Source organism: Patagioenas fasciata, chromosome 1 (genome assembly GCF_037038585.1).
Source record: "Patagioenas fasciata isolate bPatFas1 chromosome 1, bPatFas1.hap1, whole genome shotgun sequence".
Lineage (NCBI taxonomy): Eukaryota > Metazoa > Chordata > Aves > Columbiformes > Columbidae > Patagioenas > Patagioenas fasciata.
The window spans coordinates 142,375,240-142,663,597 of record NC_092520.1 but is presented as its reverse complement, the minus strand read 5'-3'; the positions used below and the strand labels follow the sequence as shown (position 1 = coordinate 142,663,597).

At 41.6% G+C, this 288,358-nt stretch overlaps 1 protein-coding gene across 6 annotated transcripts; it reads left to right on the top strand.

Moving 5' to 3' along the window:
- Positions 1–97,327: 97,327 nt before the first annotated feature.
- On the top strand, positions 97,328–264,973 carry PHF21B (PHD finger protein 21B). Of its 6 annotated transcripts, XR_011741817.1 has the most exons (16): positions 97,328–97,821; positions 98,429–98,461; positions 98,746–98,811; positions 196,727–197,038; positions 220,248–220,340; positions 235,547–235,897; positions 237,697–237,819; positions 243,245–243,296; positions 248,876–248,952; positions 251,726–251,780; positions 255,361–255,383; positions 256,716–256,874; positions 257,863–257,938; positions 260,243–260,346; positions 262,643–263,988; positions 264,771–264,973. XR_011741817.1 is itself a non-coding variant. In XM_065829396.2 (15 exons), the coding sequence occupies exons 1-15, from the start codon at positions 97,768–97,770 to the stop codon at positions 262,865–262,867; spliced, it is 1,803 nt and encodes a 600-aa protein (XP_065685468.1). In that variant the 5' UTR covers positions 97,328–97,767; the 3' UTR covers positions 262,868–264,973. The 6 variants fall into 6 exon arrangements, 5 of the variants coding, with proteins under 5 accessions (XP_065685468.1, XP_071672667.1, XP_065685470.1 ...); XM_065829396.2 differs by having other exon boundaries at positions 262,643–264,973; XM_071816566.1 differs by lacking the exon at positions 98,746–98,811 and having other exon boundaries at positions 262,643–264,973.
- Positions 264,974–288,358: the final 23,385 nt, after the last annotated feature.

Sequence of the window (288,358 nt, the reverse complement as noted above, 5' to 3'; positions counted from 1 at the left end):
ATAGATCAAATAATACTTAGTTTACAGTATATTGGTGTCTTTTTTCCCCCTTAAAATGCTTTGCAAATGTTAGACCAGATTCTCTTGTCATTTAATCAAAATGCTGGCATAACCCAGAGCTGGGTGTGAAACCATTAGAGTTCACAGCATTTGTAAATTAGGTAAAACCAGGAAGAAATTATTGATTATTCATTAGCGTTTATCTTACGGAGAAAATATTTCAGCTGGACATTGCTCTGTGTTGATATCAAAACTTACATGATAAGACCAACCTGCAGTAAAAGAATCCCAACTGCTAGTGTTTTTTCACTTTGCCATTTATTTTGTTTTACAGGTGGAGAAACTGAGGGAGGAATATGGCTGTAAATTGCTCTGGTCTAGAAAGCGAGTGGCAGGCAGGAGCGGAATTAACATTAAGTTACCACTGCTACCCTTCACTAAGGCATCTCTCCATCTTTCAGAGTAACTTGTTCCTTGTGAACCCAGCTGGCAATTAAAATGAAGGGATTGAAGTGAAGAAAGAACTAGGGAGAAAGGACAGGTAGTACAGTTTTGCATTCTTCTTTTTTTTCTACTACACAGAAAACCAGAGAGATTTGGGTGGTATAGTGTACAGCCTGGGCCTGTTTTGCCTCCTCACTTCATTGCTATGTTAGCTGATGAAAAATCCTATTTGTCCCTCATGGTTTCTCTATTAAGTTGATGTAGTGATTCCTACATTTGCTTCACACTTATAAAAGAGTGAGAATTTTTTCCCCCAAGGTATTTTACCAAATGGAGCAGCACACACCTGCTCACAGCTGTTGGGAAACTTCAGTCCTTTGGGGTCACCTGTGGCTGTGCTAATGGTACAAACAAAACTAGGTTTCTTCAGGCAGTGAGTTAGTTTTCCTGTTAGTTGTTTACACCTGTCTCAACTAAGCAAGGCCTGGTTTTGAATGAATAGATTGCTTAGGGAAGCAACTAAATATACGATTAGTAGGCCCAGTTCTTAGCTCACTTACCTTTATGCAATCAGAAACAAACTCATCTAATGCAGAATGGAATTACATCAAAGTAGAACTAACCTCATAGAAGAGAAATAAACTACATATGAGGATCCTCTGTTATGTTTGCTTAAAGGCAGGAGCTTGCTTAATAAAACTGCTGCTGTGTAACTGAATATTATACATTAGGAAGAGTTTCAGCGAGGTGGCTGAACCTTTCAATATACTGGTAATTGTACTGAGGTCTTTTGAATGCCTAGGATTACCTTCTGTATTTTTTTTCCTAATTGGGAACGTTTCGGTTGTCTTCCACTAGATGGCTACACGGAAAGCAGTCTTGCAGGGAGCAGAGGCAGGCAGCCCTTAATGTCTGCGAGAAACTTGTTTTGTATTTCTTTTATTTTCTTGTTCAGTCTCTGACTACGTGATGCAGCTGAGCTTCCCAAGCCCAAAACTCCTGTTCAGTGGAGGTTAGAGGAAGTCATTGCCTTGGAGGAACAAACCAAACAAGATGATCCATCTGATGCTGGTTTTGTTCAGTGCCACTTTGTATGCCAAGGCTGTGCTCAAGCTGTACATACCCACCAGTAGGTAGAAGGAGCACCTTGAGTATTGTGTGCAGCAGACCTTAGCACTAGCCATTGGTACAGGACAGGTACAAAACCAGGTGTGGCCTTGTACAAGTTATGCTATGCAGGGTATTAAGCCATAGTCCTACAGCAATTAACACTGTGCCTAACTCTAACACCTGCAGCAGAACTGTGATCCAGAGCAGGTGTGGGCACATAACCTTGTTTTCCACAAACTAGCCAGAGCACCTTATTCTAGCTTTCTGCCAGCTAAAGGAGGACAGAGGGTGCCTGCTCAAATACAAAAATCTGCCAGGACCACGCTCTGTTATCATTGTTTTCTAAGCACATTTAAATTAAATTAGGAGAGTGAACTTATACTAGGTCAACATTTTGAGTTATGTGGCAGTGGTGGTTTTGATATTTGGGTAGAAGCCCAAAGCTACTGCTTTGCTGTTTCCTTTTCTGGAACCAGCTTAACTCTAAGACCATGAATAGTCTTAACTTGGAACCAGTGAGATGTGGCAAGTAAGTTTTCTGTTTGCTTGTGTATGTGTTTTGTGGTGTTATTTTTTTTTTTTTCTTGATGTTGTGGGGTTTATTTGGTTGGTTGCTTTTTGTTTTGTTGTTTTGTGTCTCTCTTTTTTTTTGGGGGGTGTGTTTGGTTGTTTTGTTGTTTGTTTTTGTTTGTGGGTTTTGTTTAGTTTGATTTTGTTGGTTTATATATATATTTTTAAGCCAACAGCTGTGCATGGAAAATTTATCCTAATTGTAACAACTTGTTGGTTTTTTTGTTTTGGGTTTTGTTTGTTTGTTTTTTATTGTGTGTTTCCTTATTGGGCTGCAGCATGTGAAGGCAGTATCATTATTTGCATTTTATAAATTGGGAAATGGAAGCATTTCCCAGTGAGGTGACTTTCTTAAAGCCTTCCAGTCTGTCTGTGGCAGACCTGGGAAGACCGGAGGTGAAAATCCCATGAAACCCAAAAGAGATGGGTAAGTGGTGAGACCAAGCTGCAACTTCCTGGGCATTTTGGTTGAGGGTTTGGCTGGAGGGAGTAATGTAGCTCGTGTTAGTGGCAAAACTCCTACTGACTTCCTTACTGGCTTTAATTGTGCAGCTCAGGATCCAAACATGCAGACGCCCTAGAGAAGGATTTATTTTAAGTCCTATTTGTACCTGAACATCATGTTGAATCTGGAATTTACTCTCCAAGAAGCTAAGGATGCAAATAGTAACCCAAAATTAAATTAATCTAGAGCGGTGGAGGCCATATCATAAACAAAAAAATCACTGTGAATTAATAGAAAAATCTTACTTAATCTTATGAAAGGCTTTTTCTACATTTTATGTAATATTTTAAATCAAGAAAAGTAGATATAAGTCTGTATATGGAACTTATATTCACATATCAGTCTTAATTCTGATTTATCTTAACCAAGGTTTGGCCATATCATAGGACATGACTCTTTCTCTGTTGCCCTTTCTGGCTGCAACAACAGAGCTGAAACTCTCCTCACAGACCCAAATTTTGGTTGATTTTGTGAATTTATTCTTTCCCCCCAATATATCTTTCTACTCTGCACTTTCTTCATCTCTGAATATTACTATTTCTATTATGTCTTAGGTATGAGTCTCAGTCAGGATATAATCCTCAGTGTTCTTTTGCTGTAAATTAGTGCAGTATTTTGTGTGGGAACATATGTAGGTGTGGAGATAGAAATAGTCATCTTTAAAGTTCAGAAAATGAGTGTAAGTCAGACTTTTCTACAGTTTAATTTTAAAATATTTATGAAGGACAACCTGCCGTTTTTCTTGCAGCCTCAATTATGCTGTGTGGGAATATACTTCTACTGTGCCAGTGGTTTTTGATATATCCATTGCTTTAATGAAACTCTATTCTGTAGCTTACATACATCTAGGGAATAAGGGTGAGAACAGAGAAGTGCCTACTGTGTTATCCAATTCTATGCGCTGTATGAAATTCTGTATATTGGGAACTTCGGGTCACAGTTAAGGTAGTTCTTGCACAAATTCTAATTCATGCTTGTATTTTCCCAGCGGCCATGATTTAGCACAGCCAGCATGTGTCTTGGGGTAGAGAATGGTGATGCTGGGATAGGAGTGGCACAAATCTGCACCAGTGCATGCACAAGTGATGGAGAGCACCCACACTTCAACAGCTGTGTTTCTCCCCCGATTTACCAGGATGTCTGAGATGTGCTGCTGCTCTTGCTATCGCTTCACCTAAAACACTCTTCTAGCTCACCAGTACGATGTCAGTATCTCAACTGCCTACATTTACCTAGTTTATCTTTTCAGATCTGTCCACAACCAAGGGCTCTGTGTGGTCAACCCCTGCATTACTTTGTACCACCTGCCATTTAAGGTCATCTTTCATATAATTCCTAGGACAGCCCTCTTCCTACCTTGAGGATACTTTTTCTTAGAATATGAATTGATATTTGTGTTTAGGAACTAAGTGTGGAAAACAAGACACAACTTGTATTTCATGTGTAAGTTAAAGCTAGTATTTCAAGGAATAATTATGTTTATAGAGGGGATCCTCAGTTTCTACACATTAACAGTTCGAAGAGCCAAATATTGGAATCAATATATTAATTGTGGCATCTCTAATATTTGTGTTATTCCTAAAGACATCAGAAATAGTTGCAAGGCACCACATGAACGCATAGGATTAACTCAGTCCCTCTCCTTAAATGTTCAGCTCTTCAACAACTGTGGGTTCTCTGGTTCTAGCACTTAGAGGGTTGAGGGTTTTTGTGGAGTGAACCGTTTCTGTGTACATTGGCACTGCAGAAATAAGACTATAAAGAGGAGATGAAAATGAAGGGGTCATAAAGTGAGGGGGTGTTGCTGGAGGATAGAGCGTTACAGCTCAGGAGACTTCATTTTCATTCCCAGCTTTCCCAAGGCATCTATTGAATGACTTTAGAAGTCCCTGTGCCCCACTTTGCCTCAACTGCTCCATCTATATGCACGTGTCTCTTAATCCACTTCAAAACTGGGTAATGGCAGTATAAGTTTGAGTTGTTAATGCTGAACACAGACAGTGATGCTGCTAAACTCTAAAATAATTTTGTTCACCGTACCAGTTCATCTCGGAATTACTGGCATGCCAAATGTGTTTATCCCATGACTAACTTGCAATAAGTGGAACTGAAACATGTTTAAATTGTTACTTCTTCAGTCCTGGCTCCCAAAGACTCTAAATACACAATGACTATACCTACATTTTAAATGAATACTGATCAGCAATGACAAGGCTGGGAGCTGAAGTGCTGTTGTCCATTATGTGGAGACAGTAACTAGAATGGAAGCTCAGCTTTAAACAAACCAATGCCCAGACAAAAATCTTGCTTTCTGTAAGTCTCAATTGTGGTGTGCAGAGGTGCCGAGCAGCACTGTGCATCCCTGCCAGAGGAGTCTTCCCAGGTTGGCGAGGAGCTGCACTGCTGACTCCTGTGGATGGAAGCCAAGATAAGCACCTGCACTAATTCTTGCTAATTGCCTCCTAGCAGGCACTGGCTCTGCATGGGCTGCTCAGGAAGAACCAGCTTCAAAACTCAGGGAAAAAAATCAATCAGTAGCAAGCAGGACGTGGTCACCCAGACATAAAATTTGTGTTCACTCGCAAATAGTAGTCACGGTTAGATTCCCTGCAACCTCTCTTCTCTTCACACGCATTCACAGGCAATAGAGAGGCTAGTCAAAGCTTGTTGCTCTGACAGTGATTTTTCTCCAGCCTGTACGTTTTCCTCATTGCACGCAGGGGGCTGCTGTGGGAGAAACATGAATGCAATCAGTAGCTGCACAAAGTATATTCGAGAATAATGGCAGGGCAGCCAGTTTTCGCTTGTTGCAGCTCTATGAGCAGAATCGTAATCTGCATGTACATGTGGAAAACAAACCAACAAACATCAAAAAACCAAAATCTACAGCAGTAAAATAAACAGAACTCACAAAAGCCAGAAAATTCAGAGCTAATGCTGACAATCCTGCACTCCCTGTGCAGCTCAGAGAGCCAAACTATCTCTGCTAATGCACAGGGATTTCAGTGACACTAAGAAATTCAAATACTTTTTCAACACATAGTGGCTGTGTAGAGAACCTCCACCCAAATGCTTGCCTACTGATTAGTTAAATTTGACAAGCAGCTTTCTTTCCTATTTCTGTATTACTTTTCATCAGCTTAGTGTATATCCCTGGTGTTACTTTAGTGTTGGGTTTTGATAACTTCTTTTCTTTTAGCCTGCATAGTCCCCTTGTTCTGTTTCCAAGTGCTCAGTTTCCCAAATTCATTTTCAGTCCATCTTGCAGTGCTAGAGACAAGCTTTCATTTCCATAGGGCTCTGCTGTGCCGTGTTCAGTGGTGGTGTATACACTAAAGGACCCTCTGAACAGATTCTCTGTTGTATCTGTTGCTGAAGCTTAGAATGCTTATTCTGCACCCAAGAGAGGAGAAAACAGAAATGAGTGGAGTTTTTCAAGTCTTCTGAAAAAGTTCAGTTTGAATATCACACTTATACAATTTTGTGGTAGTTTATTTGAGACTGTAAGTCTCAGTTTTGCTTATTTCTGATGTTACTTAGTAATTCTCAACACAAACCACAAGAAGGCTGATGGCGTACAGTATGACTGGAAGCCAGAACTCTCTACAATAAAATCTATAGCTTATCATATTCAGAGATATTAAGGTAAGTTGTAGAGTTTAAAGATGTGATTCCTATTTAGGTCTGCTTGTTTGAATTGGAACCTCTTCACTGTTGTACGCGGGCATCTGAATGGGCTTTGTCTGTCCACATTTAGACATCTAAAGTTTTCTAAAATCTACATGTATGGCTGGGATTCCCCATCTAGTCAGCATCAGGAAAGCAGCATTGCTGAAGTACAATGACTCGTGCGAGGCACATGTCTAAAACAAATCTCACTCTGTGAGTGCCTATTTCTCTCCACTGCCCTGAACGGATCCACCAGATCAAGCAAAGACAGTTCATATTAAACCTCTACAGCCTGGAGAGAAGAGCTCTGCTTCTGGTGCCTACAAAGCACAAACTGCACCATTTTTCTGGCATGTGTCCCTTACTACACACTTCCTCAATGGCTTTTTTGTATGTATGTCTTTGTTATAACCTGTTTAGTTTGGCCCTGTTGGAAGACTGCCTTTTTCACTATGCAGTGTAAGATGTAAGATTTACTTTTGTTCTAACTTCATAGTGAGATAAAGCTATGGTGTAAGACCAGAAAACAAATAAAGATAATTCAGTGTTTAATATCTTTAATCCTATTGGATTAGATCTAAATGCCATCCTCTCTGGGGTGGAACTGGGCAACTCTTTTCCTATAATGCAATGATATATAATGATGGAAAAGACTTTCCCATCTAAATGAATTTGAAATGTAGCAAGAATATAATTATTCCAGTTGTCACGTAAGCAGTGGCGTGCATTTCTGTAATTCGATCCAGAGTAGCTGAACATTTGTGGATTAAGACACAGCCATGCAGACACACACATATGCTACAAAAGCTAGAGCTCTGCAAGTAGCTTGTTTCCTTCTCAAAGTGTCAACAAGCTATGAAAAAGACTAGTTTCTAGTAAAAGAAATCAAGACAACATTAATGCCAAGATGGTACTATTTGCCTTTCAGGTTAAGAGAATATGTTTTAGTCAAAGCAGTATAAAACATTTGCAAGCAACTTCACGTTTTCATGATTAAATTTACCTCCGACAAACCAGGAAAACAGCTCTGAACTGATTAAATAAGTTTTGTTAGGAATTTGTTCTAAAACAACTTAATTGTAATCAGCACTTCTGTCAATGTGAACTTTTGTTTCTTAAATGAAAGAATTAATAAAGATAATCTACTCTGCTCATATTGCAGTCAAACTGAAAAATGCGACTTGGACAGATCTGAACACAGAAAAGGAAACCCAAATAGCAACCAGAGGTAAAGGAAAGCAAGGAAAATTTCTGAGTTTGGATTTTCTGTGCAAGGAAAGATTAAAAAAGCATGTAGTAAATGCTTCCAAATGCTTGTTTCTCTACTTTGACCTTGAAACATCTTATTATCACCCTCCTGTTACTGTGGCAAGTGAACAAGCATGGTGTGTATGAGGTAGGGATTGAGCTATGTTTACATCAAGCAGTAGCCTGGGATATTAATTAGACCGAGGATCCCCAAGCATCAGCTGAGTACCTTACAAGTCTCCTTTATGGGAGTAAAGCTCCTGCTGAGGGAGGTGACCTCCTGTGGCCCATTTCCCACAGTGGGGTGGAAAGCTTTCTTGGAAAGTGCTTGCTGGCACCCTTGTTCCTGCCCTCACAGGTTTCCTTTTTCTCCAACAAGGTAATGGTTATGGAAAATGGCCAAAGCCATTCCTGGCTCACTAGAGAAAGGTTTCCATCCTGTAAAGTTGCTTGCAGGAGGTGCATAGGCTCACGCTGAATGAGCTGTGGCTGCATATATTCCCCGGGACATCATACAGTGTGACCTCAAATCACTGCTGCCATTGTTCTGTTTGGCTTTAATTGTGTATGTGGGGTGATCTGCTCGAGATGGATGAGGCACTTAGTCCTAACAAAGAAACAGTTCAGGTGACATGCTTTCCACCAGTGTGTAGGATAGATAAATTAATTGAATGCTGTTCACACTCCTCTTTTCTTTCTGGGGGGAAAAGGCTTAGAGGAAAGTCGGAGAAGGAAGAAAAATGAGGAGATGCTGTGAGAAAGTTCTGAGGTTACTCTTTCCTGATTGCTATGGGAAGCAGTTAAGCATTTGAAAGGGAACAGATGCTATGTGATCAAATAAAAATAATATAATAGGCAGCAATGTAAGTGCATCTATAGTTACTCTAAATTGATTTAAGCTGACATAAGGAAGTAACAAATACTTGGTTCCCTTGAAAAATAGGCTCTGTGTATTTTCTTCATGAGAAGAAAATGATATATTTTAAATTTTGAAGTTGTTTCATTTTACAGAGTTCAAAACATGTCCTTATAGTTGGCAGATGGGGAAATAAAAAGGTTTCTTTTCATGTCTTCATGAAAATAGTAATTGAATAATAATCAAAAGAGTAGAGTTTGATGTAGAGTTTGGGGTAAATGAAAATACTGATAATCACCTCAAAACCAGAAATAGCCTCTTTGCAAGAAGATGTCAATTAACCACAGATTGTTGTTACTTTACAGGCATTTTTGGGAGGTAAAAAAAAAAGGCAAATACTTTTAGGTAAAAAGTTTTCAGAAGGGAAATTCCAATTTTCCCTTTTTGATAAAGTTGCCATTTCAAGGGACAGAGGTCACAGTCCACAAAGAAAATCATACTTGAAAACAAATTGCTTGTTGAAAACTGGCTCCAGCTGTTTCTTTCTTCATAATTCCTAGCTGTTTTGGTAGAAATAGCTATATGCAAAATATGTGAGATATTAAAAAATTAAAATTTGACAACATGAAGAATATTGAAAGATGTTGATTTACAGAAGACTATATAAAATCCTCTTCCTTTGAAAAATCATGGCCAGCTGTATTTAGTACCCTTTAATTATGTATTTGATCCAGAATGTCATTTATTCATCCTGCTTTTCCCAGCTGATTTCTGACTGAGCAGTTCTAAAGCATACAGTGGTAACTGGGTCAGCTATATTTTTGGTGTGACTTGAAAGAGAGAATAAGTTTTCCTCCCTAAGGAAAATTTGGAATGTATTTGGTTTTGGCCGTGAAAAGAAAAAGTCCAAAGTGAAGGAATCAAGCATGAAAACAAAAAATTTACGTTTTGTGGAAGTGTTTATATAGGACAAGATAAAATTATGATTGCATCAGCACAGCTACTAGTTATTCCACGTGTCAACACTCTTTGCTTTGGGTGAGGAAACGTCCTACTCTTGGTGACTCTCAGCAACCTATTCCAATATGTAGGCAGCATTCAGAGAAAATTCAATCCCAAGAAAAATGATGTGACAAACTACTGTTTACTGCCTTGAGAAATTCACCCTCCCGTACCCAAGATTTGTAAGCTTTTACACCAAAGCTTTGTCTCTATCAGTGACCAGGAAGATGCTTCTCTGAAACATCGTTATTCCTTCTCATCAATGGCAAAAGGATAAAAAGACAAAATGACGGGGACAACCAGGGCACCAGCAAGACAGAGAAAAGCAAAAATCAGGGAGATCTCATTACACAGTGTTTTGGGGGTTTTTTGATGGGCCTTTGTTCTGTTCTTCTATTTTAAACCTTGCACTTGCCTGTTTTGGAATAAAATAAATTTAAAAGAAGGAAAGGGGTATTGACAAATTTAAAATTAAAAAGTTATGGAAATATTTCCTCTTTCTCTTCTTCCTTTATAACCACAAAGTGTTTCCACTGGCGTGTGCACCTGAGGAGTGCCACAGGCAGGGCCCCAGGCATTATTCTGGGGAATATTTTTGTCAGAAGCGTGAAGTTTTGTAACCTGAACTGTGAACTCGGGTACGCTCTTGTTCTCACTGATGTGGGCTGTGAGCTGCTTGAGTACAGAGAACCTAATTGTGAGCTGGTTGAGTGCAACCTGTTTCAGGGCACGTCTTAGGAGTCTGTAATTCTCCAGTGCTGCAGGACTCACCTCCAGCCTATGGGATGCTTTGGGGAGAAGCTTCCCTGCTGCTGAATCCAGCTGGGTGCTGGTGCTGCTGTGATCACACCCAGGCATTTCTTGCCTTGGGAGCAGAGTCTTTCTGTTTCGTGATTATCTTTATCTTCATCAGTTCAGGCCTATTAAGTTTATTCTGGCTTGTGAGTGTTCATTAAGCCTTAGCTAACTGCTTTGAGAGGTAGAAATGATTTTTCTTTCTCACGAGGAAAGAGCCACTTAGTTGTGAGGAGAAGCTAATCTGCTACTACTGGTCCCTCGGTGTTTCACAGCTGGTCACCTCAGCCCCTCTGGGCATAGCATTGTAAAATAGTTCACACCTCTTTTTGCAGTTCACCCAAATTAACCTCCAAAATGTAAAAAACCCAACTCCATACAAACTGTGAGGAGGGGAGAACTGTCCAAGTGATGCTGGCCTCAAAGAGCCTCTTTGTTTGAAATTTCTCCTGCTGACATTTCTGCCCACTTACATAAGCTGGATGATACAGCTGCAGAACAGACAATGTGTCGGTCTTGGATATTTATAAAAATACCACTTTTGGAAAAGTGTGATTAGTTTTGTTTGTTATTTTGACTTTTGTTTTGAAGTTATTTTATAAGTAGAAAGGCTGGATGTGAATCACTGGCTGGGCTGTCCCAAGCCTGCAGGTGTTCTGGAATGGGTGTGGGATGTTCTTGTCTCTGCCACCGAGTGTGGTGTTGTTGGGGGATGGCTTTGCTGAAGGAGGCTCTGAAAACCCTGCCTCCTGGGACAGCTTCACTCTGGGGCCTTGTCTCAGTGGCAGGACCGTGCTTATTATCCTTGTGCCTGCCATGGCAGCGTGGACACTATGCCAACTGCACAGCCACTTTCCCACTTGGCATTGCTGCCAATTTTGAGTAGAAGATATAGTACTCCTGGTTAAGGGCAGGCTAGGGCTGTGTTGGAGAGGGTTTGACAGACTAGGTAAATGACAGCCAGCTTTTGAACTAGGCAATAAAAACTGTCTCCATTAAGTTCAGCTTCTACCTGTTACTATCTTAGCAGGGCAGCACGGCGCCTCAGCTGAATGCACAGCTCCTTCTTTAGCATCCCTGTTCAGCCCACACATGCATCCTTTGCACAGCCGTGGGGCTGCCTGGTATTAGTTGGCACAACCCAGGAATAGGTGCTGCTGATGGTGGCCCAGAGTTTGATGGCAGGGACTACCACCATTGCCTTTGCAAACAGGTAACAATGCTTTTACAATGGCATTCATAACCCCCCTGCTGCCTTCTGAAAGGGGTTAGCAACTTGGATTTCTTCTCAAGTCTGAAGGGTGAGTGCAACCCTGACATGACAGACCTGCCTTTGGAAAGAGCGTGCTAGTACTGATGGGGCTAGAAAATTGTACATGTTAAACGCAAATTTCCAAAGTGGTCAAATTGCCATCATGGCTTTCATTAAAAATGTCCAGAAAGTGAGGAGGCCACAGCTGCCATCACTAAAGAGGAAGCAACACCAGAGCAATACAATGCTTGAAGGTGGTAGGAAAAATAGGCCTTTATTTTCTGGCCCAACACAGACTCTAGAAATGGTTCATTTGATTTTATCTAGCAGATAGTTTTGCTCAAAATGAGTGCATCACTGTCCTCGTCCACAAGACTTTTGCGGCTGTAGAAGCTGAAATATTACCTGATAAGTATAAACCAGTGAGTTTTCAACAGTTTCCAGTTGCAGTCCCCTAAATATTTTCCAGTGGCAGTGCAGCCTGTTATCTAGCGGATTTAAGGGTATTGACAACAGGCTTGCTTCCCTGTGTGACCTGTCACAGACTGCTTAGAATCTGTTCTTACTCCGTGAGGATATTTCCATTGCAGGTTGAAAATTGCAGGTCTGGATCATTAATATCCTCGTGGCTACCTCTGTAACATGCTCCGCAGCCGTGTACCCGGGCTAGATGGCAGCACAGCCCCTCGATGTGATGTTACCTTGCTGCTGTGGGGCAGCTCTCCCCTGCTGGATGCAGCAGACAAAGGCATCCTCCAAGCATCCTTTTCCTCCAGATTTTGCAGCTGCTGTGCTAGAGTGAGATGTGTATCTTACTACTTCAAAAAAAATCTGACTGGAGAAGGGGGAGATGAGCACATGTGTGTGCCCTCTTCACTATCTGCGAGGTACGAAGCCAGCCCTCCACCAAAATCCATCCTGTGGTGGTGGATTTTTAACAGTTGCCTACAAAATCCAGGGGTGCCAAGTGAGCTTGGATTGGTGCCCACAGAGCCAAACTTGCTGGAAGCAAACTGAAGTGTGACAAAGCAGACCCAAGCGCCCCAGCAGGGAAGATCCTGAGGCTGGATGTGAGGCACTCAGCAGGTGACCCCACTGCAGCTGCTGCCAGAGGCACAGGTCATGTCTGAGGCAGGTGATGGACCTACCTACAGGTACTGGTAGGGTGATACTCATGGTCCCTCAGCCTACATGTTCTCGGGGATACCCTGCTTTTTCTGCAACACCCTTTTTTTCCATCTTGTACAGCACAGTATTTGCTGGCATGAGCATGACAGCAGTGCTTTCATTGCTGTTCTTTTTTTCCAGGGTCATCAGTAGATTTTGTAGCTAACCAATTTTTATCGAGGTAGGAAAGTGTGTAATACTTATTGCCCAAAACACTGTACCATACATATGATATGCCATACTTCTACGAACTGGGTTTATTGGTTTCAGAATGACAGATACATGTATCTTGACTAAACTCATGTCTACATGACCCCTAAAAGTCAGCTTTCCAAAAGTGATAACATCAACATATGCCTACAGCTGTGGACTGCCTTCAGCTGGAGCCAGCATTTATTAGCTCTCCTGAAAATAAAACCTGTCAAGACCGCACTGGTAAACTTATTCCTGACTTTCAAGGGAAAAATGGGGAGCGCTGCACTCTCGGTAATCAGATGAAAGCTTCAGCAGGAATGTGAAAGATCCAAAGAAAAAAAGTCTCTGAGTAAGTTTTGATTTACAGTGTGGCCTTTTTTTCCCCATACAGCCTGCTCAATGACTAGTCAATGTCTTTCTGATATTCCCTATGTGAAATCTACATTGGTAAAAAAATACCACCTGGCTCGGTAAAAAAATTACTAATGACCTGGTCCAAAGCTAATTGAGATGAATCGCAGTGAAAGGGCTAGAGAAAGATGCTTTTGCAAAGACTTAATTGGATTTTGGATGAAGCTCTAAAGGGACCAGTTTTGTGAGAGATGTTTTATCTGCTGTTCTTTCATTTGGTTTGTCTCCAACCTGCTGGAGCCCAGTGGTGGAATTTTGGGTGCAACCTGGTTGCTGTCTCTGTTGGCAGGCAGAGGATGTTTCTGAGTCTGCCCATGTAAAATCTGCTCTGGCAAAAATCTCTTGTTGAGGGTTTTGATTGCAGTGTGACAATAAAACCCTGGCAAATGTATTGTTAACCTCCCCTCCTCTGCTCCTTCCCCCTTTTGCCCCTCCCTCTCCCCCCTTCCCACTAAGGACAGGCAATTGGGAGGGAAAGAAGGACAGAGAGAAGAGAGTTGGAAAAAATTAAAAATGTTTTACTAATGCTACTGATAAGAATAGAGAAAATAATACAAAATATACAAAACCAATCTTGAAAGTCTCAGCAACTGCAGAGCTGGCACCCGAAGTCCTGGATTGGACTCTGCAACCAACCGGAGCTGGATTCAGTCTCTCACTAGGCCTCAGTTTGCAGGGACAACTTGCAAGGTCCTCTCTTAATGTCGGCCATAAGCAAAAGGGAAAAAAAAAAGAGGAAAAAGCGAAGAGATCCTCGTGATCTCCCACTTTTACATGAGGTATTCACGTGAATGGAATGTTACACACAGTCAGTTTCTTGGTCACCTGTTTCTCGTTGCCCCTCTCATGAGATGTCCATCCATACTTGTCAATAACTTCGCATTCCATTGATATGTTTACCAAAACATGTGTCTGGTTCTCCAGGAAAATGCAGCTAATATGAAGGCTTTAGCTGACAGGCAAATCACTAAAAGAGAAACTTGTTTTTTAACAAAACCAGGACATCTCTGTATGTCTGCATGCACACATGCAAACACACACATAGACTGTGTTAAAAAGCATTGCTGGGATTAAAAAGTCAAATAAAGATATAATAAAATGCAAAACTACGGTGTTGTAATTCCGTGTCGCTGTTGTATACTCAAGGGCATTTTTATGACTTCTTAATGGCAGATTTTTCAACCTTAATAATGTCCTTTTAATGCCTATGTGAAATTGCCTAAGGTTTTTTAGCAGCAAATTAAAACAAAAATCCCATCGCTCAGCATTGTGTTGACACTTTCTGTTTGATCGTAAACAGGGAGGAAACTTCTCAACCCACTTTTCCTGACTGGTTTTCGTGGAACCTGAGCTTTCTTCAGTCACATCCTATCCCAGAAGACAGTGTCACACACTTTTTCCTTTTTTGTTTCTGACTCTGGATCACCAATCTTTGTCTCTTAGCTACCTCCACCTAACTTTCATTTCCCAGCCTGTATTAGTCTTATTTCCTGCATGCCTCAGTCCAGTTGCAGGCTTCTGAGCCCCAGCTCCCATCTTCTTGTTCCTCAGTGTTCTCTCCCACCTGGGTTTCCAGTCCTGCTGGATAAGTGTGCTCCAGGCTGCTGCTTCCAAACACCTTTCCTGAGATCTTTGCTTTAACTTGTTTAAGGAAACATTCTGCTTAATCTGTCTTGCATCAAGCTAATTGAGGATAAAATAGTTTAATAAGCTGCAAAGCCTAGAAAGAGTCATCTGTACATGTATAAACTGATTTTTTTTTTTTTAATGGTCTTGCAACTTGGCCAAATTTTGCCAAAATTTAATGTCCCCAGCAAAAGACTTTTCCTTCCTTGAACAAACTGTCTCCCATGAATTTCAGGATAGAAAATCTTTAGGAAGAAGGCACTGCTCAAGAAAAGGAGCACTAAGTTTGTGTGTTTACTTGTGCAGGGCCACATCTTGTCCCATCGTTCTGGTTATAGAAAGAGTGGATTCACTCAGACTGAAATAAAATTGAACATATGCAAACATCCTGTCTCAACCTGATAATCAGAATGGTAAAATTCAACTGGAAAGCTTAAAATTTGGTGAAGCTATAAACAGAGAAAACAGGCCTTGCAATATCAAATATCAACTGACAAAGGCATTAGGTTCCATCTATAAAGTTACCGTATCACAGAGTCAGTGAAGGGTGAAAGGAGAAACCCAAAATGAAACACAGTACAAAAGGAACAAGCTTTAATGGCTTAGAAAAATAATAACAAGGTCTCTACTTGGGCAGTTTTGGAGTCTGAGGAGATAATGTGCTGGCTTCTTTCCTTTACTGGTTGTATAACAGAGCTGAAAGAGAAAATTGATTTTTCATGCAAAATATTGAGTTACTGTTCACTTGTAATTTAATTTATTATTTTTATACTCTGCACATAATTTGTTAGGGCTCTCTCCTATCTCTATAACATTGTTGGAAAAGGTAATATTGAATGGTTTGCTAGCAATATTAATTTGCTATATTATAGACATTTCTCTTATTATCATTACTATTGTTTCCAGGCCATAAAATGTAACTGGTGTGTGAGCATGCAAGTATTTGCGGGCTGGGAAAGCACTGCACACTGCTAGGACACATCGGTCACGCAGGTAGGAGATAAACCCACAACATCTCCAGGCTAAGGATTGTGTCACAGCTTGTGTGGAAAGCTGGGTTTGGGGCCTTTTTTTTTTTTAAGATTGCTCATCTGTTTTCATTTTCTTTGTTCTCCGATTCTTACTGCTTCACTCCTGCCTCCCTCCTCCTTTTTTTCCTCTTTATTTATTCTAGAAACTTGGGAATGTAGGATTACAAGAAACAAAGTTTTTCAAAGGTTTGTGTCTATTTGATCCAGACTCTTAGAAGAGTTAAATATTAAACAGATAAATCCCCCAAACTCTGAAGCCGAGGACCTCCTTCTTGAATTGTCATGTGTTTTACAATGTGGAATGAAAAAGATGGTCCAGGTGATACAGAGCAGCCTTCAGCCACCTTTAATCCAGGAGAGACGTCCTCCAGCTAGTGGTAGAGCCTCTGAGGTGTGGTTGTGTTTTTCTTGGTGCATATGAGCCAGAGGAGCTGGGATGCATTTGTGTCCCAAGGAGATAACTGAGCTCTCGTGTTGCCTGTCCACTTTCAAGTGGAACACGGGACCAATGAACAGACCTGCTGTGGCTGGTGGTTCCTGTGAGCCCAGCTGGTTTGCCTGATGTAGACTGAAGCACTGAATCATAGAGTAGTTTGGGTTGGAAGGGACCTTCAAAGGTCATCTAATCCAATCCCCCCACAATGAGCAGGGACACCTTCAACTAGATCAGGTTGCTCAGAGCCTCATCCAGCCTGGCCTGGAATGTCTCCAGGGATGGGGCATCTACCACCTCTCTGGGCAACGTGTTCCAGTGTTTCACCACCCTCATTGTAAAAATTTTCTTCCTCATGTCTAACCTGAATCTCCCCTCCTTTAGTTTAAAACCATCACCCCTTGTCCTGTCACAACAGGCCCTACTAAAAACTTTGTCCCCATCTTTCTTATAGGCCCCTTTTCAGCGCTGAGAGGCTGTGATAAGGTGTCCCCAGAGCCTTCTTTTCTCCAGGCTGAACAACCCAAACTCAGCCAGTCCTCACAGCAGAGGTGTACCAGCCCTCTGATGGTGGCCTCCTCTGAACCCTCTCCAACAGGTCCCTGTCTTTCCTGTGCTGAAAGGATTCCCAGGGAAAGCTTAGGGCTTGTCTGTTTGGTTTTTTTTATAGATGTCATGAAGCTGAAGTTCTGTCTCCATTCAGGGGAAGGGAAAGTCTACTGCTCTCCTGGCTCCCCAGGGGTCTCCCTGAGCAGGTAAAATATGTCCTATGTGGGGCAGGCTGTTCTGGACGCCGTAACATGATAGTGCCCTGCTGGTGTTTGCAGTTTCCTTTTCAGCTGGATCCAGCAGCTCCATGTTTCAAATCCAGTTGTGTCTTTGCATCCTCCAGGTCTCAGGATGCAGAGGGCTGAGTTGTCATCTGAGGTAGAAACTAGGATTAGGTTTCACTGGGGGAAAAAAAAAAAAAAAATTTCCAACCACAACTTCATCTTTTAGGATAACTTCATCTCTTCTCCTCTCAATCTGATATGTATATATCTTCCTTTTATATTTTTTTCTGAAAATACCAAACCAAATTGAATCTAGCTATGAGCCAAGGTTAAATTTGCTGTAATTAGATTTTTTTCAACTTCTTCCTCCTTTGCTCAGTCTTAGTTTAATTATTAAGTGGTTCAAAGACATCACGTCCCCCCAGATTTTTTTCAGTTTATGAGTAAAGTTAGGTAGCCCACCAACTGGAAGTTATTGTTGAGTGCCTGTAGGTAGAAATGAGTAGCATTTATCTCAGTAGCTGGGCATCTCTAATCAACAGTTTTATTCTCAGTCACCACATATGTCCAAACACCGCTTTGCCAGTGAACTTCTGCTACCTAGCAGACCTTGGGCAGGAAGGGACAATGTGTTTCTTTACTTCATAAAAGCTTTTTTTTTTCTACATCATGAAAGTTCTGGAGAACAGCCAATTGTGTTGGAGTCACACTATTAACTGCTTAGTTTACTCTTTGGGAAAAGCTGCATGTGTGTAGAGAAAAACGCAACCAACAATTTAGTACAAAATGTCATTCCTTAGTCAAATGGAACAAAAATGGGATTACACAGAGAGGGCTTTTCTGTTATTTGTCCAAAATGAATCTATGTGTACCTACTCAGAAGGTGTAATTCCTGTAATAAACTTTAAGGAATATCTGCAAGTGACTTACAATGTGGGGCTGGACCTGACGAGGTGACTCAGTGCACAGAGAGCCAGGTAACACTGTTTCCCTTCTTCAAATAAATGAATTAATTCAGTATAATTAAGACAAATTGGGGCAAAAGTTCTCCTGGCACATCTCTTATTTGAACCAGCATCTGTGGCTTTGCTCTTTGCTAGGGAGTGACTGCAGCGTTGTTGGCAGGGAGGGACCTTGGTGCCAGACAGTTTGATCAAGCTCGTCAGTGAAACACTTCTCACACAGCCCTTTTTGTACACCTCTGCACTGGGCTGCAAGCCAGCTCTGAAGCTTAGCAGCAGCCTTTGTGCCTTGCGTGGCTCCAGGTGGGCACCATTGCCCTGCCCAAGGCCATGGGACATATCCTAACTGTGGCAAATTAAGAGCATATCTGCGTGTCTGCTCTTACCCTGCTGTAGGTATCAGCACGTCAACCTCTCAGTGAAATACTACAGGGCAAGAAGGAGGTTATCATGCGCACCACCTTCCCCGCCTTCCCTGTGGTGCCTGGCCAGTGCCCTCAGCTTGCCCCAGTCTCTTCATGCGTCCCCTGGATGTGCCACCCAGACAGATTCACACCTTGAGAGACTGGCAAGAGCTGCAAGACACCCGGATTCACTGGTTTGGTGCTAATCACACGAATCCTAAAAGGTTGTGTTTACCACTTGTCTCTCATTGTGAGTTCCTAGAAATAGTAATTCTGGGAAAGAAAACAAGTATTTCTAAGCTAAGAGGGTACTTCTTGTGTCACATAAGAGATTTGCCATTTTTCTTGACATTACAAACAACTGTATTTAAAAGAATGACATGCAGGTTACAAAGTAAAGCATAAAAAGGTTGTGAAATATCAGCACTAAAGTTGCCCTTCCTGTGTATACAGTAGGACACAAACTTTAATAAGTTTGGGTACTATGATTTTCCATGGGCCCTTTAGAGAGTGGATACTAGCAGTGCTATACTCAGGGGTTTATAATGCAGAAAGCGTTTTTTTTGTAGGACCTTCATATCATTTCCTATTGAAATTGAAAGTTGTTGTTAATTATTTGTGTGGGAGATTTAAAAAGGGAAATGAAGTTTTTATGGACTGGAGGAGCTGACTGCTGCCATGAGGAACTAGACTGCCCCTCCGTTCTTTAGCAATAACCTAAAGCATGTCTTTGCAAAGCACAGAGCCAGACCATGCACACCCAAGTGAGATTTAAACGAGCTTGTGCAGGTTCCAGAGGTAATACAGTGGTGCTGGTGTAAGTCTTAACCAGGTCCTTCCAACTAGCAGGCAGGTTTTTCCAGAGCTACCCCAGGTGTCTTTGTAGCCCTGAGTTATGCTGCATAAACATGTTGCAGATGTGTGGGCATCTGGGGGTGATGTTAGAGCATGTCTACGTGGCTTTTGCAAGCAGATGCTAAGGAGCTTTACCCATACCAAAGGTGGCTGAGTGCATCTGGTCCGGTGTCATGCAGCCAAGCAGATTTACCCTGATTCCACCAGTGTTGGCAGTATCCCACAGGTATCTGCCTGCAGCACACCCCATTCTCCTATACACCCTCTCTGTCTCTGGTTAACATCCTATCCTCCTTTGCCTCATCACTTGGACCCCTTGGGACTGCACTTGCAGCATCTAACCTGCAGAGGGTGGGAGGATTTTAGCAGGGCTTCGCTTCTTCCTTCATCAGCTGCTATTTGCAACTGGCCTGTGGCCAGCTGCAGTAGCTCTGGGTTTCTCCAGGTCAGTTTTTGAGGACTAGGACCAGGGAAGCCCCTGGAAGGAGGTCTCCCTGCTGACAGCTGTACAGGGCTGATGTTTTCTCGGCAAGCATCTCCAGCTAGGTCTGCCCTTCATCTGCAGAAGATCCATACCTCGTGTTTCAAAGGGGAACCCCTTGCCTGCCTGTGCACAATTTCACTCTTCTCTCTGGAAGTCAGCATTTCAGCATATCGTAACAAGGTCTCCATTGTGGAGAAGGTGATCATATTTAGCATACACAAATTTCTCTGGAGACTGAAATCAAGATCTATCGACTGAGATAAAGGAGAGGTCAATGCATTTGACACCAGGCAGAAAAAAATCCAATATATGGATGACCATTATTAAGCACTTTCGGGTGTTGCACCTTCTCTGAGATTCAACTTAGAGAGAAGGGGGAGGAAAAATCAGAAAAGTACCATGCTTAACTAACAGCAGAATAATTGCAGCAACCTTAATCCTCATGCAACAGGCCAACAAGGCTCACAGCCTGCTCAACCAAAACTGTGTATCAAATCGATTGTAGGAGGAGGGAGCAAAGTGATTTTTCAATGTATATATCAAAGGGGAATCCCAGTAATGAATCCCTAATGACAAATATCCACTGATGATCTATTTGAGTAGGTCTTTGATCGAGGTGGAAGTGAAATAACTTCATGCCGCAGGGGTAGAAGCTGGAAGCTCAGTTCTCCTTATTGCAATGAATTGCTCAGTCCAATGTAAATGAGGACAGAGTCCTCTTGTTTGGGCTTCTCATCACTTCAGATTGACTATGGCCAGGGAGCAAAAGAAGAACAGAAGGATTCAAAAATCTTTTGAGACATTTGGTATTGAAGCCTGAAAAATACCAAGGCCCTCGCTTGTGAAGGCATGTGCAAGTTGAAGTATTCAAGAGTGGTCTTTGCTGCTCGGGAGGTCCTGCTGGTGCCTCAGCTTATGTGTGCACACAATGAGTCTTCTGGAGGGGTTGTTCAAACCTCCAGCAACTTTCCTTGGGTTTTCAAGCACTCACTGGTGATCAGCAATGAGAAGGAATATGGACATTCTGCCTCCGCTTTCCCATTTTTGTGCTCAGGATACTGAGGGGTGTGAAATTCACCAGTCAAGTTCACAATTTGCCTCAAGATCTGTCAGACAAATAATTTGTCATGGTTTCTGCATCCCCTTTTTTGTTACATACAAGCTGCCAGGGTAAATTAGCACTGTCAGGAGCTAAAAGGAGAGCCTGCTTTCAGAGAGCCATCACTTCCAGTAATCTGAAATCCCTTTCCTCCTTAAATAAGAGCATTATCTTTTAAAAACTGTAGCTATCAATCTGGAGGCACAAGTGGGCATGGTGAAGTGGGAATGCAGTTCACAACACCTCAAAGAGGCAAGGAAATATCATTTCTGTTTTACAAACAGGAAACTTGAAGCAAAGTGCTGAAATGACTGGCTGAAGGCTAGAAAGGAATTTGATATTAGAGTTTCGTTGAGAAATCAGCATCCAATATCTAGTGTTCATGCTATTAGATCACATTTTCCCTCTTTTAGACAAACAACTAATTAAAACAATTCATTCTATAATAGCTGTCATTAAGCCTCTAGATGCCAAAGTGTACTGGAGTGGATGCTGAAGGGTAAACGGTGCCAGTCAGAAACCCACAATGGTGCAAGTCTGGTAGCAGAGACAGGTGAGCAACGTCTGTATGAAAGACTCAACAAATGCCTTTTCAGGCTTTTATCACAGAATGCTAATTAAGCAGAAAATGCAAAATCAGTCAGGACAAGACATCCTCATGAAAAAAGGACTGGACAAATAGCATTTGACAAATATAATGTTGAGTGAATGTTAAAGGGCTGAGCCACCTCTGTCTTTTAGGAATTTTATATACAGGGAAAAATAATTTCATGTGCTCCACGAAATTTGCTATGCTTTGAATAGTCCTTTGTCCTGTTACTTGACCAACCCTAATGGAAACTTTCAGTTTATTTTGTACGTAACTTCTTCTGGTCAGATTGTTTCGGAGTGCAGTTATTCTGAATGCATTTAGCTGGAATTTTGTCCACAAGCCATTATTGTGTTTATTACATTTTTATTTTTAATATTCAAGACAAAATGAATGAAACCTTCATCATCCTCCATATATTCTGTCTTGCTCAAGATAGGTTATCTCTGTTTTGGGGATTAACCTTCTCTTCCCCCAGCTCAACATATGGAGTGCTTCTGTACAAAGTATGGTGGTCCTCAGATGGAACCTGTGCTTTTTCCTCCCCTTTTATTGTGTGATTCTATAGGCTTAAAAATCCTCTCCCATGCAAACTCATTCCCAGGACTATGAAAATGAAACATAGCATGCAGCAGTTCACACACTGATTAGTCATGGTCAGAGGGAATTTCGTGTTTGACTGTCCAGAGAAAAAGATGTCATTAGATGCTGCTATTGAAGTGTCTGAATAATGAGTCCAGAATTGAGCTTAAAGGAAATCTTAGTCATCAGAGACAGTCCCTTGTAGGTGTGGCTGATGGGAGAAGGGCTATTCAACATCATGCATGAACAGGTGGTGGTGTGGGTCTGAGATAGACAACCACGTAACCATATGAAATTTAACAAGAACAAATACTGGATTCTCCACCTGGGATTGTGTAATCCTGGATGCATGTATAGGATGAGGGACCAGAGGCTGGAAAGCAGCCCTGCAGAAATGGATCTGGGGGGTCTGGTTGATGGTAAAACTCAGTAGTAGCCAGCTGCATCCTGGGATGCATTAAGCACGGTGCAGCCGACCAGTCAAAAGAATTGATTGTCCCAACACTAGTACAGCCTCACCTCGAGTACTGGATGCTATTTTTGGCTCCACAATATAAGAAGGATATAAAAATATTAGAATGTGTCCAAGGGATGGCAACAAAGATGCCCAAAGGACTAGAAGGCGTGACTTATGAGGAGTGACTGAGAATACTAGGTTTGTTCAGTTATGAGGAGACTGAGGGTGATCCCATTGCTGTCTACAATTTCCTTGCTATGGGAAGAGGAGAGGGAGGTCCTGATCTCTCTGGTGTCCAGTGAGAGAATGTGAGGGAACGGCTTACAACTGAATCAGAGAAAGTTCAGTTTGGATATTAGGAAAAAGTTCTTCACTGAGAAGGTGGTGAAGGTCTAGAACAAGCTCCTAGAGAAGTCCTGATGGCTTCAAGCCTGTCAGTGCCCAAGAAGTGCCTGGACAACAGATATAAGGTTTTCAGTTGCCCTGTGTGGAGGCAAGAGATGGACTTGATGATCCTCATTGGTCCTTTCCAACTCAGCATATTCTGATTCTATGACATGTTTACTGCATGCATAATTTGCAGTACAGCTCTGCTCTGGAGCTGGTTGCCCACTGCACTGCTGCTGAGATACCCCATACCTTGATCCTTACCTTGCTGTTCCTGTTCAGAGGCCTGTGCCTTCCCCTGTGCATCTAACAGCTTGAACAATTTCTGCTCAGTTAAGCACACCTCAGGTTGTCTTTGTTTTCTTGGACAAAGATGCTTCCTTCTTCCATGCTCTCTTTCTTTGTACAGGAGATGCTGGGTATTTACCTGCTGTCCATGCAAATTGTGTGCCTGGCTGTTCGCTGCTGGTCTTTGCTTGTATGTGCCTTTACAGTAGGGTTCAGAGCGAGATGTAGAACTGGAAAACAAGAAACTGTCCTATCTATCCATGGGAGGTCTACCAGGGAGAGCTGTATTCCTTCTGACTTACTGCCCTCACACACCACCCCTCCTCTGTCCCCTCTGCACTGCTGCTCTGCCATCCCTGTTTTGGCTCCATTGCTGAAATACCACCTTTGGTAGAGAAGCAGTATTATTCTTTATCCATTAAGGGTTTTCATCCCACAAGGTTAAATGGTGATTCCCTGAGCTCCTACCATATCCCTCTTGCTATTTTTTGCCCTCTCCAGCAAGCTTTTTTCCTCTTGCTCTGTGCAATAAAGCTATTAAGTCATGTGTCAGTGTAGTGGCTGAAGTTTGCTAGCCAGCAGGCCATGTTCCTCAGAGAGCTGCAGGAGCAGCCATGCTAAATGTGAGGGAAGACCTGCTGTCCTCACTGCTTTTCTAGCTTTAGAGGCTGTAGAATATAAAGGGCAGATGGCTGTGAGCTTCAGCTTGGAGAAGAAAAGGCTGAGAGGGGATCTTATCGATGCTTACAAATACTTACAAATATCTCAAGGGTGGGTGTCAAGAGGATGGGACCAGACTCTTTTCAGTGGTGCCCAACGACAGGATGAGGGGCAACAGGCACAGACTGAAGCACAGGGGGTCCATCTAAACATGAGGAGAAACTTCTTTACTTTGAAGGTGCCAGAGCACTGGAACAGGCTGTGCAGAGAGGTTGTGCAGTCTCCTTCTCTGGAGACATTCAAAACCCGCCTGGACACATTCCTGTGCCATCTGCTCTGGGTGAACCTGCTTTAGCAGGTGGGTTTGACTAGATGACCTCCAGAGGTCCCTTCCAGCCCCACCAGTCTGTGATTCTGTGACTCCTGCCAATTCATTTACAGAAAAAAGGGTGTGAACAAGTAGTACATGCAAAAAGTCACTACTACTGAGACTACTTCTGTGCCTATCCTGCTTTTTGCATGTTGTCCATGAGGCTTGATGACTTTAAAACTCTTATTTTAAAAAAAAAAAAAAAAGAAGGTAGCTTTCTCACTATGTCCACTAGAATCTCCTTTTTGGGCTTCTGAGAATTCAAAGGGACCAAAGAAACAGTTTCTACAAACCAGGGAAACCTCAGTGATGACTAAAGCAGGCAGTGGGAATGCATAAGCAGTTAGCTGCAACAGCTTTGGCCAAAAGCTGACACCAGCCATGCTAAGCACCCGAAGGAAAAAAACACTAGTGCCAAAAAAACATACCTATTACTTGAGGTTTTGATGCAAAAAATAGTTTCTGTTGTGCTAAAGATACTTAGCTTCCCTCCATCAATTCACCTGTGCAGATGATCTCCCTCCAGTCCTGCTGGGTTTTGGCTGTATTCTCTGGTACCAGTGTTTGGTGGGGATAGTTGCTGTGTGGCAGTGGCTGTAAGATGGCTTGGTAGATCTCAACAATAAAAATGTAATTGTGTTACTCAGTCATGCAATAACTTGCTTTTATCTGTACAAATAATGCAGCACAAATGACTGAATTCATAACTCAGAGGAAGTCTTTAATAATTTTGCTGAACTTTTTTGAAGAGAGCAACTAACTGTTAATTTTCTCCTTACTGTATTTTTGCTATTTTTTAATGATATCACTTACATCTGAATGCTTCAGTGCCCATGTAATTTCCCTACTTGTATTTTTGAAAGAAGAATGAGTAATATTTTCCAAATTATATACCATGGCAATTAAAGGGAAAAGGGACCTATATATGATTTGACTGAAGAAAAACAAATCTTTTTTTAGATTACCCCCCTTTCAAAATAAAACTGCATTTCTTCAAGCTCCTACCTATCTCATTGGCACCTCATGCTATAAATTACCTACATAACACAACCCTTTTAATTTCATACATTAGGACACATCAGGACAGACCTCTACTCAGAAAGCAGAGTACAGCCCTACCCACATGCTTGCCATACAGCAGCAATAATCTACTGGCACGCACAGTAATAGCAGTTGAAGAGAAGCAAACTCTTTGTCACTATTAATATCAAGTTCAGCATTCACTGAGAACAGTCACCTTCACAGAACATACAGAAGCAAACATATATGCAGGTTTTCCTGGCTGCCACTTCTTGCTGCTTAGCTGGAATTCATCAAGCTCTTGGAAGAAGGTGAATTCTGAGAATTTCATCTGGGGTTATCTGGCTGGTTACATAGCTTTTTTTTCTTCTTTTCTTTTCTCCAGTATATATTTTTTTTAGTTTCACTATATGGATGGTTGTCAACAGATGATAAGAACCACTAAGTAGCCGTAGGTAGCACACATAAGAGCTAGTGCTTGCTTCAACTTTTGGGGTTCAAATCTTGATGTTATTTAGTTAAGACCCATGTCACTGTGTTCTCATAGTCTGCTCCTTTTTCTCATAGAGATTGACATAGAGATTTCAATCCTGATTGTGTTTCAGACATGTTTTAACATTGGAACATCAGCTGAAATCCCAGTTTCTTTTAACCGCTTATGTGCTCTGTGAGGAGAGATGGTCTCCTGAAACCCAACAGGGTCTAAATGCTAGTTAAAGTGGTCTTAAGTTGTGCACAAAAGCTGTCAGAAGCATAAGCAGAGTGTGGTTCATCTTTTCCAACAGGTAATTTTAATCACAGCATCAGAGAGAATATTTCCCTCCAGTATGTTTCTCAGTGCTTTGCACTGCCTTGTTTTCATAATCCCTGATGTTGCCTCGCTCTCCTTCCAGGAAGCTACATGCAAGGCTGATTTCTTTTTCTTTTTTTCTTCTTTGCCTTCCCTCTAGGAATGCCCCTTCTCAGGTATCAGCATCTCCTGCAGCCATCACAACAAACAAACACTGGCTCTTTGAAGCAGAAGCTGAGGAGAGAGTGAGAGTGCCTTGCATCATTTTAGAAATCCAGTGGGCTTGGCCGGCTTTGCAGCTTTAGGCAACTGTGTGGAAGCGATTGCTCCAAGTCCGATGGGTGATCCAGGTCTTTCAGAAATTTTTTTTTTTTCCAGATCAAACAAAAAACTGTTATTATTTTAAATTATCTTGGTCATGATGTGAGTAGGAAGGCACCTTCCATAGTTAGCATTGTGAACGAGAAACCTGATAATTCATTTATTCCATGATAATAGCAGGGGTAGCTTTAAGGTTTTTACCATCTGTGCTCCTATGGGAAGGAGGAGCAAAGCCAATACAAATTTAACCTTCAGATTTATGCTTCTGTGCTTCTCCATTGTGCCTCTAAAGTTCTTCAGAAAAAAAAATCCTTAACCATTTCACTGCTGTACAAGGAAAAAACTCTACAGTTTCCAGACTACACTTTTTCTATATTTGGATGATTTAATTTAATTTTAGACTTTTATAACTATTCAAAGCAAGATATATATTTAGTTAGTGTTAAGATTGCATCTGTTTGTCTGTGTGACCAAAATATCCAAACCTAATATTAAATGCCATAAGTATCTTCAAATCTTTATCTGTTAGCAAGTAATCTCACAGTATTACAGAATCCACAAATAGAAAAATGCAAAGTGTCATTTCTGCCTACTGCTTTTACAAGGACAAAACTCTTGTTGAAGTAGGAGTGGAGACCTGAGACAAAAGGAAACTATTAGCACAGTTATGTTGCCAACAGTTAGGATAAAAATTTGTGTTGATTCATCTGGATTTACGAACGGATGACTGGGGAGAAACCAGGGATGTCTGAAAGTGGGCAGATGACGTGAGCCAAGAGACAGTTTATTAGGCAAGGGTAAAAATGAAACTGCATCCAAAAAGGGTCAGTGAGTCTTATTCTTCTAGCCTTCAACTGGGAAGGACTGGATTTCCTTTGTGCATTGTAAAATGGTTGAAGGTTCAACGTTAACATTCAAAAATCACTGCAAAGCTGGAGGCAGGCTCTAGAAAACAGAACTGGTTATTTTGTGAGATGCAGGGAAATGGTCATATGAAAAACTATGCACTTCTTTTCTTCTCTATCTAGTTCCCTAATAGACCAAGGAAACACTTCACATGTATCTTGCTGCATCTGAGTATTTGCTAATTATGCTGCAAATGTTTAATCATTGCTACTCTCTGGTGAGCTTGCCCGAGAAAGTGGGGTTCTTTGGGAGCAAAATGCTTTTCTCACTCTGAATTGGCTAAAAATTAAAATTAAAACCGTCACCCACTGTTTTTCTGCAGAAGGCTGAGTTTGTACTTGGCAGAACAAGCTTTACAGGAAGGGGGCGGAAAGACACATTTTTCATATTGACCTACTTGCCAACAGGACCCATGGGATTCTCTGGCCATGTTGCACGGTGGGTCATAGAATCTGCCCTACAGACAAAAACAGCGATATGAAAACACCTGAACTATACTCTCCATGATGGTCCCTTGCAGTCTTTCCAAAACTCAGATGAGTCCTACCGTAAATAATCAAAAGAAGGTTATATTTGGATTAACTGTGCCTTGAGAACAAAGGCACTTAAACTAGGTCTGTGTGAGGCAGTTTGGCTCTGCGAGCATTGTGATTATGTCCGAGTTCCTCTGCATCGCGTGGGCTCAGCTGCTTGCTTTGGTTCTGACTGAGGAAATTTCAGGCATTGCAGCAACGAGCTATTCAGCCTTTCCTTTTCTCTTAATGCTTCCACTGTGTGGTTTAATTTGCTGTGGGTAATGTTTTGCTGTTATGCAGTTTATCTACTCCTTCATTGCAGTGGAGAGTGGAGAGCTCATTGTAGATGCCTCTGGTTTTTCAAACGAGAGTGTTCAGGCTTTGACCTGTGGAAAACTGAAGTTTTCCATGAAAGAAGTGGAGGAAGCACTTTTCTGTGAGGAAAACCCCTGCTGTTTCTGACTATCCATGGTCCTTCAGCTACAGCTACCTGTGTCAGCAGGAGAGAGAGGCTGGACAGGGCTGCTCCCCTGCTGCCCGCTGTGCATGGCCCAGCTGAAAAACAAAAGGGGTGACCGTGGTCCTGCCTCCTGAGCATCAGGAGGCACCCAGATGTTTGCTAAGAGCCATGACAGAACACCTTCTCCATAAACCACGGTAAAATAAAGAAGAAATTTTTTCGTCTGAGTGGGCTGCTGGTAGGGCAGTACTTCTCCATAAATACTTTTGCTAAGAGGCAACTCAAGGAAGTCACGTAGGAGTTGTGGTACCCATACCTTTCCTCATCAAGCTTGACAAGAAAGTCTCTAGTAAGAAAGGCTTCTCAAAAAGAGTCATACCTTATGAGGTTTTTTATAGTTGTTTCTTTTTAGGATAAAAATATTGAGCTTTATGTCTTAGAAGTTGCCTAGCTAGACGTATAATTGGGACCACTTCTCATGAAAATCCATTACCTGAAGCTTCTTTATCACATCCCACTGGTAAAAGACAAGCTTAACATTGAAATCACAGAATCACATGGATGGATGGAAAATCAGAGATTGAAAGCCTAGTTTCTCTATGATATTTTCCTAAGTTTGCTAATCATTGTTCTTGAATTAAGAACTCATAATCATCTTCACGCCTGATATCTTTGGCTTCGTCATGTGGTCTGTAGGGATTTGCAGAAAAAAAAAAAAGATAAAATAAAACAAGCAGTAATGCACTCAGACAATGGTACAATGTTATGGCTGGGAGGAAGACTTGTCTGCTTAATCTCTATCTAGATACCGAGGGAAATATTTTCTTAGTGTATTTTGCTGGCTAAAAAAAAGAGGAAAACTAAATACATTTTTCTGTGTGTAGGTATGATTGTAAATATGCCCTTGAGTCTGTCTGCTTCAAGGTTAAATAAAAGCAGTTGTGCAGGCTTCTGTCATGTAGATAACCTCATAGAAATAGGAGAATAACCAAAAAAAACACAAATATCACACACTTACAGGAAAGTTTCATTAGCTTGTAAGCTGCAGTATAAGCATTTTGATAAGGAAGGGTTAAGACTGCATGAGAAATTTTTATCTTTATGAGTATTTACGTATTTATGACACTTGTGCTTAAAAGATAGGACACCAGGAAATTATTGCTTAAGTACTCCTGGTACCTACCTGGTACCTAACAGTCATCAGAAATAAATGTCTGGGTTACAAGAAAAAAAACAGCCACTAACTTATAAAATATTCAGTCAAGGCATAGAAATAAAACATTGAAGAGCCAAACCCTACCACATAACACAGAATGACTTTGCCTGTAGCCGTTTTGCCAGGATGTAGCCTGTGCTCTTCGTGTCACACTCCCCCTCCTCTGTCCTGGATGGGGCTCAAAACAAAAACAATTGGAAGGAGAAATAACCCAGGCCCCTTGGGAATTGGCCACACACATTTGAAAAGCTCTCTGCTTTGCTCTTTGTAGACTCAAGAAATATCAACAAGCTCTGAAATATCAGTGAAACGTAAAGTAAGAGTATCAAGGAAAAAAATATTTTGATTTTATTTGATTTGAACTTATTTCAGGGGTAAAATGATTGTCATCTGATGCATAGCACCAACTGAATTTGCCAAGGCTGAATTGTACTCTACTTCATCACTCAACAAGAAGTTATGTATATACCAAAGACCTGCTGTTAAGCCCACCTAGCCGGTCGGCGTACCTCTGTCTACATTATTCTTAAAACAAATTTGAGTCTTTCGTGCATGGAAAGCTGTCTCTGCTGCTCTTCCTAACCTTTTAGAAAACAGAAAGACAAGCCCTGAGGAGTTCATCTTTCAGAAATCTCTGACAGACAAGGAGTTCATCTTTTAGTCATGCCAGCTCCTACATACTTGAGGACAGCTTAAACTACAACTTAAAGGACAGCAGAAGCTCCCTCCATATATGTGAGCATTTGCTGGATCAGCCCTTGACTACGTGGTTGAGGTCACCAGCTCTGATGGTAGATGGGTAGCAAGATTGTTGAATTGAGCTCACCATTACCTGGGACCAGACTTCTAGGACTATTAACACCAGATCTGTGAGCTCAGGTATCAACCCACTACAGATATTTCATCAGGAGCAGGCAGAGCAAGCAATACCATTTCTGTTGAATTGCCAAAATGCACAATTTGGAGTTTCTGCAGGTTTTTTCCTTTTATGCTGGGTTAGGGTCAGTTATAAAGGTACTCGATTCTTCCAATCCTACTGCAGAATTAACCCTCAAACACTGTGAAGCAACTGGATGACCTCATACAAGATGGGCGCCATTGTGTCATGCAGCCAGGGCAGGTTTGATTACTCTTAGAAGACCAAAAGCCAGATTCACAGTAAATTATTGAACTGGGGCCCTGCGCCCACTGACTGTCATGCTAGCAATAGGAGCATGGAATAAATCTTTGGATCAAATGGTTTATGTGTTGCAGTCATGTATTTCCCTAGGAGAGCTGTGGAAAGAAACACAAAGGAAAGCAGAAAACGTCAAAGTTTGAGTAGGCAGTAGCCTCCTTGGTAGTGCTTTGGCACAGGTACATTTTGTCATATTCTTGCCTGTTACTCTTTGATGATCATCCAGAAGTCATGTTTAATGTTGGGGTGAGAAGTTTTTTAACATCTCTCAGCCAATTATACCTCAAATTACATGTCCTTACTAACACACTTTTTCATTAAAGAAACAAAGAACATTTTTTTTCCAAATACAGGCTTCCTGATGTTGCCTAGATACAAATTTCTGTTCTTGCTCCCTAACCCTCCATCATCTGCTGCAAGGTGCTGGATTTTGCTGGACTCAAGTCCTCTAGCTGAGAAAAGCTGCTGGTTTTGTAAACCAGGCATGTTTGCAGCTCACTTCTCCATTGTTATCCACAAGGTTAGCCACAGATTTGGTTTGACAAGCCATAACTAATTTATTTGAGCTAAATTATATGAAAGCAGTTATCATATTAACTGTGCTTCCAGCTCCACCTCTTGTATTGTGTTTTTTGTTTCAGGTCTCCAGTTACAATAGATATTTTTTTAGATTTATGTTTTACTCAGATGCTAAGGATTAAATCATGGCTTTTTAGTTTCTAGTGTAATTGAATTTTATACTGTCTGGGTAGCCTTCATTTAAGAATCTCAAAGTGCTTTGAAAATGTTTCTTAATGAAGCTTCACAGAACTTGAGTGAGGGAGGTAAATGTTGTTATTAGCATGGTTTGATAGGTGGGTGAACAGAGGGACATGGAGCTGCAGAGTATTGCAAATGCTCTCTGGGAAATCATTGGTACAGAATTCAAGAGCAGACTTGATCAAAAATAGGATTTAATTTTGCATGGAAAACAGCTACTAGCAATTTTTCACAAAAAAAAAAAATTAAAGTTGATAATTGCTACAGTAACCATTCTTTTCAGTTGTCAGTCAAAACTTTAATTTTCTAACAAAAGGAAATAAATGTTAGAGAAGAGCAAAAATATTTGACTTCTTACACTGAGGACAAGCAGAACAAATACACATGTATAAATGAAACTTCATTTAAAGACCTCCAGTCATTCAAGTTCAGATGTTCAGATATCCTTATACATATCTTTTTTACTGGCTTTTTTTTTTTTCAGATTAATAGGAAACTTAGCAAAGTACCTGATCATTTTTAGGATCTGCAATTCACATCCTTTGGAGATTCAGTAGATTTCACTCGTGTATCTTGCTTAGGTGGTTCTGAAAATCTCTGTGTGACTGTTGGAAGTTGAATCACTTTATTTTTTATTCAGGTCAGACTTAGTGTCATCTGTCGCCTGGTTCCACTCCAAACCGGTGTCAAGACGAAGTTCAAACTATTGGTTCAGTTTTACTTTGAGATTAAAAAAATGATCTGAACCAATCTTCATTCCATCTGTGTTTGTGTTTGGTTTGGTGCCCTGTTTTTAACTCTGTTTTAAATTTGTTTGCAGTCTCATTTTCCATTTTCTCCCTCTCTCTCCCTTTGCTTGTTTGTTTGTGGGTTTTTTTGGTTTTGTGTGGTTTTGTTTTGGTTTCTTTGTTTTTGTTGTTTTTGGTTTGGTTTGGTTTTTTGTTGGTTTTTTGTTTGATTTTTTTTGTTTGTTTTTTTCTTTGTTTGTTTTTTGTTTGTTTTTTTTTTTTTTTTAAACCAAGGAAAGTGTTACGGAAAGCTCAATGTAGGAAAAGTTACTTTATCTGTTTTTTGTTTTGTTTTTTTAAATTGATATCTTTCCTGGTTTTTGCGCAGCATCTGCTTCATGGCCCACCCAGTGAGGGCTTATGGGCCACCTGGTACTCCAGCAGATGCTGAGCACTCAAGGAGTGAACCATCACTGTACAACCAGCAACACCTGCAAACATATTTAGCCCAGCAGCCTCTTCTGAGTTTGGATTTTACCCAGGACAATGACCACATGGGAGGTTTCCAATCCACAGATTTGCACCTGACCTTCATTCTGCTGTCAGCCAAATGCTGGAATGTGGGGCAGCAGGAGCTGAGGGTCTGTATGGAGCAAGAAAAACCTGCAAACCCTTTTGGCAGATGCCAGAACAACAAACCCCTTTTTGCTCAAGTCAGATAGATCAGCTTACCTGTGCACCAAATTTATAGCCTGATGGTCCCCAGCCAAGGGTTCATTTGGATGCTCTTGATCAGCTATGCTGCAAGCTCTGAAAGTGGAGATTGCCCTGAGCAACTGGCTTCCTCCCATCCTCTGCAAGAAACTTGTTCTAAAGCATGAAACTATGCCTGCTGTTGTATGGGAAGAAGCAGGGCTTTATTAATTACACTTTAAGAGCATATAAAAAATTAATAATTGCACTGCTAACACAGTTAATATATGTAGCATTGTGGAGTCTGGTTTGTAAAACACTGATAAAATATTTATTTGGTGCTGTGGTGACCATTTAAAATGGAAGGATCGTTGCTGTCTTGCAGCTCTGCTCAAATAAAAGCCCAAAATGATTTATCATACTCCACTGGAGCCAAACTTCAGCAAAGCTACATGAACTCCAGGCCTCAGGTGCTGATGGCATTTCCACATTGAATGAGATCATTGGAGATTAGATCATCCATTAATCTTCAAGCTTTAGGGTGATTAGCTGATAATCTTTATTTACCCCTTGAAGGCTAAGAACCACCCCAGGAGGCTACTTTTCCCTACAGTGTACAAAAATGTCCCAAGAGAAGGGTGACCCGGGGGTCCACTCTGCTCCAGATGAGGAACAAGAATGTGCCATATTCCCTCCACACCAGGTCCATTTCCCAGCTGTCTGGTAGCCAGGACCCTGCAGCTCTTGCTCCACATGGCTTTCTGGTCTTTTCATGGAGCTAAATTCCCTTTCACTAAGACAAGCTGGCTTCTCTAATTGTATTTCATTTTTGTTTGTATGAACTTAGTGGTCATGAAAGGAGCTGTGCTAGTAGCCCTGGAGAGGGAAGGTCTCTAACTACAGAAATGGAATAGGGTGGATAGAGGTGACAATGTCCCTCATATGATGTCCCACTGATAGGATTCACCCTTACTGATTCTGAAGGAATAAAGGGGAAAAAACAGAGGTGATCCAGGTGCTGAGGTGCCTTATTAATGCTTTCTCAGTGGACTGTGGTGGGACAGTTGGGGCCAGGAATGTCCCAGTGAAAATTTCCCTGGGTTTTGGAAAGTGACTGCTGACTGAAGAGAAAACTGAAGAATGGGGGCCTACCTTGGCAGAGCAAAGTGCATTATGAAAACATCTTCGATGTTCAGAAGAAAGTCTATTTAAAGAGAGAACAAGGAGATGCTCTTCTGTAGAATTTAATCTTGGTCCAGCAAAACTCAGAGATGCAGACGTCCCAGTGAGCAACACCCAGGTTTCCACTCCTTCCACTGTCAGCAAAAACAGACAAGGCTAGCAGTCCTTCTCCTAAGTGCTCTTCATGGTTCCCCTAAATGGGTCCAATTTGCATGCAATTTCCTTTAATTTGCTCACTTCTGACAAACCCTAATGATTTCTAGTCTTTTAAAGTCCTTTTTGCTTGTTGGGTTTCCTTAACTTCATTTTTTTTTCTGTGAGCGTCTCCTCTGAGGGATATCCTCTGGCCTTTAAAGAAGATAATACATTGTCAATGCTCCCAAAAGTCAGCAGAGACTCTTGACACAGGTGGGAATGAAAGGAGAAGACAACAATAAAAGCAAAGTTTATGACTAATGGAAATTAAACATTTAAAAAGTTGTTCATAACAGCAGGGACAAATCAACTGACACAAACCCAGTTGTTCTTTTTACAAATGAGCTAGTATATTTGGAACACTTTATCTGGTTCTAGTGAAGTCAGCTATAATTTTGCCATAAATTTCCACAGTGGGAAGAACTGACTGTCTCTTTGAGGAAAAGAGTAACTGCTATTACAGTAAAAAATGTTACTACTTTGAAGAAAGGAAAGGGAAAACTGAGGAGCTGGAAAAATAGTACTGGGATTCAGTTGTTAACACTTGAAAAAAATATAATGCCAAATTTTAGAACACTCTTTGGATGTGAGAAACTGGGTACAAGTGAGCATTCCCAAACTACTCAGTACAAGTGAGCAGTTCACAATGTAGTGAACTCTGCCTACGAATAAGCTCTGTTAGGACACCTGAGTCCTGTTCCCCAGTCCAGTGAAACATGCAGAACTCTCGTCATTGGGTTTATCGTGGAACCAAGACTAGGGAAGGGGCCAAACTGTGTTACCATTGCTCCTCCTGAATAACACTATATATCACGATAACACTATATATCAATGGGGCTATATGGCCCCATTGGGCTCAGCGGGAATTACGCGTGATAGAAGATGCTATTCTGTACAAGTAAGACAATTGCAATCTGGCTTGCAGAAAACAGTATCCAAGCCTTTAACATGCCTCGGAGCGGGCAAGGAATGTCAGAGTGACAAGCTTCTCAGTTTTCTTGGAATTTTGGGGATGTTTTGGGGAAGAAGCTACTGGAATTTTATCGCAGTGCACTGTGGAAAATGAGCCGACAGGATCAATAAGCCAAGAAGAGCTAATCACATTGATTTACAAGGGAGGAGAGAAAGAAAACAGTGTTCATCAGACCAGGGACTAGTCTCTTTACTGAATACTGTGAATTTGATATTGGAAAAGGTACAGCAATGGGATTAAAAGCAGCTATCAAAGAAATCAGGCTCGAAAGTGTGGAGACCCTGAAATATCATTTGATTTTAAAGAGTCATGTGATTTTTCATGGGAGAGAAGGAAATGTTTCCTGGTCTCAATCTGCAACCATCTGATGTCTTGATCAACTAACGAAAATGAATTGACAGAGTCAGCCAGAGATTTCATTGGGCAGGTTTACTGAGAAGAAAATGGAGATGCATACTTCAGCTCTTTTATCTTTATTTTATAGTTTTTCATGTTTCTTTCCTTGGTTTTGGTCATACGTTTTTATCAACTTTTTTCTAATGAATACAAAGCCCAGTTGCGATTTGGATGTGCACCTTGTCATAGTAAAAATGTCTCAGCTGAAAAAGGACAGACATATTGCTAGAGAATGTATCTAGAAAGAAGTTTAAGGCATGACATTAAGTGCACAATAAAGTAATCACCACAAATGCCAAGAAAAAGGTAAAATACCTGTGTTCTCAGGAAGTGGATTTAGTACTGAGCCGACAGCACAAAAGACAGCAATCCTCTATCTCAGAACAAATTCAACACTAAACTGAAAAGAGGACATTTTACAGGTGCAACAATACTAATAGCTATTTAGTTAGTATGAAAACAAGTTCCACACACATGCGGAAATTGCAAGGTAATATTCATTGTACCCATATCATAGTCATTTATAGTCCTTGTGTGGACAGTTTGACCAGAGGCTGTCAGCTATCATAAGGGCAATCCTCCGCAGATAGACGAGTGGCTTTTGCAGGAGACCACATAAAAACACCAAGAGTAGCTCACACACCTTTGGGGGAAATAAGGTCTTCTGCAGAAGGCTGGCTTTGTACTCCTCACACTTTCTTTCTGGATGATATTTCAGATGTCTTGAAAAATTCGGCTTGCATCAATCAGTATTTATATACTCGTGTATATATATATATATATCAGTGTATATGTATATATATATATAACAGCATATATATATATATATCAGTATATATATATATAAAATCGGTGCAATATAATTGAGATGTGGATGCCATGTCTACATATGATGTCAGTGCTGAAGTATGATGGATAGTGATGGACAAGATCATCAGCTGTTGTTGCTCTGGGCAGCAGCATAAGTTATCTTAAGCCCATACCTTAAGATTTATTTTATTTTGGCACTTGATGAGCACAATTATGCTGCTCTCAAGTCCAAAAGCACCTGCTAATGCTGTAGAAATGTAACTGCTTGGGGCAGCCCAGTCCTTGAATGAGAGTGGAAGTCCTATGTGTTGAAAAAAAACCACACCTGTGCATTCATGTCTTCCAATCAGTGCTTAAATTTTGCCCTTACAACGGGACCACAAGTACCACTGCACCACCCATCCATGATGGCACCTACCGTCACCCCTGCAACAGCAATAGTGTACCAATGCCCAGTTCTTTGACAGCTGCTATAAAGACACCTCTTGCCGTTCTTGTCCAGGTAGATACTCTTGTTAGAGGGGCTTTGATCCCAAATCTGAGCTGGTCTTGTATTTCCAGGGAGGTCTTCAAAGACATGAGCGAGTTACTGCAGCACAATAAGTAACTGCGTGTCAGCTGAGTCACAGTCACTGACTGTGTGCACATGCTTAGCCCACTACTCATGTATTTCAAATTAATTTAACCCTCTTTCCTTGTAGTAAAAGTGCACTCAGTAGCTGACTGCATACCTTTGGAAGGCATTTAGGAACCTGGCTGTGGGCATCAGGATTCAGATTTGTGTGCCAGCAGTACATATGAATGTAATAAGCACAAGGTTCTCTATCATATGGGTTTTATCTCACTTTATAGCATATATTAATTACTAGCATGACAGTATTTTTAAAACCTGCTTAAGCAACAGTAGGCTGTATTTGCATGCCAACAAATATAATTAGATTGCTTTCACTTGGCACAGATTTGACTGTACTAGCTACAAACAGGCAACGATCACCTTCAGCTGAAGAAAAAGAGGGCAGACAGGCAGAAAAGAAACTGGATGTGAAACGTTAGTTAATGGTATAATGTACATGCTGCAGCCACTCCTAATTTTCTGCTTTTCTTTGGTAAGTAGTTCTATAACTAGCTTGGGTTTAGCCTGAAACACCACTCTTTTCAGACAGATGTATCATGTAAACCAAAGCAGTTCAATGCTCATTTAGACTAGATAAGGTGCAGGACATCAGTTTATTCCCTTTGCTGCTAGGAGTTGTGTACGGAACACAGAAATCTGCATAAACGCTATATTTCTTGAATAAGTGAATTCACTAAGCCAGCTCTATTTTTGTGCCTACATGTGAATTGAATCTTAACGTGTGAATTTGTTTGCTGGTTACATAACCAACTTGAACTGTGATAATCTACATAAAAGAAAACGTGAATTTCCTGCAAAAGGAGCGAAGATTTCTATTCTGAATTGTTTCTGCAGATGACAGGGTTGCTGTCTAGATACACTGCATTCACTTCATTGTCCCTTTAGTCTCTTGAGTGGAGTGCTATGTTTCTGCTCTTTTGCATTTTCTTGTTTGGTTTTTTTTTTTCAGAAACCAGGTAAAAGCTTGCTTCCAGTCGGGACACCGGGCTGGAACTAGCCAGTTCCAGTGAAGAACTGGGAGCTAAGCACAGAGCTCCTGTACCCTGATTCAATGTCTTCATCAGAAACGCATCCCACCTCTTCAGCCAAGTCTTACAGGTTACATGCAGAGAATATTCCAAAGTAGTGTCAAAGGTCTCTTCTGGCTTGACAATGGTGAGGAAATCCTGCATTAAAACTGCTCTGATACGTTCAGCTTACTCCCCCACGCTGGAGCAGACGCAAGGCTTTGGCAGAAGGGGATGAGAGGAGAGGGCGTCTCAGTGGGAACTCTTCTTCCTTTACTTACTGCAAGCCACAGCTTTAATGAGTCTGTAATTTTTTTCAATTTTGTTAATGGCAGGTCAGCTGCTTCTGAACCGTACTTTGCACTTTGCTCCCACTCACTTAATTTCCTTTCTCCCCCATGGTGATTTGAGGAAGGGAGAGGGAAAAAAAAAAAAAAGAAAAAGAAAGAAAACTTTGTGGCACATTAATATTTGTCTCAATTCATTGTCTTGCATGATGACTCACAGTCAAAATAGTGCTGCGGTAACATTTGACATGACACACTGGAACAGCTTCTGAACTGCTACAATGTGCTATTTCCGTCTGTAAGATTATGGGGGAATTAGAAAAGCAGATCTTTTGACACAATTCAACATAGCAACTTCAGTGTATTGTACTACTTTATATCACGCAATTGCTACTAAATGGGCTGTATGACATGATGCATTATAAAGGATTTAGAGGTGTCATGTATAAGTACTTTATAATCTTTGTGATGCAAATGAAAAAGGATGTATCTAGGAAAAATATTAGGAGTATTGCAGACACCATTAGTCCAAAGGTGTTTCTCTACACAGTCGTGCCATATAGCCTGGGTCGAGTTCTGGTCCTTGTTAATAACTGTAATTAGAGCCAAGCAACGCCATCATAACAGCTGAAAGACCCTTTATTCCAGTAATGTTAAAACAACAGGTGTTGCATGCCAAACAGCTGCTAGAAAGCAATACATAATTAAGAGCAAATGATGACACTGAGTGTTTAGATCACCTATTTCTTCCACGTCTCGCAAAGTTCTCATGTTATCTGGCTACCACGCAGGGCAATTCACACAACTATGTATTTTCAGTTCACTTTAAAATAGCTGCAATCGATCCACACTCGCATTGCAGTTGCAGACCAAGGGAGACAGAGAACAGTGCAATCAGGTAATCATAGACCTTCGACATTGGTGGCAAAATATGTGAAAAGGAGTTTTTAATAAGTAATGAACACAAAGTTACACTATGTGGACAATTTAAAAAATGTGGCCACCAGCTGCAAAGGGTAAAGGAAACCTGCCTTTGTCCTGTGTGACCCTACATCTCACGGTAAGGCCCCATCGTCAAGTCACAGAGCCCCATAAGTGCTCTCAGCGCCGAAGCGCTCCCTGTGTCATGTGCAGTTTACATGGTGCTTATTCAGAGCTCAGAAACCCTCTTCATCTTTCATTGCCACTGCATGGTTCTCTTGACACCTTGATCACGAGGATCTCGTCTGAGTTTTGAAGGATCCCTGCCCAGCACAGGTGCAGCTCTCTTCTGTGCCTTTCCATCAGAGAGAGAGAAGCACCTCTTTGCAGGTCAAAGTCCTTCGTTCTGGCTAACAGTTACTGCTGTTGTGGTTCCTTAGTCTACTTACAACCTTCCTCTCCGGGAACATGCTCTGGTGGTGGTGGGGCAGGCAGCAAAGGGATGGAAAGGCCTTTCTTGTGGCTCTTACGGTTTTTGAGGGCTGTAGCCTTCATCAACTGAACTTGTTGTCCTCTGATAGGCAAGGATGCTCTCAGGACCAGGTTTCTGACAATGTGCCATGCCTCATGTTATTTAAAGAGAGGTACCACCTGGGGACGGTATAAATATATTATCTGGGAAACGGAAGTCAAGTCTCCTCCTCACTGATCATTCCTTTTTCTCCTTTGGAGACCGGACATTTCTTGTGTTAGCTATTTTTCTTGTTTTTAATTTTCTGAGGCAAAGAAACAAACAATTCAGCTTTATACTACATAGTACATTGTCCTCACCCAAGCCTGCTGTGGTCAGTGGACAGGGTGCCATTCTTTGAGCTTACCAGCCAGTTCTGCCCACTCAGGGTGAAAGGGGGAACCACTCATTAGGTTGTTTGCCCAGCCCTTGTGAGCTCTGACATTCATTCTCTGTTTGACTACAGGCTTTTTCTGATCTCCGAGTTACAGTGCCTAACTTGTAGGCAGCAGGTTTCCAAATAAATGTCCCTATACTAAGTTAGACACACAAGTTATATTTGTGGGTAAACATACAAATATATGCATATATGTGTGTGCGTGTATATGTTTTCGTACTTATGTGTAAGTGGCGCTGTTTTTCATGAGGTCCATGTAAGTGATGGAGATTAAGACCAGCTCACATACTGCCGCTCAAGGCAAGGAAGATGATATGCTGAGATCAGGGATGGTTTTGAAATCCCACACTCTCTATCAAAATTCAAGTAGAAACTTCTCTGTTTTAAACCAGGGCCATTAACCCTTTTCACCGTAAATGGGCGTTTCACTCTCCACCTCTTCAGGAGCCCTTAAGTCAAAAACTTCTCTGAGGCATGAGCAGGGTTTTTTTCTGCAACCTTTCCAATTTACCTGGCATAGAAAAAAAAATCATCGTAATCCATGGAATGTGAGACAGAATGAACAGAAATGTCACACTGATGGGGCTCTTGTGTAAGATTGGAAAGGTTGCTTCTAGTTCAGAATGAAAGTGTAAACCTGGGTTTTTCACTAATAGTGTAGTACTCCATTGGCACTTCCAAATACTGAGTGTTCACAATTAGAAAAGGAAGGTGAAAGTGCTGCTCAGCCCTTGCATTGTTACCGTGTTTTGGAACAAAAGCTCCAGCTGTCTCTCTGTTTTCTGTGGAGCCTGTGTGGGTGAGAGAAGGTCAAGTCAACACCATGATAGCAGGGTGTGTCAGCATCGCAGCCAGACAAGGGCTGCGGGAGCTTAGAAGCTACCCAAAGCCACCAGGGCCCATTCGTGCTTGAAAAATACCATCACAAGTCTTTTTGCTTCTCTCTCAGCAAAGATTCAGAAACATTTAAATCTTCGACAGGCTCCAAAATCACATGCATAATTAAGTTTATATGACCAGGATGAGATTTTTTAACAAATTTAATGCAGTGACCACAACACAAACACCACAACAAAACAGCCAAAAAGTCAATGAACATTTATGCAGCAAAATGTTGTAGACCATCACTTCTTTAAGGGTTTTGACTCTTTAGCGTGAGTAACAAAGAGCAATCCCAGTGCGTTCAGTGATACAGACCGAAGGAAAGGTGGCTGTGTGAAGTTTGCATCAGCCCCGTATGTAAGATAGCAAATGGAAGATCTCTTGTAACTTAATGGTTTGGGTTTTTTTCCCCCTCTTTAGAAGCTTCTTAGGACTTCTTGGTTGTGAGATTATAAACCATTCTCAGAAATTATCTGTGTCAAATTTCCTTTAGGATTTAAGTATACCAACAAGAACACACTTTCTGTGGTGGAGATAACAGCTTCTTTTGAAACATGTTTCCTGAAATAAGCCATTCAGATGACAGGGAAAGAGCCATTTGGTGGTTTTGTTTCAAAAATTCACTCCAGCATCAGTAACATTCTCTCAGACAGAAGGCAAAGGTGCTGCATGCAGTAATCTTGTGCACAGCATGGCTGGTTTTGTCAAACAGCTGACATGTGCAGTAAAACTTTTGTAACATTGGGTTTAAAAGAGGCTCTTTGTGGCCACAAGGCAACATTGCTGCTTCTCTCTATAACCGAAGTAACGTGCTGAGGCATCCGTCGAAGTGCCTTTGGTGGGACTTCTGTCAGAGAAGGGTAGATACCTTGATTGCACTCAGCTGTCCCTAACGCTTCAGGCAAAATCACACTGATAACTCAGACCAGGTTAAATTGCTTAGGCTGATCCAGGTGACTTTAGGAAGCACTTATAAAGCCTACTCTGTTAGCAGGTGAGGGTGTATATTCATGTCTGATTAGAGTGATAGTGTGTGGAATCTTCTACTGTATTAACTGTACTCAGGAGCAGACCTCTTGGTAGGACCTCCAAATGACTAAACAGCAAGGTAATTCCTATCACCAGGTTGCCTACTGACCTTTTGCTGTTGATGGAAGTACTCCTTATAACTCTTGTTTATTCTTACACAGAAAAGAATAGAAGGTATGTTGGTGTAGAATTTCGTTAACACTTCTCTAACTGCATTTATCCTAGAACAGTGAATACACCAGTATGAAAATCCTTTTTGAAAGAAATCGCATCCCTAGGCAGGTATCCATCCACAAAAGATGAGTGTAGAACTGCGTTGAGTGGGTTACAAGCATGTGATGGATCTGCCTCCTTACTACGCTGCATCAATATTATGCTTTTTTAATATTTAGAGTAGAGAATCAGCTGTCAATGAAAAGAGTCCACTAAATTCAGTTGAAGACTCTTCTGATTCCTTTGGACGTGTAAGCTTAGACTCATGAGACAGCTCAATTCTGAAAGTCCCAAGTTATTTTGAAAATGGGTGATTCCTGTGAATGCCCAAGTATTAATAGGAAAAGTTGGATATTCTTCTGGGTGGTATTGTCCAGCAGAGAAAATCAGCTAAGAAAGGAAATTTTAATCTGAAAAACGTTCAAGGGGAAGTTAGTGTGTGCTGAACCACAGACAATGAAGTTACCATCCTGGGTTTTTTGACTGTGGAGGCAGAGTAGTTTTATCATTTTGTTCTGAAACAAGAACTGTGTTTAAGTCTTCCTTCCTTCTTTCTTTCCTGTTTCTATTGTTTCTTTATTCATTGAGGTGCCTGGAGAATTAAGATGCTGGCTGGAATAAAAGCTAGCCCTCAGTTGCTGTTGCTTACAAACGGTCTTGTTGACTACTTGGAAGTGCTGCCAGGATAATGTGTGGCTGTGGATTGTCTCTAATATAGGATTCTTGTTAAGATGCTATTAGTTGTTGTTTTGTTTGTTTGGTTTGGTGGTTTTTTTGTGGCATGTTTTGTTTTTTGTTTTATTTTTGTGGGGATTTTGGTTGGCTTTTTGTTTAGTGTTTTTTGTTGTTGTTTTGGGTCTGTGTTTTTTTTTTTTTTTGAAAGAATTACTAGTTGATAAACAGATACTGTAAGCATATGGTTGAGAAATCTATGTTACAATGGTAGACACAAAGCCATGCAATCCGTTTACCTACTGCATGCAAACAAACCAACCATATCCATAAGGCAATTAATAGCTCCCTGCAAATGCGAGTGTGAAGTGTTTCTATTTTTGTTTATTGACTTAGAATTGTGTGTGTGAAACGATCAGGATTAATAGACACCCAAAAACATTATGGTTCTGCAAACTGCATGCACATTTACAGCCTACAAGCTGCTCTGGAGATCTGAGAATATGATCCTTTCTACCTTTAGTTTCAGTAATGGCACAATAAGTCTGTTCTCATTTCTTTTCCTGGCTCTATGTAGAGCAAAGTGGTAGAAAATGAAAATCGCGTACAAAAACTGCCTTAATGTTGTTTGGTGTTAAAGTCCATCACCAAAGCTTCTGCTGTGTTTGAGTGGTGCTGTCTGAGGTGGGAATTTTATTTTCAACAGAACTCACCCAGACAGCAACATGTTACTTCATCAACCTTTGCTAGTTTGGATTCAGCCAGTCTTGCCGGAATTAGATTTCAGTCCACCCTGCAGAGGTGGATGTGAAGGGCTTGATGCTGGTTTTCCACCATGTCCCTCCCCAGTGTTTGGAACTGCGACAGGAATCCCTGAAATGAGTCAGAATGAGCTCAAATCACAATTATTTGCTCTGTGCCACAGTGAATTGAACCCGGCGAGAAGCTTTCCCACCAGGTGTGATTACCAGGCTGGGTTTTGCAAAGGGGTGTCAATTACACAGCTTTACCAACTCACCTGGGCTCTTGCTATGCTCCTGGTTTCAGCTCCCTGAGTCTTCCAACATCCAGGATAACAACTGACTGGGAAAACCCGTGTCTCATTCATTTAGCTGAATTGCTGAGTCTGGCAATACCCTACACAATTTTGCCTTTGTGCCTCAGTTCCCTGTTTGTAAAGTCAGGAATAATCACATTACCGAGATGTGCAGTGAATTAACATGTTAATATTGCAGGGCCCTGGGCTGATATAGTGATGGGAACTCTATAGCCATGTGAGAGACACAAATGAGTATGCTTCTTTTTTTTTAAGTTGGCAACCTGTAGCTGTGGGTATACTCTTAATTCTCACATAAAATGAACATGGTTCCTGCCTATCACTGCCTTTGCTTTGCAATGTGATGTGTCACGGCCAAGTTGTTCAAAATAAGAAAATGTCCTTTTTCTGGTTTTCTGTTTCTTGCTTATTCTTTCTTTGACTGAAAACTTATAGAAAAGACTAATTCTTTATGCTAACAATTTTCTTAGCCTTGCTCATTTAGCCTAATCCCTTTGACTGCTAACAGTGATATAATTATCACGCAAACACACATGCTACTGTCCATGCTGTCCTTTTTTAAAGGCTGTTTGAAAAGCCCATTTTCAGTGCCTTCCAAATATTTGTCACAAAGATGTTTTTCAGAGTGAAAAGTTTGAGTGCTTTGGAAAATGTGCTGTCTAGTATGCTGTTGGCTCCCTAAATATTAAGGTGCAGTAGTACGTGTATTTCTTCCACTGAAACACCTTCTTGTGGCCATAAGGTGGCAGTGGCCTAGAAGGGGGGGAACGGAATAAAATAAAATTATCTTTGGGACATTAAATCATAATAAAGCCAGGGCAGGAACTGCAGGCAGCAGTCAGCTCTTTCTGATTCATTCCAGCAGAAATTTTTCTCTCTGTGTATATATCTATCTCTATCTGTAATGTTGTACATTTTTTGCTTTGTCTCTTTTCATGAGCTCATCAAAGCCGATTACGCAGCCCTGCTCGAAGTGAAAGCTCTGAAGCTGAGCTGAGCAAATCAGGCCATCCCTGTGGATGTATAAATGAGTCAAATGACCTCCAAAAGCATGGATCTTAAAATTCAGTTGTATAAACTAACAGATCTCAATGGTGATTAGTGCAAGGAACTCTTGGAACATCAGAAAAGGAAGGGGGAGAGGGAGGGAGAAAGAGGGGGAAGAAGCAGCAACCTCTTTAATTCAAGTTCCGTTTTGCTCTTCTAAAACACAGCACTGACACGTACAAGGGCAAATGTGCACAGCATTGAAAGAGTGGCGGGGGGAGGAAGGGGAAGGCATGTTAGCAACCACTGCTGAGGTACTACAGCTGGCAGTAAAAGTCATTTCTACTGGCAAATCAAATGGTTTGTTGAAGTCGAACCTGGAAGGTGAAGTCCTGTTCCCTAACAAAGCAAATGGGAGCCCTGTTCTTGATGTTAAGGGCTTGAACACTGTTTGAACTGTGAAGTAAAGCAGCAATTATTTGATGGAGATCAGGAGTAGGGAAGGCTACCAGAATATGTGTTAACTTCTGTTTCCTTGTCGAATCATGGCTGGCTAAGGGGAGCTGCACAGGCATGTTGAAGGATGTGGTAAATGTGATCATCTGGCATATTTATGCCTGGGATAGCAGGAGATGGTCTGCAGGTGATGAGGGCCACCATGGTTGGCCATAACTCATAGCTGTTACAGTGTGGTGTGTTCCTGGCTTCATGTAACAAATGAATTTTGGTGCGGAGTCTAGTTGGAGACCTGTATCTAGTGGAGTGCCTCAGGGATCAGTACTGGGGCCAATATTATTCAATATATTCATTAACGATTTGGACAAGGGAATTGAGTGTACTATCAGCAAGTTTGCTGATGACACTAAGCTGGGAGGAGTGGCAGACAGGCCAGAAGGCTGTGCTGCCATCCAGCGGGACCTGGACAGGCTGGAGAGTTGAGCAGGAAGTAACCTGAGGAAATTTAACACGGGAAAGTGTAGAGTCCTGCATCTGGGCAGGAACAATCCCAGGTTCCAGTATAGGTTGGGAAATTACATATTAGAGAGCAGTGTAGGGGAAAGGCACCTGGGGGTCCTGGTGGACAACAGGATGACCATGAGCCAGCACTGTGCCCTTGTGGCCAGGAAGGCCAATGGCATCCTGGGGTGTATTAGAAGGAGGGTGGTTAGTAGGTCGAGAGAGGTTCTCCTTCCCCTCTACTCTGCTCTGGTGAGACCACATCTGGAATATTGTGTCCAGTTCTGGGCCCCTCAGTTCAAGAAGGACAGGGAACTGCTGGAGAGGGTCCAGCGTAGGGCAACAAAGATGATTAAGGGAGTGGAGCACCTCCCTTACGAAGAAAGGCTGAGGGAGCTGGGTCTCCTTAGTTTGGAGGAGAGTGAGGGGTGACCTTATTAATGTTTATAAATATATAAAGGGTGAGTGCCACGAGGATGGAGTCAGACTCTTCTCAGTGGCAAACAATGATAGGACAAGGGGTAACGGGATCAAGCTGGAACACAAGAGGTTCCACTTAAATTTGAGAAAGAACTTCTTCTCAGTGAGGGTGCCAGAGCACTGGAACAGGCTGCCCAGGGAGGTTGTGGAGTCTCCTTCCCTGGAGACATTCAAAACCCACCTGGACATGTTCCTGTGCGACCTCACCTCGGCGTTCCTGCTCCTGCAGGGGGATTGGACTAGATGATCTTTTGAGGTCCCTTCCAATCCCAAACATACTGTGATACTGTGAATTTTACAATTTCAACCCAGTTTATGGCAAGGACTACTGCAACAAGAATAGTGCAAATGATAATAATGGTTACACTAGGACTTAACTATTAGAAATTGGGGCCTGCTAGGAAGGTAAAGGTGCTGGAGAACTTTATTGAAGTAGAACAGGTGGCTTAAACAAGTGATGACTGAAGGGAGAACAGATTTCTGGGGAGCAGGGAAAGTCCTAAGTGATAAAATGTAGGTGATGAGGGATACCCACCAGCCCCATTCTTGACCTTGCCTGTGGGCCCAAGCCTGCCACCTCTGCTGGCACATTCTGGATGCCATCAGCCGGTCCCACTCCTGGAGTGGCAAATAACTGATGGACTAAAACTTGGGTGAACTTTTTGTGTACACAGAGAGGTGGCTCTTAGCTTTTGTGTGAGAGAGGCATTGGTTGAATTGACACATGTGCTTGACTTGCCATTTTGTGTATATTCCTGTAATCACAGCTCTGGCTGCCAAGGCTGTCAAGCCCATTGCTTTTTAGATCGGCCTTATTTCCGGAATAAGTCCAGTGAGGAGAACAATTATTTCTTATTATCACCAGAGTATGAGCACTTTCCACTCTATATGTTCCCCAATATCACTGTATGACCTTGAATTCGGCATAGTTGAATCCGAAGCAAAATAGGACAGGGCAAGAGGGGGCTGAGACCAGGAGGGAGTTCAAGATGTTTATCTGACTGCTGAAAAAGGGGCAGAAGGGAAATTTTTGGGACAAATTTTTCTGTGGTGCCTGGGGATAATGAAGACTTGGGTGGCAAGAATGTCCTTCATAGCTGTTTGCATGTCTGTACAGAATCAGGCAGTTTGGCTTGTATAGCTGCTGCAATAGATGTATTTTAGAAGGTGTGATAGAAACATGGCCAGTTAGCAAAGTAAAATCAAGTTTGATTATTTTAACCCTCATCATGGTAAAGGTCCCTTTCTTCTCATTATTGTAAAGGAAGCACATAATTTTTAGACAGGGGCTAACCTGTGCTTACCAGATACCACAGGAAAGGGTATCAGCTTTGCAGTGCTGTTTTACCAAGTGCTGTTTACCAGTGCTGTTTTACCAAGTTATATTAGCAGCACACCCTTAAGTATCTTAGCAGCAAAAAGGTCTATCAGGCGTTGTGGCTGTGTCCCTTGTCAGACTTGCTCTGTTCTCAGGAGTGGGTGCCTGGAGCCTTTTCATGAGGCACAGGTCTGATCTTCCTGGGTTGTTAGATGAGGAACCTGCTAATAGCCTGTATTGGGCTGAATTTGGGGGTGGCTTGTGAGCTATTTGCAGTTGAACCTATGGCAGTGTGAGAGCTTGTTCTTTAAATTCCAGGTTCCCCTTTGAGTGCTGGGATCCAGAAACTTGGCTGATAAACTTGGTTATTACTCCTAGCTGATGTACTTGTGTATCAGCAACTGCTGCCAGCTCTTGTAACAATGTTATTTATATATATATAGATATATTTTCAAAAAGCATGAATGCAAAGTTAGAGTAGAATCTTGAACCCAGGTGACCCTGCATCTGAATTATTATGGAGCTCTTTTTTGTGCTAGCAAAATAGCTTCTGTGTAGTAAGGACTCAGCAAGCATCTAACTTTTGCTTTGTTCCCAGTCTTGGTATAAATTAGATGACTCTGCTCTGATCACTCATCCAGGTGATCAGATCAGAGGTGGTAGTTGATAAACTGTGAGACATCGGTGGAATTAAGTTAAACTGCTGGAGACAAAGGAGCTCTGAACCCCCTCCCTGGCTGGCAGATCAGAGAAGGATTTAACAGCTTGAGCAGAAATTGCTCTATTGAAAGAGAGGCAGTGCAGTTACATTGATGCTCAGAGTAGAAAGCTAGAGGTGTCTCTTCTTAAACATCCAGTGAGCCTTAATGACTCCCCTTTTCACACCCTGGAGCATTCCATTTGCTAGAGAAAAAAGCAAGTTACATAAAGCGTTTTTGTACATGAATCCTCCTCTTACAACACTCCTGTCATTTCAGGGTGTTATTCAAAACAGGCTGATTACAATTGCTTCTCGTAGCCCACAGAGGTGACTTATTAAGCCATATCTACTTGCTTCTTCCTACCGGCATGCAAGGTACCTGGGCTGCATTCATGAGCTATTTCTGTATTTCACTCAGAGCTTCCTTTAGTGAGTCAAGGTAGTCACACTCTTCACAGACAGACATGTGTGTTGCCATTACAGGAGTCAGAGACGACTGCTGAAAAACTCTAGAGCTAAATCTGGTGTGTGTGTGTAAATATATATATATATATATATATTTATATATATATATATATATTTGTGCTTGTTCTTAGAATTTAAAGGAATCAGAGTAGAGCTATGCAGAGGTCAAGGGAGCAGCTACACCACGAGTAGCCATGTATATGCTAGCTTTAGACCAGCTAGCTCAGTTGTCAAAAATGACAGAGACATGCAGGAATGGACCTCAGAAAAGGGTGTAAAAGCCAAATTGGACCTTAAATGCATACTCATGCTATCAGCTGGGGATGGATATCATCAACATGTCCTACGTGACCATACAGTAGAGTTAGCTAACCACCCTGATGGCTGTTTAAGGAACTTAAAATATGCCATACATACATGTTCAGGAAGCACAACTCTCACAGCGGCTCTATTTAAATCTTATAATACAAATTCTTAAATTGAGGCCTCTGGAATGATGCCTTCTTACCATGCCAAAAGTATGAAAAGTACAACTCAAGCCCTGCCTTACACCAGTAGGTGCAGCCAGGGTGGCAGGACATACAAGGCTATTTTTCCCAACATCCAGATCGCAACATATGCAGGAGTTTTATGATCAAAAGCATTACTTTGAATTTTAGGTGGAAGTAAACCTGTAGCCTGAACTGCTGGCAGATATGGGACTCTTTACCTTTATTCTCAAACCCCTTTAAGAAGGGTGGGACAGATGTTGTCTATTTGCTGTGGGACATTAAAGTGAAAATAACTTGCATTTACGGTAGTTGTAATCTATTTCAAATATGAGTAGTGCAAGAGCACCCTTAGAATAAATGAGAATTGCCATATGAGAACAGACATGAGAAGTGCTGTTTAACTACATATTGTATACCTATAGCTCCAAGTATCTCAAAATGCTGTGTAAGTGGCAAATAATTATTTTCACTGTATCCAGCTCAATAAACTGAGATAGTTGGGCTCCTACCATTTTTTTTTCCAACTTCACATGTAGTACTCTTCAACCAGAAACAAATAACATTTTGAAGGAATTTTAAGTGAAATGATTAGTTTAGATTTCGCTTTTTAAACAAGAAAAAAATTGCCTTTGTCTCACAAGTTTTAAGGTTCAGCGTTTCTGTTTCCTAGCTTACCTGTAGCAATGGTATAGGAAGATGTGAATTAAAGCTAGGAGATGGAAACTGGGAATCTTTCATAATCACATGATTCCAGAGGCTGCAGCTATGACCACCAAAATGCTCAAGCTGTATCTCAAATAAAATTTTGTACTGGAGTTAACTTTCATGGATGATGAAAACCCATAGTGTTCTTTGTCTTTAAGGCTTTACTTTTAGGACACACTTGAAAATGTGATTCACTTTGGGAATAAAACTCTAAGACCAATTTTTTTGCAACCAAGAAGCCACATTTTGCCCTCCAAGTATGTCACAGACATTTAGTGGATTAGCGGTTGTGATCTTGGATGTGGCAACTTGTGACCAAGCATTGCTCTGGCTGGGAGGGATTCAGGGCTACTGGTGACCGAATCAGCTTTGCTTCCACATTGGAGAGAGGTTACTGAGGAAATATTGTGGTAGAAAAGACATAAGGCATGAACTGAGTGAACAAATGAGCCCTTTTAGAGCTGCCCTGGAGGAAACTGAACAGCATTTTGAGTTTAATTTGTTATCTTGTTGTTAATTTATTTGTTAATAACATGAAATCCCTGGAAAGAGGGTGAGTTTATAGACTCTAACTAGTATGTTGACTATCTGAGAAAACATTGGAAAAGATAGCAGCTCACAAACCACATAGTAGCATTGATTTTTTTTTTTTTTTCCAGATTTCTCAATTGATTTCTAGTTTAAAATCAATGCTGTGATATGACCTAAAGACAGGAAAGAGGCTGGCTATCTAAGAACATATTTCTCCAAGTACCTTTAAAAGATCAGCTACATCATGTTCCACAGCAATGTCAAAATCACTTAAATAAAACAACAGTACAAAGCTCCCTTTTAAAAGGAAAGGTTTTGTTCATGTTGGCATCTTTGCTATAAATACACATTAACTTGCAAGAACAATTTCAGTTGGGAGAAATGAAAACAGCTTTGTTTCCAAAATAAGATATGAAGCATTTGTGCCTAATCACAGTTAGAAAATATCCTCATGGCTTTGGTAGTAATTCAGCAACTGGAGGAGTTGCTGCCCCAGTCAGCAAGTCTGCTTCCAGCCTGATTACATCCAGTAGCTGGTCCCCTCTTCTTTCACCTATTGCAGTATCTGGTAGATGATCACGCACCAGACGCCCTACATGCTCATCCGGTAAATTTATAGCATCAGCTTCTTACCCAGCAGCTCTCCACCACTTCTCTATTGCAGATTAGCTATTTATTTTTACTGCATTTGCTACACTTCAGTTTTACAGTAATATTCTTGAAGGTACCACTGTCTAGGACTTGAGGGTGCTTTCCTCTTTGCTGACATGCCCTTCTGACAGCAGGTAGAGCTGCTGTCTCAGCACTTCCTCTTTGGTGGTTGTTCCATTTTGTTGTACGCTAACATCTCTTTATAAATCAATAATAATTGTTTCCTTAATTGAAGTTCTGTGACTGGAGGTTTTGTATTTACTGGCGTAGCATTTAAATCTTACAATATGGCCTTGTGCTGGTGTTATTTAACACCTGGATCTGGGATCCTGGATCCACTTAAGCACATGTTTTCCTTCAGTTAGTTTGAAATTTGGTGCATTAGTATGTGTCTTTCTGGCTATAATTGTAGTAATGGAGGATTTCAGAAGCTCTAGGGACAATTTTTTCACTAGGAACACGAAGAAGTACATGTTTTATCATTAGAAGAAATGTACTAATTCTTATGTTCAGTGTGTGTCTGCATGTGTATATATACATATATTATTTAATATTATGAAAATTAACTCACTCCCACTTTCACTGTTTTGTGTTATGGTCAGTGGCAGTAAGAAACCCCAGGAACAGGCAGGCCTGGAGCTATGTGCCAGTTCCTAAATCCACCTAAACTGAACTTAAATGGTCTTTCCATCAAGCTCAGTGATTTTAAAGGAGTCTCCATGTGGTTTCAAGTGTAAGATGAGGCGCTGGTTTTCTGCTGGGATAAGAAGCACTGATATTAACATGTGAGAAGTAAAACTGTAGTGGCAGTTCTCATGCTGTGGCTATTCTGTTCTGAGGCAAATACAAATTCCAGTGGAAATACCTTTTGCTCAGGATTTCTGAAGGGACATCTCAACATATTAGTTTTAAATATATCTTGAGCCCCAAACAAACTCCAGGAGAGTGAAAAAATAACCACTAATAAATTAAAAAAAAAAAAAGGCAAGGTGTGGTAGGTCAGCTCTGGCTGACAACCAATATCGCAGCCAGCTATTCACTTGCTATCCTGCTGCTTCAGTAGGACAAAGGAAACAAATAATAGTAAGAGCAAGAAATATTGTGGGTTGAGGTAGAGACAGTGATATTGCTTACCAGTTACCATTGCAGGCAAAACAGGCGCAACTTCAAGAAACTAACTAAATTTATTGCCAGTTAATATTTATTTCATTACTGGTTTGGGTATTGGGGAACAAAACTAAAGCAAAACACCACAACAAAAAAGAAACATTAAAACCATTGGAGAAAACAACTTTTCTTCCCGCTTTCTTAGGCTCAGTTTCACTCCAGATTCCTCTTCTCTGGCCTTGTTATTGCTGGAAGTCACACTCTGTCCCTCCAGCAAGGATATGAGTGGCACAAGGGATATGGAAGGATTTTCGGTGAGTGCACTGCTGTTTCTCTGCTGCTCCTTCCTCTTCACTCCTTTTTGCTCCACTCTGTGTGGGTCTTCCATGAGCCACAGTCCATTTGGAAATACTTGCTTGGCCATGGAGCATCTCTCCCTCTGACCTCCATATTCCCCGTTTCTCACTTTTTTTCTTCCTCCTCTTTTCCTGTTCTGTTTTCTACCATTTCTTATATTTGTTTTCACAGACATGCCACCAGCTTGGCTGGTCTCAGCTGTGTCCTGTGGTGGGTCTGTTATGGAGCTGACTGGAAGCAGCTGTGTCAAGCGTTGAGCAGCCCCTGGCCTCTTCTCATAGAGGTTGCCCCTGCAGCCCCCAACACTATCAACACCTTGACATCTACACCCAATACATAAGACTATAGGCTGGTTAAAATAAGACAAAATCCAGGAAGAATCATTGAAATCAGACTTTCAGTATATGTGAAATAAAATTCTATGGATACAAATACAGCTATTGCTAGTAAATCAAACTATATACCAAACCAAACTTGTCTAACAAATCTCATGTAGTCCTTGATTTTATTACAAATTTGATTAATACAAGAAACCTGATGTAGTATGCTGTGTTTTGTACCATCGGTCCAGTGTCATTGCTCTTTTTGACTAATGACCAGAAGGAAATGTAAAATTCCTCCTGCTAAAACTTATGTGTAGCAAAAAAGACTGGGGCAGCAGTACACAATCTAGAAGGGCAGCTGGGTTCCTCTAGGTTGCCGTGTAGCAAGGGCTCATTTAAATGATCCGTGTCTTCACCCAAGGGCAAACATTAGGCTGAATGTGTAAGACCAAGGGATGGGGATAACCCCTATTCGCCCATGGGACAAACTCTGAAAGGGATTTACAGGAGATATGGAAAAGCATGAACTCCAGCATCCACTGTGATGTTGCAGAGTAGGACAACAGAGGCCTTATGCCTTAGTAAGGGAGAACAGTGTGTAGGAACAGGGTGGTGATACTATATCTGTGTGCTGTGGGAACAATATTTGAACTCTAGTTTTGGCTTCCACATCTTGCAATTAGGGTAGAATAGCAGAGGCGACATAGACTTGCAAATGTTATTTAGGGTGCAAAATTGCATGTTTTTTCTTGAGGGATTGTAGTTGTATCTGTACTGAGCAAGGTACAGCAGTATGAGGAGTCCTTGGTTGCAGACAAGTGAGTTTGTACCCTAGAAAACGCATCTCAGCTTCAGTGCTGTGCTGGGAGTTGTTCTGCTCCTTGTGGTGCTCCCGGTACAGCAGGACTGTATGAAAATGGTCCTCTGGTCTTGGGACTTGTGCTAGTCTTTCTGCCCTCTGTGCATGAATCTGAAGTCCCTGGGAGACAGGCTGATCATCTCTGGCATTTCCTTAAGGAGTTCGTCCTTGTGGACCCATCAGATTATTGTGGGCTTGCAGCCTACAAGCACACTTATAAAAAAAATATTGGTTATATATGGAATAATGGACCTTTAGGCCTCCATTTTCTTTGTAAGATGTTGAAATGGGAGAGAAAAGTTGTTTCAGACTGGAAAACATCATGAAATGGGCTTGGCTGGCAGTACTGAGCTCTGATTAGAGAACACGTTGTTTAGAAGGGTTTATCTAAGAGAACAATGTCTTTGGCTTTCTCTTTTAATAATTTGTTTTCTGTTGTTTTTAATGCAGCTTTTATGCTTAAGCTTTCCATCTGAGGCTTGAAAGGAAGTTAACCTGAGATTGTTGACATTTATATAAGTCTGGAGAGGTGAATAAACATCATTGTGCTTCCTGCTAACTACTGGGCAATCAAATAGTGGCTGATAATTTACTTAACTCAATGACCTCTTCCATTATTGCTGCTGTTTGAAACATTCGGAGATTCACGTACCTGGCCTATTGTTATCCCTGTGGTATTTACTGGTGTGTTCAGCAGAAAATCTTGCACTATGTACAAATCTTCAATTCTCCGTGTTCATAAATGCCTAGCTAATTGCTTATTATCATACTGAAAAGCTGCACATTACAGAGCAGATGCCAGCAATTCCAGCGGCTGGATGAAGCTTGGCTACCTACTTCAGTCTGCTCAGTGCAGCAGTTGCAAGAACAAGAGGCACTGAGGAATGTTGGGAAGTGGAAGCCAGAGACAGCCTTCTAAAAATCAGGATAGTCAGCAATACATGTAAAATATGCTGTTAGAGATCAGAGATTTCCCCACTTTAATCCTTTGGCAGTAGAGGAATATATCATGTGAAATAGATATAAAAAGTGGTCTTCCATGGAAGCATGCTGATTATCTCCTAACAAATGCCAGGATAGCCTTTTTAGTCTTGTTTGTTTGCTGTGTATCTTTTTATAATTTCTGTCATTCAAATCCTGTTGTGTCTTTATAGCAGGTGCACATTTGCTGTATATAATAGATGTTGTTCTGAGCAGCTTTGAAAAAGCTGTTTGGAAGATCCTAGTACCTTTTTTACCCCATGTTGCTTTTACCAAATAATGCATTTTCTCAAAGAAATCTTAACAGCAGTTTACCAAGCACTTGCTTTTGCCTGAATAGATGCAGCTCCTTTCTACCCCTACCTTCTGCTTTCAGATTTGCCAGCAAAAAAGTCTGTGCTGTAAAATGCCCTGACTCAGGGAACTGATCCAGGTTGAAAATAACCTGCCAAAAAACAGAGTTCTTCCTTAGTTGGAGCAGCTCCTTGGTTTGTTTTGAAGTGTGGATGTATCTATTAATACCTTTACTACTCAAGAAAAGGCACAAGGGCAGAAACAGGGACTGAGGCAACTTAAACCAGTGTCACTGGCAGAAAAGTACACAGAACCACAGTCTTACTAAGATAAATTTCTCTGTTCTTATAGATTATTTTGGGTCTTTTTCTTCTCCATAATACTCACCACAGTGCCCCTGCAGTTACTTTTTATAGTTTCATAACAGGGCCTATAAAGTGTTCCACCCCAATGCACGAGTTCAGCTAATTTCTCATGGGAAGCACCTACAAGGTTGAGGCTCAAGAGGCTCCAATATCTGCCAGCAGCTTCAGATACTCTGGTTATTAGTGTACTGAGAATATTTGGATGAATGCTGCCTTTCAGTGGGGATTTACTGCCCAGAAGTCACCCCAGTTGTTATCACTTGTTTATCTTATACCAGCACAGCCTGATCCTCCAGACTTACTCTGTCACCTTGGGCAATTATGCTATTGGGCCAAATCTTAGAAGGCAGAAACTGGCATATCTCTGCTGAAATTAGGTGAGAGGGTGGAGCATCACACTACGGAAAATAGGAGTAGGAGCAGCAGGAATTAGCCTTGCAAAACTCCATCATCCCTTGTGATAAAACTGATGCAAAGAAGTAGTTGAAGTTACATGCAATTTTCTTCTGTTATTTCCATCTCCACTTTGGGTCACTCTCCTGCTATTATCATATACATTTTAATAGCCCATGTATGTAGCTAAAAGCATTTGCCTGTAGACAGTAGAGATTACACAGGTCCGGGTGTTCCTCCTGACTTCAGAAGGAAGTTTGGCTCAGCTGAGTTGCCTGAGTCACCTCAATCAATCACTTCAGCTAATGTAAAGGAATAAGTACATTTTGTGGAACAGAGGTATTTGTACTAAAATGTTACATGAAGAAAACTATGTTAAATTCCAGAGGGTTTGAGTTTTCTGCCTACTTGCATAATCTACTCATTTTAATCTTTAAAATTACTACTTAAGCTTTAAAGACAAAGATTGAATAAATGTCGTGTAGAGTAGGCATGGTATTAACAATACTGCAATCCTTTACCTTTTCTCTCCAAACTTATCTCTGTCTCTAGCACTGTCCTACAGCGGTAACTTTTCTTAAATTGTTTATTTATTTTTTAATATATATGTATATGTATCTATCATTGCCAACACTAACACCAGCAAAATGTTGTTACAGAGTAGACATCTGTTTTTCCTCCCTTTTCTCGTGGACCCGAGAGCATCGTAACTCTGACAACTGCAGTCTGGCTGAGCCAAAAGCAAATCAGAACAGACATCAGAGTAAATGAAATGGTATTAATCAAGGCAAAAGGTGATCATGACACAGGCAAACGTTTTGACTGCTGGGAAGAGCTGTGAGGCTGCAGCAAAGCCAGCTGCAGTGTGAAGGGCAGGTTGCCACATCTTGAGAACGGAGTGGCAGATAAAGCTGTTTTGGGAAGATCAGGTGGTTGTATTTGCCTTTCCCACAGTGTTTTTCACAACATAGTTATGTGATTTTTTTTTTTGTTTTGAATGGACAAAATTCCTTATTCTTTCACTGAGGTCTGATAATTATAGACATATGTCTGCAGTTTTTCTTGTCTAATTTTACAGGCTGATCATATGAAGAGGAGGTGGAACTGGGTAAGTTATTTAGGAGAGGAGGTATTGAATGCTGATGCAATATGCCCCATCTTAACATCAAGGTTGTCCCTGCAGCAGATGCTGGCCGTCAGGAGAGTGTAAAAATATTTCTGGGCTGACTGGAATTTTTTCTGAAGGAAACACCTGGGAAGCTTTCACTTGCGTGCAGCTCACTGAAAGAAGACAGCAAAGAAGCGTGCTCTGGAACTTCAGGGTGATGTTTTCTAGAAAGAGCATGGTTAAACTTATTTTGCTGCTTTTTTTTTCTATGTTAGGACTGAAGTCTTAGGCGAGGAGGGAAAACACAAAGGTGGAAAAAAGTCATCCTGCAGTGGAAGGGCAGGTTTGCCAGAGAAAGCCATCTAGTGGTCAGTGTGAACTTTTCGCCACCTCTCCCTCCACTCAGCTTTGCAGGCGTCTTGCCAAAACGTTCAGATTTTTAGCCATCACAGAAGTTTTTCACGTGCTGCAGGAGATTACGTGCTGGCAGGGCTGCAGCTGTACCCTCCAGAGCAGAGATGGATGGAGGGGGCTGGCCTCTATTGAGTAGGACAAGTAAAGTGAACTGACCCACCTGAGCAGAAGAAAAGTCATGTTGCCCATGACAAGAATTTTTTCTATCACTTAACAGCAGAGGACACCAAAAGCTGTGGCTGTTCCAGAAAAGTGTTGCCAGAAATTGAGAGACTCAAGTAGAGTCCTGACTGAATGAAGTGTGTAAACCTGTGCTGAGCATCAAGAGTGTGGTGGCCTCTGCTGTGCCCAGGATGTACACATGAGTTACAACTCCTACTGGCCCATTGCACTTGTTAGGAGACATAAACTCTGTTTCACTGAAATGCTGTGTGGATTAGTGCTGAATTTATTACATTGTTTTATCCTAAAAAAGAAAAAAAAAGTTTTAAAAACTCAAATGTTTTTGTTTTAACATATTCTAAATGTTTTGACATTTAAATATGATTTTTAAAGTTGAAAATCATGGAGTTTGGACAGCAGCTTTCACTTGATCACCATACACAGTTTTTTTTACTTCCCCTGGAAAAAAAAAATCAACCAAAAAAATTAACCTGAAATACTCTCTCTCCTGCATTCTCTAGTTTAGTCAATAAACAAAAATCACAAGTATTTGCAACGTGAGGCCTTAGTTTAGTGCCCACTTTACTCTTTAAGATGATACTATGAGACCTTGTCATCTGCTGCTATGAGAGCTGGTACTATAAACTTTTCAGAAGGTATTACAGAATCCACACTGGAGGTACATATTTATTAGGAAAACAACCATCTAGGCACCACAGCGTGACAGAAATGCAGGTTTTCAGAAAAACACAGCATAACTGCGCACAATGCAGGCTGAGTGCGCTCCAGAGAGTAACTAAAATATGCCTGGTATTGTTCTGCCTGCAGCTATTCGAGTGACATACCGAAGCCCTGTGTAGCTGAGTGTGTTCCTCTGAGCAAGCTGCTCGTATCTTTAACTTCCAAAACTACATCCATCCCACTGATGGGTGTGTGTTATGAGTCCCCCTCCGCGATCAGTCTGTAAGAGATTCAAGTTTGGGCAGAGGCTAGAAGTCTGTGGTGAGCTCTAGGGACTCTCCAGCCAAGCCCCAGTGCATTGATAGAGATGAGGACTGTCATGCATCTTCAGTATGTTTTTGATCTCTGTGGCTCTTATACAATTGAACAGGTTTAATTCTTCTCAGAGAATCGGTGAATAAGTGTCATTTTTTTTGTAGTCTGTGCCCAGGCAAAGCACCAGTGGAGACTGATGGCTATTGCAGTATTGTAGGACTAAGCACTCAGTTCAATTTCTCCACTGCCCCAGCCCAGCACTGCATGTGGCCACTTCTGCATGATCCAGGTCAGACACCCAGAGCTGTGGGAAGGTTATGTTACAGTGAAGCAGGAAAATCATCAAGAGGGCTGATGAAGTGAATGTGTGCACTATTTGAATGTACATAGGGTTGAACAGTCAATGCTGTTGAGGAAATGCAGCAAATTAGACAATCTTGGTAGAATTTTTGCTGTTGTCTACCTTTCCAGGGGAGAAGATAGAAGATTAAATAATTCATTACTTCAATGGCTGAGACTAATTCCACAGCTTCTAAAATGTCTTCATAGTTCATGTGCTGTGGATAAGCCACAAATACAGTCTTGTTATTAAAACCTAGCTCCAATGTACATGGGTGTTACAGGGCTGCATTTATTTTCCAAAACTTTTAAGGAAAAGAAGTTCGGAAGTGTGCCTCTGTAAAAGCCTATTTTCAAAAAAGTCCCAAGGAGCACTGAGCTAATAAAAAGCTGGTGAGTTTTTTTGCTCCTAAGTCACCAAGGTACTTGTTGTAAATTTGTCCTTAATCCCTATCAAAACTCTCGCGTGAAAAGTGAGCCAAAACTCCCAGTAATGAGGAGGCAGAGAAGAAGAGTGCATTTGACTTTTTTTTCCTCTCTTTCTTCTATATTGTCTTTGGCAAACTATTATACTTTTGGTTATTCCAGGGATCCAAGTAATGAATCTTTGTATGCTTGGAGTTTGCAATGTTGCGCTTTGAATGACTGCAGAGTAAGTTGAGTTATTCAGGTGCAAAGCTACAGGTAGGAAGGGAGAGTGGTGTGTGCCTCAGGAGCAAGCAGTGAAATTTATCTTCTTTGAAGAAAAGACTGGGCAGTTTCTTCCAGTTTCCTTAATGTGGTGGTGGGTTTTGTTTGTTTGTTTGCTTGTTTCTATTGAAGAGCATAAGCACAGGACAGGATATCAGGTAAGAAAATATCATTTTCCCTACTGACTAGAGCAGAAAAGACTGTCTGGATAATAATTCCTCCTCTTTGCCAACACCATGTAAAACAGCGCTAACAGAGTCAACGAACCCCATTTCACCCCCATTTTCAGTGTAACTGTTCATTTTAAGTTGTTGCTTTAATAAGCAGATGGATTTTTTGTGATGCTTAAAAGGAGTTAAAGCATGAAGACACTTAAAGAAATGAGATGTCAAGTCTTTAACTAATGGGATTATACAGTAGAGACCCTTTAAAGATGGTTTGGCCTAAGTGATCCAGCAGCCATAAAGACCTTATTAGAGGTCAACAATTTATTTTGTGGACAATAGTCTCTTTTGAAGAGCTCGTGCAATCAGACTTTGGGTTTGTTGTAATGTGCTTAATGTTATTGAAGTGTCTTAATATAAATGCATGAGCTTTCCTGAGCCAGCTGTGTATGTTTCTCCCTGCATTTCTTTTCTATAATGCTGGCTCTTTTGCATGTTTTAATTAATAAATGAAACATTCTGTAAACTTCCTTGTTTCAAAGCAGCATTTTAACCTCCTTTGTGATCAGATGAATACCATCCTTTCACAACTATATTTTTGCAGGAGCAAGGTGGGGGGGGGGAAGTCATCACAAATTAAAAAAAAAGTAGTTCATACTTCTTTATTTAACAATGCAGTGATGTTTCTTTAAAAGCAACCCAAAAACTCAGCTGTGGGCTAAGGGCCATGCCTGTAATGTTTGACTGCAAAAGGCAGGGTTTTTTTGTAAAGATTTGAGCACTGGAAAACATAAGGTTTTGTAGAAATCACACTGCGTCTTTATTGCCTTCACTGCTGGTGAAAATCAGGATGGGAAACATAAGGAGTTGCTGAAGAGATGTGAATATCCTCCTAAAATATTCTAAGGTCAAATCTCACCTATGAATTCTACACTTAGTCTGAAAGGATATTTCTCTGTGGTATCTAGATCCTGATCAAAACCTATTAAAATAAATTGGAGGTCTTACATTGATTTCCAAGGTCTTTAAATCATGTCCTAAGTGCCTTACTGTCTAAACACACCTTATTTTGGTGGATTGCTCACTGAAATCAGTGAGGACTTTCCCAGGTTAAAGAGAACTTAAGGAGTGTTGCAGGTAACTGTGGAAGATCTGCTTTGGTTGTGCGTGCTTTTTAACTGAGCCACACCTGTTGGTACTGTGCTGTTGTTTGCTGCGTATTTCAGTTCACCATGGTTTGGGGTTCTGTGCGTCAGCCTCAGGAGTGGGGCTAGTGCAGGTGCGGTGCCCATCCTGAGCAATTCCCACTGGGATGCCCTGCTGCACCTGTGTCACATCTCTGTGCAGACATGAGGGATGGTGGCTGCTGGGAATTCCTCACTCTTGGAGGACACAAGCAATGGGAAGCTAATGCTGATGCATTGCCAAGGGAGCAAGAGGTGGACTCAGAGTTACCACAGCCCTCAGGGATGTTTTGAGACTCTCACAGAAAACCACTGTTTCTGAGCTGTTTCTGGAATTTACCCCTTTTTTCAGCTTTTTGGTAGCAGTTGGTATGTGGCTTACGAGGGCAGGCAAAATGGCAATTCCTGTATGAGGAATGGATCCTGTTGGCAGAATTTTCTTGACATTAAGTCAGGGTATCGACCTGGTGAGTCCAAGGGCAGGACGCCAACATCCCTGAAGGTTCTGGGACTGCTCTGGGAAGACAGAGGTGGTTGGTACCTACAGCTGCAACTTTCCTGCTGTGACTGTAACTCCTCTGGGTGGCACATTAGGGGGGATGTCTCTAATCCTCCACTAAAAGGGACTGGAGTGTTAGGAGAATTAAACCCAACAGTGACCAGATTGCGTAGTTTCAAGTTCATACTTCACAAATTTTACACACAGCCACAGATTTTAAAGAACAAGGAAAGTATGTAAGTGCAGGACTTTCATCTGCCCCCCTTATATATGCAGGCACATGCATGGCCTTTCTGAAGTGCCTGGGCAAAGGAATAACTCAGATGTTCTTATAGATACACTGATCCCAAGCTAGGAAATGTGACATGCTGTTTGACCACTTACTTCTGCTCCAGACCTGCCTCTGGTCTGTGCCTGTTGCATTCATGGTTTTAAGGTGTCCAGTTTCCCAAAAAGGAAAAGTAACACCACATTGGTTTTGCTGCAAGACACCTGAGGTACATCTGCATTGGAGCACATGGAGAGACCTGGGCTTGCTCTGTCTCTGCCAACTCTACCATGGGAAAAATGGGGAACCTACCCCAGAGCTGACTGGTGAGAGCTGGATTGGAATGAAAGGGGCCAAGCCAGCCCAAAGCTGACTGACTCCAGCAGATATGATCCTGCCTGCTGTTAGCTCCATGCACTGCTTAACCACACTCCATTTTGCAGTGTAAGCATTCCCCAAGTGTCTTCTCCAAGGTCCACAAAAAGAACTGACCCCAGTTTAGCGGAGTCCCCAGCCAAGCCCTCATCTCAGATGCAATAAGTTTTGCTGGAAAGGCAGCTCTGTTGCAGGCAGAGAAAGGGGCCTGATCCAAACCCAACCGAAATCTTCAGCAGGATTTAAATTAAGCCCACAAATCCTGATTCTGCAAAGATTTAAGCTTGCGCATAACTTTACATACGTGAATAGTCTCATTGAGGTCAAACGAATTAAAATAATGCACCTGCTTAAGTCTTGACAGTAGTGGGGCCATAATGAACTGGAAAAAAAACAGGAAAGAAAAAAAGCTGACCTTTTCAGAGCTATTAAGGTGTTATTTCAGAAACCTAGCCAGTGACAATTGTATTTACATGTACCATGCAAAGTCTAAATGAATAGAAGTGTTTGTTCATCCGTGTCGTGTATTTGGGTCAAAAAGGGATCCCATATGGCTTCAAAGTTTGGCTTTTCTATTCTGCTCAGAAAAACACCTGAAAGTATTAGTTTTGCAGCCTGATCCTAGAGGGATCAGTGGGTGTTTTTACCATACGGAGACTGCAGGATTGGGATTGCAGGCCTTATTAAAAACAGACCCATGTTGAAGGAAAAAAACAGTGTGACAGGCTGAGTGAAAGGTCTGCAATGCTGCAAGGGCTTCTTATGGTGTGAGAAACTGGTTCTTCTCCAAAATAAGGGTAAGAGAAGTTAAATAAATTATTACAGGGCCAGAATGAGCCCTGTCCTAAATCAAGGTTTGAGCTGAGTTGTGAGGGTGATACGTGCTGGTGCCTGCAGTGAGTTTGCTGCTTGCCTGTCCTGTCTTCTCCTCCCTCCGCTCTGCCTTCAGTCTCTGATTTTGGTCCTTGGGCTCCTCTTAGCTGCCACTGGAAACCAGTGCCTCCCCACTCCTCCCGAGAGGGAAAACCATTGAAAGCACTCTTAGTTGACCCACCTTTTGCACCATATTTCCTCTATGTTCAAGGGGCACAAGCTTCTCTCTGAATGCATGGTGTTTCAGGGGAAGGCACTTGTCTGATTGTGTCCCCTTCAGTTCATCCTTCTGCTTTTTTCCTGGGTATGACTTCATGCATTGGGGTTTTCAGAGCAACAGGTCATCACTGCAGTGGTAAAGAAACTCAGCGCAGAGGGGGAATTCTCCCTGTGCCAACAGGTGGTGGAGCTTGTGTGTCAGCAGAGCCCTCAAAATAGGGGCTGAGCAAGAGATTAATTGTGTGCAGGCACTGAAGCAACTCTGTATACAGAGTGTATTTTATCCATAATGTTTAATCATCATCTTTGCACTTAAAGTCCTCTGTGCTTCATCAAGCACTACTAAAACATGCTTACTTAGGAAAGGCAGTGCTATGCCAGAAATAGCATAGGTACAAACTCACTGATGGCAATTTCTTACCATGAACTGACCTAGACCATTCCCCCAGTGCAAGCTCTGGGTCTTATTGGAGAGAAAAATGTATTTCAAAGACAGAGCACTCTTTCATACTGCCCAGCCCCTGGAGGAGCAGGGGGACAAAGCTGACCCTGAACTGCTGGCCCAGCCTCACCAACCAGACCTGAGGATGCTCCACTTGGTCTCTGCAGCCTTAGGGCTTTGGGGAGGAAGTGGAGCCCACCAAGCAGAAGGGGACATTATTGTAGTGTGCATTTGCTGGAAACAGAAGCCCCACAAAGGGTTAATCAGTCTGGTCCAAGCCCTAAGTTTTGGATGCCAGAGATTATGTTACAGTATGAAGCTAATATTGAAGATAAACATCTTCTCCTTTTAAACTTGGCTCCTGGAGAGACACTGTGCAGTTCCAGTCCCAGGAGCAACCCATGCTGTTTAAGCAACCTGAACCAGAATCAAAAGGGATAAGTGACACGATGCTTTTAGTGTCCATACCAGCCATCAGCAGTGTTGAGAAGAAACACTTGGCGAAATCAAAGCCAAAGAAAATCCATTGCCTATGTTGAAGTGTCCCAGGGACAAATTGCCTTGTCTCCAGGAGCTCTAGCTAAAACAGTGTGGTTATGTACACCACAAGGCGGGGAAGAAGCAGGGCACGCACCAGTACACATGGGGAACAAATTGTAATTCAGATAGTAAGATCTGATTGTTGCACTATAGGAAACTAGAGGCTTCTGTTATTGCCTTTGTGGGAACAGATCAGGCCAGCTGGAGTTTCTGCTTATAGTAGCATTGTATAGTCATTGTGTGGGGGCTGAAATTCAGGTGGTGGGGAAGATCTATTCAGATGTCCAAGCCTAACAGTAATCAGAATAATACTCATCTCCTCCATGGCATTCCTCATCAGTAGATCACAAAAGCGAACATGTTGCTCATATTAAATGTAGGGAAATAAGGTGAAATGGCTTTCTCTAGATCACCCAGTCAGTGCAAAGCCCCCTTGGCACCGGGCTGTGCCCGCCCAGTGGCCTGTCCTCTAAGACAGACCAAAGAGATCTGGGGAAGAACGCTGTCTCTATTCACCTCCCAGTGATGGGATTTTTAATGACAGCTTTGAAAATGCTTTTTTAATTTTTTTTTTTTTTAAGAGGAGCAAAAATCACTGTGAGAAGGTCCTGCTCTATCCTGTTTATTTGTGTATATTTGCAAGTACTCCCCACGCAGGGACAAAAACATGTGCTTAATAACTGTGACGACTTAGTGGCTTTCGACCCACAGAATCAGTCCTGTAAAATATCTCCTTAGGCACAAAAATAATAGGCACAACAACATGAAAAATTATTTTATTGCATATGTGCATTTGCTCTTCAGTTGCTGCAGGAAGACAGTTTCAAACTACTAAATGCTATTAGGCTTTTTAAAGGAGAAAAAGCCTGCCAAGTGTATTTATTTATTTTAACTAGAAATGATTTTGAAAGACCAGAAGTATGAACAGCTGGTAAACTTCTCTTGATTATTTTCCTCTACATTTCTAATAATGAACTCAAATTATTTTAGCACCTTAAAAATACTCTGCTTAAACAGATTATGCGTAGGCAAATTTAGAACTGTACAGAAGTCCTGGAACACAGAAGTAATGATGGAAAAAAAAGAGAGAGAAATGAGAGGTAAAGAGAAATAATAATGGGGAAAATGAAAACCCATTTAAGGGACACACATGAAAAGTTAACATAGAGAAGTCCACACAGGAAAGGCTTTTGCAACCTTACAGGGGTGTATTGAAGAGTGCGTGGCTTGTAATAATGCCAATAAATTTGGGGGCCTCTGAATTTTGAGCTGAGGGAAAGCTGAGGATGAGAAGGTGACAAGATGGAAGGGAAGGGGCTGGGGTAGCAGTGTGTGAGGAGAGCGAGAGGAGTGGGTATCTCTCCCTCCCCTCCCTGTTGGCGAAACACAATGTCAGCCTTTCAGGAGCAGGTCCTGTTGTCCCTCCACTGAAGTCACAGTGCCAGAGGTGGACAGGATGGAAAAAGAGCCCAGCAACATCTCCCAAGCCTCCACTGTACCACCCTGGGAGCCCAAACGGACCACCTCAGCCTGCCCATGGGATTTGCTTTGCCGTAGCCTTGCTGCCAAGCTTTGTCATCACAGTCTTTGTGAAAAAATTAGTGTCTTAGTAATGAGTGGTGTGGCAAATCCAATGTTACTCATATAGCTGAGGGGCAGTTTAGAAAGATGATTACTAGCTGTATTTCTGCCATGTTTCCCTAGGAGGCTGGTGTAAGCATGAATCCAACAGAACGGCAGGGAAATGCATCGAGCAGAACAGGATGGGTGTGGTTATTGTTTTCAGGGTGTTTGCAGGAAGAGTGCAGCCCTGCGTGGTGCCTGATCTCTACAACTAGATGGATGATACTTCTGGTTTGGAAGCAAGTATGGGGTTTGCGGCCCCATCTGCCTTCAGTTAGACTTTCTGTACATTGTTTTAGAGGCCACATGTTTCAAAAAATCTCCCATTGAAAGGCCAGTCTCTGACAGGGGGTGTATGGCTTTTCAAACTCACTGGAGCTTTCTTAAGGGAACGCTGATTTCCTGATGCGTTTGAACAGTACCTGACACAAATATGTTCTTTTGCATTACTTCAATATGAATAGTTAATAGGAGCAACTAATCATGGACGTCCTGAAGAGCTGTGCAGAAGAAAAAGGCCACTGTAAACAAAACTGAACATGTGCTTTAGGATTCTGTTTTTCAGAGACCTTGACTGTGCTTTACACTTCTCTAATAGTGTATTTGAAGACTCGTGTGTTGTTCCCCTATCAGTGAAACTGTGCAAATAAGGAAGTTTATACACCAAAGTGCCATTACATAATTTTGTAACCTTGTCTAATTTTCCTTCAGTACCCCAGGAACAATAGGAGGGTATGAGCAACCTACATCATTGATCACAGCTCTGAGTCCTCTCCTAGCCAGCTCTGTCTCCAAAAGATTCTCCCCCACCCACCTCCCTGTTTACTTCTAGGTTTTTTTCCCCCTCCCCCCCCCAGCTCCTGGCAGTCCTTTGGCTTTTCTGGCCTTATCTATTATTTCTCATTTTAACAGTGTCTGAGCTTTCTCTGTGTGTGAGGGAAAACTCCTCTCTCCTCATAGCTGAGGGGAGCTGGAAGCAGGAGAGGAGAGCAAAGGCTACAGCATCTCACTAGTGATCCCTGGAAAGAGGAAGACTGGAGGTCAGCCTGGCTCTGCTGCTCCTTCTTCACTCGTGAAGTGTCTGCCAGGCTGTTGACTTTGCTGGAGTCCTCCTGGAATCTCCTTGTGGAGCTGAGAATTCTTTCCCTTCATTGCAACTCACACACAGCTGTGAAAAGTTTTTATTTTGGTATGGACATTTTATGAGATAAAGTTGTCTTGAGGATTCTGATGCAGCTTCACTACATGTTTTGCAGCAGCACAGAGAGGCGAAGAAGTTATTCTATATTCGTAAAATCAAGGTGTAGGTTAATTTTCAGTTGCCTGTAATCTAAGTGGATGACAGCAGCATGAGGGGCAACTGGAAGGGCGGAGCACCTCGGATGATGTGTTGCTTCTCAGCTCTGCAGGGAGATTGAAAGGTGGCAGTGCAGCCACTGCTGTTTAACCTTCCTTGGAGTAGGAGGACCGTCAGATGTGCAGTCCAGCTAAGTACAGTTTCCCACACAAAATGAAGAGGCAAGAACAACTAGGATTGCACAAAAGTAGACTTGCTCTGGGTCTTCCAGGGAGGATGATGTCACTGAATGCATTGAGGTTGGTCATCTTTCCTTGCAGGTAACTCTGTATTTAATTTGCATGGCTCCCAGTGCTCTGGCACCTTTGATAGACTGCCAGACAGAGGGATTTGCTGTTTCTGTAATGGGATGGAAAATACGTGAATCTCTCTCATTCGACTGGTTGTTGTTGTCTCTCTGTTCTGATTGGCTCCTGCCCAGCAATATTTTAAACTGTTTTGCAAGCAAGAAAGAAATGCAACCTCAGCTCTTCATACTATTCAGCTGAACTAGGAAAAACTCCAAAAAATTACATGAAAGAGAAGAAAATGTGGAAAAAACACCCCAAAAGGCAAAGCAAATGGGCTGCGAAACTGCTGATAAGGAGAATGTTTTCATGAAGCGGTGAGGGCTCTGAGTCACTCTTCTTTGAATCCAGCATTGTTCCTGTTGGTCTGGTCTGGAGTTCTGGCAGTGGAGCACATGGGGGCCAGATTGCGCTCTTCACTCCTGTTGATGGTGTCTCTCTCTAATGGTTTTGCTGTATTTACAGTGCTCTCAAAACTTCTCATCCTGTTTTGTGAGGAGTCCCCAGGTGCACCACATATCCTCCTGATATGCCATAAGACAGTTCCTCGTTTTTTCCATGAAGGATGTCACCTAGGGGCTTGGATATTTCTTCTCCTTACAAGTGCTGTAAGACTTCTGAATTCCACACCTGCAGACACCTGGAAAGGGACTTGTCATCTCCAGGCTGTGGGAAACCTTCTCTCCCCACTGTGGCCTGCTTATTCCTGGGTTTAGCACAGCATCAGGGGCAGAGCAGCCTGTAAGACATATAGGCTAGATAACTGGTCTTGGTGATTTTACTAATCTGCCTTCTAGCCTCTCCTTTTTTTCTGCCGCTTGTCTATGCTCTGACTGAAAACCATCCCAGCAAAAAATAGGTATAGAGTTTATCGAGCAAGACAAGTTTGTAAACACTAAGGAGGGAGGCTATGTAAATCTGCCTAGGCAGTTTTCCTGTTGACAGTTGGCATTTAGCATTTAAATAACTGTGTAAGCAATTTAGAAATAATGACCAGTGTGCTCAGCATCAATGCTTTTAAATCTTCCTTAGCATTTCTCTACTGAAATCCCTACAAAAATACCTTTGAGAAAGTAGACAAGCATATAGCAAAAATTGTTGGCAGACCTTATAATTTCTGTTTAGTTACAGAAATGGAAACCAAGATTATTTTATCTGAAACAACGCATTTTTGATAAATGCATCTGACTGCGTATCCCAAATTCAATCCTACAAGTACTCATTCTTAAGGCAAAGTCATGCTTCAAGGCCTTCTTACCAGAATTAAAAAATCTTCCCTTGTGGTCTCTCTAATATTTTCACAAATGGCCCTTTTAAGTTTGACTAACAGCTCAGACCAGTATTCCTTTGATTATAAATTAGGCAAAGTGTTTGCATAGAAAAAACGGTATTTTATAGAACATCTCTCAGCAGTAGAACCACTAAAATTTTCAAACACAGAGTTTACGCATTGAAAAGTAGGGGGTTGGCTGAAAAAGTAGGGAAATCTGGACCTTTTTAACTGCCAAAGTTGCTATATTGTGTTTAGAAATAACGCTTCATTTCTAAAATTCTGTTAAGCATATTTTTTAAGACAAATAGGACAGGAAAAAGAAATATTTAGGGTCAAACTAAATATTTAGTTTGACATCCAGAATATAGTTTTCAGTTATGTGCAGTCTGACATTTTCTTTCTGGAGACATGGTTTGATGAGTATAAAGTGTCCATTTGGGGGAACACAAAGCAAACTTCCTTGATTTTTCTTTTTATCTGCCATGCTAAAAATAATAAAATCAGTTTGATATGGTCAGATGGTCCTTAACAGTTGAATTCAAGTGCTTAGAAGGTTACCTCCCTTCTATTGAGATGTGATAATTGACCATGTGTATTTTCCTCTTTCAAATGCAAAGTAACATGAACTTATCCTATTTACTGTTCTGGTAACATCTTAAGATATTCACTTAGTTGTTTCTGATTATATTTCCCTAATTTGGTTTTTAAATTAAAGTGATTGAACTTCCCTATTTAGGGAAGCTGTAAGTCTGGTGGTGTTGATTCCCACTAGTGACATAACTTCTGTACTTAGAAAAAGAGTCTCACAGGCAAATTTTTATTTAAGGAAAAAGAAAATCTATATTCTGCTACTATATATTAACATGTAATGTATGTCTAATAACAAATCAAAGCTGCTTCTCTGTTAAAATTTCCTGTTGCAGGATATGTCAAAGAAAACAGATCAAGTCTTTGAAATAAACCTGAGTCAAGTAGGTAGAGAAGTGTTTCTTGCTTGGGCATTCATGGAACTGAGCTCAGGTATGATGCATTAGAATACAAGGAAAAATGTTAAGATTATAAAACTACATAAAAGTAGTGAAAATACTTCGTTGGGATTAAAACAGTAACTTTATAGCAGTGCTGGAAAAAAAGTTTAAAAGATGGAGTAATCAGTGAAAACAATTTTGGGCAATTTCTTCAATGGGGGAACTGTTTTTTTGACTAGTATCTTTATAAAAATTTAATTATAAAGAATAAGCAGTACAAATGTCAGCACTGTCTTTAGCTTATTAGGTTATCCGATATAATGGGACAGATTCTGATTCAATTCCTGTTAAATGTAAACCTAAAATAACTTCCATGACGCCAGCACACTTTTTTACTACTCTGGGGAACAAACAGAAAGTAGAAGGTCCTTTTTCTTTATTTTTCAACACTGTCAGGGGGAATCACACATCATTGATGAAACCCTTTTGGTTACTCCGTGAAGCCAACACAACTATCTGTGTGAAAAAGGCAAGGTGAACAGACTGTCCATAGAGACACCTGAGTGGGTGAGGATTGCTCTCAGGCACATTTCCTTGGCTCAGCAGCTTGCACTGACTGTAAAATCTGCAAACCCATTTTCCTGGGCACTGTGGATACACAAATCTCTAGTAAGGAGGAATTAAATCTTCGCTTTCAGGATGCTGCTGCTACTATAACTCATGGTGTCTCAAATATAAGTGGTCACAGCTCTCACTACAGAAATACAGGGGATACAGAGCTTCCCCTGCCATCCTCTCTTCAACTCCTCTTGACAAGTCTGGCTTGGGATCCCTCACTCTAGAAAATACTACTAGACTAGTATCACTTTGAGATTAATATATTTGAATGGCTATAAACTCTTCAGAAGGGATGGGCAAGGAAGGAGAGGAGGTGGGGTAACCATATGTGTTAGGGAGGGTCTTGATTGTCTGAAACTTGATGAGAGTGATTATAGGATTGAGTGTCTATGGGTGAGAATCAAGGGGAAAGGCAACAAAGTGGACATCCTGGTGGGAATCTGTTACAGACCACCCAACCAGGATGAAGAGGCAGATGAAAAATTATGCAAGTAGCTAGGAGAAGTCTCCCGATCACTAGCCCTTGTTCTTTTGGGGGACTTCAACCTAGCAGGTGTCTGCTGGAAGTACAACACAGCAGAGAGGAAGCAGTTTAGGAGGCTTCTGCAGTGCATGGAAGACAACTTCCTGACACAGCTGGTTAGTGAGCCTGCCAGGGAAGCAGCCCCATTGGATCTGTTGTTTATAAACAGAGAGGGACGTGTGGTCAATGTGATGGCTGGAGGTCACCTTGGGTATACTGATCATGAAATAATTGAGTTTACTACCCTTGGAGAAGTCAGAAGGGTGGTCAGCAGAAGTGCTGCTTTGGACTTCCTTTGGAAGGAGGGGCAGGCTACTCAAGAGGAACACATGAATTCTGTGAGGTTCTGCATGGAGAAAATTAGGAGGGCCAAAGACCAACTAGAGCTGCGCCTGGCCACTGCTGTGAAAGGCAACACGAAATACTTCTAGAAATAGATTAGCAAGAAGAGGAGGGCTAAGGAGAACCTCCATCCCCTGATGAATGTGGGGGTAACATAGTGACAGAAGATGAGGGAAAGGCTGTGGTACTAAATGCCTTCTTCTCCTCAGTCTTTAATAGTCAGAACAGTTGTGCTGCAGGTATCCAGCCTCCTGAGGCAGAAGACAGGAATGGGGAGCAGAATGAAGCCCAAATAATCGAAGGGGGAAAGGTAAGCAACCTGCTACACCACTTAGGCACCCGCAAGTCTATGGGACCAGATGGGATACATCTGAGAGTGCTGAGGGAGCTGGTGGAGGTGATCACTAAGCCGCTTTCCATTATCTCTCAGCAATCCTGGCTAACTGGGGAGGTCCCAGTTGGCTGAAAGTTGGCTGATGTCATGATGCCCATCTACAAGAAGGGCTGGAAAGAGGATCTGGGGAACTACAGACCCATCAGTCTAACCTCGGTGCTGGGGAGGGTCATGGAGCAGATCATTCTGACTGACATCACACAGCACATACAAGAAAACCGAGTGATCAGGCCCAGTCAACATGGGTTTATGAAAGGCAGGTCCTGCTTGACCAACCTAATCTCCTTCTACATCAAGGTGATCCACATAGTAGATGTGGGAAAGGCTGTGGATGTTGTGTACTTAGACTTCAGTAAGGCCTTCGACACCGTATCCCACAGCATTCTCCAGGAGAACTTGGTAGCTGAAGGCCTGGGTGGGTGTACTCTGCAATGGATAAAGAACTGGCTGGGTGGCCGGGCCCAAAGAGTTGTGGTGAACGGAACCAAATCCAGTTGGCGGCCGGTCACAAGTGGTGTTCCCCAGGGCTCAGTATTGGGGCCAGTTCTGTTTAATGTCTTTATCAATGATCTGGATGAGAGGATTGAGTGCACCCTTAGTAAGTTTGCGGATGACACCAAATTGGGTGGGAGTGTTGATCTGCTGGAGAGTAGGAACGCCATACAGAGGGATCTGGATTGGCTGGATCATTGGGCTGAGGCCAATTGTCTGTGGTTTAACAAGGCCAAGTGTCGGATCCTGCGCTTGGGTCATAACCCCAGGCAGCACTACAGACTTGGGGAAGAGTTGTTGGAAAGCTGTCTGACAGAAAGGGATCTGGGATTGTTGATTGACACCCAGCTGAACATGAGCCAGCAGTGTACTGAAGTGGCCAAAAAGGCTACCAGCATCCTGGTGTGTATCAGGAATAGTGTGGCCAGCAGGACTAGAGAAGTGATGGTGCCACTGTACTCAACACTGGTGAGGCCCCGCCTTGGGGCCCCTCATCATAGGAAGGGTGTTGAGGTACCAGAGAGAGTGCAGAGGAGAGTGAGAAAGCTGGTGAGGGGTCTGGAGCACAAGTCTGAGGAGCAGTTGAGGGAACTGAGGCTGTTCAGCCTGGAGAAAAGGAGAGTGAGGGGAGATCTTACCACTCTCTACAACTCCCTGAAAGGAGGTTGTAGCATGGAGGGTGTTGGTCTCTTCTCCCAAGTAGCAAGTGATAGGATGAAAGGAAATGGCCTCAATTTGCACTAGGGACGGTTTAGGTTGGATATTAGGAAAAAAATTTGCATGGAAAGGGTTGTCAGGCACTGGAACAGGCTGCTCAGAGAAGTGGTAGACTCACCAACCCTGAAGGTGTTTAAAAGGTGTTTAGACGAGGTTCTTAGGGACATGGTTTAGTGCTGGAGTTAAGCTAGGTTATGGCTGGACTCAATGATCCTGAGGGTCTCTTCCAAATGAAATGATTCCATGAATGAAATATAAGGCAGTGCAAATTTGCCTCTTTACAGCAGTGTGTTTCTTTTTAAAAATTACCTGCAGATAGGATGTCTTTTACAGAGGACGTTTGCTTCAGGGCAGTATTTCCTAGCAGAAAAAAAAAAAAAAAAAACAAGATCAATAACAGACTTTTACTATTTACCTTAATATCTATTTTACTTACTGTCTCTAGTAAGAGACCTTGTTTTGGGGAAGTCGGGTTAAAAGGCATATACATTAAAAGTCTGTGGTACATTCTACCATATTGCATCAGATTTAGGTTCACTTTTCTTCAGTATTTAACCTACTACTCATTTACTATTAGACTTATTTTTAATTCAAGCCAATGTGCTGCAATGTATCTTGGGGATAACAGCAGTAAAAATGGAAATTTTCTACCCCTACTTTCCGTTTTGCCTTAATACTACAGTGCCTGATCTCCACTGGCTCTACTCTATTTGAACCACGCAAGACAGCTCCTTTTTAAGTGGCCCAGCTGTCAGATGGACCACGCAAATGCCAGGTGGACAGAGTTGCACGTGATCCTGTTCTCCTTTTATCTGAGGGGCAAATACACAATTAGGATGACACAATCAAAGTCATGATTCCACTCTGACCTTCAGATGTGCATTCGCCATGTCATACAATTACCGTTACTGATTTTTAGCAACTTTTTACAAGGAGATTTGATTTTGCATATGATTAAATGGGTAAGATCTTGGAGTCTACCTCTTCCTCTGATCACTAATTTCTTCTTTGCAAGCCACAGGCAGAGCAGGGTTTAAATAGCAAATTGACATCTGCCATACAGTCACATGGAGCCAGTCTATATTTAGATGGATGTCTATAGTAGCTACACTCATCAGGATCATCCTCAGTCAGAAAGACTGTAATTATGGCATTCAAACAAATCAGAGTCTTGCTTTCCTGCTGGATTGAATCTGGAGTCACAGCACAGAACTTGCCTGCTGTATCAAAAAGTAGTATCGGCTTCCCGCCATTCAAGCTTCAAGCAGAGTTTAAGCCAGGTTGAAACCATGTCAGTTTTTAACACATAGCCACAAATACTTACCTAGTTTGTGAACACGGAGAAGTTGGCTTCTGTCCATGTTATAGCTACAATGTTGTCACATGATATAGGAATATAAATTTGATACAGAATCTTTGTTCAGAATAATTGGCATAACTGAGAAAACAGGGAGTTTTTTTGGCACATGAGTGTTTCCTCAATTTTTGAAAAAAATTCTGGCTAAAAAATTGCTACGTTAAAGTGTAGAAGACATTAAAGCTTTTGAAGTATTTTCTTGCTAGGGTTATGTTTTAACATAGTTGCTTGCTTAGAGCTTAGTGAAAAAAGCCAAGCTTGAATAAAAAGAAACATCTGAAGGTGTGTCCCAAACCAAGTTTATCAGGGAAGTTCTCCATGTTCAAAAAGGTTGTGATGGCTAGTAAGAGCTCATAGCAGCTGAAACTTAAACCCTAAAATAACCTAAACATGGCAGCTTTGGGTTCTGAAGACGTCATCTGGAGGTTTTCCAATTTGCTATTTAAATATAAATTTATTCACATTTACGTTACACTGCTTTGTGAGCTGAGGGGTCCTCACACCACAGTCCTGACAAAACTACTGTTTTGGTGGCGGCTGTGCTTTCTCTTGGCTGGATGCTGTATCTGCTCAAGGGAGCACAAGCCATACGACTACACTTGCAGAGCAGTATGGAAAAATGTCTTGTGGTGTGCACAAGGCTTTCAAGCACTGATCTGACCTAGACTGCTGGAAGTTAACAGTTATATTGACTGCAGACTCTTCGGGGGTAGAGCCAAAAATGCCCTTCACATGCTCCTTGAAAGGACTGGTCCTCTTGCAGGAAGAGGAAGATGTTTTGCCAGCAATGGTGTAGCTGACTTTCTAGGACACCTGGAAAATGTGGAGTAAAAATGGCAAGTATATATAATTAATGTGATTTGAAAAGGCTTGTGCTTGCACCTGGTTGTGCAGTACTGCTCCCAGAGCCAGTCTCGGGCCACTTTTTCATGGAGTGGTATCCAGATGCAGAGAAAGCACGTATCTTCTGCCCCTACGAGTCTAACCACAAGGGACAGTGTTGCTTCAAATCTAGACACAGTGAAGCTTTTGTAATTCTCCTGCCTATTCCAGTGATGCAGAAAGCAAAGTAAAATGTCCTTGGTAGCATATTATGACACTTTCAGGAGAGGATTTCAAATTTTCTCACTTGTCGGTGGTCAGTGACGCAGCATCCTCAAGGGACTCATCAACTGACAGGAAATACGTATGCTTACTCATTTCTGCAGAGAAGCTGAATAGGAGAAAAGGTTTGTGTATTTCTGGTTTGGGTTGGATTTTTCTTTTCTTTTCTTTTTTTTTTTCTTTTTTTAAATAAGACAGCCTGTTTCAGAGGAAGCAAACTCAACTCTTTTCTTCCCCCCGCCTCCCCTCCATTCGCAATGTGATATAAATACCATCCCACAATTTAGCATTGTTAATTAATATGTACTTTCCATTACCTTCCTTTTGGAGAGTTCATTATCTTGAGGAATGTAACTCTTCATTCAAACATTTCATTTTGTAGCAGGAGAAAGACGGAGGCGCACAAGAACTACTTTAACTGGATTGTGTAACAATGGCTGTGATAATAATTGTCTGGGAGAATTATATGGAGGTAACAAAAGGCCTCACAAAATGAGTACATTACAAAGACTCCTTTATGACTGAAAAATACTGATGTCCTTAAAAGAGAGAGAGAGAAGTGGGAGTTCGGTGATTTTTGTAGGAAAGTGCAAAGATTACACTAAAGTTTGTCTTCGCACAGGGAAGACGTTTCCTCAGGATTGTCACAGGAAACCTTACGCTTTTCTCCTGTGTTTCTCCACCTCTGTTTTCACAGCACGTGTTCCTTTTCTTACTCTATACTTCAGTGAGAAGCTGGGCTGGTCAGCCTGACCAGGTCTCCACCAGTTTTGCATCCACTGAGTATTCATCAGGTGGAGCAGCTCTGCGACTTTCTTCAGCTACTGTGCCAGTGTGTTTTATCTCTGTACAGACAGCCTGTGCCCAATTTATTTTCGTAGTCTAGGCTCACTGCCAGTACATCACCCTTTAGGATGCAGCCGTGCAAATAGGGCCAGATGGAGGTAGTCCAGGGTCTTCACGAAGTTGGATGAGGAGAGGTTGGGGGAACATACAGGCTAAATAAGTGGAAGACTCAGAGGAAAGAGAAGAGGCAGAGGGGGTACACTAGATATTCTGGGCATCCATCACCATGACAGCTACCTATTATTAGATTTATCGTATACACACTTATTTCCACAGCATGCAGAGGGCTGGTCTACTAGCTGAAAGATGGTTTTCTGTCCCTTTTAAAAGTGTCAGAGACTCTTTATTGGACCCACTTGACACGTGGATTCAAACCTGTTAGTTTTTTCTTAACTCTAAGTTGTAATCATGAGAAGTCTGTTTTTCTTATCATTTATTTCTGCTAAAAGGTTGCACTTGCTGTCACCATTTGGAACACTGTAGCTGTGTGTACTGAACACTGTGTTCAGAAATTCTTATTTTTGTCACCAAAGTACAGCTGTATCTTAAGGGTGGTACAGAATTAGAATAAGGTATGATGAAGTACCGTAGATTGCTAATACACATTGCACTTAGCAGCACCTCGGCATGTGGAAATGTGCTACTTCACACATCTGGATAAAAGGAACAAACAAGGAAGAGAGTTTGGAATTCCTTTAACGCTAGCAAGGGAACTGTCATCTTCAATGTAATTGGTAATTTCTTCCTGCAGTTAGTGACTCCCCAGATGACCACCTTTCCATGGCTATTGCTAATGTCAGGCACTTCAAAGGGATGAGAATGTGGGGAGAAAAAAAACCTTCTTTGAAAAGCAGTTTATTTTGCTGAGAGGGTAGTGGTTGACTGGATCAGCTCTCTGAACTGGCTAACCATGTAACCACAAGTGACGCTGCTGAAGGGAGGATACTGGTAGGAAACATGAGTGTGTGAATGGAAGCAGGAGAGAAAGCAGAGCATGGCACTCCCAGCTAGGGTGCCATCTCTGTGGTGGAAGTGGCTCTCTGATGCAAAGCATTACCATACCTCATTTCTCAGGGCCCAGCTACAGAGTGGAACTTGCAGCCTTTTAGGTGCAATGCTGTGTTACAAGTGCAATATGAACTAGAAGAGTTTGGGGAGTCTCTGAATAAAATCCACTGAAGTCAACAAGCAGAGCAGAATCTGCTTAAGGTTGACAAGAAGCTCCCAGGAGTGAGGCACTTCTTAAATGCCACCCCTGTCTGAGTCTGGGATGCCTCAGGCAGCATTAGGGACCCTTTGGACTTCAATTTGGAAGTGCCTCCTTGAGGCAGACATCTAAAATCTCTCTTTCAGCAAACTAGGGATGGTAAAAATACTGGAGTCCATTTTCCTATGGACTTGTGACCTATCATCTCCTACAGTCCCACTGCAGTGACGCTCGATTCCTGCTCTGCTCCCCCACTGCAATATGGCTTTTGCCCCTTAGGGAGGTGATTTCCCAGATGCGTACTCAACATTTCTCCTGACCAAAGTCCACAGTTGGGGGCAGCATGGTCACTACCATGTCTCTGTACTCCATGAACAGCCCATGGGTTTGGCTTGCATCTCTAAGTGACTCTTGAGTCACCAGAGCTGGCTGGGAAAGAGAGCAGCAGGGATACTGGTTAACAACAGAAAAAGTACCTTAGTGTGTATTAAAAATGGCAGCAGTGGGTTGTTTGGGGGTTTTGTTTGTTTGTTTGGGTTTTTTGGTTTTGTGGGGTTTTATTGTGTTTAGGTTTTTCTTGGGGGGGTGGGGAAGGGATTTGAGTAATCCTAATGTTAATCTCATTTTGACTACAAGGTAATGTAAAAATTGGGCAGTCCTGAAATGGGAGCAGGAAGTGGTACCCACACACCCACCCTGCCTGCTGGGTGCTCTCAGGAGCTCTGAGTGAGGCTGGTGGCACCGGGGCTCTGGCGAACAAAGTCGGTCAGATTCCTCACGGTTTCTTCAAAGAGGGAGATCCAGGACCTCTGTGGTGGAGTGGGTCCCCAGGTCCCCTCAAGCAGTGACAGAGAGGCAGAGCTGCCTCGGGGATGCTTGTGCCTCCCCCGTTCGGGGAGCGTAGGGTAGAGTTGCTTTTTCCAGGACTGCCTGTGCATCTCGGCGAATGCTCCTTGCTTAACCCTTCCACTCTCTCCCTTCCCCCCAAACAGACCCTTTCCCCAGTCAAAACCTGTTTTCCCCAGCCAGTCACTAAATCAGTCGGATGTGTCTCTCTCCCTTCCCCCACCTGACACGGTGACGATGAGTGCCTGCTGATCATTCCTTTCATGTACTCTCAGCCGGGTTGCTGCTTCACTTATTAAAAGACAAAAAAAGAAGAAAAAAAAAAAAAGAAAGAAAAATAAAAAGGAAAGCCCACTGCTGCTCCCACCTTTAGGGCTGGAGCGTTACTCTCCTTCACACCCAGGAACCGCAGAGATGCGGCGGTGGTGCAATTTTTCCCCGACCCATCCACATCCCTCCGGCTGAGGCTGAAGGATGGAGCGGGGGGTGGGGAAGGTGTAAAGATTATTCCTGTGGACCTGGAGGAGGAGGTGGAGCTTTCTTTTCTCTGCTCGCTTTGAGTTGCAGAAGTCTTGAGCAAGCCCAGGGCTGCGGTGTGAGTGCGTAAGAGGAGGGGTGAACTTAGGCGCACTTTGCCAGCCCTGGGTTTAGAACAAAGCCTCCGTCCTGGCGAGCCGCGGCCGTGCGCCCCCTCCTCTCCCACCTCCCCCAGCAAGGCATGGAGGAGAGGCTGGAGCATCCCTCCCACTCCGCCGGCCGCTTTCCCTGCTGCCCGGTGGATCTGGCATCCCCGGCTGGCTGGGCACGCCGGCTGTCCTTCCTCCTTCTCCTCCCCTCGCTGAAACACGTGCACCCAGTGGCTTTAATGTGAGAAAATACGAGACCTTGAGAAAAGTCAAAAGCATCTGGGGAAGAAAACAGGTTGGACATGTAAAGAGAAAAAGAGTTCAAGAGTTTCACCAGTGAGCCATGAAATGAAAAGTAACAGCTGATGCACTGGAGGGAAGGAGCAGAGAGTCATCAGCAGAAACTATGGATCCAAGGTTAAGGGTGGGAGGGGAGGGAGGATAGGGAGCTGAAACTTCAAGTAATTATCAAGGCAAAAGAGAGAGCAAGATAAAGAGATCCAGGCTACAGCTTTGCATGTGCTGCGATCGCTGGGAAAGAATCACCAGGAAAACTCCTGGCTACACGTTAGCAAAAGCCTTTGCGCTGTCAAGAGCCGATGTCCCTTTCCTTTAAAAAAAGCACGAGGCTAAGCACCTGATTTCCTTTAAAAAAAAAAAAAAATCCCAAAGGGCTTCCAATAATTTGCATTTTCTACGCCCACAGTTGCTTGACCGGGAGGCTGAAAGGAAGAAATTACCTCACTTTTTTTTTTTTTTCTTTCCTTAGGTTGAAAATAAATACAAAAATAAAGAGATGATGAGTGCTTGTAGTGTGTAGGGGGTAATCATGCTGCTGGGTGTAGGTTAAAAATACCAACAATAACAGTGAAAGAACACCCCCTTATTTTTTCATTTAGAAATATTTAAATGAATGTGTTAAAAGCTGAGAAGAATGTTGTGTTGTCCTGGCAAGATGAGAAGTTGAAGGCATAAAAATTAAATTAAATACCATGGTGGATTTTTCATGCTCACATTTAAATTAAATACCTCTTACATAGAAACAAGAAGCAGGGTAAAAGTTTTCCTGTTTGGCAGCCCTAGGACTAGTAGCAGCAATCGTTGTTGCTCAAGCCCTAACACAGTGAGCGGGATGACATGTCACCTCCCTGTCCTAGTTCTGGCATCCCGCAGCAGTTTGCAGGTGCACGCAGGGCTTTTCAATCAAGTTGGCCAACCCCAAGAACAATGAAGCCGAGGTGCTCTGAGGGAGCCAGCTCTCTTGCGGCCTCCTCTCTTCCACCTCCCACCCCCCCTCACCACGGTGCCTGTGGCAGGGTGCCCCCTGCACAGGGACCGTGCTGGGGGGCCGCGGGAAGGGCCGTAGCAGCGACACCCTCCCCATGCAGCCCCTGTTCGCTTTTGTTCCAAGGCAGCTGCAGCTGGACTACATTTCCCAGCAGGCTTTACAGACGGGGGCCACGGGGATGGGGGAGAGGGAAAAGGTTTTTCTACCCTTCTTCCTTCCCCGTCACAGTCTTTCTCAGTGAGAGGAAAAAAAACCAAACAAACATAAACATAAACAAAAACCACAGACACAACAACAGACAAAACCCCACCAATATATGCACTTTGCTGGCACATCGTGTGTGTTGAGCACGCAGGAGGGGCAGGGCTGCAAGAGACGGATCGCAGAAAATAAGGGGGAGCTTGCTGCCTCCAAGATCAAACTCCAGAGACACATTAAAACAAAAAAAAGCCAAAGCTGTTAAATACTGAAGTAGGAAGGAAGTAGCACTGAGCTTTGAAATCTTGATTAAAACTGTAGAGGAGGGGTGATACTTTGTTCTTTTGTGTACAAGGATGAACAAGATCGTTGCTAGTCACTCCAGATACACAACTTACACAACTATTTTTCCATCACAGACTGAAGCACATGCATGTCTTGCATAATGTTGTTTGCCACTATACAAATGTTTCTTTTCTGGCCCCTGTAGAGCCTACAGATTGCTTTACTGATCTTCTGCATCAGATGGCTTTATCCTTCTGGTACTGCATATATTCAGATCTGAGGTCTGTGTAAATATGTATAAACAAAATGCATATTTTGTAACAGATTTATTTTTAGTCCCTGTGTTTTTATGCTAGGGAGAGAGAAGTTTGTTTAATTAATATTGAACCTGTTGGTGTAAGAGTGGTTAGTGCTAACAGAGATCTGGCAGAAGCAGAAATGTTATCAAGGCTTTAAAAATAAACAAACAAACAAAAACCCCAACACATTCGAAATTTTTGGTTTTAAGTGGTCTTCCTATAAACACTGCCCCTCTCAGTTTTGCCTTTGACTTCAGTAAAGTGATGGCCATTTAAATGAAGAGATGTTGGTCTCACATTTCTAAGGAATCCTGGTGATAGAGTTTGTCTCTAACAAGAGATTGGAAGTGGTGATTACAACGAACTAAGGAAGCTGCTGGCCAAGCCTCTGCTCCTTGGGGAGCTGATTCAACTCATGCAGTTGCAAGCTGCCGTGTGTACATGTGCTTGGAAGCCTGATTTGAATGACTAAAGCAAAACTTATTAGTAGACCTCACATTTTGGCATATGCGTATATGTATGAGTATGTATAGGTATTTATGTATGTGCATGTGTATGTGTGTAGACATATATAGATATATAAATACCATGTATCCACTGTGTATCAGTTGTCTGTGTGAGAAGAGGTAAATATAATGTCAATACACACAACGGTCTGTGTGATAAAAGACAAATATGATCTCAATACACATGAGATTGAATTCTGTTTTAAATGTTAGTTAGATTAACTTCTCTGACAGGTTTAGCAGAGCAAAATTATTTTTGATCAGATGGAGATTTCGTCACAGTATTTGTCTTCGGCATTCTAGGATACCCGGTCATGATTATTTTATTTTAAAGATCTTTACATGTATATATTAAAAGTATATTTGACTGTGTTGTTGATAGCACATAACCATTCTGGAGGAAATAATTTTAAACCTACAGTTTTCACATTAGTGTTTTCTGTTTGCTTTTGAATTGTAACAAAGGTAACGGTCCAAGCTGTTTCACTTCATTATGCCTCCACGTTTGTCTCTGAAGTCTGGGCTTTATCTTTACTATTAACAAGTAGCATTGTTTTCACTGAAATTAAAATCAATGCCAAGGTGCTATTTTTGTATCAACTGAATAGGGTTTAGATGGTCGGTATATTTTCATTACATATAATAGAGTTTTGAGCCAGATTCGTGACTTGAAGCCCCAGCCATGAGAAGTAGGTAGTAAGGAGGCACTAAGTTTAAGGTGGGCCTCTTTGGGTCACATTTTCTTCCCAGATCCCCTTTGCTCCTAAGAACAAGTACCAGTTTCTCCCAACAGCGTGTTGTTACCTCCTTCCTTTTCCAAACATGTTCCGGTCCCATTGACTGAGTGGTGGAGGGATGGTGGCAGATTCCCTCCATTTCCCCATCCTCCCCTTTCCAGCTGCTCCAGTGGAGAACTATCTGAGCTTCCCATTTTCTCTTTGAACTCCAGGCTCTGATGTGTTTTTTTTTTTGTGTGTGTGTGTGGTGGTAATGGTGTGTTTGCTGAGATTTCTGTGGCTGAGCTGTAGTACAGGTCATGGCCTAGTCATCTACTGTTGACGAAGTTCTGCCAGGATGTTTGCTTGAACAGTGAACCTTTTTACTGCATCTTTTAGCCCATGTAGAGGCTAGCATTAGATACACTCTCTCTATAGGGCAAGCTCAACAGCTTCATCAGGTAGGAGGGTTGGACTAGATGACCTTTAAAGGTCCCTTCCAACCCAAGCTATTCTATGATTCTATATTCAGGTGCCTTCAGATTATGTATAAGGTAAGAAGGAAGGAGGATTCTTTTTTTAAACCATTTGTAGATCAGAGTGGACTCATTTCTATAATTCTTTGATTTCCCAAAGCTGAGTACAGAATTGAGTAGAGTGGAGTTTTTCCACTGCTGTGTTCTATACTGCAAAAGCTGGGTGAACTTGGTTAAAACAGTTTCTTTACAGGCCTCCTGTTTAATACCTTTGCCACAAAGGTGTTGTTTGTTTCTTTGTTTGTTTGTTTGTTTGTTTGTTTTCCTGCAACATTTTGTTCTATGTAGCTGCATCTTGGCAAGACATCCATTCCATATTTGTGCTCACTGAATTCCTCCTGAACTCAGCAAGGATTTGATGTTTCTAAGGCATCCAAGGCTAGGCCCAAATATAATTTTTTCCCTTTCAACATGTAGCTAATGAAGACATTACTCTTCTTACACCATTCTCGCTGAATTTCTCTCTTGTTCTGCTATCATTTTATTAATAATACTTGTCATTATATAACTAAAAAGCTGCTTTTACTGCCTCATTGGTATACTGCGCCTGGATCTGGCTTTGATGAAAATCAGGATCTCGTAGGTTTAAGAAGGATCAGGACTACCACTTACATGAAAGACAGGCTGTAAGCCCAGTCTTGCAATTCATTCTCAAACAAGCTGGACCACTGGAACAAACCCTGCATGTCCTTAGGCAAGCCTCATTGAAGTCAATGCGCGTTAAGACTGAATAAAGGAATTCATTGATTTCAGTGTTTCTAATCTCACGTGTCAAGATGTATTCACATGAGCTGCAGAATCATGTTTCAAAACTGACGATATTTCATATTGTAAAATAGATGCCCAGACCTGAAGCTAGATGTCTGGTTGCTATTCTGCTTATAATTACTGCTGGATTCCTGTTAGTATTTTATGTATAACGTTTGGACCAATAGGTAAGGTTGTTTTACATCAGATAGATACAAAAATATTATTAGTGGCAAATACATTTTGTATTTTCCTATCCCTTCAGAGCAGGTGAATGTGGAATGCATTCAGCAAGGTAAGTCACGTGTTCCAGAGCCTACTGCAAAGATAATTAAGAAAAATTATTAACACAAAGTATTGTATCACTGATATTGCAACAAATCAACACACATTGAGAAATGGAAGGGAAGAAACCAATAAGCTCACTTCCATGTCCTGTAGAATCAAGTGAGGGAAAGCTTGGATTCCAGCAAGACTTGTTTGCTTGTTTGACTTAGTAGCTGCAAAGCAATCCTAAAGGGACTCATCACCGAGGGAAAGTGAGGACAGAAAGTCACTCTTTTAGTAAGATCACATTTATTTTCATGATGCCTTTTTACAGTGTAGATTTAGAACTCGGAATTTCAAAGGAAACCTTTAGGAACAGAAGCCAGCCAGTAAAGGAAAGACTTCTCCAAGCCACGCTCTTTAAATCCAAGTTATTTTTCATTACTCTCCTTTAACTTCTGTAATCGTGTGTTCCCCTAGCAATGCAAATCAGCTGAGGGTGAGATGAAGGAGTGCACGGACCAGAGGATGTACACAGGCGTTCTGACAGCAAAAAGAGTATTGCTGAGCCAGGGCACTCAAACGTCATGAGTCAGCCTGTTCCCAGCTAATCATGAGACTGAATAAAAAAATCATGAGATGTTCTCAAAGTAAATTTGGCCTTCCTTTTGCTCGCTTTCTGATTCTGGTTTTGTCACATGCCTGGAATATGTTTGCAAGTTTTTCCCAATAAATTAAAGGATCAGTAGGGTATTTCAGTTCAGAACAAAGACCATTTGAAAAAACAAGTAAAATTCTAGTCTTGCAAAAATGGGAAAATTTGAGAAAAAAATGTTTCTGCAGAGACATAAACAGAGTAAACCAGGCATTACAGAACATAGTAGTATGAATTGCTTGGCATCCTTATACAATTCACCTAGTATTTAACTGGGACAAGGACAAGGAGGCTGACATCCAGCCCAGAAAAAGACAGAGAAAGCATATAGACTGGGAATATGGTGTGGGAAATACACAGGAAGTATCAGGACACTGATGGCCTTCTTTTTCTGCTCAACTTGGATGAATTGCAGCTCAGAGATTTGCATCAACTTTCAGACTGTGTGTAATTCAATCTGTTCATTCTGATCTATATAGTGTGGCCATGGCTGGGGTACAGTATCTTCCCACAGGAGACACCCCTATACCTGAGACCTGCAGAGGCACTTAAAGTCTGTGTTCAACTAGGAAAGCAGAACCACCGAGGTGTATATACCTAATGTATATACGCAGTGTATATAACCCTTCCTTTATTTTGACAGCCCTGGTGACTATTAAGAAGTGTTCAAAAGCCTTTTGTTTTACTAGCTTTTGGAGAAGAGCTTATGAGTGAGGTAAGAGCACTTTAATACTCTACCAGAACATCACTGGTCAGGAGAGAGAGACTCATTCACTCAGGAGTTTAATCTATTTTTTCTGGTGCTCTGTTGTGTTTTGCAGCCTTTGCACATCTTTTGTTGTACTTACACCTAGTGCAGAGAAGACTATTTCAAGAACATCAGTATGTTTATTTAAAGAAGAGAGAAAAAAAACAAAAACAAACTGAGAATGCAGAATGTACTTTTTAATACTCTTTAGAACCGTTCCCCATGATTACATGTTAAGTAAGACACAATGACAAATAATTGCATCCAACACAGGGAATTTGTGTCATAACTATTTTATTTATTTGATATCATTTTTTTTACCTCACCATGTACAGTTCCTAGCACAGTTGTCATACTGGGGAGCCTATGTGTGTGCTCCTGCAACACCAGGAGATAATTAGTATCTCCTACTCCTGAGGACAAGTGCATGGACTGCATGTACAATATCCTGTTGCTCATCACTTCTCATTTGGCTTTCTCAGACCCCCTGTTTTGAAGATGATATTCCCATAGCCTCACTGTGGTGCTGTGCAGTGTTACTTTCAAGTGATATTAACAGGGATGATATTGATCTGAATATATTCTCAGAGCGATCCTTGGAGCAAAATTTGTTGAACGAGTGTTATTTACGATACACCTCAATGTACAAAAGAAATTCAATTCTTTTTTTCAAAGCAGAGTGATAAAAGGATTCTGGTGACTGGATGAACTGTGCAAAACAGAACGAGGCTGGAAGTGCAGGACAACAGCCACAACAACAAAATTGAAAAAGGGGGTGGGGAGGAAGAGAGAAAAAGAAATACAATATCTAGGAGGTTTCTGTAATTAAAACCAGATTAAATATTTGTGCTTTGCAAATGATACAAATTGATATAGTTTTAAAAAGCCATTACTGGTACTCCACTATGGGAGTTCAATATATTTTCTGCCTTAGGGCTCTGTTCAGCAGAAATGTTAAGCAGCGCTTCTGTGTGCAGAAGCCTGCTGAATACAGTGAAATGGGCTTCTTTATCTTTTCATCCTATTCAGCAGAAATTTGACTGTCCCAGGAAAATGTTTCTCAGTACTGCCGGGGACTTTTGCACAGAGCCAAAGAGAGGTGAAGGCTTCATTTTAATACTCCTCTTGCTTCCTGCTGGGTCACTGTCTGTTCATGGCACTACAAAGCCCTGTTGCATTCTTCCACAGAAATTAATATTTTCATCTGGAGTAAAAGTGGTGTTGGGTTAAATCACTGCCAGTGCACAGGGGAACAATACCTTGTGAATACATTTGCAGGTACTTTGTGTAAGAGCAAAATGTGACATCAGGCAGCTAAGTCAGTTGAGATGGAGCCAAGGTGACAGGTGTCAGAGCTTTTTCCACACTAAGCACGAGAAGATGACAGAGATCAGAAAGTTTGTGGCCTCTGTCAGAGCCGGGCCTAGTTTCTAGGGTATTAGGACAAACACAAAATTTACCCCATGACAGATGACTTGTTTGGTAGAGTGAAGACATTAGTGGCACAGATAACTCTTCCATAACAGTATGGCTGCAGTGTGAGTAGATTTAAATTCATAACACTTGTTTGAAAGAGACTTCCAAATCTTTGTGGCAACTTCATAATTAGTGCAAGATTTGGAATGTGCTTTTTGCATTACCGTGATTTTCAGCCACGTTTGTGTATCAAGCTACCCAAGTTTTCCCATGTGCTACTGGGAGCTGAACCTGTTCAGCAAACATTTTGTAGAAACAGTTGGCTTATTACCTCCTGCCTGAAAAAGAGGTCAAGGCACACTCTGGAGAGTGATGCTGGAAGGTATGGACTGCTCATCCCTGAGCAAGGAGATAGGTTGACTAAAAGTGAGGAGAGAACTTGCGATGAGCTTCAATATCTCGTTGAATTCTTCATTAATGTGTGATGTCTCGGAGTAGGTGATATTCAGCAGAGACAGGATTCTTTCCTCAAAGGAGATTAGAAGCCCAGCCTCAATGACTCAATGGGACACAAGTGTGAATGCACACGTTGTGAAAGGGATAGAGCATCAAAAGTCCAAGTGACTTAGTCATAAGGACATAAGTTTATTTTCTAAACCTTTTACACATTGACACAGTCTTATGCTTTACATGCCCCGGTTCTTATGCTTCTAGCCTAATTTTTTTTTTTTTTAAACGTAGTGAATTTGGCTATTCTTTCTTTTCAGGTGTATAACTTGATACATCTCAAAGTGACTTGATTCTCTGAGAAAAAAATAAAATTAAAAAAGGGAAAAAAAAAAGAATAGCACCCTCTCCAAGAGAGAAGAGACTCACCCAGAATTTGCTGATCAAATTTTAAAGTATTCCTTGAGCCTCAAGGTCATGGGAGGGATTTTTAGAAGTGCTCGGCATTATTATGCCTCATTTGAATTTTACCCTTCACTTCAAAATTCGTGATGTTAGCCCAGTATGAGAGCTTTAAAAAATCACACTGCGTTGATTTAAATCTCACAGGCAGCGACTATACCGCACTGACACCACAGGTGTAAATCAAGGGTGTGTTACACTCTCAGGACTTGCTCCAGCAGTTCAGCCCAAGCGCATCTCCTTGTCTGAGTAAGACACGTTATGTTCCTTCTGCACTGGTTGCAGTGTACAATTCCTGACATTCCTTGCCTTTTCCAAAAAGAACATTTTCTTGACCAGCTTTTCCCTGTCCAGGATGATGTGGAGCTTAGCTACATTTCCACACAGGTCGCTCTATGATATGGGGACAGTACTAGGACTTGGATTTTCACAGTATTACACTTTGTATGGTCATGTATATAGACGTAAAAGTCTGTTTAGAGAGATTCAAAGTATTGTTCTTTCACAACAACAAAAAAAAAATCAAGTGAGAAATAACTCTTTAACTCTTCCCAGCGAAAATTAATACCAAAAAACCCTATGGGGAATCATGTTCCCCAAAAATCAGCTCATTTATTTCACCAGGCACTGTATAGTATGTGATATGTAAGAAGCAGCATACAAAAGCTAAATTGGGTATTTAGAATAAAAAGGAATTGGGTAGAGAATGCAGTTAACTTTACCCTTTTGCCCCCAAATAAGGTCATGTGTGCCTAGCTTGTGATTTTGGAGGGCTAAATAACAGAACTTAAGTCAATTCTCCATGATCATACCTGATAAGAGAGAGAAATGTATTGTTTATCCTTTTTACCCGAGTTTCTATGCTACACTTAACTGATGCAGCTGTTTTTCATAAAAACACCATGGGGCAGTGCCGCTGAGACTTGCAAAGGTACCAAAAGTTTATTTTAATAGATTTTTTTTCTTGCATTGGAATGTCTGCATTTTTTTCAGAAACCCTTTTACCTGTGGGTATGACAGCACAGGGATGGACTTATCCAGTATTGAAATGAAACCAAAAGCCCACTTGATGATTTACACTGTCATTTAACCCATAGGTAGTTTGTCAAATGCATAAAAATACTGGTGGCATTTTGTATTTAAAGAGACAAAACTTTTCTGCAGATGTAATCAGGCATTTTCCATTGAAGTCACTAAGAGCTGCCTGTATATGGAACAGTTTCATCCTATCTTGAGATTCATAGTCTGCTTGGTAGGTCTGGTCCTGTGATCCAGACAGGAGGCTAAAACGAGGTAGCTGGGAAAAATCAGAGGAAATAGAAGAGAAAGAAGGACATGATGAAAGGCAGAACAGGAAAGTCCTTATAACACAAAGGAAGAACAAGGGATAGTGAAATTATCTAACTAACTAGAGAAATGCTTAGAGCTGATAATGGAAATGAAACTATTTAATTGCAAACAACAGACTGGAGACTACAAGATTAAAAGCTCCTGCCACAAGGGAAAAACCAGATTTTAAAAGCCAGATTTTGAGCACCTAACACCTTCTGAAATCAAACAAATTGTCGCTTTGCAGGGTGAGTAAGACTTCTGAAGCTGCTTGGGATCCAAGTCAGAGGTGTAAATATCTTTACAGATCTGGTCTTCTGGGCCCTCAATCTTTCTGTGCTGAGGAAATCCATGTTCCAGAACTGGGATGTAGCTGATATGAATTTAACATGACAGAAAAATTCCACAAGCCAAATCCTGAATGCCTCTGCAGAGCAAGGAGAAGGAAATTTGCCCTTACAATGATAGGACAAAGACTGCGGAAAGGCCTCAAGGTGTTCCATTGTTGTATGCCAGTTTTGTACAAGTAACTTTTAGAGACAGGCCAAAGTGAGTATTCTTGTCTTTTTGTTGCACTCTAAAATTCCTGCGTATCTGCTTTTAGACTGTGACAAAACCCTAGAACAACATCCTGTCTTCTATTATATTGCTTCTGTAGCTTCTACGGTTTTTTACGTGACCCTTCTCTCACAAAGAAAGCCAGAAGAGTGTGTTTATATCTGCTAGCCTCTAGAGTCTTCAAGTTAGGAAGGATCTTGTGCTTGTCCTGACTGATACTAAGAGTATTTCTTAGAAATCATTATGTGTAAATCATTTCTGTGGATGTGGAAAAAGTAAAGCAGGAAGAAAAACATGTTCAGAAAAATCTTGATACTTCTTTAAAGACTAACAGTATTTTCAACTTCTTTCAAGTTATCTTTTACATTTGGCATTACTACAAAGAAAAAGTGTCTGTTCTCTTTCTTTTATGATCCACCCTGCCCTGCCTCTGATAAAGGTGACTGGAAATCTAAAAATCCTGGTAACTGGAATATTGTCATAGGGAATCACTCTTTTCTCCTTTTGCTATTTGGTCAATCAATGGGAAGTTTGGGTTTATGATGGTTTAACCACAGAAGCAATAGGTTGTAAGGCATAGGGTTAATATTTATTGTAATGGGGTAACTGGAAATAAGAGTGTTGTGTGGCCAGTTAGAGAGTGAAACATAAGACAGGACAGATGAGTATCAACAGGAGGAACCTGGTGAGGGAGGTGAGCTGGTAGTAGATGCAATTTAGGGAATCCTAATATGATGGATCAGTTGTATTATCTGAAGGATAATAGTATACTGGCCCAGAAAAGGTCTTAAGAGGTCATCTGGCCTCTCTCCTTCCTCCAAGAGAGTATCAAAAAATACTTATATTTTTTCTGGAGTTTGGTTGTTTAACCTCTTCTTAAAGCTGTACAATACCAGTGATCCCAGCATCTCCAGAGGGAACGTGTACCAGCATTACCTGCTTTTGTTTTTAGATGTGTTTGTCACAATATTTAGTCTGAATATCTCTCTCTGCAATGTAACTCCAAGCCTTTAACTCTTTGCAAATTAAACATTCTCCAGACCTCTGACTGCTCTTACTAATGTCCTGTGCTTTCTCTCCAATTCAGGCACATATTTCTTGAAGTGTGGTACTCAAAATTGGACGCAGTTGTCCAGCTGAGACTTTACCAGTGCTGAGTAGAGCAGAAGGATCATTTCATGTGTCCTAATGACTTCAGTTTGGTTTATGCATCTCAGCCCTTTTTGCAACAGCCTGACCTTCTGACTCTAATTCTGCTTGTGATCCATTTACTCAAGCAAACTCAAACTCCTTTCCTGCAGAACCACTATCTAAGCAGTTAGTTTCCCATGTCTGTATTTGTGAAGATGGTTACATCTGCATAAATTTAATCTCTCACACTTGTTCATGTAGAATTGCAGATCACTTTTTCAGACCATTTCTCCAATTTGTCACAATCATACTGAACTCTCATCCTGTCCTTTAACACATGTATTGTCCTCCAAACTTCAGATTATCTGCAAATGCAATACTTTCCATTACATCATGTAGTTAATAAATGACAATATTACATAGTCACAATCAACAGTGTGATAAATCTGGTAAGATGCTTATTTGCTGCTTCTCTACCAGTCTACTTTAGAAGGAAAAATGTTATTTGGAGTCAAAGATTTTCTGGCAGGTGATGGTTAAGACAGTAGGTGAAACAATTTGTATTGACAGAATATCCTTAGATGTCAGACTGCGATTGGAGACATATTACAGTGTCTTAAATGCCTGCTACATCTGCAGGCACCTGATACTGCCACATCATTGTATTTCCAGAACCATCTGAGGTAGCAAGATCAGGTTGGATAAAGTATGTGAGTTGAGCAGCAGCTGGAGGGAATTAAATGCATGCTGAAAAAAAATAAAATCAAAGATGACAGAAAGACAAGGAAGAAAGTTGTACACATGGAACAATAGCTTGAGGAATTCCAGTTAAGTGGGAGGTGCCAAAGTTCAGCAGTGGTCTTTATCATGGTTTGTAAGATAAACTCTTTTTTCCCCCACTGAATCCCCCAAGGAATTAAACTGCGGTATGAAGTTGTTGTCTAACAATGTATGATTAATAATTGAGGTCCCTTCAGTTTTCAAATGCATGATGCAGAAGCAATCAAGGAAGAATAAGTTCTGCTCCTGTGACCCTGATTTTACTCAAGCAAAGTAAGGGAAAGGACACAACTCCTCTTGCAACTGCATGGAAGGGCTAACTTACGAACCTCTGAAGAGTGAATGATTTACAGCTCTGGTAAACGAACTGTGGGGATATGGGCACTCCAGGTAATGAGACAGTGAGGATGTCAAAGACTTAGAAACTAACCCGGAGGGCCAGATCTTTAGATGAATGTTGCAGCCTCCTGCATATCTTAGACATCAGCATTTTATTGGTCTTCCTATCCCTTCCCTTTCATAATCACAAGAGATTCATGAATTTTCTGTTCATTTTCCCTCTCCCAAAGGTTTTTCCAAGGATTGGCTACATCTCTCAGTTTCACTGCGATTGCCATTTTCACTAGTGCCCAGTTAAATTGACTTTGGGAAGAGGAAAAAGTTACTTCTGTAAAATAATTCCTGTTCTCCAAAGCATCTTGTCAGTTAAGGTGGAGAGATGATCTGAAAAGCGGAAGGAACATACTGCAGGATGGAGGTATCCAGGAAATACAGAAAAAACTACAAGCTTTGATAGATCAGCTAACTTTATGTGTCTCAATGTGGCTTTAAGCTCCACTCTTCTCATTTCTCATCTGACTAGTTTCTAAGGTTATTACCACTGGCTATTCCCATGTGTATCAAGAGCCCTTGCTCTTGTGAGAAAGTAGATACTGCCTTGTACGATGATGACCTTTCATGGTATGTTGCCATTCACTTCAAGTACTTTCCCGGGGCAACCTGTGTTGAGCAGCTGCTTCCTTCTTGTTCAGTTGCCCATGACCTTGTTATCTTGGCAGCTTGGGAAGAGGAATTTGAAGTGTGTGGAATTTGCAATAAAGCCATTGGTTGTATTTACAAATCACCGTCCAGTACTTTGTTCCTTCATGTCTTTGTAGGACTCCGTAGGAAACAGAGAGGAGCACATTACACAGGGTTATGGGGGGAGGTGGATTTTCCAAGTTAAATGTCATAGAAATATGTCATTACTAAAATCAATGAAGTGCCCTGTTCTCCTTTGTATAATAGCTTTGCAAGTCCTCTCCTGAATCAGTCATGGTATCTGATAAGGGAGGAACATCACCACCTTTTGTGGGGATCTGAAGTGCGAGATTTGACTCCCAGGTGCTGGGTGCCTGGCTACCTGTAATGAGATGCATTAGAAACAATACCTTGTTGGTGTCTTATGTTCTTGATACAATGGTTGGTCGTGAGTCTTCATATGCAGGAAATATTGCTACAAAAAGTGTCATTTATTGGTTTATTGATTGGTTTTCTATTGATACCATACTGCATATTCTCAGGTAATCTTATAAGGCATATCAAACTGTCAAATACATTTCTGCAATAACTTTTTGCAGAAAAAAGGGTCTGATTTGGAAATAAGTACATTTATTACTGAGGACTATCAAATTGATTCACATACATAAAGGTTTTCATGAACAGAAGTGTTTGTAAAATTGGCCTCTTGACCCTTATTAATCCAAACAATACCATACAGAAACCAACAGAACTTCTGGCAACAGAGGAGTTACATTTATATTTCACTGTAGAACATACGGCTTTACTCCAGGACTGCAGAGTACTTTCATGTGTAAAAGTCACCCTCAAGACTCTGGGCATAATCTCCACTGCAAGGAGAAATTAGGCATACAGTTTCTTCTGGAGGAGTTTTGAAGGTCCACAACTTCTAAGAGTAAGAGTTATCTTTCCAGAGGTCCATGAAAAATGTGTTTAATCATATGACATGTCACACTTCATATAAAATTACTTTTTTTTTTTGCTAGCACCACATTTAAACAAACCACTCTGCAGCAGTGACAGCTGTTGTACTTGGCCTCCCATTCCCTTTGTATTTTCCAACTAAACCGTAAGGGTCCCTTATGCAGATGCACAGGTGGAAGGGGAGCTCACTGAGCTCTCATGCCCCTCCAATGAGCAGGATGACTTTTGTCACCATAATCTCCAAGTAAAGTGCATAAAGCTGTTAACATTTTTATAGGTGACTGCATAATGTTATTGCATAAACGTATTTGACAGATTAATGTATTTTATACAACTTCCCTAGAAAACAATACAAGAAGTATCACTAAATAAAAAGCAATGTACTTCATTATGTTTTATATTTCATACTTTCATGAAATTCTGTGACCCGTCTTAGCACTGTAGATGTACAAACCAATTTTTGAATGGTGGGCAGCCTGAAACAAACTTCTAAACTTTTCCTGTTGGCATCTCACTGATATGGGAAGGGCAACACAATAACCCTCATCCCTTGCAGGTAATGTCTTAAAATGGTATGCTTCATGAAACTGTACACTTATTTGCAAGAAGTTAGGCTATCAGTAACTGCTATTTTTATTCTGATGAACAAGTGACTATTTTATAAAGCTGAGAAAAAGTCCTTTTGCTCTACCAATGAAATATGCATTAAAACAAATCAAACAGCATAATGTCAATGCATTAACAATTAACACAAAGAGAAATCACACTTGACTAATTTAGTCAGTTTTAGTTGGTGGCCTGATTCTGAACTCAGAAGTTTTGCACTGATATAATGAGAGGTTGCAAAGGTAACATTCCCAATTTATAAAATCCTCCAGGCTTCACTTTTTCAAAACGTAGACTAAATGCTTTGTTAGTTTGTTTAGAACCGGCTTAATTTAATGACTAACTGCTTAGAAGCCTAGCCTATGCACACACCTTACTTCAGATGTCACATCTTATCAGGTATTTATGTACCTTGCAAAGCCCTACTTTTGTTGGGTCTAGCACTACAAAATAACTTGTACAGGAGGCGTAAGAAGTTACACTGATCCTACATTGAAACAGTTTCATATTCAACAGTATCTACAGGATTGACCTATTTGTCCTCACAAATGTGAGTAGAGTTTAGATTTTCAAAATCCTCCATACAGCAAAGCCATTGTATTGATTAAGAATTAAACACCTCCTCAGATATTTTCAATTCAGACCCCAAGCACACTATGGAAAACAAACTGACTTAGACATTATCTTGAGAGAAAGAGTGAAACTAACATTCTTGATTTTACCTATTTAAGCTGTGTTCAGACACTGAACAAATGCTGTAAATGTAGTCTGTTACCATAACAAATGTTACTAACTTGAATAAGGCTCTTCTAAAGTAATTTGCTTAATTGTAAGGTTAATAGAAATTTTCAATTTAGTCTTTATTCCTAATTTTGGCAGACTGAGAATACTTCACCATGAATCTTCATATGATTTTAATGTAAGAAGTTGTGTTATGTGTGGGCAGAATATATTTGAGAAGTTTAATGAAAATTGCATACAATGTTTTGGACTCCCAGCATGTTATATCTCAAAACATCTCTAACTACAGCATAGTTGATGTAAGTTGGTTTTGGTGTACACTAGTGTCTTTATTTAATTTTGAGATTAATTTAATTAGTTATTAAAATTGGCATCCAAGCACGTCTAGAGCACAGTGGTGTTTTAAATACTGACCAATCATTTAGGGTGAGTTTCCACTTGTGTTTTAGTGCAGTTAAAATATCAGCATGCAATCGTTGCAGGAACAGGAGAATGCATGCACTAAAGTTCTTGTCCTCAGTGCTCTATTGTCTAACTGCTTGTTAAAATGTGCCCTAAATTTTGACTGTCATCACTAACATTATTCTGAGCATTACTTTTGACATCCAACCCCACTCCAGCCATGTTTCAAGATGACAGTAAATCCAACTGCACAGCTCTTGTAGTTGCCTGTAGTTGCAGCTACACGGCAAAACACTGACTTCATATAAAATTGTGCTTTTGGTTTAAATGTATTTTAAAAAATTTGTCAGCAGGTTCGATGCTGGATCAGATAGTGTCTGCCTGTAAGACCTGAAGACAGGTCACAAATTTGTGGAACGAAAGTGACATAAAGGTGATGTGTTTCTGTCCACAGCTGAGCTAGACCACATCTGTGGTGCATGGTGACCTGGCGGCACACATATCTGTTACTGACAACCAAGGAACTGTGCCTTGACTTGGTTGAACTGGAGTATCCACTCAAGCGAACCCTTCTGTGCCGGTTTAAGGTGTTGCTGCTGCTATTCAGTAAATAAACCGAGGCCTTGGTTCCGTGTTGCTTTCCCTTGGCAGGAGGTTTGTTTGAGCGTCCCACAGGTCTCATCCCTTTCCCCTCTGCCTGTGGCAACTTGCTGTCTGGGTGCTTGTGCTCTCTGTTGGTTGCAGACCTCAAAACAACTCACCCACCAGAAAACTTTAGCTCCTCTGAAAACACTTTTTTAACACGGCTCAAGTTCGTGATCCCGTTTCAGGGGGTGAGCACCCCAGCAGTGGGCTCTGAACAACCCAGGGGTACAGCAGCTTCTTCTGGTGAGGAGCAGGCAGCCGAGGATGGGGTGAGTGAGGAACAATTTAAACGTGATGCGCTGTCAAGGGGAGAGTACCCCCCCTGACGCCAGGCTGCCCATTGCCTCAAGTTCTGTGTTGACATCGATGAAAGCCCCACTCGCTGTGGAAGCCGGTAGCTCCTCCAAGTGCCACAGATCTCGGGTTACCCTGGGCTCCTGGAACGCCCGGAGCGGGGCAGGGAGAGAAGTTTTTTGGGGGGCGATGGGGAACCGGCGCCAACGGCTCGCCGCGCGCCGGCGGGCGGGAGTCCCTCACACCCCTCACCAGCGGCTCGCTGGGCAGAGCCGGTCCCGGCAGCGGGAGGGCGCCCCTGGCGTGTGGCGGGACGGGTTGAAGAGCGGCTTCCCCCGGTTGGCAGCTGATCCCGTGCCGGCGGGGAAGGGGCGAGCAGATGCAGCGACGTGAGAAGGGGAGCGGGGAAGAGCAGAGTGGGAGTGCGCGGTGATAACGGGGGGGGCCTGGAAGAAACTTCCCTTTCCTCAGCCTCTTCTCAGCAGTCGGGACCTTGCCTCTCGCCCTGCCCCCAGCCCAGAGCAACGAAGATGATTAAGGAAGGCTGAGGGAGCTGGGTCTCTTTAGCTTGGAGGAGACTGAGGGGTGACCTTATTAATGTTTACAGATATATAAAGGGTGAGTGTCACGAGGATGGAGCCAAGCTCTTCTCGGTGACAATCAATGGTAAGACAAGGGGCAATGGGTACAAACTGGAACACAAGAGGTTCCACTTAAATATGAGAAGAAACTTCTCAGTGAGGGTGCCAGAGCACTGGAACAGGCTGCCCAGGGGGGTTATGGAATCTCCTTCTCTGGAGACATTCAAAACCCGCGTGGACACATTCCTGTGTAGCCTCATCTAAGTGTTTCTGCTCCGGCAGGGGGATTGGACTAGATGAACATCTTGTGACTCCGTGACAGATCCTAGCGGACACCCACGACGGGGGGTGGGAGCACAGGCCATAATGCCCCATCACAGAGGACCCTCTCGCCCCGCGGCGGCAGCAGCCCCTGAGGCGATGGGTCGCCGTGCTCGACCCCACCCCCAGGTCCCGCCCCGCGGCTCCGCCCTCGCCCCGCCCCTCCTCCCCCCTCCCCTCGCGGGCCCTCGTTCGGGGAAGGGGGGCGTGCGCGCGCGCCGGCACTTTGTTGTTCTCTCGTTTACCGCGGCGGCGGCGGCGCGGAAAGGGCGCATGCGCGGGCCGCAAGCCTTCACTCCCCCCGTTCCACCCCTCCCTCCCCACCGTCCCCCCCCTAAACCCCCCCCTCTCCATCCGGGCACCGCCGAATTAGCATTGACAGCCGAGGCACAACTTTTTCCCCAGGCAAAGTGAAATCAAGGCGCGCACTCCGAGGAAATATAGTCCCTCCCGTTTCCAAGCCCCTGTCGTCCCCATTGGCGGGGGCGGCGGGGCGGCGGGAGGCGGTGGAACGGCTGCGGGGCGGAGCGGGGGCGGCGGGGGAGGGGGAGCGGCGCGGGGGCGCGCGGGCGGGGGCGCGGGGGGAGGGGCCCCCCTACTTTGGCGGAAAGTGAGTGATGAGTCTGTGTCCCCAGCAAAGAGGCAAAGAACTTGCTTTGCAGACTGAGTAGTTGTTTCTTTCGATTGTTGTTGTCGCTTTTTTTAAATAGTATTATCGTTACTGCCATTCCTTTTTCCTTTTTTTTTTTTTTTTTAGTTTTTCCTAGCCTTTCTTTCGTTCCTTTTTAAAATTACTTTTTTTTTTTGTTTATTTTTTTTTCCGTGGAGGGAGGGGTGGCTGCCTCGCTGGCTGGTGGGTCGGTTGCAAAAAGCGAGAGAGACAAAAAAAAAAGAAAAAAAAGAAAAAGAAAAGAAAGGGAGGAAAAAAAAAACAGGCAAGCCAAACAAAACCAAACCAAAAACCAAACCAAACAAACAAACAAAACTTCATTCGGATCTGAAAGTGGCAGGAAAGTGCCTGGCAAGTTGCAGGGATGGAGCTACACAGCTTGCAAGAGGCGTTAAAAGTGGAAATCCAATGTCATCAGGTAAAAAAAATAAAATGATAAGCAAATAAAAAATGCTCTTGTATCCCCGGTGCTTTTTAGAGGGAGAGGAGGATCGGAAGGGAGCCAGTGTTGCATGCTTATCAAGTAGCCTTTGCTTCTTGTCGCAGGGTCTATCGATCAGGGGAGGAGGGGGGGAGCGGGGCCGGGGCCGCGGCCGGGGCGGCGGGGGAGGCCGGGACCGCGGCGGGGGCCCCCCGCGGGCCCCCCGGCCCCCCGCGGCAATGGCGAGCACTTCGCCAAAGTAGTTTTGCGGCTTGTTTGGCTGAGTTTTTTTTGTGTGTGTGTGTTGTGGAGATGAGGAGTTAACGTTGCGGTTGGTGCTTGTGTGAGTGTGTGTGTGTGTGTACGCGTGTGCGTGAGTGTGAGTGCGTGTGTGCGAGTGTGTGTGTGTGTTGGAGAGATTAGGACGAGACTTGAATATTTATGAGCTTTGCTTGAAACTGACTCGCAGTGTTTACTTGCCTCTTTGTTCCTTACCCCCCTCCCTCCCCCGTCCACACACATATATACATTTAAAAAAAACCATTAAACTTGAAACAGTTTCTAATTCCTCCTTTTTTGGGGGTGATTTTTTTTTTTTTTATAGAAACTAGTTGCACAGATGAAGCAAGATCCACAGGTAAATGCAGATCCTTTTTTTTCCTCTTCTTCAGTATTTTATCCCTGCTGTAATCAGCGCAGTTGTGCTGGGACAGCACGATGAGAAACTTTATCAGTAAGAGATCTCATTTTGTAGTTTGCACTGAGCTTTCTTACTAAGGAGGGTGTTTTGTGTGTGCATGCTTTCGTACGGCTTTGGTGGAACTGTTTTGCCTTTGAACAATTTCTAGATCGCAAGTTTATTCATTACAGGGGTTAGTTTACACTTTGCCTTTAATATGCATCTTATTGCCGTTTTTGCAGAACGGGGATCTTAAGAAACAAATCCATGAAAGGCAATCAAGGATAGCAGCTCTTAATGAGAAACAAGTAAGGAACAGATCGATTGAGTTGTGTTTGGTTTCTCTTCTTGTTTTTACAATGCACTTTCTAAACATCCGAAAAGTGTCTGCGTTAGCTGAAAAATACCGACAGCAGAGAATATAACATCCATTTTCCTAAGCGTAAAGTAAGAAAATGCATGTTTTCAAAATGAGGTCGGATTCTCTGGTGTCTTGCTGGGAGAAAGAATGATTTTAGTACTAGTAGTAAAAAGATAAGCAGTAGTTAAAACGTAAAAAAAAAAAAAAAAAAATGAGGCGTCCATTTTGAGTTGGTCGACATGTTTTAGGAATATGGAAAATTCTCCTGTCTTGGGCTACTTTGTACACTTCCATGTAATGTGCAGAGCGAGAGTTGGAAGGGAGGAGGCTGGAGCCCAGTTTGGAGCCATTTCTGTGTTTGATTACAAAACTGATTTTTATTGATCACTTTATTTTATTTCTTCTTCTTCTTCTTTTTTTTTCTTCCCTCCCCACTTGCCTTTCTCTTCCCTTGGTCTGATCTGACGTGTTAGCTTTTGATTCGAGTTCACTTAGGCACTTTCACTTTCCCCCCCCTTCCAAAAATACGAATAAAAACAGATTAACCTGTTTCAGCTGCCAGAGGGGGAAGAAAAAACGGAGGAGGGGAACAAAACAAACCAGAAACCTTCCTTCCTCCCTCCTCCTTCCTCTCCCCCCTGCCCTCCCCAAACTTTCTCATCTCTCTTTTTGTGCCGAGTGACCCCCGGGCCTGCCGCTCCGCCCGTGACCCGTTCCCTCCCCGGGAGGAAAGTTGCAGGGCGCGGCGGGGGGCGGTGGGTCTTTCAGCACCGCGGACAGCGGCCGCGCCGCCGCCGGGCGCACACTCGCATTCACACTCACCGAACTATCCACACCCCCCCCTCCCCGGGCCCCAGTCCCCACTTTCAGGACTTCCAGCGCAGGAAGGGGAGTTGACAAAGCCATCCCCCCCAGGGGTGAACTTTACTTCTCCACCCCCTTGGCCCTCTGCTTCCCCCCCCTCCGCCCCGCGCTCCTCCACCTCCCCGGGGGGCCACCGCGAGCTGAACCGTGAGCTGAGCTCCCCTCCCCGTCCCTCGGCTGCTGGCCCTGCCGGCGGCGGGAGAGAGCGCCGTTCCTCCGGAATGCAGCGGGCCTTTCAGCACCGGGGTCGGGGACAGCGCCCGCGGGGCGCCGGGCCGCCTGCCCCGAAGCAGCCGCCTCCCTCCCGGCGAGGGACCTCCGGGAGAGAGGGGGCACGTGTGCGATGCCACCCCTTTCTTCTCCTTCTCTCTCTTTTTTTTTTTTTTAATTGTTTTTCTTTTTTTTCCTTTTTTTTCTTTTTTTTTTTCTTTTTTTTTTTTCTTTTGTTTTGTTTTGCTGGAGTTGTGCTTAAAGTTGAAAAGTGATCCGTGCATATATAATCTGTGCCCATAGGTGATGGTGATTATCTGCCACCCTTTTCCTCCCAGTTTATTGTAATCAGAATTTGTCAGCACTCTCAATTTGGTAGTGGAAGCTTCCATTTTGTGAGGAAGGGGTGTGGGTTTCTTCTAACATGGAGAAAAGTCTGCAGAGTTTGAAGGTGGGGGATGGGGCCCCATTCATGCTGAACATTACCATTTTGATTGCTTTGATGCCATTTTTGGAGGGGGGAGGGGATAGAATACCCTACTCAGCAGAGCACAAAGATGTTTAATCACTGTATAGAATCAAATCAGATACTTTCTTTTTTAAAGCAAATCTGACACTACATGATAGCTAAGGGCTGTTAGTCCTTTTTTGCAGTGTAAAACAGCAAGTTGTTGACTCTAATACTACTATACTGAGTAGAAGATTTTTTTTTTAAAAAAAAAGGTAACAGCCTTTACTGCAACAATGCATCTTTATGTGTTCTGTCTTCAATATGGAAATAGTTTTACTGTTCTAAGTGGGTATTTAGAACATACATTTGATCATTTTCCCCTGTATTGTAGCAACTATTTCAAGGCTGTTTAAATTTTTATGATGATAGTAAATGAGAAGCTATTTATTATGTGTCATGTTGGAATTTAGATAAGGCAGAGAGACATATTTGAAAATACAGTTTGACTGTTCCGATTCAGCTCGGTGAAAAAGGTTTTTGCTAAGCTTGCACAACATATTTGTGTATAATCCAAGCTAACTAGTAAACAATCATTGTGTATTTATGACTTGCCCTTCTCATAATCTTCTAAATGAAACTGTAAACTATTAAGTAATTAAACATCAAATACTAAAATTCTGTAAACAGCAAATTTCATGTAGCAGGAAACCTACTATTTTTAGGCAAAACCCTAGATTTCTTTTACTGATTTCAACATCCTGTGCAACAAGAGCTTATAAATAAGGGACTAGCTGGCGATGTGATGTCCTCTTGCTCCAGACTGCCACCTCTGGAGGTCTAAACTGAAATCTTTCTTGGGTCACAAGTGAAATGAGTTTGAAGGTCTTAGCCTTTGACCAAGTCACAAAACCATCATGCTCCTTAGGTAATGGCTTATAAATGAACTAGTGGTCCTTGAGGGCATGAAGAAAGTGCACTGAAGACTACTGAGACAATAGATAGGCCAATGTTGGAGAGATTTAGTGATTTCAAGCTCTGACCTTTGTGGCTATACCAAAACACTGACATAAACTTAAGTAGGCCGTGTAAGTAGAGAGGTTATTTTTACATATGTATTTACATTCCTTCCCTCCTTACCCCTTCCCCAGTCCCCTCCCCAATTTGTTTAGGCACAACTAATTCATAATTCAATTATGTATACCTTTGATTGTGCATGAACTGAATACAAAAGGTGCTACAATTGCATTTCAATTAAACTGCACATGTGGATGATGAAACAGATAGTAAAATGGATGGACGATCACATCATCCACATCTGTTAGAAATATAGCAGCGGTGAGTGTTATCTTTCAGTACCCCTATTAATCAGTTTTCCATTGTAGCCATTGGCATTTGTGGCAATATTTCCCTTTCTAGAAACAAATAGAGACAGAAAGAACTGAATGACAAACTCAACTTCTAGTGCATGAAGTAAATGTATAAAGTAGACTTTTATGCACAGTTGGATTTCAACTTGCAACCTAATTAAGGATCCCTGACCAGTCATCAATGTTTCTTTTATGTTGGTGCTTTAGATAAATATGGAAGTAAATGTAGTTTTAATATTTTCTCAGTGTTTTCAAATAAGTATTGTAGAGCCATAATTTTCATTATTGAAACAGTGCAGCTTCAGTCAATACTTTGGCATCCAACTCAGAAAGACAAAAGTTACTTTTGTTAGAAGTGTATCTTTCATATACTACAGTTTTGATGAATTGTGATAGCATTTGAGAGTGGGTTACCTCTTCTTTAACAAGATATGATGTGTGAAGACTCCATTAGTTGGTCCAGTGGTTTTACACCTTCAATCTACAGCACATGCAGAGCAGTGGTAACATTTTTATCTAGATTGTCAAGCAACAAGCATTTATATGTAAATAAAAGAGCTATCATAAGAGCCAGCATTGGCCTTAAAAGCACACCAGAGGTGCTCTGCTGCATGTGTTTCTTGCTTTCTTTATGTCCTTAAAGAGTCATTAAGGGTCTCTTAATTTTAGAAAGTTGTCTCTTATTAATTAATAGATCAAGCTAAACAAATAAACAAACCTTTAACCTCCAGTTGGAAATTAGTTGTTACTGATATAAGTATTAGGTAGCAAGCCAGGTCTTAAAAACTAACAATAAGCACGTGTGGGCTGCTATATTTTCAACTGTGATGAACTCTGAATTCAGACAGCCTGTCCTGGAGCGCGGTAATAAAAATATGTCTTCCTGAAAGACATTATGTATATGCCATTCACTTGTGCACTGCCTCATTTCTTTACCATAATTTACTATCTATGCAGAAAATCAACATTAGTTTCAGGCAGACTCTCCCGGCCTGTGTTATTACTGGTTTGTATTTTTGGGTAGTATATCTGAAATTAAATCGCTGACTGTGTTTTGCCTGTGGTGATCACCAGCAAAGCTTGTTTGTGGAAAGTGTTAGACTTCTTAAAAATTAAGTACAGTTCTTACGCCAGTTGTTGGAAACTATTTAGCTCAAGATGTCTGGTTTTACTGATGTTGTATCCTTGTTTTGGGAAAAAGGAGAAAGTGGCTTTTGTGGTTTGTTGAAATTCATGCTGTGCTGTGCCTGGAAATGGCAGCATTGTTTACATATGTTAAAGGGGAAATTATTGACATTTGCCAACTCAGTATTTTATATGGCTGAGTACTTTCAAAATTGTTTAAGTAAAATAAGTGTTATTATAAGCTTCAGCGAAAACTGAGATAAAACCTGAAAGGCATTTCCAAATCAAGTAGAACCTAATGTCAAACTCTGTCCCAAGGTACTCACAGCACAGTTTGTTGTGGCAGGAATTGCATCTGTATATGTTCATCCCAGCAGACTTTGGTTTGAAGGACATTAGTGAGCACTCACTGAAGTGGAGTGAGACAGGGTGGTGAGCTCCCAGTTGAAGTATTAAACTTCTCAGTCACTGCGTTGAGTCTTTAAACACAAAGACAATGGGTATTAAATATGTGCTTGACTTTGCAGTTCTTGCGCGCATTGAGGTCCCACTGACTTTGCTGGGAAACCTAACTAACTGCCTTTTTTTTTTTTTTCTTTTTCCACTAGAACCAGATAGGAATTTATTGGTTGCTTTGCCATCTGTAGAAAAAGTGACAAAACTTAGGGAAGAATTTATCTTCAGTACTTTGGAGGAGAAACTTGCAAATATAGTTTGCACAATGTTGATCCTAGCATTCTGTTTGTGCTTTCAGTAATACCATATTGAAATTCTCTGTTCTTATTGGGGAAAAAGGGTAATAAAGGACATTTTCATAGAGGTGAAACACAATGGAAATATGTGTACTTGTGGCTTTCTGCCTTGCATGAGGTTGCCCTTCTAAGATCCATGGAAATTGTACATCCATAATGAAAATGTGTACTGAAGGGGGTTAGAACCACCTTTTGTTTGGTAGCTGCTTGACTAGCATGTGAAATGCTATTTTATTCCAGCATTTTTCTTTGACTGTACACTCTTCTCTACTTGTACAGTATATCAGTTGGCAGGGCTAAGAGCTGAAAAGTGAACATTACATTCATTCTAACCATTTTAAAGAGTTCACTTTGATATTTTAGCCACTTAAAACACCTGCTGTCAGAACAGTACAATTGATTTCAATTAACTTTGAATTTCTTCAATAAGATGACTCTTATAATAACTCCAGTAATCCCATGATGCCTCATTAGAGGAGTGGGCTATGATGATTATCCCTGTGATTTAGCAATTTTTTCCTTACAATGCCTTTGTCTATTCAGAAAAAAAGAATTATGCCAACAATACCTTTTTATTTCACTTCTGGCTTTATACTAACGGTACTTGCTACCTGTTACACATTGTAAAATACCTAATCTATACTTGCAGCAAACAGGTATTTGTTCAGATGTACACAATACTTTGCTAGGGAAACCCTTTCAAAGAAACTTTAGTTCTATATAGGAACTCAATGTCTTGGAGTTAGAAATTGTTTCAATTTTTTAGTAGACTCTTGGACAGCGAAAACTGATGCTTCTGCAGGAGTCTTTGTCTAGAGGTCTGGTTTAATGGAACAAATTCTTCACTGGCTTATGCCATGTGTACAGCTCATTCAGAACAGTGTATCCTGTCAGATGTTTATAGTTCACCTTGTTTCAGGATCTGGTTCATGCACTCATTCTGCTTGTGGAAGAAAAGCAAAAGGGGAATATATCTCTAATATCTCCTTTCCGTAACATCATGCTAGAGAAGGGTTTTTGAATGGTGATTTAAAATCACATTTCCAACGGGATACTGCATCACTCTAAACACTTCTGATATGTTCAAGTAGAGAAAATCCCTTTTCATCTCATTCCAGATTTGATTTTTAAGTTGAAAGCATGAAGGCATATAAAGACACGTTAATACAGAGTTACTTTTAACTTTTCCCTCTATGCCTTTCTCTCTGTGATCAAAGATAAAATATGCAGTATTTTTGTACTTGATTATAAAATGATACCTCCCTCTCCGCCCCCCCCCCCAACCAAAATCTGAAGCATCGACACAATTTCTAATCAATAGAGTTAAAGGGTAGAAGTTTGCAAATCAATAAGACGAGGGCGTAGTAAATGGTGTATATGTGGCCACGATGTCAAAGAGGGAAATTTGTGCACACAGAGTAGTTGGAGGTAAGGGAAGTACAAAAATGGGCTGCAAGTTTAAGATAAGAACAAAGAAGAACAAAAAAAGAATTGGACTAATTGAAATGCAAATTTGTCTTTCTGCCATTAAAGTAGACGATTATTTCAACCTAACAGACTCATATTTGGTCTATCCAATCCTTGTTATTGAATCAGTTTAAACACCCTTCCCTTATATGCATATCTATAAAAGTATGTATACCTTTTTTCTTTTTTTTTTTTCTTTTTTTTTTCTTTTTTTTTTTTTTAACTTAAGGTGGTACTACTTTCTTATTCGGAAATGTTCTTCTTGAGCCAAAATGTACTTCCTTAAACATGCTTTCTTCCCCCCCCCCCACCTCTCCTTTTTTTTTTTTTTTTGAATCAGCTACTTATTGTTATGTAGTAGCAATTTCCAGAGTGTCATATGAAATTGCTGATGCGGCTTAGTTCTAGCTACAACCTGCAACTGCCAATAGTAAGCATCTATTGAAATCTAATATGTACCACAGGGTTTTTTTGCACATTTAGAGGCAGACCCTTCTGGTTAATATACAGAGACAGAGGAAAAATAGGAGGATGTGTGTTGTTTTTTTTTTTAAGGAGTTAAATATATACCGGAGCTTAAACTACAAAATGACGCTTTTGACTGAACAAAAGTAAATCACAGAACTGGCCCTAAATGCGGTTGCAGTAAAATCAAAACACGAAGTATCTGGGAACTCTGTAGGTATGATGAGTGGCGTTAATTTGGGTTTTTGAGAGGCAATCTTATTTTCAGAGTTGGATGGGCATTGATACTGTGGCAAAAACAGTGTGTTCACCTGAAAGTTTGTCTGATTGCTTGCATTTAATCAAGAGAAGCATACAATTGGTCTTGAAATAGAAGTTAAATCTATATAGTGCATAGGTCATTTTCCTTTCCACATTGATTTAACTTGATCATGTTGGTACTTTGTGATGTAGCTTGCCTCTTATCCAAAGCGAAGGAATGGAATAGCTTTTCTGTGCAAACTCAGCTGTTGATGACAAATTTTACAAGGTTACAGAAAGTGAAAATGTATATTACATTTTGATTAACATGAGTCAAGTGAGAATCATTGATACTTTTGACATGCAGCAGAGATTAACCTGCGTTTTCTGTTATTTTCTGCTTTTCTAAAGCACTTTGAATCAGCTAAGGTTGCCTAAAGATTTATTGTTGAACCAAAGCTTTTCTAAGAATGAGAAAGATGAGTGAAGCTTCCATTCTCAGAAATGTACAGGCTTGAGTGTTTCTGTGTATAAATGTGCTTGCGTGTGTGTGTGGTTGGGTGTGAGCATAAGGTCTTTCTCTTTGATATCATTCAGGCAGAAAGCCAATATGCACATGTAAATGAGCCTGAAAATGTAATTAAAAATATATACATACTGGGGACTGAGATACAGAATTTAATATGAGATGCAGGTTACAAAATGACAAGTAACGTTTCCTATATAATCACTGATACTAACTCTCATCTGTGATTTATGCATCTCATGTGTTATTAAGTGCCGAAGAGATAAATGCTGAAATTATTTCTTTAGATATAATTTCACCACAGTGAGTGAATGCAAAGTATGCCTTGCCCATTCTTTTTTCTTCAACTAAAACAAAAGCCAAAATACACCTACCATGAAAATGTTACTAGGGAGACTAGAAGTATTTTATATAAGGTCAGATAAAGACCTCTTTAATAACATATCTTTCCTGGCAATAAAATGTGACAAAATAGACCTACTTGTGTCATTCATATATTAAGATCAAGGAGATTCTGCAAATTGTTAACCTGCATCTAGGAACTCATATACTGATGGAAAAAGATAAAGATTGCCAGGTGAAAGATGTACACGATCTTGGCCTTTATTTCAGTGTAGATAACAAAGGCTTGCACATAAAAGCTTACACAAGAGGCGTCTCAGAAACTCCCAACATTAGGCAAGAAGCCAGCTTTCTTTAACTGGAAGTATTTTCTAAAAGTTGGGTTAGAGTGCTGGGTGCAGAAGCTGACATTTCTGCTCGCTAGCTTGGGGAGAAGCTACTTGGAAAATCCTTATTTTGCATTTAAAAATACAAGTGGAGTGCAGATGTATTTCTATCAACAGCTCCATAGGCCATAAATATATACAACCTAAGCCAGTGCCTTATTTACGTTATTTTATTAACATTCTTTGCTGAGTGGGCTTGAATGGAGCACAATCTCTCATATAGAGGATCTAATTATAAACACAAGGGACAGAACCAAATAAGCAGTCTTTGAAGGGAAAAGAGTCTGGCAGCTTTGTTTAAAGTGTCCTTTAATGAACTTCTTTAGCAGCTTGTATCTTAGCAACACATTTTATTACATACCAGTGCGGGAGAAGCAGTTTGCAGATGGAGTTGCACACAGTAATTTATTTCCCCCCCTTTTTTTTTTCCTCTCTTTTTTTTTCCCCTACTTCTCTGTGGTGACTCAACTGGAATGTGCAGAGTAGCTTTTCTATCACTGGTGGCTCACTCGAAATCCCTGATTGGTTCATTTGTATCTGTTCTGTTTTGTTAGTTGATGAAAAAGGCATTTAGTATGGTAAATGCATAGTGATTTTGCTTGCTCCTAGAAATTCAGATATGACTGTTTTGAATAGGCATGGATTTAAATTAAAAACAACTCAAGCTTCTTTCAATGCACTTTTTTCCTTGTATGTGTTCCCACTCAGCACTAGTCCTCATTGCACACACAGATGAGTTTCCAGATTTGGAGGTTATTTACTCTCCAGTGTTACATGGGGTTGTTTTAATCTATCGACTTTCACTCCTCTAAAACTAACTGGAATATAGCAGTGACAGGAACATTTACAATCTTTTTTCTCTCTTCTTAGAAAAAACCTGACAGTTAAATTGCATATATATATATATTTATAAAACCCTGTTGTTTTAAAACCAATTGAAATACTGCATTCCTGTCACCCCTTCAAACGACCTATAGTGCTTACCTTTGTTGAAAGAAATACTTTTCCTCTCTTCATTACTAATTGCAGACCAAGTTCTGCTTGTATGTTTTGAGTGAAAAAGTCTGTGAGTAGCTTTTTTTCAATAGGGTCTGTTGAGGAATGTGATACTACTGAAGCAATAGAATCTAGACTTATCATTTTTTTCTCATTTCAAACTAAAGGGGAAAAATACCTTTTATGAGCAAACTAAATACTATTGAGCTCAATTTACATTTTCTGCTGGCTAGGCAGGTGTAAATTCAGAAATATATTTCCCTGGAGTTCGCTGGAGTTACCCAGAGTTTGCACTGGTGTGATAAAAATCAGAATCTGACCGGAGGGAGAAAAGCAGGTGAGAAGAGGAGAGGGCAGATGAAGACAGTCCAGAGTGTTAGGAGAACCCATAGAAGATGGAGATTGTTGGCTTAGAGGTACTGCTCTTGGGGATGGTTTCATGAAACTTCTGTTAAGAGCTAATGTGTTAAGAGTTGATATTAAAAAGACAAAAATCCATCAATTTCATAAAGTCAATTGATATTTGCAAATAGACAGGAGACGGTTTTTGAAAGAGATTGAATTGTTTCTTTGCTTAACATTAGTAAAATGTAAATGTATTTCCATTAACTGGCAAACTGAGTCCTTGGTTCAAAACTGAAGTTTCTTTTCATTCCAAAATATGGATGGATGGATGAATTTGACTCCAGTTTTCTGGTTTCGGTGTGTCAGGTGGCACTGCGTGTCGTCCCATTTGAATCTGCAATATCTCAGCCTTATCAGGAGCATAAAGGAAGTCCTTTGAACTCTAAAAACAGAAAGTGTACCACAAATGGAGGAGTTAAAGACACAGCCCCACCTACCTTTAAAATGCTCTCATATTAGACCCGAAAGAGAAGGATGTCCTCTGAAGTCAAAAGCTATTAAGTTGCCATGTGATTAACTTACTTTTTTCTTTTGCAATTCAGTCCACTGTTTATTAACTTAAATTGGACTGGAAAAACTCTGAGCTGGGGGAATGCATCAGAGTCTTGCACAATCACCAGTATTAATGATGACAGCCTGAACTGTTGAACAAGCTAAATCATGAAATTCACAATATTGCTAGACAAAGGGTTATATGTTTTTCTGCAGCTGCGTTGGCCATAACAGAAGGGACCAGCAGTTCCTGGTACTATTCATGTCCTGTCATGAGAAATAGTGTTTACACCATGCACAACATTTGAAGACCATGTCTCAGGTGCTGGTGCTGGGAGTATGTAAGTGAGGTGTAAAAGCAAAAGTCTTAACATGTTTAGAATCATAGAATCATTTGGAAGAAACCCTCAAGATCATAGAGTCCAATCATTAACCTAACTCTGGAATTAAACCATGACTCTAAGAACTTCATCTACATGTCTTTTAAACACCTCCAGGGATGGTGACTCTACCACTTCCCTGGGCAGCCTGTTCCAATGCCTGACAACCCTTTCCATGAAGAAATTTTTCCTAATATCCAATCTAAACCTCCCCTGGTGCAACTTGAGTCCATTTCCTCCATTTAGAAAGTTCCTTTGCAAAAGTTTCAGTAACAGAGAACAAAATGAAGAAAAATTATTTTCTGAAACATTTAAGAAGCAATTAGAAACCTGTGCATCCGATGGACCCAAACAAATCAACCAGTTCCAGTTGTTTATTTTTCCTTCAATAAAGAAAGAAAATATTGTTTTTTTCCAGAAGCACAAACATTTCCAGAAACTTCTTTAACCCTCTGAGCACTAGCACTTCACCTCATTACAGAAGTACTTTTACCAAGGAAAACTTAAAGGAACTTCCATCCCCAGATGAAGCAAAGACTCATTTATAAACAATGAGAGCAGGAACAATAGAAAGCTGAGTGCATTCTGCATGAATAATATAACTGAGGGTTGTGAAAAGCCTATGATTTTCGTATGCCAAACTCAGTGTGGGAGTGCAGCATTCAGCTGATTTTTTTGACACTGGAGATTCATCCCTTCTCCCCCCCATGTTTATATGCAAACATATAGACACAGAGGACTAGCACTGGTGATTAAAGAGGGAAGCCATCAGCAGCTCCTATGCAGTGATGTTGAGACTTGGATGTAAATTCATAAAGCTGATGTAATTTAGGTTGATATCTAGACCAACACTTAGCTTTAATATATGCCTTGGGTAGGTGTAGGAAAGGCCAAACACCTGATGTAAGAATAGAGTTTGAGCATCAGTCTGTATTCTTGGCTGTGAGTTTGATTTTTTTGCATTCATGAGTTTTTAAGTCAGAGAGCTTATGAGGCCTTCAGTATGAACTCAGAATTCTGGCACCTTTAGATATATCATTTTTATTTATGAGAATAAATCTGGATTTAAGCTCTGAATTTCAGGCCTCATGGTTGAAAAGTTTTGGCTGCAGTTGATTATTTTCTCTTTTTTCCTCTTGCGCTTTCTTAATTAAAGTCATTCTCCTAAAGGTGCTGAACAGTAGGCCCTCTGGATCTGAGTCTGTCTTTATTCTGTATGCATGTAGTGTTTGGCTTAATGAGATTCTCTTCCAGAACTCCTAGACCATAAGATAATGCAAACAGTGAGTAATAAATTGAAGGCAATAGTGGCTAATGTTTTGCCATACACAGTGGCAGAATAAACTTTGCCCATAACTCATCTTTGAGTGTCTTTGCCAAATATGTTACAAATATAGAGCAAACAAGGTGGAATTTTCCTGGCTTAGGCTGGCTGAGGTGGTCCATTCTGCCCGCTGTTATGGATTTGCTATCCTATAAAGATGTTTGTAGTTTTATAGAAAATAATATATGTAGTTATTTTGTTAAAGTTGACTTATTGGGGTTTTTGCAGTTCAGTCCCTGGTTGCTCTTTGAAATTGCCACCTATTAAACTGAGCGCTGTCAAATGGTAATGATGGATTTTGGAAGATGATGCAATGTCCTGAAAGCTGGACTGAAATCCACTAATGTATTTCCTGAAGATCTTTCTGCTGTATGGCACCTTTTAGTTCTACTAGTGTTAGCTGGGCACAGTGATGAGCAAAAGCTTTGTTTGTAATTACAATTTCTGATGGTCTTCTGTTCTGCTTCACTGTTAAAAAAAAAAAAAAAAAAAGGAAGGAAAAGGTGTTACATCAGTCAGATTAAGATCTTTTTGGTTGAGTTGAGCGGTTACTATTGACACTTTTAGAGCATCTGGACCAGCTGGACATAACTTCCCCCACCACCCCCAAACCACTCTTTATAAAAAAAAAAAGTCCTAAATTGGCCAACCGCTGATACAATGTTTGACTTCATCTCTTGGATTCTTACTCTTTCATTAAGCTAGTTTCAACTGAAGCCACTGTTAACCGCCCATGGTCTTTCTCCAAAGACTCTGCCCAAACCTTCAGATTTTGGTGTCACTTGCAGTTATTTCTATAAAAATAGCCTTAAAAATGTTATTCCAGAACAAAATCCAAAGAATAACTAGCTGAAAATTACTACATATTTACTTAAGGATTCACTATTGCTTGATAAAGATCTGTTGATCATCAGATACTTATATATTCATTAGCTGGGGTGTTGCAACCTATCGTGCAAGTACATGAAGTTTTTAAATGCATAGTTCTCACCAGATTATACACATATGTGAACTGAGGTGTATTAAAATGCAAATTCTTGACACAATTGAGCTCAGAACTTTTATAGCCTGTTGGGTTATGATCCAGTGAATGAGTTTTACCTTTCCAAGTTAGGATCCATTAGGTAGGAACAATTCTTCCAAAGTCATTACACTATTTTCAACTTTAAAAGGCTTGAAATTAGCATTAATGGAGTATTGGACTTCTGTGGGAATTTGGTTTGATATGCTGAATGTGCAGTGAATCAGCCTTAAAGAAGAATTATTTGGTTGCTTTACAAGCCTGTCCAATTTTTTTTCTGAGAGCAGTGTCTGCTATCTAGTCTAAGAGCATCTGAAATGGTTTTTTAGTTGAAATAGCTTAGAAGGAGAAGTAGACACAGAGATGTTTCAAGGGCCGGATTTTGTGAAACATAAGGGCTTTGGCATAATTACCCTTCATATTTTAAGGAGAAACCCCCCCTCCACCTGGCAGAACAGGTTTCCAGACTGTACAGAAATCAGAACACTCAAAGATCATGAGAAACAGGAGTAAGAGATGATACCTAGAACAAAGAGAGTAAAGCTTGAGCTTATGGGTTCTTTGTGAACATAACAGGGAGGCCCCAGTATTGGGATGGAAAATCCAGAGGGATAGGTAAAAGTTTGAAATGGGAAGGTGACTGTCTTTCCTAGTCCCCAGCAAAGGGGAGGCTGAAGAGCTTCTGTGAAGGAACTACTTGCAGGCAGGTTGTGACTGTATGCATACCCATAGCTGGCTTAGGTCTGAGCAGTTTCCTCTTCCCACATTTTCTCCTTTCACACAGAATCACAGAATATTAGGGATTGTGTCCAGTTCTGGGCCCCTTAGTTCAAGAAGGACAGGGAACTGCTTGAGAGAGTCCAGCGCAGGGCAACAAAAATGGATAAGGGAGTGGAGCATCTCCCGTATGAGGAGAGGCTAAGGAAACTGGGTCTCTTTAGCTTGGAGGAGACTGAGGGGTGACCTCATTAATGTTTTTAAGTATGTAAAGATGAGTGTCAGGAGGATGGAGCCAGGCTCTTGTCGGTGACAACCAATGGTAAGACAAGGGGCAATGGGTGCAAACTGGAACATAGGAGGTTCCATTTAAATATGAGAAGAAACTTCTTCATGGTAGCTAATGATGATAGGCAGAAATTCTGTTCTGCAAGTTTGATGCTAGATGCGTAATTAGGATGAGGACTGATATTCCTATGCACACTTTTCAGTCTTATTTCATTTATTTGCATGAAGTTGATCCATTCTTGCGTGGAACAAACTTTTGTTGAATGTATACCCAGGAAATGTGTACTCAGGAAATGTGTGGGGAGATCAATTTTAGTGCCATTCAAATCAGTAGTAGTCAGAATTGTCAAAATGCTGTGTATTTGTATTTCCTAAGGCTAATATACTCCCTCCTTTTTTAATTACCACCTATAACTGGAGGTGTGATTGATTTTTCTCTACTGGAATGTCATTACTAGCCTTTCTATATTCAGATGACCATGTTAGAATGTTTGAATAACCCTCTAGTTAGAGTTACGATGTCTCTGATCAGTGTAGTAATTTCAAGCTAAATGATTTAGTTTGGACTTATTCTTAACTCCCAGAATGGATGTGTCAGTTTTCTTCCCTTACCTGGATACAAAGTGGTAATGTGAAGCTGATCTAGCAAAATATGTGAGGGACCCCCACTCTTTCTTTTTGTTTAGATAGGTAAATCTACCTTAGCTTTTGTTAGGCAAGTAAGAAAATACATTAACATTGTCTGAGACGTGTTGACATCTGATGCTATCATTTGCCATGACTAAGGTGATCTTTCTCTAATGTGGATGTTTATAATGCTCTCTGAGTAGTGCGAGCAATCATACAGTGAAAACTGAACTTCCACTAGTCACTGGTAGTTGTATTGTCTCCCAGCCAGCCCCCTGTATTTACTGCATGGCCTTGGCTCCTTCACCCTGAAGGATTTTTAGGTTGAAATGCAAAAACATACTTTCCTGTGATAAGAAATCCTTTTCTTTAGTCTCTTGGAGTTCATAGGAAGATGGTGGCTCTGCCCACATCAGCGAGTAGTGCAGTGCAATGGAAGGAGATCTAGAGAGCAGAACAGCGTTGAGAGAGCAGAACAGTGCTGAGAGCCCGTTGGTGCTGAGGACATTGTGCATATCCTGAGGGTTCAGGCTAGCCCTAGTCTGGTGCCAGGGACTGAGTTGCTGTTACTGCATGGATCATGTTAATTGTGTTCCCAAAGTGTACTCTTCTATTGAGTTTAATCCAAAAGGAATCCTCTCATTTTACTCCAAGATGACTTTGTGACGAGAACCAAAAGTACAAGATCTGCTTTGAGCAGATCATTGGGTGACCTGTTCCAGAAGTGAGCTCTTGATTTGGAAGTGGTAATTAATGTGGATTTGCCCAATATGTATTCCTTGCTGATGGGTTCCTCTGACACTTAACACAGCACTACTCAACTCCAACCATTCTGCCTTCATAGTGATATCACAGGACATGAACAGAGAGGAGGGGGCAAGAAAGTTGACCTTCTTGTGAGCATGGCTCTATCAACTGTGTTCCTCTGTATTCTGCATGCCAGAGGCAAAGGAAATGAAGAACCAGCTCCTGTTATCTTTTCCTACACTGTTCTGAAGGCTAGAAATGTTTTACATCCCTGAGCTCTGGGCTATTACAGGTCTAATGGAGTTCTGGAATCCTACTTAAAGCTTTTATTTTTTAATTTCAGATGTAAGACCTATACCTCAGTATGGCTAGGGGCAGTGTCCCTCAAGGAGAAAGTCTCTTCCATGACATAGCAGTATTTTGGGTTGCAGTCTGCACTCAGTTTATCTATGTTAACAGAAGTTAGTGCCTGTTGATTTTGTTACCATGCTTGGATATAACATTAGAGAAACACTTTGGAACTCCTTATATTTCTTGAAGAAAATGCCACCAGTTCAATTCTTCAGTAGGAATTATTGCCTCTCCTTTCAGATGCCTAATATTTGTAGCATTTTCCAGTATGTAAGACCCAGAAAAATCAATGTGATTCATAAACACAGTTGAAACTTATTTTGTTTAGTTTACTTTTAACATTTTGCTCACCATAGAAAAGTAAGCAAACATAATTGGAAGAAAGCATACTTGTGCCATTCTTTAATGTTAAATAATATTGACTGTTATAAAACAAGCAAACAAATTAGTAATCTTCCAATATTGGAAGATTTTTGAAAAAAAAGTCACATTCTTTCACCCAAAACTTTACCGCTGCAGACCTTCAGTGCTACTAGAAACTGTGTAAGCAGTATGGTAGGGGATTGAAATGCCAATAGAGCTTCCTTTTACCAGACTGAGGTTGGGTTATAGAGGTATAGGTTGGGTTAGGTCTTATACTGACCTAATGGTATGAGAGTTGTGCCATAATGTAAACAACTACTCAGTTTTTTCCAGCAGATGCTCAGATACCACAGGTATAGTTGACCTTATATGATTTTGCCTGACACACAGTCATGATTTCATGTTGTCAGGATGTTTTTCAATGACGTGACACTCCTCCTCCGCAGTAATGAGTCTTAATTGAAACACATGACTACATTGCACAATTAAATGGAGAACTGAGTGTGCTAAGGGATTAGTGTATAGTGGTGCACGCGGTGTGTAACAAACATTTCTTTAGAACTCTCTGAAATACATGGTGTCTAAAGGTAATTTATACAGTAGTCCCCTTACTGCAATAGAAATGAAGGCTGGGTCTTCTGTGAGCCTCAAAGAAGTGACAAGAAGAATGAGGTTCTGGAACAATTTTCCAGTAGAGAAAGTGGAAGCAAACAACTAATCTCTTAATATCCAGGCGTATTTGTGACATGTGGAAACACTGAGGAGCATTGAATGGCAGCAAGAGAAAAAAACATAGAGCAGCCACCTGTTTGTGAGCTATGATGTTTGGAATTCTTTCTGCAGGATCCAGAAAAAGATGTTAAGGGATGAAAGGCTAATTCAACATGTTACTCAATCTCTATTCACCACATATGGGGAGTCAGTTTTTTGTCATATATCTCCTGACATACAGATCCTTTTGTCATATTAAGAAACTGATTTCAAAAATTATTTTCTGTTCTAGGTCTTGCAGCATCAGTCATAGGAGTATCTTTTATAATAACTTGAATACAGAGCTTTTTCTGAAATAGAGATTGCTGACTTAGTTTGTAGGACAGAGTTGGTATTCTCACAGCAAGTCAGAGTATTTCTGGCACTTCATTTTTCATTATGATTTTGGTACCTGGAAGATCCATGAAACATTTTTCTGGAGTGCAGTGTTGCACTTGGATACATGGTGGTAAAGAGAGGACTCCCTGCACAGTGACAAGGGTGACAGTTTATGTTCTGACACTGGTATTTCTTTTTTGCTGCCAGGAAGCACCAGAAGATGGCATGGTTAGTACAGATGCATGCCTGAAAGTGAATGAGTGAGCTTGTGAAACTGCTATTAATAATCTTGGATAGGGTGTTAAAACACTGTCATAAAGAAAAGCAGCAACATGCAGTATTTTAATCTGTATTTCTTCCTTCTGCCAGCAAGGGACAGCAGCAAAGTCCAGCCTATCCGCTTATTCTTTTCTGAGTTTAGGTGGCACAGAAAAGGGGAGGGAGAAGTGAAAAGAAAGCAAGCGTGATGTAATCTTGGTGCAACATACACAGAAAGGTCAGTCTGACAAAAAAATGATTATTGATGGTAGCTGGGAAAGGTGGCACCTCCTTTCAAGAATTTTTACATAAACATTTCTGTATCTGCTCTGTATTTGTCAGTTCAACTCTGAAGGGCACAGACTTACCCCTGCTGCTTTCCCCTTTTCTCCCCTAAGTTCTGAGAAAAAAATGCTGTGAGGCACACAGAGTATTAAGATACTATTTTACTGTCCCAACCAAAGAGCCAGAGTCTGCTAGCTTTGGAGATTCAGGGTGTAAAAGAATTTGCTTTATTTTAACAATCCCAATGTTAGAAGTAGGAGTGTATTTTAAAAAGTTGTGTTTGTGAGATTCTGCAGTATTAGCAGGCTCTGTGTGGCCTCCTGACATTTTCACTGCAGGAAAGGAGGAGGCTTCCACACCTTGGGCTGCTCCTTCCCACACACATGGGTCCTGGCTGCCATCCAGAGGTAGGAGAATTGGTGGAGCTTTTTCTCTTTGAGTCACCATAGTCTGACCAATGCACATTTTACAAATAGAGGCAGAAGTGTATTTGTTTTCTCCCATGAGAGGAAGAGGAGAACAGGGGAGGAGCTGTGTATGATGTGAAGGCACAAGATGCTGTTACTTTGACTTGAATGAACTGTGCCAGCAGATAAACATTTACATTATTTTTTTTGGTGTTTGAAAAGCTCAAACAGGAAGGCTACTGAGAAGCAATAATGCATGTAAGCATATTTGAAAGGAAATTTTTATTTTGATCAGATATAGGAAGAAAAGGATTGCCTGTACTTTACTGGACCCGAAGTTTGCTTCACATAATTGAAGCTATGTAGTTTTTTACCTGTTTAATGAAAGGGTGCTTCAGTGAAGCAGTTCAAGATTATGGACTAATTGGTTGATATTTATCTAGCCTTCTGGAAATGTAAAGAACTACGAAAATGCAAAGAATTATATAAATTCTTAGTTAAAAAATAATCAATACAGATATTACTTTAGACAAGAGGAGAATCACTTTAAACTATCTCCTCTACCATAAGTGCTTCAGCATGTGACTTCCTGTGGCTGATAACCACTGTGTTTTGAAATTCATAGAAAAACTATATGGTTAAGGTTGATAGTACATAGTTGCTTTGATTTTTTGTTTTTTCTTTTAATATCATCGGCTATCCAGAAACTGATACTTCCTTTTTAAGGGCAACTTGCATTTAACTCTGTGACTTGGTGTTTTATGAATTTTTGAGGCAGAGAGCTTGATACAGAGTCTGATTCCAGTGTATGCCAGGAGTGACTGCAGAAGTTGGTGGAGTGTTGTAATGTTGAAACTGCTTTCAGACTGACCACAGTACTTATGTGGGTACTTGAAATTCACTCTTTGCCATTCCATAGGCTTGTTTCTGCAAATGGGACATTTGAATGTACAGCGACATTTGAGGGATGGGTCATATTTTCTGCTGGTTAAAATTTTCTGAAATCGGTGCATTTACACTGGTGGAGAACTTGGCTCAGTATGAGTAAAAGTGGACTTTAAACAGAACTATCAGATAAGTGCACTCAGTTCACTCCTTTTCATCTCTCCTGAGGTACTGTCTCATTTTCTGTCTTAACTACTGTATTCTGATTGAGATACATATAAGCACATTGAGTTGCAAAGCTGTATAGTTGGAGTTTTCATGCTGAAGCCAGGTGTGTGTTTATTTCACAAAGAATCTGTGTGTATGTAGAAGTGTAAAGAAGCAGTGATTGTTTTACATTGTTGACCACAACCTTTGGGCATTGGATAATTATTTCAAACTTCTTAGGAGTAACTCATCCAGTATCTCAGACTATCTGTTAAAGGATGCTGGAATTTCCTGGTGGTTGGCAGGTTAGAAAAGCTGTCTGAAAGAGCTGAAGAAAGATTTGCATCAGACTTTTTTTTTTTTGGTGGCTTTATTAAGACTAGTTAGTAGCTAGAAGTAAGCATTATGTTGGATCTTTCTGGAATTTTATATCTCTGCAGTATCATGTGATGGGTTGCTTCCAAGTATAAAGAGTCTGTAGATGATGTAACAAGATGTAATTTTCAAACTGAAACTACACTAACCACAGTGCAGGGAGGAAATATTGTGCATGTATAATGCTAACATTACAAGATTATAGTCAAAAGCTTGTAAGGAATATGGGAGCTGGGTTTTAAATGCAGTTCTGTATCTGTAGTTGCATTGCCTCTCCAGTATGCTCATTGGTGTATTCCTTATGGCATAAGGAATAGTACAGCTAAGTGCAGCTCTGCTCTGAGAAGTGTCAGTGTGTACAGCCAGACTTCTCCTCCTCAACAGATCTGCTTTTTGCTGTGTAGCTTAACGATGCAGCATTGGATTTTCAAAAGCTCTCGACAGTGGCCTATACTCTCTTGCTGAAGTCAATAGGAGTTTTACTATTGACTTCAGCTGAAGCAAACTACATGCGTTGACAGTGAGAGCTTTAGTTGAAACCTGTCTGTAACTGTGTGTACCTTGTCCCAGAAGGGACTGATCACAGCTGCACCTCTGGTCCTGGCCCCAAGCCCTTGATCAGTGAAGTTCCTGTCTCTGGTGTCAGCCTTAGTCCAGCAGCCCCTGGGGTTTTCTTATTGGAAAGGAACAATACACAGTAAGACTGATGCTCATTAAACTTCACTAAATTTGTTGGAACTGCCCAAGGAACGTGTTCAGAAGTGACTTTTTTTCCCCAGCTACCTTTAATGTGTTCTTTCCTCTCCAGATTCAGTCAGTGTTGCTGTCACCAGTACAGACTGGGCCAGATCCAAAGCCATTTCAAAGTCAATTGAAAGGTCCCTGGCTTACAGCATGGATGCAGTTCTACTTCTCTACCAGTTAGACTAGTTCTCACTGCCTTCAGTGGGCTACAGATTAGTCTTGCTGTCCTTGACAGCTGAGACAATGTGGGTTTACAATAGGGAAAATGTATTTATATTCACTCTTGGAAATCCTGCAACATCTGAAAGGGTTTAGTTTAGATTAAGAAAACCCCCAATTCCAAAGCCAGAGGTCAAGTAGTGACCTGGAAAGTTTCAAATGAGGGTGGAACACTGGTGCTGCAAAGCGAAGGAAAGCAAAGAGAGGTTTCATCTGATTGGGAACCTGAAGTCAGAATTAATTCTGCAAACAGATGTTTCCAAGGCCAAGTTATGCACGTGTGGAAATGGAATTATAATAGGTGTTGTTTTGCTTCTTTAATCGACACCGCAGGAAGCTTTCTGTAATGTTGTTGACCTTCAAAACACTTTAGAAACATTGACTCAGTTAAGTCAGGCTACAAAAATGGTGTGGATCTCAGCTTGCTGTGAATGCATAACTGTGGTTATTGAGGCCTAATGGTGCTATGGCATTTTAGCTCTCTTAAATATATTGTTCTGTGAGCATAAATGCTTTGGAAACTAGGGGTTTGGTGGTTTTGTGACTTATCTTGGTGCTTAAGGAAGAGGCAAACTCTGAGTCAAGGTTTTGCAGTGACAGGGGCATCCAAAGGTGTTCTCAAATATTGTGAACCTATGTGAAATTGCACAATAGGTTCAAAGTAACACACAAAAGTATTTTAATTTTGTAAGTATCACTTCCTTAGAAAGTGAGCTTTAAAATGGTTTTATTATTATTATTTTTTAATACATTTCTTTTGTTGTTTTGTTGTTTCATTTAGTTTTGTTTTGTATGTTTATTTGGTTGTTGTTTTAAGCTCAGTCTTATCTAAGAGTTTCATCTGCCATGCCATGGCAGTGGTGGACACTTTGAGCAGAAATGGTGCCCTTGCTGTAAGTAGCTTTGTGTGCTTTCCTACTTAGCAAGTCATAAGAAGAATCTTTGCACCCTTTTCATCACTAGTGAACAACATTTCTACTTTCCCATTTATTTCAGTAGGCAGCAGTGGCATTTAGCCAGCCCAAGAAACGGCTGAGAATCTTGTAAGACAAGGCTTTGACCAGGATTCCTGCTCTAGGAGCTGCTGGCCACGTCCTTGCTGCCTCTAATGGGAGCAGAGCTTGGCTTTTGGTCCATGTATGCTGTTCCCACCAGATTGTGCAGCTAAAACCATATTTTGCATTTTGAATTGGAATTTGCACAGGGTGGTAAAATTTTAAATTTTCCCTCTAGCGTCTAGGTAACAGTGATGAGGGTAAGTAGGGCCATATGAAACCCCTCATATTGACTGGACCAAGCACCCGGCTTTACTCTCCTGCAGAGCTCTGGGCTGGCTTTGCTCTCAGAGGAGGCCACTCTAAAAACCTCATGAATGAAGCAAAAGTTTTCTGGAACCTGTAAGACTTTGGTTTGGTGCAGGGCGATATTTAAGTGCACTGCGATATGCCAGCCAAGTTTAAGACACAGTTGTAATGTGCTGCAGAAAGAGGTCCAAAAAACTGTCTGCCCTTCTGAGACCTTACTGTCTTCGTCTTCCATCTAGCAACTAACTCTGAGTAAGGGCAGCAGAGGAATTGACCACTTGGTAACTAGGTAAAAGCTTAATTTAATTGCAACAGTGACAAAGAAAAGGAGGAATAACAAGTATAGAAAGGCCCCAGATTTGATGTGACTTGGAAAGAATATTCTGGTGGCTGGCTTGTTGGCTCACGTCTTTGGAGACAGAAGGATTGTGGCTGCCATTTACCCAAACTATTATTTACAAAAGCAAAACTGGGCTGTATTTTTTTGGTGGCATGTGGCACATAGATCAGCAATGTCATATGTAATGTAATGGCAATGTTGTTACAACCAGAAAACACCTGACGTGCCAGGTATTTTACTGATAGGTTTGCAGCATGCCACAGAGTGGATTAATCCCATGGACCTGTCATGTAAGATCTTTCAATTTGGTTGCTTTATTTCATAGAATGTTCTGTAACAGTTAACTAAAGACTATTTGTAACCATGTTAGTAACTAATATTAAATTATGCTTCAATTTTTACATGAATTATCACCAAAAAAAAAAAAAAGTCAAATGAGGAATATTATCCGTCTTCTGTCTCCCAGAAATAGAGATTTTCATGTATACATTGGTGCAATCAGCATGGTAATTTACAGTTACAGAGACCTTCAAAAAGTCATGCAAAACCCATAGGATATCTATTAGTGCTAGAGTTTTAGCTGGAAATCTAATAGAGCTGACAGATGTGTACTGTGCCAGCTCTTGTTCTATCCCACACAGTTTCTTTGTACTCACTCATGTGTGAACTCTCATCCACAGCACTGGTTCCTTCTCAAAGCCAGAATAGCTCCAGTTCCTTAACACACCCCAGGTTAAATTCATTTCTGATGTAGTGCATGATCCTCCACCAGAGGAAGCTTTATTATTTTTTTCTGTGATTTACACTGTTGACAGAGTTCCCTACTAAATTTCTTGAATCTTAACTGCATAGTTACGTGGTGTCAAGATACAGAGTCTATGTAAAAAGCATGCATTGTCTGGAAGTTATGTGATGTGCTGAAGTGTAATATTGGTCTTGTGGCTTCCTTTGTACACTTTATTTTATTTGGGTGGGCCAGAAGCTTGGACTTTATGGCCAAATGGAGGCTCTGGTGAAGTTTGATCTTTGCTTCTGTAGTTCTGTGATGAAGCTTTCCAGTAGGCACTGACCACACATCCTAATACGTCTCTGTACTTCAGTTTCTTTCCAAGCATATTCTGTTTGGTGATAGCATGACAAATTGTTTTTTCTGCTTCCTAACTGGAACCAACAGGTAAGTGCAGTTGATAGGCTGAGCCATACACTCAAACTGACACTAACATTGCCATTTAGAAAGCCTTCTAGATACATCCTGCATCTCTTCAAATGGATGCTTAGTCTGGTTGGTGGCATTTAGGCACTCCGAAGTGCAGCATAGTCATAGTCACATCTGTCCACTGCCCCAGGTTTTATCTTGCTCATATCCAACATCAGGAAGATGATGTGTGCCTCACACTCCTGTTGAGCAGTGGGGAGCTGAGGATGTGTAGTATCTCTTAGGAAGCACCTTATAGAACTGGTCTACAGCTTGCCATGCTTTGTGCTCTGTGTGACTTGCATTTAGTGGAGTGCCAGTGCCTCTCACAGCACAGAGTCAGGCTTCCTCAGAGATTTCACATTCCAAAACAATTGTTTTATATGAGTGTAAGAGGAAGCAGGTACAGGCTGTGATTTTTAGGAATACTAAAGACTTCTTAAGCAGGTCAGATTTTTTATTTCTATATGCAGCTAAATTTTATCATCTTGTCACTGTTTTAAATCCTCCTGATTACTGTTCGCTTCAGTAGCCTCCAGGTGCTTCTTCTTGTATGTGGCAAACTTGACAGTTAGGAATGTTTACTCCTAATGAGTTACCTTTTGTGAAAGCGCATTGATTTCTAGATCAACATCACAATTTTAAATGGCCTTTGTAAACTCTGTTACAATTAGCTGTGTGCAAAGTTCAAAGACTAAAAATTAATTAAAATCCGAGGCACTCTCCAGTATAAAATATTTAGTTGTTTTCTTTCTTCTTTGTTAGGAATGTCAAATGTTTGTGCTAAATTGGCAACTAATGGTAGCTGCGAGTTAATTTGGTTATTTAGGTGCTGCTAAATATTCAAATATAGTTCCATTGTTACAATAACTATGGTATTTTCTGCATTTACATTTGTAAAAATAGTGGCTAACATTTTGGAGCAGGAGTTAAGTGACTGCACATTTAGTGGTGACGGCATTTTGAGGACAAGTATTTCTGTTGTGACACAATAGGAAAAGTTGGCTGTTGGTTTTCCCTTAGAAATCTGTTGGCTGCATATATGGAAGTGGTTGGATTTGGGTTGGGAGAAAGTCCTCAAAAACCAGAAGGGTTTCAGAGCCTGATCTTTCATGAACTTTAAAAATTTCCAAGGGCCGTATTAGTATTTTGAGGAACAAGCTCAAACCTTACTTAGGTATGAAGTTTGTGTCTGCGGCAACTTGTGCAATATGTCGTGCAGTACTGTGGGTGGAATAGTAGAGTTCAATTCAGTAATACCAGTACCCTGCAACTGCCTTTTCACCTGCCTGAAACTCCTTTCCAGAACGTGCAGACCTATGGTACATCCCCAGTAGGATGATCACCTATTAAAAATGTATAGAATGGTGCAATTTTTACAGGAAGAAGTTCCATTAATATTTTTTTCAGGGTGAAGGGAAAGGGTATATTTGCAAATGTAATTTAATTTCTGGAAACCACATTTTAATTCTTTTTATTAAAAGAGCTTCCAGAAGCCTGATAGGGGTCTCTTTTTGTTAACCCAGGCACATAAATGCAGCAGAGAACATTTTCTATCTGAAGAGCTTTCAGTGTAGACAAAAACATGTTATAATCCCACTTCCACAGACAGGCAATGGAGGCACAGAGGTATTTAGCAAGGGAGCCAGGGTTGAGCTGGGAAGTTTGCAGCAGAGCTGGAAACTGAATCCAGGATTTCCATGTTGAGTGTACCCACAACACTGCCTTGTCTTTCAATTAGTGCCTTCTACCACTGGAATCAGATGTTTCTCAATAGCTTCTTAGCAGAGTGGATGTGTGGACATCCTCTAAAGGTGCTGCTCACCTATACTTCTGCTGGGAGTGATCTGAGCCATTCCCCTTCTTTGTGGGCAACAGCAGCAGAGGCTGCGTTAGGCTGGGAGGCAGCACAGTACTGTGCACACATCTGCTCACCTGCTCTGGCTCTTAAATGAAGGCATTCAGAGTGCCAGGTAGTCTTCCTGATAGCATTTTCTACTACTTTTGTCGCAGTGTGAAATAATGAAAAAAGGCACTGGCCTCTCCAGACAGCCATTAAAAAAAAAAAAAAAGAGAACAAAGCTTCATTTTTTATCCTTGCTGAAATGTTTATTTGAAAGCGGCACGGCAAGGTGGAATAGTTTGATTTGATTAGCAAGTCTAAATGTATTAGCAGCAAGACAGAAACTATATTACAATTAGTGATAATTAGTTGTACTGATTACTTCAGACTGTAATACTGTTTGACAGATGTTTTTCTGTGGTACAGTATTGAAATAGGAGTGTGCTTTACCCTTGTGGTGGTTCTTAGCTTTCCTTCTGGTGATATCTTCGTCTTGTCATTGTTTGCTAACTAAGTCTCCACTGTGGCTACTGTAATTTGTGGCTTTGCAAATACAAATACTCTTTTTAAAGTAAAGTTTAAACTGGGAAAATACATCTTAGTGATGTGTCTGTTTGTATTGATGCTTGACAGCCCTAGAGAAGGCTTCTTGTTCTCCATGGAAACAATTACAGCCCAGCCCATCATCCCTGCTACTGCCTATGAGCCTTGTCCTTAAAATTTGATCCAAACCCTTTAAAATACCACAAGAGTCTCTCATTTGACTGCAGAAGACATTGGATCAGATGCCTTCAGTGAGAGTGGAATGTAGCTTCCCTGTCTGTTCAGCCCTCTGTCTCTGTAAAACACAGTAGGGACAGCTAGCATTGTCAGGATTAATACCAAAAGGTCCTTCTTGGGGTCAGATTAGGCAGAGTAAAACCCTTTGGGGACTGTATCCCACAGGAAGGGACTGTATCCCACAGGGAGGAAATGACCTCTTCAGCTGGCTCACTCAGGCTCACCTGTGCAGAGAAATGTGGAAACCAAATTGCCATTTTCAGACTGAGTAGCAAGCAGGGAGGAGAATAAGCATTCAGGAGCTACAGTTTATGTGTCTATTAGCCACCTGATATTCCCTGCTTTGTTAGTTACAAGGTCCTGAAGCATTTCTGTGAATTACAGATACTACTCCAAAGAGAATCGCTTTTCAGATTGGGTGTCCTTTTTTATAGACAGTTGCTCTATCAAATACTGGCTATGAATCCCTGATTTCCAGAAACTATATAGAGCTAACCTGGCTGATTCAGCCTCATGATGATAAACATATTAGGCTCTGACAATCATTCTGTTCCTTAGGAATAGACTGATATAATTTTGGATGTCTTGCTTTTGGTATATGAACAATAATCCCATTATCAGTCATCCAGAATAAAGTGCATTATGATATGTATTAATATAAACCTATGCAGAGTCTGTGAGCTGTTTAGGGACAGATAAGCCAGAAATATGAATTTATACAAGCCAAATATTTCAAGGTTTCTCTTAAGCATACATCTTATGTTATTGTACATGTGTTTTGCTTGTTGTTTCAAACAGTGGTTTTCAGACTCTACAAGGTACTTCTATCAGTTTGCAGACATGATAGATCAAAGCAATAGAGATCATTTAAATGTATGACACACTTACTTATTAGTATAGTAGCAAAAGCCAGAGGTTGAATGACTGCAATTGCCCATGAAACACACTTGAATATGTCTGGACTGCTAGGTCTGTAAGAAAGGTCTTCATTTCTAATACTGCATGACCAGTCACTTCATGCCTATCAAGTCTTTTTGAAATATTTGCATATTTCCAGCCGGCTGAAGTTATGAGTAAAAATTCAATTAGAAAAAATAAAATGTAGACACTGTCCTATCTTTCTAAAGATTAGGTGTTTACGTCCTCTACCCGTAAGGCTGTATTTCTGGATATTTCATTTGGCAGATCACTTATTCCTTGTCACTGCTCTGATAACATTGAGCATTGAAGGATTTTCCAGTATTGTGATGTACAGGGGATCAGTCTGGGTGGCTTGTACCTTGTACAGTTCTCCAGGTCCGTTGTCAACTTGCGGTGTAAATTCAGGGTAACTGTACGGCAAGTAAGGAAGTATCAGCTAACTTATGTTGTCAAGAAATGTTAGGAGAGATTTATTTGCTGAGTTTTTTTCTCTGATGGTGGGATCCTGCTCCTCTGCAAAGCTCTGAGCACCTTCAGTCAGAGCTTGCTGACTTCTCTGCCTGTGGAGCACTTCACAGGGTAGCTCAGCACCTGACAGGACCAAGCCCAGAGCTTGCAGTGCACTGCAACAGGAGCAAAGTGCCATCTCTGATCTTGTTCAAGGGGAAAACAATCACAGAGGTTGGGAGAAGTACACTAAATGTGAAATGAAAGAAATTTGAGGATTACATCAGAGACAGAGAATGGAGGACTGTGGAGAAGGCAGGAATGAAGGAAAGAGGCTGATGAGTTGCAAGCCTAGTGACAAGTCTGCCACAGTGCTCCCTCCCTCTCACCGTCGCTGCCTCCCTCTGGGTACTCTTTCCCAGTTGGGAGCCTTCCTTCAGGATTACAGAAGTTGTCCCACTTTTTGCTTTCCAACTTCCTTTAATATAAAGACTTTGCTTTTACATTTCCCTCCCTTCTTCAGCTCTCCAAGCAATTAATAAGCACAAATTAAAACTGAACTCCCCAAGCCCTTGTTGTAGATAATGCTTGCCCCCCTTTCCTCTGTTCACAAGTGGGTGAGGTAAAGGATGAGGCTAAGTGATGTGACAAAGGTCATGCTAAGAGTTTGTGGCAGAGGTAGGGAGAGATCTCCTAACTTGTATGCAGATCCACAGATGCATTTTGCAGCTAATAACCTCTTGAAATCAAAAGCTTATAGATATGTTTATGGCTCTGGACCTTATTTCTTACAGCTGTACTGTCTTTGTGGTATCTACCTAGTCAGCAGAAGAGACTTCATTGAAATAATTATGCTCATGTGCCTTCACAGCTGTAGCAAACAGAACTGCACAGTATCTCTTTAAATAGTATATGAGCTTTCCTGCCGTGTTCCCAGTGCAAACCAAACACTTTTCTCCAGCACGAGTCTTATATGCTTATAGTTAGCTGGTTGACATAATGAGTTGAAAGCCATCTGTGAATGTATGGTTTCCTTGGAGCATTTGTATATAAACTACAACATTGTGACAGCAGCCCATAGAAAACTTCCTTTCCTGGAATAGTAGAAGGTGGCATATTTATTGGTCAACTGAAACAGGAAGTTTAAATGAAGGAGAAAAAGGATAGGTGATATAAATCTTTTTACGAGGAGATGCAAATGTGGAAAAATTGGATTTGCAGAATTAAAGTTAGCTTAAAATGAGGCATTAGAAAAGACATAAGGTAACCTTCTGGCTGTCTTGCTCTATCTGTCTTGATTTTGGCATGCACCTGCATAGGCCATTAAACTGATTGTCTCAGGATATATGCTTGAGATGGGGTAAACTACATGATATTAATTTAAGAAGAGGTGATAATGTTATCATGCTGACAGTGTACATTTGTAATGATCAACCATGGCAACTGTTTCTTTGAACACTCTGAAACATAAGAGCATGAATTTTAATTAATGAAAAGAAAAATTAGAGACATGCCTAAAAATGAGATTAGAAACAGCCTTATACCAAGCTATTAAAATCTATATTTTTAAAAAAACATTACTAGGGTTCTTGTACTGATCAGAATGTTGCATTAAGGGCTGACCATGTCCTGCTGTACTCATTTCAGTAAGTGGGTAGAAAGCCTGGAGAAACCAAATCAGCTCAGACGCCAATTTCACAACTACATCTTTTCTTAGTTACTTGGCCAAGTGACAGTCCTTCTACCACTTAGGACAGTATCTTAAAAATCAAAATCTGAAGTTGGATTTGGATTTCATAGCTTGATTATGTATATTAATTTTTGTGTATACATGTACGTATATGTATTTTTACATATATACATATGTAATCTCAATGTGAGCATAAAGCTTAGAGTCACTGCAAATTTTTAAGTCTTTGAAACTGACTTACAGAATGGCCTTAAAAATAGAGGCCCCAACTGAGTTATTTTAAAATATGTAATTTTATAATATAAAAGCTTTTTTTTCTGCTTCCCCAGTGATGCTTTTAAGAGTCTTTTGCCAAGAGGAAGCAAATATATATGAGCATAGCAACACCAGATAGCTACTGCCTGAGACAACTAATCAAAAGCAAAACTCTGAACCCATCTAGACACAAACTGCTGTTGAATGTACAATGAAGCTTACTTAAAAAAATACAGGGAATGTTTTTCCCTTTGCTAGTGTAGTTCAGTTGTAACAGAGTTAGTCACCATTTGTAGCCATAATAGATAAAGTAATTTCACTGTTTTTTGAAGCTGACAATGTTTCTTTAACTACAGTGTTACAGGTCATACAGTCTTTTATACAGCTGGTCACCCTCAATAAATTTGTTTTAAAAAATAATTTGGCAGTTGTGGAATATATGACAAGTGTCTTATTAGGTCTAATCTTTATATAAAACATACTTAGTGGTGTTCACTATATGATACTTGCCCTGCGAAATTTCAATTACTATCATAGTTAGGAAACACTGATTTAAAGTGCCCTCCTAGGTGGAATGGAATTCTGCTGAGTATTTAAAAGACCCGTTTTTCTTTGTTGTCTACTTTCTAGTGTTGTTTGATACCCGGTGTCCTATGCTAGGTCACACTGGGTGATATCATGGACCGAATGAGCATAGACATAAGCTGATGCAGCCAGGTGGGTTATGATGTCTGTGTGCAGCTGTATTAGAAAATGGAATGAGGCCTCTATTCAGTGTAGGCTTGCCTATCTGTTTGCAAAAGAATAAAACCTAAAAGTGTCTGAAGTTACCTCTTGGAGCAGACTTTGCTGCTGTTCAGAGATAGGGAATATTACACTGGTGACTATTTTCTAGACCTAGTTACTGCTATGCTCAGGCTTAGGAACCGAAAGTTATTAGAAATGATGCATTTGTGGTTTAGCACTCCAAACATCCAAGTATATTGGATGTTTGAGTATATTCAAATATTTTCAAAATATAGCTGCATTTTTACACATTACACCCGAGCAGTTGCTTTCTGGAAGTTGTGAACTGGAAACTTTTGCAAATTCCTTCTTTTCTAGGACAGCAAGGCTTTTGGCTTGCTTTCCTGTCACAATGTAGCAACTTAAAGCATTGCTGGCTTCAGTTTTCTGCTGAAACTCTCTAACTTCAATGGTGCAGCCTCCTGCCCTCTCTCACACTGATTCCTAGTTATCAAGCCAGGAGCAGGGGGTCAGTTTGCTTTTCAGAATTTGATTAGTGCCATTGTTATGAATCATTCAGTTGTTTGCTACCAGCAAAAGTGATCCCAGTAGCAATTTGCAAAATCTGATTTAGAGTTTAAAAAAATTAATTAGTGCCACTGTTAAGGGCTCTCAACTTTGTTCGTTCATATTGATTAATCTAGTGCCAGTGAAAAGCAAGACAGAAACAAGCCAGCCAAAACAAGTGTATGTTTCTATGACACTGATCCCCTATTCTGTTACAGACACCCAGTGCCACAGTACATACACTCCTTCCTCTTTTTTTTTCAATCTGTCTTACTGTATGCACTTTTTTTTCTGGAGAGTGGGTTCCTCAAAATGGAAACTGTAGAAATATACTCCTGTCAGTAGTGGTAGGTGTTGCACAGGTGATCATGTGTCCATTTTTTATTTGTGGATATAGTTTTCTGTGATCCTACTATACATTAATTCACAGGACATTCCTCTTTGTCTGTTCTGTAAGAAATTGAAACTGCAATGATCCACCTTATTTGTGACCAGAGCTTAGTTACTGGCAGCATCCAAGTTTGCCTCTGACATAAGTGAATTTAACTCGGACATAAATTTGACACAAGTTTCTCCAACACTTCAAGATTTGAACAATGGTACAAGACCTTTGCATGTTTAAGACAGTTTTGCACTGCTTTCATTAAAGAAGTAGTTGTAAGAGTGAGGGGTCACTGGAGTCACTGTGCCTCTTCTCCTTTTCTGCGGTGTCTGAACTTTGCAGTCTTCCAGGCAGTAAGATGTTACTGTTTTGTGCACTGAGGCATTGAGAGACCAATGAAGAGAATTTCAGGAATGCCCAGCACTTTCCCCACCTCTTGTCAGAGGGAACCATTGGCCACTCTGGAAGATGAAGCTTTGTGGCAGAGGTGAGCACCACACCCCTTGTCTTGAGTCTCAGGGTAACATCACAAAGGGTTAACCAGTGTCAGTTAATAAAAAATTTTTAAAAATTCCAAAATCCAGTTGGTAGAGGGTTTTGTTTGTTTGTTGGTTTGGTGTTGGGATTTTTTTGTTGTTTGTTTGTTTGTTTGTTTGTTTGTTTAATAGGAACGTACAATTAATCTTTGAGCATCTGGCTGGTGACTGTGTGTAGTATCTCAGATTCTAACAGCTTTAGTAAACATGATCTAGTAGCAGCCCATCCTCAAAGGGTCTCTGCACTAGCACACCTCCTACCTGAAAGAGCCCCATGAGAAGGCCCCTGTTTACCAGACACGTTGGAGTTTCAACTCCAATTCTGTTTAATCCTTGAGTTAGGCAGCCACAAGATCATTTCTAGCTTTGTGGATGGGGTTCCTTCAGATTTGAACAGTGTTTGTTTGCTATGTCCCTTTTTATTCAGTCAGCTGTCAAGTTGGCATCTGCTGAGAAACCCTCTAATCTTGGCGGGTGTTGGTCAGCCATTTGCTCTGCGCTGCAATGAGAAGCTGCCTGCATAGTGCACATCAAGCAACGTGCCAGTCTTTATCCTTGTCAGCGTTATGCAAATCCTCAGCACTGATGTTAATGCCAGTTTGGTTTTTATAGCCTGGTGACAGCAACAGCCCTCAATATTAAATACAAATATACATACACAGTTACAGCAATGATTACTCTAGATGTTCAGCTAGTCATAATATTTGCACTTGGCGTGATAAGGAGCTTTGAATGATAATAGCACTATAGTAGAAGCTTGTTAAAGTGACAGTAACCCTGGTGTCATTGTTGAGTGGTGTACTCATGCTTGCTTTCCTACATCTTTCTCATAGACTGTCCCTCTCCATTTGCATGTATGTAATGTGTAGAAAGAGAAAGTGCTCTAGCTCAGCTTGAGGGTGCTGTGCGAAGTCCTCTAAACTTCTTTCAGAGTTTTGTCTGCTCTAAGACATCACTGAGACTTCAGAGTGATGGTAGTCATTAGGAATCTTCTTCTATGGAAGTCTTGTTTCATTAAAATAATCCAGTTCTGATGCAGGATAATTAAGTCTCAGTAGATGCTGCCTTTATTTACTAACAGAAAAAAGGCTCACAGCCTCCATCCAGCTTCTTTAAATGGTACCAGCTGCAAAGGTGAACAAGTAAGAGCCATGCTGTCATATCATGACAGCTTTTTGTGTTTTGTCTTTCTGTTTTGGCTAAGATGGTAACATATCAGAAGAATAACAGCAGCCATCCCAAATCCTGTGTCTTTTTCTGAAATGCAACCATGCAGACTGGCTTCTACTTTGGGAATTCATGGGATCCCACACCACAGTTGGGTCAGTAAGACCAGGACACTTCTGCTGTCAAAGTGAAGAGAAGCAGGCTTCCAGAATTTGCTGGCAGGGTCAGTGCTTGGGTGCCATTGCACCCATGGATGCCATTTAGTAAACCCAAACCAACAATCCTCCACTTCACAAAGTCCCACTCCCCCTAGGCCCAGGATGGTCAGAGTTCTCATTGCACTTTGGGATCTTCATTGGCTTCCAGAACTTTTGATGTCTTGTTGATGCACAATTGTCTTTATGCCGTTACTGTTACGGCCAAGTGTGTCAGCATATGAATGCCCCTCTTCTAAGGGCTTTTTTGTGTGTATGCCTGTAAAAACTTGGTCCATGCTGTACTTCGGGAATGTTTAGCACGTAGTAGTATCTACTGGCCCTTGGGATTTTGGAAAGGGGTTAAAAGAAATACATTTCAGTGACCGAAAGATTTTAATAGCTATGCCATTGCATTCAGATTCTGCCAACAGCAGAAGCAGTGAGGTTTAGGACCCTCAGCTTTTGCAGTTGTGCAGCATTCATGTCTGCTGGCCGTATGGTTGACAGGCTGCAGTGCTGGGCAAGAGAGGAAGGGATGTGTGTAGTGCAGGGGGGAGACAGGCTGAGGAGGCTGGGGACCACACGTAGACTGGGTGGTAGGCCTTTGCTGCAGCCTAAACTATGTTTCAGAAACTTGCTTGTGTGCCTAATCTTGATGAGGTAGATACTAAATGGTTTATAAAACTCAGGCTCTTTCATCTGTGTCAGTCTTACACACCAAATAAAGACACAGCGGGTAAACCTCTACTATTGTGTATAGATTTTGCATCATCTAGCTCCCTGCTTGGCAGCCCATACAAGACTTGCAGCTTTCACGTATTTATTGCATACAACAAGTCCTGATAAAAAGAGCCAAATGAGGTCTAACCAGAGATCTATCTTGCCAAAGCTTCAGCTTCCAGTCCTGACCAGTTATGATTGTGTGAAGAAAGCTCCCAGGAAAAAGAATTTAGATGTGTGCCTGGAAACATGTAAATAACAATAACAATACTAAAAATATATGTTTATATAAACATATGAATGATAACTGAATACTTTTGAGTTATTAAAAAAAGTGCCTTTTTATGTGCTATCCAAGAGACCTCTCTGCTAAATAACAGTCACTTTTGAATTGGTCTTTAATTTGACCCATCTTCAGGAAAGCTCTCTGGCCATGAGCAGGAAAGCTGTCCCCATGCATTACTAGAGCCCCATGGAGCACCCAGGCTATTTGCCAGGTATTGTACCACCTCTCTGATGCTATTAAGAACAAGACAGATTCAGGAATCACATGTAACTGACTTATGGCAGAACAAACACTAATGAAAAAAATCTAGTGATTTCAAATGGGTTTCTTGTTAAAGCTCATGTTCTACAAATAATAATCACATTTGGAGCAGGCTATATTGGGGGATAATGTGCCTTTAATGCCGTTTTATGACTTCACCTTCTTTTCATTGTGAATAACTGAGATTAGAGCCCATTATTTGCCCAGGAAGCCCACAAAAGTCCCTAACTAAATGTAGTTACCTGAGTGTCATCATGCAGGAGACAGGAGTTACTTCTTTGAAGCCATTTTGTTGAACATTTATTGTGTTTTGTAATTCCAGTTCTTCTGGGTTTAATGTGCAGTACTTCAGTTTCCGTATATATTATATGTATGCTTCTTCTAAAAGATTCTAATAGCTCTTTTTTAAAATGGAGTTTCAATTTTGTTTTACTTCTACAAAATTAATAGGCAATTTGTTTGTTAAAAAAGAATACGTGAGGGTTTTGGACAGTCTGTCAAAAGGCAGAATATTTTTATTTGAGACTATCATTTGCATGGTTTGTTGTGAAATTTAAAAAGCATGGAGCAGTTGAACTCTGAACCAGAAGATATTTCTTTTTCTAGGGTAAATCAAAATGAAAGACCAACAAGATACACATTTTATAGTCCTTCACTATCTTGAGTGCATGTGTATAGCTACTTAACCAATGCTAAAGGTTGTGGGTGTCTGTTAAATGTTATGAAGTTCAGTGGGTTCATGCAGATTAATTATGTTAGTATTTTGCAGCCCATGTTAATATATGGTGTAATCTTGTGCATATTTCAAAATCAATAAAACATTGCAGGGTTGTTGTAATTATTCAAGAAATAGCTATTATGCATACACAGAAATAGAGTTATAAGATTAAAGTTTGGAAGTGTATTTAGTGTGTTTTAATATGGAATTGCAACATCTAGTCACATGGGTATTCTTAACTCTGCATTAAAGCAGTGTCTGGCCTTAACCATACAACTGTGATTACTACAATTTACTGTTTGTAGCACTAGTTTTGATTGATCTGGTTTATTTCAAAACACAGGAGGCTTTTGTTCTTTGCTTATTTTTATATTTATGTTTGTGCTACCACGTCAGGACAGAGAAAGGGTGTCTTGATTTGCTGTCATATAACATACTAAAATGTACAAGAGAGATGTTATAGCATCATCTGTGGCACTTTCACACAAACAATAGGAGCACAGAATAGGTACTTTCCTGTTGTTATTTTTTAAGTATTGTGGCAAGTCCTATGGAGGTCAGTAACAGCTCAAGATCCTTTCTCCTGCTCTTTACAGAAATGCAGAACAAAAATGATGGCTCCAGTCTCAAGATCTTGCAGTCTAAGTTACCTTAATTTATAATAAAAATTAGCACACAGTGTTATTGTGATCTGAAATAATGTAATGAGGTACTTTTATAATGAACTGACTTCAAGACGAGTGTGATAATACATTTTTACATTAATAATAAAATGAATATTAAATTAACAAAAATGAGCCATGCTCTTTGCAGTTGTGAAAATACCAATACTGAAACTCCAGTAAAGTCTTAGGTATTCTGGAGTCTTTTGTCAAAGAGTTGTAGCTTGTCATGGAAACTCTGGTAATTGTGCTGTGCTGTGTGACTTTCTATCATGCTATCTCTCCACTGGGGAGTTTGTAATCAGTGTGTACTATAGCAAGCTCTAGCTGGGTAAGCTTAGTCAAAACAGCATGTTCTAAGCAAACAGAGCTTAACGTCACAAACTTGTCCTGAATGCAATGTTCATTAATACCTTTCTTGAATACATTAGTAGTAGTTTAAAAGATGTGTTGTGCTGGATGGGTGAGATTCAAAGCTTGGATAAGCCAATCCTATTGCTTCTAGAGGTTTTTATCTCACATCTTGCATACAGACCTGTCACTTTTCTTGCTTAGAGAAGGGTCTCAACAGAATTGCCTCTCATTTCCCTTTCCCCTGCACGCAGACTGGACGCCTCACTCAAGTGCAGCAGTGTGCAGTGGCCAGTGTCCCGCTCTGGGATCATCTGTGTCAGATGTAGTGTTAAGATTCGTGCTTTTCTGATCAGCTGGCTGGGGCATGGGGTTGCAGAACTGGGGAAAGCTTGAGACAGGAGTGCTGTTAGAAAATATGCAGCCTGACAGATGTGCTTCTCTTAAGTCCTTGCTCCTTCTGGCATGTGATTCCAGAAGGTACTGAAATCCAAGTGGTGATGTTCAACTAGTTTTTAAAAGTTATTCTGGGTATTGCTCTGCTCTTGTTGTGGCCAGAACTATAGGAACTGAAGTGGACGCCAGGATACTGAGCTGGAGTGGAGTGGTGGTGTCACCAGAGATACCAAAATCTGTAGCTTCTCTTGGGAAGTCAAAAAAAGTTAGGATCAACTAGGAAACTGTATGGAGAAGCATCGTTGTTTTTCAGACCACAACTGCCAACATACCTTGAAGATCTGTATCTTTTTACTGCCTTTGTATCAAGCTTTTGGTGATTTCTGACATCTGTGCATGGTCAGGCAAGTGATAGCAGTCTATATCTTCAGTTATTACAGCACCTTTCTCAGTGCACGATATCCACAGTAGGTTTTCAATGGCATGTTATTGTGTGGGTGCAAAAGGAAGTACATCTTATTTTGGAAGTAGTTACTTCTTTGAGAAAAAAGGCAAGGAGAGACGTGTAAATTGTACCAGTACGTTAGGCTTAATGAGCCATCTGATGGGGCATGTTTGCGGACAGTGGCGAGGAATCAAAGTCATGGGCTGAAACTCCTGTGTAGAAACAAACAAAAAACAACACACAACAAACAAAACAAACAAACAAAAAGGAAAATGGGAAGGGAGCTCTGACTTCAGTGTCTCTGTCTCTACTCCTGAGTTACAGTTTGGCCTCAGTTGGTTGTCCTGCCTGTGGATCATTTCCTCTGGGCAGCCAGGCTTTTCTCATCCATCTTGATAAGGAAATCCTCAGAGCAATGGACTGCCTGGTGCTGGGTTTGTACAGTGCCTCTGATGTGGGGACTTGGTGTCAGCTGAGGTCTTCTAGATCCAGTGTGCAGAGCCAGCCCTGTGGGCACAGGCACCACTCCCCAGCCCCTCTGGGCCCCAGCAGGCCCAAGGCAGTGGTGGTGCAGGGATGACACTCTTACTTCTTCTGTAGGTGTTGTTGAAGAACGCCAGAGTAATAGAAGATGCTGATTTCCTTACACCCTTGCTTAGAGGCTTAAGCTCTAGGAAATGTGAAGATAAATGTGTATTGTATGTATGGAAAGGCAGGGCTCTGAAGTGGCTCTTGTGGTTGAAAGAACACCACTGGCAAAACACTGTGCAGTCCAATACTGCATCCAACTTCCAGTTTCTCATCTCTAACTCTGGGCAAATCATTACTTGTCTCTGGCCTCAGCATCCCCATCTGTTGTTGAGGATAGTTGAACTCTGCTTTAGCGTGACAGTTAATGTGCAAATGCTTTGAGATGCATACATGAGAAAGGCTGCCATGTGATTTCTACTCAAGTTATTGCACGTGCTATTTTCTCTTTAAATGTAAGAGATGCCTAGTATATCACAATTTTTTGTGGCCAAACCTTTTCTATAGCTAGGAGAAGCAAGACAGTGAATGCCATCTTTTACACAAAATAAAAGGAATAAAGGATGGACAACAACATGTTATGACCAGGAACTCTAGCTGCACCCATTGAAATCTATTGATTGAAAGGGGAGCAAGATCAGAGCACTTATGCTTTTATTAATGATACTGACAGTTTAGTATGAGTGGAGAATGGCTTGTAATTAGGTTTGGAGCCATTATTGATTATTGTCATTTTCAATATCGATTATCTTACCACTTGGAAAAAAAAAATAATACCAAGACTTCTTGGCAATGTGGAGCAGGGCCTCTTGGCCTGCCTTTCTCCTGTTGTTGTGAAGATTAAGCTGCGGCTCATGATCAAATGAAGTCCTGTCAGCCGTATGGGTTGGGCTTTTAGTTTAATGATGCTGGCCGCGCTCTCCTCCTTCTGCATGGGATCTTAGTTCATTGGCTGCCATGCAAGGAAGGATACACCCATTGCTTTTCTGAACTGCTTTCCAATATAAATTTCTGAAGGTGATGGGACCTAAATCCTTACATCTTAGATGGAGAGCCAAGATTAATGGTAGATATTTGTCAGCTGATAACCTCTGAAAAGAAAACATATTTGTCACCCACCCCTACAATCAATGTTGTATAAAGCCACGCATATAATGACTTGGAACAAATGAGAATATCCATGATATGAGCTAACAGAACTGAGGTACCAAATCCACAGAACTCCTTTGAAATGTTTCTGTGATCCATTCTATGCCTCAAATAGTTGCCGTCAGTCTATAAGAACAGACACTACGCTAACTTTAAACAGCTCCAAAGCTGCTAGATTTCAAAGGCCAGCAGTGCTGACCATTCAGCTTATCTGTAAGATCGAGGTTATATAAAAATAGATTCTGGAGCAAAGGAAAGGTGAGCTTTAAAAATAGCATCAACACCCGAGTCGCTCTTTGGTTGTGGTGACGTGGCTCGTAAAGGAATTTTGTGGATGGCTGTTTCACAGAGGAGAAGAAAACCTACGTGGTTCAGGTCTGCTGAGGTCACTGTGCCTCTATCAGCACCCTGGGAGAGCAAAGCTGCCTGTAGCAGGGGCTTTGGGTTGCAGCGACGTTTAGAGGGCGTTACAGTGACTGGGCAGTATCATTCATTTGTTTCCTGCATTCAAAACAAAACAATAAGATTTCTAGAGAATAAAAAAATTCCTCAAATGCCTGGGATTTTTTCTGAGCCTCTTGGAGCAAGGGCATTTTGCTGAAGTAGTGCCAAGTATTGAATTTATGCCTAATGGAAGTTTCTTTGAATCCAAGAAGATTAAGTGTTTCCAGTGAATAACGAGGGAGACAAAAGTATGCTATTTTTTCCCCTTGGTCAACTTCTGCTAGATCTTAAGGTTTTGTTTTTTCCACCATTTCTGTTTTGATTAGTATGGAACATCTCATTCCACAGTGGATTTTTTTTTTCTTTTTTGAAGAACAAAGACCCCCTTTGACCTGGATTTGGATGCATCTGTGACAGCCTACTTCACTGGCTGCCAGCTGAGCATAGTGCATTTAATTGATGAAATAATAATGATGAACCGTGCCTGAACTTGCTTTGACGACCACTTGAAGCAGAAGCCGTAGTAAATCAGGCCAGTGCAGCAGCACCCCAGTGGTCACAGTCCATCCTCAGGCTTGGTATGTGGAAGACATCATCTAAGAGCTGTGCTCAGGGTCCCGAGCATGTCCCCACAGGCTTGCTTCATTCCCATCTAAGAACTCACCACTCCTTCCTTTAATTAAAAGCTAAGGGAAAAGAATCTGTAACTCTTTAACTCTTTTTTTTTTTTTTTTTAAGAATAACATTTTTATGCACCCTCTTAACTGCCCACTGCATTAAGCTGATTAAAGCAGAGAGCTTTCCCTTTCTAAACTGTCTTAATGTAGAGAGAGACTAGGGTAGAACTGCTAAGTAGATACAATGGCAAGGCAATATATCTGCCTCACTAAGAGTTCTTTAGTGTGATTACTGCTGCATGTTCCCTCATGCAGCCCAAGCCTGCATATCATTAGCTTCCAAACTGGGACTTTCGCTGATAACTGATGCTTTTAAAAACTGCAGTTTTTAAATGGGGAAGATATAAAAGTCTTGGCAAACTTTGTATCAAGACTCAGCCTTTTTATGTACATTCCTAAAGATCAACGGAACATACCAATGGTTTGTTGTTGTAGTGCTTTAATGAGGGGAATAGATTTGGAGGGGGTTTTGTATAGCTTAATTAACATTACCCATTGGTTTAATGTTGTGAAATAGGACTTTATGCAGATAAATACTTTGTCTATAAAGCCCCCCTAGGTGTCCTTTGCCATGAAAATAGGGCTTTTGTTTTCAGGACCAGCGTGGAAAGAATACGTACAGGATGTAGAAGGAGAAAAGATTTTCTTAGTCCTTTGTTAGAATTTCAGGCTTTTTTTTTTTCCTCCCCTCTTCTTCCCTTGGTGCTCTGACTTGCCAAAATATATCAGTTAACTGCAGCAAAGAGATCAAAGCAGTTCTTGCTTTGCAAAAAAAGGAATGTTTATGCTCAAATATTGTCTCTAAGTGCATGCCATACTGAAAGTTTCTTTTTAAAAGTACTACAATGTCTTTTTTTTTTTTTCTTTTGAGAAAGAAATTTAATCCCACATTCTCATGGTAATTTAATGAGTGAATGAAGTTCAAGAAAGAATTTTTTTTTTTTTTTCAACATAAGACACTTGATAAAGAAATTGCATGGGGTAAGACAACTATGTACATGTATCGCTAATAATTGTCACTTTTAGGTGTGCAGTTTATTCCAAACAGGCTGGTAGTGGAAGAAATTGAGCAGATATACTGAAGCCCTTGATACTTCATTGTGATGGTCAACTGCTGCAGAGCTTTTTGAAGAATGTAAGGAATTTTGCAAGCAATGTGAGATGTGGTATCCCAGGAGAAGAGGATCACTTAGAAGCCCATTTGACTAGTTTAGGACTGTATTGGGCTAGATAATCTCAATAGACTTTACAAGTTCTATTCCATAATGTATTATTTTTCCTTAGTCATCCCGTATAAAAGTTATCTTCTGAATGTCAAGGCAATATTATGACCAGGTTGAGCGAGAACTACCTTGCTGTGGATTTCAGTTTTGTAATGTTTTACTGTTAACTGGTGTAACCAGAATATGTGCCTGTTGACCTGCAGCCTGGGTGCTTTAAGTCCTCTCTTCACATGTGCTTATGGAAAATGCTGTCTAATGAGTAGAGTGCAGAGGTGGGAACCAGGATTCTTGGGTTCTTCTTTGCAGCCTTGTGGCTTTTTCACTGTCAGCATTGTCTGATTCCCAGTGAAGGCATTCCAATCATCCTCATCAAGAAATTGCATACACCTTTGGCTGCATCATTCAGTTTATTGGTGTTTATAAAAGAGGGATCCTAAGTGTTGAAAGCACTAATTTATCTTTGTGAGAGATCAAAAATATGAAAAAGAAGGAGTTCCCTGGAACAGCGTATCGTAGTTCTTACTGCATTTCTGCTTTTTTTTTTCCTCTTAAAACTTGAGCCATTGCTCTACCCAGTAGGTGTCTTGGTTAAGGCACACAGGCCTCCACATTGATGACTTTGAAGTTGTTGACTGTGCTACAAATATGGTCAAGCTGTTGGTGTGCTGTCTGGGATGCTGTGGCAAATAAAAATCCAGCTGCATTCTTGTGGATAACTTTGAGATCTCTCAAGTCCAGAAGTTACAATGTCATTTGTCAAAGCTCAGTGCAGATCTTTCGGAAAATCTTCAGTAGCATCAGCAGTTAGAAATAGCGTGATTTCATGAACTTTAACAATTAGGAACTGGCTTTGTCTTCTTTGTGGTTTGCCATGCACCATATGTGTCCTCTTCACCACTTAAGCATAGTGTTTTAGGATCATAAGACATGATTCTGGCTTCAATTTTATTGAAATTGGGATTGGCCCTGTTAACAACAGTAATTTTACCCATACAAGCCAAGTGCTAGGGGAGAGAAGTCAGCTCAGCAATCTAGCAGTCCTAGAATTCCTTATTGAACTGTATAAATCATTAAAAAATGGGCATGATACATTGTGGGTAGATATTACTAATTTTTTTTTCAAAGTAAACAAGTGTTGAGAGTTAAGACTTTGTTTGCCTTTTTTCTTATATCTCAATCCTAACTAATCTGGAACTGAAATGTCACTAACTGCCAGGATTGACATTTCTTGACAAGGCTTTAGTGGCATGTTCCAGTGTCCGGCAGCATTATGACAACCCGTCTATAACTGGAAACTGATCTGTCAGTGCTTTAACTGAGTGAAATAAAAGCAACCAGCAGGAAGAATGACTATTATTGACTTAAAATTGACTTCTTATTGGCCTTGTTATCCTAGGTAGTGTATTAGGATGAATGAGGCATTCCCCACCCCTACACAGCTTTCAGCTAATGGCATTTGTTTTGAAAAATGTAATTGTATAATACAAATAAATACTTGCATTACTCCGCTATTTTTAGTTTGCCACAGATGCTGTAAAAATGCCGACAGCATCCTGTTAGGGTTTAAGTTCCATTTGGCACTAGGTCTCACCCTTTGCACAAACCCTCCAGCCTCTACAACCTGCCTGCCAGGGCAGCCCTTATCAGAGTACCTTGCTTATTTATTATTCCCCACTCAGCACTGTGGTTCTCAAAGAACACAGAATGAAGCCAAAGGACTTTTGAGATCCTGCCTCAAGTCTGGCTGATTTTCTGTGAAGCTAAGGAATTGTGAGAAGAAATGTCAGTCACTTTGGCACTCCAGTTCTCCCTTGCTTTCAGGCTGTGGTGCAAGTTCAAGCAGTCCTCAGGCCACTCACTGGCCCAGCTGGAAATTGAAAAGGGCACAGTATAAAGACTATAAAGATGGCCAGACTCTGCCTTGCTGAGTGCAGTTATGAGCTGAAACTGTACTGAAGTGCATTTTTCAAGGTGCAGAATAAGTTAATATTTCCTGGATGAAAATATTACAGGATTGATAATACTTCCCATGTTTTCAGGTCAGACCAGTCTGAAAGAGAAGTCCCAGGTTAAAAAAAAAAAAAAAAAAGAGAGAGAGAGAGAAAAGAGAGTTTGGAAGGGAAGGGCTGGCAGAGCTTTGACTTTGAGTTTTGAGTTAGCATGGAGTTGAACTTTAGCTCCTACAAAAAAGACCAGATAGATATGAAGGAGATAGGGAAGCAGAGGCAACAAGATGGCAGGGTGACCAGCGACGTATAAACACCCAACTCACTAGAGAGGGTACCTAATGCTAAAGAAGGTTCACTTCTCATGTTCTGACGGTATGAAATTATCTGCCTGGAACTGACAACCTTAAAATGCCAGTTTTTGAGTTTTCTATTTAGTGTTCATGCTATGTTGTTGAATAATGGAGATTTTTTTGAGAGCAACAAAGTCTTTAAACCCCTTCCGTGGTACCCGAAGGGATTCCTCCTCCCTTCCCTTCATATTAAGCAAGGATGTACCTTTCCAGTGCACAAACAGGCTACTAAAAAAGTACCTCCTGTCTCAAAATGCCAGTGGGATGGCAAAAGTACAGCAAAGCAGATAGAAAAGTTTAGTCAGATTGAGATAACACAGGAGAAGGAAAAAGAGGGGAAAAAAGAAAAAAAAAGAAATAAAAGCTCTTGCTAAAATTGTACCTTAAATGTGAAGAAATGGTGCTTATATGAAGTGACAAGGAGCTAGTTAATGGGATCCATATCCACAAGTTACAATAATGCAGTTTTTAAATTGAGTTTTTGTGGCAGACCGACTGAATAAAATTGCTAAGCTGTGCTTCAGTTGTGTAGTAAGTGGTGCATGTGGTGTGAAAGACAAGCTGCAGCGTGATAACAGACTATCTCTTCCATGCACAGAGAGTTCTGTATTCTGATCAACTCAACAGCATGCACTGGTAAATATTGGTCCAAGCTGCTTGGCCATTAGAATTTATTGTGTTGGTTAATCACATGGAGTTTAGTCACTCTTTCTGTCTGAATTTACTGGTTTACTTTCAGAGACACTCCTGTGCAATTATTACCCTCTGTCCTATTGGCATGAGATGCAGGATTACTGGGCAGGCCAACAAGATATAATGGCATGTGTGAGAGATTGGGGTGGGTGAGAGTGGAATCAGCTTTTTGCTTCTCTCTGGGTTTTCAGAGTCAATTCCAGAAGTGAGCGCCTCTAATCTGAGTTTTTGGCAGGACTAGAAATAGAACAAATTCCACCATGGTTCATTGATCACCTGAAATTCATTAGGAGAAGTTTTGGCTCAAGTTTATCAGCGATGGGGTAGCTCCCCCATGTCTTTCTCCCCCCAGCTCCTTGTTCTGTGGCAAACTCCTATAGCTTACAGATGTCAACAAGACCTTCATGTTTGGGTTTTTTGTTTGCTTGGGTGTTTGGTTTTTTTGTTTGGTTTTTTTTTGTTTGTTTGTTTTTGTTTTTAGTGTAAGGTCTACTGCTTGCTGAAGTGAAATACTGGCAAAAACCACATTTACTTCAGATAGGTGCCTAGCAAGTATCCTTCCTATCTTGGGCTGATGTGAGTGCAGAGATCCTGTTACTGCAATTCCAGGAACCTTTTGGAGAGACAGTCCTAGTTGTCTCACTATGCTTTGTGATTCTGAGATGTTGACAGATGGGGATTAGGATGAGATGAAACACATTTTTACTTCTTGTGACTTAATCCAGGCTTCAAACCCAGTCTGATGCCCTGTTTTGGAATGCTGAAACTCTTTGAGCCTTAAGTTGTTGGCAGCCCTCATGGTTTCGCCGTAGGTCTTGTAGCAGTGAATGTTTTTTTGGATTAAGGCTCAGATTTTGTCAGCAAATGTTAAACTTTCATTATAAAAAAAGGAAAAGTTTTACCTCATGCGGTGGTGAAGAGAAGCTTGAAAACTCAATTCATTTACAGGATAATAACCTGAGTTATTTTGCTCACATCTTGCAGTTTTCAAGCTCATTTCGGTGCTTGTGTGTGTGGGAACAGCCTAAGTCTTGAGTTTTCAAGTGTTTAGAGCTGCCTGTTTGCTTTTTACATAACACTCCAACATTGCAGTTCCAGGTTTTTACACATACGATAGCTTTTCGCTGTCATTGAAATCAGAAGGAGGACAAGCACCTAGATAACTTTTCAAGTCTGATCTCGAGCTTCGTACCAACTTGTACCTTACAGTCCAGGTTATTATTTCTTTGAAAGCAGTATAGGGGTCAAATTCTTTTGGAGGGAATCAAAGATTCTAAAATCCCTGAAAGAACTTAGAATTATCTATGTTGTCTATTCTGCAGGCTTCCCTGCAGAAGCAAGGTTGCAAGAAGACGTAAGCTAAAACTTTTTATTTTTGAGTTGCAGTCAGAGCCACAGCAATTTACTGGATCCAGCTCGCTATTTTTGCCTGTGATGTTTGGAGAAATAAACTCCTTTTAAGATGTAATTTCAGGAGTACTTTCTTGGTAGGCAAATGTATCTGCAGTCATTCTGGCTCTGGAAATGCTAGGAAATATTGGAGAGTCAAGGTAAGGTATTCTTTCTGGTGCCAGTCAAATGGGAACTTAGTGTCAAAGTTGAGCATGTGCCTGCCAAGTTGGTATTTTTTGTTCTCGAGATGGTAACTTGAAATAGTATTGGCATTTAAATTTTTCATTCTTCACTTCTTACTGATGCTGGCTTCTCAAAAACAAAACCTTAAGAACTTAAGAGTGACTTACAAGGTCACATCGAAAGTCTGTTTAGCCCACTGTGGCCTGTCTGATAGTGGAGTGGCTCATAACAGGTACAAGGGAGGGGTTTTAGAGCAGGTCAGGCAACCTCCCACAATTTGTAGATCAGGGACTTCCCAAGCCAGAGGTGGTCTTTTTCTAACATCTCTGCAATGGTCCTTAGCAATGTCTTTATTTAAAATTCAAGTAATCATTTGCCTACTTGGACCTGAAATAATTTTGGAGGCATATTTATATTGAAGGCCAGGGGCCCATTGGATAACCCAGAATGTACTTCTGAGCGTGAATCACCACAGGCAGCATATCTAGCTGTGCTCAGAAACATGAACCTGTATCAGCTGCCTTCATTATAGTATTACACTTGAGGGGAGAAAGTGAGATGAAGAAATTAACCCCCATATAGCAAATTAATGAAACAAAAGCAGTGGACTGTGGACTTACAGCCAAATTTTCCTAAGCACGTAATACCTGAAGCTGTCACTGGAAGATAATAGTCGGATTTTCTAAGCAGCTCAGTGCCCAACATGTGAAGCCCTTTTGAAAACCTGCCTTAGATGCTCAGTGACAGGTTTCTGAATGGTTGCTCTTTAGATTTGCAGGGTAAGGAGCCCCAGCAGACATTCATAAGCCATTTCTAGTGCTGTTAGGCTCTTCAAATGAGCCCCAAACTGCTGTGGTGACAGGGGTGGAGTGGCAGCTGGCAGTGGGGAAGCAAAGCAAGTTGAAGGGCTTGAGAGCTGATGAAGTGAACCCGTGCGTGACCCACACAGGACACAGCCACTCACTGGGTGAGCAGGTTGTTGTTGCTGCTGCTGCTTTCCTAGCCCTCATGTTTATCCCAACGAAAGGCAGGCCATTTCTGCATGGAGGCCTATGCTTTTCCTCACAGTGGGCCTTTTCTTGTTATTTGTGGCTAGAAGTTTGGAAGAGCTGGCTGATAAATTATAGTACGCTATCCTCAAAGCACTCTGAGTCGTGGCCGACTATTTTTCCAGCTCCTACACTTCTGTGCACCATTCATGGACTGGCTGAGGCATTTGTGTCCCAGCGGGACTCTTTGGAAAGCATGGGGACATCTTGGAGCAGTTTGAGGTGACAGAACTGGTCCTGAGATACAGAGAATATAAACATTCAAACAATTTGTAGGCCAGCACAAGGTCAGACAGCAAATGCATGTGTGGTAAATGTAGAGAAAATCTTTGCTAAATCATCACTTGACCTACAAATCCCTGGAGCAGTGCTTCCATCCAGCCACACAGGTGTCATGCACCTCCTCCTGCCTCTTCCCATGGCCGTGATCAGATGGATGAAGGAGTGGGAGAGGGTTTTGCTCGGTCACCTGAGGGTATCAGTGAGCGCTGCTGAGTGGGGTTGGTGCACTGTAATTTACTGCTACCGGAGATCAGCAGCAAATTACTATCCTTTGGAGCCAAGGGGAGGCAGAGATTTGATTCTCTTCCCATGCTGATGCTGAGGAGGCAGAGTTATCCATGGTGCTTGGGGCAAAGATACAATCTGGCTCTCCATTGTTTGTATGGGGTCATTAACACACGAATAAACGTACGCAACGCACCCACTGTTTATAGGGACTTACATTCAGAGTTTAGATAAATAAAAATTGATCTCTAAGCAGAAAGAAGGCTCTTTGGCTACGGGCGCAATTTTTTTTTTTTTTCACAAAGCTACAAATATGAAATTATTCAACTCATTAATTGACTGTGCAGCTGTATGAGAATGAGCATATGGCTACAAAAATATTTTTCTCCCTTCTTTTGCTGCACCGCCCCTCCCAGTGATAATCAGTCTGTGTTTAGACCTGGAAATTCAATGCACCATAAAAACTATTAGAATTTCCTGGCCTTGTGAAGCATAAAAATCTTTGTAGTATCAAGCTCATTATTCTGCTATATCAATTTAATCAAGATTAGGAATACTTTTGGTCACGTTCAAAAATGTAAAGAAAGAATTTTCTAAATGAAAACCAGAAAAGTTTTTTGTTTGGTACAAATGCTTATGACAGGACCAACCAATTGAAGTGTTTGTGATGAAAAACAGGGCAAAATTTCAGAGATATTTCTGTGAAATGTGCTTGTTTTTCAAGCAGATCTTTACACATTAACAGAAAGCAAAGTATGATAACTGTGCACTCAGTAATGACATACACAACACATGGAATTCCAAACAAGTATATGCAAACACATGATTAGCAAAGCAGATTGTTACCCAAATTAATCCCCAAGCAGATTTTTAACTAAGTCACTTACAGGAAACAAAAGCACATTTCCTGGAACTTTCTTTATCAGCTGTGTAATTGCACAGGTTGCAATGTTGTTTTAAGGCTGAACTTTTTCTTGCTTTGCAGGCAGATAGAAGGGACACCTTTTTATGAGCTGACATCTTGGTTTGGGAAGCCTTGCCTTTGAGTGGCTGCTGTGAGCACAGGATTTCTCACTTCAAGCCAGTGGGGAGCAAGGGATGTGCAGAAACCCCTTGTGTGTGAGTTTGTGCAGCTGAGCCTGTGTGCTGCTAGTATTCACAGTGCAGAAGGGACCCTGTTCAAGGCAATGTTGGAAAAACTCAGCTGCATTTTTCCGCAGGCTGAAATTCCCAGGGGCCAGGATGTGGTAGAGGCCATCCTCAGGCATCCCCCTTATAAAGCTGCCTTGGTCCCAAAGCACAGATGAGCTTCTGTAGCTTTTCAGGGGGAGAGAAGGGCTGAAGTCTTTGTGTTGATGTGCTGATGCTCTGTACCAGCTTTCAGCTGGTGCTCGCCAGCCTCCCCCTCTCCTGCAAATACTTCCTCACTCACCCTGCAGGGAGTCACTTGAATACAGGTTTTTATAAAAGCAAATACTCTTTTGAGGTATGGGGGGATTAAGGCAGACTTGGCCAACTGTCCTCTCTCAGTAAGAGAGGGGATAAGAGAAAGTTTAATGCTCAGCCTGGTTGTGCCTTTTCTTTCTGTTTTCTGACCTTTAAGCAAGAGCTAAATTGTTCACGGCAGAGATGATGAGGTTTCCTGTATTGCAGTAATTGATGATACGTGGAGAGGCTCCATTTTTCAGAGGGAAGGGGTTTCAGCATTAAGTCTGTCTCATCAGGGAACTGAAGTGCATATTTTGGTTCACACAAGTAGTGCTAAAAAAAAGCAAAAAACTGTTGCATGTTTATTAAAAGGGTGCAAAACCATGGCTGCTTGTTTTCTCCTCTGGAAACCTGTGTAAACGATCTGTCTTCAGTTGATGAACTCTTAAGTGGTCAAAAGGTCAGTAATGAACGTCACCAAAATGTTTCTCCTTGGACTTCTCCTGCTTGTGTAAGGGCTTTTATCTAAGTAAGCCAGTGAGGTCAAAAGAGTAGGAATTAACCCTGGTTGCCCTGGACTGTCATTGGTAAGTCAGGTTCTTCTGATCCAAATGTTCAGTGCCACCAGCTAGTCGGTGGGCGCTCTTAGAAGAATAGAAATGTAAGTGCTGTCACGATTAGCACACCAGGTCTCTGGAGACTCACAGAGCACCTGTATGCCTCTTCACTGATAGTGAGCCCCCGGAACAAAAAACAGAGACAAAGAACACGCCCTTAGTGTTCAAAAACCACACTAAGAGTGACACATGACTTAAAACTGCATGGACATTTGGCCTAATGAAGGAACCCCATATCATCTGAAGACTCATAAAAAGTGATAAATATCAATATTTCTGTCATTAAATGATATCATAACTGGAGCTAAATCGCCACCTGCAATGAGTAAATTAAATATTGACTATTTCATTGACTGTTAGATTTAATTTGAAGCAATCATGCAGGAGCTATAATGGTGCAGAAGATGAGTGACTATTTAATCTTGGCTGTCATCCCTGTTAAGTGTTGAATAATGAGAAAAATATGCACTTGACAGAGTGAGGGAGTTGACTTCATCTTGGGTTTCTGTGTCAGGACTTCCACTTCATAAATTTGTTACAAAGCTGTTAGGAACAGTTGTTGCAGCACTCACCTCCCTCTTAACATGGCAGGATTTGGTAACCTGAGGACTCTGCCTATGAGAGATCCAACTTGGTTCTGTTTCCAGCAGAATTGTTTGTATGAGCTAGCAGAGGGAATCGGTGCTTTTTCAAGAGCCCGTGCTCTGCCACAGAGTACAGCTGTGCCCAGGGGCCACATACAGCTCTCATTAACCGCGTTGCCCTCTGCAAGCTTATCTTAGAAAGTAATATGGCCTGCTGTGTTTTGCCTGGGATAGTGTTATGCAACTCAGACACACAGAAGTGTCTTCTCCTCTATCCTTTTCACTTACTACTTTGCCAACTCTATTAAAATGCACACCTCCTTAGCAGAAAGCTTTGCTGTCTCTCGGGGGCTGCTCTCTCACTTAAAAAGTAAAAAGCCTGGTCCCCATGGAGCGCTGAGCACTCTCATTTCCCATTGAAATCAGTGGCATTTCAGGTGCTCAGCACCATTTTGTATCCAAACAAGTCAAGCACAGCACCACTGCTAGTGGTATTTTCCAGTTTTTGCTCTGCCAGAGTGGTTGGGTTCTAAGGGAGAGAAAAGGGTGTTCTTTACAAAGAAAGGGAAGTTGATCTTATCCCATGCTTAAAACGCAGAGGTGAGATAGAAATTAAATCTTTCTTTTCAGTTGAACTTATTTTAAAAAATCTTCTAATCCTTCTCATTTGAATAGATACTTCTGGAGTGTGGAACAAAGGTTCTTGTTTGCACAATGCTGACATTTTTCTCTCTTCCGTTCACATTTCTTAATGAAACAGAGGGTCTCTCAGGAGTGCGTTCAAACTAGTAACTCTCTGCAGGTGAATGCCACCATTACTATGTATGATGAAGTAGTCTGCTCTAAGATGATTAAATTTAAGAAGCAGCTGTCATGTACAGGCAAGCATAGAAAAAACTATTGAAATGGTTCTCTTTGCCTTTAATGCCTTCTGGGTTTTCAACTTTGCTATGTTATTGCTTATTTAATTGTTTTCTCCTGAAAGTAAGGTCTTCAGCTCTAGGTGGGCAACTCCTGACCTCTGTTGCCATGCATCTGTAGCATCCCAGTCTTCAGCTACACAGAAAAGATTGGGATGAATTTAATACAGTAAATGAGGTCCCTTTGCTAAACAACCTATGATCTGACTTTGAATGTAATTACAGGCAGTCTGTGTTGCTGTATACCATCTAGAGGCTTTTAAGGCTAAGCTATTAGGTCTGTAGGTTTTTTTTGCAATGTCCTCATGATTTGTGAGAAATTACAGCAAAAATGAAGGGCAGCTCACTCCTGAGACGACAGTGACACTGATATTCCTTGGAATCGGCATTGTGTTAAACTGGGCAGCTGCCTCTAGACCTAGTTCCTAGGTTTAGTTCTGGTTTGTTATTTGAAGAGGAGTAGCAGCAGGCCCAGACTTTCCATTCCTGTTCCTAGATGGAGAAAATAAGCTGGTGTGAAAAGATGTCTGCTTTGCTGTTTTGAGGGGAGGAGCAGTTGCGTGCTGAGAGAGGTAGAGCAAATTTTATGTTGGGTTTTGTAGTATGACTGTGGCTGCTCCCACCTGCCATCCAGGGCTTTGCAAGAAACACTGAGATTCCTTCAGCCTTGCTGCAGGGTGGCAGGCCTGATCCAGATCATACTTCTGCAGTTCATTGATGGCAGACAGCTCGCTAGCTGACTGCACCAACACATTCTCATGTGTCTGGACCTGCTGGAACAAGCACAAGGTGGCTGTTGCAATCAAAGCAGCTGCCTTGACCTTGTGCTTGTGTGTTCTCCTGCACATGATATATCCCAGGTAGTGAGTCCTGGTTTGCAGATGGCCTGAAGCTGTTTCACATAAGGCCCTGTCGAAGCGGGTCTGGCAGTGTGAAGGCACATTGGTCCAGAACCTGTGTCTGAGCCTTAGCTTCCAAGTTTGTGCTCCCAGTGCCAGTGAGTCTGGTCTTTGGGGCTGGCTCTTTGTAAGACTGTGCTGTAGGGTCAGTCCTTCATGTAACCACACATTCTGGGCAGTAACTTCAGCTGAATTGTACTTGGTTAAGGCAATATTAAGGAGCTCAAATTTGGGCCAAATATCTGCTGGGACAGCCCTCTGCATCCTCTTTGGATTTAAATTTGTGCTTTAAGTGGTGGAGGATTTATAGGCATGCTGCTAGCTAGAACTGTGAACTATTTTACGTTATCTCCTTTTGTCAATTAAAGTAATATGTTCACCCTGGAGGTTCCATGCTATAAAGTTTTGCATGTTCCATTGAATGCACAGAAGAGTGTGTGAACCCCATCCTAGTGTGTCGGCAAAGGTGCTAAATGAAGTTTGTACTTCTGCAAGGTACCTGCCTTGCCTGGCTTCACTTGCCCAGATATGTTATGAAATAAGGAATGTGGATCTCAGATCTTCAAATAACTGTCATACACGCGGTGTGCTTTCTGTGAAGATGCTCCTGGCAAATGTTTAATAAGGCTTGAGGGGGAAAAAGTAAAAAAGCCACTAGGTAATTTGCTAATTAAATGAATTATGTTTGCAAAGGTAAGTATTAGCGATGACAGCTAAAATTTAAATGGAACTTATTGATGACTGCAGGAATGAAATAGAAAGACAGAAAGCTTGCAAGTGTAACAGATAAATAATTACTTCATGTGTCCAGGGCAAGATGGATCAGACTTTTTCTTTTTTCTCTCCCAAGCATTCAGCAGTTCTGAGTGAATCTTCTGCATGTTGGGCATTTTTTGAGTTTGATTTCAATAGCACAGTTTAGATTTCTTTTTAAGACGATAGTCAAAGTAACATAGAGAAAATAGTAACTTGAAAACTGGCTGCAAAACGAATATGCTAACCATACCTGTGATAATCTAGAATGTCACTTCCTTTCCTAGAGCAGGTAATACCTATTAAACAATTTAATGCAATTTTAAAGCAGCCATTCTGTGATTTAATGATGCCTGGGAATTAAAAGATCTACCATTACAGCAATGCAGCTACTGGCTGACAAGAAATAAAGTGTGACCCTGCCAGCTATTTGTTTCCAGTGTAAGTAAAGACTGTGCAGGGCCTGATTTGGAGCAGCAAATTGAACAGCTCCAAATTCCTACAAATTGGTACTAGAGGGTTTTTTTGTTGGTCCATTCCTGATCTTGGATAAAAAATTCCCCAGTTTAGTAAAAGCTAGTTTGGGCCTTCTGCTTGCTGCAGTTCATATGTATATGCTGATGGTTACATGTTAGCTAAAAAGTTGTGCTCTTTGGAGACAATTTCATCTGAAGTTCATTTACTACCTAGTGACTCATGATAGACAAGTAATGAACAGAACAAATGTATGTAGTACATGACTACTATATCTTTCCCTTTTCTCTTTCCCTTTTCTCTTTCCCTTGTCTCTTTCCTGTATGTCCTTCACAATTTTTCCCATATGTACTTCACAATTTAATCCCAATTGTTTGTGGCATAATTTTAGGATTGTAAGTGACTGCAGTATCACGATGTTCTGCTGTACTGATGAGTCTCTCAGCATTCAGTGATTTTGTCTGGATAAACATATGTAATTTTTTTAAAGTTTCATTTGATCATGGTTCTTCAGTTAAGGCAACTTAATTATGTTTTTTCTTATGTCTTCAATACAGGACTCAAAGCCACCACTCAGTTCCAATTTAAGATAGAATTTGAGGGCTGAAAGTAGACTGATTGGATTGGGTGTTGGCCTCCTGCATTGGGTGAATTTCATGGTTTCCTCATTTAGCTAAAATCCCTTTGAACTGCTTGAGATTTTGTTAAGAGTGTAAATTGAGAAGGAAATAACAGTACCGAGGACAGTGGGAAATTAGTTCAGTGAAAGATTTACTCAGTAACTGGGTAAAGATTTCAGTATTTTTACTTTGTCTTGCCCAGAAAAGGGCTTCTGTATGGGAAGAGTATCAACAAACAAAATTACTCATCAGTGAGAACAGTCTTCTCTGGATTACATTGCTCTAAATTGTTCAGTAATTCCCAGAGGGAAAACGTACTCCATTTGAGAAACATTCCCTCCAGAAAACATTCAGGGTTTTTAATTGCATTAAATGAAATACACTGTGGCTGGATTATATTTCGAGACAGCTGATTAATTAATAAATTAGATCGGCTAAAAGGAAATGAAAGTGAATGTGAAAAAAAGCATTAAAAATGGGAACTTATCATACAATTAGAACACAATGAAATACATTTACTGTCTTAATTTGCATAAAGTGAGAATGGTGAGTTTTGTCATTAGCCTGAAATATATGGATTGCTGAAAGTGATAACAAACAGTTCAATACTTGAGTGGAGCTAATTTTAAATGACCACAGCTGAGAAACAGGAGAATGTCTGGCAATATGTGAGAACCTCTATACAGAATGTTCCAGTGGACAGTTCAGGCAAAACTCCAAGATCATGCTCTTCTGTGAGCAAAGACTTCTTTCTCTTTTATCTAGGATTACAGGACAAGGCATTTAAATCGCTGGATATTGTCTTTGAGACTGAATATCTTTATAAAAGTCATCCTGCTTCTCACTGTTCCCCATACCTTATTAAACCACCTACCATGCTGAGCCCTGAACATTCTGGGGCTTTAGCAGAAATTGCTGTTTCCAGCTTCTAGTTGTTTTCAACCTGAAAACACGTTTCAAGAGTATGATTTCCAGAGGAGCTGTAGATTGCTGGGGCAGCCAGTGGACCATGAATTTGGGCCACTTGTCTGGGAATTGGAGCTAGAACCCAAACAGAAATTATTGAGCAGATACAGAAATTCTTCAGTGGGACTTGATGCCTGCTGGAAAGGAAAAAGATAAGACTGAACAATCCCTGCCAACCTTGACATCTTTGAACCATAGACCCTTTTCTGGCTTGCAAATTCTTAGAACTGTGACTTTGCAGGAGAGAAGAGATTTTGTTTCCAGCTGTAGGATGGACAGCTGCATATTTAGGAGGAGCTCTGGTATGATACAACTGGCAACCAAGAGGCACTCACTGTAGGACCAAATACACAAAACAATCTGCAAGAAGCTAGAAACTCTAGCTGTTTGTTTTTTTTTTTTTTTTTAAAAAGCTGAACACACAAAGCCAACAAATGAAAGACTTCATATTGGTGTCCTTCCTTTAAACAGCTCTTTCAGAAATCCTGCCTTTATGGCTGTTAGAGAATGAAGAAACAACATTTAGTCTTCAGAGTAAAGGTAGAACTGTCTCTCAGTCCTTTCCACACATTATAAAGCTAGCATATAATACGATGCTTCTTAAGAATGATGCTTTGTGTGAAATGCTGAAAATGCTAAGGATTATCAAATTCCACAGAAAGCATCCTATCGAGGAAAAACACTGATATATTCCCAGGAGGCCTATTTAAAGAGATTAATATTCCAACTCCTTTCAGACATTCCCAGCAGGAAGTAATAACTTTAGACCTAAGCAGGTTTTAAGATTTAAACTGTGGCAGTGGAAGCTGTTTTAAGGAAACATACTTATCTGTAAACAGATGAAAGTGAGGACAGACTAGCTTTGGAGTCTTGGAGCTCTGCAATAAGACATTAAATAAACCAAGATCTTAATTTAAAATGGTGAACCACATCCTGAGCTGGTGTAAATTATGTAATTCCTTTTGAGTGAGTGGAATTATGCTGATTAACATCATCTGAAGATTTGTCTTCCTGTTTCTCAGAGTGAATAGATTTTTTTAAAGTCTGTAATAATTCTTTACATTTTGATAATTGGCCAGATATGAATCTCAGACAATGAATGTGTGTTTATTGAAAATAATGAGTAAAGCTACTAGTGTCAAGAAAGAAAACATAAAATGGGTTCACCAAAGATAGAAAGAAAAAACAGATAATTACAATATTCGTTGTTGTTGCTGTTGTCAGTCTTCTTTTCTTGACAGCAGACTGTTGGAATCAGAGACTCTGAAATGGTTACTTTAGATTAATCTTCGTTTTAATATCCTCACACAGGGTATTTTGTTCAACGTGGTTGAACACTGCAAACTTTTTTTTTTAATCATTTCTGCACATTAACTTTTTTATTGAAATGCTTTAATTTTACAAGCTGGTCCAAACCCAGAAAATATTCCTTGGTAATAGCAACGTTGAAAACTTTTTAAACAGTTTCCAGGGTAGAAAGAATACCTGTTGTGTTGGATGCCTGAATTAGAAATAATATCAGTTTCACCAGAGTAGCCTCTAAAGATGCTCCACATGAGATCTCAACTCCACAAGCTATAGAAAGGCAGTTGGTAGTAAGACAGGTTGCACTGATGTTACTATGGGGTGGTCTCTCTCCAAACCAGAGCTGGAAATAGTGCCCTCTGTGAAATGGTTAGGATTGTGTGAACTCAGCCTCCTGGATATAAAGTCCAAAAGTTTTGCTTGAACTAATGATGATAACTGGGTTTGATCTAAGCCTGGACGTTGTATTGACACAATCAGGGAAACCCCTGTGTACCCCATATTCAAAAACTCTGCTGAGGGCATGGTAGTCCTGGATGAGGATGGATAAAAACAACAGTGTTTGACTGCTAAAGCTCGAGTTGCTAGACCATACCTAGATTGAAAGAATTCCTCACCAATATTTAGATGAAGACAACAAAAGGCTGGGGAAAGAGGGTTGTATCATCCTCATTTTACACATGGGAAAGTGAAGCAGAGAGGTGTTTACCTTAGCTTTCAAAAAAATGGTAGCACTTAATCCAGATTTCCAGCCAGAGCCCTGCCCACCAGACCTTTAAGGTAGAGTTTTGGCCTGAATTTGAATCATTATTCTCTGATCACATGAGCCAGGCAACCATAAAGTTGGTATTTTATCTCTGTCATAGTGAGAATTAAATGATAGTCAGAGATCTCAAAACTGATGAGTTTTTGAAGCATAGAAGGTGTTTCCATATGTGTGAGCTAGCAGTGAGCAGACAATGCAACTGAATCTCGAGGTTCAGATCAAAATCTCAAACACAGTTCCTATCATGAAACGTTGTTTTCCTCTGTTTTGGGAGAGATATTTACTGTTATGGTGAAATGTCAGGAGCATAAAACTCTAAAATCTCGTGTACTGAATAGTTCTCATGACAAATGATGCCTCAGGGTAGAAATGCAAATAAAGAGATACTTGAAGTACAGTTGCTTGTGGATTAGATATTCAGGACCTGCTTCTCAGCTCTGTTACGCTGGAGTAAGCTGATATGACACACAATTAAAATCAATACAATTGTGCAGGCATAGAACTGGTCTGTATGGAGTGGAGAATCAGTGCCTTGCATTCTTAGGAGGGCAGCCAGTTGCTAAGGTGAATCCACGTGCCATAAAACACTGATGATTTTAAAACAGGTACCCACTGAAGCACCTGTACAGCTTCTTTGGTTCCAGTTGACATTAATGGGGAATGAGAGTGCTCAGAATACTACGGCAGGAGGCGTAATCTGTGCCTGTCTGCAGGCCTTACTTATGCCTGGCTTATGCTTAAGGGCCTGATACTGCTGTCCCTATGTGCATTCCAAGAGGCATCAGTGCAACAGCTATCATGTGAAAGGGCTGCAGGATCACCCCACATCTTCATTCTTCAGCTGCTAATTTTTAAAATACGCCAGAGGAAAAATAATGTGACTAATTAATTATGCTTTTTTTTCCTTGCAGCTCTTTAAATGTAAGGTCAGATTTCTAATGATGAGAATTTCCATTGAGAATTACTCATGAAAAACCCAACCAAACGTTTTTGCTCCATACAAGAAATTCCTCTTAGAAGAAACATAAGAAACAATTATAACATTTAAAAAGTTAATAAAGAGCACTCTGAAGTGGGAAAAGGAAAGCCATGCTCATCTATTGAAGTGTTCAGATGTAACTGTTCTTATAGTGTCTTCAAGGGAGCCTTTTAGTATTAATGTAATTGAATGGAATTTTGCACGATTGGAATTGAACGGAATTTTGCACGAGTTCATTCTGGGAACGTTGTTCATCGAGATTTGTGTCTTTGACTTCCCTTCTGGCATTTTATCCTCTTCTACCTTGAGGATGGATTTTCAAGCTGAGCAGCCCTAGAAAGAAGGAAGCAGAGGGGAAAGGGAAGTGTAAGGGAAAAAATCCAGGCTGCAGGTTGCATTGCTGCTGCAGCAGACCCTCCAGTGGCAAGATTGATTTGCTGCCTGGCCGTTTCTTCACTAGAACAATGGCTGTCTGCATTGTTGAGGAGATGTCTTCTTGTCCCCCTCATCTTCCTCGTGGCTCTGCATGCATATGTGTATGTGTAAGTGTGTATGGAATTTTCACCCCCTTTCCACTCTCTCCTGAAGGGTAATTGGAGGAAGAGTCAGAGAAAGGAACAGCTGGCAGGTTATACAAATGGTTTCAGGGAGGGGTCACCCAGGGGGATGTATATATCCTTGCTCACAAAATGGCAGCCTGCAAAGAGATTTACCAAACACATTCTGGCAGATGGACTTCTGCTCCCAATTACCAAAGACAGATGCAACTCTAAACAACAAATCCACAAACGCTTGTTGTTAAGGAACTGCACTTCAGTCATAATCAAACAAAAAAGTCCTTTAAATGTCTACATCTTCATGTCCCTCATGCAGATGGAACTCTGAATTTCATGTATGTTGCATTGAACTTTTTAAAAAACAATTGCATTTAATGGTGCAAAATGTCACCTCCCCCTCCAGCAGGGAGTTTTAACTGGGTTCTTTAAAAATTCATTTGCAACATGGCTTTCCATCTGATTCAGAAGAGGTTCTTCTGTAGTACTACAAACTGAAACTCTTGCTGAACTTTAACTGTGAAACATCTTAGAGGCAGTCAAGAACTGTCTGTACTACATTTTCATACCCCTGGGTCTAACCGTGGTGTCAGGGGAGTGATTTATGGCTCACATAGGTAAGGCTTTTGGCTCTAGGCACATTGAATGCGTATTGCAAGTGCAGTCATACCAGACTTCTTTGTGTATCCACCAGCTATTTCTTATAATTTGACTCAGCAAGAGCAGTCCTACTTGTTTACGGCTAATCACATCTTAAACTTACAGTTAAGCTGTGTAGCAGTCAGCACCTTATAATATGAAAACAGTATTTCTTTCACTTTTTGCCAATGTTGGCACCTGTGTTCGGGTCTGCTGCATAGTTAGGGTCCCTTTGTTATTGTTTTCTTCTTTTTAACCAAAGTTGACATTTTTCCACCCATTCAGTAGCTATCAGGACATTTGTAATCACAGCCAAGAGAGCCAGTAGCTGTGCCAGACTACCTGGGAAACTCAAAGCGGAGTTTTAAGGAAGTTCTCATTTATTGCCTCAAGGAAAGCATTCATTTTGCAAAGGAAAATATCTGTCTTTAATCCTATATTTGGAAAGCCTTAGATTAGGTCTGAAATTTGGAGAAAGGGTGTTTTTTGATTTGAAGCTAATTACATATTCTGTGTACTAACTGCCGCAAAAAGAAATGGAAACAGTCCAAAGTGCGCTAAAGTCACCGTAGCAATCATTTAGAAGTTTCTGTGACTGGTGTCTCAGGTGTGGATTGCAGACTGGCCTGCTAGGCAAGGAGAATGAGAATGAAGAACCATAAACCAACTACAGTATCTTTTTCTGATGATGACATTGCCTTTTGGGTAGGAGCCTTTCAAACACCTTCAACTACCAATCCTGGAACAAAGTGTTCACAGAGAAGTGGAAGTTCCTCTAAGATCCTCTTAAAAGTTCTTCCTTTGTCTTTCATATTGTTTTGGTTCTTCCTTGTTCTCTGTGGTACAGTATCTGTGTTGTAGCTCCCTGACTCATCCTGAAGTTTTTCAGATTGTTTCAGTTGCTTTGAAGGCTGCTTGGACCAAGGCTTACTTTCGTGTGCTAGACCCAAGATGTCCTGCTTGACTAGCACCTCAAGAGCTGGGAATTAATTCTTGTCTTCAGTCAAGTGAGAAAACAGTTGCAGAAACAGCAGCAGTATTTAGTTGTTAAATACAAGTCACGGGAGTATTCTGCCTATCTGGAAACAGTCTTGGTCATCACACAAGAATGCAATGATAGAAATTATATGTGAGCTTCCTTGGTTTGACAACATACAGAGCATGTGTTGTGTGTTGCTGAATTCCACAGGCCAAATGCAATTTTTTGTTCATAGATCAAAATCTAGGTGGCCACCAATTTTTCTCTATTAGGATAAAGAGAGGGAAGCCAGAGGAGTAAATAATCATGGTACTTACCATTGATACTGCAGTTCCTTTCATCTCCAAAGTGCTTTGTAAACATTAAGTAATTAATCAGATTCTAAACAGATCCTGGAAAGGCAGTGAGACGGCCAAGTATGGTGAGCATTTGAGACGCACATCAGTGACAAAGTCTGCAGCTACTGGGATTAGTGCTGGGAAGTGTGCAGAGTGGAGGGGAACAGCCCCAGGACTTGCCTTGCACTGGGAGGAATCTTGTGAATGATATGGTGTCTGTGTGGGGGCAGGGGAGAGACTGATGGACAGGACAGGGGGAATGTCATGACTGATGTGTACAGCTGTTCATCTCTGAGAACCTCTTAGAGCTCATCAGGAAATCCTTGCATTTCCTAAATGCAGTGATCAAAAAAAGTACCTGCAAGAGATTCAAGCATCCTGACTGAGCAAGGAACAAGACGTGTGTGTATCTTTGAACCTAAAAGGCGTAAGATGCTGCATGTGCTACCATACATGCCCAGAAGTCTTGTCTGCCTCTCTCCCCAGGACATATAGCCATAGTTTAATCTCTTCATGAAAAGACCCATCTGTCCAGGCTATTCAAGTGACATTTACACATCAATGGCCCGTGATCATCACTGTTCAGTGGCTTCCTCTATATTATGAAGAAAGAAGGACAAAATTAGTTTTTTCTGCATTTATTTCCAGTTGCCTAGTGTGAAGTGATTTTAAGGCCTGTGGAACATGAAGCAGCATTTCACAGAAATGTCTTCTTTCTCTTAGATGACATCATGATTACACCGCTGCTACCAAAAGAGAACAGAAGGGATTTCTAATCTTGCAATTTCTGATATCCTGCAGACCAAAAAGCATTTGACCTCTCTTCAAACTCAGGTCACTGTTACTTAGGGGACTGCCCTTGTGGTGGGAAACTGAAGTTCTGCCTTTTGCCTTGGAATTTGCACTGGAAGTATCTGAATATTGTTCAGTTTACCTACCTCTTCAACCACTACTCAGATGCCTTTAGCTGGTTGTTGACAATTAGGATAGATAGGGAATCATCTCAATCTTTTCTCATCACAGCATTAACTACTCTGGAGGTTTTATGTTTAAAACAAAGGACTAATTTCTTAACATGTCTGTTGAAATAAATAAGCATTAAATTCTCCAGGCATAAGTATATCCAAAACTTAAAATTAAGGGAAAAAAGTAAAGTTACAAATGAAAAGTGAAGGATTTTTTTTTTTTTTCAAAAATTAGCAACAATCATAATAGCCCCAAGATGTCTAAATATATTTACATTTTAACCTTTTCACACTATAGCTGTAATGTAACAACATCTGACTTTTAATTACTAATGACATATAAGCTGCCTTGAGGAAAAGTATCATGTAAACAAAACATTGTTTGTTAGCTTTATTCTGGCACATGTGCTGTTCATTAACAAATTAAGTTAAAACTTTAACTAAGTCTGTCTTTAGTTCCTGAGAGCAATAATACTGACAATTAATGATACATTTTACAGTTTGCGCTTGTCTCTGTAGCCTGGCCTACACACAAATAGTACTGGTTGAAATAAATTGGTTTCTAAATCAATTTAATAAAATCATTGGAACCCCCTTGTGCGGACATTCTTAAAACTGAATTAAGCTAACATGATAGTAGCCATTCTTAAACCAATTTATGTGTCCTCGCTTGGGAGCTGCTCCAATTTAAATAAATTGATTTAGAAACCGATTTAGTTAAATCGGTGTTATTTCTCTGTGTGTGGACCAGACCTTAGATTCATCACATATTACTCTTAAGTATCAGTTTATCCTATCAGAATGCATTATAGAATGTTCATGGTTGTGAGAATAAACCAGAATCAGAGGCAAGAATTACAGGTGAGAAGTTTCTATGAGATGCTTGGTCAAAAGACAATAAAGAGTTCACTGCCAGGTGTAAATTTGTGTATCAGTGGAGCTGCACTGATTTATTCAGGTTGAGTACCTAGCAAGGTGCCCTGGAAAGCACCAAATATCGTTAAATGGTGATAATGTGATTCTGTTCTCTGATAGTATGTCTGACTTTGTGTGAATCAGACCTTGCACCCTTAGTTTGTCATGGCTACAGATGTGTCTGTCCTGTCTGAGGATGCAAAGGACAAGTACAAGAGATCTGTGTTACTCGTGCTTGATTTTTGAGGTACTTATGCCAAAATATCCTGAAGGGGAAGTGAGTCCTTAGATCTTCAGAAATTCAGGATTCAAATAAAATCTCATTATGCAAGCAATCTGGCAGCAATGTTTTACATCAGCAACCAAGGCAGAGCAGGGTCGGACATCTATTGTTGGGTAGCCATCACTCAAAAGTAGAAATTATACCATGGACCATGAAAGCCTCTGTTCCAAGCCTAAATATGATAGGAAGATTAATACCTTGCCAGACGCTTCATGGCATTCTCTCTCTTGTTTGTAGATTAAGAGATGTGTGGATCCATGTTTTCTTTAAAAAGAAAAAATGCGAATCTACATGCCAGTAGTCTGAAATAGAAGCCAGGAATATTTTCCTCATAAAAATTATATAATTAGTGCAATAGAAGTAATAACTTATTTCTGTCACTTAGGAAAACAATTGAAAAATAACTGTGATTTTTACTGATTTAATCAAGTAACATGTGTTTAGTTTTACCACAAATGGACCTGACTGCACTAGGATGATCAATATTTATGAGTACAGTCATTCAGACCAAGGGAAGTTCTCAACGGCAGTCAGGAACTTTTTTATTTAAACAAGAGCATACTGATCTGAAATGCTGTATTTGTTAGACCTGTATTTGCTAAAGCCCTTGCCCTTTGAGAATGTGTAGAAAATTCTACCTGTTGTTGATACTGTAGTTGAGCTCTACCCCACTTTCAGTATGTTAGGTCCTTGGTTTATTATGGTACTTGAACAAGGCTTACTATGGACAAACCCCCCCCAGTTTTGCAGCACTGCTTTGAGGCCAGTGCAATATGGTCCTGATGGGCTTGCCTGGAGATAGGAATCTTTAAGAACTGAGCTGTGACTTGCTCTCCTATTACCACTCATTGGAGACCACAAGAGTCAAGAGTATGACTCCTAATTTCCTATGGTGGTCCTGACAACACAACTAACAGTTAAGTACTGCTCTTTTTTACATTCAAAACAAAAAAACAAAGAGGCACTGAGAGCTGCTGGCAACATTATGCTCTTTGGCAGGAGAATTTGAAGATATATAGATCCTGTTATGAGTTTGTCTTCAAAAGCATCTTGTCATCACAATTTTTTTCCATGGAGGTGAAGTATTTCTTTCATTAAAAGGGTGGAGCATTAATTAATTTATTATCTTTCAGATCTTGCAGAGGTTTACTTTTGTCTCTTAATTGAAACAGGGTTCTTTTTTCTCTAGCAGGAAAAAAGTCTTTCATTTTAAGAAAGAACTAATTTAGCATAAAATGTATTTAGTGTCAGGGCTTAATAGAATGAGTAAATCGTCATCTAATACAATAATATAGGCTAGTTAGAAAAAATGTCAGAACATGAAGTAAGCATTGGTACAGTGAAATCCCAGCAGCACATCTAACATGAAAAGCTGACTAATAAAATTCCTAGTTTGGCTAATAATTTTTCAAAGCATTAATACTGCAGCTAGTGTGTGGAGTCTTCCACCTTTAGCACCATGAATTATTGTGACTCTGAAAACACATTGTAAATAAGTTATAAATGTGCGTTCACAAGGATCTTTATGTTTCCTTTCATTACAATGAAAAACTTCACATAATTAAGAACCTGACTTCTACTGCCAAGGAGGAGTAATGGTTAAAGGTGGATATGAAAAACGATGCTGAGTGTGTAAACATGGAAACATACTTTGAGATAAATCTTACTTCCAAATCTATCCCTGTCAGCTACCATCTGAATTCATATTGCACAGAGAGGGTATATAGAATGCTGCATCCATCTCCCTGAAAAGCAGGGAATATAATGTACAAGCAAACCCAAACCTCATTAGCTATTATAATTTCTTCTGAAGGTAGGTAGTTTTCAGTGTCTTAGTAAAGTGCATTAACTGTCAGGCTTTTTAAATGCCTCATAATAAAAGTGCCAGCTGCCGACAAACTAGCCGTCTCTCCTCCCCCGCCCACTGCACGCTGGTTTTATGGTTGCTAACGCAATTTTTTTTAGATATTCTGATTTAACTAGCACAAATATAAGTGTGTAAGTTTTGAAAATCTGACGATGAGAGACAAAGAAGGCTGTGTGCTCTGCTATGTCTTGCATTAGGAACGTGAAAAAGTGAGTGTAGCCATGGAGGTTCTCACAGGCATTCAGGGCAATGTAGTTACACTTTTTTATGTAGCAAGGAGCAAGCAGGAAAAGCATCTTTAAAATTACATAAGATGTTTTACCTTTTTATTTATTTTTTTTTTAATGACTGTGTGAGTACTATTCCAGCCATAATTTTGAACATCTAAAGTAAAAGATCTTACACTGGAATTGCTTTGTTTACTGCTATTAAAGGCAATAGATTTACATGACCTTATATTAGCTGAAGAAAACACTCTCCTTTTCCCAGCTCGTTTGTGTTTCCAGTGATGTTAATAGGACCTGTGTTGTTATGCATGCAAATGAGAACGTGACTGTTGTAATTCACACACTTGTATCTCTAACTAGAGTCCAAAGTCAGCTCTGATTTGAAATGTCTAGAAAAGGCATTTGAGTGAATTTAAGTTGCTTTCTTCTGATCCTTTCTTTAGTTAAGATGCACTGGTACATTGGCAGAATTTACCTTACCTGAGATTTAAAGGGTTTTGTTATGCCCAAATCAGAATGGATAATTAAAACAGTCTTGTGAAGTGTCCTCAGTTTGGTAATGTTTTTCACTGGATATGGGTTTTCCAGATCCATTTTCTATAGCGTATTTATGATAAATTAGCTTCTCAGCAGAGTCTCGTCTCTGTTCCTGCCCCTGTCACCAGCTCTTGCTATTTAGGATGGAAACGACGTCTATGGCTACACAGTGCTAAGTGTCCTTAGTTCTGCTTGATCTCAGTAGTTATTCAGGACATATTTAGGAGTGTCTAGGAAATACACCTCACCCTATAGATTATCTCTGTTGATAATCGTAAACCTAGTTCTCTGTCTCCTGTATGGGAGTAATAATCACAATAATATCTGGATATTTTGTAAAGGATGAGGTGTGATGCAGTTTATGAGTGTTTGAGAAATTCTTTGGGATCCCAGGAAGAAATTGGCTTCGTTGGGACTCACTTTATTACTGGTACTTTATTGTGGTTGGTGCTTCTGCTTTCTCATGAAAAAGGTTATAACTAGATCAATGGTTTTCAGCATGACCTGAGGGGTCTGGAAGAGGTAACAAAAGGCTCGGAAGGTCTGAGGAAGCCAATCATATTATTGCTATGCTTAAATCTATTGTCCTGATATTAACACACGCACAAGAAAATTTTAGGAGTGCACAAATAGGAAAAGCTCTGTTGCTTTGCATTAAGGTTTTAAGACCATGTAGTGGTATTACAAGCATTGTTTGTTAAACTGGGCACTTTTATACAAAGGGCTTCTTTATTCCTCTCTGTCTGTGATCAAAGAGGTCTTAAAACCCTTGTAAAGGAGTGTTACATTGCACTTCAAGCCTCTTTTCCTTAACAGAACAAAGTCCATGAGAATTCAGTCCAAAGCGGCCAGGCGTGAGGTTCGGGAGCTGCCTGTGAGCCAGGTGGCTCAGTCTTCGGCGAGATTTCTTTAGGATGAGAGAGAGGAATTCTCCGAGCCAATCTAAGTGGCACCTGGGTAAGCAATAGACTTTGCAACAGACTTTACTACACAGAGCCCTGCTGCTTTACTGCCAGCCTTATTGCCTCCAGTAATGTCCCACTGGGTTTCTGTGTGCCTGGGCCCTCGGCACAGTCAGAACAAAGAGTGATCTAAGTGGGAGAGGAAGGGAGGAAGAGGAATATATCAGGGGAAGACAATGCAGTGTAAATGTTGAACAGTGGCATCCATGTGACTCCAAAATAACAATTGGTGAGCAACAAACAAAAATCCACCTAGCATAATAGGCAATCAAAGTGCCGGTGAAAATCAAGCTCATTTGGAAGATGATTTGTTAGTGTTATTTGTGAAGAATGATCCGAAACTGCTGTGTACTTTTTTTCTTGGCATTCTTTGTGCTGCTTTTGTTTGCATGAGCTGGAATATGTTATATTATACGTCTGTGATAATGTTAGATCTCACAGGCAGAGGAAAGAAATGAGATATGGGACAGGAGGGACACCAGTAGATTTTATTATTATTATTGGTTAGAAAATAAGAAAGATGGAATTTGAACATATTCAGTATTTTTAATCAAGATTTTTGAAGCATAAATATTCTCCCTCTGTTATTCCCTTACAGATGGGAATAGTAAAGTGGTTTAAACCTTGAAAACATGTGTAAGTAATCTTGAAGTAAAAATCGCTACAGGATATTGCTTTTAGAAAACAAACCCAGTAAAACTCGGAAATCAAGGTCAACACAAATAATACCTAAAGCTTTATTTAGTTATGGAGATGTGCAATTAAACCAAGCCGAAACAATCTTACCTTATGCCTCCCATGGTGTCATTCAGAAATTATATATTAAAGGATGTGTAAAAACAAATGAAATTACACAGTGTCTGACATTTGTCCCTGTTTTTTCCTCCTCCTCCGATATCACCAGAAATCAGTTCTACAGTCTTCTGGACTGAGATTTCTGTCTTGGGTTGTTGATTACAAGATGAGTTTGTAAAACCAGTCACTCACTGGCATCCTTGGTTATTCTAAGGATGAGGCCTCAGGATTGACACGTATAAAGCTGCATCAGCGGTTGAATATGCAGTTCCAGTATTCAAAATCACTTCAGCGGGGTCAGGAAGGGGGAATAGAAATGTTTTGATCCAGTGTCTCCTGTCCCCAGAGGTGACTGGTTCACCTTGAGTGCTACAGGTGGAGGGTGGAAATGGCAGCGTTGTTCCCACCAGCCAACTGCAAAGCAGAGGCGCCACATGAACTATATAGTTCCCTCCCTGTTAAAGCAGGCTTGTTATCAAGGGGATCTCTTGTTGATGATAGAGGATTTGGCCAGTTCCTTTCCACAGAATCTCTTTATTTTCTTCTTTGAAGGATGATCTCATTGTAACATGTCCTCTCAAAGCTGACTTTGATCAGTGCTGTGTACAGTCAGGTTCATGGACGTAGGCTGAGAATCTGTTACACCTGCCACTCAGTGCAGTGTTCTGACCTTAATAATTTTGGCACTCCACATGCACAACCCAGCATCTACAAATTAAACTTTTTTTCTCTTGGCAGGCTGTACTGTACTCATCTGAACTGTAATTTTCTGCTGCTCCTCTTCCCTACTGCAGAGTTTTTTTAGCTTTATAGATTTAAAACTAGTCATGGTGTAGCTTATTTCGAAGAGATGCTGAGATGCAATGAAAGGAGATTGCCAAGGTAAAAAAGAGCAAAATGACCTGGCCTGTTTGTTTTAGGAAGAGCATTAACAATTCACGAAGATAAATTCAGCCATGGATTGACTGTGTAATAACATTAATATTCCCCCTGCAGTTATACTTTATTGATTTGTACTGGAATTATATTGCCTTTCCCTTACTGCATTTTCATAGTTGGATTGATACCATGAGGCTTTATTGTCACAAATTCAAAATTACTTTTTGCTTTCTCTTCCACATCACTTCATTGTATGTTGGGTTTGAGAGTACCTAAAAGGTGGTGTGTGTGTCTGCTGGGTGGTATGCAGACCACATCAGCAAAGTCTGGCAAAGAGCAGGAGCTCAAAGACAGGGAGTTTGAAGCCCTGATTCAGTGGCCGTAGCTGTCCCTGCTGCTGCTTGTCTGAGGCCCTCTGGCCCTGGCCCACGTGATACCTCTTATGCCAGAGATGTTTTCTGCCGCGGGAGGATCTGGCTGGTTATGCCTGCGTCAGTTATCTTTGCTCCTTGACTTCCTTCTTCCTGGCATATGTTGTATTTATTTTTGTGGCACTCTAGTTCCTATGTTTAATCCAAATTTGTCAGTGATCTCTACCTTTATTTCCTCCTCTGCTTGCTTCAGCTCACGTTCTTTGTGATGTGATCAGGAAATCTCAGTATTTTCTGATGTCTGCCTATGTTAAGCCCACATTAGCTTTCAGTTGTCCCCCATTACTAGAAAGCCCCAAATTTAAAATTAAAATGTACTATCATCCTACTCAGACCTACTGTTATCCTCCTTTTTCATTATTCTAGTTTATTAACATTTGAAGGCCTGAGAAGAATGCAGCCACACAATAGAGGACCTTGTAATGTGATGACTCAGATGCAGACACAGCAGGCAGAGCTTCAGAAGATTAGAAATGGTAATACTTGTAATTAGAAATTCTGCAGTCAAGTAATGTTAGTTAGGAACTCGCAAGCAGAATTTAAGTACTCAGATTAATCTATATGGTGTGGAAATAATTATGTCAAGCCAAGTGTTTTGCCATCAGGCTATCTCTGGGATCAGTCCCTTGGATCGATCTTCATTGTGAATTCTAGTGATGCAGACACAGAGTGCAAGGCATTAGTGAGTAGGGTGCGCCATTAAATACAGTGTGTAACTGTTCTCTCCCAGAATTGTAAGGGAAACAGAACTTCCCAGTTCTGGGTTTATGGAGGTGCGTTTACATACTCAGCCCATCCTGGTAAATGGTGCTCAAAATGCTGCAGCATTGCAAAGCACTGAGCTGGGCAAAGTTTTCAGTAGGTACAGATGAATACCCGTTTTTTTGCTAGCTGATTGGTAAATAGCATTTCCATTAGACAAATATGTCTTAATTTTCTCCAGTGCTGAGCGCAGATCTTTCCTATCTGTGTCTCTAGGAGAGTTGTGGGCATTGAACGCCTTGCTTACAATTTTCCTCTCAGGGAATTTGTCATCGTATAAAGCAGTAAACATCGGTTTTGTAAGGATCACAAAAGCATTCACCTTTTAACTATCACTGGAAATATACAGGTGTGGGCAGAATAATTAATACTTCCAATTTTTTTCCCTGGTTTGGTTCTCTTTCAGCTCTTGAACGTTACTTAGCGAGTCAGGGATCCCCATGCCTGGGTATGGCTTGTTCTCTGTGTTTTGTGGGGTTTTTTTTCTGTTTGGTTTGTTTTTTTGTTTGTTTTGGTTTTTGTTTTGTTTGTTTGTTTGTTTATTCTTATCGACTTGTACTTGCAGTTTCTGTTTTTGGCAGTGTGACTTTGCTCCTCAACATGTGCATACTACATGTGTTTCTCATGCTAGTTTTCTGAGGTCCAGATTTTACACTGGCTTTCTTTTTTTCTGTGAAGATTATAGACAACCCTCAAACCAACCCCTTCAGTCACTCCCCTGCAGATACTATATGACCAAGTTGATTTTCTAAGTCCTCAGCCAACCCAGCACCTTAAGTGAAACCACTTGAGGTGGAGCCATCAAGATGTATCAGCCATTTCTTGTCTGCAGGCTGAAAGAGGCATGAAAAAGTGTTGTCAGCACAGGATGGGCTCTATATACACTGAGCCATTCTGTGACACAGCAATCTCATGATGTATACCAGCGCTCCACATAGGCAGCCTCCTGCATCGTCATGCATAGCAAATGCTTCTGTATGTTTTAGCATTTAGGAATCAGGGGCTTCTTAAGTTACAGCAATTAAAAAGGCTGCTGCACAAGATCACTTCAAAAAACTGTCTTTTCTAGAACATGGGAAACTAGGAATGTCAGTTCAGAAACTGAGGTGGAAAAGGTGGTGGATTTATTTTAATGAGCATTAAAAAGCGTCAGTCATTTAAATGCAGCTGTAGAATCAGTCTTTGAGTGGCTACATTAAACAAATGTCTGTGGGGGAATGTCTAGATAGACTTGAGTGCATTTGTGCCTTCCTCAGAGCAGGGGTGCAGAAATAGCTGCCGAAGGTCTCTGGGACCCAACATTTTCTGTGTTTCTATTTCTTTATTTGCATAAATAATATATCTTGATCTGAAAACTCTACTGGAATATATCCAGAATACCAGGTTATATCATTGTTTCACTTCCACTGTATATCATTATATTTTAATACTGTAATTGAAATAATTAGAAATATTGATTCGATTTCAAATGAAGCAGTTTAACTGTAAATGTGCCAAGAGGCCAAAAAATAATCAATCTACTGTTGCTTTTCTTGCATGAATGAATCTTGATCCAGAGTCAGCAGGGTTTTCTTTCATTCTTTGGTTTGGATCAGTTGCCACTGATATAGTATTGCCCCCAAGTCATGTATATTTTGTATTCCTTGGTGTCAAAGAGTTGATAAAAGGTATAAAATGAGTGTGCTAAAATAATCTCTGATAGTATCATTAGAGGGACACAGCGCACTTAAAATGTGAAACACTGTTCAGTTTTAGTGCATGCTTCTCCAGTGGGACGTCGTATGATAAAATTTAAAATAGTGTGAGTATAATCTGAGTCCTGGAGAGTGGGACAGAATGACATTCTGCATGAGAAGAGAAAATTACAAGTTATGTTACTTGTTGTCTAAATAAGGGAGAAAAGCGAAGTATTTATATTATATCATTTGCAAAAAAAATACTGTGTTTGACTAGATGCACATGTTTCTGAAACAAGGGCTATGAAAACACATGAATAAGGCACAAAGAAAATCTTGCTGCTCTCCAGAGTGGAAGGAACAGATTTGAGTCTACAATTAAAAAAAACATAAATAAAATCTACAAGCAACCTTTTAATCAGCATATAGATTATCAAATTATCTTTTTGTATCTCTAGCACATCAGTGTGATACTTCTTCTCATAAAGCTTTAGGAAGTTCCTGGATGGCGTTTCTATGTAGTACTTGAAAAGAATGTGCTATACTAAGTCTCCCTAGAGAAAATGCCCAGTCAGTTCATTGTGGTGGAGAAAAAATAGTGGAGGTTCTTTCACTAAAACTAAAACTGTAAAAGTAATCTTTAACTATATTTAGCATAGTAGGATTTTTTTTTTTCTTGGTACATTTTAACTAAAGGTCTGAAGCTGATTTTCAGTTTACTACACAGTTCCAGTAAAATGTGCTGTTCTTCCTAAAAATATGGACATAGAGGAGAACAGAATGTTTAGTACCACTTAGCCAGGAGTTGGCTGTGTTCATAACTCCTGCTACAAATGTCTTTCTGCGAATGCTGTTTGAAGCTGGTTACGCAGTTGGATTCATGGCTCAAGAAAGTTTCAGTATGGGCTATTAAACAAGCTTGTGCTTTTTCACGAGGTTAGGCTTAAAATAGTGGATGGACACTGAAGAAGAAAGGCAAAGAGTGGAGGAGTGCTACAAGGCTTGGTTTGTGTGTCACTGTCATTGTGGCACCGTGTCTTCTTTTGTGATGCTATTGTGTATGAACTTGGTATTTTTCTTGGCATGACATTTGGAGGCTGCTTTCTCCCCTCTCCTCTCACTGGTTTTGTATAGATATATGGCCAGGGAGAGATTTAAAAGGCCAGAGACAGATTCTGTTATTCTTTAAAATCAATCACTTTTGTTAAGTTACACTGGCAGTAGTATCCAAAGGAAGACTGAGAAGTATAATGACATATTGCATTGCTTATTTTTATGGCTGTTGTTTTCCTGGATTGCAATGTTCTTAAAATACAAATACACAGTCCATTTTCAAAACACTGTATAAATTCTGAATCAGAAATAACACGTATGTTGGGCACTTTAGAAAAGTGGTAGTTTGACAAAACGTCAAGAGTTTGTTCCTCTGTGGGATTTTTTGTGATTCTCTGGAGGAATGATGCTACAGAAATATGAAACTATTCTTTCAGGAGTCTGACTAGTTTACTCCACAGATCCAAATGTCTTACATCTAGAAGATTAAACTAGGAAAAAAAAATCATTGTATTTGAAGACCAAGTTTTTTTGTTTCTTTCATTCTCCTTTCATGTGAATAATATTTAAGATGCTTGAATAAGAAAGTAATATCAGAAAATTGGCCAAAGACAAACTAGGGACATATTTATTGAGGAGCTGGTGCAGTTATTACCCAATTGCTGAAATGATGCTTAACATGTCAGGCTCTATTGTACAATTTGCTTGTAAAAAAGAAGAATAAAAAGTACTGAAAATAATTAAAAAAGCAATCCCTATCCTAGTACACATCAGTTAGGTGGTTGATTTTAGCATATACATGCACATATATACATACATACACATAAATATATGTACACCTACGTATACATGTTCTCATCTGTATGTGTGTGTATTTATCTCCTTGATTTCATTAGCTGATGCCTGTTAGAGTATTTCAGCTTGTTTACACTTGTTTTAGTTAGCATGTAAATTTAAATTGCCACAGCTAACAGGAATAGTCACGTGTGTAGACGAGTACTTTGTTTCCAATAGCGATACTATGAGAAATGTAATGCAGTCTTTTTCACACTTTCCCTTGAATTTCTATTCTTTCACTTTCTGAAAGTAATTTTACCTCACAGGTATGTACTGATGTTTCTTTCAGAAATGTGTCAAGAGAAAATCCGTGTGTTGCATTTGCCTATGTAAGATGAGCACAGCAGATACTGCTAAGTTGTCACTTCTTAGCGTGCCTGTTAATAATTACATTACCTAAAACCAGGAGAAATTGATAATATTTAATGACTAGGCAACAGTGTAGGGGTAATAAGCATTTGCTGTTTCATGTATAACTCTCTATGAATTTTAGTAGTAGTCCAAATTTAATACAAACGTATTTATTCACTTTTTAATGGAGTAAAGAGTGACCCTGAAGTGTTATAATTTTAACCACGCCGGTGCAGAATAGCAGAGCCCTGTCTAATGGCCTTTGAACAATCATGTGTATCAGTCCATGGGAGAATAAAAGCAGATGTAGCTGGTGAAGGTTCCCATCTGATTGCAGTTATTGATGAAATTCTGACTTCAACAGAAGCAGGGTAAGGTCCTACAGCAGGATATAAGACAGGCTAGTGCTTTAATTGATTACAACCTCCCAATTCAGCACAAGTCAAACATTTCAGTCTTCCCTGAGCTTGATTTAATTTGTTTAAATGTCGTGTACTGAAATGGTGGGGGCTGTTGGTTTCTTGACAATCTCGTTGGCATTTGATCAAAGTTAAATGTTACTTGCACTCACCATGAAAAAAAAATGGGGAAAAAATGGAGTATTCAAAGGTAGAACTCATGCAGGAAATGTTACCATTTACTGCGTAGTTATGAAAGCCCCCCCTCACCTCCACTGTGTCACTTAACCCCAATTTAGATGAGGAAGAGATTTGACACCTGCCAGCTCTATAGTACTGAAAGGACATTCAGTTTATTTCTGCTTAGAAGACTGTGTGCACAGCCCACTATGCTTTTTACTTCAGTTTCTTTCAGAAACAGAAGAAATGCCAATCTAATAAGAGAGAAAACATTGACCTCGATCAGCCTGCAGAAGATGCAGGATTGGCTTCAAAACTTTTGCCAGCTTACAATTACTTTCACACTCTTAATTCAGACAGCACATGTTTGGAGAATGGTTCTCTCTCCTGACAGACTCTTTTGCTGGGTTTTTTTTTGTTTGGTTTTGGTTTTTGTTTGTTTTGTTTTGGTTTGTTTTCAGTCCTGCTTCCTGAGGTTAGGCTGAAAACAACACAGTAACCGACGAGATAAAATATAGATAACCCATCATTTGAGTGAAAAAGAAAGATTTTTCAAAAGAAGTTAAATTAATTAGAAAACAAAGGTCTTCCTTAAAATAAAATAATTCATTGATTTTTTTTTTTCTGATTGACCATAATGAGAAATAAGCCTTTCTGAAAATTGCAGCGTTTGTTCCATTGACTCCTAAAATATTTTTGATTTTTCTTTTTCTTCATCAGCAAGGACTAAACTCTTCCTCATATATCTTTTAAAAACCCACATTTTAATCCTTACAAAATTATTCAGAGTAATTGGCACCACGAAGTCCCATACTTACAAACTCTCACTGATTCAAAATCAGGTTTGCATTTGAAAAAAATGGTGGTTTAAACATTATAACTTCAAAACTATCCTGCTTTCTGCAAATCAAGTTGAATTCGTCTCCATTACATATCATCTACAAAATCAAGTTACTGTTGTAAGAACATCATAACGTTTGCACTGAGTCAAACTGGACGTTCATCCAGGTCGGCACCCTGTCTGCATTAGTGGCCAGAAGTGAATGTGTAGGGACAAAGAGAAGAGCAAGACAGGTATATGGGAAACTTTCTCACAGACTATTTCATCTCAGGTTTCCTGAGCCAAACGTAGTTTCCCTGTATTTAGACACCCTCAGTGGCATTCTTCACCATGGACATGTGTAGTTTTCTCCTGACCCCATGTGAGTTTTCAGCACCCACAGTGTCCTTCCAAAAGGCTCTTCTGTTTTGAACCTGGCTTCCACAGGTTTCAGTTGATGGCCCATTGTTCTTACTGGATGAGACACAAGCAATCAATCTCCACCTGCTTTCTCTGAGCCCCTCAAGATTTAGCAAACCTCTATCATATTCTCCTGTGTCAGCTCCATGCAAAACTGAAGAATCAGAATTCTCATAATTTCTTGTATAAAAGGTATTCTTTACCTTTGATTATGATATGAAGCTATTTCAGTACTTTATTGACCTCTGAAGCTTTCCTTTTGCAATGGCAGGATCAGAATAATATTCAGGATGCAGAATGTCAGGACTTGCTTCTCTAGTCCATAATCTCCTTCATTTGTGTTTGACTTTCATGTAGAGAATGAAATTGATTACAGCAGAACCTTCCCTTTAATTGTTTTCCTAATTTAGAAAGAAAAGCCCCACCAGCTAGGAAATATGGAGAACTTTAGAATGAAAAGTGTTGGACTTGGAGTAAGGGAGATGGATTCAAACTTCCCTAGGAAGAAGATCAAGGATGGCATGGTAGGAGAGTAAAAAGTGAAAAGCAGAGGCTGTAGATGGCTTATTGTTGCGTACTGTACTTTTTCTCTTTCCTCCTTGCAAAACTTGCATTTGGAATAGAAATGGTCTGCAAGTTTTTCTTGAGTTTCTTCTTTTAAATTTGTCTTTCACCTTAACCATGTTTTAAATCTAGATAGTCATAAACTGGAATCTGTAGTTCTTCTCCTGGTATGCAACTTTAAGAACCAGATAAAGTGCTCATTAGGTAATACAAAATTTAGAAAGTTAGAATCTGAATGGTTTGTTAAAAGAAAAAAGCTGAAAAAAATCTCATCAAGCTCAAATTGTTAATACATGCCAAGATGGCCTCAGTGAAAAAAGGAGGCAGTCAAATGAAAAAGCTCTTCAGATGTGCACAGGCATGAAACACAGGCGTATCAGGATTCTCTGGAATATCTGTTAAAACATAGCTCCCTCAAGCAAAGCCATGGCTCTGTGCTTTGAAAGATAACCATATAGCCAAATCTCCTATTAAATGGATAAACCCTCAAAGATAAAGACACACCTCTACGTTGGTCTCGCTGAGCTTATTATTTTCCAATTCCACTCTATGTCCTCATTTGACATATTCAGTCATGTGAGATGCTCCCCCTGATGTCTGGTCTTCCTTGCCAAGTTTTCAGAATTACAACCACAGTTGGAAGCCATATGAATAATCTCTTTTTATGAGCAGTAGATCCACAGATCCAATCCACAGCAGAGACCGGACTATCTCAACTCTCCAGTCTGCTTTAATTTATTTTACATATACTTCTTCAACTTTTTCTAAAAAGTGTTGAGAACATGTCATCCAAACCAAAAGCAGCATGTGCTATTTATTAACTGATCCAGCATTTCTGATAAAGCCTCTGTCTTATGCACTGAGACTGACCACTCAGCATTGAAGCTGTTCCCTTTAGAACAGTGGTTGGAGGGTTTCCAATAGCAGAAGTGTGGTCACTTTCCCTGATTTTATAGTTCGGGATCTGATGTTATTTTTGATACATACGAAGATGAGAGGGAAAATATAGAGCCTCAAGTATTATTAAACTGGTTACAGTAAGGCATTCACTCCTTCACCCCGATTCCAGCACCCAGATACCTTTTCAAATAGGATATTTTGAGAAGTGTAATCTGATTCACTGTATTCCAGATCCCCAAATCTTATTTGGTGTTCAGACATGGGAGAACTTCAGTCCCAGCAGTTGTGCCCAGTGGCTGAAAGTAATGACACCCGGAGTCTAGTCCTCTGAAAGGGCAACACCGAGTGCTAAAAGTCACCAGTGTACTCACATAATTTAAGCATATTGATGAATTTAATCTAGAGCCTTTGAAATGGATATAGTGAGGAGAAAAAGAAAAACACAGAAAAAAACCCCAAGAGACAGTACAGTGACTTGCAGCTGTCTGAAAGACACTGCTCATACTTCTTATGTCATTTGCATTTGTGTGCCAAGTATATTGTGAGACAGCCCAGTGACTTAAAATAATCCGTTAGAGACCTATCATTAAAACAGACCTACACTGATGCAGTCAATGGCACTTACTAAAAGTGCCTTTCTAGATGCTTGTGCTATCAATGGGCTGTAGTAGTGAGTTCTGATAGTTGAAAATAAAAGACCTGTAACAAAACAAATACTTGGTTTGTGGTTACAAGTTCCCTGTTGTGGATGTTAGCTAAGGGGATTTTGTTGTTGTTAGGGAGAGGAGCTTTTAGTGTTTTGCATTCTTCCTGAACTTTGCTGCAGGTAGCAAAACTCTGTAAAGCATAAAATCTGGCAATATTAAATCCGTAAACAAAAGGTCATTACTGCCTATATTTTCTTTCATTGTTGAAGTTTTGTTCAACCAACCAACCAACCAACAAGTGAACACATATCTCTGTTACTCTGAGTTGCTGGTTAAAACAAACATTGCAATGCTGTGTGGGTGTCTCAGAGCAAAGAAGTGATTCAAACTTTTTTTAATCACATATTATTTCACAACAGCACTAACAGGTAATTCTGTGTATTGAGCACTATAAGAAAACTTGGGCCTAGAGTCACGAAAGCATTTAGGATTTAGGAATTCAAGATCCTCTCTGTGTGAATCCAGGACACAGTGTCCTTGCTGAGCTTTCATAAGCGGACAAACACTGCCAGGCACAGTCTCTAAAACTGTGAGTACCGTACAAGTGTTGATCCTCAGGGGGTGCAAAATTGGCTTCAGTTTACTTAATACACCTGAATATTCACATTTTTAAACCATACCTAGTCCTTAACCCTTGTGCATAATCCTTCAAATGTGCATGTGGTTAGTGATGATTGAGAGAAACATTTGTGCTCTGTCACTGCTTACAGTAATTGAAGTCCTGGGCCGTTTTGATATGCAAATGTTAGAACAGAGAAATCTGAAAGCTTGAAGAGCTTGTGACTCACCAAGAATGAGTAAGGACTGAAATGCAAGTTTTGAACAGCAGCATAAGGTAAAACGCTGCTGGAAAAAAATAGTTTCATTGTCCAATTTGAGTATACAGCATATAAATGAAGAACCGCCAACTTTAGCAGGGGTGTAGTGTGTCACACAATACTTGACTTTATTTTTAAAGCCCTAGCTGTTGGAATAATGTGATTGTATAAATTCTCCACTTTAATTTGTATAAATAATTGCATTTCTTATGATTATTCCTGAAAGTTTGACAACACTATTTCTATGGAATGAATTATTAAAGGGGGTGAGGAAGGTGATTTATTGCTTTTTAAAAGTCTCATATTTCTAAATTGTTTCTGTGATTAGTTTGAGTTATTTGTATATGTGAGTTTTGTCAATATTCTGAATTTAAATGAAGTGATATGAAGTTGTTGGTTGATTGGTTTTTAAATTTTGTTCATTTACATTCTCTACAAGTGTCCTGGTTCAGAAATATTTGAACAGTGATGTTACTGGTGGTTCAAACTGAGATTTTTTTTTTTTTTAAATCACATATTTTTATTATTTCACAACAGCACTAACAGGTAATTCTATGTATTGAGCACTATAAGAAAACTTAAAAATCATGTGTAGTCCTTGCACTGCAGTGTGTAAAGGTATTTTAAGATTAGAGGCAAGGTATCTGTTGAACTGGAATGAAGGCTATTGGCGCTTTTTCTCATCTCTCTCTGGTGAAGAACAATGCAGTTGTAGACTCCGCACTTCATAGTTCCACTATGATTCCAGAGTTACGGTAGCACAACAGTGGGAAGTCATGTCATAACAACAGCTGATCTTCAAACCGTTCCAGGAATAACTGAAATAACTCCATTTATTCATTGAAATATTCTCATCAGATACTCTAATTATGGAACTTAGTCTCCTCTGCCTTTAGGTTCTCAAAACCAACTCTCTGTTTACCAAGGTTAGTGCAGGATTTTGATGATTTGTTAGATACCTTCCCTTGTTCTTATCTACGCACACGCAAAACGTGGGGGGAGGAATGTGCAGTATGGCTCATCTTATTCACAGAGGACCAGTTTGGTAATAATCCAGAATGCTGATCTCTCAGATTAAAACAAAATAGTTGTTCAGAATAAGAGTTGGATGCTGGGTATGTTTTTTGAATCTTGTTATTTTTGAAAAAGAATTTGATTGGGGCAGCTCATCATAACTGACACCAGAACTAATTTAAACCTGTAAAATGAGAGTTTTTGGTTCCCATCCTCTGGAGAGCCTCAGCTTATTTAAAGGCTGAAGTGAGCTGTGGGACTGCTTAGCTTGTTTTTCACTTCACAGAACTGAAAGAAACACTGAAGGAGTAGGATTTCTCTGTGTAGCGATGAGCCATATGGGGAGTTTGTATAATATCTCCTTGTGGGGAAAGGAACGAAACAAGATCGTGATTCTCTGTTCCTTCTTTAGAAAGTCCCTCATTACAAGTTTTCTGCTTCTGGAAAAGACTCCACCCTGTGACATGCAGAACCAACCACCTTCTTAATAGCAGATACTCCGTTATAACACACACACGCACACACACGTTTGGCTCCATGCCAGGCTGTAATTTGTTTTTGACATCTATCTACTGACTAATGTGACAACCCACACAAGTATTTATTTCCAGAAGGAGGAATGCATAATGAGAGCAGTAGCTCTCCCAAGTTCTGAGGAGCCGTTTAATGAAAAGGAGGGGGAAAGAGCAGCCTCCCACCCTTCCTCCCAAATGACAGGTTTTCAAAGCCCAAGCACCAAATTCCACAACTTTGAAGTTGGCCTTTTACGTTTTTTTAGCTACCATTTTCTCTCTGCTGTGTCTTCACAGAAACTGGTATTTGTTCTTTGTTGGGCTGGGGGTATTTGGGGACTTAGAGATGTTGCCAGAATGCAAATGGCTGAAAGCTGGGCGAAAGGCTGGATTGCATGCTGCATTGCACACGAATGCCACAATGCTCCTGCACACTCAGCCTGCTTTGGTTCCCTAAGTCTGATTAAAATACAGAAATCCTAGAGCAACAAGGCAACCATTGGAAATTCTGGCCATACTAGGGGCCCAGTAGCCCTAGCAAAGCTAGCAACTACTGCAGGTAAAACTCCTGGGCAATTTGGGTCAGAAATCAGGCTGAAAGCTTCAAGGGGAAGGGGAGAGATTTAACTGTTTGAAGGGATGACCAAAGGAAATAGAGGATTTGCTGTTTCATAAGAGCCTCATATCAAGGTAGGAATTCCTTCTCTGGAAGGTCAAGCTTTACCTGAAAATAAGTTATTAGTCCTTAATTGGTTAAATGCTATGGTGGTGTTATATGAAACGTCAGACTAGCTGAACTGGATCGTCCTTTGTAGCCTGAGAATCTATGAAGGCCAATGTGTTGGGTTTTCTTCCCTTCAGCTGTCCCACTGCTACTACTGGTGGGTCTTTGCTTGGATGGGAATTCATGTAGTTCCAACATAGGTCTGTAAGTGTGCTGCTAAATCTTCAAAATCTGCAGATTGTGCATGTTACAGGTACCTGGTTGATGTGCTTATATTCTTTCAGTTTGCTCCTGGTTATCATTACATTAGTATGTTTAAAAGCAAAACCAGTGATAAAAGATTTTGCAAAGCTATTTTACCAAGGAGCAATGCATTTTACTGAAAGTTTAACACAGTGCCACAGGCAAGCTTCCCTCTGACTCAGCTCTTTATTAAGAATAACTTTTCATTGAATATAGATTTAGTGTAACTGAAATGGGTTTTATTTGCACAGCGTTATTTAATATAATGGGTTAATTTTATATGAGGCAACTGTCTCCTGGAAAAATCTCCTGACCTGAATCAAGAGAACTTGGCTTCAATGCGCAAAATTCTGAAGGTAAAACATAACTTACTGGTAGGTCCTCTGGCCCTGTTTGGTTTTGTCCTAGCATTGAGTTGGGTTCAGGGATCGGTAGAGCAAACATTGCATTTCCCAGAAATACGACAAGACAATTTTGCCCCATACCTAAGCTGAAGTAGTCAAAAGTGCTCCCTTATCTTATACCCCAAGTGCAGTGCCCTCTGTGCATAGAGGTGTCCTCATGGAGAAAAACAGAATCATCATCTCTGTCTTTCAGGAAAGGAACATCTGGGTTAGCAGGCAGCTTTTTTCTGCAGCTGTGAAAAAGGCGTAAGTGGCTAGAAGCTAAAGCTGGAAATAAGATGAGGATTTTTAAGAGTGAATGTCATTAACCTAGTAATGCAGTAGATGCTATTACTTGAAATCCCTAAATTGAGGTTAAACTTTGGTTTCAGAATGGCTTCTGGGAAGAAATTGTAAGCTCCATGCAGAATTCCCGAGTTAGGTTTTCCATTTGGTGCTATGTGATCAGTTAGCTAAATAATCCTGAAGTTGCCTTAAAGCAATTAGCTGTGCACATAGTCATGTCCAGACCACCCTGTGATAACCAGCAGGTTGTCCTAGCCCGTGAGATAGAAACCAATGGCGGTCCAAAGTAGTTTTGGTGTGTACCTGCACCAATGACTTTTGTCCCTACAGCAGATTTTCTGGTAGACATGCATTACTGTGCATGCTCAGTTAAGCGGTTTTGGGTTGGAACCTGACTCACACCCTGTGGCTTGAGGTACTGATAGACAATTATAAGAAGTGACCTACAGATCTAACAGGCTTTGTCTAGCAGTCATTGCAAATGTTCTTTCATTGGAGCTTCTCCCAAGAAAAATGAAATCAGTTTTGCAGTGTTTGCGCCAATCTCCAAAGTAAATGTGACTGCTTTTCAGGGACAACAGTTCCTCAAGGTGCTAATGAAGATGTGCAACCCTCATTCATTCCTGCGCACGTGGTGGGAAACAGCAAGAGGCCAAAGATAAAAAAAATGCTCTTGTAGCTTCCTGTTATCTTCTGTGTTGGAAGTCAGGCATTGTGGCAGGCAATGGTTAAATGCATTCCTATGCCTGCAGATGGCTGTGAAAAGATGCCCCTGAACGGCTTGTTTTTTTTCATTTAAAAATGTATTTTCTGTGGTTGCTTGTGGTCCAGCAGACACGTGCCTCTTCATATTTTAATATAATTGTCCTAAAACTCACTTACCTTTTCTTACTATACCAGCCCCAAAGCCAACATGTTCTATTAGTTATTGGTCAGTTGAAAGAAACCAGGCATTGTGAGAATATTTTTTTTACTTCAGCATGAAAAGTGTTCAGAAATCACTTTAACACTATTTCTGTGAAAAATCGTAAGAAATTTACTGGCATATTGCCAGCCCTTAGAGAGAATCATGAATGAGTTAAAAAAAAAAAAAAAAAGGAGGCATCTGCTTATGGTCACGATGATGTGAGGGTGTTTTTTTTGTTGCCACGAGCCAACTTTCGCTTGTTCTTGTGTTTTCTACCAGGACGCTGAGTTTGTCCAGATCATTTTGCTCTGTCTCCTGCATAGCTGTAAAAATCCTTGTTGATAAGGTCATACCCAGGCTTCATTGCTCAGCATGAGCAACCTGACAGTATCAGCTTACTTCCTAACCAAAATTGTTCTCGTATTACCTTGCAGCCTCTTGAGGAAAGCCAGAACTTTCCAAGGTAGGAGGACTTCTGTGCAAGGCTGTGCAAAAAGGACAACTGCATGTTGCCTGTGTACCAAGGGGAACACATCTTAGGACCTGTTTTGCCTTTTACCTTTTTTTAGAAGCAGGAAGAACTAACTGGCATTCTTGGAAAGGGGGAAGGTGAGAGTACCAAACTTCACAGGCAGTGTTGGCCCCCACTTGACGAATGCTGGCTGGTCGGCAGCCCATCTGTGTGTAGGAGGGATTATTGCTGCAGGTGAATGGTGGCAGCAGATCTAGATCAGGGATGGCAGGATATTTTGTCAGATGACAAGTTATACACCATCATGACTGCCTTAGAGTACTGAACCACCTGCACTGGAGATGTCTATACCTAAATGGCCTGTCCCTGAGATCAATACACAAATTCTCCCACTTTTGTCACTTAGACTTATTCTTAACATGTTTGAAGCCAAACTAAATGCTAACATCAGCTCTTCATGAGTTCTCTGTGAACATCAGGAGATATTCAAGGTCTAAGGCATAAAGGCCTGGACTAAGGCAAGGTGAGTCTGATTTGTGGTTTGCGAACGGAATTCCTGTGGCTCACTTCCCACTAAGATATCCCAATTTTATACAGACACATCTCCTAGGATAAAGAGCAGAGCATTTGCATGACCTGACAGTGCACTGTTTGGTTTTTCTGGGCTTGGATTTTCCAGCCTTCACCACCTAATAGGGGTGGTTAAGTTAGAATCCCACATGCGCAATGTCAGTGGAGAGAGAGCTCCTCAGAGGACAGTTCACCTGTCAGGTGGGGTGATTTTCCCTCTGAGGTGCTTGTCTCTGTCCATGTAAAGGCACTAGTAGGATGTTCCCACAAAATCTGTGGGTCTGTCAACTCACAGTGGGGTCTCTAGGATCCCCATGGAGTGACAGAGAAGCCTCATGCTTTGCTCCATGTTTGAGCTGGTTCTCACCATTGACAATGGGGAGACCCTCATTGAGCTAGTCTGCCTTGCTTGTAATTACCATTTATTAAAATAGTGACCAGAGAGAAATTAGCGAAGTCATTTAAATACATTCAATTGGATTTCTTTCTGCTCTTACACCAGTTTGAACCAAGACTAATTCTGCTGAAGCTCATAGGTGTTAGGCAGCTGTAGGAGAGAAGAATAAAGCCCAGTGAGCATGTAAACGGAAGCAGAAGTTACTTCCGACTCTGTGGTCCAGCAGTGCTCCGAAATGGAGGTGTGCCAGTTTTAAATCTAAAGTGACTTAAGTTCAGTGAGGAGAGAACTGCAGAGGCATAAATCTTGGAAGATGAGTAAGGGTCACAAAATCTGAGGCCTTTTTTTTAATCTCCATGGCCCGATAGCTGTCTTGCTGGGAGAATGGGCACCTCATCTCCCCTTTATGCCAGCAAGGAGGCTAGTCTGGGTATATACGTGTGCCAATGCAAAATAGTTGGGTTGTTTTTTGTTTTCCTCATACCTAGGGTTGCTCTTGGAACAGCATAAAGACCACACTGGCTACTGTGAAGCCATGGCTGTCAGATCAAAACCCTGGTTTCATTTCTCTCTGTACATTCTTGACTGTACTTGACCTGTTTTTCAGCAGCTTATGCATGGGTGGCACTGCAAGTCCTATTATACTCACAGACTGTATGTTAACCGGCAAACTCTCTTAGGAAAATTGCTCACATGTCTTAGAGCGCATTTAAAAAAAACCCAAAACAACAACGCAAATCTCTCAGCTGAGAACATATGTGCCCTGTTTCAACATATGTGCCATCTTGTGTTCATCCACACCCTCCCCAGATAAGCAATCAACCAATAAACTTCTATCATGTTGAGTTTTACAATGAAAATGCTGATAAGCCCTTAAGTGCAGTGATGTTAATGGATGATACTAATATAATAAATACCAGGAGATTCAGTCATGCTTACTGCTAAAATACTTAGGACCTTCACTTTCTTTCCAGCTTGGAAAAGTTTCCATTTACAGATTGCTTTTCCCATTTATAGATTTATCTATGGATGAATTTAGCAGTCTCTGTCTCTTGACACTTTGTCCACCTTCATATTAAGAAGACACCTCTGATGCTCTACATACTTCTTCCTGAAACTTTTATTTAAAAAGCAAATGCATTGGCCTTTAGCCTAGCACAGCACTGCATTCCAGCATATCATGCTTTTGGTTCCTGGAAAGAATGCTGTCAAATAACCTGAAGTTTTGAATGCCTTTCCTTTAATGTCCTGTTTCTTGTCTGCTCTCTCCTTTGCATTTGACTGATTGGTTTTTAAATAATTTTTGTTGAGTTGTTTTTTGGATGGCCTCCATTCTTGTGGTTCATTTCTTAATTTTCATGTCAGCATAAGACCCAAGGTTAGTGTCTTGTAGGTGGACATGTGTACATGGGAATGTTAGTGTCTATTAAGCTGAGGTGTGAACTTGCAGTGCATAAGCTTTGTTGGTAAAGGTTGTTTATAGCTAATAGTTGTTATTAGAATTATTAAATATAACAATACAATAATTTTAATAATTGAGAGATTTATTTACCTTGAAATGGTGGTTGAGAATACTCCATGTATTCCCTGGAAAGCTATAAATGCTTTAAGACAGGTCAAATTTTAGATCTGAATGACTTGAAAGAGACCTATAATCCTCTGAGGGTTGAGAGGGTAATTTACTCACTGTGTCCATGCAGTTTTTAGCCTCTCTGCCGAGTCTGCATATTATCACTGGTTATGTTGTAGGCAGTGGTCTGCTGGAAACAGGGCTGTTTCCACACAGGCAGCTGAACACCCAACTGAAGAAAGTGAGTGTTATTGTTACTGGAAGTAGTATCACTACAACTTGTTGGCCTAGTGGTGAAAAGCGCTGTGGCTTTTTACTCGATCCCTTTGGCCAAGGTGTATTGTCCTAATGGGTTCTTGTGTGTGTTCTCTTTCTTTTGTCCTTTAAGCCCTTCTGTTCTATTTCCCAGTTTCCTCACAATTCATTGTGAGGTTGCCGAGCCTATGCCCGTAGCTGCCCAAACACCTTGCCAGTGCTCCTCTGGAAGGGTGTTTTCCTTCCATCTTCATTCTACCTTCCAACTGCCTCCTCCTGTGGTGCTGGCTCGATTTTGTCTGCCACTGGGGTGTGAACTGAGGTGGGTAACCCATCTGCGTTAAAACCTGTTGTTTTTTTTTTCTTTGCCAGGTTAGCTTTAATTAGTGGAGCTCCTGTTTTATTGCACAGTTAGCTGAACGCTGGTGCAGTCACTTAGGTTGTGACAGCACAGTAGGCGGATCAAGAGACCAGGGGACAGCTTCCTTTGAAAGCACTGCTGATTTAGAGTGGTGTACAGTGTTTGGTTTGCTCCTCTCACCTCCTGGAGGAGGCCATCATTATTAGGCTCTATTTTATTTTTCCACAGTTCCTTTTAAATATTTTAGTTTTTCAAGTAAAACAAAGCAAAACACCAAAAAACCAACCAACCAAACAAACAAACAAAACCCAAAAAACAACAACAACAACAAAAAACCAAACCAAAACAAAACCAAAAACCAACCAACCAAACAAACAAAACAAAAAAAACCCCACCACCACCAAACCAAGAACAAACCAAACCAAACCAAACCAAACCAATAGCAGTGGCGAAAGCAGGAATAAAATTATACAGGTCTGGATGCAGTCATCGTATCAACAGAGATGCTGTGAAGAGATCTATTTCTTCCACATTGAGTGTTTTTAACATCCTCAGTCCTGCTTAGCTGGAATCTACTGGTGTGAACAAAGCATCATTTTTCCCCTTATCTGCCCCATCCTTTTTATACCTCATGCCTTTGCAATTTGCACCACTGCGGCTCAATCTTATCCTGGGGAGGGGGTTACACCCAAGATGATTTTGGAGCACAGAAACTAGAACAAGGCCTTTGTTTTTCTTTCCCACTTATGGTTTGACCTGTATTTGAACTCGGATCTTTAGGGGTTGGTGCACAAACCTGCCATGGAACTCCGTAGCCGTGTCCTAATCCTTGTCTTCTGCTCTGAAGAGATTTAACATGTTCCACTCTTGCAAATTAAAAGGTTAGCCAAACTGGAAATGTAGAACATAATTGGGTGCACTGCAGAACGGGAGAGCCAGACCATCAGCTTTTTCTGACCACCCTATAATTTTTTGTGTCCAGCTTCTTTGCAAAATGACTTTTATCAGAAGAAAAGCTATCAGCTGTGATAAATGTTCCAGGCAAAGGATCTGGGTGACTGATTGCAGTAGAGTTCGTATTAAGTGGCTATGATGTTTTGCACTCCATAGCACACAATGGGAAATGAGGCCAAGAGGATGTTGCTTATTCTGATCTTTAAATGTAACAAAGTTGTGACAAAGTTTGCTAAAGCTTTTCTCATTCTCTTCTCGCCTTTCTTTTGTGCCCTTGAATCCTTTCTAAGTATACACACAGATCTGTGTCACTCTGTGCAGCTCCCTATATAGCTCTCACAGCTGAAGTATCTAAGTGTTTTCCACTACCATAGCAAGAAAATCGACATACAGAATGTCTTTCTTTCTCCTGTCACTGTTCATGGTAGTAGTTTAGAAACTAGCTCACACTCTTGCAACCGCAGACTACCACCTAAATTTTACAGATAATTCTCATTTTATCTGTGTTATGTTGTCACCTCCATCTTTATGTGTGAAGGCAATGGCAGAGTTACTGTGTAGTGTGTCCTTGCTTTCTCCTTAGCCATTGTGTTCCTCTCCTATTGTTGTTTTGAAGTGGGCCCAGTCTGTTCTTTCTCATTCTGTCTTCTACATTCCATTTTATTTACTACCATTGGCATGATCTACATTATTTATTGCTCATTACTCTCTCTTTGGCCTCTGGAATAATGGTTGTGAAGTGTCTTAGTTTCATCCTAGGGTCTACACAGTCCCTCATTAGCAGCTCCTTTGTCTCTTTTTAATATTCTTTCCCAACACTGCTGCTGTATACCTTTCTTTCCCTTTAAGCATTATCTTATCATTTGCATTTCCATTAAGTTAGAGTGAAAGCATATAATTCCCTTGTTTCTTAAATTTACCCAGTATTTTCAACATCTGCTAATATATTTGTACAGTTCAGTCATTCTAAACAGTTTTTTCATGTGTTCTCTGAAGTCTCATTAAAAGAAAAATATTACATGCTGTATCCCCCCTTATCATGACTGATCAATTATCTGTATCTAGTCAAATGGTATTACTTGTGATTCTCAAACTGTAAAAGTTTGCTTTTGATTTTTCACATGTATGTACTCACACAGCATTCTTTGTCAGGCTAGGGGGCATTAGGGAGGGGAGGTTAATTTTTTTTTTATCTGTCTAAACCATCCATGTCCCTAGAGGAACTGGGCTATTATATATTCCCCATAAAAAAAAGAGCATTATATAGTGGTCTGAGCACATGACAGAGGGCTTGGAGTTCCTAATTTCCAGTATCCCCTACTTCTGTAAGGGGTGATATTTAATCAGGTGTTATTCATTCAGCCAGGTTTCGAAAATCACTTTGTGTTTTTGATAATCCATTGTTTGATATTCTACCTTTCTGAATACTCACTTCTTGAAAGATAGAAAAAGCACTCACTGCTGTTGCTACCTCAAGTGCTATGGCGGCCACCCTGCCTGCACATTCAACTGTAAGGCTGGATAAACAAGGTGGTTTGACTATTCAAATTTATGTTTTAATTAGGGCACATGGCAAATGAAGTGGTGGAACAGAGGAAAAAATGAAGTGAGGAGCAAGGACGCTCTCTTGCTGACTGAAGTTTTGGGTTTGTGACATCAAGGTTCAGTTTCCACCTTTGACTTGATACATCATGTGAGTGAGTCCCTGTGGCCTCAGTTTTAGCTCCTGCAGCTTCCATCCATGGGTGTACTCAGAGCTGCTGCCTCTGGAGGGGTTTCATCAGATCAAAGGGGTATCTGTGAATGATGTGAGGATGCTCAGAGGTCCTGGGAAGGGACAGAGACTGTCATCCTCTGTATATTAAGGGGTATTAGAATGTAAAAAGTCTTGGGCTGGAAGTCCATTGTCAACTCATCTTCTAATTTACTTCTGCAAAGCACCTGCACAATTGTTCATTCTCATTCCATAATTTATAGTACATTGAATTATGTTATGATGTGGGAGGAGAAGCTCACGGAGACTTGCCACTTCAACTCTTTTCTGTCCATTAACAAGCTCAGCTCCAATAGCCCTGTTGTGAAAAATTTGGCCCCCTGTGTGTCTGCTCTCCCATTCCTTCCAGCTTCTTTGAACGCCTTTCTTCTTCAGACTTGTAGCACCTCTTCTTAGAGGTGTATTTATCAGTTTTGTGTTTCTTGGCTCTGGCTCTGGGCTTTGCTACGTTTCTGGATCTGTAGATTACTTTTTATGCAACTTGTGGAAAGGAAAAGACACGTAATGAACTCTGTTCCCTCCACTTAGTTTAATATGTGGCCAGGCCCACACACACAGACCCGGAAAAATACTTGGAGCTCTGAAGTCTCATCTTCATCTTCACAAGGGTTCCTTTGGAGGACGTTAGAAAATATTGACAGGCAAGATTAGATAAATTGACAGCCAGAATTCTGTTGAATTAAGATGAAATAATATTATTTAAATTGCCTTTGATAACAAACAAACAGCATTTAATAGATATTAGCCAGTCAATTTTCACAATACCTTTGCAAGGAAGATATGTTATCAAGTTGGGAAACTGAGGCAAAGGGGCTTATCTAAATCTTAAAAGACACTTCCAATTAGATTTTAGTTTTGACGTGCCCAACCAGAATTAGACAAAGGTCCAGCCAGAGGCTGGGGTGGAAGGACACTACCAAGCCATATGGGTTTATAATTAGTAAGGTTTGCAAAAAAATATTCGTAATGTTGCCTTCCTCTTCTGTCCTCTGAATTAAGCACTCTCTTCAGGTTTTGTGACAAAAATCTAGAGCTCAGTTTCATTCATGTAACCAACATCCCCTTGCAAAAATGAACAGGGTCCCCTGGCTCTAGGATGCATGAGCACAGGGTGCCTGTGCCTCTGGCCGCTGCTGCCCCAGTGCCAGTTGGCAGCTGTCCGGGTGTACACCAGAGCCTGGATTTGGACTGCGCTACCTGGATGTAGACACTCAGTTTGGGCTCTTTATTTCCCCTTCTGCTTCGTTTGCTTTCTCCAAAGCTATACTTTGGAGCATGGGAAAATTGAAAGGTTGCTCCGAGCAGTTTCATGACTACCATGCAAATATGTCTGCTGTTGGAAAACAGTAATCACTCCAGAGTAACACAGTAGTACTAAAAGCTTGTGCTGTCAGGATGAAATGTGTATATGTAGAATTGCTGGGGAAATATCTATACAAGGTCTGGAGAGGAGGCAGGGATGTTTTTTTCTTCTTTGCAACTTATCCAGAATTTCTGATGGGAATCCTTCACAACTGAAGCTCTACCTTCCCTTGGGGGAAATGCAACCATTTAACTTCTTTCTTCTTTATATGTATACCAAGGAACTGATGGTTTGATCCCATGGGAAGTCTGTATCTGTTCACAGTTACATTTGTTCATTTCAGGAGTGTTCTGTGTTATCTGGGAAAAAGAGAAAGGAAAAAAAAACAAAACAAAACAAAACTATTTGGCGTAGTTTATTGTATTGCCAATTCTTCCTACTGCACCAAGGAAGATGTGCATTTCCAAATTTGATTTTAAGCTGGAGTGAAGGAGGGAGAAATCAAAGAAATTATTATCAGGTTGGGGGAGGGGACGGGAAGGGGGGGGCTGGTGAGAGGAATATGGGAGGAGGGAATGTGAATCAGGAGGCAGCAGCTTTGAAACTGGATACAATAAATTACTCTAACTTATTGTTTATTCTTCTGATTGCATGCAGTTGTACCTCTTTTTGCCTTGCTTGATCACAGGAAGCAGCACAGTTTTAAGCAAAAATGAGAAACCCCTGAGTTAACATCTTGGTCTGGAGACATACTAGGGTGCAAACTTTAATGACATTCATGCAGAGGAAAAGAAAATAGTGAGGCAGAGTACTGAAACAAAGGGAGGCAGGATATCAAGAAATGCAAGCTTTGATGCCATTTAGAAAGGGTCTGGATCCCATGATTTATCTAAAAATGACAAGATGCCCCTCTAAAAATGCAAATGTCTGCACTGCATCTTGTAGCTATAATGAATGAGTCTTTCACACAATGGAAACATTCAACTTGTTCTAGGGCACTTACTGTGGCTCCATATGCTGAGCTGCATGCTCCTGGCCTTTAATCACTCTGCCTTTGTTTTTTCAAAACTTAAATTAGAAGCACATTAGTGTTTATGTGGTGTACACTCGGGTTTCATTTTTTGTGTGTTTGTTTGCGGCGAGTTGTTTTTGTTTTTTAACATTAACTAAGCCAGATGAATGCAGTCCTCTTGAATGCACGGGACATGGCAAATCATGGGAAACTTAAGCTGGCAACAGCAAAAGGATGTAAATTTTCAGCTGCTAATGGCAAGTAGGACTCCAGCTTTGGGCCTAGGGAGAACCCATGTTACACAGCGGGGAGCCATTTAAATCCCCCTCTGACCTGCCAAGAGGATGCCTGTATGCTTTCTGGTTTATTCCAAGTGAGATCAAGCCAAAGTTTCCCTTTGTTGTAAGTTTGGGTTTAAAAGAAGCATTTCATAGATGTGCAGACTGAGCCTCTATGGACCTCATCCAGAGCACAATGCACGCTATCCAAAGGCTGTCATTAACTAGGTCTTTAGCACAGGCTGCATCTTACTATTAGCAGTTTGCTATGCAGTTTTTCTTGGGATTAAGGGAAAGAATAGAGATCCATCCATCAACTAAAATAGGAAAGCAACCACTCTTTCCTTGAAGATTTTTTTGCGGTGGGGTTTATCCCACATGCCTAATATTTAATTTTCTGGATGCATATATGCTAGTGGGCACACACGTAACTCTGCTGCAAGTTTTAAAAGCTCTGGCAGAAAAATGGGCTAATTAATAGGAGTAGGAGACAAAATGCCAGCTTGTAGATTTGTTTCCCCTGCAGAAATCAGCCCCCCTGTTAGACTGCTCCTTCTTGATCTGATGTAACAAGAAGAGAGAGTCAGCTGTGAATCAAGCGCCTTGTTCTCATTTCCTTGATCATTGACATGGTTTGAGAGAGAGAAAGGAGGGGGGATTATTTGTGAGGTTATTAAAAAAAAAAAAAGAAAAAAAACCAAACAACTAGCTCCCCCTCCTCCTCTCCTTCAAGATGCACAGGCATTTCCAGAATATTCCATAATATGAATCTGACTTTTCTCATTAAATATTGTACTCTTTCCCCTCTACTCCTTGTTAGTTAAAAAGTGCTGTTTACAAGTCACTAAGCAAATAATTCTGAGCTTTGACAAGCGGATTGCCAGTTAGCAATACAGTTGAAAATGCATTGTTTTTTTCAGTCAGCAAGCTGTTTAATGGTTTCAGAAATTAAAGGCTAATTGCACTTGAGTGAATATGTGCTTTTCTAAGCCCACTGTTACCATTATTAAGGTATTTACCAGTTCGGAAAATTCTCTCTTTACATAAATCTGCTAATTCTTCATTGCTGCCCTGCCCTGGAAAGCAACCACTCCAAGCGTTTTGGCCAGATCAGACTGACGAGCTGGGGTGGGGTTTTTTGGTGCAACTTTAATTGTTGCCGGTCATCGCATTCCTGCGCGATGGTTTTGCTTGCAGAATTGTGCAAGTTTGTTCATGTAACATTCACGTTGTAAATGATCCCTTGTGAAAGAAATTGCACGTCGATATTCTCATTATGATATCAGGGAGATAAGGAACTTGATTGTTTTCAAAGAATAAGCGAGAAATACAAGGGTAGATTTGTTAGCGGAAAAAGTTTAGCTTTTGTACACTGCAGTACACTTCTGCAATATATAAAATTTCTGATGCATAGGAGAGCTTGGGAATGGTTCTAAACCAGGTATTTAATACCAATAATATTAATGGAAGCCTTTCCTAGAGAACATGGCTGGTCAGAAAATCCAGAGCCATTGCACCTTAATAGAAAGACTGTTTCATTATTTCCTGGCATTTGCTTTCTTTCTAATTAATGTCATACACTGAAAGGGTAATCATTCAGCCATCTTTCTAGCTTAAAAAGAGTCAAAGATTAAAAAACAAACAATTACCCAATGTAATTAATTGAAAGGGGATTTTGGGGGGTACGTTTAGAGGGAGTGGTTGTCCCCCTCTTCTGATCCAGGCAGTGTTTGTCATTCTTTGGCAGGAGCGACTAATTTATTGTCTGGCTCTCCAATCTGGATTCATAGAGGGTGGCTTTCATTCCCTCCCCCGCCACCAAAACTCTTCTGATGTGCTGTGTATTTGTTTGGGAAGGGAAAGAAGAGGGGGGGGAAGGGAGAAGGTTATGTGTTTCTGACCTGCTTTACTGCTTTTCAACTGAAAGTAAATTAATGCACACACTGGATTCCCCTCTGCTGTGCTGATTGGATCCTCGTGCCGATTAAATATTTCACACTGATAGAGAGATGCTGAAAGCACTCAGCTGGTAATGTGGTATGTACATCAGTGGTACAATAACTGACTTTCAGGTTAAAGTCAAACAAAACCCCCAGTTTGCTGCAGTTTTGATTAGAATGAGTTTCACTTTGAATTTAAATCCTTGAGCCTGCTGCAGCGATGGCTAATTAACTGAGATCTGATGGAGAGAGAGGAATACATTCTTACTTCTAATGACAGGCAGGCAGGAAGTTGTCAAAAAAAAAAAAAAGGAAAAAGGAGAAAGAAAAAGGAGAAGAAACCAACAGACAAAAGAAGCCTTAAAAAAATATAATGCTGAGATTGTACTTCAGCACACGTAAACCTCCCTGCCCGCGTTTCACACTCGGCCTCCTTCTGCTCAAAGTCCGCCCCTGGAAAGGCTGTTTCGATCGAGTCCCAGATTTTCTTCAGCTATTTTTTTAATCCTCCTGACAAAAACTAACACCCGAGTTCCACCTTGTCGGGCAGTCACTACCTCCTCGTTTATTAATTGCGCTTTTGGGGGCTGCCTCTAGGAAAGGGCGGGCGGGGTGTGGGCTCCGCGCTGCGCTTCGAGGAGGAGAGGAGGAGGAGGAGGAGGAGGAAGGCTTCCTGCCCCTGGGTACCGCACATCATCCCATGCTGCGGTGACCCCTCCCTGGGGGTCATTAGAAATACTTCTGTTGAGCAATTTCTCCTCCCTCCCCTCCTTTCTCCCCATCCCTTTCCCGTGCCCCAGCTTGAGCGTTCCAGGCAGAGCCCTTGCATCAAACTGACAGGTCATTTAGCGAGAGATTGGCAGGAGGAACCACCCCAGCCTTCCTTAAAAAAGCACCTTCTCCGTTGCACATCTTGAGCACCGTTACACCAAAATGTAGTGTTTCAGAAACAGTGCATAAAACTTTTCCATGCGAGGGTCTTCATCCTTAGTTGTATGAAAACATGTTTTAATGATTTCCTTTTGTGCATAGACAACCTGGTGCCCGAGGGTTGTATGCAAAGGGAAGCATTTTTTATGGGAGTCCAGGCATAAAATAAAATACTATGAAGCCTTTTGCCTCCATAAAATCCACCAGACTCCTGTGGGTTCCCGTGTATATGTACGTATGTATGCTCAGCCAAAGCCCTGCACATTTCTGTTTCAATGTGTAAAGTTATGCAGGTGGTTGGTTCGTGACTTAAGGCACAGATCAGGCAGGATCAGCCATGTATACAAGTAGCAACTTGGAAATACATGAGAAATACATGGAAATTCATGGGATTGTACCAAAATCCTAAGACATTATATTTAAGTGCCATAGCTGGTGGCCTGTCCACAATGCATTTGTGTGTTGTCACACTTCAGATATTAAATATTCCATTGTTCAAGATAATTTTATTGTGACAATTGAGTAAATGAACAGAGGTCATGGCCCTCATTGCCGGAGAAGTCTGTTCAGCTGCTTTGCATGCGGGGTCTTAGATTAGTGCCGAATGTTAAATTATTAATTGTCAAGCCATCATTTTGGTTTGAAAGTGGATTGCCAGTCTCCTGCAAGCTAAATAAACTCTCAGGTTTATGCCAAATGTTTTCTCTTAGCCATGGGGTCACTAAAGAAAAGAACTGACATTGCTCTGAAAACAATTGCAGTTTTTCACAGCGAAACTGCTTTGTCAGGAGAGCATCATTCTAGAAAGATTAATGGACTGAAGTCTCTATATGCAGCACGTAGGTGTTAAAATATAAATGTGATCGACAGTGAATTTTAGGTCTCGTATTTTATGATGAAAATGTGAAGGTTTGTTCAGAGGCGTGTGTCCGCTTTAAATCACTGCCACAGAAAAAAGCAGCCACTAGCAGAGTATTCTCCCCATGTAGGTTATGACCGTATTCTTGTTTGGCATATACGTGTGAAGTTAAGTTGACATCAGATCAGTAAGGATTTGAAGATGTGACGTAAGCTGCAGCAGAGTAAAAATGAAGGAACCAAAGCCTTACACTTAGAAGTGTTGCTGTCTGTGCAGAGTGCAGCTGGAGTCCGGGCGCACATACATGTGCATACGTGTAGTGTGTATGGCTTAGTGTGTGTAACACAACAGCACAGCTGCCTTCAAATCCTTGCTCCCTTTGCTCCTTCCATTTCTTTATTCACTAAACAGAATGATTCGTGGTATGTAATGGGAAAAGTAGCGTTTGAGTAACTGCTAGTAGGGTGGCTAAAACTGTTGCCTGGTTGCCTTTACGCCTGCAAACCTTTACAGCACAGACCTCAAGAGAAAGGAGGGGTTGGGAAGGGGGTTTACATGTACAAATAAATAGAAAGGCCAGAGCTATTTTGATACATATGGAAAAAAACATTAGCTTTGCTTTGAGTATTTGAGACCATGCCACGTACAAGACGGGAAATCATAAACAAGCAGCAGCTTTCCAGCACATTGTAGTGTGTTTGCATGTGACTGGCATACATATTTCAAACTCCGGTTTGCCTGTGGCATCCTGCAGTGAAAATTAAAGTTGTGTTGCTACTGAAAAGGCGCTGCTTCGAAATTGGTGTATTGTGAGGACTGTTATACTGTGAATGAGAAGCAGCGACCTGCTTTCCAGCATTTAAAGCCAATATTTTTTTTTTCCCCTCTTTTTTGGCTCTTCCATTATATCAGCATGTTTTCAGCTGCAGTGTCCAAAGATTGCTTAGTTTCTTATTATTCACCATTCCAAAAGTGTCAGAGAATACGTTATGCTGACTGATTCTCAAAATGCAGATTTTCTCTCTCTTTAAAAACCAAGACTATTCTTTTAATTAATCTGGCAGAAATAGAATACAGCAGATGTAGGTTTTGTTGAGGATTTTTTTAATCTCTCATATCATAATCTTTGTTTCTGCCAACACTCCTTTATCAATGTCTTCTTGGGGGTTTAAAATAAAAATGGACATTACAAAGAAAAACTGCATAATACCTCGTCTCCTACTAACATAATCTGATTAAGGGGGTTATTTTTCAAGTTTTAGTAGGTGCATTTTTGGAAAATTAATAAATGAGACACAGAAGAGATACTGTAGCTGCTTTTCCCCAAACTGACAATTTTTCTGTAACTCTCTTTTGAAAGGTAATATTGAGCACCTGATCCTTTGTATATGCTTCCATATTTAGTTTCTAAAATTTGCAGTTATTTAAATATATTTAGCATAGTATTGTTCCCTGGGGAGATGACTGGCTTGGGCTGATTGGTCTTTGCAAGGCTATCACAGGGATGCTTTTTGTTTTTCCTGTATTGACTTAGAAAAACCCCGAAACCTAAATGAAAACAAGTTTTGCATCAGGAGATGCATGTTCAATTTTAAAAGCATGTAATATTCATCTCAAATTAGACTGAAACAAGCCATATTGCCTTAGCTTTTTTGTCGCATACATATGAATAGAGAGCTTTTAATGCAGATAGGAGAACAGTAGAAATGGGTTGGATGGTAGTTTGAGTAGTGAAATTTTTTCTTTCTTTGCAGCATTTCTGCTTTTATACTTCTTGGTAGCATTTCCTCCTTTGGAACAAGATAAAAAGCAACTACTTGCTCTTGACTTGTGTCAGGAAAGTCATAATCTACTTCTGCTTATCTAATTGCATTTCCACTCAGCTACCAAGTATTGCATGGGATCATGAAGTTCTCTTTGCTTGGATGTTTTCTGTTGCTGAACTGCCAGAGAGAAAAGTAAAGCTGTACTAATACTGTTAGAATATTACATATTAGAAATTTAAGTGAAAATCTGAAATCAGTACAGTAGCAGTATTTTCGTAAGAAGTTTTTCATTCCGTAATAAAAATATTCACATTTCTGAGGACAGATATTAAAATGTATCTCAATACAGTGACCTATCAGGGATTGCAAATGCTCTTAGTTCCACAAAAAAAGAAACCCTGGTGCCACTGACATCAGGAGCAAACCTCTGGTTGTCTGCAGCAGAGCTAGGATTTCACTCATGGACTAACTCCTGTTAGGTAATTAATTTATAGCACTGTAACCAACTACAGCATTTTCTGACAGTTTGTGAGATTTTAGAGTTTTTCACATGACAGAAATTGAAACAAAAATACAACCACAAAGCTGAACTCTTAATCTGAAAGCTTTGTATGACTGTACAGGTTAATAAGGGGCTGCACAAGGAGGTTTTTGGTAGAGTTCAGCTGATACCTACATGCAGTCGTTTCACATCTGTAGCAACATAACAGTACAAGGAACACCGGTGGAAAATTGTACAACGAAACAGAGAATTAGTCGTTTTATACAATTTTGTTGTAAGCAACTTTTCCCACCTACATAAAACACACAGGAGCTTCTTGGCTTTCACTTGAGTACTTTTAAACTAACAACCAGATATATTTCTGTACTGAAAGAAAAGTTCTTTCCTCTTCAAACCACCTATGACATGCAACAGCATAGTTTGAGGAAAATACTGCCTATGCTTCCTTGGGATGACTGTTAGGGTAATGGAAAATGAAAGGTAAAGACAAAAATGAACAAAGCCTAAACAATTTATATGAAGTTATGATTACTAGAATAATGCTGACATTAAAAAAACATTTCTTTGTATTAAAATATTAAGCAGGTATCCCTGATAAAGTGCATGCCTGCTATTCCATATAAACATAAAACCTACAGTTCCTGGAGCAAATATATTTGACAATTAAGTCTTTACAGCCTTACAGTGTAAAATGGGTTTAAAGGCAAGAAGGAAGGTATTTCCTTAAAAGTCAGTTTTTTACTACAAGGCTTGTACTTTACGCCCAGGAGTAAGATTGTCAGCAAACTAAGCATGTCTGTAACTTTATATATATATGCATATATACAAATATACATACACACTGTATTCTAAACAAGCACAGTTGACAAAAAACCAATGACACTAATAGTACAGCAGCAGACCTAGACAGGGGGTGACGTTTCCTGAAAGGCAACAAGAGATGCACTTGCACTGAAGCCAGTGGGACTGGTCAGCGGAAAAAGTTAAACATGGGCAGAAGCCTTTGCAGGATTAAGCACCTTTGATGTCAACTCTTGTAAAAATGAGATGTTTAATACTTCAAAGTACAAAAAGAGGCTTGAACCAGAATTATTTTTTTCCACATATACCTAACCTGCCCAAATGGCATTAATAAGAACAGCTTCTGAGATTATTTAAAGTGCAACAGCTTTATAAAAAGTGAGCATTTTACACAGACACTGGCATTCACTATGTGGCAATTTCACAGTGCCTATAGAAATCGGAAATACAAATCTTGTAAGAGATATTGTAAACAGAGCATAATCAATGTATTCCTATTACAGATGACAGAATAGCCACTCTGTAGAAATTTGAAAGTACAATTGTTAAGAAAAGCAGAGAACTGTGAGCTATGGAGAAAAGTTAGCTTGAGGAAAAAAAAAAAGGCAAAACACTGGAAAAATAATAGAAGTTTGTGAGAAGGAAAAAAGTTAAAGGGGAAACAAAACAATTACTCCGTATTAAGTCAGGGTTAAGGAACATGAGATGTAAGCAAGCACTGGAGTGAGGCAAGCCTGTGTAATGGATTTCGAGACTAACAGAACAGAGAGTTGAACATTCTTTACGTCTAAAAGCCTTTTATTATTAATTAAAGCTACAGTATTATCTAGACCTATAGCAGAATCACTAGTTCCAGGCATAAACAGATATTAGAGGCAAAAAAAAGACTGAAAACCCCGCGTGAAACCGCAAGTTCCCGAGCGAGCAGGGGAAGCCCAGCCTTGCCCCTGCCCGCCCGCCTGTCCCTTCCAAGGAGAGAACCGCAGCAGCAAACAACCCCCACTCCGTGCGGGCAGGGCCGGGGCGCTCCGGCCGCGGGGGCTCGGCCGGCCGGGGGGCAGAGCGGCGGCGGGGGCCGAGGTGGGGACCGGGGTCCGGCTGCAGCCCGGCGGGTGACGATGCCGCTTCTCTCTCCACTTCTCTCCTTCGGCAGAAGCTGGCGGTGCGGAGCTGCCCCGCGGCCGTGCTGGTGGGCAGCGGCGCCAGCGGCAGCGCCAAACCCGGCGGCGTCCCGGCGCTCCTCAAGGCACCCGGCGGCGGTGGGAGCCCCAGCGGCAGCCCCGGGCAGGGTCTGGCCATCTCCGTCCTGCCGGCCAAGGCTCCCATCGCGATGGTGACGGCGCATCTCAACGGCGGGCTGGGCTGCAGCGGCGCGGAGCCTCCACAGAGCGCCCCCATCAACCTGCAGACCACGGCCAAGCTGGTCGGCGCCCGCCAGCCGCCCGAGCTCGGCTCCAACGCCCAGGTAACGCCGGGCGGGCGGGGGGCGGCGCGCTGCGGGCTCCGCCGCCGCGGGGGGCGGGCGGGCGGGGGCGGGGCCGGCGCCCTGACGGGGCGCGGAGGGGCGGCTGCTGGGAGGGGGTTACAGGGGTAGGGGACGAGGGGGCTCTGAAGTGCCGGGGACGGGGGTGGAGGCTTGCCTCTCCCTCCAGGTGCCCCCGGGGCGCGGAGACTCGCCCTGCTGCCCTGGAAGGGGGAGGGCTTCTCCCTCTGGTGCTGTGCGGACCCTCCGCCCCACAGCCAGTGTGGGTGTTTGCCCCTTTGGGGCTACGGGGACTCCCCAGCTCTGCCCGGGGCAGAGTAGGTGCAGAGCAGGCAGGGGAGGAGGGCGCTGGGCTGAAGCACGGGGCTGCGCGTGTCCGGTGGGTTTGGGGGACAGGCAGGTCTCTTCACCTCTGCCAATGTGGACGGGATGGGAGCCCTAGTCGAGAAGAGCTGCACTGAGGGATGGGGACTTGGCTACCTCTTGTTGCTTTACCCTAGCTGCCCACCTTCGGTGGCTACTTTTCTGATTAAGAAGCAGTCCTTAATAACAAGATACATGTAAATAATTGTTATTTGCCATGTTGTGAGCTTAGATACTGGTCGCAGATCTGGCTGTGCCGTCATTTCAGGTATCTTTGGTGTGGTGCTGGTGTCTTCCCTCACTTAGGCAGAGTGAGTGAAAGCACAAACTGTACGGGAGTTGCCAGGCTGTTGCTTCCAGGACCAGGTGTACATATATGTTTAATGCTTGTATTCGCTGTAATCTAAATACGAAATAAATGAATTTTTGAAGGGAGAGCAAAAGAAGAAGGAGTGCTGTTTGCTGGACACATTGTTCTATGCAGTCCATTATCAGCCACAAAAGACAAGTTTTTACTCCAGTCCTGGTGTGTCTCAGGAGAGGGAAATGATGCTAATTAAGTTAAAATGTGAAGAAAGTGACAAATTCTTCCTAAAACTTTGGAGGAGAGGATGTAAACTCTTGTTGCTGACAATTGGAAATGTGGATTTCTTTTCTACTTTCTGCACGCAGAGGCTGTGGTAGCCTGGTTTTGTGTACTTTAAATCCCCTTCACAAGCTCGGGATATGAACCTCTAATAATCAGGAAAGAACACAATATGGATGAGGGCAACAGGCAAACTTTATCTGAAGATGTTTGTAAATCAAGGTTATGTTGGAATGCGAGGCATTTTTATACCCAGGAAGCCACTTCCTAAACTCTGGACAGGGAATGACCATCACCTACTGCATCCACTAACAAATGAAAAGCATATGCAACCACTTTGGGAACCAAATAGTCCTGTCCCTTTTTCTGGAGAAATGACATTGTCTTTAGCTGTTACACTAAAGTAACTGTGTGCTGTGCAGGGAATTCGGTTTTGAATCACCATTCTGTATTCATGCTGGGTAATTTCCTTTATTGAAGGTGTTGTTTATGCTTTACTGAAAAGATACTTGAAGCTATCTCAGTAGATATTTCTTAGAATCCTGGAAAATAACTATATAAATGATAATCATATAAAAGATAAAAGTTTCAATATTTCAATGGCCTATCATTTTGTGAAGGACTATCTTTTACTGTCACTGTCAGGAGCTATAGGAAGAAAAGAATCAAAACAGTGAAGGAAGAAGCTTGAAATAACATCTAATGTATTTAGCTTGAATAGTGAAATAATGGTCCCAGGTGCTTGAGAACAGTGCCAGTTACGATAGCTGGCTGCAAACTTGTAACTTCTGCAAGTGGTGTTAGAGGAAAAGACTTTCTAACCTGGGAAACTGTTGTGCTCTTGAATTGTCCACGGTGCTTCCCATTTATCTTTTCCAAAGGGCAAATGGGTTGCACTTCCACTTTCCACGTCCTCAGACGTGCTGTGGTCAGTGGTGTGTTGCAACCTGCTGAAGCAAAGCCTTTGATGCTTGTGCACTGTTTCTGTTCTGTGTTCTCTCAAACATGAAACAGCGTTTGCCCTGTCATTGCAACCTTTCTCTCAAAAAACAGCTTTGTTTTAAGCAGAAGCTTACTGTTATTGGAGTGGGAATACTGTCCAGCATTTGGGGTTTGCCTTGGTTTTGCTAGAGGAAGAGCTCCAGTGTTTTTCTTTAGAAAACTGTAGTTTTTGTAATTTAGTGTCTTTGATTATGATAGTAATTTATGGAAGAAGAAGCTGAGCAATGGCAGGTTCCTGAAGCAGATGACTATAGTGGGTTTATATTTTGAGAGTAGTAAGCAGGCATGGATAAACACAATTAGAAATATTGAATGTAAAAAATGCAAGCTGACCTTTGGTCCTAAACTGTCAGAAAGCTTAGTGCTGGATTGCATGTTAATTATCACTCCTCTACCCAAATTAAATATAATTTGCAAGGTTTCTTTTTCTGTTCAGATATATATAAATAAAATAACTTCTTGCTTTGTGTTTGGTATTCTTGATCCTGGAGTGGTGATTACAAATCAGTAGCAGTAAGCCTTGAGCTACTAGCGCTGTAGTGTCAGAGGGAAATTTCACTGTTGACATATATTAATAAGCATTTACTTTCCCTTTTTTGTTGTTTGTTTGTGTTTTTTGTTTGTTTTTGTGGCTTTGTTATTGCTCAGAAAAGTATTTTTTTCTGCTGAAATGTATGAAGCTTGTGAGATGGGGGATAATGGCAACCTTCTGCAAACTGGGTTAAGGTGGCAGGCTGATAGTAGTAAATGAGATTACTGGTGTAGTGTAGCCTATTCCTCTGCATCTGCAAAGTGAGAGAAAGGGCAAGGGCATGAAGTATAATGTTATGAGTTTCTGAGCAGTGGTTTCTGCTTGAAAGCATTTAAGGAGATCAGGATGTGTAAACGGTCATCTCAAGTGGTATCTAGCAGGAAGAATGAAATGCTAAATGAAACTCAGCAGAAAAAATAGGGCATCAAACACTGCAATCTAAATACAGAACTTTCAAATATAAATAGGATTAAATGTAAGTTTGTTACAGAATTTTCCTTTTGGCAGCTGCGTGTCAGCGGTTTCATTTTAGGTTGTTGTCTACCCAGCAGATTTTTAAAGTTATTTTGAAATGTTGTTGACTGTAATGGAAGCCATATCTGCATTGAAAAAAAGTATCTTAATAAATACACACATAACACATACTGGAGGATTATTTAGGTATTTATCACATCTTTTATTAGAAGCAGGAAATGTTGTGATATTAACAATGACTGAAATCTGTAAGCATTGGAAATCATGAGCTCCAGAAACTAGTGTTAGGTCTATGCTATTCCTTGGCAGCCTTTCAGTGTCAATCCAGTTTATGAAGACATGACTGATGGAGCTACACTGATGGAAGCGTACATGCAGGGATGTCATGAGTACACCTCTTTCTCCCGCTTAGAGAAATGAAGCTTGGAGCTTCATTTGGATGATCTGGAGCAAGTTATGTTGGCAAAAGCTGAATTTTGCTGGCATAAGCTGAATTTTGCTGGCATATGCTGTATACACGCTAGGAGTGCTTTGCCTTCAGAGAATAACTATTGCTGTTCTGTATAAAGAATGCCCTAGAGCTACTGGATAGTTGTAGGATATCACCATGCTTGTACCTACAAAGTACTCATGGTATAAAGATTTTAATATAAACCTCTCAAATTATATTTTTATTGTGATTGTATTCATGTGCTATTGGTTATTTCCTATCCTAGCCACCATTTCCTGACTGAAAGCAGGATCTGAGGTTGCTTTGCTAAAGGACAAAGTCCCATCTGCTGTGCTGGAACAATGTACTGGATAAAGAAAATGCCCCTCTGTTACCTCCTCATTAGCTTCTAAATCACAAAACCGAGGGCCAGCAGGCATCCCAGAACCTAGTTTGGTGAAAGCAGAAAGCCTTTTGGCCATTCAAAAGACAGTTGGATCAGCCAGCTATTGGGAGAACAAGCAAAGAGGGGGGAATGCAGCTGTCAGACCACTTGGCTGCTTTTCAGGCGCTGTAGCAAAAGAAGAAAGCACTGGAAGGGCATCTCTGTGCTGGACCATGGAGCACCATGATACAGCGACAAAGTGGCTTCACAGAAACATGGCGCAGAGTGTCTGTGCAGAGGCAGTGGGTGTCCTGGAAGCAGTACACTGGGAAGGGCTCGAGGTAACCCTTGCCTCTCAGGCAGCCCCGCTTCTCTAGTTTCAGAGAGACGTTGTTTGCAGCTAGCCTGGCTATCTCTGCACAGCCCAGTGGTGCTGGCTTTAAACTTATCCATAGCCTTGGAATGAGGGTGCTGCCAGAACTGGCTCTTGCTTTGTCACCATAAACAGCATTCTCTGTGTGTATCTGTCATGTGCTCTATGTGCACTGGTCACCTACCAGAAGTCCCAGAGGCTTCTAAAGTGCAGAGTAGTTATTAGGTGCAGGAACATTTGGATACTGCTGTTATGAAAGAGCTGTCTCTTCTTTGTGATCCTGGTGTGATGCTCTGTCCCCTGTTACTCCATGCAACTCTTAGAAAACGTGTTAGGAAGGCACTGACTCACTGTCCATCAGACCCTACAAGCAACAACATAAAATCTGCCTTCTCCTCTCCATGCTTTCCTTCCCACATGTGGATTCCCTGGGTCAGCTGGAGAAAAGTTTGGCAAGCTACCCCATGCACGTGTGCTGTTGTGTCTTGGGGCTTGTCTATACAGGGAGGTTATTTCAAACTAAAATACAGTATGAGGATTTACAGTGCTATAAATTCTTGGCAAGATAGTAAACTGTTCTCCACAAATGCTTCATTAACTCCACAGCTCAAAGAACTACTTATATCCATGTTTAGATTGAGCAAGCTATGTTGGCATCCATTTTTTTTCTTCAGGAAAAAGTGGCTTTTATATGTGTAGGAGGATGGTCATATATACTTCTTAGGAACCTGTATATTCAATTTACCAGAAAAAGCTGCATTCCAGAAGTTTAAGAACATACCTCTGCCTGTGGTGGCCATTTTTCAGAATAATTTATTTGTAGAATGATTTATTACCTTTCTCTTCACCATCCCACTTATAGTGCTCCACTCTGGTGTCTGTAAAAGTGCTTCGTCTGTAATTGGAAATCCACCTGCATGTATGACTAAGTCTTTTTGGCTTTTATTTATTATTTGTATTGCAGTAGTACTTAGAGGTTTTATTTATAGATATATTTATCCATATTGGTTATGTGGCTATATTTAGCTTTTTTTTTTTTTTTCTATAATCCATGTTACCACAGTGTATAAGAACACAGCAATAGTTAATTTATCCTCACGATATGGAGTTACTATGACTAAGGTGCTATTATTCCACATTTATCTGTTGGAAAACTGAGAAACAAATAATCCACTTGTGCTTCTTCACAGGAAGCTCCTAAGGGTTGCCTTAGGCAGGATCCCTGTATTGGTAGCCACACTACTGACCTTTTTGATCACTTTGAGAATGCATCAGACATGTCCATGCTGCATGTGGCATCGTTGAGAACAAGAACTGTCCCACAAGTCCTTAGAGCATGTCACGGTCCCTTTTAGCCCTTGCCGTAGCTCTTTACCCATCTCTCTCATACACCTTGATCTGCTGCTCAATCTTTATCATCCATATTGATCTCAGTGTGCCAACACGCAGGCAGAAATGATGGCTACTCAGGACAGGGAAGGACAAAAGAAAGATCCACACGCTACGCATAGACATAGGTGAGGGAAAAAGTAAAGACACTGTAGTATGGATTAGGAACACTATGGTCATTTTGGCAACCTGCAGGAGGACCAGCAGTCTTGTTTGCACCAGAAGTGTGTACCAAAGAAGTCGTTGCACTTCTGGAGTCTGTGGCTTCTGGTCTTATTGTTACACTAGTTATGTCTTTCTCCAGGTATGACTTGATCAGCAATGGCTCACGAACTTCAAGATGTTGAAGGGTTTTGTTGAGGTGTTACTTGAGTTTCATTTTATCTGGCACTGTGCTGGTTTCTGGCTATCTCTCCTGGAGGAACAGAGCAATGAGTGTTCTGTGTGGTTGACAGTCCCTACTGACTTTCCTCAAATTGTGCCATTTTTTTCAATCTCCTCAAATGTGAAGACGGGGTTGTGTCTCCTGGTGGGGCCAAATTAGCACTCTGAGCCATCTGCTTCCACCAGTTTATGAAGGCAACTTGGTGTGGTAACAGTGTTCTATTAGAAATAACAGTACAGGAGACTACTACACAAAAAGCCTGTAGCAGGAAGATTTTGAACAGACAAGCCCCAGGCTGAGCTGGTTATGGTACTGCCCATGTCATCATGCCCATGGGTTCAGAAAGCAGTTATTGTAGAGAGAGGAATTCTGAGGTATGGCCCTACTAGACAGTGTCAGAGGGACATCCAGATTGCTCTTAAGAACCAAAATCCTTCTCTGGGATCCCACTTGAGCTGCTGTGCAGGACAGTAGCATGAACATGGAATTTTGCACCAAGAGCTTTGCAGAGATTGTGACTGTCAGAGGTAGAGACTGAGATGCTCTAAAGTATTCGCTGTCCTAAATCCCATTGGAAATTCTACTTGTGGTACCTGGGCCCAAGTGTCTTGCCTGGGGACACACAGACCCCCTTACAGAGCACAGAGTTGAAACAGAGTCTTATTGGCGTATCAACTACTCAATTAGCCTTCCTGTTTCGTCTCCGTGGCAGACACTGAAGGCATACCTGTTGGAGGGAGTGTCTGCTAAAGGACATATGATACAAGCAACCAAGACAAAATTTGTGGGGGAATCAGTGCAGAGAGATGAAGTGACTTCTGAGGGTCACACAGCAGGAGAGGGCCCAGATTCATCCATCACTATCCTAAATTTCATCTAGCAGACCACATCTCTCAGGCTTTCAGAAGGATGTCAGCCACACTGTGAGTATGGGTAGGACAAAGACATTGGATTATTTTAGTTTTGGACCTCAAAGGTTTCAGTATCACATGTTCTGTCTCCTGGATCATCCTTTGATAGCTTTAAGGCTGAGTTGTCTTCAGGAGATATTTGTAAATGTAGAAGAGGAGAGGTGGCTCAGCCAAATTAAATGAAGAATAATAACAAAGAAAAAGATGAGGAGAGGGGCAACCCCAAGGATTCATAGCCCCACACACCATCCAGTGTTCCATTCTGTCATTTGGGCTGTACTAACTTTTAACTATACCACTAGAATGTTGTCAAGAGTACAGTAATTTTAGGAAATGAATTATAGACTATGTGTGACAGATTCTGCTTGTATTTACACCATCTTAGTTGCAGGTTTTGTAAGGGAGGTACACAAATTTATTCCACGTTTAAATACGGTTAGCTAAGAGCAGGATTTGGCCTTACTACGCTGATATATACTGCATAAAAGCACTCTAAAATTTGTATTTCTTGATAAATAGCATACAATTACATCCTTTCAGGTTAATTAAACCGTTTTGCAATGCCGGTTGCTGTTGATGGGATGTTTAAATGTCAGATTCAGAATAAGCACTTATGCTTCTTGATTATAAATGGCTTCCTTTTAAGTATCCCAGACATATGTATATGGTCAATGCATCTAAAGTGTGTGGATTTCTGCTTTTCTCAATCTGCATTTTCATTTGGTCTACAATAGGGTCAAACACGCACTGGTATCAAAGCCTAAATAAAGACTCTCAGCAACTGAATAAAACCTGATTAGGCCCAATATGGTATTCCTTATGTAACCAAAAATTTCCAGTGAAGGGTGTGGAGTATTCAGCAGGAAAGGATAAGAAAAGTGGACTCACACTGACTGTCTGATGCCTTTTTGTTAGAATCTAGGAGCAACCTTTCTAAATTTGTTTCTGTGGGGACTGGCAAGCAAACAGCACTCTGCCAGAACTTAAATGACCAGGAAACAATAGCAAGACCCAGTTTTGGAGACTGTACTATGTATGATTCCGTCCTCTGCAACCTTAGTGTCACTAAAGGTCCACTCTGCAGGTTTATGTGAAGTGGGATGTAGGTATGGCTGTGCTACTTCAGTGTTTATGAAATGGATTTTCCTCCTACAAGTGTCTGGAAAGAGGCTCTAATGAGGAATGTGAGTGGAGGATGACTACAGCTACTTTAATTTTGTCAATGATTCCTGGTTATACAGAAGAACAATGGATCACTCAGCCTATTTGTATATCTAGGTCCTTATAGGCAGAAGTAATTAACTGGCCTGGGTATAGGGAACCAAACAAAAGAGACCACGTTGAAGGAGGGAAATGCATTAGCTTGAATTTCATGCCTTTTCTTGAGAGCTATTTTAACTTAATAAGGAGAGTCTTAAAATATAGGAATATATAGGCAGTCCCCTTATGGAAGTTCCTGTGATATTTTTATACATGCTTATCTATCATCCATGTAAACAAAGTTCTGAGTCCCTTGTACTAATGCTGAGAGTTTATAGCACATTATTGTTTTGACGCTAATCAGAGTAACTCCCATGGAGAGCTTTGATGCACTTCAGAAAACCAAAGAATGCTCTGAAAATGGTAATACACTGTAGCTATTTCATTGTAATTGGAGGCTGTCTGTGCCTCATGGAAATTACCAGTCAAGCATTCTTGAAAATGTCAGAATTTTCAAGTTAGTTCCATTTAAAATGGGGGAGCAAGAATGTGAGGGGATGGATAGAAAATGTGAGGGCTGTGTGATTCAAACTTGAAGTGCAGTTTGTAATAATGAAAGATGATCAACTTTGGGGGTGGAGAAATCATCTCCTAGGTTTTCTAAATTACAGGATGCATAAAAACATCCACTTATTCTACATGTACTGTTACTTTAATAAAAGGCACCACTTTAGGAAATTAAAGGCTTTGGAATATCGCCAAACGTTTTAGTTCTATTTATCGTCAAAAGGTGGGTTTTTTTTCATTATCCATGGAGCTTGTGGGGTAGTTGAATAATTTGCAGGAATTTGAGTGTTTGATACCAGACTGCAAACTCTATTGATCTTCTTTCAATGTTCATATTGCAAATATAAGCATGATAAGATTTCCTGTTCATGTTATAACTGTGTCAGGATTTGGCAATTGGTCTGCTACTAATCTCATAATGTGCATTTGTGTCTATATTTAAATTAATTGGAAAACTATATCTGAAAATACTGCTCTTAAATAATTTTATGCATAAATGGGGAGGAGGGAAAGGGAGGCTAGATGGTGTAAATACAGAGTGCTGATGAACACTCAAGTAGTACATAGAAATATCTTAGAAGCTATTCCTGACAGTAATAAAGACAGCAACTTGATTTCATCCATGGATAATAAACTGGTTTCACATTGCAATAAAAGCGGTGCTTATGCTATATTAATATTTATTAGCACTTATTGATGTTAGGGTTTAGTTGTTGTATTTTCTTCACATCACAGCCATTTTATAAAAATTCAAGTTAAATTGCTACACAATAAGCAATTAAAAGTGTTTGTGCATGTGAGAGAAAAAAATATTTGTCTGAGGAGATATTCCTATAAGGAAGGGCAGACCCTTACTGCCTAGGAATCTAGAGAGCTGTGCTCAAAACTATGGAGTTACGTGAGTTTCCATTAGTTAAAGATTTGGCACTCTGAATGCATATTTCAACACATAAGCACTGTTCTGCTGTTTATATCAGAGCTGTTTGTATGGATTTCCTGTTGTTTAACAATATATTTTTGTATTGCTTGCTTTGACTGTGTGCAGTGCCTCATAAAAGGAAGAGATTATGTATTACATTCGGTGGCCTTTTTTTGTGACGTATGAAGGTTTGCTAACTTGCGGGATAATGTGAGTCAGAAAGTGATCTGATCCAAATTTAACCAAATTTGTTCATCTCTAAATTTAGAGAATAGCTGAATGGCAAGGCAGTTATATTTGAATTTCCATCAGTGACAAGGACAGAGTGTTGGCGGATGCCTGTTAACAGCTATATCATGTGGTTTTGATACTCATATGTGTGTGTATGGGTGGGAAAAGACTCATTACTAACTTTTATTTATCATGAGCCTGTTTCTTCTTTGACTGCTTTTAAATCACCCTTGGGGTTGATGTTGCTTCAGTGCGCATAATTCTTGTGCAGAAGGTCCGCTGTGGACCTGAGTCACATTTTTGCCCTCTAAGCAGAAAGACTTGCAATTGGACTTGGATTTTTATTATTATGAAAACCGAAACATAGACCCTTTTAAAATAAGCCAGGTACCAGGCAAGGTAAGACAAATCAAAACTCTTTTTATTGAACTTACTATCAGGCTTCAAGATCAATAATTTTCGAGAACACATTCAACTTCTGTCCTTCACTTGAACATAACCATGAGTTTAACGTGTATATAATTTACCTATCTTCAGTAGGATTGTTCATATGCTTGTAACTGAGTTTGTATTTACCTGCTTTTCTGTGCCTGAGTCTTAGTCTTTTTGATTATTCTAATTCTTTGGCAAAATATTCTCCTTGGAGGTTTGGCCAGTGAAAGCAAGAACATGTCCCCACTGCTTTTATACAAGACATTTAGTTAATGGGTACAGCTGTTTGTTTTGTTTTGTTTTTCCTCAGTAAGATCCTTGTTATAGACCTCTGTTTAGCCTTTTTCTCCTCTTTGATTTTATTAAGAACCCAGTTCAGTGACTGTGTCATCAAATTTGCACGTATAGTGATGGATTGTGATATTACAAACAATTTGATTGTTGCATCCCTCACTGAATCAAGCAATGAGACTGCCTGGATTGGAGATAAGTTCATTTTCACATAGAGGATCACTGAACTAGCAGTGATTGAATAGGTAATACCAGAAAGTGTATGACAGCTTTGATAAGATTTAAGTAGCATTGTGTTTCCTGTAGTTTGCTGAAGTGGTAGTGGTGATTTAAAGGTCTCACCTTACATGTTTCCCATCCTTATGAGTGTAAAATAAAAACACAAGTCAGCCCTGTTCAACTTAATGTGATATGCACTTCTCTTTAAAGAATCAGTAAACTGAAATATTTTAAAAAGACGGCTATTTTAGCATAGTAGTAAGGAGAAGATCATAGAAATTTGGCAGGGATACTACAGGGTATGATTTTAGAAGACTGTGTGTGGTAATTGATTAACATTTTCTCTAATAAAATTCCACCACCTTATTTGCTGACTTCACATGTTTTCTTCAAAGTGAAAAATTACTATATTCATTTCCCTTGCACTTGTCATTTCAAAATATAAGCAAATAATCTATATTCTGTTGACTTGTATAGCTTTTTAGTGTTTCTTGTTATACAGGAAATTAGACACTGCATTTGTTAGTATTGCTGGAAAAGAAAAGCTCAGACTTCCTAATAAATATGAGAAGATAAAAAGCTCAGGTTTCTTCTGTATCTGTGTTCTTAATGTGTGTTTTGAAGCCCGAGTAGGTGGCTCTGAACCACCACTGTGATGTGTTTACACTTTGTTTTCAAGTCTTGAGGAATATGAGATCAAACTCTGGTTCCTCTAGTATGAGTCCAGAAATTATTTCTAAATTTAGAAGTAATTCTAAATTTATTTAATCTATTATTAAATTTATTCATAGAACCAGAATTGACCTATGTCTTGATATGCATAATATGCTTTAGTAAGTTTAAGTTTATAACTCTTCCTAATAGCAAAGTATTTATGCAACAAATTATATGACCATTTTCAAATACGTGTATTTGGAGTATCACCACTGAAGTTAAATATAGCAATGCTAAACTCTTACCAGCAGTTACTGTACAAGTTTACATCCCTAGCATGTCTCTAACCATTTTCCAATACAATAGGCTTAGTATGTCATTAATTATTATTATATTTTCTTTGAAAGGGAACCTTTCCTTTAAAACAAACAAACAAACCAAACAAAAATCTTTGTGACCTGTTCATCCCAATTTTCTTGAATTTTCAATTTACAGTGTCAGGGTGTAGACTCTACAGAACTTTCATGTGTGCAGGTAGAACATAACTGAGGACATGAGTAGCACCCCTTACCAACATTTTTCTTTAAAAATCAATAGAAAATTCAAGTAGTGAAGTTCTCTTTGCATTACCTTGGCAATTATTTTGGATTTAAGATACTATTGTCCAATTAAAACCAGACCGAAACAGAACACAGTTTTTCCTCTTTTAGCTTTGGGAATGACTGGGTTGAAGTCCTCATCTCTGCAATGATCTCCTCACAAATACACGCGCAGACCTTCACTGAACTAAGACTCATAAAAGTTCATGGTTCTGCCTTTATGAAGACATTATTGTTGTACTAATTTGCAAAGTCGCAAGCTGAAAGCATAGGATTTATTTTCTCGCTGTGCCTTTTATTTCTTGCAAAAGAGATTCAGACTAGATCTTTGGAAGTATTTTAGTGTTGAAGTGCACCTAGCTGTCCAGAGTTCAAAACTTTGATCATCAAATTCTGCCAGGTAGCTACCAAGTCTAGACCCAGATGAAATCCATCAATGCCTCTGTTTCTACTGGTCGTATTACCTGTGTGCCAAAATGTTTGCACTGGGGCGCTGTAAGAACTGCTATTGTATTAACAGGGTTGAACAACAAGATGGCCAAAGCATTGATTGGAATTGTCAGTTGTCTTTTCTTCCAAGCATTCTCTAACCACCGGGCCATGAGGCCATGTTCTTTCTTCTCTCACTGACTGATTTAGCAGAACTTTAAAGAATCTTTCTATGAAGTATGCTCTGATAAGTGGCTTACAGAACCATGTGTGAGTGTAGGAGCTGAAATCTTCCTTCTCTGGAATAGGTGATTGAACTGAGGAATTGGTGTAAGGGAAAGATGGGAAGGAGGAAGAAATGAAAGGACAGCTTTCTTGGAGTGTGTTTTGAATGAAAGTGGTTGAACACAGAGCAATCTCCAGGAAGGGGCTCAGGGAGGTGAACTCCAGTGAGAATGAAGCAGGTCTCCTCTTTCAAAGCAAGGTACCAAGGCCTGGAGTCAGTAACACAACATAACACTCCTATTGAACATATCTAGACATCTATCTTCTGCCCTAGGGTGCTGGTTTCCAAATTTCTCCCAAGGTGCCCCATCATACTCTTTGGATACCCTACACATGGAAACCTGGATTGACATCTGCAGTAAAGCGCCTTAGAGCTGGTCATTGTAATGTGCAATACCTTCACGCGTTTGTGGATTCAATTCTAGGTACTGAGTTGTTGACACCTCATAGGTGATGTTGACAGGCTTGCTGAGAAGCAAACCTTTTGGTGTTCAGAGCATATTAATGGTTAAGACTGAAGCACATGAGGATTTGACTGTCTTTAGGGTCTGACTGCAGCTAAAGGAGGCAGGGCAGGGGCTATCAGGATTAGAAGGTGATTTTGAACTCTTTATCTGGAGCTAGGTTGGACAGGCATATTGCATTTTTTCTGAAACTCAGTCTGCTAGAACCTTGGAAGATGTCCCAGCATCCAGGTTTATCAGAAAGAGAGGAACCTTTGCTGACTTTAGTGTTTATAAGGCTCATTTTACTAGCACTAATGTTAATGCGGCATCTCAAGAAGAAGAGATTTTCTACTCTGATCTCTAAGATTTCCTGGCCTTATCATGGTAAGGAAACACTGGTGCTCACTTTGGTATCCTTACAACTAAGGAAAAATAGTATGTGTAATGTATTATTATGTGTTCTGAAGTGTGTGTTTGTGTATTCACATACATATGGTGTATATATATATGTATCTTACGTATATATTTATGAATTTATTTATATAATAATAAATTTGCCAAATCCTGTTACTGTCTGAACAAATCAACATAAAAGATCAGCCTTTTTATTTGGATCATCAAAGAATCAATTACGTTTGTAAGTGAATAATGTTGAGTTTATCACCCTCCAAAACAAATTAAGGTGCTGCTGTATTTCACTGTTTTCTTCTAATTAGAAGAAGGCACCATGTAGCAATATCTACAATGATTTTTCACATTTGCAGTCATAGAACTGTGGAATACCGAAATTAAGAATTCAAGAGCCATGCTGTATTAAAGCAGTATTTCCCACTGGGTTTGGCTGGTGGGCAAGTAGCTCAATATTGCTGAGTAGTCTGCCTAAAAATAAATAAAGCAAGCTTATGGGATGTTCTTGGGGAAGTTATTGCTGTCTTCTTGCTAACTGATTATATTAATGGCAGAATTTTAAGATTGGTCATATTTATACACACTTTGTATGGAATTCAGGCAAAGTCTTTCTGTTCCTTCCCCAAGTTCTATATTCGAAGAAGCTGCTTTGGGTAACAGCATTCAGTTATTATGGCTGAGCCGATTTAATAGCTTACTTTCTCAGAAAAAGTTGGAACCATCATTCCATTTTTCTGTTCCCTTGCCTTTGTGTTTTTTGTCTTTCCCTCTGTCCCACCCCAGCTAAGAAATGTTGCTTTTTCCCTTGTCTTTGTTCTGTTGCTTGTTGGATACTTTCCTAAGCTAACTTAACTAGCAGAAAACTTTCTTTATCCTGGTTTGCAAGCTGAATTAGCTCAGCTCAGGGCCTGACAAAAGGGACTGTGTGGCAGAGAGCAATTAGATCGTCTCAGGCTGTCACTCCCCTCATGTTTTCCAGTTATTCGAAGTGGCTGATGCATGCATAATAAAAACTCACAGCAAGAACTGCAAAAGCAGCTCTGAGCCCTATGGGTACTAAAATGGAATGATCTTAATTTTTCAGTAGCTCCTATTAGGCTGCATGAGCCGTTCTGATATGTGAGGATTCCTAAATCGTTAAGGAATGATGATCTTCTCCTCCTTTATTTTTCCTTCACCCACCATCTCTTTGCATACCCTAATCCCCACGTCCTGCAACTGGGGTAAAGCAGTAGTACTTTAGCAGCTGATGGGACTCTGTTGAAGATTTTTTACTTATGCTTGAACTCGCTTGAGATAGAGGCTAGAATCTGCTTTCTGCGTCATGCTGTGCACACGTTTTCCCCCTTTACTCAGAAATAATTCTGCAGCCTGTGAACAGGGAATAAGTAATTTGAAGACATTAGTCATTAAAAACAGGATCAACCTGGAACAGCTTAGTAGTTCAACAGAAAATCTATTATGAATCAGCTGAGCAAGAGACTATAGGTGTGATCACAGCTACCGAGTGTTGTTGTTGCAACTCAGTGAGACTATACTCATTTGTGCAAGAGGTGGAGATTTAATTAATTGGATACGATTTCTGATTAAATCTTCAAATCACAGAACAGGTATGCGCATGCTAATTTAGTTCACAGAACCAAACTTCCCTCTTCTTTTTTTTTTTTTTTCCCTCCTCCAAAAATGTATAGTGTGATCTAATGACTGAGGGAAAATCCAGACTGTTTCCCTGCATAAAAGTAACAGTACCTTAAAAAAAAAAAAGCTAACCAGTAATTGATGGAAGCTGTGTTTAAGAACAGGTATTTGGTACAGCTATCCATCCTTATGTGTAAGTAACCAGTGGGATTTCTGAACCAGGGAAAGTCATGAACTTTATTCATCGTGATTTCCATTGCCAGAATATATGCCCACAATGTGTTCAAACTGAGTTTGTATTTTTGAGTTTATCCTGATGGGAATGTGCAAGTGGCAAGAAGTAGAGATAGTGGTCTGAAAAATCTGAGAGCCATGGTAAAAGCAGAGATAAATTAGGTGGTGCTCTGAAAAACCGAAGAGCCACAGTGAAAGCAGAAAATTGTTTGCCTTATCTCTGCATATACTCCTCTGATACCCTGGTGAGCTTTGATAACTCTGTGGGTTTCCTTGCAAATGAGCGGTGGTGAAAGGGATGAGTATAAATACCTCAGAAGCAATTAAGAGTTTGCTCACATCATGATTTTCAGAGCAGGTTTGGAATTTAAGGTGGTACCTTGTGTCCTGCTCCTTGTTGCTGCCCTAGTACTGGGCCTTGTGAGGGGCAGTGGGAGCAGTTGTCGGCTGTTTCAATGCAAAAACATCTGGCATGGTTTCAGTTGCTGTTAATTGGCTATGATGGCGCTGGGTTTAAATGGTATTTCTAGTGCCCAAAGAAAGGATGGTTTCAAAAACACTGCTATTTTAGAAAAGCAACAGGGCTTGTGTTTCTGATTGTCTACTTCATAACAATAATAACTGTGTGTACAGGAGTGTGATCAATGAATTCTGAGTAGAGAGACAGGAAGTAGGTAAAACAAACACTTTTGAAAGCTGGAAGAGAAATCTTTACATTTCCATGAAATACTAATTAAATTAGTTTACACAAAATATGTGTCCGAAGCGCAGTCTCTTTGGGACACAATCTGAGTGTGAAACTGAAACATACCATAATTTCACCAGATTATTAGAAATACAATGCACAGTGATTTCACCATATTTTGAAAATGAAGAATGATTTCCACAGATTTTGGTTGAAGTTAAAGTCTAGAAGGAGAGAAAAAAATATGTATGCAAACATATCATGCGGGAACCTCCAAGTTATATTTGAGTTCACAGTACCTTTACTGGTGGACTGTATGGAAAAAATAATAGCATTCGGATGTTTAGGTTAGCTAGAGGACAGCAACTATCCTGGATTACTGAGGTAAGGTGCAGCGAGTTTTAAGTCAAATGAACTTGAAGGTTGCATATAGTGCTTGGCATTTATATAAAGCAAGCTCAAGGTTGAATCCAGCATTCAAGTTGTAAAATGGATGTAGAATGGGTAAAAAAACCTGCAATTACTTCAGTGACAATCCATTCAGGTTAAGAATTTTCATCTTTGCTGTTGCCATAGCAATCTGTTCCCCTGTCACTACCACATTAAAAATCCATTCTGTAAAACTGTTGTTGCCAATATTGAACACATAACAGACAAAAACATTTTTGTAATAGCTTAGGTGTCTTATTTTCAACACGAAGACCTAGATCTTGGAGAGATGCATATGCACTTTGTAAAGAAAAAGATTAGTATTTCTATAATGCATTGTAGGAACACAATATTTGTGCTGCAGTATTGATGTCAGTATAAAATAGTTTGCAAATAATACAGCAATGCAGTGTCAGTTGAACTCAAATAATTGAATGGTTCTGCTAAGATATAACAAACCCATATGTTCCTGAGTTAAATATTTATTTGGGTAGCATGTTGTAGTGAAAGGGTTTTAAACTGTATGGCTGTTTAACCTTCTCCTACTCACTGAGTCCAATTCTCTTCAGTGATTGACTTCAGTGATTTTGTCTGTACTGGTGTAATTCTGCAGTGGGAGGAGAGTTGTGTCCCCTAACAGTTTTATGTTTGTGATCTAACCCTGAATTGCTCATGTACCCAAGCTCAACAATGAGTTTGTAGCGATAGTGAATTGTAACAGGTCTTTAAGCTTTTTTGATTACATCCCAATGCAGGGATGAAGGGGACGAAGAGGGAGGGAAGTAATTTGTAATTCAAAGCAAACATAGCAGTGGTCTGACAAATGTATTTACTGAAACAGAGTAAAATGTAAATACCCTCCAATAAAGCAGAGATACATATCTGTAGATATATATAGATGTGTGAGTATTAATTCAGGGCTGAAATGCAGAAGTTTATTGAAATCATAAATGTGTGTAAATCATGGATTTAAAAACTCAGGCATTGAATGAAGATGCTGTAAGATAATGGACAGTAGGAAACAGAATGTATGGCGCTTAGTCTGATCATCAACAGTGTAAATCTCATCCTTGTTTTTACCTCAGCATCCTTTTGTCCTTAACCATCGCTAGCCTTCATCTTTTGATTTCTTATTCTCTGTCCATACCATACTTCGTTTCACTTTTTATGTCTTCTACTTGCTGCTGTCCCCATACTTCTGTCCCTTAGTACTCTTTGAGAGCCTTCATCCAGGGCTGGTGTTGGTCCACCAGACGCACCAGAGGAGGAGAAAATATAGCAAATAGTTGCAATGCTATTGGATATTAATAGAAGAACTGAAGGTGAGAAGTGATTTTCTTTTTTAACTGCTCTTGGCAGTATCTTCCAAGTTTTTTATTTTCTTTTGGTTGCATAGGAGGAACTTCTTTTGCTGTCTTTTGATGCAACAGTGTCCTCCTGTTTTGGGGCTTTTGGGTTGGTTTTCTGTTTTTAAATTCTCATAGTTATGATTTTCTTAGTGAGTAAAGTGACCGCTGAAAAGACAGTTTAATTTGCTTCTCTTCCCCTGTTTTTGTGATTTGAAATGTGACCCTTCAGAGCATGCTATGGGAGGACATTTATCCAAGAGCTGAGATTGCAGGTCACCTACACAGTGGGCCTGCTGTGGTTCCTATCTGAGGGCATCTGTGGATTGCTCAAGTAAAAAAAGGTGACCCTGACATGCCAGATTCCTGTCTGCTCTGTATAGGTCACTGAAGACAGGGCTTTGGAAGGGGTTTGTGTTGCAGCCATATGCGTTCATTAGCCATTAACTCCTACAATGGGTGGTGCAGTGGCTGAGGTTCCTGTTCCAGTCCAGGACTGGGGCTGATGCTTGAGGCAGGAGTTAGCAAGGGGTCATGGGCTCCCAGATGCTGGGCTTGGCTAATAAGTGCTGCTGGATGTAAAGTTCGGTGAATTAGACAGTAGGAAATACAGCTTGCAAATTTGTTTATATCTGAATAAAGTTCTCAGTGTAAAGACAGTAAATCTGGCTCAAATGCATACAATGAAATCAAAACAATTCTGAGGCAAACGGAAACTTTGCTCTTCACTTTCCCCCCTCACTGCACGTTTCAGTGCTCTCACCACATTGCAGGTGTTTCAAGGGGTCACCAGGAAAGCCCAAATAGACTGAGATAGAGGAGAGATTTGGAGTTATCTTTGACTTTTATGGACCTTTTTTATTAAAATGCTTAGAGCTGTAAATGTAGTAATAAGAAACTCATTTATCTTGACAAAAGTGCTGCCATAAACTATTCAGCACTCATAAAATAACCTTTTAAATTATTGTTTCTGCTGGTATCGATAAATTCATACAAAGTGCTTAAAGGTCAGGCATTGCCAGAAAAATGTCTTTTCAGCTTGTTAATTAAAGGTTTATAAAAATGTGCACCAGCTTGCTCTTTGGACAAACTGGAAAAAAGGAAGGACTGAAAAAAAGCCCCACATGGATAAAAGTCATAGTGTGGAATTAGTGAGTGACGAGTCTTTGATCCACTAGGCTTACCGTGGCAAGCCTGGACAGTTTGTGTGTGAAAACAGGTGGCACTATTAACAGGAGGAGAAAAAAGTTTTTCCCTTTTTAGAAGGGAGGTATCTTGATTATTTGCCTCTCACAGCCTGTGGGCATGAGCTGAGGGCACAACTAGAACTGAAGTCTTAAGGTGAGTGTGGGTGGTATTTGTCCTGTTATAGCTTGAGCCATGGAATGTTTGTCCAGTTCTCATTGCCTGGCCAAGAACATCAGATAAGGATGTTTAATTTTGTTTGCCAGGAAAGTGGTTTTATCTGCTTCGTTATGTACCACTTAAACTGGAGCAAAGCAATGCTCTGAAATGCACTGAAAAATGTACCCAACCATCCATTCTAGCACCTGCACCTCCTTCATTGCACAGACCACAACTGCGATTCCACCTGTTTTATACTTCAACTGTTCCACCCATCATCATGGACACACCCCGGTCTGATCATTAAAATCTGACCTAAAAATTAAATTACTCGGATGGGACTCCACATCAACAGATGATATGAGGTTAATCAATCACGTGGATGAGACACTGGAAATAAGAAGCCTGGTTTACATTTCTACCTGCACAACAGTCTAGCCCTGACAACATTGTTTTACCCCTAAATCTCAATTTTTTTCATCGCTAAAACAGAGACAATAATACTGACCTAGGTGAAATACCCTAAGATAACAGAAGAATTGTGTTACAAGAAAAGTATAGAGGTTTCTGTCATTGAATTCTGCTGATACAATAGCTTGAACTATTTATTGCTCAAGCTGGGAAACAAAACCAAAACAATGTAAATAGTGAAAAGTAAAATAGATTCCTGCATATCTCTCTGTCTGAAGATACTATAGTGCTATTATTAATGTGAGATTAAAGTTTAGAATTTTCCCTTGGCCATATGATTTTTATGCTGAGATTGTTTCCTTGAATATTAAATAACAGATCCTTACTATAAAAATATTTGTAAACAGGAGGCTGTATCTTTGTCACTAAAAATTTCATAACCTGGGAATGCCATAATTCGTTTTTGTTCTCTCGGGATTGCTGCAGAACTCCAACTTCAGGAAAATAAATCTGAATAATTTTTTGAGAGAGCAGGTAACAGTTCATTTCTCTGTTGCCCACAGACAATACATCCTGGCTTTGTCTTCAACTGGAGCTAAGAGAACAGTGCAGAGTAGTTTCTGGGGGTTTCTTGTTGCTTCTGTTGTTCCCATCCATTTGGATCCGTGGCTCAGTGTTTTGAAACATAAAAGGCAATTGGCCCAACAGTGTAGCCAGAGGCTGAAGTGAGCTCTTTCTTCACTGAACAGAGGCATTCTGTTCTAGAAAAGGTTAGTTAGTTAGTTAGTTAGTTAGTTAGTTTTTCCTTGCGATTGATATTTGAACTAGTACAAGAGCTTTGTTATTCAGACAAGGAGTTTTTGTGCATCCTACCAATTGATAACTGTATCTCGTCTTCTGAGGAAGTTGATTCTTATCTTTATAGTCAATTCTCACTTTCACTCATTGTCAGCACTTCAGATTTTAATATGTCATATTCTGTTGGCCAGTTTGAAAATCCTTACAAATCCACTTGCATCTGTAGGAATAGGAATATCAGAATGTGTATTTTCAAGGTCAGAGGTAGCTTATATAAAAATTATGAGAGGTGCAACCATGCTTTAAGTATGATCTTCCAGAAGGAAAAACTTCATGTTTTAACTTTTTATGGAGGGTATATGTACAGCCCAGGAGAAGATGTGGTGCTCCTCGTGTTTCCAGGGAAAACTCAGACATCACTGCATTGTGAAAGAAATCTCTTTCTATTTATAAACAGTGTTAGGATGGAGGGAAAAATATACATTATATTTGTGATCAACTTTCAGTTCCTCTAGTGTGGGTTGGAAAGTTAATTTTGGTATTTGCCTTAAAAAGCAAAATAACTGGCCTGACTTAATTTTAGTTCTTGCTAATATAGAGCAGGAAGTTGTGATGTGTCTAATAAGTGGCAATAGCAGAAGGGGGCAGCTCAAGTTCTCCTCCTCTCCAGACTGCAGGAATTTATCACACTATCCTTCCCAGTGCGTGAGGCTGTGATATGGTAGAAGGGGCAAATAAGTCATTTGTTCAGCTATAGTATCCTTCCAGTTGGTTTTATTCCATGCATCACCCTACAGGGATAACTGCAGTGGAAAAACCCGCTTCTCTTCCTCACTCTGCTGCCAATACCTTCACTTCTGCAAGAAGGTGTGACTTGTTCTGGAATCCCTAGGTAGAAATGCTGCTTACTCAGCCCTACCCCTTCCATCTCTGCTCATGGCTCAAGACAGTATTTTAGTGGAGTATATTTTTCCATGGATAATCCAGGGTACTGATAATTCATGAGCACTCAGGAAAAATTGTCTTGCGTGTTTATAAGTGTGCAGCCCTCTTTGTTGTTTAACTCAGACAAATCTTATGCAAATTTGAATCTTTGCTGAATATATAACATCACACCCCCAAATGTCTCCAAGAGGAGCAGCAGAGTTAAAAATATAAACTCTGTAGGAGAAGTTAATTAAAAATATTCTGCATGATAATGCATGGTATTCTTATAAAACACTGTTGTTAGAATGAAATAGATTGTTTTACCACTCTGTTGTTGAGGTTTGAGCAGAATGCATCGGCATGGGCCTGACACAGTTTTGCTTTCCTTGAGCTGATTACTTTATAGTCTCTTTTCTACTGACGAATTTCATTACCAGACTGGTGTAATGTTAGCGTATTTTATCCTACTGGCTGTGATCTGTCACTTTTGTTTCAAGGAGAGTTAAATTTAATGAAATTCAGCTGAGTCTGTTTTTCTTTCCTTAGCCATTTCTAGCAGCCCAATAAGTTTTTGTGATCAGTGTTTCTTGCTGTTAGAATGAGAGTCATCTGCTGGCTTAGATTGCCATGTTGTCCCAGCAGCAATTAAGAAATGTTAGATAGAAATTATAAAATTTTACCCTGAGAATATGGGCCAGTTAACCAAAATATGAACTGTGATCGTGGGTGAAGAAATGAAAGAGGTTGAAGGCGAAAAGTTGGCAGTATGTTCTTTAGACCTACGGCCCAATCTTAAATTTATAAGCCACCTGTCCTTTTTAATGGAGAAAATAAAGTTCAAATTATTTGCAACATCTCAGATCCAGTATTTTAGGAGCCTCTGTGGGTGAGGCTTGAAAAAGGGGTGCTGTTCAGACCATCTATAACAGAATTCATAAATCTACATCTATAGATATCTGTATCACTACAGATAGATGAAAAGTCAGCAGAGGATTGGGGCTAAACAGACACAGTTTGTTGGTTTTTTTTTTGGTGGTGAAACTTGTCTGTACTTGACTCTGTATTACAAAACCATATGTAGCTTACTCTTGGTATCCAACTGTATTCGTAATGGTAGAAGGTAATACTGGGTTAACACATATCATTCCTCCATCTATGAAGTAAAATTTACGTAGAATATGACAATATATTTGCTCATACAAGGAGCTACCTCAGATATTTTAAATAAACTTTGAATAAAATTGTTATACAACTAAGAGAAGGATGAGGAAGCAAAATAAACGTTGGTAGTAATAGCTGCTGCGTTGACCCACATGGATGTTGTTTCAGCTGAATGTTAGGTTAGAGTGTGCTATAGTAGATTTGTAGATAGCTTTCAGTTTTAATAATTCATCATTTACTATTTACTAAGACACAGTGGACTTCTCTTGTGATCCTGGCTACCATGAAATGCATCATCTTACCAATGCACATGTTGAAGTTTCACTGTGGTGCGATTCACCTTTCTGTTTTTTGAAAACAAGCTGGTGCCTAGAGAGCCTTCAAGCCATGGCAGCACACTTGTATTTCCTTTGTGTACCAAAAAATCTTCACAACAATGAGGTGTATCCTTTGCACTCAGATTTACCAAACGCATTAAGGGGACAGTAGGCTTTAGTTAACAGTGCTTTGTACAGAAGATTAGAGAGAAGGAAGGGTCTCTGGCTCTTTAGCAGGAGAGCTTCAATGGACTGGTGTGTTAAGCCCATCCATCATGAGTTGGGAAGAGACAAACAAAGAGCTGGAAAGGAACCACTGGGTCGGGCAGATTCTATCTGGGGAAGCTGTGCAAGTGTTTTAAGCTGTGTTCAACTGCTTTTCTTCCAACAGACTTTGGGAACTATCACTGCAGTGCCCATTAAGGTTCCTCAGGTCAGCTCCTTGCAGAGGTTGGCAGGACAAGGACCAGCAGTGCTACCTCAGGTACAAAACGCGGTTCCAAAGGTGGTGGAGGGGGGTGGTTTGCTGAATTCATTTTGCTGAATGAAGACTCACCTTCAGTGAGTTGTACAGCAGAGTTGTGGTTTTCTCCAGTTCGTGAAAATGAGATAAATCAATTTTCTTCTGGGAGCATACTGTTAGTACAATGGAAAGCTATAAAAAATCTTGTAGATTCATTGTGGAAGAACAAAGCACATATGGCACACTGTAAATTTATGTTTTATAAGATGAATCACAAATCACGGAAGTGAAAATCTGCAAGTATTTCATTTAAAAAAAAAAGTGTGGAAGTATTAACCTTTCTGATAAAGATTTAACCTCACACATTCTTTTACTAACTTACTTGCCGTATCCCTGTCTACCCCAGTATAAAGGTTTGATCTGACTAACCCAGGTGCCAGACTGAAACAGGATTGGCTGGGTAGGAGTAAAAGGAGAGTTACACTCACAGATTTTTACAATTCTGTCAAACTGTGTTTTCTTTTCTGAATATCCATTACTGTTTCCCTAACCACACTTTATTCCCAGTTTCAACCTGCTTTCTCAAATTTTGGATGTAGTTTTCAACAAGTGTTTTGCTGCAGTTCTGTGGTTTGCTTTTCACACTCATTATCATTAAGTATAACTGTATTTCTCCTGTGTGGTATTGAAGTCAATGCTGGGCATTCCTATTGTTCCTTTATTTTTTTCCTAATACTTTCTTAGTGGCAGAATCTAGTAGAAGATCTGTGGGCTACATCTGCCTGGAGGAAGGAATATTTCCAAGATAGAGTTCTTAAATTCTCTCTTTGAATTACATTTTGTGGAAGGCAAAGTTGTGAATATAAAGGAAGGTTACCATTTTCTTATCAAATTCAAGACTTTCCTTTTCATTTGTTCTTACAGCATAATAACACATTGATTTCTGCCATTTTGGGGCGTCAAAGATGAGCAGATTGCTCCTGAAAATAGATGAAGTTCAAGAGCAGCTGAAAGACCTGTAACAGGAGCTTAAATTAATCATTAAGGTTATGTTTCAGCAATGATGATGGCATTGCAAATGCTGCATTTAGAGAAGCAACAATGTTCTATACTTTTGTTAAGTTGAAAAATTTTTGTTCAGTGTTAGATTCAATTTTGAAGAATTGGAAAAAGTGGAGGAGTCTGATTTCCTCAACTCTTTGAAAATAAGACATGTCCTTTCTGTCTTGCTGTTTAGGTTATGGCAAAAAGAGATTCAGGTTAGACATGAGGAAGAAATTTTTTACAATGAGGGCAGCATTAATAAAATACTGGCCCAGGTTGCCCAGAGAGGTGGTAGATGCCCCATCCCTGGAGACATTCCAGGCCAGGCTGGATGGGGCTCTGAGCAACCTGATCTAGTTGAAGGCGTCCCTGCTTGTTGCAGGGGGTGTGGACTAGATGAGCTTTAAAGGTCCCTTCCAACCCAAATTGTTTTATGATTCTATGATTCTAGTATTTTTGTTTGTATTTCACTTTGTTTCACTCCTTTCCTAGCACAGCCTTCAATTTCAGACCTGTTTTTGCAATTGTACTTAATACTAATGAAACACCAACCCTTCCTCAGCAGCCCTGAGCCATAGTTCACTGAATTTTCTATTTAATGTAGATAGCATGGGAAGTAACTACATAGCAATCTCATTTCTGTCAAAACTAAGAATGAAGTAGGCAGTAATATGTAGGACCACATTATCAGAAGTACATCTTACGTTCTGAGGTTTTTCTGACTTTTCAGAGACCAATACATTCTCCTTCAGCAACAGCCTGCCCCTTTTACAGACTGTGTCTTCTTTTGCAGTTCATCATAGTCTATATATTCCTCTGCCACTCAAAGCTTATGGAGAACTCTAAAATTTCCATCTTGTTTCATAGTGGGGAATGTCTTCCATCCATCAAATCTTTCTACTTGATATCTTAAGAGAAGCCAGGTTTTCATCCAAAAGTGCAAACTTTGGCTTCCAGCTTAATAGTCAAATGCCTTCAAAATACATTTAATATAGCCATAAATAAGAGTGATGTAAAGCAGTGATTCCCCAGCTATGGCTAGAGACAGGTGATCTGTAAGTGAGCTGCAGCACCATATCAATGTGAAATCTCTCCCTTGTCATAACTGTAGGTGAGTGCATAGTCATCTCTGGCAAATATTGAGGGTTGATAGGAATCTATGGTCCAGGAGAACTGGAAACTTCATAAGGAAATATAAAAATGCCAGCAAGCAAGGCCATGTAATACCATGAAGTTATGATGCTAAAGAACATCTCTTCCCTCTTCTCCCTCATAGCTCTGAGAAAACAAGTGCCAAATCAGACATTATTTTTGAAATTAAGGGATGTATAGTATCTTCCAGAAGGGGCTGGGAAATGTTCAAAATTAAATCCTATCACAGTCCGTGTCCTCTCAGCTATTATGTATCAGACTTGGTTACAGAGTAGATGGGCTACTAACCTCCTTTTGTGCTCCCCTGGCTGACATGCATGGCTCCTGTACCTTGCTCTGAACTAGTAGCACAATCCTGCAGTTGTAGGACTCACTTTGTAAGATGCAGCCTTGCTGCTGTCTCACAAGCACACTAACAAACAGGGTCCCACTGAGTCTGGCATCTGCTAAAACCTTTACTCTGGGTGCCCACATAGCAGCAAATGAAAGGGACAGCTTTTTCAAAACAAAACAACATTCATCACTCCTCTACTAGGAAGTTGATAGTATTTTGCACAAATAATTAAAGCAGTACAGTGTCCATACCCGTGCACATTAGCTATAGTTGAATCTTGTTGTGTAAGATATTGCACCTTCCCCAACCTCCTTCTATGTAAAGTCCAGCTTTATCAGTGAATTGTGGAGAGCTCTAGTAGCAATGAAACCATAGCAGCAAAGGCTACAATGAACCCACCTGCATGCCTGCCTACTTACTCAAGCAGCTGAGTTAAGGTGTAGTTTCATAGAGTCACTGAATAGTTTGGTTTGGAAGAGACCTTCAAAGGGCATCTAGTCCAACCCCCCTGCAATGAGCAGGGACATCTTCAACTAGATCAGGTTGCTCAGAGCCCCGTCCAGCCTGGCCTGGAATGTCTCCGGGGATGGGGCATCTACCACACCTCTGGGCAACCTGTGCTGATATTTTACTAACCTCATTGTAAAAAATTTCTTTCTCATGTCTAACTTGAATCTCCCCTCTTCAAGTTTAAAACCATTACCCCTTGTCCTGTCGTAACAGGCCATTCTAAAAAGTCTGTCCCTGTTCGTCTTATAGGCCCCTTTTAAGTACTGAAAGGCCACAATAAGGTCTCCCTGGAACCTTTTCTTCTCCAGGCTGAACAACCCCAACTCTCTCAGCCTGTCCTCACAGGAGAGCTCTTCCAACCTTCTGATCATCTTGGTGGCCTTCTGTGGCCCCTCTCCAACAGGTCTTTTCTGTACTGAGGGCTCCAGAGCTGGACACAGGACTCCAGGTGGGTCTCACCAGAGCAGAGCAGAGGGGCAGAATCACCTCCCTTGCTCCTTTTGGTGCAGCCCAAGATACAATTGACCTGGGCTGCAAGTGCACATTGCTGGCTCATGTCCAATCTTTCATCCACCAGTACCCCAAGTCCTTCTCCACAGGGCTGCTCTCAATCCCTTCATCCCCCAGCCTGTATTGACACAAGGGAAAGTGTAGAGTCCTGCATCTGGGCAGGAACAACCCCAGGTTCCAGTATAGGTTGGGAAATGACATATTAGAGAGCAGTGTAGGGGAAAGGGATCTGGGGGTCCTGGTGGACAACAGGATGACCATGAGCCAGCACTGTGCCCTTGTGGCCAGGAAGGCTAATGGCATCCTCCGGTGTATTACAAGGCGGGTGGTCAGTAGATCGAGAGAGGTCCTCCTTCCCCTCTACTCCACCCTGGTGAGACCCCATCTGGAATATTGTGTCCAGTTCTGGGCCCCTCAGTTCAAGAAGGACAGGGAACTGCTGGAGAGGGTCCAGCGTAGGGCAACAAAGATGATGAAGGGAGTGGAGCACCTCCCTTACGAAGAAAGGCTGAGGGAGCTGGGTCTCTTTAGTTTGGAGAAGAGGAGACTGAGGGGTAACCTTATTAATGTTTATAAATATATAAAGGGTGAGTGCCACGAGGATGGAGCCTGGCTCTTCGCAGTGGCAAACAATGATAGGACAAGGGGTAATGGGATCAAGCTGGAACACAAGAGGTTCCACTTAAATTTGAGAAAAAACTTCTTCTCAGTGAGGGTGCCAGCGCACTGGAACAGGCTGCCCAGGGAGGTTGTGGAGTGTCCTTCGCTGAAGACATTCAAAGCCTGCCTGGACACATTCCTGTGCAACCTCTCCTAAGCGTTCCTGCTCCAGCAGGGGGATTGGACTAGATGATCTTTTGAGGTCCCTTCCAATCCCAAACATACTGTGATACTGTGATACTGTGATACAGTGGCAGGCACAGTGGAAATCACCTAAGGCCTAAGGTGGCTTAATCATGTCTGTATGTGCTGCTACCTCTCTTCATGTCTATGGAGGGGTGGAAGGCCTGGATGAATCTTTTGGGATCCCTGCCATGTTAGGAGCCTACTTGTCTTGAGTTGCCCTCTGGAACTGGCTTCACTCTTAGCCAGGCAGATGGCACTGCTGCTCCAGGTGCATGTAGAGGAGTGTGATTATTTCAGCTGAGTGTCCACATTCTTGACAGCATGATTGCTGCATGACATCCTCTTTTGGCCAGTCTCGTCATCTCTTTGGGACTTCAGACTCCCTTTAGATTTAGATACAGTCATGAGAGGAATAAACGTTGCCAGACTGCTGCAAAGAAACTGAGGACTCCTCCATTTAAGGGCTCCACATTACATCCGAAGGAGTTTTATATTTTTGCTGCTTTCATTTATTGTTATCTGGACTGGCTGTTTTGATTTAGCTCTATGCAGTCAGGCAGGAAAACACCACACAAGTAAACTGAGGCACTTAACAATACTTATGTAAAATAATACATACAGCTTTCTCATTTTCCACATTTCTACAGATACTTGTCGTTTGTTTTGTTCATTTGAATGGGTTTATGATATGACCCCCTGGGAGCTCTTCCATATGGGGAATGAAGCTTCAAAATCTGCGCATTCACAAATGGCAGCAAAATTCCATCACTTATTGCAGAACTGCTATTAAATGGTGAGCAAACAAACATTAATTACAAGTTCATTGCACAAGACAAACAATATTTCTTTAGGCATTCATTATTTGCCAAAACAAGCCTCTGGCAGATTTTTTTATATATATATATTTTTTCCCCTTTTTTTTCTTGTTTTTTCTTTGTTTTTACAGAATATGAAGTTATTTTTGCTTTCATCAAATAAATAAAATTTCTGCTATGATCTGTGATGTGTAGGAAGTTAATTCCAGGTGGGCTTTATGTTCTTACTTTGGCCTTTGAGGTTTCCAGCTGGCTGAGATGTTTTGAAACTGCAGACTGTCCTCTGCACTCTGAGAAGCAAATCCTGGAGGTCCTCTACTCAAACATTAGTGAGCTGTACCTCTGCTTTATGTGACTGATCAAATGTAAGGAAGGGGTGGCCTTATGTCGGATTGGGGTTCCAATTTCCAGCCGCAGTTTGTCTATTTTTAACTGGTTTACAGTAAAGTTTAAGTCTCACTGTAGGCACCCAAAGGCATATGGGCAATCTTATTTTCTGTTCTTCGAATGGAAGATTTTAAATGAAATTAAGATATTAAAATAAACCTCTGATTTTTTTTGTCAGTAATTTGGGCCCAATCCAATTCTTGTTCAAATTAATGGAGAGACTGTGATGATTTGAATAGCGGTTAAATCAGATTGTAATGCTGTTTCCCTGACCTATTTTTGCAGTCCTGGTTGAAGGGAGGGCTTAAGATGGCTTTGCTCATGACACTCCTGATTAGAGCAGGGAGTCGTGTAGCAGACACCTGTGGTAGAACTATCACCCAGGCTAACTGAGAGAAGAACCAGGTACACATAACCACTTTAGATGAAATGTGTATGTTTTTCAGTTGACTCTAGTAGTTCTGCTGTCAAGTGCTGCTTATTTTTCATCTTCCGGAGTGATCTTAATATTCATAATTCAGTAAGGTCTGAATTTGGTAACTGGGCTGCTTTGGGATAGGGACTGTTTTGTTACTGTGTGTTTGTTCATCACTGGGTACCTTGTGAGCCGAGCCAGAGACTGTGATCTTGAGATGTTCCCAAAACTTAAATGCACGTTCTCATTTCAAAAATTTCTTGTCATAATTCTCACAAGCACATTTCCACTGATAGCTGCTGCTTCTCTTTATGTGTGTACCAAAACCAACCACTATTCCTGGCTTCCCCTGGTGACAGGGCTTCAGGAAGATTTCTTGAAAAGACAATGACTCCTATAGACAGAACCCAAGCTGTGTGATGCCACTGTGTACTGTAGAAGAAATGTGTTAACAGATTGGTCTGTGGCAAAGCTTCTCTCTGTTTGCATCGTGGAAGTCTAACCAAAAAGAGTATTTTTATGTGTAAGGTGTTAAGACTGTGCATAGCCATTAGAAAATGAAAAAATATTACTAAATGCAAGTCAGCCTTTTGAGAAACTGGAAAAGCAGCTAGTAGGTACGCATGTTTGTATAAAAAGTTATACGGAATTGTGCAGTGGACAGACAAGAGCACTTCATTGTTTGTTTGAGTATGGAATAATTGAATTGGGTGAAGTTGCTATTACAATATCAGGAGAGAAAAGGACTCTAATCCCCTAAGGGATGTTGCGTACCTTTCTGGTATATAACCCTCAGCACTTCCAGGGGGATATGTTGGAATGCTAGTGGAAGAGAAGAGAGGTAATCTAATTCAAGGTAACTTAATCAGCATGGTATATGACCAAGCTAAGGGTTTTGCAACAGTATTTAATATTCATTGGCTGTATGCATGCAGAAAACAGGAACAAAATTGCTTTTTCAAAGAAAGCTTTGCAGAGGCCTGGCTGAAAATGTAGTCCTTAACAAATACAGTTGTTAATCTGTTTTATTCTACATAAGCTTTTCTACTGTGCTTGTCACTGTATTTGGAGCACCTTCCAGTAATGTGTTAAGCACAAAGATTAACATCTGTTGTAAGCTATTTCTTCTCTCATCCTTCCCTTTGGGAAGCAACATGTGCAGCTGAGAGTTCTGGTTAGGGATCCTTTTTAGTAGTTTGCTTATTTTTAATAGGCGTGCTACTGTTAATTGTATGCCACTGTATATTTCTGTCAGAGGAGCATAACATAGAAAATGTTTATTGTAGAAAGTGATTAGGTTTATGCCCTTAATTTGTAGAGAAGGTTGAAATGCCTGTATATATGAGCATCAGCCTTCCTGTAGACACTTGCTGTACCAGACATGGCCACCTTGGCATTTCATACTGACTCTTTAAAGGGAAAGCTTTGAAAATTGGGATGAAAACACAGACTTTATTGAAAAGTCTCTGGGAATCTCAGTTATGCACTAGTGGGTAGGTTTGAGAGGTAGCCTGTGTTGCTGAGAGAGGCATGAGTTTGTTGCGGCCTGTGGAGTCATCCATGGTAGGTGTTTTACACTGCTGTAGTGTAGCCAAGACAGATGAAGGTATGACTAAGGTGATGCAATAAGAACTGTTCCTTGTGGATGGTGGTGTGACAGAGATGGGCACTGATGAGAAATCCGGTCTTCTACAGTATGAGCAAAGATGAATGCATGTGGTGTTTCAAGGGGGACTATACCCAGCTGCAAATTTTCCATAGTACCTCCTGCTGTTACCTCTGCCTTTCTGAGTTTCAGAGTCAGTTGTCCTTAATGAGAGAACTGATCCAGACTGGTGCGGAAGGAGAAGCAGAACTGGCTGTTACTGATGCTCAGGTCTTTCAGATCTGGTCAGTGTCTTGAACATTTTGAAAAGGACCTGGAAAGACTGATTTCCATGATAGTCTGCAAGTAAGAGCCTAAGGTATCCATACAACCTCCAGGAAAGATTCAAGCCATTTTAACAGCTGACATGGTACCTTTTCCCAGGGTGAAAACTCTTGTGTTTCTCCATGTTGAATGCATCACCAGGAAGATGAGAAGAAATGCCCCACCCCCTCCACTGATGCCATTTGCAGCTATCCTTCAGATACATGTCTGGCTTGTGTCTGGACTCTGTTGTGTCTCTGAGTATCCACGCCAGTTGTACAAGCTTGCTGTAGACCTCTGGCTCAAACAGGCAAATAAAAACATTTTCTCTGTGGTACCTCAACAGAAGTTTGGAGGAATTCTCTGCACTGTTTCCTGTCCCTAAAACCTTAATTTTCATCTGATTGTCTGAGCTTTTTGTGTGTTTCCATCTTGCTCAGTCTGTCAGCAGATGGGAATTATTTAGATCATTATTGTTATTATTATTTTGTCTCTCAAGTTTTTTGATTATGGCTAGCAAATAAGTTAAGGCCACTCAAATCATTTTAATGTGCCTTTATTGTTGTCTAGAAGCGGGAAAAGCTCTTGAAGTGATGGACAGTACAAAGCAGTGACATCTATCGTCTTTAAAGTGACATCAGAGGTTGAGTCCAGTGAATGCCCAGCTGCATGGTGTAGTCCAGAACTTGCCTATGAAAGTATACGGACAGGAGGAAAGCAGACAGATGTTCGCTTGTTTGTGCTTAAAGGCTTTGTGGATGCTTTATATTGAAATAAGTTAATCATAGATGAGTATCTGTGAGAGAAGCAAGCTGACTTGTAATGCTGAAAAGAGTAGAAATGGAAGTAAGTTATTGACTGGTGTGTATAATCACAGTCTAGCTTTTATATTTCTGTTGAAATCCTAAACAATAAGGATTAAATTCTTGCCTCAGAGGCACATAGATAACTACATATTCAAGTACAGAATCATTGTGCAGAAGGAAAAAAAAAAACCAGAAATCCTTGTCAACTTCAACCCCTACTTGCTATTTTTTGGAATAATATTGATTTTAATTTGCTGGTTTAATGGTAGTTTTCCCCTTTGCAAATGGAAAAGGGCCACTTAATGAATCATCAATTCAATAGCAGCAATGCCAAACCAGACAATACAGACAGCATAACTGAGGAGAAAATGTACATTGCATGAGCAAAAGTCAGTCAGGTTCTGAGAAAATATAGTTTTGTGTTCAAAACACTGTTAACGTTTTAAATAAAGAACTCCCACTTGACTGTCTTATGCCAACATCCACAAAAAGCAGAGCTGCCGGATTCCCTCTAAAACATCCCTCTCAGCAAAACTTCCATTTCTATAGTATCAAGCAAAGCTGAAGGAGAAGAAAAACTAAATTAAATAGGTTTGTCTTAAAAAAATTACACAGGGATTATACTATCTGTGTGTCACCTTTATGCTAAAGTTGGCTATCCAAGTCTAACAAATTGAAATACCAAGGCAAAGTAAATACACAGTCCAGTGGAAAATGTCTGATATAGTGCACGTAATTTGCATGTGCGTGAAAATACCACAGAGTGATTCTTGGGTGGCATGGCATGTGAAATGAGAGACTAAGGTTTGTTTCCAGGTGCTCAGTGCAGTTCTGGCCTTGCTGAAGTCTAGTCAAGTTTGCTGTTGGTTTCAGACAGATTAAGATTTCTTCTTTGGTCCTCACTGTCCAGAGCAGCAGGTACTGGAGATGTGGGCTGGAGAATTTGTTTGGGTTTTGCCCTGCCTTTCATATCACTCTTCTGTGGTTCCCCAGGCTAATATTCCAGGCAGATGCTAAAGGGAGACTTACGTTCTATGTGGACATAGGATTCACTGAACTGGGTCATCTTGCCTGCAGTTTCCTCATGATACAAACTGAAGAGTAACTTCCTGTTTGTGTGGCCCCATCAAAGGGAAGGAAGAAAAGTGTATGTGGATCCATAGTCACATGTGTTTCTAAATCTTCCCTGTGTGGCAAGAAAATAAACTATTTGTTTTGACTGTGGTCTCAGACCAAGCTGAAGACTATAGGAGCTTATCAGGAAAGGAACCAAACATCAAGGAAGCTGGAAACACTTGTATTCAGGTCAGTTGGGCAGCCTGGGTTTTAGACTGTGGTGTTGCTGTAAAGTTATGCAGAACCTTTTCCTTTGCATAATTTTTATTGATTAAAAAAAGAAGAGAGAGAGAGTCGGTCCTCAGCTGGCATAAATAGACACAGCTTTACTGCAGTCAGTGTGCATCTGTTCATTCTGGTGAAGGATATAATTACCCCATATTGCATTCATTTTATCAGCCATTGCTAATGTTTTCTGTGTGATCCTCTAAAGCTTTTCAAGAATGAAAGCTCTGTCTGCTGCTCCCAGCACTTTGCCTCTGTGACATATGAATTGTGCCAAATCCATTCTGAGTTTTTGTTTTTAAGCTCAGAGTACAAGGGTGAAGTGAAAATAAAGTGTGAATAATGGTCTTTCTCTCAAAGGCAATGTGATATTTCGTTGAACTGAAAAATTTACTCTTATGCAGATCGGCCCTGCCAGTACGAAGGGCTGATTGATGCTGAGCATGATCCAGCTGATATCTGATATTGGGGAGGGGGAGAGCTCTTCAGAATTGCTGACAAAGCTATAACAAGTTCCAGAGACTGGAAGCTGAAGTTTGGCAAATTCAGCCTTGCAATAAAATGCCAGTCATGAGCATAATAAAATATTTTAACAGTTTATTGGGGCTTGTATGAATTCATCGTTAAGGAGTCTTTAGTATTTTCTTTTTAAATCAGTTTTCAGTTTCTGGGAGAAATTATATGGCCGGTCCGTGAGCTGGAGGATCATGATGATCCCTTTTGGTTTTGTAATTGAAGTGCACTTGTTAACTTCCTTTCTTCACTAGGCTGTAAGGAGAACACATTTACCAGAATTGCCCTTAACAATTCTCATAGCACCTGCAGATCTGCACAGAGATAACTGTTCTAATTAAATCCTGTCCTTTAGGACTACATAGGATTGCCCACAGAGATGGGAGGAGTCATGTGCTTTCCTTCCCTTCTCCTCCTTTCCCCCCATACTTGTTTGAGTTGGATCTTGAGGGCTTGTTTTGTAAGGGTTTTTCTTTTTTGCATTCTTTTTCTTTACCACAGCATGGGAGTGGCTCACCTGATGGGATGTAGCTCAGGTAACAGATTGCCCATGATCACAGTTGCCTTTGTTAATGGTGACACGCATCAGGCTCTCCCGCCTCTGCCACTCAGCAGTTTATTCACCTCTGCAATATTCAACGATCTGTGCTCTTGAGAGCTGGAATGATGTTTCGGTGTAACGGAAGCCTTTGGGCTTCCTGTGGGGGCATCTGGATGGAGTTTAATGATATGGGATACACAAGAAGTCATTAGTCTCAGGAGCTGATTCCCTCTTCATCTGAAACTCTTTTAAAATATGTGAAATTAGAGGCTGCTGAATAAAAGAGCACTCTACATGTCTCGCAGGATCAGGCTCCCTGTTATTTCCCTGTCTGTAAAGCAGACAGCCCCCACCTAGTGAATTCTCAGGTCTGGGAATATCTTCTTGAACAGTGTGCTCACCTACAGGCTATTTAAGAAGTACCAGGTTTGTCTGAATATTGCCGCCTAAAATCAGATGTTTCTGTTATTGTGGGTATTGGGGAAACTCAAGAACAACACAGGTTTGTGAAATCATTATATTCAAGAAGAAGCTCTCCTCCTGCATTTAGAGCCCTGGTAGTATCACATTCTGTTTTGACAGCTGTCAGAAGTTAAATGAAGGATATTTGGGGAGAGGAGGTTTGAGCTACAGGAGGATTTTTATTTACAGCGCTCGCCAACAGTTGCAGCTTTTGCTAGGTAACATACATGCTGTCTGTTATTCTTTCTTCTCCTTTGCTAAACTTTTGTGCCTTTTATTTCTGTGGCTCTTGTAACGGAGACCAGTGCCATCCAACCTGTGCTACTTTCAGTAGAAAACGTCTTTTTGATATCTTGCCTGTGAAATGCAGTCCATGCCCTGCCCTAGTTTTTCTCGAGTTCTTCTTCAGTGGCTGTCGACTTCCAAACTTCTGCTGGTGCCACTGTCCTCGTTTCATCTCCCAAATTCAAGCTACAGTGTTGCTGTGAGGAAAAGGAATTTACAATAGCTCTTTCCTTCACTTTTTTTCTTCGCAGCTGACACTGTTTATTCCACAGATTACTGTAGCACTTTGGTTTTTAATGTGAAACTCTGCTAAAGGCCTTTCACTTAGCTGTTTATTAAGTGCTTACGCTTAAAGTTTACATTCAGGGGTGGAAGGTTCATAGGTGTTAAGAGTGCAAAGGGGCTCCGGTGCTTGCTTTCTGGTTTGGATTCGTACCTGCAGGCTGTGGAAATAAGCATTATTTTAGCTTTAACTTATTTTAGATTTAACTCAGGAGTACCTGGAATTTCTTCTGTAGTCAACCCCTTGTATTATTCTATAATTGCAAATAAATGCGCTCTCACAATGTTAGCTGAACTTGCCAGGGAATTTACAGAAGCTTATGCTATGAAGACGGCTATACCTCCTTTGTATCACACGGTGGCAGAAAACGCCTGGCATATGTTCTTCTGCTGTACCAGTTAGGTAAATTGTAGCTGCTCTTTCAGTATGCAGTGCTTTATAGAGAATATGTTACTTTGGAAAATTAAGTCTGTTTAATTGTTTGTGCAGGAACAGCTTATTTTATAGCTAAGTAATGCACATTCATGCATAACTTGCAGAATGCATGCTAAGGGTGTGTGTAGGATCATTGAGGTATTACATCTGACAGTCAATATATAGATGTAATAGTGTAGAAAAGAAAATTATATAGCTGGAGTATATATAGGCATTTAGTTTTAATTGGACTTCTGATTAAATATAAAATGCAATTTAGAGTGACAGATACAGTAGATCTTGGTACACTACATGACAGGTTTTGGCTAGAAAAACTCCTGAGCTGATTTTTTGTCAGTCTTGATTTTTTCTAAAGAGCTCAGTGACTGTTCTATTGAATCTTTGATCTGAAGTGCTCCTTATTCTCTTTCTTCCTCTGTATATATGTGCTTATCTGTTTGTGTATTTGCAATATTTCTATTGGTAACGATGTTATATTAACTTACAATAAAATTATTTTGTTTTAAGGTATAATTTAGATGTTAACCAAACAGGTAAGGATTAAATATCGATTTTTTTTAGCCATGGTAATACATTTTAACTGTATTTTGCTAAGCTGCTCAGACTTTGTTTTCTGAATAATGATACTATTTCTGTGAATGTGTCTCTGAGCACATGAGCATGAGCAATTTGTTAAAGTCTTACGTGTGAGAGATTTATATAACATAGGAGCGAAAGGATATTATTATGAAAATATGGAAGTAGATATTACAAAATCTGCTTCTATAACTGACTCTGATAGAGACATGAACAAGTTGCTCTGAGTATCACATCTCCTGTTGCACTGAGCTGTTGTTTATGTTATAAGCCTTAGTTTTGCAGAATGCCTGGACCAACATGGGTTTGAAACAATCCTCTGTGCACTTCTTATGAAAATAAGAAGTTAATTATAGACTCCTCTCTTAAATGTCTTGGCTAGGGTATTTGTCTGATATCTTAACTACGTAAATCAAATAATCATTACATAGGTGATTGGTTAGAGGAAAAAGAGCAAAACCAGCTTCTGTAACTGTCAGTATATCTTGAATGTGGTTAATCATAGTTTGGTGTAGTTTTGCATCATTTCATGGTGGGACTGCCAGGCCTTTCAGTGTTCCCCTGAAGTCATGAGCTGACCCCAGGGGCTTCCTGGCTTTGTCACAGATCTGCTGCAGGACCTTGGGCAAACCCTTCTCTTTGCTCTTCTTCAGCGCTGTTTCCTCCTTCACTTTCCACATACCTTGGTGACTGACAATTTAGACACTCCCAAGCAGGACAGTGCCTCTAATACACATTTGCACTTCTTGTAAGTGTTGGGATCCTATTCGCAATTGAGGGCCAAGTTACCAAAATAATGAAGAGCTTGCAATACGTGTGTTGCTACGCTTAATATTTGCTGAGGGCACGAACGGGTATGGCTCCTCCTTGACACGATAGAGGATGATGGCCAGCCTCGAGAGATGATTTTCTGCACATCGGTAAATCCTCCCTGCATTTTCACTAAATTGCTTACTTAGGCTCAAGATTGAAGCCGGCATCATTGGAAGGGCTCCCGCAGACTCCAGAGCGGTGACACAGGCAGCTGTTTCCCGTGTCTGTCTGTTACAACTTGTCATTTTGTTTCACAGTATGGAAGGTGCGAGAAGTGACAGGACGGAATAAGCACAGAGGCAACCGACTGTTTTATGTGGCTGTGTTAACGAATAAGCTGGGAGTGAAGTTAACTTCATGTGAAGCAGTTTAAATTATTTATTTTCAGTCCTAGAACTGTACTTAACATGTTGTTAAGGCAGAGCCATGTTGACAGGGTGACGTTAATTACCCCACGGGAAACACATCGCATTAGCTGGAAACAATTGTTCACAGCTATCATTCACGGCTCTGGGTAAAACCGCGGCCTTCACAAAACCTGGCAAACAGTTACTGCCTTCATCCATGGAAGTTTCTTCTGCATCCACCTGCAGCTGAAAACTACCTCTTTACTCACAGCAACAAAATACAAAGCTCAATGGCTATGGGTATCTTTTTTTTTTTTTTTATCTTTTTTGTTGTTGTTGTTTTTTGTGAGCTGAGTAATTGTGTGATTGATCTCCTCTCCATTAGACGTGACACATCTTAAAAATGTGAGGTTCTTCATCCACGGATCACCAGTGTAAATGCATATGCTTACTGTTCCTGTAAATGCTTTCCCACAACTCCCTTAATGATTCAGTTCCCACTCCTTAACGCTGTTGTGTCCTTCAGAACAGGAAATTATTGCCTCTGGGGTTTCCATTCTTTGCAAAGGCTTTGGCTTGAACATCCCTACTGAGAACTGGATGTGACTTGAGTAGCATTTGTATGGATGTGTGCTAATAAAAGTGAGGCATTGACTTTTTCCTCCCTTCTTGTTCAGCATTGAAATATGTGAAGGACTCCAAAATGACTTAACTGAGGAGCACTGGCCATATATCTACAAGTAAATGAATGCCTGGCTACTTCAAGTTGATACGTAATGTTTTTCTAGGTGCTTCTGTTCCACGGCTAATGCAATTAGAGATTCTACTGGGAGAGCGAGTGTATGCGGTGTTCGTCTATTGTGGTGAGGCTGTACCTAATAACATCTCACTCTCTCCTTGCAGGTTAGGCCAAAGACCCTGATTCCAGACAGCCTCCCTATCTCCCCGTGCAGAGACCAACCTTCCAAGCAGCCTCCTACCTTCCAGAAGGCGACTGTAGTCAGCATCAAAAACCCCAGCCCTGCCCTGCCAACTGCCAATAACACCGTCAGCCATGTACAGACGCCTAACAGCCAGTCACAAAGTGTCGCCGAGTCCACAGCTATTTCATCACCTCTGAGCAGTGCAGGTGTGGCGTACGCCATCATTTCCACCTCCCCCAACAATGCAACTCCTATCAGCACCAGCGCCACTGTCTCTGTGGTCAACGACAGCATTAAAGTGCAACCACTCCTCATTAGTGCCGACAACAAGGTAGGTTCTGGTTTTCCCAGCATATTTTTGTGGGGTTTTTTTTGTTGTTGCTTCGGGGTTTTTTTGTTTGTTTGTTTTTTTTTTTTTGTTATCAAATGCAGGAATTACGTTGCAGATGTAAGCAGAATATTCCCCTGGGAGTACACAGCCCTGTGCAGAGTGATGTCAGTGGTTCCTTTTGAAGAAAAGAATCAGAAAGCAATGGGGAAATTCTTAAGGGCACACATGGACACTAGTAGACATTGATCTGTGTACATGAATATATTTTAGGAGGAACAAAATGCAGCATGATGTAGCCTGACATTAATGGGACCATGTGATCTTCCATGTCCTTAAACCAATCCTCGCTAATAGTATTCTTGAATTCCGTGCAGGCTCAAATTTCCTATGGACTCCCTCTGCAATTATACAGTGATATGAGTTATATCGACTGACCCCAGGGGAGTGTATCCAATAATCAGGCATTCCCTTTCACACTTTCAGGGGAAGACCAAATGAAATGAGAGCTCAGGGTTTCAAAACTGATCAGCAGATGAATCAGTAGGAAAAAGTCTAGTTATGAGTTACTTGTTTCCTCTTTGTACTACTTTTCAGCTTTGAAATGCAAGAACTTCACCACTCTCATACCAGAAACAGATTCAACAAAGGCTGCCAATGTACCCAGCAGACATTTGTTGTAATTTGCTACAGGGATCCTGCTACTTTGGGTCTTGTTGGCAGCATAGCTTCTCATACAGTGCTAAAAAAGAATACAGGATGTAGAATGGCTTTTGAGGTAAATAAAAGCAGGCATCTCTTCCCCACTTCTATAATACAATTTATTTTTCTCTTACTTAAAGTGGCTGCTGGTTAAGAAAACCATCCCCTTGACTGAGTTGAGATAAAATATCTAGCAATTAAATAACATTGATTGAAGGTTAACAATGAAATAGATGGAAAAGGCCTAGTGTTGAAATCCAGTAACCTTCATCAAGAAGGTAAACTTGGTTAAGGTCTTCCATAGTCCTTCATCAAGCTTTGGTTGTGGGTATATGTGTAGTTCTGTGGTCAGAAATTGTCCTTCATTCTTTTTAATTTAATAGCTTCTGAAATAATGTTACCTGTACCACGTATAATGTGGTAATTCAAATACAAGCAGCTGGATATACTAACACATTAATACATGCATGTAAGAGATCTGTGTAGTATTCCTATAGGTTCTAAACCAGAATGAATTTTAATTTAAAACACATATAGTTTATTTTGTTTATACCAAACTGGACGTGCACTGCTTATAACCCATAAATGCTGAGGACTGAACTCTGATCACAGTTACACGAGTAGTACTGAGGAGTATCTTTCTTCCCATCCCCATGTACTTACTCTGAAATAACAGTGGTATGACTGAGATCAGGCTGTCATTTTGAATGTGTAGTAATTCTGTCTCTTCTACCTGTATACAAAATAAAATAAAAAGAGACCTTAAAATCACTGACAACATGTGGGCTAAAGCAAGACTGCTGAGTCAGCTTCAGGAGTCCTCTAAATAGAAAGTGTCCTAATTTTCAGAGGCACTGAAGTGGCTTCCTTAGGCTGCAGTAGGTTTATAATGCACCTATAAAAACTGATTTTTAGAAACTTAAGTATGGATTCAGAAGCCTAACCTAGGTATCTTTTTTTTAATATTTTTGGTTTGTGACTTGCATCTGTTGGCGGTAGAGGTATCAAGTAAATATTCAAAGAAGAGTCATAGGTTCCAGGCAGAAAAATCCAGTTTCATATAGTGAATTATCTTCTTTTATTTGTACATTGTCTTTTAGGTTATCATTATTCAGCCTCAAGTTCAAACCCAGACAGAAAGTAAAGTGGAGACAAAGAAACCTCCTGAAGAGTCAGCTCAGGGACCCCCTGCTACCAAAAAGAAAAAGGAGGAAAATCCAGAGGTATTATTTTTTTAAATAAATGAGCTACAGTATGCTTAAGTTATGGGGGCCATTTCTAAACATTTTTCTGTGTGCATATGTAATTACTGCATTTGTGCTCATGGTTCTGCCAGTTGTTCATCTCTCTATTCAATCACAGCAATCACGGTGATTTCCCCACTAGTGAGGTGCTCTGACAAATTTGATTTCCATCATTCAAACTTTCCAGCATCAAAAAATGCAAGATTTGTAGATCTCATAATAATCTAGACACCTTGCATGGATATAGCTGTATTTCTTGTGAAAGGTGTATACAAGCTTAAGATATTTTCTTTTATGTTATCAAATTTATAACATCGGGTATACAGGCTGTGTATGAGATTGAATTAGCATTTTTTTTTGTAAGCTGAGCTTTTAAATCTTCTTTGAAATGAATATTGCAATTTTTAGATTGTATTTATCAATACAGTTTTGGCATTTGTTGTGTATGGCTTCCCACATGTACACAGATTGTTTCTAGGTGGAAATACATTAAAATTCTTCAAATTGAGTAAAAGAGTAGAAATCAGTATATAGGATTTAATCTCTTTCATGAACTACATTTATGATGTAAACTGAAAATATAAATCAGAATTCCTTGTAGAAATGGAATCTCTCTTTAACAGGCATTTTGGCTTTTGACTAGATGTATTCACATTGGATTGTGTGTGCTTTTGAGGCAATTTGAGGAGTTATATAAATTTAATCTACTTCCACATGGAAATGCTCGGTTGATATGAAATCTTAACCTTACTAGTCTAATAGATATGTGGCAAGATAGCATCCTTGGAGCTGTAGGTTTAAGAGGATTATTACAATATAAATTTATAATGTTACCTGGGGTGTGAGGGTGTTCATTAATTTTACAAGTTTAACAGATTTGTGTATTTAAACCAGTGTTAAGGATAAATAGTGGCTCTTAGCCTAGAATATCACAGCATTATGCAGAAGCGCTGCAGAACTATGCTTTTGAACCCTCCAAAGTTTGAAATCTGACTCTCCTATGAATCTTTATTGCCGCTGAATGGTGGGACTGTAGGGTCCTGTTTTGTTTTTGGAGGTATTTCCAAAAGATGACTTGTTGTGTACACCTTGTGGGCAGAAAGGCAAGGAAATCCTGCTTAGAAACAGAATGCCAGAGAAACCATCCATTTTTCTTTGCCTATAACTTATCTCCCCAGAAAGAATATTGAGCAAAAATCTTCTAGGGTGATGCCGCAAGAGACCATGGGACTGGGAACACTTTTTGGTATAGCTTTCATAAATTTAATAAGCTTTTCATTAAATTGCTAACTAGAATATCCCGACTACCTTTTTCATTACCAGGAACGTTGTTCCTACCGTGTATGCTGGAGGTCTCGGCAAGCACAATTTTCTGGGTAGTATTCTGAAGCTATGCCCTTAAGCATGATGATTTCTTTTCATAGATTTGTTTCACGGCCATAAATATGTAGGTCTAGAGTTAATTTCTTTTGTTCTTTGAAAGTAAACTTTAGTTGATTATCATGTATTTATGCAATTAGTGTAATTAGAACTAACAGCATAATTAGTGTAAATACATGTAATGACATAAATAGAACATGTAATTACAAAATGAAATGGTTTTGTAAAAAATCTTTGTTTTGCTTCATGAAAAGACATACTGCGCATTTCTAAAGGCACTTATGGCTTTTAAACAGATGATTAAATTTAAGGAAAAGAGTAATAAAGATACCATGATCTTTTTAAAAAGAAAATAAGCACTTTAGGTACTTCTCTCGACACCTTTATCTTCAAAGCATAAAACTGGTGCAGGAACTCCAGTATGGCTCTACATAAATGTTAGTTGTGACAGCCTGGGATTTAACAAATTAAATGGAAAAATTTAAAACAAATAAACCAGAAATCACCAGACTTACCAGTAGCCAGGAATCCCATATGCAGTTACTGAGTGTACCTGCACAAACAGAAAAGACTGAGGATAATTAACTTTTATTCCTGGCTTGGTCATTCTGCTGGGAAGCTGTGAACCTGATCCTAGATACAGCCCCTGCAATACACGTGCCTCCTGCATAAGCTAAAGATTTCTCCTTTCCCAAGTACATAATTGTTAGACTAAACCAAACCTCCTCGCATCGCTGTGTTGCAGACGGGATGCTGGGTTGCCTGGCTGTGAAGCGCTTTTCCCAGCACCAGCATGGAGGATCTTGGCCACTCAGGGTGTCCCAGGCCCAGTGGTCAGAGCTCTCTCCTGAGACATGAACTGTGAGGCTTCAGTCCCCTTGGGGCTGAAGAGGACCTGGAGGGTTTGGTTTTGATTTTGTTTGGGTTGGGTTGTTATTTTTGTTTGTTTGGGTTGGGTTTATTTGGTTTTTTTTGGGGGAGGGTGTGTGTGTGGTTTTTTGTTTGTTTATTTGTTTGGGTTGGGTTTATTTGTTTGAGGGGGAGAGTGTGTGCGTGGTTATTTTTTTTGTTTGTTTGTTTGCTTTGAGTTTTTTTGTGTGGTATTTGTTTGGTTTTGGTTTTTGTTTTTTCCTTAAAAGGACTGGATTTCAGCACAAAAACAGAATTCTGCCCAAAACTTTTTTAGAAAAACTTTATATTAGTAAATTTTTATATTTCTGACAACATTTTCCAGGGTGTCCTAGCAGTTTATTATTTAAAAGAAACATTACTGCCATACATGATGGTTATTTAGCTAACAGTGTTTTTAATCCCATCAAAGAAGGACAAGAGAGAGACATTGCAGTTGTGAACTAAATGCTAGTGTTAGGCCTGGACTGAAACTCTGGAGAAACTGAAGCCACAGTTCTGTGGATTCCTGCAGAGAAGAGAAACAATAGACTCTGTGACATTTTAAAGAAAAGCAGAAGTAGTATTTCGAGTTCAATCTGATGAGCTACGTGAGTGTGAAATAGCAAAACTCATTGAAAAAATATCCTGTTAATACAATATACTTGTTAAAAAGAATACCACTTCTACTGGGGTTTTGTTGAAAGGAACCATCTTTCAAATATCTATAGAAGCTAATCCTTCCTTTGTTTAATAGTGAGGTAATTATCAAGTCCATGTATGAAGACTCTTCACATGTTGAGCAAGTATACTGTCATTACATTTAATTAGGTATGTAGTCAAGTAATTGGAGTATGAAGAGAGGAAATTCTTTAGCAAGCATTCCAGTACTCAAATAATTTTAGTTTAGATGTCAAAAAATGTATGTCCCCCTTAGAGTTTGATCTTTGGGTACTATAGGCATTCTGTGCTCCATTGGGAAAATACAATCACACATTAACTGTTACAACTTTCTGATTCTCTAAATGTTGTTATTACTTCCATTTAGAGTGCCCAGTCATATCCTGCCACAAAGTTACTTTTTGATTTGAGGAGAAACTTCTCAGTGAAGGTGCCAAAGCACTGGAACAGGCTGCCCAGGGAGGTTGTGGAGTCTCCTTCTCTGGAGACATTCAAAACCTGCCTGTGTAACCTCATCTAAGCGTTCCTGCTCTGGCAGGGGGATTGGACTAGATGATCTTTTGAGGTCCCTTCCAATCCCTAACATTCTGTGATTCTGTGAGGTGAAGCTTGTAATTCCACTCAGTTGATTAATTTCCTTCTCAGATCTGCACAGTGGATCTCAGATCAAATATTCATTTTTCACTTTAGGTGTGGAGCCCCCACTGTGCCTAGCTGGTATTTTAGACATGTAAGGAGTGAACATTATTGAAATCAAGGCCTGACATGCAAATGAAGACGTGTGCTTGTGATTACCACAGTTATGGAAGGCAGAAATATAGCATGAATATATCTAAATGGCCAGTGATGAGATTCTGCATCACCATTTTTCAGTCTACAGGGAGAGTCACATACCAGGAGATTATGGAGAGAAACTATTCCTGTCTTGTGAGGTTGTTAGTTCACCTGTTTGACAAAGGTATTTTCACAGATACAAGAAGGCTATCAATGTCCAATACTGACCCTCAGATTTTGAAGAACCCATAGCTAGATCTTTTCATCTACAAGAGGAGGATGTGCTTGCTTTCACAATTTTGCTGTGTGGAAGTCAGAATTGCAAGGGAAATGGTTGTTCTGGTTACTTACTAGTTGATTTCATCCTGAACTGAAATGAAAAGTTGAATCATCAAGCTTTTCACAAAACAAGAGGGTCAAACTAATTTTGTCTTTGAAGTGCTGAAATGTGTGTTCTCCTGGCACTTCTTTGATAAAAACAGGATGTTTTGACCTTTTGCTGCTCAAACACTGTGGTTTAGTTTGACCCTAATCTACACATTTTGTTTTGGGTGAGTATGATAATTGCGTCTTCCTATGGTCCTTGAATACTTTATCAGAGTTGGATTGTGGGCTTTGCTTTCTTGGATTTCCTAACAGCCTCCATTCCATAGTCAGATTGTCTCTCCTGTGGAATTGTACCTTGTGAAAATACCACTTGGGTAACATGATCCAACAAGACTGTTAAGCGCAGGAGTGAGTAAGATATCCCCAGGGCCCCATGCTACCATGGGTGTGACTGCAAACCAAGAAGTTCTGTTCAGTTTGGGTTTGGAACAACACAGCAGAATTTCGGTTTTCCATCAAAAAGATGAAGTAAAAGCTCCAGCAAAACTTCTGCGAAGAAAAATTTCCCAATGAAAAATCTCTGACAGAAAATTTAGAGTCTGCTCTAGTACTTGCCCTATACACTGCATCGAAAGATTTCTTAGTATGCAGATGTGTTTTGTGCATGTATCTTGTAAAATAATTCTGAGCAGTATTTTAGCTTACGTTCTTCACCGCAAAGTGAGTTCATCAGTGTTGGTGGGAGATGCTTGTTCACTCCCCATTGAGGGAAAATATTGGATCAGTGTTCCTCTTCATAATTCATGCATGTGATATTCTTTTTGTAACTTGGGAAGAGAAGTTTCTGAAAGCTTTTTGAGGGTTAGGGGGTTTTCAATGTTTCAAATGTCTTGTTTAGTGTTGTAAAATTCAGTGAAAGTGTATCATATCTTGTTTTACTTCATACAGCTTGCTCATATCCAATAAAAGCAGTGCCATGTCCAGATAGTAATAATAATACACAATTACTTATCTAAAGAGTGTAGTAACAAAGCAGCTAGCAATATGAAATTGAATTGAATGAACTGACTGAATTCTGATCATGCACTGCATAAAATTGGTAGTCATACAGCACTGGCTTCACAGTCTCTGAACTGCTAGAGTTCATATAGTCATACAAGCAGGATGTGACTGACCAGGCATATCTGAAGCAAATCTTCAATTAAAGTTCTTCTTATTACTCTGCATTCAAATAAGATACATTTCTGAAAGACCTTTACTGGGTTTGTACTGTCGATGCTAGATTTATTTTACTTACTTCTACCATGATTGTTATAGCAGAAAAAAGTCTAACTCCTGTTTATTTTCTCCTTAGAAAATTGCCTTCATGGTAGCATTAGGACTGGTTACAACAGAACATTTGGAAGGTAAGATGGCATATGGTGTTTTACAGCTCAGTTTTTGAGTGAAATATTTTCTCTTGGTTGTCCTCAGAAGGGCAATTAAAAATCAGGTGAAATGTTACCTATGCAGAATTATGCTTTTCAGCCTTACCTCCCACCCCATTGCACAGCTCAAGAGGCATGAGAACTGGCACTATAGCCAGCACCAGCAGGGTTGGCATAAGGTGGCATTTGGGCTCGCTCAGTCGTCATGGTCCTTTAAAGCAGGTTAACAACTGGAGGATGATAGTGAAGCAGAAAGTCTGCAAAGGCTCTGGCCAGTGTCAATCTGCTTCAAGAGTCAGCAAGATTCAAAGATGTGTACCTAGATATTCTGTAGCAATCGTGCCCTCTCCTCCTTCCCCATTTCTGGAGTTAGTCATTCATCATCTCTAGAGTTCCATGTGTGTAAAATAATGGTGAAAATCTGGCATTTGTTTTATAAGATTTTAAACAAATTAGAAAGCTACCTCTCACAAAGACTTCCTTCTCCTCATTTCTCCGCATTTAGCCAAAAAATAAATGAACTTCCAGTCTGATCCTGCTTTTGTGTGAGAGCTGCTACTATGCCTTCCCAGGCTTTTGAATACAAGTTCAAACAAATATTGCACATAAACTAAATTCAGAATTACATATGGTTCAGTTTACTTTTCTAGCCTTTCAAAAATACCTTCCAAGAGTTAGCAGAAATACACCTTCCTCTGTATCAGCTTTGTCTTTCTGGAAAATTGGACAAGAGGGGAAAAAAAGAGCTTGTTTGGCAACTTTGCCAGTGGTGTGAGGTGAGTTTGGGCATTTCTTGGCAAAATGGGTTAGTTTTCATGGACAAAGAAGATACAGCTGTTTTTAAAAAAAAGTCTGCAACTTGGTGTGTCAGCTAATACAAGTTGTGGTTCCACTAGTGTAAGGAGAACAAATTTGGTATCTGTGCCAGCTGTTAATGATTCTTAAAAATATTAATCGTAATTGACATGTACCATCCATCTCATGGACTGTCATTGGCAAAATACTTGACAACGTCCAGTTTACTGAGTTTAAGTTTTCTGTACTTTAGAGTTAAGCACATGCTTAGATACCTTGCTAACTCAAGAGGTATCTGCCAATTTACAGCTTGATTTCTTTCTAGTAAGAATCCCTGTGCTTCTGTTCCTTGGTTTAAAGAGTGTTCGTGAATTAGAAAGAAAATAGCATATTCACTGTAAGGTCTCCTTAATATAAGCAGCATGTTATCTGTGGGTCTTGTTGCCTTTTTTCAGTCTTTCCTCTTTAAATATGCATTTTAGAATGCATATTTAATGTCCCAGTGACTGAGAATTTGAAAGCAGTTTAGAGAAACTTTAAGCCATCAGCCTTTTTAATCCCCTAATGGTAATGGATTGAAATGGAAATTAAAAAGCTACAGCAATTTTGGGAGAAGATTTATAATCCAAAAAGTGCAAATGATGACTGGTTCTTGTTTTCTTTGTCTAAGGAAAATAGGACAACATTTGAAATTATGCTGAAGTGCAAATTAAGCTTACAACAGAGAGAACTGAATTTTGAATAATTCTTTACCCTTTGATTTTATTGGAACTAATAAATTGTTTGCATGGATTTAATGCTTACGTTCAAAACGCCAAGTGCCACTCTGCTCTGTTTGTTCTACAGGAAGTGCAGAGATGCACATTTTGAACTTTACTGCTACAATACTAATCCTACAGAATCAATTCTTTCAGACAAATTCACTTTTTATATTCCTACTAGATATAAATAAATGGCTCCCACCAAGAGCTATTTACTGTGGGTATTTCTTCATGACTATTGGTGATTATAACTGTCAAAAATACCTTATAGCTTTCACATGCTAGAAGTTATTATTTTAGTGCTATGTCATATTTACGTTTATCAGCAATTGCTATTTATCAGAAAGCAGTGGTCATTATACAGTTCAGTTTATTTTAGTACTTATATTTCTCACTTTCACATTTTTGGAATTACGTTGTATCAAGATTGGGTCATTAAAAGCTTATTCACTCAGTATCATTAATTCACAACGTTACTGCTTTTCTTCATTTTATTCATTAATTTTGTGGTGAAGGGCTATGATCCTCTTCTGTATGGATTTCTTTGTCAGCCTAGCAGCCTTTCCACCTCATGTCCAGAGGAGCGTCTTCCCCCTTACAGGGAAAAGAACTCTGTTCTGCAGAGCCCAGGTGTGAGGCATCTTTTGAGGCCTTTACCAGTAAATGTTTGTTTGTTTTGCTATTTGGGTTCTATTTTTTAAATGAATAAACTAAGGAATATGATAGCCCAATTCTGTGATGCAGTGCATGGTTGTAACATATTAAAACTCTTTCTCTAGGCTATTGGAACACCTTTTAGCATCACCATTATTTAAAAAAGAAAAAAAAAAGTAGAAAGAAAACTTTAAAATAATTCTTTAATTCAGATGATTCTAAAAATGTACATCTTGTTTTATCCTAACAAAGTAAAACACCTGAAATATTTCCATGTAGATTACTGGAATGTTTTAATCAGTTAAAACAAATTATTTATTTTTCCTTATTAAGCCCTGCTTTGAAATGTACACAATACTTTTTAGCAGAAGTAATGAGTAACACATGCTTTTGTTCTACCTTGGTGTGATTATTTACATGCACACTCTTAGATATCTATATTCCTTGTATCACAAGCACAGATACTTATTCTTCACTGTTACCATAAGTAGAGAGCTAACATTGTGCTCTCCCTCCCTGATGGCTGCATAGAGTGGAATACATCTAGAGCCATTTCAGTTCATTCCTCTCCCTATTTCCCTCTATTCCAACTGCTATTACTTTTCCCCCAGCCAGCTTTTATCTCTACCGTAACGATGCCTCTTCCACAGCTGTGTTCTGGGTAGCTACCACGTGTCATTCAGACTCCATCAAATATTTCTGTTGCCTTGGTGAGAGCATGTGCCAAAGAAATTGTCTCTTAATCCTGGGACCCTAAAGGGCAGAGAGGTATGGATCCATCACAGTTCTCTTGTGAAGACAGTCAGCTCGGTTATGGACTCGGGCACATGGGAAGCTCTGCCTTGTTAAATTGTTTATTTCTTTTTCTGGGCCAGTGAAAAGTCACGATTTTGTATCCCTGTGACAACCTCTGGAAAGGACTGGGCTGCCATAACTCCATCTTTTTCGTTACACTGCCACGTGGGTTCTGAGATGCTGCAAGCCCTGGGTTCCTCTGACCACGTAGCATGGTTTACTGAGCCTGGCTGCCAGAACCACAGCTCCAGCTCACACTGTTGATTCCAGAGGAAAAAGTCAGCGGGTGTCTAATTTCTCTATGTCTTTGCCAGCATCAGGGCACATGATTCCTCTTTTGTGATGTCTCCTGGTACCTTTTGGCCTTGAGAGCTTCTTACACACACTGATGTTGACATTGAGAACAACCATCTCTCTTCTCGTGGCTCAGTGGCAGGCTTCTGGAGCTATGTCTAGCACTTCCCCAGCTTCTGAGGCTCAGTTCCCTTCAGAAGATGCCAAAGGGTTTGGAAGCTTCAGGATGGAGATTTCAGCATAGCAAGACAAACATTTCATAGGAAATGCTTTTACAGTGGGACAAAACTGTTACCCATATGAGATCCTCCGGTTTGGAGTCTGCAAATCACCAAGGATGTTAACAAGATGCTGGCAGTGGTTGCAGACATGGAGTTGATCACACGTCTCAGTGCAGCCTCGGATCACATGTTCCTCAGTAGTGAGATCCTGTATAGCTCCCCGAGTCACATGGCAGCATAAGTCTAGCTCATGTCAGACTGTGTCTGTGCTCTTTGAATTGCCCCAGGAGAAGACAGACACCTTCTGAGCGTGAGAGGGGACATGTTGCTGTGTCAGTGGGGAAAACCCAGCCAGAATATGCAAATAGTTGCTCTGCTGTTTTTCTTATCTATCCAGGTTCCCTCTGATACATGTATCACTCCAAGAGTGGTGGCTTAGCCAATAGTCATTCATGAATGAAAAGTTCCAAATCAATATCTTGGAACTGAGGGCAGTGTAAAATCCATACAGTGTTGGCCTTGTTTTTAGGGACACTGTGTCCAAGACATGACCAACAATACCATATACTGTAGCAACACTTAAAGTGGTATGTGATAAACATTTGGAAAGGGTGCCTGGAAACCAGAACTATGTGTTGGGAATCCTGTTGTAAACACCCTGAAATCTGGACTGTATCTTACTGTTGGATTGCAAATGGGAGATAGTCCTCAATATCGTGAAGGCCATTTTCTGGCACTGAGGGTGTTCTGAGATAGACCTCTTTAGCTCGGACACTGATGAAAGATGCCAGACCTTCTGCAGAAGCAGATGGTGTCCTGAGTTTCTGTTTGGTGTGCTCCTGGTCCTCTGGGCTGAAGGGCTAGTGCTCCTGCCAATTCATCTTGTTCTGAGAGATTTACGTAGAGCAAGACAGAACGGAGGTGTCACCACAGTGGAGGTGCTTAGACTAACAACATCCCTCAGGCACCCCAGTGCAGTCTAAACTTTGCCTTACAATATTCATGTAGGAAACATTTTAGAGTAGAGCATCGGCCCAGCTGCGTACACTTCACGTCATGAGATGGATATTGGGTGGCTCTCCTTGCTAAGAAGTAGGTCTGTCTTAGATTATTATCAAAATAAAAAGTATGCTCTAAAATACATGGTTATAATAATCTCACCATTCTGAACTTATGTCAAGAGCTGGAAAAAGAAATTCCATATGACAAAAATGAAATCCTAGCTCAGATGAAAGTAGCATTAAATCTGCAGATTTCAGTGGGCCAGGAATCTGCTCACTCTTTCTCTATGTGTTTATAGAAGTATGGATGTGACTAGTTGTTGCTAAATGCAGTCCTCAGCAAGTACCATCTAGAATAGGTGTTACCATTTAGCAGAAAGGAGTTCTCTTGCATTTCAGCCTTTTCCGAATAGGACTGCAATTCAATGGACCTGTCCTTGTGCCGCTGTTTCCAGCGACACAAACGCATGTATGGCTCATAACAACATTCTCCGCTCTCAGGATCGTGAAGTTGTATATTTTTGGATGGATAAATCATCACGCCCTAGTGAGAACTGAATCTAGTCATGCCACTCTGACCATGCTTTTTCTAACCTCCGCTACTGTAAATTAAATTCTAAAGTATCTCTATGCTTTCATCTGTTATGAATTACAAGGCTGAGCTGCTTTAAATGCTTCATTTTTGTTAACAGCAGACATTAATAGTATTTTGAAAGCTCTCTGTTGATGTTTGCTGAATATGTGTCTGAAGGGATCATAATAAAAATCTTGTAGGGTGGCAGAAGTCCACCTTGGAGGAGGGAAAAAAAAATAGAAAATGCTTGTGTTCTGAATCTTACAAGGAAAAGCTTATGAATGTGAAACGTTGAACTGCAGCAAATATCATTGCTGATGCAACCCAATTATACTTTAGAAACTGAAACTGAACACAAAGCCCAAGGGGTTGAGGGTAAGAGCATCTTGCTTAACAAGTTAGATCTACATTTTTCCCTGATGAATGAGAAACACACAATTCATGTTTCTTTCCATGGTTACAGAAATCCAGAGCAAGCGTCAGGAAAGAAAGAGAAGAAGCACAGCAAATCCAGCCTACAGTGGACTCTTGGAAACAGAGGTACTTTATCATTCACTTTTTTCACCACAGTTCTATTTCATGTCAGTAAAAGGTTTAAGTGCTTCTTATTACAAAAGTATATACGGATGCAGAACCACACATTTACTTGTAAAGGGATATTGATGTGGAAAAGAAAGAAAATATCTCATCCCAGTAGCTAAGCAACAAGTTTTCACTCCACAACATCACTTGCTTCAAACTAGGATTCATCTTAGTTTTAATAAAGGCCAAAAGCACTAAATTAATGTGGGACCTAATTACTCTTTCACCCACGCAGATGGTCCCTTTAGGTCAGAACTGTAGAACAGAAGTGCTGCATTATGTTCAAACTTGCATGCTATTTCTCTTTTCCTATGTGCCAAATAATAAATGGAGAACTTTGCTTATTTTATTAGTGACATTCATAAAAGAGATGTGTTGGTTTAAGAATCAGTGTGCTCTGCAGGGGGTATGGAAGCCTGCATAATAAATATAAAAATGCATAATTAAAAATGAAATGCTGTGGATAATCTCTGTTGTCTCTTACGCTGACGCTGTTACATTTATGGTAGTAACAAAATTTGGTCCTACATAATATTGGATTGCAAACTTGGTGTAAAAACAGAAAAGATTTTTTTTTTTTTTCTGATATTGTTTTTTTCTTTGTTTCTGAATTGGCATATATACATTTATTCAAGTATATTAAAATTCCACCTTTAAAATTTTATCACAGTTTGTGGTTACTATTTGAACTTCCTACAGCAGTGAAACTACTTGCACCTAGCTCTCCATGTAAGCAAGACTGTGTTCTGAGTTCTTCAAGCCTAAAGAAAGTGATTTTTCTTTATTTAGGTACAAGCAATGCAGAATTTTTGGTATGCCAACTTCTCAGATTTCTGTGTTTGCTGGCAGACAGATGAGGCTGAGAAGAAACTCGCCACAGTAGTCAAGCTGTTTAGTGGCTTGATTGTTCTTTTTTTGAAAATATTGGAAATTTTTATACTCCAGAACAGCTCTGGGCACTTGAATTCTTCAGAACTCAACTTTTCTCTAGCAACCTCTTCCGTACACACAATATTTAACACAGTAGAAACCTTGGCCTTGCTAGGATTAAATCTGTAGTGTCTTCACTTAGACCTTTTTGTCCTGATGAGTTTATTAAAATACTTGCAGCAGAGTTTCCTGGCTGTAATCTGATCAGTGGTTGTGAGAATCTCAGTTGTCTTGGAGCAGGGATAGAGGAGGTGATAGAGGAGGTGATGGAGGAAGTCTGCTGCACCCCTAGTTCATACTTGTCATTATATCTATAATCAAAAGCACATCCTGAAGTGAAAGATGGCATGGAGAAAGAAGTGTCTGTGGAAGAATCCTGTGGCTGATCAGCTGTGTCCTCATTAGGAGTTGTCATTAAGTACTGACCATGGGGAATGCCGTTCAAGTGAAATGGAGGCAGATGGTTTTCCTCTGATCAATTAGCTGCTCAGATTGATTTGCTAATCAGTGAGTTGAGGTATTTTGTGCCATTTCAGGCATTTTGGTGCAGTTTAATTTACGCTTAGTCTACTGAATGATCTTTAATTCATGATTGTTTAAATTGAAATTGCATATAAATTAGACTTTTTATTTGCCAACGCCCCTCAAAACGGCAGGAGCTCAGCATCTGTAGCGGTGATGCTACAGAAATGTGATTGTGGTCTTATGGCTTCACTTGAATGTTGTACTTTTTCTTTTCAAAGCTTTTTTCTTTAAAAAAAAAAAAAAAAGTATATATATATACACCATTCTATTTTTCCACTTTCCATAGATTTTTTTTTTTCTCATAGGGAAGTGTTAAGTTTCAGGCTGGGTATTTTTTGAAGGAAGAAACATCAATTCAAAGTTCATTAACAGACTGTCAGGCACCTGTATATAAGAGAACAGTTTACTCACCACAGAATAAATCATTTATTAGCAAAACCCCTCTGATTTTCCTCCAAGCAGAGTCTAACAACATCTAATGGAGGAAAATGGTTCTGTTTCCAGACCTGCTGTACAAGTATTGGATGGCTCAGAGAAACAATTAGGGGTTATATAGACTGTTAATGAAGCCCAGCTTGCTATTGACCAACAGCCTTTAGCATCTGACAAGCTGGCAATGGGCTGCATTAAATTAGTTCAACATCTCAGTTGGGTTTCTAGTGATCCGTGTTCCTAAGTTTGAAAGTCTTTGGTGACCTCAGCAGATCGAAGTCGCTGCCAGCTCCTAGAGGTTGTACACATTAACTTCTAAAAGAGAAATATTTTGCTTAGGCTCTAACGCATAGCTTGCAAAGGAAATATGTTCCTATGAACTATAGGCAAGTTTCACAGAAGGTCGTGAGGCTTTTCTGCGGGTGGGAAGTCCAGCACCATTTCTATATACACAAATAAAGATGTTATCTCACAGCAACAATTTATTATGCAGTTTTTCCTTGACCGACATTGTTTATCTGCTAGATTTGGAGTTACTGTTGCTGTTGACTTGCTCTTATCAAGCTCTGTAACATATCCTGGAACTCAATCAATAAAATTTACAATTTCATAATAAAATTTTGTTAATAAAATCTAATGCATGTCAAACTGCTCTAATGAAGAATTCTTAGAAAGGTAAATAATGCAGTCTCAAGGGACTGCAATGGTTATTCTAAGTCACAGACTGGCTTGTGGATAGCTTCTAGTGTATGAGGGAAGCTCATGGAGATTGTTAATAAGAAATGGTAAGAGATAACCAGAGCACTTTTCAATGACACTGTGGTTGGTTTCTTTTCCCCTGTAGCGGAAACGCCTTGCATCAAATTATTTGAATAACCCCTTGTTCCTTTCTACAAGAGGTAAGCATATTTTAAAATGAATATACTACTATTCTAATGATATGTTAAATATTTATTAGTCGGATTTCATACGAATAGCTGCTGGGGTACCATAGGGCATCGCTTTGTGTAAGGTCCCTGCACTTTTTAATGTGTAGTGAAAATAGATGGTTTTCATGTAAAAACAGTCAACGGATAAGGCTAGAGGTCAAAACTGTGGAGAAATTGATCCAAAGTCCCTGCAATCAGTGGAAAATCTGATCTCTAGTATTGTAAGCACCATGCAGTGAGAGGACTGATTGAAAAAGGCAGTGTTGCCAACCCCAAGTGCTTAAAAATATACATTGAAAAATTGGGACTTAAAAAATAATTACTATTGTGAGCTTTTCATTTGCCTCTTTTCATCAGCTTTAAGAAACTGCTGTCCGTCTTCAGGGCTAGAAATTTACCATTCGTTTTGCTTTAAGAACAATGGCTGAAAAAACACGTGATTTTTATGACTCCAGGAGCTGGAGCCATAAATCTCTATTTGATAGCCTTGAAGATGCCTTCTAATCTTGTGTTTAGAAGAACTTCAGATGCTGAAAATTCCATGGTAAAAGCCTTGAGAATGAACAACTCAGAGGAGCCATTTTGGCTGATTAGTTTGTGTGAAGAAGCTCATTCCAGGAAAAACGTGCAACATACAGAGAAGGCAAAGAGTTCAGAGGTGGGAGATGAAACAAGGAGACCACTGAGTACAGTTTAATTCTTCAGACAAGCCCCATGTAGGATTTTAAGAGAGAAAGCGAGAAGTTTGAGTTGCATTTCAGAAGAGAAGAGAAAGGTGGGAAAGAAATATGATTATGTACTTGCCCTTGTGTTGCCTTTATAACTTAGGCTCTATTGTAGTGCATTAGATTTTAAGGAAGACAGGCCTTTTTTTAAGCCAAATATTGTTTCAGTATTAGGAGCATTTACTGGGGTAATTTCAGTTAAGACATAGAGTTTGGGCACTGTTTCAGTGTTTGCTTGATATCCCTGTCAAGTGTCACGTTTAGTGCTTGAGATTCACTTTTCTGACCCTGCCTTGAAATCCTGCACCACAGGATCACCAACTGCAATGCAGCAGCACTTCCCTGTACCTTCAAAATGACATGTGCTACACGCAGACAATTGGCCTACTTACCATATGCCCCTAATGCATAGGGTCTCAGAGGGCAAGAGAGGTTATTACATGGTAAACAGCGATGATGACATGCCTCTTAGCAGGAGCCTATGTTCATGTGAGCCCCAGTGGAAAGAACATTATTCCCGGCTTAGTTTTATCTTCCAAATTAAAATTATAATTTATTATTTGTCTTGTCATAACACTTGTTTTTCCCATGTACACACATGGAAAAAACAGGAGAGAATGGCAATGTTAGCAAGCTGTGCTGTTAGCCTCTCAGGGGATTGCATTTAAGTTAGGGTTTGATATCTCTGACCTTTCTGCTGCGTATTTCCTATTTTATTTGCAAGGAAGTAGGCAAGTGACAGAGCTCCAGTGATGCAACTGTCTCAGAGCCACTTGGAAATCTGCACGCACTCTCCTTAATTGTTAATTTCTCTTCAAGTCCTGTGTCTTTGGTTTTACCAGCATCCAGAATCTGTGCTGGGATTCTGCATATTCTCATACTTTTAAACTGAACTTCTTTATAGCAGAGCTCCCTTCCTCTGTAGGGGTTTATTAGCTATGTGCACCAGGCACCATTGTGCTGGATGCTGAACTGAAAGCAGGTGCCATCCCAGAGAGTTTGACACTGCAGTGATGTAGTTGTCCACCTTCACTGCAAGGCTGACTGTCCCTTCTCTTATAAAACATACCTTTAAAAAAAATTGGTTTCAGTTTAATTTTTCAGCAACTAGAAGGTGGCAGTGGGCGTATTTTAAAATGTTTAAAACATAATAGTAAAAGTGAACTGAAAAGAGAAATAAACAAACTAAAAAAAAACCCCAACCTACAAAGTACAGGAAACAATTGTCATTTCCAGAAATGCAGAAGAGAACAAGTCTTATAAATTTTGAGAAAAATGTCAATTAATCAGGATTCATTTATCTGAAAATGTCTTACCTGAAATGAGGTCACATCCCCTGACATGTATCATTTGTGGAAAAGACTCTTCAATTATCAAGCCCCTGTTTATCTGAATATCATTTATATCCCCAGAGCAATCATGATGTCATATTGCGGTGGATCACTGTGTGTGTATTTGTGTATATGAAGTGACATCTACAGATTTTAGAAGTCTGTGATAATTTATAGAACTCATTGCCGAAAGATGCTACAGTTTATGGGAAAAGCAGACAAATTAGTAGAAAAAACCCCCACGTTTTTCTACGGCTGTTAAATATAGAAATGAAGAGGCAAACTCCAAGTTAGGGACACCCATAAACTGCTACCGTCTGGAAGGATACTTCTGGAGTAGAATATTTTCCCCTGTGCTTGCCCTGTGCATGAGTGGCAGCACTAGATGCTGTTAGCAAAGGAGCCCAGGATTTATAGCCTTTGTTCTAACTTATGTGAAGCTGTTCCTTCCTTCTTATGTTCCTCCTTCTACGTCTGTGTGAGGTCTGAATGTGTCTGCACCTTCACGTGTACGTGCACATCAATGTATAAAACAAATCTGTAACAGCAGGAAGCAACTCCCAGGTTGGTGTGTATATGAGGGATCACACCAGGGCAGCTCTATTCCTATTGTGATCAGAGAGAGAGCTGAAGAAGGACAAAAGGACAGAAACATCAGTTTGGTTGTCTCCACTTCAATCCAAAGAAAGCCCTCTCCATCAGCTGTTTGTCACTGGAACAGTGCACAACAGCCACTCACAAATCAGCAAAAATTACAACCCACGGTGCAGTTTCCATAAATCTGTTAAAATTTTCTGGCTTTTTAGTTTTGGACCGAAGTGTGATGAATTTCACAAACATTTTTATGAAAGGCTTGGACTGCTTTCCAGTGAACTCTGGTGGTTCTTGTTCTTATCAGGCTGTGAATGCAATCACTACAGGCTCGGTTCATCAAAAGGTCAGAAAATCTTGGCGTTTTGGGTGGGAACAGTTTGAGCATAGAGAGTTGATGATAGCATAAAGCTCACTCCTGCAAGTAGCTGACCATTTTGGCCATGAATCAGCTGAACATTTAAACATGTGTTTAATGATAAGTCAGTGGCACCACTTTTGTACTACAAGTTAAGCATCTGCTTAAGTGCCTTGCTGGTTCAGGGCCAGACTGTTCATCACCCAGCAGGCTGAAGTCCTTAAGAAAGACTTTTGGACTAGTAGCATGCAGAGAGGAGTTCTGCATGAAAATTTTTGAAAATTTGAAATAAGTCTGTGCTTCTCATACTATGGCATTTTACCATCAGACCTTTTGACACTGGATTCCTGCAATGTAAATTTTTAAATCTCAAATGCTAATTCCCCTGCTTGCTGTTGCATTCTTTCCTGCCCACATTAATTTTGGCAATGTCCTATCTCATGTGTCACAGCTTGACTAAAATTACTCCCATAGCTTAGAACTAGCATTCACTGCAGCAATGTATTTCCCACTAATCTGTTCTCTGCCCTTCTTTCATATGCTAGCAAATGAGGATCCATTCTGGAAGGTATGTGTGGCAAAATTTATGTATTACCAGTGTCTTTCTCATCACTCTGTAATTCAGTGTTTGCTTCTGGTTATCATAGTCTCTATCAAGGTGCAAAATTGCATTATTCTCTTTACTTTTCGTACTGCTTGTGTGAAACTTTTCCCACTTAACTAAATCTTTGAGCCTCTAAGTCAGAATTTCAAAGAGATGAACTCTTGGGCTTTCACATACGAGGCATGAGTTTAATCCCTTTGTAGAATCCACTGATTGAGAAATTGCTAGTCCAGATCAGTGGTTTTAATGAAAATTTTAAGAAAAATAAGTAGCCATTCTAGTTTGTAGAAATTAAATCTCTTTACATTGAGGTTAAAATTAAGACTTTTTTAGCAGGTATTTTTAAAGAGTAATATTTTGGAGAGCGATTTTTTGACAGGACAGAGTTAGAAATTAAGATAAAAGCCTGATTAAAACAATAATGAAACAGTATAATTAATACCTCTAAAAATGAAAAATTCTTTAGGAATTAAAAAAGATTCAAAATTATTATTCTCCTTCCTGGAAAAGCAGCAGGAAAATTTAAGTTTTTTATGATGATTCACAAGCCAGGAAAGTTTCAAAATCCGTATCTCCTTTATTAAAATGCACTTAATTATACAAAGAGTAATTAATGTTGCCACCAGATTAGCATAGCAATTTACTACACGACACTGTAGGTTTGTTGATGAGTCTTAGTTCATTTTATATATTGCTTCAGATAAAGTATTAATCAGTCTTTTTGGAAAAAGGTTGTCAGAGGAAGTCAGAGCAGAGAACAAGTAATGCCAGGGAGAACAGAGGGACAGAGGAGCCCTCTAGAGGAGGTCATAAAAGAGGGTATGTAGCAAAAGCTTTTTCCCCAGAAACTTTTTCTTACTTGCTTCCTTCTGTTTTGGACTTGAAGGAGAAGTGATCCACATATTGACTTCAACCCATGCTTCAGAATAGAGCTGTGCATGGGGATACATGTGTTGGAGTGACACATTATCAAAAACAAGTGAAATAATTCTTATGGCACCAGTTGGCTATATTAGTCGGCTCCCTCCTGTGTTTGATAGTTGGTTTTTATTTTTCTATCTGTTTCAGTTCATGGAACTTGCTTCAGGGTCTTTTGTTTGTTTGTTTGTTTGTTTGTTTGTGTTTATTACTATCATACACCATCATCTCTGTCTTCTTCCACAGCGGCTCGGGTCCTTTTTGACAATTAGATTTTTTGTTGGAATGAGCCTGTCTGCTGCAATAGAGGTTTTGAATGCTGCATAGAGAGGTTCTAAATGGCTTGACTTTACCCTAGCCATCCTCCTTCTCTTGCAGAGTGAGATCCACCACGATGAGCACTGCACCGCTTGCAAGCGTGGCATTAACCTGCAGCCCTGTGGCACGTGTCCCAGAGCATATCACCTCAACTGTTTGGACCCACCTCTCAAAACTGCTCCTAAGGGGGTTTGGGTCTGTCCAAAGTGCCAACAGAAGGTAAGCTACATGGAGCATAGAAAAGAAAATGGGAGAAACCTCAAATATATGTACCACTAAAGCCATAGGTTAGTAAGCTATGGTCATAGCTTAGAGGACCACATTAGCTAAAGTAATACTGAGAGGCTTTTAATACAGTTTGTGGCATTTGTTTCTGGTATTTTTGTCGTACTAGAGTTAGCCCATGCACTGAGCGCCATAGCTTCCCTGTGATCGCATCTGCTGAGATTTGTCCTTTTAAAATGTCTCCTCTTTTCCTTTGTTTCCCATCTTTACAGCGTTTAGAGTTGCCAGACAAGTAATGTAAATCTTATAGATAAGAGAGACAGTGTCAGAAGAAGACACTGTTCACCAGTGAATTTGAAAGCTGCAAGAAGAATGCTTCCTTTTCTTTAAATCATCTTTATTACATACAACTGTTGATCATAGCCGTGTCAGAATTGCTGATTTGTCTAGTTGTTGTGAATAATGCTGATTGCATGAACAGGAAAACAATTACTAAAACAGTACAGTGCCACTAAATTGTAGAGTGGAGGCTTAGATTTTGTGCCTTAGAGTTCTTTGTGTTTAGCTTTGAGATCACTGTTAAGTTCCCATGAAAATGTCAGGGGAAATTCTAGCACACAGTTGCAGGAAGCAGAGCAGCCCAGGATTAGATCTGCGCCGTCACGTTTTCGTATGGACCAGCAACCTCTCCCATGCTCAGCAGACAATGCTGCTGACAGTGTGGAGATCTACTTGTCAGGAGCTGAAGAATGTCTTCTGGCCATGGCAACAAGAAACAGAGGATTTGTAACCCCTTTTTATAGTGATGTGCAAAGGAGTAAGCCCCAATGGAGACTGCTACTCAAATTATTCTCTCATTACCTTTCAACTTGCGAATTCTGAGACAAGGACCCGAGATCTGGTCCTGCAGAGCTGGAGGAAGAAAAACATTAATGTGTTTCTTTCTGGAGTCCTAACTTTTTGTTGTTTCCTGGGCTTGTAGGTGTTAAAGAAAGATGACAATGTGCCATGGACTGGAACTCTGGCTATTGTTCACTCCTATGTTACCCATAAAACAGGTAGGGATTAACAGAGCTATTGACAAGGGATTCCCTGCTTCTGACAGGCAATGCCATTTGAGTCCTTCATAGCATTAATATTAGTGTTCTAATGTTACCAGGTATGATACCATTATTAAGCAAAGGGCCATGAGGGGCTGTGACTGGGAACAGCAGGTCACTGTCTGTCCCCTTACCCTCAGTCTGCTCCTTGGATAACTGCTTTCTTTAAGGAAGCTGAGACTGATATCTCAGGAACTTCAGTCTGTGGAGGAGGCGATCATCAAAGTGGCGTCTTCCTGAGAACAGGGCTGCAAATGGTATTTTGAGGCAGACTCATATCAGGCTGGGAGGCGGAGAGGTGCAGTCAGACTAGGCAGAGCCATGTAGTTTGGTATGGAGCACGATGCCAGACTAGTATCACAGTATGTTTGGGATTGGAAGGGACCTCAAAAGATCATCTAGTCCAATCCCCCTGCTGGAGCAGGAACGCCTAGGTGAGGTCACACAGGAATGTGTCCAGACAGGTTTTGAATGTCTCCAGGGAAGGAGACTCCACAACCTCCCTGGGCAGCCTGTTCCAGTGCTCTGGCACCCTCACTGAGAAGAAGTTTTTTCTCAAATTTAAGTGGAACCTCTTGTGTTCCAGCTTGATCCCATTACCCCTTGTCCTATCATTGTTTGCCACTGAGAAGAGCCAGGCTCCATCCTCGTGGCACTCACCCTTTATATATTTATAAACATTACTAAGGTCACCCCTCAGTCTCCTCTTCTCCAAACTAAAGAGACCCAGCTCCTGCAGCCTTTCTTCATAAGGGAGGTGCTCCACTCTCTTAATCATCTTGTTGCCCTACACTGGACCCTCTCCAGCAGTTCCCTGTCCTTCTGGAACTGAGGGGCCCAGAACTGGACACAATATTCCAGATGGGGTCTCACCAGGGCGGAGTAAAGGGGAAGGAGGACCTCTCTCAATCTACTGACCACTCCCCTTGTAATACATCTGAGGATGCCATTGGCCTTCCTGGCCACAAGGGCACAGTGCTGGCTCGTGGTCATCCCGCTGTTCACCAGGACCCCCAGGTCCCTCAGGTCCCTTTCCCCTACACTGCTCTCTAATATGTAATTTCCCAACCTATACTGGAACCTGGGGTTGTTCCTGCCCAGATGCAGGACTCTACACTTTCCCGTGTTAAATTTCATCAGGTTATTCCCTGCCCAACTCTCCAGCCTGTCCAGGTCCCGCTGGATGGCAGCACAGCCTTCTGGCCTGTCAGCCACTCCTCCCAGCTTAGTGTCATCAGCAAACTTGCTGATAGTACACTCAATTCCCTCGTCCAAATCGTTAATGAATATATTGAATAATATAGTCCCCAGTACTGACCCCTGAGGCACTCCACTAGATACTGGCCTCCAACTGGACTCCGCACCATTGACCACCACTCTCTGGCTTCTCTCCTTAAGCCAGTTTGCAACCCACCTCACTACTCTATTGTCTAGACCACACCTCCTCAATTTAGCTGTGAGGATGCTGTGGGAGACTGTGACAAAGGCTTTACTGAAGTCAAGGTAGACCACATCCACCGCTCTGCCACCATCCATCCACCTTGTTACATTCTCATAAAAGGCTATGGGGTTGGTCAAGCATGACTTACCCTTAGTAAAGCCATGCTGACTGCCCCTAATAACCCTCTTATCCTTGATATGCCTTGAGATGGCACCAAGGACAAGCTGTTCCGTTACTTTCCCAGGGACAGAGGTGAGGCTGACCGGTCTATAATTAATGTCTCAAATACTACAGCAATATCAGCTCTTAATTGTTTTGATGTTATTCGGTATCACAGTCGTTGGTATTGGATGTCATCAATGCCATCAATGCCGTTATTCTCTTTTAGTTCCTTGTTGCACTCTTATCCTGGGAGGTTTTGGGCATTAGATCACATTCATAAGCATCTTTGCAGAGGTCTGATACTGTTATGAATGTGATTTTCAGCCAAGGTCGCCAACTATTGCCATTCCGGGTGGCTGACCTGTTCTTAAATACTATTCACCTCTTTCTTGGAGACCTCTGGGACCACATGTGGTCCAAGGATTAATTTTAATTCATCTCAAAGGTACTCTATAGCTTTTTGGTTGTCCTGTGTGATAGCTGTTGATGTTAGAGACATGCATGCATGCAGAAACTCCAGATTTATTTGGCTGTACCAGCTGACAAAAGGCTGAAACTCACCATTCAAAATCCATGCTTCTGCTTTCTGTTGTCAAGCGCATGAGTTTGCCTTATGTCCTTCCCTTAACTTCTGGATCCTTAATCCTATTGTTCTGCAGTCAAAGAAGAAGAGAAGCGAAAGTTATTGAAGAGAAGCAGTGAGCTGAAGAATGAGCATAGACAGTTAGAAGAAAAAGATCGAGTTCTCAACAATGCAGTGAAGGTAGGACACCTGACTGGGGACATGGAGTCTCCTGCAGAGATGTTTATATAGAATTTATGCCTGAAAAACTGATATTTTGTGGCTAGAAAATGATTTATGCTCCCAAGCATGTTCACATGTGAATGTGTTTCTGGCTGGGGAAAAACATGCGGATTTCCTTTATGCACAAAAGCAAGCTGCTTGGGCAGGCTGAGGAGGAGAAGATGCCTGAATTCCTGTTGCACACACACAAAACCCCAAATAGCCATGTAGTGCCATACACTGCTGTGATCTACCCAGTGACTTTAAGGCACTTCCATTCTTCAGGTGAAAAGTTTATTCACAAGCGTGTCGTCCAGTGGTGGCTGCCTGTCCAGTAGCTCAAAACTCTTGAGATCAGGTAGAAATAACCATCGTTATTTGTCCCAGGGGCTGAGTATTGTAACAACCTCTCCATGACTGGAAATGGGTTCACAATCTTTTTCTCTGTGAACTCATTTCAAATATTGACAGGAGATATCACCCACACACACCATATTATGAGGACCAGTCTCTGGCAGTAATGAATGGGCTGAGTTCAAAGCCATAATACCTGTCCTCCCTGGCTGAAGGAGCTTCCTTGGGGCTACCTCACCTCAGGTCCACTCTTAAGGGGTGGCTGTTAGCTTGCATGGAAGTCTCAATAAATATTTGAAACTTCCTTACCCTGAAAAAATCAAAATGGCAGCTGCAGGAGTAACTGGTCACTACTTGTTTTACCACTTCAGTTATCCAGAGGAGGAATGTTAAAATATTTATCAGATTTAAAATGTAGTGGAACAAAAAGCAATAACTTATTAAAAGACCTCACAATGGGGAATATACCCTGTGAGTGCGTATAGCCACCATCAGCAATAATGGAAACACTCATATGTATGAAGAAGTGACTCTGGGATATGGAGTATCTTTAGTAGGTAGGAGAGTGCAGTGGGATGAGGTGTTCAGAAAAGAAAAGCATTTGGGAATTGCGGTCAGCTATCAGTTGTATGTCAGGGCTGTCAAAATCAGTGAGATTTCTACCTAAACAGAATCAGGTTATTTCAGTGGGCAACACTGTCGTATTTAAATGGTAATATCAGCCAATTATTATATTTAGTGGAGACGTATCCACTTGAAAGGAGAAAAGCAATTAAAGATGTTCTGGCACAGTGCAATTTCACTTCTGACATTTGCCTTAACAGAGATTTACATTAAGGAGAACACTCTCATACACACCACAGGTGGAATACTATTATTTGGTAAAAGCAGAAGATGATTTATCCTCCACCTGAGATGTCTTCTGTCTAAACCAACCTCTGAACAGCTCCACACAGTTGCTTTTCAAACAACTTGACATTTCCCACTTCCCCAGGACTGGAGAATTCCCCCAACCCCAGACAGTCTAGACAATGGTCAAAGAGGGGCAATCTGCAGACAAGTAACCAGTTTTGCCAGACCCCTGAGCCCACTGGGAGAAAGAAAACAGGAGGTCTCCAATATTAGACAGGCTGTTGCCTTCCATCTAGCAGACAGGCTCAGGGTTTTTGTCTGTCACGTAGTCCCTCTCAGGCCAGTTGATAGTGTAAAGGATGGGATGTGAGCTGCAGCACTACGTGCTTGGGGAGGGGAAGGAGCATTACTGATTCTTCCTTATTTCTTCTTGGAGAAAAAGGAGAATTAGGATGCGTTTGTTTGACTCCTGTTCTTATGCTCATTTTCATGTAGGTTTGTATGAAATGTTTCAAGTGATTGTGGGGTGCAATAGTATAACAGTAGTGTCTCAAGTCAGGTTTTCTGCCAGAAAGATGCTGACATCCTGTTTAGAGAGATCAACTTATCTTCACAGTACCAACTCCCTAAAAGGTGTGGTATGTACAAAATGCATCATGGTGAGGTTTATTCCTCAAGCATTTATCAACACCTTTTGGTAAGTGTTAGAGACCTCATTGGTGGCTTCGGTACTTTCCAGTAACACAGCTATTACAATCCCGTGCCAGTAATCTCTTTGGAGTGCAGAAGGCATTTCTGCCAAGCTGTCTACAAGATGAGGTTGGAAACATCCTCCAAATGGATTTAGACTGGGATGAACATTGTTACCTCAGATATGTGCTGCAGTGTACGCAGCACTGGTGATTACTCCATTCGTTAAGCTGTGGTTTTGCTATCCCCAAAGGAGAATATACTTCATTTGAGTGGGACGTGCACTCAAGACACAAAAGGATGTTTGGAGAGATGTTTGACACCAATTTGAATGTGTTCTCAGTCTTCCCTTCTCTCTCCCCTTCTCTTTGTTTGACAGAAATGCTTAGAGCTAAAAACCAGCCTGTTGGCCCAGCAGAAAGGGACTCAGTCATCACTGGAACGTCTCAAAACCCTCATTAGACTGATACAAAACGAGCAGATGATTCAGGTTACCATGACGACGACCACCACCTCCTCCCTGCTAACTGTCCCCTGGATCAAACCCTCCCCTGCCTCCGCTGCCATGCACAAAGCCTTGCAGCAGTCACAGGGTAACAACTGACAGAGCCGCCTGCCAGGGAGCGCAGGAAGGGGGGAAAAAGAACTTCGTACACATGCGCAGAGGAGAGATTAAACGGAAACAAAGGAGAGAAGGAACAATCTCAGTTTTGATACGCGTAGAAACTTGCAAACCAATCAGTCCCGTTTGTAGGTCACTGTGGCAGCAGGTTCCCACAGAGCGGGTTGTGCTGCGGTTTTGTATTTGTCGAGACCTTCAGTGCTTATGAGATTTTTTTTGTTTGTTTTTGTTATGTTGGCCTTAATGTATTTATGACTGAGGATGAAGAGGAAAAGTCTGGCCGATAGGAAGCGGGAGATCCTTTTGTGGGGAGCAGACCGGTTTCCAGTTCTGCTTTAAGGGGAAAATTTTCAATGCAAAGACTTAGTGAACTAGTAGAGAAGTAGTTGGGCTGAAAGCGATGTGTGGGAGGGAAATCGGTGAGATAACCAGAAACTGAACTACTTAGGACTCAAATGGATTCTTATCAGAGGAACAAAGTTGGCCCTGTTGATTCAGGTAACCTGGAGATGGGGCTGTTTTGACCAGAATGGCATCACGGACACTCACAGAGCCTTTGAAACAAGTATTAGAGTTGAGAATTGCAGATATTTAAATAAAGAAACTGTATGAAGTTAGCGTTTCTAGTAAAATATTGAAGTATTTTCATGCTGATGCTTCTGTATATGCGTTCCGAAGTATTTAAAAAAATTATGACTGTAAAACTCCTTACATTTTGCAGGTCCTTTTTACTTATTTTGCTATCGGTGTATTTTTCTCATGGAGTTTTTGTGCAAGATTAAGCATAAACCATAATAGTGGATATCTTTGGCAAGTTGAGTTTTATTTTTTAAAGAGATTATTTTGGGGGTTTTATTTTTCGTCAATTTTTGATTTAGTTTTTAAAGAAAAAAAAAAGCAAATAAATATTCTGGTTTTTGTTTCTTGCCAGTACAGATAATATGCCAAAAAGATAACTTTACATTTTTGTACTGCATTTTTATTGTTACAAATATGTAACGTGACTTTTTTTTTTTTTTAATTATTCTTTTTCTTTTTTGCTTGCAGAAATATCTGCTGAAATGGTACAGGAAAAAAATGATTAAGAAAAACCTGCCTCAAGGGTTTGTTTCTCATACTGGATAATATCAAGAGTTCTGGGGGAGGGACAGGCCGTGGAAAATTTAAAGGGTTTGTTGGGTTTGTTTTTTTTTTTGAAACTTGATTCCTTTTTAAGATTTTGTTGGGTTTTTAGCACATTTGGGAAGCGTTTAGCATTAGCCTGAGAAAATCCCAGTGCGCCTGCTTGTTTCACTAGCTAGTCTTCCTGATACTGCAAGGGTCCGCCTGGCCCCCCCGGAGGCCACAGGCCCCACCCCGTCCCCCTGCGGCCTACCCGGGAAGGTAGTGATGGGCACCCCGGTTTTTCTCAATCTCACGCATACACACCCAGATGCCATCGTGTCTGTCGTTTATGAGTTCTCTGTTAATTAGCACGACAGGTACTTAAGGAAATCAAGGAGCCACCAGAGCATGACACAAGCCTAGTGTCTCACATCAGCATATCACATGGTGCCGAATATCTCTTTTTTTAAGAAAAAAAAAAAAAAACAACAAAAAAAGACAAAACACGCGAGGGACTGGCTTTTTCCGTCGCCCATCACTAGGCAGCACATGGTCCCTTCAACCATTTTCACAACTCCGGGAGAAACTGTGCAGTACTATACAAATCTATTTTAATACACAACACTCGGTTGAACAAAATTTTTATATTCTTTTATTGATGAACAAAGTGAACTAAGTAAAACACAATTGTTATACATTGGTTATTGTATGCCAATTATGCATTCTAACATGGCTTGCAATGTAAATGTTTTCAGGTTTAATGATTTTTTTTCCTTCTCAGAGAAATGAAAAAAGAAAGGAAAGGCTTGGAAGGTTGAATATGTGAAGAATTTCTGAAGAAGTGTCTTGGACTGTTAAAAGTAGTTATTTTGAAAAGGGGACTGTCCAGTGGATAGTGTGCATAGAAAAAAAAAAGTGTTTGTCTTAAATATGCCAATGTAGTTTTACTTCTTTATGATGCATTAAACTTGACTGACAATTTAATGGTGTCATTGTGGTGCTATCAGCTGCTGAGGGGCTGCAGCGTGGTGTGCCCACGGCCTGGTGCTGTCACCCCTTCCCAGGCCAGGCACTGTCTGAGGGGGTGAAGTGACCAGAGCCAGTTTCTCCACTGCTGTCTTCAATTTTCAGATTTAAACAACTCTAGAATGACTACAATACTTTCCACTATTTTTTTTCCTTCTTCCAAGAAGATGGCCTCTTCCTTGAGGCCATTGTGTCTCCCAGGCAGGGGCACCTTGTCCACTCCCTTTCTTGGCTTCCCACCTCTTCCCATCCCACTCTTCCTTGGATCTGTAAGCAGAGGTCTTGATGGTACCTCAGATCTCTCCCTTTTCCTCTTGCATCTCTCATGGGTTGCATTTTTAAAGTTTTCACCAGGATTTAAATGCTGTACTGCACTTGGCCTGAATTAGAGATTGAGTCATCTCAGGAACAAGCCCAGGGCTCCAAGACAGAAAAAGGTTACCACAGGTTAACATGTTGCCATACGTCAGCTGAGCTGTCTGTGTGTGTTCCATACGTGCTTTGTGCATGTTGCGGGCAGCATGATCCTTGCTCTTGTTGGGTTACTGGAGAGAGACTTGCTGCAGACCAAGGACAAGCAGTTGGCTGCAGCAGATCTGCTGGCAGACCCATGGGCTTCCATTTCAGACGCACACATTCAGGTGCTCTTCAAATGTATGGTGGGCCCATTTTGTAAAGTTGTTTATAAATCATTTTGTAGGCGTAGTAAAGAATGAGAGATTATGTCCCTTGCAGGAGCTGTCTGGTTTCTGGCCAGAGGAAGGGAGAGAGCTTCCCCATAAAATGAACCAAATAAAAGCAAGACAATGGCATAAAACCTACCACAGTGGCTAATGCAGAGAAGCAGCAGGGTTGGGTTTGTTTTGTTTTGTTTTGTTTTCCAAGGATAAGGGGAAAGGGTTTTTTTAATTCGGCTCAGGTTGGGGGGGCTTGCCTTGTCTTCACTTCCCAGCAGTGTCGCTGTTTAATTTTGGGCTGCAGTTAGCAGGAAGAGCTTGACACCGCCAAGCTGCCCCCTCCTCTCTCCTGGCCTCTGGTATGGGAAAGGCGCCCTGGTTTTCCCCAGCATTGCTTCCAGTTTCAGAAGAAACCTCACCCCCAAACCAGCAAACCCAGAAATCGTATGCAATCATCATCATCGTTCTGCTGTCACCCTAACCTATAAACCCAGCGCTGTGCTAACAGACTGGAGCCAATTACAGAGCTCTGCGTGTTGCCTTAATAATTAATGCACTTGCAAGGGAGTGTAGGCTTACACTAGCCTTTAGTCTTGGGAAGTAATTTAAATTAAGGTTTTGGTGGAGATTTGTAGAAGTCACGGTGGCCTCTCTATTCCTTGCTGCGGCACTGGGCATTGTCTTTGAAGAGAATCAAGAGCCGCAGGGCTCCCAATGTCCCTTCCCAAGCAAAAGGGTTTTTTTACAGCTGTGCCAGACTTCACAGCTTCAGAGCTCTTTATTTTAACATGACAGACTGTTTTCTGTGCGTAGGACCTTTTCACATGCCATTAGTTATCTCGCAGAGGAGCTGCCGTGCAAATAGCCATTCAAATGAAACGTGTTGTCTCCAAGCCTGTCAGTTTTACATTTGCACCTCTTCAAATGTAATTTCACCTACTTTTTCTACTCTCACTGTCTCCCCTTCCTCAGAAACAAGAGGAAAAGGAACTCTTCTGTCTGTTGGGAAGTAAGATGGAGCTACGCCAGCCCTTTCCAGTGAGCAGAATAGGGAACAGTGGTATGGCTTAGTTATGTTCAGGATCTTAGATGTTGTCAGGCTCCATAATCCTAGAGGAAGAAGCCACAGTGGATCTACTATGCCCTAAAGGCTCAGCAGTCAGGAAGCAAAGTCAAAAACCCTCATTTTTTAAATATTTAGTTCATGGTCTCTGAAAGCATCTTCTGCACAATGGATTTAATGGTAGTGTGAGTCCAGCTTGTGGCTTCTTTTGCGATAGACCTCTGTATAAGGCTGCTGGCAGAAACTCTACAACAGCTATATTATGAGTTTATGCTACATGCTGATATACCCATCGCATGTTGGTTTCCTAGCAGTTTGATGGCCTATTAGAAACACTTAAACTTTTAGAAGAGTGTATTATAAACTGATGCGTACTTTCTGTTCTGTGTTCTGCAGGTCCTCTGTAGTTGAAAGGAGAGATATCACACTGAAATGAGTGTCAACAGCCACATCAGATAAAACTCCGCTCACTTTAATCAGGTTTTGCCAACTGCAGCTTATTTTGCTTAGAAAAAATGAAGCCTGGCTTCTGAGATCAATCACTAACAACTGACTGGTGCAAACAGAAAATGCCAGACTCCAGTTCTGTAAGGCACTTTTAAGTTCACCATGGTGAATATCATTAAAGCAAAAGGGTTTTTTTCCTCCTTTAAAAAAGCAAACAAAAAATTAAATTGTCATGATAGAAGAAATACTACAAAGCGTACACAGGCATATAGAGATTCTAGCCAGGGAGAAGAAAAAAAAAAGATACCATTGCTCTTTGAAGTTGTTGTTTGCATTTGTACTGGCAGACTGCAGATGACTTCTGTGCTGTTTAAATGCAGCAGAAATGCTACACCCCAGCCTTTGATTATCAGCCTCGCTCCTTAAGCAGTTACCACAGAAATTGTAATTTGCTTTTGCATTTCATCTTTGGGCTTGAGCTGCAGCAATAAATAGCCTTTCCCCTTAACATTTCTGCTGGAAACACAGCTGACCGGCAGTCCAGTTGCAGTTGACAAAGAAATCTTCCAGTTGCCAAGTTGCAAACTTCACCGCGAACATCTCAGTGCTTGTGCTTTGTCCATTCCGCGTGGGCATGATGCTATTTTGTTGATCATGTGTACTCTGGCCCCCTGCTATGGTTGTGGCTAGACTGCAGAGCAGAAGTGCTCCGGTGATTGCAGCTCTCCATCATCCACCAGGGAGGTGGGCTGGCTGGGCGAGCGGGTGGTCTGTCTCACTCATTGCACTCTTGAACTCACACACGCCTACCTCCCTCTCGGGAAGCGAAGGGAAATCTAAGGAGAACCCAGGGTGCCGACAGAGAATCAAGGCTAAGGCATTGCCATGAAAATGAGTGATGCTAGGTTCATTATTTTCCGTTTGAGGAGGCTTCAAACAATGATTTCATGAGCAAGTCCAATATCTCTTTAAAAATTACATCTCCCCCCACCTCATTTTTCGAAGAGGGGAGGTTTGCTGCAGCAGCACAAGGGAGACTGACAGATGCCCACATCCCCTGGAAGAGACTTTGTGTCCCTTCATATGGGTGAGCAAAGCTACAAGCTGGTGGGCGACAAGCAGTGGGCAGCACTCGAGGGCAGAGAGCCCTCGTCTCTTGGTAGCCAACCACAGGCAACCTCCACAGTACCAGTGGAGTTAAGAGATCCTTAAAAAAAACCCAAGCCCCTCTCTCCTCATTATCCAGGGCATCTCTTTGTCCCACTGCCAATGTGCTCTACATTACTGAAACCAAGGGTTGTGGTTTAAACTGTATCTGCTGAAAAAGACAGGGCTGTGCCATTGTTGGATGTGGACACAAGCACCCTTCACCCTGATGGAATTTTGAATCCCTCACAGCAGCACTTCCCAGTTGTCTTCATCTGCTTCTTCAGGCCACTTCTGCTTTGCTTGTCCATGGAAATATTATTGTTTTGTCTTAGTAGAACACTCAAGGAGAATTAAAAAGGAGTGGCATTGAAAATATGTGCACAAAGCAGCAAATGGAGAAAAATGTAATTCTGGTGTAGGCATCACGTTATTGTTTAAAGTGCACTTGTGTATCTCAGAAATTTGCTAATTATTTGAAGTTGGACCATAAAAATTGTATGTTGAGCCACTGATTATGAGTTACGTTCTTCTTATCTTTCTTGATTACTTTCACAATTACAAAAAATAAACAAACTTCGACCCACAGAGTTCACTTCAGCAGCTAATCCCTGTGCTATGTGCTTTGATGCTTAAAGCACTTTTAAGCCATCCCAGTGAGAGCTTTTGCTTACATCAGTATGTTTGTACCTTACCTATGATGGCACCTCTGTTTTGTCTGGCTTCTCTTAAGCTCCTGGTTAGACAACAGACCATTTAATGGTTGCACAGCTGATGCTTTGAATACATTTTGGAAGAGCTCCCAACATGTTTGTGTCTCTACTTGCCGTTTGTTTGTTTGTTTTTTTTCCCAAGCTCTGCTTTATTCATGGCTTTGTCTGCTACCCAAGACCTCAGTGCAGTGTTGACCTTCAGAGGTTTCTGGTTCCCTGGTTTACTTGCCCAGCCCACCCTCTTCCTATGAACTGACACACCTATCATGCTGTAAAACAATAAAATTTCTCTGTGATTAAAGCAGAAGTGTTGAGCTGGGAGGAGAAAGGAGAGCCTGACATGTCCCTTCTTCCTCACAGACATTGATGGAAGCAGTGGTAGCTCCATCAGCATCACCTGTGGGAACAGTTTGCCCAGATATGGATGCTAGCAAGCCCCATTAGCCATATCCAGCAGCAAAATATTCATCCAGCCCTGCTCAGTGCTGCAGCATCACTGCCCCAGCTGCTCTTCCTCTCTCCCTCTACTCAGGGGCTCCAAGGGGCCTCATCCAGACAGCATGAGGGTGAGGAGAGAGACACAAACAGCCAAGTGCAGGTTGCATGAGTTCCCCAGGCTTGGGATTTGATTTCACATCAATTCTCCAGTGGCTTCAATCTGAGCAGTGTTTAAACAGGGCTAGAAAAAGCTAGGGTGGCAACACTCATTCAATGTGATTTTTCCAAAGCAAAATCAACCACTGTCATGGTCCAATATGACATCTTTAAAGTAAAGGAGATGCGCCTCTGGTGCACAGCTTCTCCTCACTGCTCCACAAGTTCGTTGGGTCAGAAGAGGGTGAGCAAGAGCAGGATTTGACCCTTTGCTTTATCAGTCCCTCATGTCTAGCACTATCTCCTGTACAGGAAGTCAGGGCTGTTGCTTCCAGCAAACATTTGTGATCTCTCTTAATTTCCTTCTCTTTCCTCTCTTCATTGAAAAGCCTGGAGTTTGCCCAGGGAACAAGGGATTTCTGGGTTCAGACACACAGTAAGGGGCTGCGGGGCTGATCTTTAAGTCAGTTTTCAGCATAAACTTCAGAGGTAAGGGTCCCCTTTCAAGAAATGGCAACCAGGGGAAGAAATCACTGGGTTCCAAAGTGGTGGGATGGGAGGTGAGAGCTGAGATGAAGGGGAATTAGCAAAAAATTAAACAAAATTTTGATGGTCTCTGAATGCCAGCAGGCTCATGTTATGTAATGGTCAGACCCTCCACTGCACGTAGTACATACAAGGCATGGTTATGGTTGCACTCAATGACCCTGAGGGTCTTTTCCAACCAAAACAATTCTATGATTCTGTGATTCCATGACCTCTCTTGGTGGCCTCCCACAGGCTCCTCGTGTCAGGCTGGTGCAACAGCCCAAAGGACACCAGACCCTCTGTTCCCCTCTCCCCCAGGGCTTGGAGTACAAGAGGTGGCACGTCGCCACGCTCTGGGGGCAGGGCCAAGGGATCCTCAGGAAAGAAGAGTCCACACAACACTTGGCAATCACCAATTCCTTTATGGAGCACTGGGGGACGGCGTGCAGGCGACTGGGCCTCCCGTTCCCACCGGCGGGATCTCCTGATGCTTTGCTCCCTCTCAGCCACTGTTGAGCGCAGGGGGCTGTGGCTCTTGCAGGGTGTAAGGTCAATGTGGGGTCTCTGAGGAACCCCAGCCCTCCTGGAATGTTCTTGTCACCGTCTCGTCAAGACCATCCCAGGCAAGGGATGAGAAGGTACTGCAGCCCAGGGCTCATGAGGCGAGGTGGGGGGCAGTCCCTGTGCCCAAGAGGCAGCCTTTCTCTTGGGCAAGAACCATGACAGGCGGGAGCGAGCCCCAGGAGAGGGGCCCTCAGACCCAACCATCCTCGTCCTACTCCCACATTCAGGCATCTGTCAGGACACAGGCCCCCACGTCCACACCTGCCACCGCTGATGTCACAATCGCCACCATTGTGACGTCACAATCGCCACCATTGTGACGTCATGCCTGTCACCAGCCACCTCACTGCCCATTGTTCCGGCCCTATAAAAGTGGGGACCCCTGCAGCTGGCCCACAGTGCGAGGCCCTCGGACGCCAAGCATGCTTGGAAGGAAGAGGATGCTGAGCAACCAGGTGGGTGGCTGCTCACCCTGGCAGAGGACAAGGGAGAGATGGGTTGTGCGACTGGGACCTCCTGGGAGCCTGAGGAAGGCAAAGGAGCAGAGGAGGGAGAGGAACATTCCCCCTCATGCCGTGAGAGCCATTGCCCTTGCTCTCATGAATGCCATCATGCAGCGAGAAGCTGTGGGCAGGCAGGGGAACTGCATGGGGCTGCAGCGTTTGCATCTTCTGAGGCCCCGGTGTGACATCCCCGCAAAGGACGACGTGGAGCCCATGGAGGTGGATCCACCAAATTACAGTGTGGGGCCACTGGCTGTTCAGCCACCGCAAGACAGTGAGGAGCCCATGGAGGTGGATCCACCGGACTACGGTGTGGGACCACTGGCTGTTCAGCCAGTGCAAGACACCGAGGAGCCCATGGAGGTGGATACACCACAAGAACCATCATCCATGGCACTGGCTCCACCTGCCACAGGGATCGTCTGGTAGTTCCCCAGCCATCCAGGCTCCCGTGCGTGACATGGCGGCAAACAGCGTCACGGGAGATCCCGGTCAGCTCCCCACTCCCATCCTCCACACCTTCATAACCAGACAATAAATGACAAGAAAAAATCTTTCATTCTTTTGTCCAAGCTTACTTGACACCTTGGTGAGTGTATCTACACTCCTGTGACACGTCCTGGTCCCTGTCTTTGACTAGGAAGCCCTTTCCATTTCCATGCCCACCTTCCTGTTTTGCTGCTGCCTTACTTTCTGGGTGGTTTTTTAAGGCTGCAACATCAAGAATTGGATAATAGTTTTTTTTTAAAGGGAATAAAATTCTCCTGGAAATAGCATTGAACCCTAGGAATTTCTGGATTCCAAACTATCAATCCTACCTCAGGGCCAGTAGCTATCACTGTACCCTGGAGATCTAACCAGGTAGTGAGATGGTCCCCCTCATGCCTTTGCAGGGACACATACTCATGTTGCTAAGACAGGTGATCATTCCTCCATGATCAGGGTGCTGGACTCTCATGGAACTTCAGGGCTCTCTGGTTCCTGACAGATGCCAGGGCACCATCCTGGAAGTTTCTCGGCCACCTTAGGCTTTCTTCACAAAGCTTTTTGCTGCCTGACTGGATAGAGGCCAGTTGAAAAACAGCAATCCAAATCTGCATTTTCCTAGTGCTGCAGTGGTTCGTTCCATCTCTACTGGTCACGACTTTCTAGAACACCATTTTGGTCAATGCCTGACTGAATACCGAGCCTCAGAGTTTGACCAGATGCTTTAGACTGTCAGGCCCTTAGGGGTATCTTTTTGCTAGCTCAGGATCCCTTCCCCACCCCTCACTTATTTAACAGCCTAGTCTCTTTATTTTGGGGGTAGCTAAGAATAAAAAATGTATAATTAGCTGCAAAACAAGGACCATCTACAAACCAGAGCATGAAGGGGTCTTTCAAGACCATCAGCATTTGCAATGGAGCGATGAGTAGGTGTATGAGCAGCGATGCATCAACCTGATCTCTCCACAAAGCTGCCTGTCCCCAGCCAAGTTGGGCAGCATCCAGCACTGCAAGATGAAGCATCTTTTATGTCTCTGCTTTGGACAGATGAAGGGACAGAGACAGATGGACAGACACACAGAGCAGCACAGGATGGACACCTCTGTTTTTGAGCTCTTGACTGGGATGGACTTCACACCTCATGAGAAGGGGAGAAAATTGTTTTGGTCTCTGTGATTTCACTCTTCCTCTCTGGCTTATGTTACTGAAGCATCTTTTCTGCATAAATAGCTGAAACGTACCAAAATGCACTTCTCAAAAAATACTACTCTTTGACTTATGGACGGCCAAGATGTAAGAAAGGGAATGGGTACAAGTAAACACTTCACAGAGAGCAGTAAAGCGTGGGGAAGTAAAGAGAAGGGACCAAAATTCTGGAATCCAAGTCAGAACTCGGAGATTTTCACACGCCAAAGCCAGCAGAGAACAACAGTGTGACTTCTGAGGAAGTGTGGTCTGGACGATTGGGTAGTGAGGTGGACTGTGAAATGGCTAAAGGAAAGAAGCCAGAGAGTTGTGGTCAATGGGGCAGAGTCTCGCTGGAGGCCTGTGTCTACTGGAATCCCAACTGGGTCAGAACTGGGACAAGCCAGCTCCAGGGGATCTGCCGGCAAACGGGGAGCTGTTGGTGCCGAGGGACCTTTGACACTGTATCCCATGGCATTTTCCTGGAAGAGCTGGCAGCTCATGGCCTGGGTGGATGTACTCTTCGATGGATAAAGAACTGGTTGGATGGATCCATCTTCCTCACACCTTCCCCTCTTCAGCTACTTACATACATTGATAAGATCTCCCCAAACCTTTTCTTGTCCAAGCTAAACAGTTCCAGATCTCTCAGCCTCATCTTGTAAAAGAGGTGCTCTAGTCCCTTCACCACATTAATGGACACAGCACTCCAGGTGTAGCCCCACCAGCACTGAATAAAGGGGAATAATCACCTCGTTCAACCTGCTGGTCAGATTTGGTTTAATGCAGTCTGGGTTACTATTGGTCTTCTTTGTGACGGGGCCTCCTCATGTCGGGCTGGCGCAACAGCCCAAAGGACAACAGGCCCTCTGCTCCCCTCTACCCCGGGGCTTGGAGCACAAGAGGTGGCATGTCCCCACGCTCTGGGGACAAGGCAATGGATCCCAAGGGAATAAGAGAGCATGCAACACTTTGTGATCAGCGATTCCTTTATGGAGTGCTGGGAGATTGTGTGCAGGTGGCTGGGCCTCCCTTTCTCACCAGCGGGATCTCTGGATGCTTTGCTCCCTTTCAGCCACTGTTGAGCGCAGGGGGCTGTGTCTCTTGCAGGGCGTAAGGTCAATGGGGGGTCCCTGAGAACCCCAGCCCATCTGGAATGTTCTTGCCACCGTCTTGTAGAGACGATCCCAGGCACGGGATGAGAAGGGCCTGGAGCACAGGGCTCATGAGGCGAGGTGGCGGGCAGTCCCTGTGCCCAAGAGGCAGCCTTTCTCTTGGGCAAGAACCATGACAGGTGGCAGTGAGCCCCAGGAAAGGGGCCCTCAGACCCCACCACACTCCTCCTTCTCCCGCATTCAGGCATCTGTCAGGACACAGGCCCCCGCCACCTCTGACCACACCCATCGACCACAGTCACAATCGCCACCACAGTGACCTCCTGCCTGTCACCAGCCACCTCACTGCCCTTTGTTCCAGCCCTATAAAAGCGGGGGCCCCTGCAGTTGGCCCACAGTGCGAGGCCCTCGGATGCCAAGCATGCTTGGAAGGAAGAGGACGCTGAGCAACCAGGCGGGTGGCTGCCCACCTCAGGGTGGGATGCACCAGAGCCGCTACTCGACAACACAGGGGAGCACAGCACCTCCCACTGGGAGCAATGTCAGCTCGTGTGCCACGAGTGCCATCGATCTCACTTCTCTGATCGATGGCATGCGGCGCCTGACTGTGGGCCCACCGGGGAATGGGGTGGAGCCCAAACGTGTCTGCCTGCCGGGCAGCAGCGGGAGCAGCCAGGCGGGTGGCTGCCCACCTCAGGGTGGGACACCACAGAGCCACTTCCTGACACCTCAGGGGAGCATGGCACCTCCCACCAGGAGCAACGTCAGCTCGTGTGCCACAAGTGCCATCGATCTCACTTCTCTGATCGATGGCATGCGGCGCCTGACTGTGGGCCCACCGGGCAATGGGGTGCAGCCCAAACGTGTCTGCCTGCCGGGCAGCAGCGGGAGCAGCCAGGCGGGTGGCTGCCCAGCATGGCGTGGGAAGCCACAGAGCCGCTCTCCGCTCCCCTGGAAGACCAAGACACGTCCCCGGAGGAGGCGGCAGAGGCAGCGGAGGAGGAGGAGGGGGAGGAAGAAGAACATCAACGCTCATGTGACAACCGTGACAGACATTAGATCTTTGATTTCGGGCATGCAGAACATGGCCGTGGGACCACCAGTGAACGGCGTGAAGCCCAAGCGTGTCTGCCTGCCAGGCAGCAGCCCAAGCAGCAAGGTGGATGGCTGCCCACCCTGGCGGAGGACACGTGAAAGACGCATTGTGCGCCTGGGACCTCCCTGGAGGCTGAGGAAGGCCAAGGAGCAGAGGAGGAAGAGGAACATTCCCCCTCGTGCCATGAGAGCAATTGCCCATGCTCACGTCAACAACATTGTCCAGCGAGCACCTATGGGCAGCCAGGGGAACAGCGTGGGGCCGCGGCATGTCTATCTGCTGAGGCCCAGGTGTGCCAGCATGCCAGCAAAGGACGACGTGGAGCCCATGGAGGTGGATCCGCCGGACTATGGCGTGGGGCCACTGGCTGTTCAGCCAGCACAAGACACCGAAGAGCCCATGGAGGTGGACTGACTAGACAGTGGCGTGGGGCCACTGGCTGTTCAGCCAGCACAAGACACCGAGGAGCCCATGGAGGTGGATCCACCTCAAGAACCATCATATCTGTGTCTCTAGCTCCACCTGCCACAGGGATCGTCTGGCAGTTCCCCAGCCACCCAGGCTCCCGTGCGTGACACGGCGGCAAACAGCGTCGCAGGAGCGCTCAGCTGTCTCCCTGCTGGCGGCCCAGCCACCAAACAAAAATAATCAATAAAAATGCTTTTCTTCTCTCTTCTTCAGCACCTTGGCAACTGTGTCTGCACTCCTGTGACACCTCTTGGTCCCTGTCTTTGACTAGGAGGCCCTTTTTAGACACCTTCCATTTCCTTGCCCGCCTTCCTACTTTGGTGTTGCCTTACATTCTGGGTGGCTTTTGAAGGCTGCAACATCAAGAACTGGGTAATTATTTGCCTCAGTCTTTCATCGTCAGAACAGTTGTATTCCAGGTACCGAGCCCCCTGAGCCAGAAGACAGACGTGGCGAGTAGAATGAAGCTCCAATTGGACGTCCACTAGTCTATGGGACCAGATGGGATACATCCAGGGATGCTGAGGGAGCTGGCGAAAGGGATCACTTAGACACTTTCCATTATGTCTCAGCAATCCTGGCTAACTGGGGAGGTACCACTTGACTGGAAGCTGGCAAACTTCACGCCCATCTCCAAGAAGGGCTGGAAGGAGGATGCGGGGAACTAGAGACCTCCCAGTCTGACTTTGGTGCTGGGGAGGATCATGGAGCAGATCATCCTGAGTGACATCACACGGCTCACACAAGAAAAGGATAAAGAACTGGCTGGATGGCTGGGCGCAAAGAGGTGTGGTGATGGGAACCAAATGCAGTTGGTGGCCGGCCACAAGTGGTGTTCCCCAGAGCTCACTACTGGGACCAGTTCTGTTTAATCTCTTTATCAGTGATCTAGATGAGGGGACTGAGTGCACCCTTAGTAAGTGTGCAGATGACACCAAATCGGCTGGGAGTGTTGATCTGCTGGAGAGTAGGAAGGCCATCCAGAGGGATCTGGACCAGCTGGATCGTTGGGCTGAGGCCAACTGTATGTGGCTTAACAAGGCCAAGTGCCGAGTCCTGCCCTCGGGTCATAATCCCTGGCAGAACTGGATAATAGTTTTTTTAAAGGGAGTCAAATTCTCCTAGAAATAGCATTGAAGCCTAGGAATTTCTGGATTCCAAACTATCAATCCTATCTCAGGGCCAGTAGCTATCACTGTACCCTGGAGATCTAACTAGCTAGTGAGATGGTCCCACTCGTGCCTTTGCAGAGACACAGACTCGTTTTGCTAAGACAAGCGATCATGACCGCATGATCAGGGTGCTGGACTCCCACGGAATTTCAGGGCTCTCTGGTTCCTGACAGACGCCAGGGCACCATCCTGGAAGTTTCTCGGCCACCTTAGGCTTTCTTCACAAAGCTTTTTGCTGCCTGACTGGATAGAGGCCAGTTGAAAAACAGCAATCCAAATCTACATTTCCCTAGTGCTGGAGTGGTTCGTGCCATCTCTACTGGTCACGACTTTCTAGAACACCATTTTGGTCAATGCCTGACTGAATACCAAGCCTCAGAGATTGACCACTGCATGAGGATCGAATACATTGGAATGTGCACAGTTCATCGTTTCTGAATACCTCCCAAAGCAAGCGTGCTCAGAACGACTGTCCACCCGCCTCTCCCCTACCCATACGCACACACATAGACACCCCTTCAGTCTCCCTTACTATTACTTGACTTTGTTGAAACTCAGATGCCAGTACTAACAGATACTTGTGGGTATGGCCAGCCAGAGAAGTCTGAGGAACTCTACCCACTTCAGCAGAAGTGCCATGTACTTGGGTTTGACATGAGTACGACTTGGCTCCTCTGCTTGAGGACAAGCCATGAGAAGCTTTTGTCCTTCACGTTCATACTAGCCAACAGAGCAAGGGTGCACCTCCGACTGAACCCACTCCCACCTCCAGGCCCCAAGGACCTGGGAGCAACAAGGCAGACATCCTGGTGGGGGTCTGTTACAGACCACCCAACCGGCATGAAGAGGCAGATCAAGTATGTTGCGGGTAGCTAGGAGAAGTCTCCCAATCACTAGCCCTTGTTCTTATGGGGGACATCAATGTATCAGCTGTCTGCTAGAAATCCAAGACAGCAGAAAGGAAGCAGCCTAGGAGGCTCCTGCAGTGCATGGAAGACAACCTCCTGACACAGCTGGTTAGTGAGCTGTCGAGGGTTTAGATTGCGGGGTGACGATCAAACCCTGGCAGATGTATTGTTAACCTCCCCTCCCCCCCACTTCCCCCTTTTGCTCCTCCCTCTCCCCCCCTCCCACTAAGGACAGGTGATCGGGAGGGAAAGAAGGACAGAGAGAAGAGAGCTGGAAAAAATTAAAGATGTTTTACTAATGCTACTAAGAAGAATAGACAAAGTAATACAAAATATACAAAACCAATCTTGAAAGTCTCGGCAACTGCAGAGCCGGCACCCAAAGTCCTGGATTGGACTCTGCAGCCAACCGGAGCTGGATTCAGTCTCTCACTAGGCCTGGGTTCGCGGGGACGGCGAGCAAGGTCCTCTCCTAATGTCGGCCATAAGGAAAAAGGGAAAAAAGGGACGAGATCCTCGTGATCTCCCACTTTTACATGAAGTATTCACGTGAATGGAATGTTACACACAGTTGGTCAGTTTCTTGGTCACCAGTTTCTCGTTGCCCCTCTCGCGACATGTCCATCCGTGCTTATCAATAGGTTTGCATTCCATTGCTAGGTTTACCAAAAACATGTGTCTGGTTCTCCAGGAAAATGCAGCTAATATGAAGGCTTTAGCTGACAGGCAAAATTCACTACAAGAGAAACTTGTTTTTTAACAAAACCAGGGCATGAGCCTACCAGGGAAGCAGGCCCACGCGATGCGTTGTTTGTAAGCAGAGAGGGACGCGTGGGCGGCATGTCGACTGGAAATGCCCTAGGGTATAGTGATCGTGGAATGATTGAGCTTTCTACCCTTGGAGAAGTCAGAAGGGTGGTCAGCAGAAGTGCTGCTTTGGACTTCCAAAGGGCAGACTTTGACCTGTTTAGAAGGCCCGTTGGCAAAATCCCTTGGGAGGCAGTTCTGAGGGATAAAGGAGTCCAGGAAGGCTGGTCTCTCTTCAAGAAGGTCCTCTTAGAGGCGCAGGAGCAGGCTGTCCCCGTGTGCCGGAAGGCCAACCAGCGGGCCAGAAGGCCGGCCTGGCTGAATAGAGAGCTGCGGCTGGAACGCAGGAAGAAAAAGAGAATGTATAAGCTTTGGAAGGAGGGGCAGGCTACTCGAGAGGAACACACCAACTCTGCAAGGTTCTGCATGGGGAAAATTAGGAGGGCCAAAGACCAACCAGAGCTGCGCCTGGACACCACTCTGTTTCTAGAAATAGATTAGCAAGGAGAGGAGGGCTAAGGAGAACCTCCATCCCTTGACGAATGTGGGGGGAAACGTAAGTGGCAGAAGACGAGGAAAAGGCTGAGCTACTAGATGCCTTCTTTGCCTCAGTCTTTCATAGGCAGAACAGTTGTGTTCCAGGTACCCAGCCCCATGAGCCAGAAGACGAGTGCGGCGAGCAGAATGAAGCCCCACTTTGACACCCGCTAGTCTACGGGACCAGATGGGATACATCCAAGAGTGCTGAGGGAGCTGGCGGAAGGGATCACTTAGACACTTTCCAGCATCTCTCAGCAGTCCTGACTAAGTGGGAAGGTCTCAGTTGACTGGAAGTTGGCCAGCTTCACAACCATCTCCTAGAAGGGCTGGAAGGAGGATCTGGGGAACTACAGACCTGTCCGTCTAACCTTGGTCCTGGGGAGGGTCATGGAGCAGACCATCCTGAGTGACATTACACGGCACATACGAGAAAACCAAGTGATCAGGCCCAGTCAAGATGGGTTTATGAAAGGCAGGTCCTGTTTGACCCACCTGATCTCACTCTATGACAAGGTGACCCACCTAGTAGATGAGGGAAAAGCTGTGCATCTTGTGGACTTCAGTCTTCAGTAAGGCCTTTGACACCGTATCCCACAGCATTCTCCTGCAGAAGCTGGCAGCTCATGGCCTGGGTGGGTGTACTCTGAGATGGCTAAAGAACTGGATGGATGGCCGGGCCCAAAGGGTTGTGGTGAACGCAACAACATCCAGTTGGCGGCCAGTCTCAGGTGGTGTTCCTCAGAGCTCACTACTGGGACCAGTCCTGTTTAATGTCTTTATCAACGATCTGGATGAGGGGATTGAGTGCACCCTTAGTAAGCTTGCAGATGACACCAAATTGGCTGGAAGTGCTGATCTGCTGGAGGGCAGGAAGGCCATCCAGAGGGATCTGGACCAGCTGGATCGTTGGGCTAAGGCCAATTGTCTGTGGTTTAACAAGGCCAAGCACCAGGTCCTGCGCTTGGGTCATAACCCCAGGCAGCGCTCCAGGCTCAGGGAAGAGTGGCTGGAAAGCTGCCTGGTAGAAAGGGATCTGGGGGTGTCGATTGACAGCCGGTTGTACAAGAGCCAGCAGTGTGCCCAGGTGGCCACAGACACCAACAGCATCCTGGCTTGTATCAGGAACAGTGTGGCCAGCAGGACTAGGGAAGCGATTGTCCCCCCCTGCACGATGCTGGTGAGGCCCCACCTTGAATCCTGTGCTCAGTTTTGGGCCCCCCGTCGTAAGAAGGACATTGAGGTGCTGGAGAGAGTTCAGAGAACACAACGAAGCTGGTGAGGGGCCTGGAGCACAAGTCTGATGAGGGGCGGCTGAGGGAACTGGGGCTGTTCAGCCTGGAGAAAAGGAGGCTGAGGGGAGACCTCATTGCTGTCCACAACTCCCTGAAAGGAGGTTGTAACATGGAGGGTGTTGGTCTCTTCTCCAAAGTAGCAAGTGATAGGACAAGAGGAAACGGACTCAAATTGCGCCAGGGGAGGTTTAGATTGGATATTAGGAAAAAAATTCTACATGGAAAGGGTTCTAAGGCGCTGGAAAATGCTGCCCAAGGAGGCGGTGGACTCACCGTCCCTGGAGGTGTTTAACAGACAAGTAGGTGGGGTTCTTAGGGACATGATTTAGTGCCAGAGTTAGGTTACAGTTGCACTCAATGACCCTGAGGGTCTCTTCCAACCAAAGCAATTCTATGATTCTATGATTCCATGACCTGCCACCTCTGACCACACCCACCGACCACAGTCACAATCGCCACCACAGTGACCTCCTGCCTGTCACCAGCCACCTCACTGCCCATTGTTCCAGCCCTATAAAAGCGGGGGCCCCTGCAGCTGGCCCACAGTGCGAGGCCCTTGGACGCCAAGCATGCTTGGACGGAAGAGAACGCTGAGCAACCAGGCGGGTGGCTGCCCACCTCAGGGTGGGACGCCACAGAGCCACTTCCTGACACCACAGGGGAGCACGGCACCTCCCAGCAGGAGCAATGTCAGCTCGTGTGCCACAAGTGCCATCGATCTCACTTCCCTGATCGATGGCATGCGGCGCCTGACTGTGGGCCCACCGGGGAATGGGGTGGAGCCCAAACGTGTCTGCCTGCCGGGCAGCAGCGGGAGCAGCCAGGCGGGTGGCTGCCCAGCATGGCGTGGGACACCACAGAGCCGCTCCCCGCTCCCCTGGAAGACCAAGACACGTCCCCGGAGGAGGCGGCAGAGGCAGCGGAGGAGGAGGAGGGGGAGGAAGAAGAACATCAACGCTCATGTGACAACCGTGACAGACATTAGATCTTTGATTTCGGGCATGCAGAACATGGCCGTGGGACCACCAGTGAACGGCGTGAAGCCCAAGCGTGTCTGCCTGCCAGGCAGCAGCCCAAGCAGCAAGGTGGATGGCTGCCCACCCTGGCGGAGGACACGTGAAAGACGCATTGTGCGCCTGGGACCTCCCTGGAGGCTGAGGAAGGCCAAGGAGCAGAGGAGGAAGAGGAACATTCCCCCTCGTGCCATGAGAGCAATTGCCCATGCTCACGTCAACAACATTGTCCAGCGAGCACCTATGGGCAGCCAGGGGAACAGCGTGGGGCCGCGGCATGTCTATCTGCTGAGGCCCAGGTGTGCCAGCATGCCAGCAAAGGACGACGTGGAGCCCATGGAGGTGGATCCGCCGGACTATGGCGTGGGGCCACTGGCTGTTCAGCCAGCACAAGACACCGAAGAGCCCATGGAGGTGGACTGACTAGACAGTGGCGTGGGGCCACTGGCTGTTCAGCCAGCACAAGACACCGAGGAGCCCATGGAGGTGGATCCACCTCAAGAACCATCATATCTGTGTCTCTAGCTCCACCTGCCACAGGGATCGTCTGGCAGTTCCCCAGCCACCCAGGCTCCCGTGCGTGACACGGCGGCAAACAGCGTCGCAGGAGCGCTCAGCTGTCTCCCTGCTGGCGGCCCAGCCACCAAACAAAAATAATCAATAAAAATGCTTTTCTTCTCTCTTCTTCAGCACCTTGGCAACTGTGTCTGCACTCCTGTGACACCTCTTGGTCCCTGTCTTTGACTAGGAGGCCCTTTTTAGACACCTTCCATTTCCTTGCCCGCCTTCCTACTTTGGTGTTGCCTTACATTCTGGGTGGCTTTTGAAGGCTGCAACATCAAGAACTGGGTAATTATTTGCCTCAGTCTTTCATCGTCAGAACAGTTGTATTCCAGGTACCGAGCCCCCTGAGCCAGAAGACAGACGTGGCGAGTAGAATGAAGCTCCAATTGGACGTCCACTAGTCTATGGGACCAGATGGGATACATCCAGGGATGCTGAGGGAGCTGGCGAAAGGGATCACTTAGACACTTTCCATTATGTCTCAGCAATCCTGGCTAACTGGGGAGGTACCACTTGACTGGAAGCTGGCAAACTTCACGCCCATCTCCAAGAAGGGCTGGAAGGAGGATGCGGGGAACTAGAGACCTCCCAGTCTGACTTTGGTGCTGGGGAGGATCATGGAGCAGATCATCCTGAGTGACATCACACGGCTCACACAAGAAAAGGATAAAGAACTGGCTGGATGGCTGGGCGCAAAGAGGTGTGGTGATGGGAACCAAATGCAGTTGGTGGCCGGCCACAAGTGGTGTTCCCCAGAGCTCACTACTGGGACCAGTTCTGTTTAATCTCTTTATCAGTGATCTAGATGAGGGGACTGAGTGCACCCTTAGTAAGTGTGCAGATGACACCAAATCGGCTGGGAGTGTTGATCTGCTGGAGAGTAGGAAGGCCATCCAGAGGGATCTGGACCAGCTGGATCGTTGGGCTGAGGCCAACTGTATGTGGCTTAACAAGGCCAAGTGCCGAGTCCTGCCCTCGGGTCATAATCCCTGGCAGAACTGGATAATAGTTTTTTTAAAGGGAGTCAAATTCTCCTAGAAATAGCATTGAAGCCTAGGAATTTCTGGATTCCAAACTATCAATCCTATCTCAGGGCCAGTAGCTATCACTGTACCCTGGAGATCTAACTAGCTAGTGAGATGGTCCTACTCGTGCCTTTGCAGAGACACATACTCGTGTTGCTAAGACAAGCGATCATGCCCGCATGATCAGGGTGCTGGACTCCCACAGAACGTCAGGGCTCTCTGGTTCCTGACAGATGCCAGGGCACCATCCTGGAAGTTTCTCGGCCACCTTAGGCTTTCTTCACAAAGCTTTTTGTTGCCTGACTGGATAGAGGCCAGTTGAAAAACAGCAATCCAAATCTACATTTTCCTAGTGCTGCAGTGGTTCGTGCCATCTCTACTGGTCACGACTTTCTAGAACACCATTTTGGTCAATGCCTGACTGAATACCGAGCCTCAGAGATTGACCACGGCATGAGGATCGAATACATTGGAATGTGCACAGTTCATCGTTTCTGAATACCTTCCAAAGCAAGCGTGCTCAGAATGACTGTCCACCCGCCTCTCCCCTACCCATACGCACACACGTAGACACCCCTTCACTCTCCCTTACTATTACTTGACTTTGTTGAAACTCAGATGCCAGTTCTAGCAGATACTTGTGGCTACGGCCAGCCAGAGAAGTCTGAGGAACTCTACCCACTTCAGCAGAAGTGCCATGTACTTAGGTTTGACATGAGTACAATTTGGCTCCTCTGCTTGAGGACAAGCCATGAGAAGCTTTTGTCCTTCACGTTCATACTAGCCAACAGAGCAAGGGTGCACCTCCGACTGAACCCACTCCCACCTCCAGGCCCCAAAGACCTGGGAGCAACAAGGCAGACATCCTGGTGGGGGTCTGTTACAGACCACCCAACCGGCATGAAGAGGCAGATCAAGTATGTTGCGGGTAGCTAGGAGAAGTCTCCCGATCACTAGCCCTTGTTCTTATGGGGGACATCAATGTATCAGCTGTCTGCTAGAAACCCAAGACAGCAGAAAGGAAGCAGTCTAGGAGGCTCCTGCACTGCATGGAAGACAACCTCCTGACACAGCTGGTTAGTGAGCTGTCGAGGGTTTAGATTGTGGGGTGACAATCAAACCCTGGCAGATGTATTGTTAACCTCCTCTCCCTCCCACTTCCCCCTTTTGCTCCTCCCTCTCCCCCCCTCCCACTAAGGACAGGGGATTGGGAGGGAAAGAAGGACAGAGAGAAGAGAGCTGGAAAAAATTAAAGATGTTTTACTAATGCTACTAAGAAGAATAGACAAAGTAATACAAAATATACAAAACCAATCTTGAAAGTCTCGGCAACTGCAGAGCCGGCACCCAAAGTCCTGGATTGGACTCTGCAGCCAACCGGAGCTGGATTCATTCTCTCACTAGGCCTGGGTTCGCGGGGACGGCGAGCAAGGTCCTCTCCTAATGTCGGCCATAAGGAAAAAGGGAAAAAAGGGACGAGATCCTCGTGATCTCCCACTTTTACATGAAGTATTCACGTGAATGGAATGTTATACACAGTTGGTCAGTTTCTTGGTCACCAGTTTCTCGTTGCCCCTTTCACGAGGTGTCCATCCGTGCTTATCAATAAGTTTGCATTCCATTGCTAGGTTTACCAAAACATGTGTCTGGTTCCCAGGAGAATGCAGCTAATATGAAGGCTTTAGCTGACAGGCAAAATTCACTAAAAAAGAGAAACTTGTTTTTTAACAAAACCAGGGCATGAGCCTACCAGGGAAGCAGGCCCACGCGATGCGTTGTTTGTAAGCAGAGAGGGACGCGTGGGCGGCATGTCGACTGGAAATGCCCTAGGGTATAGTGATCGTGGAATGATTGAGCTTTCTACCCTTGGAGAAGTCAGAAGGGTGGTCAGCAGAAGTGCTGCTTTGGACTTCCAAAGGGCAGACTTTGACCTGTTTAGAGGGCCGGTTGGCAAAATCCCTTGGGAGGAAGTTCTGAGGGATAAAGGAGTCCAGGAAGGCTGGTCTCTCTTCAAGAAGGTCCTCTTAGAGGCGCAGGAGCAGGCTGTCCCCGTGTGCCGGAAGGCCAGCCAGCGGGCCAGAAGGCCGGCCTGGCTGAATAGAGAGCTGCGGCTGGAACGCAGGAAGAAAAAGAGAATGCATAACCTTTGGAAGGAGGGGCAGGCTACTCGAGAGGAACACACCAACTCTGCAAGGTTCTGCATGGGGAAAATTAGGAGGGCCAAAGACCAACCAGAGCTGCGCCTGGACACCACTCTGGAAGGCAACAAGAAATGTTTCTAGAAATAGATTAGCAAGGAGAGGAGGGCTAAGGAGAACCTCCATCCCTTGACGAATGTGGGGGGAAACGTAAGTGGCAGAAGACGAGGAAAAGGCTGAGCTACTAGATGCCTTCTTTGTCTCAGTCTTTCATAGGCAGAACAGTTGTGTTCCAGGTACCCAGCCCCCTGAGCCAGAAGACGAGTGCGGCGAGCAGAATGAAGCCCCACTTTGACACCCGCTAGTCTACGGGACCAGATGGGATACATCCAAGAGTGCTGAGGGAGCTGGCGGAAGGGATCACTTAGACACTTTCCAGCATCTCTCAGCAGCCTTGGCTGACTGGGAAGGTCCCAGTTGACTGGAAGTTGGCCAGCTTCACACCCATCTCCTAGAAGGGCTGGAAGGAGGATCTGGGGAACTACAGACCTGTCAGTCTAACCTTGGTGCTGGGGAGGGTCATGGAGCAGACCATCCTGAGAGACATTACACGGCACATACAAGAAAACCAAGTGATCAGGCCCAGTCAACATGGGTTTATGAAAGGCAGGTCCTGTTTGACCCACCTGATCTCACTCTATGACAAGGTGACCCACCTAGTAGATGAGGGAAAAGCTGTGCGTCTTGTGGACTTCAGTCTTCAGTAAGGCCTTTGACACCGTATCCCACAGCATTCTCCTGCAGAAGTTGGCAGCTCATGGCCTGGGTGGGTGTACTCTGAGATGGATAAAGAACTGGATGGATGGCCGGGCCCAAAGAGTTATGGTGAACGCAACCACATCCAGTTGGTGGCCAGTCTCAAGTGGTGTTCCTCAGAGCTCACTACTGTGACCAGTCCTGTTTAATGTCTTTATCAACGATCTGGATGAGGGGATTGAGTGCACCCTTAGTAAGTCTGCAGATGACACCAAATTGGCTGGGAGTGCTGATCTGCTGGAGGGTAGGAAGGCCATCCAGAGGAATCTGGACCAGCTGGATCGTTGGGCTAAGGCCAATTGTCTGTGGTTTAACAAGGCCAAGCACCAGGTCCTGCACTTGGGTCATAACCCCAGGCAGCGCTCCAGGCTCAGAGAAGAGTGGCTGGAAAGCTGCCTGGTAGAAAGGGATCTGGGGGTGTTGATTGACAGCCGGCTGAACAGGAGCCAGCAGTGTGCCCAGGTGGCCACAGACACCAACAGCATCCTGGCTTGTATCAGGAACAGTGTGGCCAGCAGGACTAGGGAAGCGATTGTCCCCCCCTACACGATGCTGGTGAGGCCCCACCTTGAATCCTGTGCTCAGTTTTGGGCCCCCCGTCGTAAGAAGGACATTGAGGTGCTGGAGAGAGTTCAGAGAACACAACGAAGCTGGTGAGGGGCCTGGAGCACAAGTCTGATGAGGGGCGGCTGAGGGAACTGGGGCTGTTCAGCCTGGAGAAAAGGAGGCTGAGGGGAGACCTCATTGCTGTCTGCAACTCCCTGAAAGGAGGTTGTAACACGGAGGGTGTTGGTCTCTTCTCCAAAGTAGCAAGTGATAGGACGAGAGGAAACGGACTCAAATTGCGCCAGGGGAGGTTTAGATTGGATATTAGGAAAAAAATTCTACAGGGAAAGGGTTCTAAGGCACTGGAAAAGGTTGCCCAAGGAGGCGGTGGACTCACCGTCCCTGGAGGTGTTTAACAGACAAGTAGGTGGGGTTCTTAGGGACATGGTTTAGTGCCAGAGTTAGGTTACAGTTGCACTCAATGACCCTGAGGGTCTCTTCCAACCAAAACAATTCTATGATTCTATGATTCCATGACCTGCCACCTCTGACCACACCCACCGACCACAGTCACAATGGTCACCACAGTGACCTCCTGCCTGTCACCAGCCGCCTCACGGCCCATTGTTCCAGCCCTATAAAAGCGGGGGCCCCTGCAGCTGGCCCGCAGTGCGAGGCCCTCGGACGCCAAGCATGCTTGGACGGAAGAGAACGCTGAGCAACCAGGCGGGTGGCTGCCCACCTCAGGGTGGGACGCCACAGAGCCACTTCCCGACACCACAGGGGAGCACGGCACCTCCCAGCAGGAGCAATGTCAGCTCATGTGCCACCACTGCCATCGATCTCACTTCTCTGATCGATGGCATGCGGCGCTTGACTGTGGGCCCACCGGGGAATGGGGTGGAGCCCAAACGTGTCTGCCTGCCGGGCAGCAGCGGGAGCAGCCAGGCGGGTGGCTGCCCACCTCAGGGTGGGACACCACAGAGCCACTTCCCGACACCACAGGGGAGCATGGCACCTCCCACCAGGAGCAATGTCAGCTCGTGTGCCAGAAGTGCCATCGATCTCACTTCTCTGATCGATGGCATGCGGCGCCTGACTGTGGGCCCACCGGGCAGCGGGGTGGAGCCCAAACGTGTCTGCCTGCCGGGCAGCAGCGGGAGCAGCCAGGCGGGTGGCTGCCCAGCATGGCGTGGGAAGCCACAGAGCCACTCCCCGCTCCCCTGGAAGACCAAGACACGTCCCCGGAGGAGGCGGCAGAGGCAGCGGAGGAGGAGGAGGGGGAGGAAGAGGAACATCAACGCTCATGTGACAACCGCGACAGACATTAGATCTTTGATTTCGGGCATGCAGAACATGGCCGTGGGACCACCAGTGAACGGCGTGAAGCCCAAGCGTGTCTGCTTGCCAGGCAGCAGCCCAAGCAGCAAGGTGGATGGCTGCCCACCCTGGCGGAGGACACGTGAAAGACGCATTGTGCGCCTGGGACCTCCCTGGAGGCTGAGGAAGGCCAAGGAGCAGAGGAGGAAGAGGAACATTCCCCCTCGTGCCATGAGAGCCATTGCCCATGCTCACGTCAACAACATTGTCCAGCGAGCACCTATGGGCAGCCAGGGGAACAGCGTGGGGCCGCGGCATGTCTATCTGCTGAGGCCCAGGTGTGCCAGCATGCCAGCAAAGGACGACGTGGAGCCCATGGAGGTGGATCCGCCGGACTATGGCGTGGGGCCACTGGCTGTTCAGCCAGCACAAGACACCGAAGAGCCCATGGAGGTGGACTGACTAGACAGTGGCGTGGGGCCACTGGCTCTTCAGCCAGCACAAGACACCGAGGAGCCCATGGAGGTGGATCCACCTCAAGAACCATCATCTGTGTCGCTAGCTCCACCTGCCACAGGGATCGTCTGGCAGTTCCCCAGCCACCCAGGCTCCCGTGC

Coding starts and splice junctions, on each gene's coding strand:
- PHF21B (XM_065829396.2), top strand. CDS start 97,768: ATGGAGCTACACAGCTTGCAAGAGGCGTTAAAAGTGGAAATCCAATGT. Junction 235,898..237,696: donor TCATTAGTGCCGACAACAAG/GTAGGTTCTGGT, acceptor ATTGTCTTTTAG/GTTATCATTATTCAGCCTCA. Junction 257,939..260,242: donor CTATGTTACCCATAAAACAG/GTAGGGATTAAC, acceptor ATTGTTCTGCAG/TCAAAGAAGAAGAGAAGCGA.